General features: G+C 42.4%; 1 protein-coding gene across 40 annotated transcripts; it reads left to right on the forward strand.

Annotated features, from left to right (window-relative positions):
- Positions 1-55,005: 55,005 nt before the first annotated feature.
- Arpp21 (cAMP regulated phosphoprotein 21) lies at positions 55,006-216,507 on the forward strand. 40 transcript variants are annotated; one of them, XM_075964338.1, is made up of 22 exons: positions 55,006-55,287; positions 55,967-56,520; positions 100,906-101,086; positions 102,757-102,920; positions 103,759-103,800; positions 104,497-104,586; positions 108,890-109,034; positions 110,379-110,457; positions 111,059-111,118; positions 111,807-111,947; positions 130,763-130,871; positions 133,057-133,158; positions 138,805-138,842; positions 140,561-140,620; positions 144,308-144,537; positions 151,136-151,369; positions 158,413-158,594; positions 159,390-159,494; positions 160,785-161,045; positions 164,764-164,890; positions 214,466-214,614; positions 215,737-216,507. In XM_075964338.1, the coding sequence occupies exons 4-22, from the start codon at positions 102,795-102,797 to the stop codon at positions 215,992-215,994; spliced, it is 2,538 nt and encodes an 845-aa protein (XP_075820453.1). In that variant the 5' UTR covers positions 55,006-55,287; positions 55,967-56,520; positions 100,906-101,086; positions 102,757-102,794; the 3' UTR covers positions 215,995-216,507. The 40 variants fall into 40 exon arrangements, 36 of the variants coding, with proteins under 36 accessions (XP_075820453.1, XP_075820457.1, XP_075820471.1 ...); XM_075964339.1 differs by lacking the exon at positions 55,006-55,287 and adding an exon at positions 55,415-55,798; XM_075964342.1 differs by lacking the exon at positions 55,967-56,520.
- Positions 216,508-288,358: the final 71,851 nt, after the last annotated feature.

A 288,358-nucleotide genomic window follows, 5' to 3' on the forward strand; every position in this document is an offset into this window, starting at 1 on the left:
CTATTAAAAGTATGCTTGGCCGTATTTCTTATAAAAGTTATATTTACTGTTATGCTGTAAACTTTTCCACAATGACTGCATGTCCTTTGGCTCATAGTAACTGAGAAGTCTTTATTTTTAACACTGATATGCATTCCTAACTGGTACAGTTAATATTTTGATGGGACAGGCTCCCTCGAATTTCCTTTCTGAAGCCTTAGGTAGATTCCTTTGTTGGCTCACAAGCTATAAATAGATTGCCCTGAATCACAAAATCCTTTCATCGCCCAGGTTACTCTCTCTATCTCTGATTAAATTTAACTGCAAACCCCAGATAAAACTTTTTGAAGCTTAGTATATCTTAAACTTTGTTGTTTCAGTAACTCGATTTGAGGATAAATAGCACATCAGAGCCCAGCACACGTTAGGAGATGTTAACTTTATAAAGCCCAGCTGGAAGAGCAATTCGGGGAGGATCAGAAAGAGGAGGTGGTGGGGAGCCGCTTGCTTCAGCCCTCTTCATTTGATCATACAAGAAATCTGCTAAAGGCAAGCCTGTGACGTAGTCATTCTTATCGTTAACATCCTCTGCGTCCTCACACAGAGCTGCCACTGGTTGTCCAAGGCCAGGACTCCCCAGTCTAGTCACCCTTTGCCATATCTCCAAAGATCAGTCTTCCTTCCACCAGCCCTCTCCGAATCATGAGTTCAGCAAACTCTAGGGAACTTTGCCTTCTGTATTCTCTCCTGCCAGGGAGCTGCCCAGACCAATCAACTGGCACTTCATGTTGCAGAGAAGTTTTACTGGGCATGGTGACTCACACTTGAAATATCAGCACTCAGGAGGCTGAGGCAGGCAGATCGCTGCACAGGAGATCAGCACTGCCTAGTGAGTTATAAGCCAGCCTGGGCTACAGAGCAAATTTCTGTCTGAGAAATCAAATCTTTAAAAATGAAGTAGCCATTTCCATATTTTCATTCTCTTCCTCTGAAGACTGAAACTATCCTCTTTTTTTGTCTACTTTAATATAAGCAATGATGCTTCCCAATCGACTTGATGCTAATGTTGAAAATCCGAGATAACACAGGAAAGATATAATCACAGACTTAAGAAAAATTTCAATTTTATATTTGGACAAAGATGGACCCATAATGAATCTCAGCTTTTACCTACATGAGAAAAGGACATTATCTGTCTGTCTTTCTAGACCGTTTATACACCTTGAGGTCAAATAGCTTGCGGCAAAGTCAGAGGACCTTATGCTATGGCAGCATAGCCTCTTTGTGAAGTGAATTCCTCTAACTTGTATAACCCAGTCTCTCACTTTTCGGTTGTAGCAGACAATTCTATTAGGCTCCTCAGACAGTTACCACCTATGTTGCCCAGCTACTGACTGGATGTAATAGTCTGTGTGCTGTTTTTATGTGTGTGTGGCGGGGGACCTCCACCCGTGTGCAAATGTGAGCCCAGACCAGGAAGTCTGGTGTCTTTCTCTGTCGCTCTCCTTTCTATTGCTTTGAGACAGTGTTTCTCACTGGGCTTATAGTCACCATTTGGCTAGACTGGATGGCCACCCAACAGACTCTCAAAAGATCCACAACCATCTCTGCCCACCAATGCTGAGGTTACATTGCAGATGCTGACCTTGTGGATGCTGACCTTATGGATGCTGACATTGTAGATGCTGGCATTGTGATACTGACCTTGTGGATGCTGGCCTTGAGGACGCTGACCTTGTGGATCCTGACCTTGTGGATGCTGACATGCGGATGCTGACCTTGCGGATGCTGACCTTGTGGATGCTGGCCTTGCTGATACTGACCTTATGAATGCTGACTTGTGGATGCTGACATTGCGGATCCTGACCTTGCGGATGCTGACCTTGCAGATGCTGGAGACTCAAACTCAAGTCCTCATGCTTGCAGAGCAGGCACACTGACTCACTGTGCTGGCTAGACTTCTGTCAGACACAAGCTAGAGTCATCAAAGTGAAGAGAGACTCAGTTGAGGAAATGCGGCCATAATATTCAGCTTTAGGGCATTTGTTTAGGTAGTGACTGATGGGAGGGCACAGCCACAGGTTTGCAGTGCTGCCCGCAAAATGATCCAAAAGAAAGCAGACTGAAAAGCCATGGGCAGCAAGCCAGTAAGCAGCACCCCTCCATGTCTTCTGCATGAGCTCCTGCCTCCAGGTTCCCACACTGCTTGAGCTCCTGTCCTCATTGCTTTTGATGATGACCTGTTAAGAGGGACTGCCATGAAATAAGCCCTTTCCTCTCCAGTTGCCTTTGGTCCTGATGCTCCATCACAGCAACAGTGACCCTGAGACACCTGCTGAGTCAGTGTGCAGCCCTGCTGTGTATGTTTTCCTACACAATAAAATGCTGCCATTCCATCCCAGAGGCAACACGAGGTGAGCAGATCAGAAAAACACAGATTCCCCAGTAGCTCTGGGGACATTGTTGGTGGCAGGCAGTGGCTAATGCTTATTTCACTACCTTTTTTTCCTCATTCTATTTCAACTGCAAAAATAAGCTTTAGTGCACATGCACAGTAATAGTGAACACGTGAGAAAGGATGAGGTTTTGGGGGGCTGGAGAGACAGCTCAAAGGCCAACCAAGTTCTCTGGCATAGGACCAGAGTTCAGTTTCTAGCACCTTTTTGGGCACCCTTCTGACCTTCTCAACTACCATGTACAGGTGGTGCACATACAGACAAGCAGGCAAGTGTGGGCGCGCACACAATAAATAAATAAATAAATAAATAAATAAATAAATAAATGAGCAAAATGGAGAGAGGGGGTACCAAAACTGTCAGAGGATCCTCTTCATAACTCTCAGAATTGGTTAAGACATTTATCCCACCGCTCTCCGTCAGTCAAGTGATAGACAAACAGACTGACAGACAGGGAGTTGATGCTATATTTGCCTGAACAAAAAAAACCACTCTCTCTGGGAATCTTCAGCATTCCCAATCTCATTCTGTCCCTGAGGCTGTGGTTCTGACCTTAGATGGTTTCTGTCATCTCTATCACAGTTCAGGTGGCCCTGCTGTTTTGAAGATAGGTAACTGAGATACACAGATAATCCAAAAATAAGTCTTGATATCTCCGGAAGAGAGGTTTTGTGTCACAGCTTCAGGAAAGCATGTTTACACCTGTCCAGAGCACCAGTAAACTCCTAAGGGTTCATTCCTCGAGGCTTAAGTGATTCTTACATATTTCAAAAGTATTTCTTCCAAGACATGTACTCTCAGAAGGCTCATCCATTTTTAATCACAGCAAACCAAAGCCAAAACAAAGCCCCCATATAGGAAGAGTGGGAAGTCTCTGATGTCCTTTACTTCCTACCTTCTTCTCACCTTAGCATGCCTTGTACTTTTGGTCATGGAGTTATCCCCTCCTGTGGAGTATCAGTCTGAATTCAGTGGCACCATGCTTTCTGCTAACAGTAAGCTTCAGCCACATAAACTCCAGCACCCAGCTTTCTTTTCCCGCTAAGTCCTTGGACATGGTCCATTTATCTGTGTTTTGTATTCCTCTCCATGAGTTCCTAACTCCATGCATTCCAACTGTTGATTCTACAACCACGTTCTCTGTCTACCGATGGGGTCACATCCGCAGTCACAAGCCTCCCGCATGCTGGTGGTTACACATTCCCATGCTTTCCGGATTTAGCCAAGAAACACCTTTTGTGACTTCCCAGACTAACCGTGAAGAGGAGTGGATTTCTGTTGTGTTCCTTCAGAGTGTTTTCTGTAGAAGAAGCAGATGCCATGGGGATAGGACAGTCAGGAGCACATGTGGAAAGTAACGCACACCCCCTGTTTTCATCCATGTCCACTTATAAGCCATGTGAAACTGTTCTACAGCCAGACTCTCCAGTTACTACAAGCCCAGGCAATATCTCAATGTGCCTCATGTCAAGTCTTTAAGCAGTGCTGTTCAGCCACATCTTTGATTCTTGGTTCACAGACTTTGCATGGTAATACACATTTATTTTTCTTTTAAGCCTCATCTTTTGGAGATATTTGTTCTTCAGCATAAGAAAATTAGTACAGCATCCTTCACATGGCTGTAAAGCCTGTCCTGGAAAGGGCAGAGGGCCCCTCATTGAGCTTCAAAGCCTTGGTTTCTTCCTACCCTTGCTTTGGCCTTACCAGCCCCTAGTTCTAGTTTACTGAATTCCCTTTTCTGGGACACCAGTTTCCAGGTGTTTGAATAAGAAGTCAATGATCCTATGTGTGGAAGTTGTATGTAATTGTAGCATTTAATTAGCATGAGGAATATGCATTCAACACCAGCAAGACTGACAGAATGTCCTCGATCTTGCTATGTAATATTAAGGAAGAAAGATGAAGAGGTATCGTTGTCTTCTCTAAAGCATAACCATCCATGAGGACATAATGTCTTATAGGAGTTTATAGCTATGTGTTTCTTGGGCCACCTCTCTGCAGTTTGCAGTCATGAGGACATTGCAGGTGAGAACTGCACATCAAACATGCTTTTTCATCTTTCCCCACAGAAGTCATTACAAGACAAAAAGAAACAGAGAGCAGGCAGGGGTTAAGACACCATTAACTTTGGAACAGTGAATCAGGACTCATCTTACTAAAATAAAGATAACCATAAACCTACAGGGTAGTACTGCAGTTTGTGTAAAGGTGGTTTGATACTCAGTTCCTCTCACATCCCTGGGACTAATACAATTTCTGTAAAAATACTGCAGAAAAAAAGAGTGTTGGGATAATCAATATAGCCCTGACCTGAAACGAAAGAGGAAGGGTCAGTCCTATACGATAATGTACATACAATGGTTCATTCTCATCTCACCACTAGGGTAAGACAATCTCATTTTCCTGTGCTGTACACACAGAACGTCTAGGTGGGTGCATATTGTCTCAATCTCCAATGAAAATAGACAACCATTAATCAAAGATATTACTACAAGCTTAATAGTAGCAGTATTGAGAAAACAGTGAAAAAATGTTACAAAATAAATAAAAAGCTATGAAAGGAAATAGAAATATATTCAGGAAACTGGATAAATTGTCCAAATTGAACCTTCCTCATTTACATTTAAAACAATAGCCAAGGTATTACAGCTATGAAAAAAAAGAATATAAAAACAGTGATCACAGCTCAAAAAAAAATACATAGAAGCCACAAATAGCAAAGTGAGAGTAGAGAGTAGACAGGTCAGGTTCAAGTCATCTCTTCCCAGTGAACAAAATCTAGGAGAGAGGATTACAGTGTAAAATTATAGGATTAATATATGAAGTAAATTTCCACATTAATGTGGAGAAACTTGATGAAAACAAACCAAATAAAAAGTTAGTAAAAACTCTCCAAAATAAGGTAGATAGAATATCTATTATTACTACAGATGTCATGTACAACAATGGGAAAGAGAAAAAAATCAGACTCTCAAGAAAAAAAAATCTGACTCTTAAGAGGTCAACAAGATGTCTCGGCAGGTAAAGGTCCTTGCCATGAAGCCCAGTGATGACCTGGGTTCAATTCTGGGAACTCATATGATAGCAGAGACCATCTCTGGCAAGTTATCTTCTGATCTCCACACAGAAAACAAATGAATAAGTAAGTAAGTGTAAAAAACTTTTTAAAAAGAATTAACATGAATATTTTATGAAACCGAATATAAGGCAGAAACCCTAAAAGGGGGAAATGGAAAATTAAATATTGAAAAGTACATTAACATCAGCTTCAACATTAAAAACTAAATATCCTCAAGAAACAGCCTTAGAAAGCACACAAGGTTGATTCTAACCTGGATCCCTACTGTCTGGCAAAACGGTAGTCAAATATAGCACAGCCTCCCAGTCTACAGACACCAGAAATACATGTTTTTGCGTTGTCTATCTTTTTTTTTTCTAGACAGTGTTTCTCCGTAGCTTTTGGTTCCTGTCCTGGAACTAGCTCTTCTAGACCTGGCTGGCCTCGAACTCATAGAGATCCGCCTGCCTCTGCCTCCCGAGTGCTGGGATAAAAGGCGTGCGCCACCACCGCCCGGCTGCGTTGTCTATCTTAAATGCCAGGAGAGTTCATCAAATGATGATGGCATCAGGTACAAGAATTCTTAGGTAGAACAGAGCAGAGCCTAGAAACTCCAGAAAAACAGAGAATGACCAACCTCCGTAGAAAGTGGAGCCACAGCCTGGTGCACGGGCGTCCTTCCTAGCAAACGGGGCCGAGGTCTGCAGCAAGCTTGCACCATGCAGCCTGAGAAGCTCGAAGGTGGAATTCTGACACATGTCAGCAACAGTTATGTGCATGTGTCTTTACTAATGGACGCTTGAAAACCGTAGCTTTCATAGCATTAGGAGATCTCAAATTTTACACATGTGGGCTTCTATCATTATTGTCACAAATTAGAATCCATTTCTATCCATTTCTAGAACTGAATACACATTTAAAACTTTGGAATTTTGAGATTCTTCTTCTATAGTAGTTTATGGTATTCGACCCATTCTGCTGTGCCAGGGCTCTAGTGGTTTTCATTTCATTTTGGCTTGTTTTCTTACCTAAACTTAATCCTTGGCTGCGAAGAGAAATTTCATTTCCTAAAGATGCATATCAATCCTTCCTGATCCTAGAGGTTGTTTCAGAAGATCCTTGGTTGGTTCGTCTGGTGTGTGTGTGTATCTGTGTGTTTGTATTTGTTTATATGTGACTGTTTAAGTTAAAACCATAGCATCAGTTCCAAGGAAAATGACTAACTCCCTTTTAAGAGGATAATAATAATTTCTGGTTATTGTACATATGTATGTATATTGGATTAATTAATTAACAGGTGACACACAAAAGGCCCTAAGTCATCAGAAGGATACTTAAGGCCGACAGTGTTTATGTTAATGCAGCTAATCCAGAAACATGTTTTATGGAACTTCTTGGCTCCTCCGGCTGTGGAGAAGGCAAGCTTTGGGAGAAATTGATGAGAAGGAGGAAGTTCGGCCGCCACACACTCTGTGAAGTCCCTACAGCTTCTCACTTTTCAACCGGTACATCTGTTGTCCTCATACAAAGTCACTCTGCTTGTGGCCAGGGGAGGCGTCAGCTGGATGCCCTTCCAATAGTCACTACATGTTCTCTTGTATCGTTTTCCGTGAGCCACATTCATGGACAGAACCACATATGGACAGAGGAGGACCAGGGTGTACTTGGGAGGAGCCACAGCTCCTCAGACGGTCCCCCCTTTGCTTTACCTGCTGTCTTGTTAGTATTCTGTTACTGTGAGGAGAGAGCATGACCAAAACAACTTATAGGGGGAAAAAGCTTTTCATTGTTGCTGGCTCACAGTTTCAGAGGGTTAGTCCATTATCATCATTCATGGCAGCATATAGGAAGACATCGTGCTGGAGAAGTAGCTGAGAGTTCTGCATCCCGAGTCAAAGAAAACAACATTTGGCCAGGCATCGGCTTTTTGAAACCTCAGAGCCCACCCCCAGTTACATACCTCCTCCAACAAGGCCTTGCCTCCTAACCCTTTCTAAACAATTGCACTAAATGGGGACCAAGCATCCAAATATATAAGCCTATGGGAGCTACTCTTATTCAAAGCACCATCATACCCATTCTGTCCCCAGGTCTGCAGAATAGTAACGATATCTACTACTAACAATTCAACAAAATTCCTTAACATTAAACCATCAGTATTTTCTGTTCTACTTACCATAGACCCAACCTCATGGAACAAAAGGCAGTTTCATGAAGTAGAACCTGTGTAACATGCTGCAAAGAGAGATGGTCCAAGCATGAGGACCTGAGTTCAATCCTCAGCACCCACACAAAAACTCCAGGCACAATAGTGTGCTCTATAACTCTCACACTGGGGAGGGAGAGACAGAGAAATTTCTGGGTTTGTTGGCTAGACAAACTCCTGTTTGTGAAGAACTCCTGTCCAGTGAGAGACCTCATCTCAAAAAATGTGGTGGGCAATTCTTGATGACGATCACCTGAGAAAGAACTCTGGCTTCTAAATATGTGCATCACACAAATGCATGTGTAGCTCATGCACGTACGAGTGCGCACACACATTGCATGCACACACAATCTCTGTAATGAACTACCAGGTACACAGAGGACACACCCATACTGCCATGTGGATGCCCGTAGTCCTGCTTCTCTGAAAGAGTCCTGGTTGCTACACTACTTAAGATAGTTATTCACAGCCAAGGCTCACTTTTCCATAGAAACTTAGCAAATTAAGATGACTTTAATTTAGAGAAAAACTAAAAGGTAAAATTGATTCAAATCTATCTTAAATAGGTTCATAGTAAGAAATTTAGCAAAGGCCAACATCTATTAACACGTAACAGCTGCAGAAATCTTATATTCTTAGCAAATTCATCACAAACATTGCTGTGAACTGCATTGGCACATCAAATAGGCAAGAGTCTGAAACCCTATAAAACAAGGTCAGTCTCTGATGTTCACAAGAGAAGCCAACTGCCCAGCTCTGGGGACCATTGGGCTTTGGCTGTCCCAGCTAACCATCCAAGTCTGCCTTCATCATTCACTCAGAGCAATAAACAGAAGGCCTCAGCTAGAGAATCTCAAAGGCCACTTGTAATTTTCTAGGTGCGTAGAGCTTGTTTGAAACCAAACCCTACAAAATTGACCCCCAATTTTACAGGATAGTCTTGCCTCACGCTGGATGAAATACCACCGTGGGTCTGTGACGGGGATACCTGTGTCTCTCCACCTCAGGAATTAGCAAGACTGACCATGATAGAGTCAGATAGACCCAGCCATTCTCATAGGGAATGGATTTCTGCTTCATGAGAGATGTCACTGTTCCAGGTGGGATATTGTCAAGGGAATAGAGTCCGAGCCCCTTGACCCTGGTATATTCAGTTTGTTTCTCTGCGAAACTCTGACTGCCTCCAGGACTCTGTTTAGCAGTATGTTTGTGTAGCAGAGCACGCAAGTACAACTAATGAGTGCTCACTCTCACGGAATATCTCTCCATGTACAAATACTTCAGAAAGTGTGTGTGCTGTGATCCCGATGCCCCAAGTTTTAGCCCCACAGAGATAATGGGCTAGTCTAACTGCACGACTTGGTTTGCTTCTAATTCAGCACAGACCTGCATAGGTACTCTCTGAACAACTCCAAAGAAATTTCGATATTTACAGGGAGTGTGTATAAGTGCTTAAGATGGTCTTTCTAGTGGAATGGGTGTTTATAATGGAACAGTCTGAGCCATGGAATTTGGAGAGATGGGTCATCATGTTATATCATTTGTGGCTTCAAGTATTGGCCTGTTACCAGTTTGTCTTTTTTGGATGAACTATTGGGGGAGTCAACCAGAAGCTGGCCAATACATACTCCATAACTGCTGAGGAAAATGGATTGCCCAATAAGCTGCCCTCTGTTCTGACAAGCTAGCACAGAGTGCTAATCTAGTGTAACATCAGGCCTCATTATTCATTCTTCTTCCCCAGTCATTTCTGCAGCGTATTTTTGTTTTTTTGCTCTCTGCATCTTCAGAACTATGGAGACGTGTGTTTTATGTAAAAGATAAAGCCCTTCATTAATTTGTCAATGATTTGCCAGCTAGAAGAGAAAACAAAAGAGGCCTGACAGTGTTCTTCCAGATTGCTCAGTGCAGCTGGTAAGTTCTTCTAGTTCCAGGGGAATTAAGTATATGTAGGTAATGGCCTGAACAGGCTCACACTGGTCCACGTCCATATCAAATAACTGTGGCTAATAGGGAGAAGCTCAATGACTTCTGAATATAGACTTCCTCGCAGGGCACCAGCCAGGCTCTACCAAGTTAGCAACTTTGCTTGTGAGCAACACTGGCAGGAGAGCATAGATGCCTTTTCGTCACCTGCAGTTCTTCCCACTGAGCTGACCATGACCCACCCAGCTAATCTACCTTTGGGGGGCTCGTCACACTCAAACCAAACATGTAACTTTTTCATAAATTTGTTGACTATCAGAGTCGCTTCTTGTGAGAAGTTTCTATCCATAGACTTTGCTTAATTTTGACTGGATCACTTTTGCTGTTGAATTTTGTAATGGCTTTCTGTATTCTGAAAACTAATCCCAAATCAGATAGACGCACACTGTACGATTTTTCTCATAATGTGGATTTGATCTTCGTTATGTTGACTGGATCCTTTGCAGAAGCATTTTAGCTTTCAGCAACCTTATTTCCTTTCATGGTTGCTGGTTTTACTTGTTTTGATTTTAGTGTCTTATCTACAAAACAATTGCTGTCACTCTCTTCCTCTATGCTTTCTTCTATCGATTTTTATACTCTGATTAGGACTTTGATGCATTCTGAGTGTTTTGTTTGGTTTGGGTTAGGTTTTTTTTTCCTCTTCAGGGGTAACTTTGAAAATGTTTTTGATTCATTTATCTTCATTCTTTACGTGGGTGAGTGTTTGCCCATTACTATGTGATTATACCACATGTGTGTCTGGTATCCAAACAAATCAGCAGAAAGTGTTGAATCCCTGGAACTAGAGCTAGAGAGAGTCAGGATGTGGGATAATGCTTTTTGTATGCTAAAGATTCGTCACTCCTATGGGTTTACTAAAACACTGATTGGCCAGTAGCCAGGCAGGAAGTATAGGTGGGGCAACCAGACTGAGAGATTTCTGGGAAGAGAAAAGGCAAAGAGATGTAGTCACTAGTCAGATGCAGAGGAAGCAAGTGAAAACGCCTTATCAAGAAAAGGTACAAAGCCATGTGGCTAAAATAAGAGATACGATAAGAATTATTGATTAATTTAACTTGTAAAAGATAGTTAATAATAAGCCTGAACTAATAGGCCTAACAGTTTACAATTAACATAAGCCTCTGTGTGTTTCTTTGTGACTGAATAGCTGTGAGAATGGGCAGGACAGAAATTTTTGTCTACAGAGTCATAAGCTCCCATGTGGATGCTGGGAACCAAACCCCGGGTCTTTTTTCAAGCACAGCAAGTGTTCTTAACCCCTGAGACATCTCTCTAACATTGGAATAAATACTTAATCTTTTTAAACCTTGACCATCGGAGGAATTTTTCAATCTCTTCATGTCCTCTTTGATTTTTTTCTTAAGGTTTTATGATATATTATGACAGAGATTGCTTTTTAATTTCTTTATATTTATTCCTGAATATTTTATTTGATTGGAGGTGTTGGTGATAGGAGCTCTTTCATACTTTCTTTCTAGAAATCTTGATATTGTTGTATGAAAATGTTTCTGAATTTGTGTGCAAGCTCAGTATACTTCAGCATTACTCTATTAATGTATTAGTTCTCGTAGTAATGGCTTATTTTAATAGCAATGATTGCCTTTCTTCTTTAAGAGTTCTTTCTGTATTTTCCAAAAGCTGCCCTTTGTCCCATGTGTCCTTGAAAATATTTTTTCTGAGTCTATGTTTTATTTACTTTTAAAATACTCATTGTAAATTGACTATTTATAATCATCTAGATTTTACAAGATAAGAGTGATCTGCTTTTTAGAAAACTATAGAAGGAAGGGAATTCTGCATTTATTTTATTTTATTTTAATTGAACTTGTTGACAGATTAATCACTTCAAGGTCTTAAAAATATCTTTGTGATGAGAAATTTGTTCTGCAGCCATTGTGCAATGTACAATATGCTTGTTAATTATTATTAACATAGCCGTAGACCTTAGGAAAAATAAACAATTATTGCCATGTTTAAGTCATGTGTTGAGTCAAAGCTGTGAACTTTTTGGCTGTCATTTCAGTATTAACACCATCTACTCTCTATGTCTATAAGATTGATTTAATTTCATGTACAGAACAGTTTCTGTTCAGTACCTAATTTACTTTACCCAGCAGAATGCTTGAAAATTTCATCAAATGATAGAATTGCCTTCCTACAGGTCAGAGAATTTGAAATTATTTTTACTCTTTCCAAGTTGTTGACAACAGGTGTGGTTACAAACAAGAAGCCCAGCACACTTAGGGTGTGGTTAATTGGTGTTTTGCACATTAAGATGGCCCATACAGGTGTATCCACTCCACCCTGATCAAAGGTCAGAGAATTCAAGCCATTCCTTCTCCTTCATTTTAAAATAGGATGTTTGATATAGGGAGTTGACTGCCTACAGGATGCCCGGTCTAGAGTGTATTGTTGCATATCCTGCACAAAATATCAAATGCTTTACTCAGGAAATAATGGCTTCACGTCTTAAGTATTGAAGCAAGTAACTGTTCTAGTTGTCCTTTGTATCAAGTGAAATTGTCTTTTGTCTTCTCCCTTCTCCTTTTGCATTGGGCTATTAAAGCATATGGAAAATAAACACGGGTAAATCAGTATTTAATATTCACTGAGTTGCCCTCCTGGTACTATCCTGTTTCTCTGTGTTTCTTTCATATCTCTGTTCTGCTTGCCTAACATTTCTAATCTATATGCCTCTACCCTGGAATGTACAAACCCATTGTTGCTGGACCATGACAGAAGTCACTGCAATGTGTGGTTTACAAAAGTCTTCATATTGACATGGCAAACACTTCATTGAAAAAGTTATCATTTTGGTCCCCAAAGCTTGAGAATTGTTAATGAATTTTTGCTTTTCAATTACTTTTTGCATAGATCATGCTTTCAGCATCACATCTAAAAATCATTGCTGTATCCAAGGTCATTTATGTCCTCTACTATCTCATATGGTATTTACGTTAGTAGTCTGTTTTCACCCAACTTTAGTGAAGGACATGAGCACTGACTAGATTCTTTCATGTGGATTTTCAGTTGTTCTTGCTCCACTGGTTGAAGAAGCTCTGTTTCTGTCATTCTGTAGCCTGATTTCATCATTAAAGATCAATTGACTAAGCTGGGTTGGTACTGCACACGTGTAGTGACAGCTTCAGGAGTTGAGGCAGAATGATGCTTGAACTCATGAATCCAAGACCAGCTTCGGCAATGTGATGAGATTTCATCTAAAACCAAACAGTTGAATGTTTATATATATGTCTATTTCTGGTTTCTGTTATATGTTCCAAGAATCAATTTATCTTTTCTCCCACCACACTGCCCTAATTACCATAGTTACAGTGAATCTTAACATATGATAGTGTCTATCATCTATCCTGTGACTCTAGTTTTCTCCTTTAGTACCATTGTCTATTCTGTATCTTATCACGCATCAATTTCAGAGTCAATTTGTTAGCTCCACAAAATAATTCGGTGAAAGTTAAATTGGGACTGAACTGAATCTAGAGAGAGGTTTAGGAAGAACTTGACAATGAACATGCACTTTGCATAAACATAGGGTAATCTCTCTCTATTTTATTATTCGCTTTCAGCACATTTCCAGCTTTTCCCCATTTTGATAGTAATATAAATTGTATTGCATTCTAATTTCAAATCCCACTTGATTCTTTGCTGAGAAGTAGGGAAACAATTTACAATATATAAGATCAATTTACCCTGCGTTAGGCAACCTTTCTATAATCACAATAGTTTAGGGAGACTTTATTACTATTATTTCAAATTTTGTGCATAAGCAATAATATCATCTCCAAACAGACAATTTTATTCCTTCCTTCATAAAACTCTAATTATAATTATTAGTTTACAAGGCAGGGAAGTGAAACATAAAGAAATTAAGTCACTATCTCATCTGGCTATTTACTACCAGAACCAGGATGTAAACTCAAGATTCATGATCTATCTAGAGCCTGAGGTCTAAGTCATTACACTATCAAATGTTTACAAATGTTCCTAGAATTCTCAGGCCATAAATTCACAATGAGATCAGTCTGTGCAAGGGAACACTCTCCTGTGACGAGCATGCATTGTGGGTGAAGACAGGTGTAGCTGATGGGAGATGGTAATTGAAGAACAGACCCCAGAAAAAGTCTGAAGTGATATATTGGTCCTAGAAAAACAAGGACATCATCGCTATAATCTGAAATACCGCTTGTATCATTTTTTTTCTTTATGAGGGAAAGAGAAAAAATTTATCATTAGCCCCAATTCAAGGAATCATTGTGTTTAACATTCTGAATCACTGCGAATCATGTTGAGGACTTGACACTGTAGTGACCCCAAAACATTAAAAACCAGACTGCCATCCTGAGTCTAATCAAGTCATTCTTATCTCAAAACAATCCAGTAGAATGGAGGAAAGTGCAGCAGCAAGCGAATTCACTGGGGTCTACTCTTTCCTTTATTAAATGAAAGGTTATTTGGGGACATAATGTCTGATTTTATGCACAGTATGAGAAGTCAGAAATTACTTTGAAAATCACCACCTTGAAATCAACATGGGATACTCTACAGTTGCTGGCTTGATTGGAAGGCTTATTACATGCCATTAATGAGGCATTAAGTTTTAAGACATTTGTAAAAAACCTGGAAAACCCTCATGACTTCCAGCCTCATTTTGTTCCACAAAAAGCACACTTCAATTTGAAACAAACTTTCAAATGTGTGTGTGTTTGTATGTATGTGTGTATTTTTTTTTGCTCTTCTCTTTAAGAATTCTGTATCTGCACACAATACATTTAGGTCATTTTCATCCTTCTTCCTTCCAACTTTCCCCAAACCCTTCATGTCTCCATCTCAACTTCGTGTTCTTATTTATTTATCCGTTTATTTATTCATTTATTCCATTGAATCCAATTAGCGTTGGCAAATATATGCTTACATGAGAAGCCATTCATCCACTGGAGCATGGTTAAACCTATATTGACTCTTTTTTCCCCACCATCAGTCAAATATCATCAGCACTTCAATTGGGGGTGAGAGGTAATGTCCCCTCCCTCCTCCATGGCTGGTGGAATGTTGACTGGCTTGATCTTGTCCTAGCATATGGTGCAGGCAACCACAGGTGCTATGAGTTCGCAGGTGCAGCAGCCCGATCTTGCCCACAGTTTGCCCTAGGCTCCACCACCCTCTGTGATCCTCTGGTTCTTACAGTCTTGCTGTAACCCCTTCCAAAATGTCTTCTGAGCCCTAAGTATAGGAGTTGTTTTGTAGATCAATGCATTGGAACTGGACTCCACAGATCTGCATTTTGATTTGTTGTAATTTATGTAAAGTTTTTGGTTGATTGCACAGAGAAATTTTCTTGATAATGGGTGAGGGCTACACTTATCTCTGGGTATAAGGATGAGTATTCAAAGTGTGAATTAGGGATTAGGATGGTTTTTGTAAAATGATGGTTATAAATTCTCCTACAAGATCCATAATTTCACTAGTACTGAAGAGTTGGCTCTGTTTCTAGTACCAGACATCATTTATCTCTTGCTGAGCAAGTCTTGAGTCCAATTTAAAAGCTGTTGGTTACCACCAAGGTAGGAGAGTATCTACTGTAGCCTTAAGATTATTGTGCCACATTGGTCATTTTTATGGTTCATGGACATCATAGACAAACCCCACCATTTTTGAAACCACCAAGTCCTCTACTGCTTTTTGATTAATGAAATGCCAAGAAATTACACAACTTTTAGCAAAAAAAAAACATAAGAAATAGCTTTCATCGGCATATTCTTTTTATATATTTACTTATTTATTAAAGATTTCTGTCTCTTTCCCGCCACCGCCTCCCATTTCCCTCCCCCTCCCCCAATCAAGTCCCCCTCCTTCGTCAGCCCAAAGAGCAATCAGGGTTCCCTGCCCTGTGGGAAGTCCAAGGACCACCCACCTCCATCCAGGTCTAGTAAGGTGAGCATCCAAACTGCCTAAGCTCCCACAAAGCCAGTACGTGCAGTGGGATCAAAAACCCATTGCCATTGATCTTGAGTTCTCAGTAGTCCTCATTGTCCGCTATGTTCAGCGAGTCCAGTTTTATCCCAGGCTTTTTCAGACCCAGGCCAGCTGGCCTTGGTGAGTTCCCGATAGAACATCCCCATTGTCTCAGTGTGTGGGTGCACCCCTCGCGGTCCCGAGTTCCTTGCTCATTCTTATCCAAAGTTCAAATCAAGTAATATTCCAGTAAACTACAATCATGAAATGGTATTTTTAACTAAAAACTTTAGATCATTAGAGGGGACTTGATAACATTAGCCATTGTATTAAGTAAGATAACAATAATAATAATAAATAGTATCAGAAAATAGCCTGATAAAATGAGAGTTGGTAATCTTTGATAACTTCTAGGGAGGAGTATATGAGAGAAACAAATTTTGGACAATGAAACCATTTGTAGAAAGACCTGAAGTGTGAGAAGGATGGAGATTAGATTACATTTTGGTCATATCAGCATGCAATGGAAAACAAAGGGTGAACATCTTCTAGTCTGCTGGCTACATAAAAGGGAAGAAGTGTTAGTGCTTTGGCTGCAGAGTTTATGCCTGTAAATTGCAGCAGGAACCAGTGCAGCACAAGGTGACTCTTATGCACTGGGAACTATGGCAAGAACTATATGCACAACAACTCAAAGGAGTTGTGCTATTCAGTTCTGTAGACAGGCAAATGGATTGAGTACCACATGTTTACCTGAAGTCCTGAATGGAGTGGAATGTGTTGTATTCCAGGAAGTCTGATTCCAAAGCTGGGGAATTTAATACTTCTCTATACTCATCAGTGGGAGACTCCAAAGCTCAGGTTGCCAAGTGATATGAATGCGTGCTACAAACTGATGTACAAGAATTAGGCAAGGTGGGGCTTCTGTGAAGAGGGCAGCGTTATGATTGTTCTTTACGAAGGGCAGTTGCTTTCTCATTTAAAATCATCTCAGGGTTAACAATAGACTCTGCCTTCTAGCTAACAGTCTCCCAAATGGGAACTTTGTAACATCAAATCCCTACAACCAGTGTTTTTATATTTTTCTTCCGAGAAGAAAATGGGTCATTTTCAGTAATACCTGTGTCAACTATGGAAAAACAAAATAAGTGCTGTTGCTCACAGAGTTGACTATTTTTCTTTGTCCTGTGCTCAAATCTTCCATTTATAGATGCATCCTATAAAAAGAAAAGAGAAAAGTACCAAGCTTATACATCTTTGTTGTTGGGATGCCGTTCTTTAAATCTAAGAAATAGGACACTGAGATGTAAAAACATAGATGTGGCCCTCTCGAATAAGCTATATTATTTGACTACACAGCTGATAGTGAAACATTAAGGACAACATATAAATTGCCTAAGCTAAGTCCCAGAATGACCATACTGTGTTCTGTAATCCCGAAACCATGGCAGAGGCCCCGTTATGCTTCTCTGTAGTCAATAGTAGCTGAAAGCAAGTTGATATTGCTAAATCAATGTCTGATAAATCAGACTTTAATTCACATTTGATGCCACCACATGCCAGTAGCAGTGTGGCTTTTCTCCATCATTTTTCACTGTTTGTAAAGGAGCAGGCTGGGAAGAAAGAGTAGCTCCATTCTCATCAAAAGATCACACATAATTGGTGGAAACAACTTGCGGTCATGAGCGCCTACTACTTAAAATCTCTGTACAAACCGGTACCCTTGTCCTCAAGTCTTCCTCCTCATCTCAGAACAACCAGTTCAGAGGGACTCTGCTAAATCAGCTTTCCCAATGACGAAGCCATGGCTCCATGCCTGCATTGCTCTTCCTTTTATTGTTTTCTTATTAATTATCAGAAGAATGATGGTCTGACGGTGGTAATTCCACACATATGCTACTATGCTTTTGTCAAATTCATTTCCCTACACACTGCTCTTCCTCATACTCACTTTCCCTCCGTTTTCTAAAATGTTTTCAAAGTATGTTCTATTGATTCCCTGTAATTCAATAAAATAGATGGTACCCCCCTTTCCATCTTCAATTTTATTAATTGGGTTCTTGTCTTCTCTTTCTTTTGGTAAACATAGTTAAAGACTTTATCAATCTTAAGTTTCAGAGATTCACCTCTAATTCACTGTCTTGTGCATCATATTTTTAACCTTTATGCTTTTTTACCCTGATCATTATAATGTTTTGCTCTCCACTGCTTTTGAATTTGATTTGTTCTTGTCCTTATAGGACGTTGAAATGTACCATTAAGTTATTTATTTAACATTTTCCTTAATTGTTAATGTGGGCTCTCAAAACTACAAACACTCCTCTCTAAACTGCATTGCAGCATCTCAAATTGTCTGGTAGGCCATGATTTCATTTGTATAGGAACCTAGGAATTTCAAAGCTCCTCCCCAGTTCCTGTGGTAACTCGTATGGTCTATGTGTATTTATGCAATTTCTATAGTTTTCCTCATTATTCATCTCTATTGTCATTCATCCATGACCCAATAAAACACAACCAGTTATTACGATTGTTTGTACTTGATAAGGGATTTTGTGACATGTATATTATATACATATCAAATATATTACATTTTAAAGAATGCACTATGAACTATAATAATATGAATTCTGTACCTTTAGATAGAGAAGTGTGTGTGTGTGTGTGTGTGTGTGTGTGTGTGTGTGTGTGTGTGTGTGTGGTGTGTCCCCTGATTAGTTTTTGCCAATTTCACACAAGCGAGAGAGAGTCATTTGAAGAGAGAATTTTAATTGCAAACAAATATCCCCACCGGATTGGCCTGTGGGATGTCTTCAAGATATTTTTTGATTAATAATTGATGTGGGAGAATCCCTACAATTTTAGATGATGCTACCACCAGGCAGGTAGTCCTGAGTTATATAAGACAGTAGACTGAGCAAGCCACGTAAGCACCATTCCTCCATGGCATCTGCTTCAGTTTATTCCTCCAAGTTCTTGGCTCTGAGTTCCTTCAATGATAACCTGTGATGTGGAAGTGAAATAATGCTCCCCTCAGATAGTTTTGGTCATGGTGTTTTACCACAGCAAAAGAAAACCCAAGGAAGTGTTCATTCCATTTAAATTATATTATGGATTAATTATTGGGCTTCTTTGTTGGTTTTAAATTTTGTTGTAAAGGTTATTTCTGGGCTCCTCTAACGCTATGCTATTAGTATTTGTCTTACTAAATTGAGTGGTGCAGTGTTTGATTATTATACCCTACAGATGAATTTTTGTTGTTGGTTTGTTTTTTTTAAGATATGAAAGCAGGAGGAAGATTTTGACTGTTGGTAAGAAGGGGGAAGTGGGAGGGAGAAAAGAAAGGATGATGGGATTGAAAATAACCAAAATAAAGTGTGTGTGTGTGTGTGTGTGTGTGTGTGTGTGTACAGTTTTCAGAGAATAATTTTAAAGATATTTTAAGTGTCTATTTGTGAGGGATTTGGTATATGTATACATAACACATGCATGAGCAAACCTGTGGAGGTCAGAAAAAGACATCGGATTTCTTGGCACAGGAGTTACAGGCCAATTGTGGGTCAACTAACTGATTTGGGTGCTGGGAATGGAACCTGGGTCTTCTACAAGAACAGCAAATGCTATGAACCACTGAGCCATGGCTCCATCTCTCTAAGAATATGGTATTTTTTTTAAAGAAAAAAATCCAAAATCATCTGAGGAAGAAAGGAATCTCAGGTTACAATACCAGACAAGCAAGGATAACATTTCATTAATTTCATCAACAATCAGCTATTTGTACTATAAATCAATGCAACAAAGTCCATGAGTTTCTTTGCCAAAAAAGGAAAAAAAATCAATATGTGAAAAGAAACTAAAAGCTAAAAGAAAACTTCAGTATGGACTCAGAAATTAAATTTTCATTAGCATTCTTAGAAAAAAAAATAACCTAAGTAAACTCCAATGCGAGAAAACAAAACAAAGCCAAAGAAGAAGAGGAGAGTGGAAGAGAGCAAACCATTCAGTATGGGTACCTCACCGCCAAAGTCAGAAGAGCAGTGGAGATGCCTGCCTGGTGTTGCCGTGTAAGTCTCCTGTGTGGTGCATTTCCTTAGACAGAAAACCCAAATGGGAAAGAGACCGGTTCACATCCAAACCATCTGCACATACCTATGCAATGTGTGCTGCACCGTGTTCCTACAGCGATCTTCAAAGGAGAGTTTTATGGACCACTTTTTGTCAGCACCTAAGTAATACTTGGTTTTGAAGTCATGAAGCCATATTCCTGTGTTCTTCACAATTCCATTTCTGAGATTACCATTGATAAAAATTGCACGTCCATTTCCCGGGTAATGCCATTAAGCTGATTTAATTTTCAAGTCTTCTGGCCTCTCCTTTTTCCTTTGTATTCCTGATGTTCCCACTCTGCTTTTCTTTAACGACATAGAGTTGCTGGCCCGAAGATGCCACCCATACCTTCCATGTTCTATCTCTCTGCTTATGCACCAATTAAGGAGATCTGACTTTGTCAAATAAATAACCTTATCAAAACAGAGAGGCGGGGGGGGGGGGTGTCAACAAACTGCTCCTTGACAGACGTAGCAGAAATTCACGTTCAAGGGGGAAATGAGAAGAGAAACAAAGCTGGTGTAGGCAAGCAGAGAGATGGCTTAGCTGTAGTGGCATTTCAAATGTATTTTAATAGATAAAGACTGCCTAAAGATCCGAGAGTACAACAGTCCTACTGGTCAGCCTTCAGACCAGGTTATGGTAACACACACCTTTCATCCCAGTAGCCACACCAGTTGCCATCGAAATTGGGTGATGCACGCTTTTAATCCCAGTGGTGCACACCTTTGATCCCAGCCCTAGAGAGGAATATAGTATGGGGAGATGTCTCAGACACAGTCTCTTTCTGAGATTCCAAGAGACAGGATTTTTGGACTGAGGTCAAGGTAAGAGCCAGTGGCTGACTGTTTTGCTTTTCAGATCTTCAGGTTGAATTCCAATTTCTAACCCTGAGCTTCTCTCAGTGGTTAAGATTAGTTAGCTGTTCTTCCAGAGGACCAGAATTTGGTTCCCAGCATGAACACAGCAGCTCAGAACCATCTATAAATCCCATTTAAGGGAATTCAATACCTTCTTTGACCTTTTTGGGCACCAGCCAGACATAGGCATACATGCAAGCAAAATACCCATAAACATAAAATAAAAAATCCAAAAATAATTTTTTAAAAAAGAGCATAGCTCAGCAACCTGCCATTGTACTTGGCTTGGGATACACATTCATACACAAATACATCCTTGTTGTAGACACCAAAGAGTATTTGTCCAAAGTCATACTGCTACCAATTTAGACTAGGGATTGAAACACTGTTTTTTGAGTTAAACAATTTTTAAATTGTAAACCCAATACCCCTCTGTGATGACAGCCACTACGCTAGTAAAATGTCTCTCAGTACTTCTGTTGTCTCCATGTCCCCATCCATGCTTTGAATCTCCCAGGACCAACATCTTCTAGTGGCGGTGACTGAGGCACACTCTGTAAGTGGCTCTCCAGCAAAACACATCTTGTAGTGCTCACAGATTTTTAGGAGCCTTGAGCACCGAAATAGCTGGGAAGAAATAGACTTTTCCAATCTCTTGGTCACACAAAAAGCCCTGGTTAAACTAAATGGGTCACAAAATGGAACCAAGAGTCAGGAACATGGCAAAGGATTGAAGGGTGGGGGGTGATGGCAAAGATATAGGGGAGATGTGTGGAAAGAGGAGTCATAATCCATTGTATATGTTTGTGTCAAACAACAAAATCACTTTTAAGAGAGATACATGAGACATAGAGTGTTGAGCCATGGTCTCTGAAGGAGAGGGATCCTGATGAATACAGAGTAAGAAAGTTTAACTCCTGAAAGCCCCATCCGCCCTGACACCAGCTGTTGATTCTGGGCATTCACGTGCCTCTCTGTGGGATCCCCAGCATCCAGTTTGTGAGTCACTGCCTTGGCATATGTCAGGGTCCTTGGTTTTGGTGAAATTGCAGTCTGAGGACTAAATCAACACTCACATTCTCGATTTGTGGACAACAATCTCTAGGAACTGAAAGATGCGAAAAACAGGGAAGCTTCATCCATCCTTCCATCCAGTAAGGTTCAGCTTAGCTGTGTGCTCAGTGTGTTGGCAGAGAAGGATGGATTCAAGGGGAAGTGATCGTGTGCGCAGTTATTATTTGAGTAGGATGTAAGTGATTCCTCAGGATAAGGAAGGAAACCTGACCTGGAGAGGAAATTGCATTCATTAATCATCATTTTTATTTATGATTATCATCAGATACAGTGAAAGTTCAGGCTTGTGGGTGACACATTCTTCCTGAGTGAGACAGATGGGATCGAAATGGTTTCAAGGAGCAAAATCAAGGATCAGTAGGAGGGTGTTCCATGGTTCAAAGCAGTCTATCTCTGAGTAGATGAGATATGAGCTATGAGCTAGGAGGTATAAGACGTCATTGTCTGGCAGCCATGGGTAGTGCCCTGCCTGATCTAGCAGCAGATCTATAGAATGGTAAGTAATGGGTAACAATTAATAGAGTTCTAATCACGATCATAGGCTTGTTTCCTCAGCTCTAGTCATTCATTCTGATAGCCACATGAATCAATGGGAAAACATTGCTGAAAGTCATTCTGATAGAGCTGCTATTGACTGCGCCACGGTAGAAGGTCTAACTGTGTTACCAACCATCTCTCTCAAATGAGCCGTTTCCAGGGTAATTCTCTCTTTAATGGATATTTGTACAGGACCACTGAACAGGAGAAGAGCCAGGCTGGGAGATATCATGTCCAGACTGTTGCCACTAGAGACTTTCTTCAGGCACAATCCTATTGGACACTGTAAACAAGTCAGAAGTGAGTGCTAGGTTGAGAATCCCTAGCACGACAGGTTCTGATCAACTATAGCTCAGACTTGTACCTGCACTGACCCAGAAGCTCCTCAGATAGACTGTCATGTGACAAAGAGAGCAGAAACTCTCCTCTTCTCTAAAACATCTTACTGGCAAGGAAACTGATCCCCAGAGAAGTTAAACCGTGATCTAAGGCCATGTGGTAAGAGTTATTACAGATAGTCGAGCCTCATTGCATCTCCCACTGTAGTGTGACTGCTAGTCCATGTTCCTTTAGCAAGAAAGCTCAGAGACTTGACACAGCATTGGCTATGCAGTTTTCTCTTAGTCATACTCGTGTGTGTGTGTGTGTGCGCGCACACACACACATGTGAACTCATGTACCTGTGCATGTGTGGAGACCTGAAACGGTGTCAGAATCCTCTTCTATCACATTCTTCCTAGTCCTCTGAGGTGAGATTTTTCCCTGAAGCCATGGCTCCTTTCCTTCCTTTCCAGCAGGGTTGAAGCCAGCAATCCTCCAGTCTCTGCTCTTCTTTGGAGCTGTGGCTATAGGTGTGCATACACTACCTAGCTTGATAAATGGTGCTGGAATCAGAATTCCATCCTCATGATTGTACAGAAAGTGTTCATGACTGCTGAGCATCTGACCAGCCCACATTTCAGCTCTTTTCTTTGTTTCCTCATGCCAAGCAACCTGCAGAGCAATGAATCTCAAAACCTCAGGAGTTTTCTAAAAGCACGATGTTAACAATCTGGATCCCACTGCATAATTAATAAAATAAAATTTCCCAGGACAGAAGGTTAGATCAAAACCTTTGTAAGACCTCCAAGCTGATTCTATGACAGTCTGCCAAACAGTGACCTAGGGATTTGCCACTGTGAGTCTATCTCTAGTGATGTTGTATCTTATAAAATCTTGGCTCTTAGAACTTCACATGTTGTGCAGAAGAATATGGTTCTGCTACTTAACTTATTACTACATGGAAGAGATGACCATATGTGTGAGAAATTATTTATGAAGTCCTTCAGCATAGTTTGAATTCTCTATGTATATTCCTACTAGCCTCACTTTACAGATTTTTGCTCCAAGTCCATTTCTATACATTATCATGTGACTATGACCTCCAATAGAAAAGTTGATGGAAGCGTTATTTATATCTTCATTCAATTTTCTTTCCATATGTAAACATCTGCCGAGAAGAATCTGTCAGGAGACTTGGCCTAAATATTATAACTGCTTTCTAAAATTTTCTTCTAAAAGATCAATAAGCATATTTTAACATCATATTTAAATTAAAAAAGAAGTGCATTTAAAGGAGACAAAGAAGGTATACCTTTGATTATAAAAATAATTCATGCTAGGGACTTCAGAGGATCTTAGAATGGGCTAATCCATAGTTATTTCATATTTTATTTCAAGATTTCATACACAACCATGATGCAGTTACATATTTTCTATAATCCCTATTCCCAATCCAACTCCTCCCATGTCCCACCAACATTTTGTCTTTCATCCATGACCTACCTCTTCTGCTATATTTGTTTTTGTCATATGTATGAATATACATACTATATATTATATGTATAAATACAACCTTCTTAGTTCAATTAATGTTGTTCTTATTTGCATGTGCTAGGGACTGGCCCCTCAGGCTCAGGGTTTTGTCCCTGGTTCTCCCTCATCAACAATTGACTGTTCATATTTCTTCAAATAGGGATAGAGCCTTGTAGTGTTTTTCTCCATCGATGTTGAAATATCTGTTGAAGTCTTTGCAGATCTTCATACATAATACTTTTGGGAGTTTATGGGGCAACATCCCTTTCCTGTTCAAATAAAAACTATTATGCAACAGTTGTCCTGGTCTCTGGCTTTTATGATCTTTCCACTCTCCTGTAATGCTTGCTGAACATTAGCTCTAGGTATGGTGCTATAGATATCCCTTTGGGGGCTGGACAACCCAACCTCACTTTTTCTCTGCAATTTTAACGGGTTGTGGATCACTGTAATAGCCTCTGTCTCCTGCAGAAACTTCTTTGATGATAACTGAGATTTGTGCAGATCTTTGAGTATAAATATAAATACTTAAAAGACAACTAGAAACGATTATTTTAGTAGTATGATAGTAGTAAGTTCTTCTTTAGGACCTATGACCACTCGATGAGTTCTTAGCTAAGTTTACAGTAGCAGGAATGAGGCCCCTCCAATTGAGTGAGCTTTAGATCCAACTGGACAGCTGTTGGTTGCCCCGAAGATAAAAGTGCCTCTATTTCACTATTGAGGCTCTCTTGCCTGTCCTGGTGTTGTGGTCCTCAGCCCTTTACAGCTGGATTAGACTGTTGGTAACTATTCTGCATTAGTAGCTTTTATAACCCATTCTAGCATTATGAAAGCTGATCTCTAGGGAGGAGATTTCAAGGTCAATGTGATATCTATAGTAATAGGGTCTTACCTTCATATTCTGACAAGCAACCAAAAGCAATAGTATTAACCTATATTGTTTGGAGATCTCTGAACCCCTCTGACCAACAACTTGAATGGAGCTGTCTCCTACTTGGTACTGTTTTTTTTTATTGTTATATGTTCTATGGCTCATTGGGAAGCATTATTCCTTTGTGTGAGGTAACTAAATTAAAGTTATATTTGTGTGTGGTGTGTAAATTATTAAATACTCATAAAATCCTGTTTCCTTAATACCTTTCCAATCACTCTTAGTATTGTCTATCTTTCCTTCCTTCCTCTGTATTACACTCAATCTCCTCTTTCCAGCTAAGTTCCCCCTCATTTTTCTTTCTCCCCTTCTTCATGTCTGAATTTTTTATTAAGAGGGATCAAGAAGTAGGAATATACACATATATATCAGCAGAATTAAAATAAATCAAAGACCATAATAATAACTTCACTCATTGGTTTATACTTCTTTAATATTTCATTTTTATTCTTCAATTATGTATTTATGTGTGTGTGTGTGTCTATATGAAAGTCTGTGAACTTGTGAGTAGTGGTGCCTGAGGGGGCCAGAAGGGAGCATAGGATCCCATAGACTTGGAGTTACAAGTGGTTGTGATCCACCCAAGGGTGCTGGGAACTGAACTCTAGTCTTGTACAAGAGCAGTACTGTGGTGGTTAGAATAAGAATATGCCCCAAAGGCATATATGTTTGAATGCTTGGTCCTCAGTTAGTAGAACTGTTTGGGAAGGATTGTGAAGTATGACCTTGTTGGAGGAGGTGTGGCCTTGTTACAGGAGATCTGTCACTGGGGCTGGGCTTTTACTCAAGTCCCACTTGTGCCTGCAACTCGTGGATCAGATATAAGCTCTGAGCTACTGTTTCTCTACCTTCACGCCTGCCTGCTGCCTTGCCCCCACACTGTAGTGATAATGGAGTAAGCCTCTGAAACTATAAGTCAGCCCCCAATTCAATGTGTCCCTTTATGAATTGCCTTAATCACGGTGTTTCATCACATCAATAACTAAGTAACTAAGACAACCATGAAGCTCTTTCTTCAATTCCTGACTCATACTTAATAACAAAAGAATTTTATACATTGAAGGTAGCTTTGCAGATCTTTCTGGCCCTGTGCACATATGGGTTGGCTATGGTTTGAGCTGCTTCCTCCAGCTCTTCCCAATCTAGGAGCTCTTGAAAGGGCTGTGACAGGGCCAACTCTGCTACCTAATAGGGATGTCCTGCTTATTTTTCCTGATTCTCTGATATTTCCCTAGCATAATACCTTAATGGAGAAAGAATTTATTTTAGCTCAGAGTTCAGGGTTACAGTTCACCATGGCAGGAAACTCCTGGCAGTGGGATCTTGAGGCTGTGGGTCAAGTTGTATCCATAGTGAAGGGAAGCAAGTTTGCGCTCCACTCCCTTTATTCCTCCTGTTCACTCCAGAGGATCTCACTCCAGGCAATAGCGCATGCTCTAATCTCCATTCACCTAATGAAGATAACCTCCCATGAGATGCTCAGATACTAACCTGATCAGGTAACCCCTCCCAGGTGTGCACAGAAGGCATGTTTCCCAGGTGACTCCAGAGTCTATGGATGGTAAGGTAGTCTCAAGATTGGCCAGTACAGCAACAGTGACACTTAAGCATGCATTGTCTCTGGAACCCAAATTCATAGATGTGAAACCTTGCCTTGGCCTCTGAGACATTCCAAAGTTTGGTTTGTGGCACCTAGAAGTCTGGGTTTTCTCCTTTCTACAAAAGTAAAGATGATGATACTTGCTCCCGTGCAGGGTGCTGAGTTCACTCTTGTCCTGGTTTCCTCTCTGTGGCTGTGACAAACACCATGGCCAAAAGGAGGAGGAAAGGGTTTGCTTCCTCTTACACTCCTAGGTACAGTCCACCTTTGAGAGGATTCTGTGTGGAATGGTAAAGGAACACTGCTCACTTTCCTCTCTCTCTTTCTCTCCCTCTTATTTGTTATGACTCATCTAGCCTTCTCTTTTCCTAATTTTTCCTTTCACTCATATTTTGTCCATCTGAGTGTTCTGCCTGAATGTATATTTGTGCACCACTTGCATGCCTGGTGCCTTTAGAGATTAAAAGAGGGTGTTGCATCCCATGGTACTGGAGTTACAGAGTAGTGAGTTGCCACATGGATTCTTAGACTCAAATCCAGATCCTCCAGAAGAGCACCCAGGGCTCTTAACCAATTAGCCATCTCTCTAGTCCTACGACTAGATAACTAGCCCAGTCCCACCTACCTAGCAATATACCATGCACAGTGGCTTCCGCCCTCCCACATCGATTAGCAATCAAAATGATGTCACAGGCCAAATGATTGTCTTCCAATTGATAGTCCCCCATTAACCCTGAGCTGTGTCAAGTTGACAGCTAAAGCAAGAACTAGGATAACTGCTTTACACCTGGACCTAAGTGAATTTCTTTCATGATTGGTTTTCTTAACTTTCACAACAGTCCCCATGCCAAAATGTGTTTCCCCTGATGAGTACATCCATCACCTTGTATTGTTAATGAACCGCCTCCAAACGTTGACAGTCACTGCCATCTCCTGAGTGCCTGCATCTGCACATTGGCAATTTGGACTGGATGCAGCTGGCTGGTTGCTATGGTTTGGCTAATCTTGGCTGGCCTTACTCCTACCTCTCCAATCAGCTGGGAAGTCAATAGGGCTGCATGGAACATCTGGGCCCCTATCCACACGGAGAGCCTGGGTTTGTTCCCATGGAAATGATGGGGGTATCAAGAAAACAGAATAGAGGCCGTTAGATCCCTTGAAGTTCGGATTTGGGACAAATATGCTATAGAATTTGGTCCTTGAGCAAAATAGCTGTAATCTTCATCATTAACTATACCTTCTTGCAAGAGATCTTCTCTATTAGGTCTATTGACTGCTACCATTCTCTCAGAGAAGGAGTGACTGAGTAGGGTCATTGGAGCCTCATGTGAGATTCCCACCACTCCTTCCTCTACCTTTCATACATTTGTGTGCAATATGCCCTAATTGCACATGATTTCCTAAAGTTAGGAGAAACTTAGCTGTGTAAGCAGAAAGCAGCTGAAGTGGGCAACTGTCTAGACAGCTATGAGAAAAACCAGTATCTATGTTCTGGTGAGACTTCCCGGTGGTACAGCTGTTACAGGGCCACCACACACCTCATGATGTCTCCTCACCCCTACACTACATTAACCCAGTGGTCTCATTTGTTCTCCAGGATAAATGTGGATAGAATGTATTTTGGTTTATGGTTGAGGCTATAGGGGAACGGTAGGCAGGGCTTATGTCCCACTGGGGTAGAATTTGTACAATAAAATCTAACACCATCTCTGCCTTATCCTGTTGTTTCAATCACATCATAATCTCTCCCTAGGCTGAAAAGGTCAAATGAAAATCTTTCTCGTAACACAAGATTCTTATAATTGGTACAATTTTGCCATGTACAGGTCAGTTCTCTCTGAAGACCATGCTAAATGACAAAGTTGTGTGCTCTATGGCTTCTATGGTTTCTACACACCTCCCTGGGTCATGCTACCATCATCTACAAAACAAGACAGCTGGAGCCAGTGACCTGTTTTATCTTAACTTAAAATTGCTTCTTCTGGTGATTAATCCCAAGTCTAAAACTGGCGATAACTGTCAGGAATTTATTTATTTGGAGGCTAGGGGCTCCTCTTTGTCTCTCCTTTCTGACAGGTGTCCCCAGAAATCCCCTATAGCAGCAATCTGGTCCTTCCTGTTTCACCAATCTGATCACCCTGGGGTGGGATGGTTTAACAGGAGTAATTAATCATTGTGTTTATGACAATGGGAATCGAAGGAACATTAGCTTCATACCAGAGAGCATGTGTGCAAGTGAGGGGGTGATGAAGGCGTCTGTGTAATGAGAGAGGTGAGGGTCTTATAATTAAGGAGGAGCATAAATAATAATGAAAGTCATTAGTGCCTCTCGGATGAAAGAATGTCATAAATGTAATTGGGACATTAAAGTGAAATCCATTATGACAACATTAACACATACAAAGGAGGGGAAAATGTGGTTATCTTGGGTCTGACAGATAGTGTCAGCTTCCAGTGGGGCCCAGATGGCATTCAGGAAAATGTTATGAGCAGTTTATTTTAATATTTTTGGTTATGTGATATTTGGGAATCGAATGTCATCAACACATAAGGAATTTCCGCATGCTTGGCCTCCAGGCGGCTGGCAGAGGGGGAAGGTGACCCAGGCAAGGACAGGTTGGAGGGCTTCCATGGTGGACGCCCAGCAAGCTTGCTGAGGTACCATGGTAACCCAAGGTACATGGTGCTATCTGGCATGGAGCCTGTGAAGTTCCCTGCTGAGGCAGACGTGAGGCTTGGGTGCCTTCTTTAAAAAATAGCAAAGTTTGGGGAGAGAGACAGCGATGAGAATGAGGACATTTAAACAATTATGCAGGAAATTATAGGATGCTAAAATTGAACGAGGACAGACTGCTCAATGGCAGGATTCCCACTCGTGCTGAGCGCTGCAGAGGGAACGGGTGTTGGCTTTCTCTATAGGACTGTAATTTTTTTGAGCATGAAATAATTCTGAATGCAAAACAAAGAAAGGAATTAAATATGGCTAGAAATGGAAGAAAAGAAAAATGAAAGCAGTTAAAACATAATTAAGCTGAGGAAAATTGTTTGCACTTGCACACCTATGTGTGTGCATGAGCATGTGTGTGTGTACACTGTGTATGTGCATGCATGCACACACACACACACATACAAAAGAAGGAAAGGGGATGATAAATAAGTGGTTGCATGAGAAGGGAAACACTTTCTTCTGGGTTTTCTTTTGGAGACAGCATAGAATCAAGAGTTTCATGTTTCTGCCACACAGGGGTATTCTGGGGACACAATGAATCTATCTATACACATCAAGGGCTTAGTACACTGACTGGAAAATGGTAAGCCCTCAATAAAGGAGAGCTATAATAACTATCATTATAAACATTATTGTTATCATATATCAAGGCTGATGGAGCACGCTGTGTATTTGGAGATCTAGAATTATTCACACATGATGAGGGAGAGGACGGGAGGAGTTCCTATGGGAATGAAGCCCACTGCATGCAAAGAGAATTAGCAAATATGTTAGCTCATTGAACACATGCTGCAAAACTGCTCAGTAGGTATTATTGCCTACAATCAGGGATACAAAGTCTCAGGTAGTTAAATACATGCAGAACAGTTAAGGTGGTCATTGGTACATGGTAGGTACTGAGTAAATGTTAGTTCCTGTGGCTGTCATACCCAAAGTCATAGTACAGATTGATTCTTACGAGAAATCAGATTGAATTACTTCTCTTTGGTTCTCATTTCATCAAGTTGCCCATTCTACGAGTTATATGGGACAAGGACCTACCTCGAAGGGACAGCTGTGGTATGTTGAAAGAGTGTTGAAGCCCATAGTCAAACCCTTACATTGAAGTCTCTGCTTTACATTGAAGTGTCATGCTTTAGAGGTATGGGCTTTGCAGTGCAGGTGTGGGCATTGTGCCCAGAACTGAATTCAAGAAATGGACTTGTTCCTGCTACTAGGAAGGCTGTCACTAGAAGGTCTTCCTTTGCCAGCCTTCTGGCTTGATTTGGTGGCCAAGAATCATCTCGTACAAGGTCACGGCCACACCTGAGATTAACCATACTTGATGACAGATGGCTGTAGGATTATAGAGGCCTAGACATCTCAACTCAACAGGAAGAACTCCAAAGGGTGGTCACAGCTCTGGGCATCATGACAGGTAGGGATGGCACAGGCCAAAGCTGTCCTGGATCAATATTTCAGCTCACCTCCTCCTGACACTAGGCAATCCTTTCCCTTGTGGGAGTGAGTGCCAGGTGCTCTTTCAATAAACATTCTTGCTGTATGACTTTTCCTGGGGAGATACAAGCAAACACCTTCTCGTCTCCAGATTGGTGAAACAAAGACAGATACAGGAAATAGTTCCATTCAAGTCTATCTTGATGAGCTGATGAGTTACTAGAACCACTCACAAGAGCATGCATGGCTCAAAGACCACTGCATGATTCAAAAGCCCCCCACCATGCCCACACACACATACATTTCAGGGGAACCTATGAGAACAAGCAATTCCTTTCTCTTATGGAACTAAAGGGTCCACCTCTTTCCAGAACTGTCATCATGCTATTCATGATGGTTCTCTTTCCTAATCAAGCTTTTCTTCAGAACTGAATGATTTCTCCTATCATTCAGAGCTGGATTGCATCCTGCTCTAACTCTCCAAATAAAGTCATTTAAAAGAGCAATTTATCTCTTCTCCTCTCTACCAAACTTGTCACGTCTGCGTAAGTTATAACACTATCTATAGTAGGCCTATAGGTACCTTCAGGTAGATATAGTGATCTTCAGGCCAATAAACAATCTCTAAACTTCAAGACACTTCCAGCATGACCAGAATGGCTCTGCTCAGATCCTCATTGCACAGATATGCTTGCTTTCTTAAATGTGTGCACATGAGTGTGTGCATGTGTGTCTGAGTGTGCACGCTCATGTATATCACATGTGCATGCTTAGTCATGGATACCAGGAGAACGTCATCCACCTTCTGATAAGGCCTCTCATTGACCTGGAGCTTACCAGTTAGGCTAGACTGGCTGAACAGCAAGCCTCTGGGATTCAACTCCCCACCACTGGGATTTCAGGTGAAGATAGAACAGATCGCTTTTTTATGTGGGTTGAACTCAGATACACTTGCAAAGCTTAGCTGAGCCTGGCTTTAACTCATTCCCACAGACTTGGAGTGAGCTGATATTTTTCTGTGATTACATTTTTAGCCAGTTAATCATTAAAAATATGCAACTTAATATCCACATATTTTGGAGGGCATTAGCCATGAATACATTATTGATTTCTAATTTGATTTCATCAAGGTTAGCAGACAGCCTGAATCTCTTCTAAACTAGATATAATTCTTTATTTCCTAACATATTATCTGTATTTGTAATGTTTCAGGTGCTTGAGAAGAATGCAGGCCTTTTTCCCTTTGAGATCATAAAACATTCTCAGAAGCTATTAGATCATGTTTGTTAATTTTGACATTTAACCTCAATATCTTTACTATGTTTCCTTCTTCTGTATCAGTTTCTCTCAAGAATTCATCCATTTCAGCTAAGTGTGCTTATATGCATATGACATTTTTGCAGCTCTCTCTTGCAGTTATGTTTCATCCTTAGGCATGGATTCCTTTGCATGCAAACGTACCTTCATTGTCTGTTGAAATGCCAGCTGCCCTGGGAAAGGTGATGTTTCCAGCTAATCTGGAAAAGGTGTGTTCATCATCTCCCTTCCCTCCTGGGCCTTTGCCAGAGATCACTAATTGATGACAGTCTTTCTCCCCACAGAGCCCAGATGCTCCTCGGAACACGCTGATCCAACACATTGCTACTGACTGATCATAGCATGCCCTTCAAGTAAAGTCTTTTTGCCTCTCTTCTTAAAACATTGTCGAGTCAAGAAAAGAAAGTAAAACCAATTGTCTCACATGTTGGAATAGAAGCATCAAATCAGTGTTTTCCTAATTAATATGTTGGTCAAAACAAGTTGTTGTTTTGCCCAACGCTGTTAAATATAGATATATCAATACATCTCTGTGACCTTTTAGAAATAACTGCTTGACAGAATCGGAACAGCCAAGAAATAAATCAAAATGAACAATCCTATATTAGATAAACCATGGCAAATGGAGTTCATCCAAATCTAATTAGCCAATTATAGTTACAGGCCATAATGAATACAAGTTCTACTTTGCTAATAGATATTACACGCATTACTAGGAAGAAGAAAGCCATCAGACCCATGATCTATATATCTCTAATTATTGGGAAGATGTTATCATGCAAGGGAAAAGACTGGTGTCCCCATGTGTTGCATGTAAATGAATTGCTAAATTATCAAGTTGGACAATATACTGAGATGTTTGATAAGAAGGAAGATCTCCATCTACTGAGTAGTCTAAACATGATATCCCTGGGTTGGAATGGTTTGTGATGGGATGAGTAGGACTGCTTTTAGTGAATCAGTAAAGAAAGATTTTCAAAGCTACAATAGTTTGTAACACCTAGGGGTTCAGGCACTAAGAGCATCAGTCCCAAAGAGCATAAGGGTCTGAGAATTCCCGTAGCCTGTAACTGTTAGATACCACCTGTTATCCATCTTGCAGGTGCAAGCGTGTATTGTGGTATTTGCTCTTTGCCCAACAACTGCCTCCAAAGGCAGGTTCTCAGGGGACAGAACCCTCTTCTAACACACAGATTCTAGGAACTGCATCTAGATCTCTTCCTCGTCTTGATGAAGTGACTGTTACATGTTCCCGAGGACATAGACTTTGAAGTAAGTGCCTGATAATGAAGACAGTCCCCTGGAACGGTAGTCATTTTCAAGAAGAAATGAAATGATAAATGCTGACTAGTGGTAAACAAACTGTAGTTACTTGACCAAGAGTCAAAAAACATCCCCATCTTAACCTAATGATTACTGCTCACATTTGTAGGCGATGATGAGGACTAAAGTGACTAAGTGGGTCACAATATAGAAACAATATTTTATAAGTCAATATGTTCTTTTTGACCTTCCTTTAGATAAAGTCCATAATTTCTTTTGATTGTAAACTTTCAGTTTGCTTTAATGTAGCAACAGTAACATAACTAAAATATACAATACAAACACATGGAAGTACAATGAATTAAAAAATGAAATAAGTGCACAAAATTAAAAAATATAAAATATGTGTCCTCAGGATTGTCATTTTATCTCCCAAAGTTTTCATAATTTGGTATTAAAATCTATTAGTGAAAAAATAAAAAATGAAACATTTAGGTAAAATTATTTCTATTATACTATTCATATAAATCATATCAGTTTTTAGATGTAAAGCTGGGTATAATTTAACCCTTAAATGTGTTGAGATGTACATACATATCTATATCTCTAGATTTTACATAAATATATGAAATCAGAAGTGGAACTACTTAGTCTGGGATGAAGAAATGAGAGAATATATAAAAAGGAAGAGAAAAGAGGAAATAAGAAAAGCTAATGGAGGTAGAAAATAAATATTACATGTTCTCTCTCCCAGTGGCATCTAGAATTTTTAATACTATAATTGTGTCAATTAACACAATGATACATGCAGGTCAATGCCTAAGGAGTTACTGCTTGGAAAAAATAAACAGGAACATCAGATACTGATCAACCCTGATAAATGAACCAGCGTGTGCCCAAAACCCATCCCCAGGGGATGTCTATCTGACCTGTGAAAACTCCCCTCTTCTCTTACATCAGTGCCTCCCTGGCTCAGATCCTGCCTGAACTCGGAAGCACCACCCACTGTCGTGTTCAGCAAAGCAGACATTCTCAGAGTTCATGAACTTAGTTGTTCCTTTCTCTAGGTCATAGGGCAAAAGTCCTGGAAAAGGCTCTTCCGCACCGGATCTGGAATGGTGTTAGTCGTGCTCATTCATGTGGAGTATGACTCATACCAGTCTGCAATAAGTCCTTGACCCTGCGTGACAGTGGCCTCTTAGAGGCTTTACTAAGTGCTTGGGGATTCACAGACATGAGTTAGCAAAATTCTGCTTACTGTAATGTCTGGGGCCCAGAGAAGACATATGTTACATCTTCATGTAAAAACTGTGTATATGTCTAAAAGCTTCCCATTGCCCCTGATTGGTTTGCATGCTACAAGCTGTGGTCAGTGTGGACTGTGAGCAGGAGCTCTGAGTGTCTTGTCTGGGCCAAGACATGTCTGAGCTCATGCAACAGCCATTATAGCTGAGACCCTGTTGAAAACAGTGCAGTACAGATAGCAGAGCCCCCTTAACTAAGCAGGGAAGAAATATTATACAGCTTAAAAGTTCCCATCAAAGCAAATCCAATACAAAGTGACATCACTGATAAATTCTACCAGACATTTTAAAGAAGAGCACGTAACAATTCTAGTTAAAGTACTGGAAGTCCTTGCAGAAGAGATGTTTCCAATATGATTCTAAAATCAGAGGTACCCTGGGAACAAACCAGAAAGGACACTAGAAGAAAAGGGTGAGAGGAAGAAGGAAGAAAGAAAGAGAAACATGGAAAGGGAGGAAAGAGCAGAAAAGAAAGAGAAAAAGGTGGAAGGCGAAGGAAGGAAAAGAAAGAACAAAGAAATGGAGAAATAAACGAAAGGGAAGGGGGTGAAAAGAAAGGAAGAGGGAGGGGAGGAAGTAGAAGGCATGAAAGAGGGAAGAAGAGAACAAAGGGCATGAAGAAAGGGGTGAAATATGGATACAAAGAATGAAGGAACAAAGTACTGAAGAAGAGAGAAAGAGAAAGGGGAAAGGAGAGAGGAGGAAGTCTAAAGGAAGGAAAAACATCAGAAGAAGATCATTGGAGAACATGTATGCAAATACCCTCGACTAAATGCTAGCAAACTAAATCCACATTACAAAATTCTTCAAATGAAGTGGGTAGGAATAATCCCAGAATGTGCAGATAGTCCAGCACACAGAGACAATAAGCACAACTGAGCATGCTCAGCACACATAGACAGTAAGCACAACTGAGCATGTGCCTTGTGATCTGAAGCACCGCCCATCATCCCAAGGACTAGGACATAAAGATATAGCTATATCATTTCAATAAAATCAGAAAAACAGTTAACAAAATTCACCATTTCTTTTGGGGATAAAATCCTCAACAAATTAGGAAAGGAGGGACCCATCATAAGACAGGATCTTATTTACCAATTCACAGGTAATGTCATACTAAGCAAGAAAAATTTCCTTTATTGTCCAGGAGAGAATGAAGTTGCCAACTTCTATCACTTCTGTTCAGCATAGTTTTCAAAGTTCTAGCCAGAATGAGAGGTAAGAGAAAGAAATAAAGCACATAACTTGTAAATAAAACAGTTAAATTATCTGCTTGTGGATAAAATGATTATCTAAATAAAATACCATGAAGATGTCAGCAAAAACCTGTTAGCACTAATGAACAAATTCAATAAAGTTGCAGGATACAAAATCAATAGGAAAAATCAGTAGTGTGTACATTTGCTAATGGAAAATCATCTGAAATACAAATCAAGAAAATGATCCCATTTAGAGTGAGTATAAAAGTATTCTAGAAGTAAATTTAACCAATAAGTCAAGTGATGACAGTGATCATGAATCACTAATAAACAAAGCTGAAAAAGACACAAATAAATGGGGTAATACACAACTTTGTGGGTTTAAAAAGCTTATATTATTAAAAATACCGATTTCAAATATAGTTTTTGTGGTAGTTTGAGTGAGAATGGTCCCCATAGGCTCATGTATTTGAGTGCTTGGACCCAGTTAGTAGAACTGTTTTGGAAAGATTAGGAAGTATGGCCATATGGAAGGAGGTGTGTCATGGGGAGTAAACCTATTCCTCTCTCTCTCTCTCTCTCTCTCTCTCTCTCTCTCTCTCTCTCTCTCTCTCCCTCCCTCTCTCTCTCTCTCTCTCTCTCTCCCTCTCTCTCTCTCTCTCTCTCTCTCTCTCCCCCCCCCCCTCTCTCTTTCTCTCTTTCTTCCTGATATCTATAAGACAGGATGTAGGACCCTAGCTACTGCTCCAGTACAGTGCCTGCCGCAAGGATCCTCACAATGATGGTCGTGGACTAAACTCCTGAACCTGTAAACAAGCCCCCATTTAAATATTCTTTTATAAATTGTCTGGGTCATGGCATCTCTTCATAGTAATATAATAGTCACTAAGACAGTTATTACAAATCAAATTCCATCACTATAAAAATATCAGTGAGGGTGAGAACTATATGCTTCTCTCCAACACACACCCAAAAACGTTTTTCAAAGAAGTAAAAATAAATAAACAATCTTAAAATCCATGGGAAACCATGAGAGTAAATACCACAAAAAGCCAAATAACAAAAACAAACTTGGAAGCATCATACTGCCTGATTCCAAATTATACCATAAAGCTATTCTAGTATAATGCATGGCTCTGGCTTAACAGAACATTAGGGAGAAGGTATTTATTCTCTAGTGACCTTTTTTCATGAATGGCAAGGGAGATATTACAAAGACCAGACAGACAGGCTCTCTAATAATGATTTTGGGGGAAGCCAATACTCATACACGGGTTGAAATTGGACCCATGTATCACATCACTTGTATGGACTTCTATTTCAGAAGCTAACCCAAAACTTCTAGAAGAAAACATAGGAAGAATCTTCCTATGTAAAATATACAAGAATCCATGATGCTCAATATCAAGAGTAAATCGTTATTTTTTTTGAAAAATGTGTAAAGAACTGAATAGACATTTCTCAAAAAAAAGACAGACAAATGGTCAAAAGATGGATGTAGAGCTACTCACCACTGCTAATCGGAGAAAAGGAAGTTAAATCCATAGTGCGGAACCATCCATGCCTACTAGGATGGATATAGACAAAGATGCAGGAATTGTAACCTTTATAAAATGTTGATGATGTTAGTGAACACTGCAAAACCATATGAAACTGACTAGACAAACTGCCATAAGTTTATTTTCCTCATTTTATACTAATCTTTTTCATTCGTGTGGTGTGTGTGTGTGTGAGAGAGAGAGAGAGAGAGAGAGAGAGAGAGAGAGAGAGAGAGAGAGAAAGAGAGAGAAAGAGAGAGAGAAAGAGAGAGAGAAAGAGAGAGTATGTACACATGCGTGTGTGCATGTCTGTGTGTTTTCACTTGCTGTGGGCATGTGTGGTAATCAGAAGAAATCTAGAAGAAGTCAGTTTTCTCCTACTATCTGTGTTCCTGAGACTGAACTCAAATCATATTGTTACATGTGGAAGCAAACATCTCTAACCACTTAACTCTACCCAAACTACTGTAATTTTTTAAAAACCTTTGATGGAGGAAGGTCATTGGTTAAAAAAATAAAGAAACTGCTTGGCTGGCCCTCATAGGTTAGAACACAGGTGGGTGGGGAAAACAGAACAGAATGCTGGGAGGAAGAGGAAGTGAGCTCAGACTCCACAGCTCTCCTCTTAGGGGCAGACGCCTCAGAGATGTCATGCTCCCCTCTCCCGGGCAGACACGCGATGAAGCTCCGACCCAGGATGGACGTAGGCTAGAATCTTCCCGGTAAGCGCACCTTGGGGTGCAACACAGATGATTAGAAATGGGCTAAATTAATATGTGAGAGTTAGCCTAGAAGAGGCTAGATAGAAATGGGCCAAGCAGTGTTTAAAAGAATACAGTTTGTGTGTTGTTATTTCGGGGCATGAGCTAGCCAAGCGGCTGGGGTGCTGGGGACGCAGCCCCGCTACTCCTATTACTACAAACCTAGAATGAGTATTCGTTCTATGTGAAACAGATTTAGCACACAAATACAGCAATAAAAAGGAATAAAAAACTTGGCCCATCATGGGAAAGACAGTGTGAAACATTTGTGTTTCCTCAAATGACACTTTATTATAAGCATATTTAGTAAGATATTTATTATATATTAATATAAAATATATATCATGCATATTTATTAAATAATCACATATAAATATATTATATTGTTATTATATTATTATAAATATATTTAGTAAAAAATGGTAAAACTGAATGTAATAATTATAATACAACCAAATCTCAAGAATCTCCTCCTGATAGTTGAGAGAATAAATGGTAGCGAAGTAAGTGAAGAAGTAGAAAACTTGTCCTTGTTTAATACAGGTTGTTTATGAGTATATATGGAAACTAAGCAAGACACACTATGTTCTGGCTGATAAAACAGTGCTCAGTAGATATTAAAGCATTCATTACCCTTACTCCAGGCCAGCCTGAACCTCACCATACTAAGTCAAAGCCTTTAGAATTTCATGCAGAGAATAAAAATAATGGATTTTAGGGTGAGGAGCAAAAATAAGAAGAAAAAAGTCTGAAAGTGGGTGGTATGATAAGGAAGCTGGTTGTGAACGGTGTAGCTAGGGAATTACCAGCTATGTGTCTGTGGATTGCATTCCTGTTTAAATAATTTCAAGTGAAGAACTGAGATTTGTGAAGATTATTTCCCCATGCTAACCCAAGCCCACATAGGTTGACTCTCTTGCTGGGGCTATTCATGTACCATTTCTATGGAGACTGATATGATAAAGACCAGCATATAACTTTTTATTGATTTTATTGAGCTCTACATTTTTCTCTGCTTCCCACCCTTCCTTTCCCCTCTCCTCCTACCCTCTCCCATGGTCCCCATGCTCCCAGTTTACTCAGGAGATCTTGTCTTTTTCTACTTCCCATGTAGATTGGATCTATGTATGTCTCTCTTAGGATCTTCATTGTTGCCTGTTTTCTCTGGGATTGTGAATTGTAGGCTGGTTTTCTTTGCTTTATGTCTAAAAGCCACTCATTAGTGAGTACATATGATATTTGCTTTTCTGCGTCTTGGTTAACTCACTCAATATGATGTTTTCTAGCTCCATCCGTTTGCCTGCAAAATTCAAGATGTGGTTGTTTTTCTGTGTAGTACTCCATTGTGTAAATGTACCACATTTTTCTTATCCATCCTTCTGTTGTGAGGTATTTAAGTTGTTTCCAGGTTCTGGTTATGACAAATAATGCTGCTATGAACATAGTTGAGCTCATGTTCTTGTGGTACAATTGAGCATTCTTTGGGTATATATCTAAAAGTGATATTGATGGGTCTTGAGATAGATTGTTTACTAATTTTCTGAGATATCGTCATACTGATATCCAAAGAGGCTGTACCAGTTTGCACTCCCACTAGCAATGCAGGAGTGTTCCCTTTACCCAACATCCTCTCTAGCATAAGCTATCATCAGTGTTTTTGATCTTGGTCATTCTGACAGGTGTTAATATGGACCCCATATCAGAAAGAGGACTGATCTTCAAAATATGCAAAAGAACAAATAATCCAATAAAAAACTGGGGTACAGACCTAAACAGAGAACTCTAAAATGGCTGAAAGACACTAAAGGAAATGCTCAACACGTTTTAACCATCAGAGAAATGCAAATCAGTTGCAGCATATAACTACACTGTCTTTCAACATAAGCCAGTCCTTCAGGACTTCACATATGAGTGCTGGCATTTTGTCTCTTTGCTAAGTCTTCTCTAAGTTTCTTTCAGCATTAAAGCCTCTTCAGAACTTTCCCAGTCAGCTTCTTTGTCTGCCTTGTAGTTACAGCCAGGTCACATGACCTCCCCACCACTTGACGGTAAGATAAATTTAGAAAATTTGTGTTAGAAGGTCATGTCATGGCATATACGTAGGTAAACTTGATGGATGTTAGGTAGCCTAACCATCGTAAATGAAATCTAAGTTTTATTTAGAACCCTTGGATTGGAGACAGTACAATGATATCACTCTTGCTTAGCTCGTACAGGACTAACTAACACCTCAGGATCATCCTCGGTACCACACTGAAGAAAAACAAAGAATATGTGGATAAAAATAAACTAAATCACAGCTTATAAAAATAAAAATTACAGCAGCAGCAGCATCTATAATGATGTATATACTGTTCTGGTTTGCTTTCTGCCACTGTGATAGTCATTATGACCAAACTCAAACTGGGAAAGGAAAAGTTCATTATGTCTCCAGTTTACAGTTCATCATCATGGGGAGTCGGGAGCCTGGAGCTGAAACAGAGACCACAGAGAAATGCTGAAACTGACTTAATCTTTTTTACTTGCTCATCTGGCTTTCTTACACGGGTCAGGTCCACCTGCTCAGAGCTGACGTTGCCCACTGTGGGCTGGAACCTCCCACATCATCCACCAATGAAGACATGTCCCCACACCCATGGCCACAGGTATGAACTAACCATGACTGAAGTCCACAATCCGTTCCCTGAAGAACTTGCTGAGGAGTTCATCTCTGAGGTGCAGAATGGTGCAGGCAGAACTCACTACCAAAAATAGCCACAAACCAGAAACAAATCAATGTCTTCCACAGAAAAACAAATATAAATAACTACACACAATGGAGTATTACACAACAGGTAAGAGGTAGAGCCCCTTCCTTCTGTGTATGAAAACAGATATACCACAGAAATGGGATTCTGACAACACAAGAATGTATCTGAAAGATGACATATAGTTTATGAGCACTGACTGACTTTTCAGACAAATCTGAAAGAGAAATAAGAGGCAAAGCAACAACATAATTCTGAGAAAGATGCATCCAAAGACTTACACTCTGAATAGGGGACAGAAAGAAAGGAAAGCGAAAACAGGGTAGACATGTGGGGAAGTGGTGGGTTGAGATTTGGAGAATTCCAGACGCAGATGTCAATGTCGTGGAATGTTCCTTTACGCTGTGTGAAGGTGTGTCAGGGGATGACCTTCCATTGCAACTACTGAAGATGGGGGACCTAAGCCACTGCTCGAGCAGTCTTCAATGATATTAAAAATGAAAGAAAAAATAATATCTGATAGTGTGATGACAGCTCACAACCAACTCCAGGCCTTACCACAGCAGGGGCTGTATTCAATGTCACCAGGTGCCATGAGCTGGGCCCCCATCTCTTTAAATAGCTTATGAACAGCTGTGCTGGCTGCTGTGTCTCAGCTCTGCTCACATTCTCTCCCAGTCTTAACTCATGATCTTCTAGAATTGGACTCTGTAGGACAGCTGTCTGGTGTCCACTAATCTTTACCAGCTTGTATTTATCTATGTAATAATTTAAAGTTGTTTTGTTTCTTTGGATTGTTCCATACTTCATGTGCCTGTGTGTGTGTGTCCATGTGAGTGTCTATGTTCATGTGTGTATGTAGAGTGTGTCTGTGTATATATAGGGTAATATAAATGTCTACGCATGTGGAGATCAGAAGACAGCCTTAAATGTGGCTCCTCAGGTATCATTTACCCTGTTTCTGAGAAAGGGTCTGTCATAAGCCTAGAACTCCTTAAGTAGGCTAGACAGGCTGACTAATGAGTTCTAGGAACCTGCTTGGCCCTCCATCCCCAATATGTCGTTATGCCAGGTTTAGGGGATGGAACTCTTGTTGAAGAAAGAACTTTATCCACAGAGCCATCTCCCTAACTCAGTCCAAACATCTTTAGAAGGTAGCATTCCCTTTTGGAGACTCAGACCATATGGAGTGTGTCCATCATATTTCTGAATTTTCCTATGTACAGTTCTTTGAAATTTTTTTTTAATTTTCTCTTTTATTTATTTATTTAAAAAAAGAAAACAGGCTGGGCGATGGTGGTGCACACCTTTAATCCCAGAACTCAGGAGGCAGAGGCAGGTGGATCTCTGTGAATTCAAGGCCAGCCTGGTCTACAAGAGACAAGCTCCAAAGCTACAGAGAAACCCTGCCTCAAAAAAGAAAGAAAGAAAGAAAGAAAGAGAGAGAGAGAGAGAGAGAGAGAGAGAGAGAGAGAGAGAGAGAGAGAAAGAAAGGAAGGAAGGAAGAAAGAAAGAGAAAAGAAACTGTTGTTTTTTTTTCATTTTACATACCGATCCCAATTCCCACTCCCTCCCCTCCTGCCATTTCCTCTACCTACCTTCCCCACCTCCCATCCACTCCTCAGAGAGAGTAAGCCATCTTTGCTTTGGGGAAAGTTCAAGGTCCCCCTACTATATTTATCCATACAAAGAGAACAGGTTTCCAAAAAGCCAGTACAAGCCCTAGGAATAAATCCTGGTGCCACTACCAGTGGCTCCTCAGTCTTCCCCAGCCATACAACTGTCACCCGCATTCAGAGGGACTAGTCTGGACCTATGCTGGTTTCATTCTTGTCTGGCTGGAGTTGGTGAGCTCCTATTAGCTCAGGTAGACTGTCTCAGTGGGTGTACTCATCATGGTCTTGACCTCTTTGCTCATATTCTCACTCCTCCCACTCTACAACTGGACTTTGGGAGCTCAGCCCAGTGCTCTGCTGCGGGTCTCTGCCTCTGTTTCCATCAGTTTCTGGATGAAGGTTCTATGGTGATATTTAAGGTAGTCATCTGTCTGACTACAGGGCAAGTCCAGTTCAGGCACACTCTCCTCTATTGCTTAGGGTCTTAGCTAGGGTCATCCTTGTGGATTTCTGGGGATTTCTCTAGTGCCAGGTTTCTTGTTAGTCCTATAATGGCTCCCGCAATCAAAATATCTCTTCTTGCTCTCATCTCTGTCCTTCCTCCAACTTGACTATCCCGTTTGCTCAAGTTCTTCTACCCCTCCCCTTCTATCCTCCTATTCTCCTTTTAACCTCCCTACTCCCCGTACTGCCACGTTCTCAACTTTGTCAGGCAATCTTGTCTATTTCAACTTTCCAGGTGAATCTATGTATGTTTTTCTTAGGGTTCTGAGAATTTTCAATACACCATATTCCAAGTTGGCTTTATTGTCCTTTGTCAACTCATTTCTCCTACAACTTAGAGCTAGAGAAAGGTGGAGTTTCCCAACTCTTAAAAAGTGAAGTTGGTATCAGGGTATATTGAGATTCTTCCAGGCAAAGGACACTTTGGTAGCCACAAATGTGACTAGGATTCCTGTGGCTGTGGCATCTTTCCTTTGTGCTGGATTTAAGATCAACATTGGGATTCTAACATACACATAGCTGAACACTCAGCCCTTGAATGATCTATCTGTGCTGTTTCTGTCATGGTTTCTACCTAATACTCACTGACATGGTTCAAAATTTCCTTATCAGGTATATCTATCTTTTTGCCTAAGAGCATCTCTTCCTCTACTTAGAGGTCTGTTGGTTCTGTTCAAGTTACCCCATCCTCACTGATTTTTCTAATCATGACTTTTCTTTGACCACAGATCACAGGAGGAATAGCATATCTGTTTATGGAATGCTCTGTTTGTTATTAGTCTTCTTTCACTTGTGTCCTTAATAATATTCATGCCAAGTACCTGCTGTCTACTGATGGCTTTGTGTTTATCACTTTGGATTATTGAACAAATGTAAGTGGAGGTGTCTCATCTCACCTTGTCCTGTAGCTGCTTTTAAAATAACCACTCAGAGGCTTGATATCAATTACATCAATTACATCCTATTGGCATCCCACATCAAACAACCCTTCTGCTTAAGTGAGGGACTTGTGTTCTGTAGTAAATGAGACAAGCTCCTATGGAACAGCCTTGATGATATCCCAGCTATGCACAGGATGAGACATACACTAATATTTAGTTGATGTGTATGAGTATTTTGTTTTCCCATTAGTATGTGCCACCATGTGTGTGCAATGTCCATGAAGTCCAGAAGAGGGCATCATATCCACTGGAACTGGCCAGACTTAATGTCAGCTGTGAGCCACCAATGGGTACTGGGAAACAGACCTGGGTCTTCTGCTAAATCAGCCAGTGTTCTTAACTGCTGAGTCAAGTCTCCAAATTTCCATCTATTCTTTTTGTTCCGTTAAATCTATATTGATATGTAAGAAATTTGAATGGCAATGACCAGAGAAAATACATCAAATTTGACTTATTTCAGAGGCAATTCCAAAATGATGGTACCTAAATAGCATATCTAACAAATTAAGCAGAAAGGCCAGATTAGTTTTTAATGTTCCTTGAATTAGGAACTAGGTCCAACAGGAAGATGTTAATTCTTTCCTAAAAGCCCCAAAAAGAGCTTTTTTGTTAGAGATATTTAATGTGAGATTTTCAAGTACTTCTACTATAAAATATATTAGTTAGTTATCTGGGAGCATCTCTTCTCTCCTCATCAAACTTTATGGGGTGAGTCACTATATGCTTATGCATCAGAGAAAGATTCTTTGGTCCAATTTAGGAAGAAACATGATGCAGGAGACAAATGTAGAAACCAAAGAGGAGGTGATGAATAAGATAGCAATTGTCTTTCTCTGTCCCTCTTGTTTATTGGAGAACATTGAAAGGAAACCATGTCTCTGTTCAGGCTCCCTTACACACAGGTATGGTGATGGGACAGCAGGGTATTAGGTCACCCTGGAGGTGTCATCTCTCCTCATCTCCAGAATTAACGTCTTAGGTATACATATTTTTGCTGTATTATCTAGTTTGCCTTTCTACATTTCTAGAATCCAGGGTACCTTTGAATCCTCTTTCTAGTGTGGTTAAGCAAGCCCCCAACAAACTAAAACCTTTCTGCAATGCTAATGTTCAACCTTGGGGAATAAAAGTCAACAGATGTTGGAAGGGAACTGATCCTTGAATGAAAAGAACATAAGATACAAAGTTCAAAGATTTAATGACTTACAGTTGGCCAACAATCTAAAGTCAGCTCTAGGTGATAACTAAAGCTCAACTCAAAATTACATAGGCTTAATCATGTGATTCAAGGAGAGTACTGTAAGATTTCCAAAAGGAGCTGTTCACACAGAGAAGCCCACATTCTGTCCACTCATCTGAAATCTCATGATTCAGATCCTTAGATTCTGTGTACATTGCACAGAATGCAGACCTTCCTATAGGAGAGTGATGTGAGACTTCTCTCTATAGGCTATGAAGAGGTTTTATTATCATCTTTAATAAAGAAGCTGCTTTGGCCTATGGCAGGTCAGAATATAGCTAGGTGAGGAAAACTAAACTGAATGCAGAGAGAAAGAAGGCAGAGTCATGGAGACATCATATTGCTGCCAAAGGAAAAAGAAGCTGAAACCTTACTGGTAAGCCACAACCTTATGGTGATACATAGATTAATAGAAACAGGTTAATTTAAGATGTAAGAGCTAGCTAGAAATACGTCTAAGCCATTGGCTGAACAGTGTTGTAATTAATATAGTTTTGTGTGATTACTAGGGTCTAGGTGGCTGGGAGACTAAAGTGCAGTCTCCGCTTAAAGGAGAGAATGATAAATTAATTCATTTCTCATTGCTGAGACTTAGATATTGAGTAGGCAACTTGAGCCTAGACATGTTAGGTGTCTTCTAAAGCAAAACTATGCACACCAGCCACTGGGCTGCAACAGAATAAAGACTAGATATGACATTCACTCAGTTTATAATTTCATGCAAAAATGTTACTTGTTTCCAACTAAAAATTGTAAAATGGCACCTAGGCTGGCCTTCAGACAGCTCTGACTTGGAATTAGTGACCAGTAATATACATGTGTGAAAACATTGGTTTGTATGAAATTTTTGTCTTGTTTCTATAAACCAGTCATGCATTATTGTTTTCTAAGGACAATCTATACAAACCGTTATGTGGTCTAGTTTGTCAACCAAGAGGAGCTATGAGCAGTTTACAGCTTCTGAGGTAGGGGGAGTCAGTTTCTCTAAGGGTATGACTTCAGTAGATCACCTATGTACCAGTGGATGATGGTCCCACTCCCAAAAGTGTATGAATAACATGAATTGGAGTTGATGGGTTATTGAATTTAAAAAATAAGATGTATTAATATAACAAAATTTCTTTTAGAATAAATATTTTAGTTCATTTTTTATGGCATGCTCAGTTCATTCTGACACATCTTTTCTAGTTGAGTTCATAAAATTGGTAAATTCACAAAGAAATTAGAAAGCACATCCTTGGAGGCTTAGTAATTATGAGAAAGGAAGTATATATTGAAAAGAAGATTAGGCTGAGGAAATTATCCAGGTCCTTCTAAAATAGAAGGAAAGAGTCCCACACAGGTTCAAAATGGAGGGTGCAGCCCTCAATAGTTAGTGTTTGAGTAGCCATGGGAAGGTGAACTTCTGTGGGAGGAGGGTCCTTGCCTCTGTCTAATGCTAACACCCCTACTCATTTCCAGATGTTGTCGGTGTTATGGTTGGAATGTGAATGTCTTCCATAGGTGCCCATTTTTGACCCCTTGGTTTCTAGCTAGGGCATCTGTTTGGACAAATTTCTGAACCTCTAGAGGGCAGAGTTAAGAGAAAATGTGTCACTGGGGTCAGGACTGAAGACTCTACAGCCTGTACCCACTTCATGCTTACTCTCTGATTCCTGAATTCTGACCCTCCCCCCCCCTTTTCCTTCAGTTGCTTTTGCTGGGGCTTTTTGTCACATCAATGGAAAAGAAACCAAGGCAGGCAATCTTAGGAGAGTTGTTTAAAAGTATGCAGAGTGACAGTTTAGTTGCTTGCTATGTTTGCAAGAAAAAAACTGAACAGCTATATTCTAATAGCATAAATACACAAATGAAAATCAATTATCCTGAGATACATAAAGTTAAAAACAGTACACAAATAACTAGGAAACAGGAATATATAAAAATATTGAAATAAAACTGATCCCTTATTTTTAAAAATCTATCAAGCACGGGTTTCGTTAAAGCCTTATTTTTATTATCTTTTTTAATTTGTGTGTAGGTAAGAATGTTTTGCATGTAGATTTGTGTGCATGAGTGTGGGTGGGTACCCACAGAGGCCAGAAGTGTTGGGTTCCCTTGAGGAAGTTACAGGTGGTTGTGAGCTGCTTGACCTATGTTGACAACCAGAGTTGAGTGCTCAGAAAGAGCAGCAAGTGTTCTGACCTCCTGAGCCACACTTCCAGCCTCTTAAGATCAGATTTTTAAGATAAGAACTATTCACTATATTTGCATACATTTACATTATATTTACATGGAAGATAGAGAAGGATGGGAAGTTGGCAGATTAGATGACCTGGTCCTCTAGTGGTAGTGTAGTCCATAGAAGAACACTGATAAGACATTCTAGAGCATGTACTAGACCACTGGGAAATGAACATTCTAAAGTGGGACTTCTAAAATATATATAAATGAAATGATAGTAAAAACTAATAAATGATTAAGATCACAGATTGAGAAGTAAAAGAAAAATATTAGAGTAAGAAGCCATAAAAAAAGCACACAGAAAAATGAGACAATTTTGGGTAGTCAAAACATACAGTTCATATCTAATATATGCCGAAGGGGGGAAAAATGAAGAAACATAGTCAAGGGGAAATTTTTCAGATCTAAATAAGATAGAGATTTTCATATTGAAAGTAATAGGGTGTATGACAGGTGTAGTAGTATAAATGAGGACAGACCTATCAAATTAATCCCCAGGTTGTATTTTTTAAAGACCAACAGTTGTGTACCTTTAGATAAAACATGATCATAATACAGATTATACAGGTAGTAATAATACAGAAGTTGTGAAACGAATGTTGCATATGTCAGCACATCCAGGTCAAAAGAAAGCGTTTCTGACTGCATTACTGACAGGCAAAATAGAATAAGAAAAGTGAGTAAAAAAGATGCATAGTTAATGATTATAAAAAACCTAGCAAGAAAACACATAATTTACTGTTTTGTCTCATAAAGAATATTCAGAATGAAAAAAACAAAACCCTACAATACTTGTACAGGGGAAAATTAGCAAGCTCTAGTATAAGAGAGCATGTTAGCATTGCTTACTCCATGACATGAGAGCAATGGAACATAACTGAGGGAACGCTGGAGGCTTTTTCTAAATAGTGCAAATGGTTTATTGTTACAAAACAGAACTAGTGGCTTTCCACAGATGCTCCATGCCTCAGGACACATGCTGTGTCCAAAACATATGAATTATTAAAAGAAATTGCATCACAGAAGCTAGAGGACAGTTCATCTCACTGATTTGAGTCTTTGATTGGGATCAAGCAAATCTCTGTAGTAAAGGGTGAGGCCTCCTTTAAAAATTAAGATCATTATATATTAAATGTAAATGGTTAAAATATTTTTTAAATTGCCATGGGATGAAAACAATTTACAATGTAAAATATGGTTTATCACAAACTAATAATAAAACTTCAATGGTAACAACCTTGGTTTGCAGCAAGTGCATGCAAAAATGAGTCTATATAGTTTATATAGACTATCTAAAGTCAGTTTATAGTTTAAGTATATCCAACAGGGTAAAAAATTCAAATTTAATGAATTTAAGTTTACTCCATAAAAAGTTACAAAAATAAGCAACCTCTTACATGTTAAAATAAAAAGTAGAAATGTGGAAGTTAGTAATGAAAAGAAGTGTTTTATTTAACGACTGGGCTAGTTGGAAAACTGTTCTCAAAAATTCTGGTAATATTAATAAAAGCAGATCAGAGTTTAAACAGCTAACTCTAGAAATGAAAACGGTTATGAGCAGAAGTAACAGGATGAGTAGAGAGGGACACTAAGAATCCGCCTCATCATAGGTGAAAACAGGAGAAGTGATTCAGATTTTATATTTAGAAAGTCAACAGCAAATGGCAACAGCTCAGTTCTAATGAAAATACCTTTAAGGTAGCTTATGAGAATTTCTAGGCTAGTTCTAGAATTCAAACAAAGAAAAGAATAGTTTTATATTATATTTCTTGGTAATGTTAATGTACATTAAGAATGAGCTCCTTCCAGATGGGTACCAAGCCAAACTGTAAAGTGTCAATAGAACAGCCTAGGATTGGTTTGATAAAAACAATCTCTTCCTTGCATTTTATAAATATAATATATTTCTAAATGGAGGTTATTAGACAGAATGGAAGTTCACAGACAAAATGACTTGTTTGAGTCTCACAGTGATTTGGTGACAGATTCTGTACCAATAATCTAGCCTTGAGAATCCTACTCCTGGCTCAGTTTACTGCAGTGTATATGTCTGTCTAATATTATATTATCAATAGTTTATAAATCATGACAATCTAGGCACACTTAATTTAAAACAATTTGGCCCAGCAAGATGGCTATGGGTGCTTGCTGCCAAGCCTGAGAACCTGAGTTCAATCTCAGAGACCCACATTGGTGGCAGAACATAAAAAACTCTCCCATGCTGTCTTCTTCACACACACACAAGGTAAAAGTAATTAAAATCGTCTTTAAAATTCCATTTGTTCATAAAATGTATTTAAATATGTTTGTGGTATGCTTTCATTTAATTCTATATAATTAGTTCCAACAACAAAAGACCAACCAGCTACTCAAGAATAAATACTGATGATAAAAGCAGATGATACTCAGAAACTAGTATAATAACGTTAATCTAGTTATTTAACCTAATTATTGTATGGAGCATAAACTATAGATACCTTTTTGGATGAAGTGATCAAGTTGTAAGAATTTGCCTTGGCGCTGGGGATGTAGCTCCAGCAGTAGAGTGCTCGCCTAGCATGGTGTATGCTCTTGATCTAATCAGCAGCACTGTATATCCTGGGCTCGGAGGCCCCAACTTATAGTCTAAGTACACAGGGTCTAGAAGCAGGAGGATCAGTTCAAGGTTATCCTCAGCTGCATGATGAGTTTGAGGTAAGCCAGGGCAACAGGAGACCTGGAGGGGGGTGCATAAATACATTTGCTTTAAAGAGAAAATCTCCCAAGATGAAGTTCATGCATTCTTTTAATTATAACAGGTATATCCAAAGATTTAAAGAACTGTGGTGTTATCATTAACCTATCAATATAGTCAAAGCCATAGAAAGAGCTCTAATAGCTCGTTCTAAAGTAGAGAAGAGAGTAGCAAACAGGGGAGTGGATTATAAAATAGCACATATACTATAATCCATATGTGCCAAACAGATCCATGGTTTTATGAATACATATGCATAGAGACTGGATAAGCAAAAAAGTCATGGCAGTTTGGGTGGTTGTATTCTGGGAAGTGTATTTATTCTGTTATTTTTAATTTTGACATCCTCTTCTTTTCCCCCCAAATGCCTCTATACATTGCATAAATGTAGATTTTAATTGGAAAAGATAAGGGAAACGTTCTTTAAAGAGTGACTTTGGAGAACAAATTGTGCATTTATGCAGAGAATGCTCTGTAATGTTGTCCTTCTGGAGATGTAGGATATGAGACAACAGTTAGGTTTTCAGTAAGACCTAAGTGTTGTTTGTGAAGTATCAACTGTATAGACAGACATAAACACACACACACACACACACAAAACTCATTTTCAGGTTTGGAGAATCGTTTTCAAATTCAGTACTGCATCTCATTAGAGGTGGATTGAAGCTATTTTTCTAACACCTAATTAATAGCGCTAACTCATGGTCAAGAAGCCAAATATATGATCCCTAGTTGTAAATAACTTACTGTCACTCCTCAGCATCTGTGTGAGGAAGGAACCAATGTCCATCCTGGGGATCTGGGACCTCAGAAAGTACTATAAAAGAGGCAGATCACAGACCTGGCTTTGCATAGGTTAGGTTCTGTTCTGTGTCCTTCCTGGGGCCTCCTGAGTACATATTGGCCTTTCCCTTCCCACATGTTCTCCTAAGGTTTCTGCTTTTTCTCTACTTTCATTTTCAGGCTAAAAATTATGATTCTGTTTTAATTTTTGTTTTTAAATCATTACCACCTTTGATTGGGAAAATGGCTCAGGAGATGAAAAGAGCTTGCTATACAAGTTTTAGGATTGTTGTGTGGAGCTGTGGGCCTGCTTTCTGCCACCCAGCTCCCGTCACCAGCTAGCTTTACCCGAAATAACAACACACAAACTGTATTCTTTTAAACACTGCTTTGCCCACTAGCTCTAGCCTCTTACGGGCTAATTCTCATATTTTGTCCAACCCATTTTTAGTAATCTGTGTAGCACCAGTCTTACTGGGAAAGATTCAGCATGTCTGACCTGGCGGCTTGCTTCATCGCCTGGCCGGGAGTGGGGAGCATGGCCTCTGAGCTCACTTCCTCTTCCTCCCAGCATTCTGTTCTGTTTACTCCACCCACCTAATGTTTTAACCTATGAGGGCCAAGCAGTTTCTATACTTTTTAACCAATGACCTTCCTCCATCATAGGATCACAGTTCAGATCCCCAGAGCCCATAGGCTTGGAAGCCCAGATGACCTGGGAAAACTGGCCAGTTAGACTAGCTGTATTGGTGAGCTCTGGTTTCAGTGGGACATCCCACTTTAATAAATAAAAGTAGAGCCGGATGGAGGAAGACACCAATATCTATCTCTGGCCTCCACACACAAGCACACACAAATTCATGTGAACTTCAGGTACATGTGCACCTACACACATGTGAAAATGCATACTTATACAAACCACACACACAAGTAAAGTAGAAAACAGTAACACCTTTAGTGGGTTTCATGTACGACTGTATTTCTAGAAGAAATGGTCCTAGACTTGCAGGTAGCAAGGGCTTCCTAATCTTGCTCTGCAGAGAGAATATCTTTTTGCCTCTGTCTCCCTGCCAGAACCCCATAAGAGCTTGGGGCTTCTCAGGGTGCCGGTGAGCAAACACAGTGCTCTGCTTGCCAAGATGGAAAAAAAATAAAAAAGCGAGTGAGCTTTGAGTGGCAATGGATCTGGCCAAGGGATGCTGAAAAGGAACACGTAACTTATTCAGCAGCCTTCCTCGTCTATTGTTGCTCAGATCTTTCTGTGACAGGCTTTCCAAGCCTCCCTTCAGCAAATTCCTCCTGTGCCTTTCTATCGCCCCTCCTCTGATGCAGAGGCAGCTCCATGCCAGCCCCCAACGCATTTATTTTTAAGAAACGTCTTGAGCTGCTTTGGCAACAGAGCATCACTTCATGGGGGTGCAGGCCAGGGGTCATTTGTGGTCTGCCTGCTCACAGGGATAATTTCCTTACATTGCACACAACCTACTGCAGAGGAGACAGAGCTGGCACCAAGGGATCTGTGCCATCCGAACATTTGGTTTCTAGTCTCCCAAGTCCTCTTTGTTTTTGATCGTGACATTTCTTCACGCTCAGATGCATACATGATGTAACATTCTTTGTTGATGTTCTGAAATGTGTTTTTGGAGTTATTTGGCTTAGTACAAAATAAGAATGGGGCTCTCAACTTTTCTGGTTGAAATGTTAATCTTGCCATCCCCCCACCTTTGCCCCTCCGCACCTTTCTCCTTGCTTTTCTTCCTCATATATATTTCTAAGGCTTGAAATCTAAACCCAAGACTGATATTTAATAGACGCTAGCCAGTGTTGCTGGATAGAGGACAGATGAGAAGCCTCTCTAGGGAATATGTGGGCCTTTATGGTGGAGAGGGTGTACACCCTTAAGTGGAGCTTCTCACAGCCTAATTGTTGGGAGATGTTGCCAGTTCAACGGCACGGAAATCCTACTTCTCGCTTCAGCTGAAAAGGTGCTCATAAAGGTAGCTGGGTTATTCTAGCAATTCGCCTTATTTTGAAAATCCAATTTGAGAGCTTCATTAAAGGGCACTAATTTAGTGTCTTCAGGGAATACGTGTTTAAAGGAGCTTGTCAACAGTCTTAGATGTTTGCCAGTGTGTAGGTGAGCTCAACTCCCCAAGCTGGGGTTACCTGGTTACAGGCAGGCTCCCTCATTTCAAACACAAAGACAATGAACACTGGAGAGCCCTCAGGCCAGGAGTGACAGTACATTCTGCCTCCCTCACAGGACAACTCAAACATGAGGACATCAGTGCCACCGGGACCCAGAGGTCCAAACCAGAAGACCTTGTTTTAGAGAGTTCAAGGTTTGTTAAACTGTCAGGCCAGGGGCCTGAACTGTTAGAAAGCATGCAAATCGTTGAAGAAAATGTGAAGGCTTTCTGAATGCCTGCAATAATAACATTGCTCACTCCCTGCCTAATAGTCCTGTGAGGATATTCTGGTCCCACATGGGGACACAAATTTTTAAAATTGGATATCTGAATACCAATTAGCAACATGGCCTCAAACAAACTGGAGCTTTCTCAGGCCACTGACTTGTTGGCAAAAATATCAGAAGAAATGATAGAAAATTAAATTGAGTTTTAATGTTTTAATTCCAAATGTGCTTCTCATTCTCAAACAGAGCTTTAAAAGTCCACAAGAGACATTGCATTAAGTCTCATCATCCAGTTTGTCCATATATCATTAAGATTTAGAATCTTTTTCATTGGTCTAAATGCTGGATTTTTTAATATTTTATTTTAAAGAAGAATCCTCACAAAATTCCCCTCCCCTTTACAAAGACTGTGCTTTCCACTTTGGTTTACAGAATTGAATTCTGGGTGCAGGTGGGTGGGTGTGAGTGTGTGTGTCAGGAGTGGGGTTGTTCCTGTGTAGGAGAGATTACACGTTCTGACCACCCTTCTTTAACTACGGTTTCAATTGTATGGATGTATAACAACACAGTTTAATACAGTTTCCCAGGGAGAGACATGGTGCTTTGTCCTTAGGATGGCATTTAATTTAAAGAACTGGAATGTGATAAGAAACTTTTTATTTTTTTTCTATTACATCCCAAATGGCTGGGAGACACTTATGAACATATTTTGAGAAGTATGGCTAGGAAAGATGAGATTCCAGCCAAGTGACTATCCTGAGAGCTTTATACTTCTTTTGCCTGAAACTGTCTTCTGTGAATTTGCCCTACCCAGGGGGAGAGTCTAACAGCTGGAGAATAATTATTTGTTCTTCAAGGGCCAGCCCAACCTTCTACACTGTAGCAGTTTCTAGAAATACACACACACACACACACACACACACACACACACACACACACACATCACTCTGCTAGAACATCATGGAAGCCACATGTTTTTATAAGCCTGGTTTTTGTTGTTTGTTTTTTAAAGTCTACCATTAGAGGTAGGTATCACTAAATAGAAGTAAAAAAGATGAAATCTTCATGGCATAGTTTGTGGTGGTTAGATATCTGTTGTCTGTTTATGAGGTTTCTAATCGCCGCTACGAAGAGTTGCTTTCCCCCCTTTTTCAATGTATTGTGTATTGCAGCAGATCCACGGTTAACTCAGAGTCTGCATTTCAGAAGCTCGGGTGTTGGGTATTGTCAAAATGAGCTTTGGTAATTCCACACAGAAGTGCACAACTATAATTTTGCTAGCCGTTAATAACAACCTAGCCAAGAAGCCTGGGATCCAATGCCTTGCTCTCAACTGGGGGTAGAAAGCTGGAATGGTCTGTCTTGGCTGATGACCTATACTGTCGGGAAAGTAGGATGTATAGTTGCTGAGGGGTGGGCGGTATTCCGGAAATGTATTCACTCTCTTCTCTGTACTTTTCCCTCTTTTTGGTAGTGTGCCCTTAGACAATGAAAAAAAAATGAATTGCAGATAATAAAAATAGTACGTGTCTCCAAACAAATGGGTAAACCAGCGCTTTCATTTCTTCAGGTGTCAACTCTGCTCCCTGCCCCAGCCCTACCCCTCAGGGCTCTGCAGTGCTGGGTTTCTCTCAGTCAGCGCATCAGCGCTCGCTCAGCAGGCGGGCGGCAGTGATCTGGGCGGTCTTGCATCCAGAAGACCAGCCTAGCTGAGCAGCTGGACTTGTGGTCTCTCTCAGCTCCAAAGCCAGGGCATCTCTGAGAGCTCAGGGCTGGGATTCATTTTGTAGGTGGGGTGAGGAGTTGCTGCCCAGGGCTGTTCTCTGCACTTGGCCCAGGAGAGTGAGCACCGGGTACCAGAACTCCAGAAGCTCTGGCCAAGCATCCCTAGGACTGGAGGTGGTACCCTGGCGAGGTAGGCAAGGGCTGGGCGCAGGGGCGCGCCCGATGGCTGGGAAGGAGAGGCGGGGTGGCGGGGCCGGGGCAGAGCGCCAGTTTCCTCTCTGATTAATGATGCTCGCGCTGCCGCGCGCGTGGCTCATGCGCTTTGTCTCCAGCCCAGGGGTGGCGAGAGCAGTGGGGATGGCAGCGCCCAGCGCATCGAGCAGGTGCCTTAGCCTCGCGTGGTGGCACAGTGGCCGGGCATCGCCAGGCGTGCCCGCAGGGTCACCTCCCTTCTCGGAGGAGTCAGGGAAACGGGTCTAGGGTTGGGGTCGTTGAGGGGCCACGTGCAGTGCTCTCGGTGCCCGGCAGGACACGTCCTCGGCTGGTGGGGAGGAGATGGGCGCTGCCTAGGACCAGTGCCAGCCGCGTGGGAGGGCGCAGCCGGGCGGGGCGGTCAGGGGGACCCCACCAGGCTGCTGACTCCGGTGGGACTGCGAGAGCGACAAGCACACAGCCCGACCCGAGAGAGATCAGCAAGCCAGGTAGAGAGGAAGAGAGAGAGAGAGAGAGAGAGAGAGAGAGAGAGAGAGAGAGAGAGAGAGAGAGAGAGAGAGAGAGAGAGAGAGAGAGAGAGAGAGAGAGAACTCAGTGGGCAGAGAGAGGGAGAGGGAGGGACAGGACAGCCAGCCCCGCACACTCGCTCCCTGCAGTCACCTCCGCCCACCCAACCCCAAGAAGTGGCCAGAGCGCAAAGTAGCAGAGACTCTGCGAGCTCCGACGATAGGAACCTGATCCCCGCATTGCTAGTGGGACTGCAGGACGCGGAGGGACAGACAGATCAGCGCAAGAACTGGCAACCGGAGACAGTGGCTACTCCTGAGAGAGGAGCGGAGCAAAGCCGGAACACACACACACACTCTCTCTCTCTCTTCCTGGTGCGGACAGACTGACAGGCATACAGAAAGACAAGAGTTCAGCAGTCCGGATTGGCGGGCAGGCTCTTTAGCGACGACCTCCAAGCGTCCGGAGCGGTGAAAGTCCCCACCAGGGCTGTGTCTGGGCTGCTAGAGGACCCCTGCCTCCAAGCCGAGGGCTCCTTTCGCTAGCAGTTAAATAAATCGACCAAACATCAGAGGCAAGTTACAAACCAAACTGGCCCAACCAAAGCATTCACTGAGAAACAATAATTATTCACAAAAGCCCCAAACGAAATCCAGTCAGTCAAGGCACCAGGACGCTGAGTAACTCCTCTCTGTTCCTTCAGGTAAAACGCCAACTCTTCCGACGTGAACATCGCACGCCTTTTGTGTCTCACTGTTGGGGCTGTCTGTTTCTGCCCCCCTCCCCTTCTTTCTACCATCTATGTGTGCTTTCGCTTTGAACTGTTTGTGTCTCTGTCTTGTTTATCTTCTGTCTCTATGTCTCGCCGAAGGAATGGGTGGACTTCCCTTCCCCCAAATCAAGCAGAAATTGAAAACTGGGAGGGGAATTAAAAGAGATGATGCTTTCCATAAGAGAAGTTTCCAGTAATTTTATATGGGTTTTGTAGTGCCAAGTTTGGAAATTCTCTTAATTCAGTTGGGAAAAAAAAGCTATAGAGAAAATGAAAACTTGTCTCTGTCTTGTCATCAAGATGTCCTGGATCCCAAGGGGTTGGGGGGGGGGATAATAATATTTTTATTTTAATTTTAAAAGCTTGAAATAATTTTCATAGCAGCCTCCAATTTAAGGTTAGAGGTCTCAGGTCATAAATTTGGCGGTAGGATTGGATTTGAATTAGGCAAGCGTTTAAAAAAGTTTCTTGGGAAGAGAAATTGTGACTTGGTAATTTATGTCTCAGGTGTGTTACGTTCAAAACTTGATCACCTTCTCCAGATACAGAGTAAGGCCAGAGTGTAAGTTGAAAGGCAAAGCAAAGAGGAAAGTTACAGGGTGGTGGGGTGGGAGGCTCAAGGCAAGGCTGCTAGAAATGATCTCCCTAAGAATGAGCCACAGATGGAGACGATCATTTTCCTGTCTGACTTCTCAACGTACTCTGCTTCTGCAAGCAAGAATGACAGCTCCCAAGATTGAAATCAATCTGTATTTTTTTTTAATTTTTGCTCCAATGCAGAATAAATCTAAATTGTGCCCACCCCTTCCTCATCTGCCTTGGAGATCAAATCTGCTGTTACTGCTTTAAGTGAGAGAGAAGAAGACATGACAGAAAAGGCATTCATTCTTTTTTAATTCTGTAAAAGTCAGAAAGCCTTTCATACACACTTCAGCACACATACAGCTCTCTTTTCTTCTTCAGTATTGCGTTACCATAGGGGTGGGGTGTCTGGATAGCATTTTAGCTAATGTTGTTTTCATGAAAAAAAAAACAGTCATTTGGAAGGCACACGCTCTGGTTATGTGTTGTTCAAACAGCGGAGTGATCCCAAAGTGGCTACCTGTGAGAGACCCTGTGTGCTCAGGGCTATGTAGCTCTTCAAGGTATGTAATGCTTATGTTTGATTCTCATTTCCTTTGTCCTCTTCTTCTTTTACTTTTTAATTGCTTTGACTGACTGGTTATTTTTGTATTTCTGGAGAGTGAGTCTAAATGCATTTTAAGGTGATAGATGCACTTTGGTATCGTGACAAAAGATTGGGAAAGATGATCTCTTGCTCTCTGTGCTTATCTGTATTATTTTTATTTAATTTCAACCCAATTTTAAAGACATTGTTTTAGACTGTCATTTTAGACATGTCTTAGTTCCTCTCTGGGTATGATTTATGTCATCAGAATGATAAAGTAATTGCTACTCATGGTGAATGCTTATTTAACTGGACTTGGTTTGGGTGAGGCATATTTAAAGAAACTTACACAGCTTGGGGAATGCCTTTAGGTTTCTCGGTGACTTAGTTTCTCACATTTCCTTTTGGGGATATTCAGTTCAGACCCAGACAAGTGTGTGTGTGTGTATGTGTGTGTGTGTATGATTAGATTTGAAAATTGCCAATCTCCCAGTGACTGCATGTTGTAGATCCCAGTTGAGTGTGGTTTCTTGCGAACTACAGCAATCGCCCCGTTAGAGCATGCTGCACTGGGGAGTTCTTGGCAGTCTGTTTTTAATGCTGTTTAATGAAGGAGCAGGCAGCTCACTCTGCAATGAAAGAAGCACGAGAAAAGACAGAGTCCTGTGAGGCTGTGAAGACCGCAGAGCAGGGGAAAACGGCAAGGTAAAGACAGGCTGCAGAGGTGGTGGTTTGAATCCGGTCCTCCTATGTTATGAATGGAAGTCCACTGGTCTGGGTGAGAGACTTCTCTCTGAATGGTTAGATAGGTGCTGCTTTGACATCCTCACGGCTTCTTAGAAAGAAGACTCAATAATTTGAGTTCCTTAAAATCTGAAGGAGATGCTAACCGGGGACTTCCTGTGTGTCAACTATTTTTAATACAGACTGTGAGAATGTTGGGTAATGAATGCAGAAATAATTTTGAATTCCTGAATCATTGTTCTGCTGTGGCAGATGGGTTGGATCTTATGAAACATTCTGGACTAAAGAGCTACCATCATCTTCGGATGCAATGGTAATCTGAATTTCTGCCATGGGAATTGTTTAATATTTTGTCATGGACTTGAAAGTTTACTCCAGAATTATGGCAACTATGGGAAGCAGGGAGTTTTAGGTGGATTTGATAGAATATTTTGGGTTGTTTCCTCCCTTTAAGTTTGAGGTGAACATCCCACCCTCAATTTTTCTAAAGACTACATATTTTAAAATGTGAGTCTCAGAGGTAGCATCGATCACCTTTAGAATGTAATCCTTAGGGGCAAAGGGTCTTCATATGTTAACATGTAAGATCCAAGAGACTGTCTGCCTGCATTGCTGTCACCTGTCTTAAGGTACACAGTGGGGATGCTCAATCAGAAAGGTGTCTTGCTCGTCTTAGTATTAAGAACGTGCAATCGTCGGATCACTCATTTTTCCCTCAAAGTGAAACTTATTAGACAGAAGGCTTAAGTAGTCTCAAAATTCAGAAACATACGAGAATGTGAGCAGTTTATATGAAATGGGGAGCGAAGTCATATCATTTTATATTAATGGCTCTATGAGAACTTAAAAAGTCAATATGACTGTGACTAAGTTTGAAATAAAATAAACCACTAAGAATAATAATTTGCATGAAGATACTGAAAATTTTGTTTGTTTTTGTTCATTTGTCTTCCAACTGGTATTTCTAGAGGGGGAAACCACCCACACTAGCTGTTAAGATTTCCCTCAGGGCTCTGCTTTTGCACCAGAGTACTGGTGCCTTTCCCAAGCTTCTCAACTCCGAGGACATTCGCATCTGAATTCAAAGTGCATTTTGTCTTTGGACAAGATAATGATAAGGCATACGAGCAGAGCTTAGGATGAGTCAGCTCCTGAAGACACAATGTAGACAGTAACTAGGCATGGCTATGATGTAGAATTCTTTCAGGATGAGGAGAAGACAGTTTGTTTGAAGTCCGCAGAGCTGGACACTGCAAATTAACTCTTTCTTCATCGGTCAGTTTAATTTGAATCTAGTCTGTGAGAGATTAGACAAGAGTGGGAGACCTGGAAGTGTAGTTGACATGGGAAGTCGTTTCTCCAGGGGTAAGTACTGACATCATTTGAACTGGGTTGTGCATTCAGAAATCCTGTTCACGGAAGGATGTGGCTTCCATAGCAATGCACCAGGTCTCCTGGGAAGCCTCCAACATAACTTAAGTCAGTGATGTGTTGTTTGTAAAGCATCCGCCTCTTTCCTTAAGACAATAGATCTTTGTACTTTAAGAATTGCTTAATCCAGAGCTTCTATGTTTCTGTGGGTTTTACTTTCTGTATTGTTCACTCCTACACTTCACATTAAATTTGAAAAGCACATTTTGAACACTATTATAGGCATATACTAAAGGATTGTGGAATATACACACACAGGGGCAACACAGACAAGACTATGTGAGTTAACTTATTTGTATCTGCTTCTAAGTTCTGAATTTCTTTTAAGGTGTTTTCATGGTAAGTTCTTTAAAATAGATTTTTTTCTTCAGTACTCAGTCTGAGATTGATTGAGATTGTGGTAGATTATTGTTGACTATGGATACTGAAGTGTTGATTGTGTTTATTTACATCACAGACATCTCGTACCTATAAAGATCCAATATGAACTGAGATAGGATGTAAGTCACAAGGTGTTTACTAAGCTTGATAAAGAATCAGTTCCTTAAGTGTCAGTCTCATTCCGCAGTTTTTAATGTTGACAAGGTTGTTATACTACGGTCTCCAGTCCTCTTCTGTCTAGTACACAAAACACATGCGTAGCATCTTGAATGTGTCATTGCTGGGGCATATTTGTGTGATAGGAAAAAAAGCAATGGAAACAAGACAAAATGTGAATTGAAATAATTACACAGAATAATTGAAGAGGCAATGAAAAAAGGGCGTTGTCTTGACTCTATGGTATTGGCTTTTTTGAGGATCAGACAGGATCCTCAGCACTTGCAATGCTGCTGCGTCGTCTTTGCCGCCTTCTTCTTCTTCTTCTTCTTCTTCTTCTTCTTCTTCTTCTTCTTCTTCTTCTTCTTCTTCTTCTTTCTTCTTCTTCTTCTTCTCCTTCTCCTCCTTCTCCTTCTCCTCCCCCTCCTTCTCCTTCTCCTCTTCATCCTCTTCCTCCTCCTTCTCCTTCACCTTCTTCTTTTCTAGCGGCCAGCATAGCTCCTAGCACTGCCCGATGGGAAGAGGAGACAGTTAACCAACGTCTATGGTCACAATAGATTGATCATTTAAATTTCATCTACGTATTTTTCACATGAAAATCTCTCCCAGAAGTGTTTATAGACACAACTTAATGCATATGACAATATGACAAACTTACAAGGTATTTATGCTCTGTAAAATCAAAATGAGGATCAAATGCCCATTGCAACTTAATGGAATGCTGATGATCACTTAATCACTTAATCTAGGAGTGTCTCATTCAAGGTATAGATTTATAATTGTTCCCCAGCCATAAAGTCACAACATTTAAAAACATTACCCTCACCCCTTTTACTGAACAACAGATAATCATTAGCTTTTGTCCAGGAAAGGTGAGACATAAATTGTTTCTTTTATAAACAGGTCTTCTAGCATATTCTCAATTTTCATAAGACTTTAAGATAGTATATGCAGTTCTTCAATTAAAAATGATTGGTAACAATATATAAATTATTGCAGTTGTGCTAATATTAAAGTAAACAACCCCTTAAGCAACATTAGTTTAAAGGCAACGTCATGCCAAATTTAGTTCTACTTTATAAAGAGAGGACTCAGACTTTTAAGACGACAACAGTGACATCATTTTAAACTTCAAACACATTAGCAAATTTTGTAGAGGTTTGATTGACATGTTGTGGGCTATATTTTGATGCAGAAATGCATAATCTATTGAAATATCAATTATCTCTTTATATCTGTTTCCTAGAGACAAATTCACAAAGTTTACCTGCATAAATGAGTCTAGATTGATTTCTTAATTGTTGCCCTCATCATCCACTTTAGTGTTGGAGTTCTTAATAATCTGCATTCCTTTATTTCCAGGTCACTGGTTGCTTGTTTACTATACACTAAATGTAGGCGGTAGAAGCAGAAATCATAACCTGAAAACAAGCCAGGTGCTTAGCAGATTCCCTTCATAATGTCCAGATAACAAGCCTTATGTCAGAACATTCCAGCATCCAGGTCTTTCTATGAAGAGGAAAATAATTTCACTCATCCTGGCATTTTGAATTAAATTGAGAATCACCGCACGGGAGGGGCTGAAGAGATGGCTCCGTGGTTAAGAGCACTTGCTGTTCTCACAGAGGATCTGAGATCTGCTGCCAGTAGCCACATGGTGGCTCCCAACTCTCCATAGGCAAGCATGTGGTGTACATACGTACACACAGGCAAAACACTCATACACACAAGATAAACAAACTTAACAGTAATTTAAAGCTATGTCAAAGGAATCAACATATGTGAGATAAAATATTTTAATATCTTTAAAGTACAACAGGGAATATCAATTTTTAGATGCTATTGTTTTTCCCAGTTTAAGTAAATTATCTCCTGACAAGTACAGAGACCACCCACATGTTCAGCATTTTAAGTCACTCCCAGATCTCCTTAATGTTACAACAGTTTAGAAAAATTTAGACATGGCTCACAGGATTTAAAGGAGAGGCAGGTGAACTAGTTGACATTCAGAGGTTAGTCTTATTTAATTTTGAATTTGCCTGTAATAAGCTCAATAGGAAAATTAAAAAGTGTCAATGAGGTTCATGTTTCTAACACAGACACAATTCTCACAGGACGTGCTAGCATTTATTTGTAGGGAAGCGGAATGAATGATGTTTTCGCCTTATGCTTTGCTTGTTGCTCTATGTAACTTCCGTGAGAGTTCCGGTGCAGCGTCTGCTGCAGTGATGACTTAATGGCATGGTCAGCTCAGGAGAAAACAAGCCGACTCCACGTTCACCGCAGAATGAACGTTTCTGCAGCACACGCCTTAGCTATACGCTGCTTCTCCGAAACAAATTTCTACATGAATGCTAAGCCACTTTGTGGCTGGAAATGGTACACTTTACACTTTGATTTATTTATTTTTAGGAAATGAGTCTACACAGTTTATTGTCAGATCATGACTCCTTAAGCCAGTACGGCACAAAGTCAAAACCGGTGTTGAATTCTCCCAAATGAGTTCTGCGGGGGAATGGCTGAACTAACACCACACGGTTTCGAAACATCACAGGTTTATGTTTTATTTATTATTAATTAACTTAGCTGTACTGGTGTTGGAAGAATTTTAGGATGTCTGAAGCTCTATTGCAAAGAGTAGATCTAATGTTTTTGGTTTTGTTTTTTTAGTATTCTTTTCTGGACCTCTTCAATTTTTCCCTTAACACATTTCTCTTGTAAAGACTGAATCTTGAGGTTTTCACATATTGTTTAAGAATGTTCTGGAAACATTCAGGAAGGCAATGTTTATCAAGCTGCAGGGCCTTGCTGTAGGAAACTTCTTGTCCTGGAACGTCATGGGTATTGTAAGGTACACATGCTCACAATTAGTCTCACAATTGTTGCTTTCTCCAAGAACTATAAATAGCGGCTGTTTAGGAATTCTTTTCAAAATCAGGCAGTCGGAGAGTAGACATAAAACACCAGGTCACATGTCACAAGTGAGATGATTCAGCTAGTACAGATCCCTGCCCCCAAGACTGACGACCAGAGTTCCATCTCCGGGACCTACATGTGGAAGGAGAGAACTGATTCCTGCAAGTTGGCTTCTGAAGGCCACTCACACATGGTGGCGTGTGAAAATACATATACAAATACTAAAAAGAAAAAGAAAGAATGGAAACATTTCTCAAAGCTACACATCTTCTTGGGCCTTGATAAAATTGTCCTTCAACACATTATTTTAATGTCTGCGTGGAAGTTAGAAGCAAATATATTTTGACTCAAGTGGAGTTTGGGATTGAAACTCAGGTAAGAACTAGTGGAGGACATGTGCTCACAAGTAGGATAGGATCTCATGGAATAAAAGAAGAAATAACTGCCTGAGATGAAGGACTGTCCTCCCCAGCAAGTGTCTGTGGCCTCTCTCAGATTCCATAAACAGAATTTACATTACAATCAAAGATTCAGTGAGATAAAATGTACCTTCTGCAATCCAAATCTCAGTTCTCTACCTCACTTCCTGACACAGAGCTGATCACTTTCCCGGCACAGAGCTGATCACTTTCCCGGCACAGCACTGATCCCCTCCTGACTCAGAGCTGATCACTTTCCTGACACAGAGCTGATCACTTTCCTGACACAGCACTGATCCCCTCCTGACTCAGAGCTGATCACTTTCCTGACACAGCACTGATCACCTCCTGACACAGAGCTGATCACTTTCCTGACTCAGCACTGATCCCCTCCTCACACAGCACTGATCCCCTCCTGACACAGAGCTGATCCCCTCCTGACACAGCACTGATCCCCTCCTGACTCAGAGCTGATCCCCTCCTGACTCAGCACTGATCCCCTCCTGACACAGCACTGATCCCCTCCTGACTCAGCACTGATCCCCTCCTCACACAGCACTGATCCCCTCCTCACACAGCACTGATCCCCTCCTCACACAGCACTGATCCCCTCCTCACACAGCACTGATCCCCTCCTGACACAGAGCTGATCCCCTCCTCACACAGCACTGATCACCGCCTGACTCAGAGCTGATCCCCTCCTGACTCAGCACTGATCCCCTCCTCACACAGCACTGATCCCCTCCTCACACAGCACTGATCCCCTCCTGACACAGCACTGATCCCCTCCTGACACAGCACTGATCCCCTCCTGACTCAGAGCTGATCCCCTCCTGACTCAGAGCTGATCCCCTCCTGACTCAGCACTGATCCCCTCCTCACACAGCACTGATCCCCTCCTCACACAGAGCTGATCACTTTCCTGACAAAGCACTGATCCCCTCCTGACTCAGAGCTGATCCCCTCCTGACTCAGCACTGATCCCCTCCTGACACAGCACTGATCCCCTCCTGACTCAGAGCTGATCACCGCCTGACACTGAGCTTATGGAAACCTCTGGAAACTGCTGACCACCTGAGTTGGCATTTGGTCTAGATGTCTGGCTTCTTCCTCAGAATAAGGAATGAACTGTGGGACCCTAGCTTAGTCGTCAACCCATGCACTAGCTGTCTAAACTTCACAATCCTCTAGTTAAGTAACTAACAATTTAGGCGACTACTAACTGTTTCTGTTCTCCCTTTAGAAAGTGGAATGAGCGTGGGCTTTCCTTCCAGGATTTGCAATCCCTGACCTCGAGCACAATCCACTCAAAAGAAACCTTTATCCCTTCACACACACACACACACACACACACACAAAAACCATTTGATAGATATTCGTTCATTACATACATGAAACACAACTCTCATATTATTTTTTTTATGTGTATGCATTGCCTGTAAGTATCATTCTGGTGCCCACGGAGGCCAGAAGAGGGTTTCAAATCCCCTGGAACTGTGAGCTGCCACATGGGTGCTAGGAGTCGTACCTGGGTCCTGATCCAACACAATACCCTTTAAAAAAGGCTTTGAAAGAAAAGTTGGGGTTATAACCTTTTCATTAATAGCCTTTCCCCTCTTTTTCTTTCTTTCTTTCTTTCTTTCTTTCTTTCTTTCTTTCTTTCTTTTTTACATTTTTGGTTTTTCAGACAGGTTTTTTGTATGTATCACAAGCTAGCCTAGAACACATGACTCACAGATGCTGACATTGCAAACATGCTGCCTTGCCCAACTGTCAAATATGAATAACACTTTTGGTGGTTAAAATTAATGAGCCACTTAATACCTTCTGTCTATGACTTATCAAAGGCCGAGTTAGAAGCTAATTCTCAGGAGTACTGATTTGGAAAGAGCACATTTTTGTTTTTTGGGTTTTTCTTTTTTCTTAAGATCCTACCTTCTATCAGTTCCTAAGGGAAGGGATATCTGCCTCAGAGTTTCCCAAACCTGTTCAGGACGTTTTGCTTGTGCATTTTCTAACAACTAAACTGAATGGCCCGGTTTGCAAATCTTTGAGCAGTGGTGATTAAGATAGCCGCATGAAGGCAAGCATAACTTTGCAGTCAAGCTCAGGGAGGGGGAGCCAGTCAACGGAGTTCAGGTGGCATGGGAGATCAAAGCAGGTCTCTAACCTAGGACAAAGAATATAGGGTTTGGGGGCTTCCAGACAACGCCTGTCTTTCTCCCCCAACTCCAGCTTCCTGTCTCCCACACTCTGTTTGGACAGAGCAGCTGAGATGGCCTCTGATCCCAAAGCGGCTGAGGGTAATTTTGCTTGGTGAGTCAGCACTGTGCCTGTAAATATGGCCAGAGTAGGAAGGACTCTGCTGTCATGGTGGGGGTTCCCACTTAGTTCCCCTAACAGGAAGCAGAGAACCACAAGCAATACTCAGTATAGAAGAACGTGGGCCGCACAGAGCAGTAAATGCTTCTAAATAACTGCATTGTATTTTCTATTGGAATTTGACTATCTTACATTTTTCTGGCGAAGAACGTGATCAGTTATCCAATAAAAATTCTCAGAAGTTCAAGGGGGTGCTTACAAACCTTTCCTATTGCAAGATTTTCTAGGAAACAAAAAAAAATATATGGATGCATAGCTGCATACAAATACAGAGAGCATGTGTTAAGATCAACAAAAACACCCCCCAAAGCTAACTCCCTTGCCTATTTTTTCATAGTCCTAAGCAGTTTCAGGCTAGTATAGTGATTATATAGAGTAGTTATTTAATCAGAGTTTACTGAATTAAACTGAATCTGATATTTTTTATTATTGAGTGCATGTCATATTTTGGGGTTTCTAATCAGTCCCATTTGAAGTTTTAGTTATATTTCCCTCATGGAATTTCAGCTCTAGCATTTAAAAAACGAAGAGATACCCTTAAATATACCATGTCGCCACACTAGAGATTCTTCTTTTGCCGTTTCAAACCCTTTTTTTTTTCCTATTTCAGTAAGCAAGCAGGAATTCTGTGGCAATCATAAGGGCCCTCCAGGGTCAGCTTGCTTAATTAAAAAACCCAGTGAGTACCTGCCCAGGAGAAAGTTATAGTTAATACTCCATTAGCAAAGCATTGGGAGATGGTGAGGCTTAAAAGAAAGCACACAGTTTTGAATTCTTGGCTCACGGTACTGGAGACATCTGGCCTTTCCCGGATGTGTGCTTATGAAGAGATTAAGTCTGACTTGTGGGAGAAGGGTCAATCCCAAGGACCAGGCAAGTGGGCAACCGTGTATCAGAAGGTAAGCTCAGAATTAGAGAGCAGTGAGCTCTAGCCCACAAGGGCTTCCGTGGCAAGACCACTTTTCCTAAAACACAGGAGAGCTGATCTCTTCCTGTTTCTTGGGAAGATGATAGAGTTAACCTGACTTACATGCCAAAGGATGTATCTAATCCTTAGGAACACTGAAAACTGCTTCACTCTGGGCTATAAGGGTGATTTTGAGATACATAAATACATAGATGAAAGATAGATACACATGTGATAGATAGATGGTTGCATAGTTATTAGATATATAGATGATAGATATAAATGATCACATATTTATATATAATGCATGATTATATATAATACATAAAAATGTATGTATATGTGTGTTTATATGTATGCATATATATGTATATATACACAAGATATTTTAAATGAAAGTGTAGATGGTTCTAAAGAGAATTTATTCTTTAAATTTGTTGCGAGTTTTTATGTTCATGTGTTTAAGAAAAGACTTCGGAAAAAATGGATCTATAAAAAAAATCGTCTAACTACTCTCAATAGATTGCTGTCTGTGGTTCAAAGGAGGTAGAATTAGACATAGTTCTGTAGGGAATCCCAGAGGAAGGAATGGTCTAAGCTGCAGGTTCCCTGCCAAGCACAGCAGTTGCAGCAGATAATCACAACTGTATTTTGTACTAGAATGTGTATATTCGACATTCTTTTTTTTAGTTTGTGTACATGTGTTCTTGTGTGTGCACATGTGTATGCTGTATGTGGTGGAGCAGATAGTGGTATTAGAATGTCCTATGTTCTGAGACAGGGTCTCTCTCTCACCGACACAGCTACCCTAGACCCCCTCTTCATCTCCCAGTTGCTTTCCTCCTGCCCCTCCTCCCTCCTCCTTTTCTTCTTCTTTTTAATCAGTTCTTTCCATAGGTAGAGAGGAAACATCCAAGCAATAATTCAATTTGTGAAATCATTCTCTGGGTAGATTTGAGGCTCATAGGATCAAGTAAAGGTGGTGACCAAAACAAGACATGAAAATGTGAGTCTTGGGGTGTCCTCACAGGAAATGGCATCCAGATTGACTGCCACATCTTGGTTCATGTCCACGTATCTTATCCCAGAATGTTACACTGAGGAGAAACACACACACACACACACACACACACACACACACCTATTTTGAAGGGTACCTATAAAGCAACCCATAAATTCTAAAATCCCTTTCAGTTTATAATTTCTGTGACTCAATGACATTTCTTGTACTAACTGAGGGTCTGTTTTTATATTGTATTGTTCATGAATTTTTATTATAGTTTTCCCCTTTAGGCTTGAAAGCAAGCACAGTGCTGGGAAATAGGAGCAACAGTTTAGGTGGCGCTCTTACCAAGATAAAGTCAGCAAAGACATCAGGAGGTGAGGGTCCAGAAACTGGGCTCAGGTCCAACTCTGCATGTTACTAGTTCATTTCTTAAGCATCCTGCATTATTTCCTCCCTTTCTAAAGTGGGATTGCTGTGAGAATTAACTGCACAGTGTTTATCCCAGTGATGGGCTTCATTATTTCCTTCCTAGTCCTCATGTTTTCCTGCTTCGCTTGGGTGCTTTGGTCATGCCTAGCTGAAGTCCATTTTTAGCACTGGCACACTCACATGTTAGGGGCTCGGGCGTCTGTCATCTGTGGCCACCTGAGTGAGGTCCAAGCCATCGTTCTAGCAGCCGCCACTTGAGTGAATGGCATGGCCTGACCTTTTCTAAGCCAACTCGGCAGAGACGCCTTGAAAAAGAGATCCGGGTGAGGATGATTCATAATTCCCGACCCACACAGAATTCCACGCAGTATTTCATTACCTGCTCAGCTGACTCATCTGGGATGAGACCCTGTCTTTTTGCTAATTTACAAAGGAAGTTAACCAGGCTTCCTCCCAGACACAACTAGTGGTAACACTGAGTTCAATTCTAGCACCTTTGCAGGATTGATTTGTATTGCTACCTAAGAACTGGAGGTGATCTCAGATAGAGCACAGTCCATAGATTGGTGACTCGTGCCACAGCAGAGAAAACCCATGAATCTATCTAGCTCATGTTGTTTGTAAAATCAGGTTCATCCATTGGATTTAGCCAGACAATAGAGCTCTAAATTTATATTTTCCTAAAATCACCAGAAAACATGACCTCATTTTGCTGACCTCACTGTGCAAATAGAGGTTCTGATGTTTTAAAATGAGAAACGATTGCTTGTTTCGCTGCTGATTGATTGGATCTTTGGGTCTATGCAAGGATCAGCCGGTTTGCTCGCTTTCCCGGTGTTTGTGCAGCTTGGAGACACAAACTTCGACCTGCAGACCTGGGTCTCAGGATGGATTTTACTCTGTGGCTCCAGGAACTTACATTTAGAACATAGAATCAACAGAAAGCCCAGGAAATTCATGGATGAATACTTGGGGATATTTAAAAAAGAGAAGAGCGAGGAGGAAAAAGAAAGAATGTGGTGTTTTTTTCTGGGCTGGTTAGGGGAGCTACCTGTGGCCATTTGTAGCGGCCAGCACGCTTTCACTCTCTCATCACTGGCATCTGTTGTGCTCCGTGGGCATGGCTTCCCTCTGTGCTCTGAATTACCTGTTCCTCTAGGCCGAAAAAGAAAAATCTTGTCAGTGTGGAGAACCAAAAGAACATCTGTAGGCTGTTTGGATTGCTTGCTAAGGCCACATGGACGAAGATAAGTCACATTCCCTGTGTTTCTATTGATTCTGAATTTGCCGTTCAGTCATTTGTGATCCTATCTTTTTAACAGTCATTACCTGGCATAAATCATTGCCTCTGGTGTTTTGTGTTCAAGACTCTGGTGTGTGTGTGTGTGTGTGTGTGTGTGTGTGTGTGTGTGTGTGTGCGTGCGCGCGTGTGTGTGTGTGTGTGTTTGATGTTGTCACTGTTTTGCCTTCTACACACACACAAACACTCAAGTGGTATCATCTAGAAGGGAGGACTTGAAAATCCCAGGGTCAAGGAAGGTTATGTAATGGAATTCTGGTGCAGAAAGAAAGCAGAGCAAACAGGTACAAGTGGGTTGCCTTTGCCTGGAGTGGGTGCCGTCCTGGGCATGTATACTACACTGTGTCTCTGGCCCCTAGTTTTACCTCTCCTATTGCCATTGTTTCTCCTGAGGTTATGAACAGGTAATCTACCCATTTGGATTTTAGTCTCAGCCCCTCCTCTATTTCATCTGCCCAAGATGGCTACATTGAGCTTAGGGTCCTTTCAGGAGTCTTGAGTATAAATGCTTCCCAACTAATAAGGAATACAAGCTCCTTGCTGTTTTTACTGCTCATGGACTGAATGTCAGAAAAACAAAAAACAAAACAGGCCAGTGTGTAGCTCCACTCACTGAGATCGTTCAAGGCCACCAAAGACTCCATCCCCAGCACCACACAAAAGAGGAGGAAAAAGCTAGAATATGTGAGAACTCCGAGAATGGTATGATAGTTTATTGTTTTAAGTGCTAGAAAGTGATACTCCGAGAGTGCAGTTAACGGCGCATAAATAACTGAAAGAGGAGAGTGAAATGAACTTAGGGAGCGGCCGGAGCCTTGTTTCTGCAAAGTGTTAGCAATGTATAATTGCAGTAATAATAATTTTTTGTTTTTTGGGTTTTTTTTTTTGTTTTTTGTTTTTCGAGACAGGGTTTCTCTGTGGTTTTGGAGCCTGTCCTGGAACTAGCTCTTGTAGACCAGGTTGGTCTCGAAATCACAGATCCGCCTGCCTCTGCCTCCTGAGTGCTAGGATTAAAGGCATGCTCCACCACCGCCCGGCTCAGTAATAATAATAATAACAACATAGAACAGGAAAAAAAAAGACTCCTACACGCCAAATCAATATTTGAAGTTACCCTAAAGACTAACTTGACTCAGGCTGCTGGTTTAGGGACCCAACAGTTTGGATTTAGGAACAAATAAAAACTCACGGAATAAGGAATTGTAGAAAAGCATAAACTTTTCATAAAGAAAATGAGAAAAATCTGAAAATAAATTGTTCTGTAGATGCATATTAAGTGAAGAGCAAACTTTAAAGAAAAGCAACCTTTTCAATTTTTCCCCTAAAGGGCTCTCGCACCTAAGACTTCCAGTTTCATGCCACGAGGCACTAGATTTTGTTTCTTTGCAGTGAAGGCATTCCTGCTTCAGCCTGCAGATGTACATTCTAAGCAGTCCCTCCCTCCAGAGGGAGAAAAGCACTGCACTGCTGATCTCTGACCTGCCTTCTGGCCCCTGCAGAGGAGCTATGATTGGCAAGTAGAGGAACTTATTTTTATCCAGCTGCCAGCGTGTGTGGATGCATTTGATGATCCTGGGGGTGAAGTCACCCATTTTAGATGACCTCCTTCTCCCAACATTATCCTCCAGGACACTCCATTGAGAACTAGGCAGCATGACCCCCTGTCAGATACTGGTCCTCGGTGTTTTCTACCAAGCAAACCCCCAACACCTGGGATGCACCTGTGCCCGTGCCAAGCGTCAGCTTTCTGCCTGGATCTGGCACAGGGTGACGGTTACCCTGCAGATGTTCAGGGCCAACGTGGTGTTTTTGTTCTCCCTTTTAACCCTCGGGAGTCAGTTTCTCAAACAAAGGAAGTGGTGAGGCCAACAAAAGTCACAGCTTGGCCCTGAAAGAAAAGTTGAGTGTCATAGGTATGCACAGTGAGCCTGTTTATCAAGTGTTTGTGAAAGACAGTGTTATTAAAATATCCTAACAGGGAAATTCAGAAAGAGTGCTTAATTTTTGCTAATGAGATGTTAAATCTTATTTCATGACCTGAAGCAAAGGAACAACTCAAATAATCTTATTTATTTTTCCCACTTAGCTAAGCTGAAGAAATGCAGAACTGTAGAAATATTCATTAAGGGTAAATAGATTTATTTTCTCCAATATACTTCAGAAGATATACAGATAACACATTACTTCAAATTTTTGTTTTGCCTATTTCATCATGGGCATTAGCTAACACAGCTCACATAAGCATCAACCGCTTAATTTTAAAGTAAAGAAACTCTTTTTGAAGGGAGAAGAGAAAAACAATACATGTATACATAAAACAATACATATATTTCTGTTGATACATACACATGCCTGGGTAAATATATAAATTGCATGTAAACTACAAAGTAGAATTTATTTATATACATGTATAAATTGGAAGCCTCATTATGTTATGAACACATTCATCTCTGCTATTACAGAGACTGTGATATAGAGCTCACTGATTTTCTGTTCCTTTTGCATTTCCTTATTTGACTACTGATGAATAATAGTAATATAATAATAATAATAAGAAGAAGAAGAAGAAGAAGAAGAAGAAGAAGAAGAAGGTTACAGAGCATAGTCAAGGAGGGGAGAGAATGCTCATGTTCCAAACCCTCAGTTCAGTAAAGTGGAAAATAAAGAGAAGGGAAGAAGTTTCGAGCAGCAGTTTAGGAACATGCCTACACGCGATGCTTGATTTTATAGCCCAACCCCAGTGACCAATGTGAGCACTATTCTCTGTCTGGGGTCAGATCTTTGCATCTGCGAGCTCTGTTTGCCCTTCAGTGGGTGTTAGTGCAATGAACCCACATGTGTTTGCTTGTGTCCTCGCCAGGGGAAACCTCAGACGGTGGCACTCTGTCTCCTGTCACACTCAGGAGAGTTCTCACCAGAAGCAGTGTTTCTCAAACCTGCACCTCATGTAGACATGAGGGGTTTTACGAAATACAGAGCATTCTATCTCAGTAGATTGGGTAGGACTCAGCTCTGAGCTTCTAGCAGGATCCCGAAGGATGCCAATGTTACTGGCACATGTTTTACAAGTTGAGAACAAGTTAATTTAAAAGCTAAAGTTTCTTCACAGAATGCAGAGTTTGCATAACCAATGGAAGCCCGTAACTTGGAGGGACAAAAACTTAAAGAAGTGATATACAAACCTCAGAAACAGACCAGCTTCTAGCCTGGCATCCTAGCTCACCCCTGCACACCCAACAGCATTCAAAAGACATCTTCCAAAGGAAGCTAGTGCCCTTGTGAAATGACTGCAGTATTTGAAGCCACTGGGACCTCTAGAAATGCCTGGAAGGTGGGGCCTCTGGAAGGATTTGAAGCCCATTGTAATCAAAGCTGGAACTGTGGGTTGGGGACATGCAACTGCTGAATGGACGCATGCAATTTTCTCTGTGAAAGACAGCCAGTGGCTAAGCCACACACAAAGCTAACCAGGTGAGATGGGAACTCATGGTTCCCATTTTCAGATGAGGAAACTGAGGCACAGAGGGCAACAAGTGAGTCAGAGACTGAGTTAGGCTTCCAGTCCTAAATGTTTCACTTGAGGTTTGAAACTGAAGGAAAACACATTTTCTCTGGTTTGAAGTTTGCTTTCTCTGCATTTTTTTCTCCTATGGCATAAGCTTGTCTCCTTGGTAATGCTCCCTTCCAGTTCCTGCACAGCCCATCAGATCTGATGGCTGGCGTCTAGCAGCCCTTGTCCAGAAATGATCTTGCTGAAGCCCGGGGCAGCGTTTTCCTGTTGGAAACTGTCATACAGGAAGCTGTTGGACAAAGTGGGTCTGCCTATGCAACCACCTGTGTGGCCAAGCTACAGCTGTTGCAGAAGGAAACACACAGCACCAAGGGGGCTCCACGGTGGAGGAACAAATGCTCCAGGATGTCCTAGGATGCTCTGGTCTTGTGTAACGAGCAGGCTACTCTCTGCCAGCCACAGCAGATTCCCCACAGCAGAGTAAGAGGTGCATCCTAGAGGAAGCTTGGCAAGGGACCTGGTGAGGCTGCTCCTTCCGCTTCACATCCAGTGATCAGGCAGGACCTGAAGGCACAGGACAAGAGGGTCCACCCCTCACTCTTTTTCTGACATGTCTGGTAGAACAGCTAGGAGGAAATGAGGCGGCTCTCCAGATGTTAGTGTCAGAGTTTTCTTTAGGCTCGAAGCAAACCAGCAGTTTCTCTTGCAGCCCCACAGAAGCCTGTTCTTCAGACAGCTCCGGTCAACCCAGTCTTTGGGGATGGCTACGGACTGAGGTCAGCTCCGCCTTAGGGTCTAACTCTTCAAGAAATCGCCAAGCTCAGTGGTCAAGGTAAGACATGGCCAAACTTAGAAAATCTTTCCCTTAACATGGTTGTGTTTTAGCCTAGAGGAGGTACGTGCATTTGATAGTTGCTGGTGTTTGTGACTGGAGGCTTCTTATTGTTAGCCCTGCTACAGGAGACACAGACGTGGGTTTCAGGAGTGTGTAGTAGAGAGCCTCGCTCGTGGAAAGCAATCGCATGTTTCTTTGGGCTGCAGAAATGGCACCGGTTAAGATGCATTGGGATAAGGTTTTCTCTTTCTGCAATACATAATGATGACTCTGTGTGCTGTTGCATTCATTTTGAGTAAACACAACCCAAGTGTGTATATGGAAGGATGTGGTGGAGAGCAAGGGGCAGAGTGTGGGTTTCCAGACCATGCTGGATGATTCCAGTTTCATTTGACCTTGGACAAGGACTCGTCCTTTTTAATCTCAATCCTTCCTTCCTTTTCTCTCCCTTCCCTACCTCCATCCATGTTTAATGCCCCCTGTCTCCCTTCTCTCTCCTTTCCAACTTCTCCATCCATTCCTCTCTATATGTTTCTTTCCTTCCCACCCTTTTCTTTGTCTTAAATTGCATTCATTTATTCATTCATTCATTCACTCATTAATAAATTAATTGACTTGTGCCTGGCATAACCTATGCATGCCAGGACTCATGAGGAGGTCAGGGGACAATTCTCAGGGCTCAGTTCTGTCCTTCCCTAAGGTTCCTAGCGATGGACCTTGGGTTGTGAGGCTTGCAGCCAGCACCTTTGCCCACTGAGTCATCCGCTCACCCCTCCTGTTGTTGTTATTATTACTTTCTTTTTATTCTTCCTCTTCTTCCATTTCCCCTTCTTTATTATGCATAAGTAAGTTGCACTAAGCACTAAAATCATCATATATAAAACGATCCTTTGTGCACTTGGCACATGAAATATAAATGAAGCCACAATAGCTGTTATTTTTATGGGATGTGTAAGTGCTTCTGTGTTGAAGGTGAATCCAGTATGACCAGCTATGGTAGCTATGATCCCACCATGAAAACATTGATTTTGTGGTTCATTTTGTCACAAACATACGGCATCCTTTTCTCTCGTGTAAGAAGAATGGACCCAAGTTCCTTTTCCTGAGAGCACATCAGTGAGTCTGGTGATGGACAGAAGTGGTTTAGTTGAGCTGAATGCTAAGACTTCCATCGAGGTAAGCGCATATCTATCTAGAAAGGCAGAGATCCTTCCAGACGTGGTCTGTTTTGAACCAGCCCCTGACCGTGGCTCTAATGTGCGCAGCCGATGTGTGCTGTGCTGACTTCCAGGGCTCTGTAAATGCTGGTCGCAGCGTACATGCTGAGAGAATTCGCAGCCAGTCTTCTGCAGCTGTGAAGAGCAATTAGCAGCTTCGTGAATTAGGGTCTTGTTTATGCTGCTGTCCAAGATAATCATCTGTTTGTTTTAACTAAGATGCTCTGCCTTCATCAGCAGCATCAAGCCTCATAGTTTAATGATAAGGCCTTTGAATCTCACAATAGTGTTTGGATTTCACGGCGGGAACCCCAACGTTGCTTGCATTTTCTCTTGATGACTCTGGAAATCAACACACAATGTGCATATATATCTTCCATCATTTTGTCTTCATCACACACAGAAAGGAAGCACACTGAGATCGATAGCAGAAACACTTTCTGGACACAGCCTTTTAAAAAAACGCATCTTTCATTTGGAATCTCGGTGCATGCACGCACACACACATGTGCGAACACACACACACACTTATGTGAATCCAAATTTTATGACTCACAGCCTTAGCCCACGGAATATACTCTAACTCTCATTCTGTGGTCAGACCCACCCTGCATTCATCTGTGGGTTCTATGTATTTCATTGTAAATACCCAGCTGGGGATGGCGCTCAGTTGATTGCATGAAGGAAGCCCACTCTATCCCCAGCACCCTGTACACAGGACATGGAAACCCCTGAACTTGTGAGGTGGAGGTAGGAGGAGCTGACGTTCAAGGTCAACCTCACCTTCAGGTTTAAGGCTGTTGTAGGATATGTGAAACCCTCTTTTTTTTTAAAAAAAAAGGTGAGAGATAGAGAAAGAAATGGGGGATGAACATTAAGAAACAACTAGGTCACAGCCAATCTGCATAACTTGTTCACAGGCCACACCTAACTGAAGCTCAGTGACCCACGCACGGGTTTGCTCAGGGTCCCCTCTGGTCTTCCACAGTTTGCAGAGCAGAACTCGTCTTGCTCAGAAGACAGTCTTAGGGCTGATCAGAACTGTAACTTTCTCACTAAGCTAATACCAGTCTCTGAAGACAAAAATCACACCTAGTAACTCAATTACTATTTATTAACGAGACTTAGGACTTATTTGGGGGAACTTGGGTTTAAGCCAGTAACTGAATGAGGTTCTCTTGTGCCAGTAAAGAATTTCTTGGGTGAGTTGGTCTGCGCATGCCTGAAAGATATTTCATGATTTTGATTCTGTTCTTTAGTCACAGTAATAAACTTCGATTAGTTTATATCTTCAAAATCCATCTTAGAGTATGATAGTAAAAAATACAAAGGACTGATATATAAACAAACGCAAAACCTTAATTTTAGAAACATCAACTTCCTACTAGCGTCCAAATTCTTTTCTGGGTCTTCGGCACCCAGACATAAGAAAGCCTGATTTCTGTGCCTTGAGAAGCCTCTGACCTGCCTAAGAACTTTGGGATCCTGTCTCTGAGGTAAAGTGGAGACGTGAAGCCTGGTAGGAGCATTGGGGTGAACCCAGGAGCATTGGGGTGAACCCAGGGACAGCCAGGGCTTTTGGTAGGGAGGTGACTCCTGAGTCACTCTGTGGGTTGGCACAGGTTCAGAGCAGCAACCTGTCACAAACAGTGGGGTGGGTTTATTAGAGAAGGTTGGAGATGGAGGGGGTATACAGTTCTACCTGGCACAGAGGATCAGTGCTTTCCCCCAGAGCCTGTACCCTCCAGGGGCAGCTTAGTCAGGATGTCCTGGGGACACAAGGACACCTGTGTACGTAGGGACTCGCGTAAGGTCTTGTAATAAAACAAGATTGCTTCATGACAGGTGTGCATTGCTCCATCTGCTGGCACAGGGAGGCATGGGACTCATTGCCAGGGGCAGAGCAGGGTTCCTGCTGAGACAGGCCTCCGTGGCTTCATTCCCTCAGACTTGGGCTCTGGACCTACTGGCCTAAACAGCATTTTCAGAGGTGACCATGATGCGTTGCTCCTAAATGAACAAAGACTCTGTGACACGCTTGCTCTGACATGACTGTTTTCATCTATCCAGGGGACGCAGGACACTAGTCAATTCACACCTCTGAAAAAGGAGCGTGATGACATCTGTAACAGGTGGCGGGGCACTAGGGGACCTCCTGCTCTTGGCTACGCTTTGCTGCTGGCGTAGTCTCTCTGGAAGCCAGCGGCCTGAGCTCTGACTGATTCTCTCGCACAGCTCCTCGGTTTGAATGTCAACTTTGACCTTCTTTTTTCTCTTTGAATCCATCTCAGACATTGCATGCAGACTGTGCCCTCCCCACAGGGTAGCCACGCCATCTCTAAAGAAAGGGTTAGGGGAGGAGATTGATGCTTGAACTCAGGTCTGTGGCAGGGGAGGCAGAGGGCAGAAGATGGTTGCCACTCACTCTTTGGTGTGTGATAACAAGTCACACCATTTCAAATTCTACCTCCTAGGGAGATTCCAAAAGAGAATTACTAAGCCCCGACTAAGGATGCTGTGTAACAGTTCGTGCTGTTAGATGTAAGAGAGATTCTGCTTATTTATTTGTTTAATCACTTATTTTTTGAACTGTGAATTAGTCTGTTTTCTTTGAACGCTAGAAACTATATAAGGATTTATTTAAAATTCTTTTCTACAATACTTATTGAAAGACAAAATTAGCACTGAGAAAAATTGTGTGACTGTTTTAAGCTGATTGCTAATTTCTTTTTTTTCTTTTAGAAAGACTAATTTTTGTTTTATGTATATAAGTATTTTGCCTGCATGTATGTATGTGTTCGTGTGTGTGCCTAGTGCCGGGGGTGGCCAGAAGAGGACATTAGAAGTCTTTGGAACTGGAGTTACAGAGAGTTGTGAGCTGCCATTTGGGTTCAGAGACTCAAACCCTGTGCTCTTAACCTCTTAACCCCTGAGTCATCTCTTCAACTCCCGAGGGCAAATTTCCTTTCTTTCTTCCTTCCTTCCTTCCTTCCTTCCTTCCTTCCTTCCTTCCTTCCTTTCTTTCTCTCTCTCTCTCTTTCTTTCTTTCTTTCTTCCTGTCTTTCTTTCTTTCTTTTTTTCTTTCTGTTTTTTGAGACAGGGTTTCTCTGTGCAACAGTCCTGGCTGTCCTAGAACTCTTTGTAGACCAAGCTGGCCTTGGCCTCAGACTCACTGAGATAGATCTGCCTGCCTCTGCCTCCAAGCGCTGGGATTAAAGGTGTGTGCCACCACCACTAGGCACAAATTTCTTAAAGAAAATGTGTCCCTTCCAACTTGTGGATCACCCAATAGGAGCTGACTTCACAACCTCTTTTCAATGCTCCCCGTATTCCTGGGGACTGTCTCCATACTTACTGGTGGACACACGGACTACCCAGACAGTTAGCCAGGTCCTCCTCACCTCCATGCAAATCTTCTTGGCCCTGCAAAGCATCAAATGCTGACTCCAGCGCATTTTCCTGTGAGTTCTTTGCCATGTTCAGGACATCAGTCACTGATGAGTTGATGAGCAAAATGACTGAAGTCGGTGCTAAAGCTTCAGCACCCCTAGGGGGAGCCACAAAGAGAAGAGTGGAGGTGAGTGGGAAACACATGGGTGGAGAGAGACTCCAGTCCTTAGCAACAGGGTCATGAAGTCCTTTCTGCTCAGCACCCAGGAATATGACATAGATGCTATCAGAGTTACTTAGGCCATTTCTCCTGAAGTTCTGGAGTGGTTCTGTGCACATTTTTCATGGAAAACTGGAACTTGGAAATACATACAGATAGAGGAAGGTGAGAAGAGTACATTAATTTCTAATGATCCATTATAAATTTAAAGAAAATCAACAGTATCCAACTCTATATTTTTATACCCTGTTTCTTCCTGCTGATAACAGATGCCTCTCAGGAGAAGGTATCCTTTTGAACTTGTCTAACCTCTGCTTGGGCAGACTCATACAGAATGGAAAGTTAAAGTTCTAGAGAGAATAAAATAAAATAAATGAGATAATTCTGTAAGCCAATGATCATTTAGAGCAGTGGTTCTCAACCTGTGGGTCATGACCCCTTCTGCAAACCGTTAGCTCCAGAAAAATTTACAGTATGACTCATAGCATGAGGGAAATTACAGTTACAAAGTAGCAAAGAAAATAGTTTTATGAGGAACTGTATTAAAGGGTCACAGCATTAGGAAGGCTGAGAACAACTGTGTTGGAGTCGTCATGGTTCTGCTTAAATGTTAACTTGGTTTGGAATCGCCTGGGAGATTGAGACATCCTTTTGGTCGTGTCTTTAAGAACATTTATTAGAAAGGGCTAGCTGAGGGATAAAAGTTGTCCTGAATGGAGTTGGTATCATTCCATACACTGGGGCGATCAGGGTGAATAGAAAAGTAAAAAATGAGCAAGCTAGCTGACTGCTGACCTGCTCTTCTCTCTGCTTCCTGGGCAGGCATGTAGTGAATCGAGCAGGGTTGGCACAGTCTCTCTGCTGGGAAGATCTGGACTCTCCAAAACTTGGAGCTGAAATATGTCTTTCTTCTTTAAGGGCTGTTTGTGTGGGATCCTCTGACCTCAGTGATAAAGCTAACTGACACGCTCCCCAACAGCCACTAACTCATAGGCCACTGTTCTTCCTCTCAACTTTAGGTTCCTGTTAGGTATTGGACAGAGTATTTTCCGCTGGTGGTTTGTTATTGGGGGTGTAATTCTTGAGACACCTAAAAGAGCAGGGTTTAAACTTGTAGTTAGGGGGTGAAATACCCTCTGAACGTTTAGATGAAACAAACAAATAAACAAAAAAGAAGAATAACTTTGCACGTGTGGATGAGAATTCACACCATGAAAGGAAACCACATTTTGTACGTGTTTGCTTGTTTGTTTGGAATTAAACATGTGGTACTTGAGAGCCAATAACCAAAAGTTAACAATATGTAAACAGGAACATTTGGCATTCCTTTTGGTCCCTTGTAGATAGTGTACAACTCCTGGGTTTTATAGGTCTAAAGAGTCTTTGGAAGGGTGTGTCTATTTGTTTACCAAGTAACATTCTGGAGATAAGCACAGGCAAGGGGCTGAGAGGAGAGCGAGCTGGAAAGAGCCAGGGGAAAGCTGCAGAGTTAAGACAAAGAAAATGTCCTCTTCCAGACTCACAGGAGGACATGGAGCTAAAATGGTTTCTGGATTGTGGATTCCCAGTCTCTGGTACTTACGACCGGATTAGTGATTTTTCTCATTGCTGCGACAATAGTAACTTAAGGCAGAAGGGATTCAGTTTGGCTCACTGTCGCGGGTATAGCCCATCTGGCAGGGAAGGCACGGTGGCAGGAGCAGGAGGCAGCTGACTTCAGTACGTCTATAGTCAGGAAGCAGAGAGAGACGGGTGCCATGCTCAACATCATTTGCTGACTTTGATTTAGGGTAAGACTCCAGTCCATGGGACAGAACCTCTAACATTCAGGATGGGTCTTCTCTACTCAGGCAAACCTTTGTGGAATGCCCCTCACAGAGATGTGTCTCCTTGGTGAGTCTAAATCCTGCCAAGCTGACAGCAAAGGAAGAGGAGGCTTGAACTGAGTTGACTTGGCATTGGAGAGGATCAGGAAGGTGGTGTGGCCATGCAAGCATGAGCAAAGAAGAGGGGTGGTTGGTGGTACACATTTGGAATGCCAGCATTGGGCAGGTGGAGGCAGATGTGTCATTGAGATTCACTGGCCAACCCACCTAGCCTGATTGGCAAGCTCCAATTAGTGACCTCATCTCAAAAAATAAAGTGAACAACACCTGAAGAATGAAACTCAACGTTGACCTCTGATCTTCATATATGCTCACACATGTACAAACATGCACCGATACATAGTCACACATATATTCACTCACATGCACAAACACACAGGCACACACATGAGAACACACACAGTCACATATCTCAGAGCACTTGACCTAGAAGGGAGACCTTTGTGTGTATTACCTGAACTCCACCAAAAAGGCGAAAACCAACTCCAGGTGTTCTGTGACATCTGAGCCCAAGCATATTTCAAGCTAGTGTTAAAAAGCTCTTGCTTTACATGGTTACCAGGGAGGAAAGCCTTGATTGGAGTCCAGCAGGCTTCCAAAGCACCAGTCTATGAGAGGTCTGAATGCCCCTCACACTCCTCCTCAACATACCAACTCCCTCAGATCAGAGTCTCCCACCTGGCTCTCAAATGAGCATAGTGTATGCATATACCTAGAATTTAATCCCAAAGATTAAATTTTAGACATCAAACCTTTTATTGTGAAAACGTCAATACATACACAAAATAGAATCATCTATTCTGAGCATCCGTATGCACACAAAAGTATCGGTATTTGGCCTCTCTCTGTTCTAGATGTATTTTTAACAGCACCAAGCATAGCCACTGGTGTGGCTGGGTGAATGACTCTCAGGGTGTGCTTTCAAAGAAAGCAGAGGATGATCACTGTCTGAAATCAGGCATGTCTGTTTGTTGTACAGACCTGAGTAGGGAAGGGTAAAGGCATCAGAGCCACGATTCCAAGAACTGGGAAGCCCACTGCACAGCCCTTGGGCAGGGTAAGCTGTCTACTTTTGTTTTCAAGGTTCAGGTTCTATGGAAGCCCTGGGAAGTGGGTGTGACTGACACTTGGGGCTGCCTCGGTGTCCTGTGGCACCCAGGACATCATGCTCTGAGTCTCAGACTGCACAAAGGCACCAGATGTCCTGTGTGCTTGTTTTATTTTGTCTGTGTGTGCATGTGTTCTTGTCTGTGCATATGCAGATGTATGTGGTGTGTGTGTCAAGGCCAGAGACAAACCTTGGGTGTCCTGCCTAGGAAACTGTCAGCCTGTTTTGGTTAAACAGTATTTCTCACTGACCAAGAACTCATTGACTAGTCTAGACTGACTGAGCAGCTAGCATGAAACATCTGCATGTCTTTACCTACCCAGCAGTAGGATTACAAGAATGCGTTGCCATGCCTACCTTTTTACATGGCTGCCAGAGATGAATTCAGGTCCATTGCAAGGCAAACATTTTACCAATTGAGCTATTTCCCCAGTCGTGTGTGTGTGTGTGTGTGTGTGTGTGTGTGTGTGTGTGTGTGTAAGAGAGAGAGAGAGAAAGTGTGATTGTGCTGTATACTAGAGTACTAGAGGGGCCTTCTTTTGGAAATCAATCAGTGAACCTAAAAGTGACTTGAAGAGCCCCCTATGTTTCTGGCAGATTTTCATGCCAGCAAACAACCAAAAACGAAAATATCTGCTCGGGAAAGGAGTATAGTATGTTGTAGAGAGCCTGCAGGGAATACTGAAGGCAGGGTTTGGAATCTGTCAGGAGCCCTGCCACTTGAACACATTGTTCTGACTCCCCACAATTCAAATCCACAGATGTTTGGCCAAAGCATTCAAGATGACCTCCCATGCCCAGCTCTGTCCTTGCTGTGAAGGGCCCAGGCATGTCTCTGAGTGAACCAGCAGCTGCCTGACCCATGAAAGGGGAGCAGGCTGCTGCTGGTTGGTCAGCACTGGAGCAGGTGGCCTGGGGTGGGGGACAAGGCTGTTGCATTTCCTCTTGAAGGTGGGAGCTCAGCTGCTTCCTCAGTCACGTGCCCCAGTGAGTGCCTGGAGGAGGCAGGAGGCCAGGAGTAGAACTGAGACTCCCCAGCCAACCCCCAGCAGCTGCTGCTCTGTTCTCTGAGCGGAAGCAGCTCCAGGCCTTCATGTGGCCTGATCTGGCATTTGGGGAGGGGCAGCAGAGGAGTGTCACTTGAATGCTATGATTTAAGTGACTTAACCCAGCTGCTGTGTGTGTATGTGTAGCCTAATTTAAGTGACACTTCTCGGTATCCAAATTCTTGAGACGTTTCTGACAGTGAGACACAGAAAGGACAGCCAAGCTAGTGGAGGCCAATGAGTCTGCATATCCTTCTAGGATACTTTGTAAGGGGAAGCTGAGCCGGCCAACCTAACCCAGAACACTAGAGTTTAGCTTAGCTTCTCTCTGTCTGTCTCCATACACACAAAAGCACTTGGGGAAAAAAGCTGAGTCATGGGAAAAAGTTGGGTCATGGGTAGGGAAGAAGGGGGCTTAGTTTTTACATCACCTCTGCACACTCTGTGACTCTGCACAACACCATTGCTCTTTTGTTTTTTAAGGGAAAATATGATGTATGTTGTGGGCAGTGGTGTGCCAAGGCAGATGTGTAGAGACCAGAGAGAGCTTTCTGGAGACAGTTGTTTCCTTACACCTTTGTGTGAGTTCTGGACATCAAATACAGGTTGCCAGGTTTCTATGACTCCCACCTTTAACCACTGACCTCCTCTCAGTGGCCAACACCATTGGTTTTGAGACAGAGTTTGCTCTGTATCTTGGTTGATATTGGACTCAGCCGGTATTTCAAACATGTCTTGATCTCCCTGCCTGCTTCTGCTTCTAGAATATATGTGCCACTAAACCTTCCTTTAAAAAAAAAAACATGTAGCCATTGATATAGAAGTGAAAGGAACTTCTAACCCAGTAATAGAAAGAAATCTGATATAGAAGAAGCTCTCAGGCAAAAGCTTAAATGGGAGCTTTTTTCCTAGAGCAGGGGTTCTCAAATGCCTTTTGTTGCTGCTGTAATTTCACTACTGTTATGAATCTTAATGTAAATATATGTGTTTTCTGATGGTCTCAGGAAACCCTTGTGAAAGAGTCCTTTGACCCCAAAGGGATCTTGATCCACATGTTGGAAACTACTGCTCTAGAGGAAGAGAAATGGAAAAAGCAGAGAGGTCCATAGGCCAACACTGCAGAGAGTGTGGCCTACATGTATCAGATAAAATTTTATATATTTAGCTATTTTAAATCGTTTCACCACCATACGCAGTATTAAGTTTCATTATGGTGTTTTCAAACAAAATATGTTTTCATTAATTCTCATCCCTCCCCTGTCTAGCAGATGCCCCTCCTTTGTACACCTCCACCTTCCCCTAGTCACCTGTCTACTTCATGTCACATGTGTCCCATTGCACAAGCCCCCACTTCCGTCCTCCACAGCTTTTCTTTTTACCTCTCATTCGCATACATACACAGTAGCATTCTAGGCTGGTTTCAGCAGGTTGAAGGAGTGGTTCTGGGATTCTCCCATAAGTCATAAAGTTGGCATTTTCCTCGTGTAAGATACAGATCAGTTGGCAAGTTAGTCTTACAGATACCTTGCCTTTGGCCTTGCACCTGGTGGTTTTTATCTTTGGGACAGGGACAGAGACAGGGAGCTGCATTCCTATGGGTGCATTCCACACATTGCTAGTGAGACAGGATTTTCCCATAGTGGCTAACAGACTATGAATGAGGGACAGGAGAACCTAAGGTCTTTTGTCTCTGATAGCATCTGTATCCACTTCAACAAAGAGATAGTCATCCTTTCAGGTCGATTATGAGGACTTACAGTAAAATGTGTGTGCTCATGCACTGTGTGCCATGATGCATGTGGTGGTCTGAGGACTTGTAGACTTCATCCTCTCCTTCTAGATCTTCAGACTTAGCCACAAACTCCTTGACCCAACGGCTCCAAAATTTTGATTTTAAAATTAAAAAAAAAATACTATAGCAAATGACAAGTTCCAGGCAAGAATCTTACTCATGGTTGTCTGTAAACCTCTGCAGACTCAACGTACACACTTAGACACACTTCCACATGCTGTTCCCATGAAGTAACAGCTAGTACATTTTTGGTTATCATAAGCTAATGTATGTGATATCTACATTATTTGGAGAGAACGCATCACGTTAAATTTCTGAGATCCCATTCCGTTTCATGGGAGATGTGAGGTGACTCCACAAGCCACAGGCTCATGCCCCAGTCAGAAGTACTTCTGCCAAGGATGAGGTGTTTAATCAAGACAACCCATCTTCATAGAACTAGAACAACTTGAGGAGACCCCTAGAGCTGTGTTCTTGCTGTGTCTGTGTTGTCTACTCTCGCCAAAGTTCTTAGCTCTCAGTGGTTGCAGGTGCCACATGTCTCTCCTTCTAAATCAGCCACTATGGGCTCCCCTGGAAACCTGTTTGTCTCTGCAATTCTTACACCTGTGTCCTATAGAAGGAAGTCACCTGAAGAACAGTCAGGCCATTGGTCTGTCACGCTCACACCTCTCTCTGACTCTGTCTTCAGTGTACTTGTGCTGTTCCGGTTTGGATATTTATTCCAAGCACAAAAACGTATTTAATCTTAATTTACATGATTATTTAATAAGTGTGAATACTCTTATGGCATTTGATTAAAATACCCAGTTGTGTATAAGGCATTTTCCTTTAGTTTTTTCTTTAACAATTATTTAAAACATTACTTTCTATTAACAAAATGCCTTTACTTGAACATTTGATTACTGGCACTTATATTTCACTTTGCTCTATTAACACTCTTTTGCATCATTTCAGTTTCTTTATTTTTTTTGTTTTGGGGGGAGGGGTGTGTTTATTTGTGTGCCCATCACACCTAGATTATTTACACTGGACCTTGGGCTTGCAAGCCCAGCACCTTACCCACTGAGCCATTCCTTCAGCCCAGTCCTATTTTGTTAATATTTAACTTTATTCCTATGTCAAGTATCAAACTGCACAAAACAAAGCTAGTTGTATTTACCGATGTGATTTTGGTAGAGATAATGATAATGGGTGACAATTGGTTTGGAAATAAAATGGCAATGGTTCACTCTATGGTTAAACTTCATAATCTCATAGATAATTTTATCTGTTAATTCATTCAATAGCTTAACAAGTCATTACTGAAGGTCAGTACTCTATTACCTGTTTCAGAACCACAAAATCACGAGTAGTCTTTGCTGTGAAAATTTCTTCTGGCGGGCTGTGATGGCTTATTCTGTCATTCATAGCTGTGAGTTTGAGGTTAGCCTGGGCTGCGTAGTGAGTTCCAGGCCAGCCAGCCCTACCTAGTGTCTCAAAGCTCAATCCATCAGCCAAATAACCAATTAGTATGGGATACTTATTTGACAATAGCCTAAGTCATTTTGAAATTCCTCCTGAACCAACAGCAGATAAGTTTGCTGGGAGTGTTGGGAGTTGAGCTCCCTTTCTGGTTGGCTCTGTGTTCGGCTTCCTGTGGAGAGGCAGTGGGTGAAAATGTAGAGGGAATCACGTGCAATGCCTTGGTGCCAATTCAAGAGGAGCATGGTGTTTCTTCAATAGATGACAGTTTAGTTTCTAATGACATTTCAGAAGAGCATTAACACATAACTCCCAGACAATGCACTTCTAGAGTTCACTGTGGCACACAACTCTTGACAACCTGAACACACTCTGGCTTAAAAAAACCAACAAAAGTCACACTAGACAGGCCTTCACAGGGTGGGCTTCTGGCTTTAAGGTAACAGCACTGGGTCTGGACCAGCTCTGGTAAATTGAATATCACCTATAGCAACTCCTTTCCTAAAGTCCGGCAAAGGAAAATAGAAATTCTACTCTCAAGGGGCTGATGATGCCCCTCCCTAAGATGTCCTTACTCATTTTTCATTGTTGAATGTCTCTTTGTTTCCAACCTTGTTGAGTGAGATGGTGTCCTCAATACCAAGGTACATGTTTTTAGAAAAGGAAGCTATAAGTCTAAAAACCTGTGTTCGAGGAAAACTGAAGGTGTCCCTTGCTTATAAATACAGTGTTTGTCACATCCTTTATTTAGATCCAAGGTGTGAGTGTATATGGATGTCTATCAGAAAAAGAAGCGCTATATTAAAATGTCCAAAGGCTGTCTAGGCAAGGGTGATGAACATGGTTTCAACAACTTACTTAAATTCTACTCTGGTGTTATTTCAAGAAAAGGCCAGCCATGTAATTACCTTTCAATATCTACCAGAGACATGCCAAAATATATTCAAGTGTTTATGGTGGGAATGACAAGAACAAACAGAATAAAGTTACTTCTGATTTCTATGTGCTGATTTAAAAAAAATGAGAGGCTTGGGAGGTGACTCACTGGGTAAAAGAAATTGCAGTACAAGCTTGGAGATAGGACTACAGACCTTCAGCAGCTACTGATAAACAACCCAGCAGGGCTGCAGCTATGGTGTGCCTATATCCCCAGAGCTGTTTGCTGCAGGGGGAAGGCAAAGGCAGGAAGATCAATGCAGCTTGCTAACCACCAGACTAGCATCAGGTTTCATGAGTGAGCCTTTCTCAAAGGGATCAGGTAAATAGTGCCAGAGCAAGACCCAGACATCAGACATTTTTTTCTACGCTCTTTGAATAAGGGTGTGTGTGTGTACACACAGATACACACACACACACACACACACACACACACACACACACACACGTTGCATTATTATGCCTTATTAGAGGAAGCTTCCTATTTTCTAGCTAGTTTCCCTTCAGAACACAAAATTGAGAAGCAAAACACACCTGTTTACCTGGTCATAAAAAGAAAGCAGTTTATAAAGTAAGTTTTGTTTGAATGAGGGTATTTTTTTAAAAAAAATCTTTTGTAGACACGTCATCATGAATGGACTTGTGGATGGAGGTCACAGCGGCACTGCATGCATTGTTCTTAGTTCTGCAAAGTAATCTTAAGTTTGGTGCCTTGGGAGCTCAGTGGCCCTCGAGGAGGAACTGAAGTAGGTGGGCTCCTCTGATGACAGGCCCTCTTTCTTCTTGCCCTGATGAGGCTCTGAAATTCAGAGAAATCTTGGTATGAGCTGACCCTCATATCAGCAGGCATGCCCAAGTCCCTCAATGAGAGGAGTCAGAACTCAGGGACCCATGCCAACTGTGGGTGACCCATTCACACAAAAGAAGCCAGGACACGCCAGGCTCTGAGAACCATTTTAGATGACTCAGGATTTCAGATACTTAAGGTCGGCCGCATCCATGTTTGTGAACTGCCAGGATTCAGATTTCTCCCACATTTTATGCAGATCCAAATATTTTAATTTAGGATTCCAATAAAGGCTTATGAGTAGTCATCTCTGTAAAGGAGCTTAAAATTCTTCAGTACTTTTAGATTCAAATTGCTTCCCTTGTCGTCATGGAGAATCCCATTATGCTCTTTGTTTCCTTCCCACGTCAATCTCTTCATTAGTAATAAGTGAATTATCTAAAGTGCTGGACATATGCTCCTGGATCCTATGTTTTAATAGCTCTGTGGCAATGGCATTCTTACCTCGCTTCTTATCTATAATTATGAACAGTGTCCTTTCTGCTGAGTGGTAGTGATTAGGCCCAATGGCTTTCTTTGTTATCCTCATTTTACAACTTTATAAAAATTACATATGGGGCGATGTTCAGTCCGTTAAGTGCTACATGAGATGAGGACCTAACTTCAGATGCCAGCATCCCTATAGAATGTCACGTGTGGTAGTATGTGACCTCAGTGCTGGAAAGTGGAGACAGGCAGATGCCTAGGCCTCCCAGGCTGACAATCAACCCAATTGGCAAGCTGCAGGTTCAATGAGAGAGCCTGTCTCAATCAATAACGTATTGGGCGACTGAGGAGAGTCACCTCTGGTTCACATGCACCCAACACTTACACAAACATACAAACACACACACACACACACACTACTAAGAAAAGACTAACAAATTTTAACACTATTTTTGGGACATGGTTTCACTAAGCAGCACTAGGTGGACTGGAACTCACAGAGATCTATCTGCCCCTGCCCCTGTCCCTGCCCAGTGCTGGGATTAAAGAGGTGCCTGACTGCGTTAATTTTAATTGAAATTTGTTGCAGGTTCCATTACAAATGCATCACCTAAATATTCTTTATTCTACTTCTCTGTGTGAGTTCTACAAGGGCAGTCGGCCAGCTGCCCTTCTGATTCCCCTTCTCTCTTCCTCCCTTGTATCCTTTGCCCTCTTCATCTCATTAGTAATTTTCTCCCTCATCACATAGGTTTTCCTGTGTTTAGACTTTGCCCATTTCAGGTAGGATATAGTAAGTCACAACAACGACTCCATCTTGGAAAACCATAGATTGAAGACTTTTCTTAATCTATGCTTAAAATCTCAAAGGTTTTACAAATAGGCCCATTGTCCAAAAACTGAGCTTTGTATATCCTTCGAGATTGGCAGATAGCTCATTTCTGTGATGTGTCTGTCAGGGTAATCTAGCCCTGAAAGTTTCCATTCCTGTAGCCTGGATATGAGGACTTTCAGACCTGAGCTGTCTGATCCACTCCCTGCTGGAGAGGCTGAGATGCCAAGCCTTGTGGCAGGAATTCTGCTTCACATTTGACAAGGAAGAACATGGTTGCACATTAGAGATATCATGCGGGGCGGAGGCAGATACATGCATTTCTTCCTGAAATATTGGTTTTCTTGTGGCTCCCTAGTAGCTTGCTTTAGTTGAAGATTTTGAAAGAAAAAAATCACAGCTATTTAATTAATTTATGCCGCATGTGTGCAAGGGCAATGGTCCCTTCCAATCCTTTAGCTTGGGCATGGTAAACTCTGTGATTAAAAGTCCTGAAATATTCTACCTAATTATCAGGAAAACCCCCAGAACCTCTGAACACATCTTAATAGTTCCATCAATAGTCCTGGGACCATTCAGCCATAACCTTGGTACCAAGACCTCCAATAAAAAGCCTGAATCTGAGGCCCCAGACTGAGTTCTGTTGAGCTGGTTGCTCTCACTCACCCGCAACAGGAATAAAAATAAGTCTGAGAAAAAGAAAAACACAACTGATTGACAATGTGGTCAAACTTGGAGAGCAGCCAGCCTGACCTCCCCAAACTCAGAGAACCTTACAAGGGGTTCATTTATACGAAACAAAACCCAAAAACTCTGCATAGATATCAGTACAGTCAGGCTGTGTGCAGGAGTCTCAAGAAAAGAAACATTGAAATTCTACTTTTGTGATTTCATTAACCGTTAATTTAATTAACCATTGTTTACCATTCTGTGTGTTGTTGGATCCTCTTACCAGTTCAGGTGGGTGTGGAGCCTAAAAGTTGGCATTGGCTGTCCTCCTCAATCACTTCTCCATCCTTTTAGATTTGAGACAGGGTCTCTCACTAGACCTAGAACTCATGAATTTGGCTACACCGGCTGACCAGCAAAGCCTCAGAATCTGCATGTATGTGTCCTGCACTCCTGACTCAGTGGTGGGGTTGTAAGCATGTTCCAACATGCATGGCTTGTATGTGGGTGCCAAGAATCTGAACTTAGGTCCTCACTCTTGTGCGGCTGGCATTCTACCCACTGAGCTGTCTCCCCACTCTTGACTGTGATTTCTGTGTTCGGCAGCAAGGATTAGAGAGATTTGGGGGAGCAGTTTGTATTCTCGTAGGGATATTTCTTCTAGGGAGCTGAAAATTACATTTTTTAAAAAGTCTTAATTTCAAGGAAACCACACACTACACACACTATAGAGTCACACACCAGCTTTCATTGTCCAAGGCCAGGCTGACCTGTGCTTTCTCGCATTGTCCTGACTTTTGGCAGTTCCTTCATCTAGAACAAAATGAGAGCCAGCTATCCCCATGTCCTCAGCAACAGGCAATGCTAGCAGGTTTTAAAAGCTTACAGAGCTCGTGCGAGCTGTCATTTTCTAAGGTCATTAACATGTGTTATTGAGTTCAAGGACAGCGAAAAGCAAGCGTCCACTTTTCCAGGCTGTGCCTTGTCAGGATAGAGGAGCCAGTTGAAAGTGGTACACGTATTTTCACATGCAAACCCATCAGGTGTGAATGCCAACTCTTAAGGCCAAGAACATCTGCTTCAGGAGAATTACATAACTTCAGGCTTGGAAAATGGAGGGGATGATGCCATCACACTCAGTCTTGAACCATGTGATTACAATTCTGGTACATGACAGGAAACAAACCGACTTTTACTAGGAAATGACAAACCAAATAGTCCTCTTTTGTGACTTTCTAAACAGAGCATCTAGGGACCTACATCATCTCCAAGGATGGCTACAGGGTCCAGGTACTAACTAATCCAGACAAATACTCACCATGCAGCACCTGAAGTAAAAAATACCTTTTGATCAGGCCTTGGGCACATGGTACTAATCCTGATTTTTCTCCACTAATATGCTGCATAGTTCTTGAAAATATCTTCTTACAGATCTGTATCTAATTTTCCTCTCAGACAACTGATATCAGCTATAGTCCTACTCAGTGTGAAGCAACAGTTGGACGATATGCTGGTCAGAGGACCTCCTGTCCAGGGAACTTAGAGTCCAGTGCCCACATATGTCATTGAGGCATTTATTATAACATTTATATTTAAAGAACAAGACAAATACAAGCTAAGTGCTTAATGATGTAGAAATAAGGACTTAGAGAGATTCCTCTGCACATCTGCTTCCACAAAATGTGCCTGTGTCCCATGAGAACATCTACATGACAACTTCTTTCTGAAGACACAGAACTCTCCTGCCTAGCTGTCTCCTAGGGCAGGCAAAAAGCCAAATATAGCATCCCATAACCTTTTTTGCCAGAACTCCAGGTCTTGAACTGAACCTTTTTCTTTAGTGAATCAATGGTCATTCTGCACTAGCTCTGATATGCCTCTCTTGCAGCTATCATCTGAGAAGATTTATAGAGACTTACCTGTGATGGGAAAAATTCTAACACAATTTTAATACCCAGTAGAGCAAAGTTAAATAGGTAAAGCTAGTCAATTCCAATTGCATCCATGTATCTTAAATTTCAAGTTACTCCTTCTTGTAGGATGTCTAAGAGAAGGAATAATTGTTGAATGTATTTTATTATGATTTACCAATATTTGAGTTATTTCTAAAAGTTATGTTGTTCCTAGTACAGTGGCTTATGCATTTTGATGACCATATATATAGTGTCATCAATGTGGAATTTTGCACATTATTGCATTGTGTGGAGTATGAAAAAGAAAAAATTACACGGAAAGAAGAAAGAGGTTTCTTATCTTCCATGCTCTTATTTGCCTCAGCTCTCCAGATTGCTTTCTGATTTGTTCAGGGACCCCTTCCAGTGTACATCATTCCTTCCTTTCTCTAACATCCTCTTCCAGGGCCATATGACACTCTATGCAGTGGGTCCTTATGAAATGCCCTTCTAATCAGTGTCCAACACTACAGAGTTTGCCTGATCATACAACTATGGATTCAGAAGCATGCCATGGCTTTGTCCCTGAGTACCTTCCAGTCACTTTCGGTTAAACTCATCAAGTAGCTTCTCAGGTGTCTGAGAGTGACCAGTGATCCTCACTTACAGGTATGGGCAGGACAATATGGTCCAAATATGTCTGCCATCGCTGACTATGAAAGCTTGGAGCCTTGCTTTAGTCACTAAGTGGGAAAATGCTAATACGTGCCAGGCATGGTCCCCATGGTTAATGTGGAGGTAGAGAAGGCATGCACCAATCCCTGTGACTCTTAGCTTACATAACAGTGGGATGAGAGTGATGTTAAGCCTTAGTCAAATTCCGAAATTAGTTGAAGACCATGTGTGTTGGGGCCCTGGGGAGTAAGGGATCATCAAGTCACCTAAATTAGCACTAAAGTGTCAGGGCATTTCTTCATGGAGACTGCCAAAAATAGATGGGTTAATACAGAATAAACTAAGTAACTGTGAACTCAGTCTAAATTGATAATGTTGTAAACACTGGATCAAAGGTAGTTCTTTGTTTCTGCTGGTATATATGCTGAATTGTTTGCAAAGAATTTTCTATCTGTCTGGGAAGATTATTCTGTGGTTAAAATGTTTGTCATACACCAGAGTTCCTGTTCCTAGAACCCCATCTATTGCTAGGACCCTCTCTAATTCCACTACTCAGGAGGCAGAGACAGCAGCTGCCTAACCTAGCTAGCCTGAATAGCCACATCGGTGAGCTCTCACGTTAGATGAGAGATGCTGCCAGGATGAATAAGGCAGCAAGGAGTCATAGAAGATTGTCCACATGGGTTTTCCACATAGGCATACACACATGCATGCTTACCTGCACACAAACATACACATGCGTATACATGGGTACATATACCACATGCGCATAATAACTAAAATTTGACTGACTTTCAAAATGCTAACACAAAGCTTAGTCCAGAGCACCCTGTGTGGTCATCCAGAAGTCCCAGATGCTGTTTGTGGGGTGGCATCATGCACCCCTCTGTTACACTCAGGGCTCTCACTCTCTGCCCTCCCCTCCCTACTCTGAGAGCAGATCCCAGCTTTACCATGAGAGTTTCTATAACCATAGAGACCCTTTAGACCTGCACTGTGTCTGTTCACTTCAAGACGATGCCCTTTCATTGCCTAGCTTCTAGGGAAACTTCATTACTTTTGCTGTAAGGCTGGAGCTCAGGTCTTGGGTGCATGTCTAAAGTCCCATGTTGATTCTTTTCAATGATATTCAGCAAAGACACGTTTGCTGATACTAATTCTGAAAATGCAGCATTGAGGCACGAACTACTCCTTTGTGATACTGAATGCTAAGCATTATCATAGCACAAACAAGACAGACTACCAATGCAGTTCTCCTATTTCTCCAAATTGAAAAGCGTGGAAGAAAACCAGGGCTATGGTAATTTCAAAACTCCAACAAATAATAATTCATGGTAGCTTTCTCGATTTTGCTCGTGCTGTAGAAGCCTCTTTTCCTTCTTTCCTTTTAGTACTGCAAACGCCCCGCTCCCACTCGGGAGCCTCATCACATGAGCCAGGCTTCATTGTTCTGAAATGACAAGTGCTTTGCACTTTATGTAGGAATGCAGGAGAAAAGAGTTCATGTCAAACATGCTAATGATTGTTAAAATTAATATTTCTTCTTTTAAACCACCTTTCCTCTTTGTGATGATGAATTTCATATTTTGAGCCCTTTAAACCAGGATGGAAGAGACAGATTTTATAATAAATCTTTGCTCCAAGACAAAGTATCACCAATAAGAGTAATAGAAAAACATTTTTGTCTTAGGCTCTATAGAAAGGAGATCATTGTGAATGTTGTATGGATCTGAACTTAGATCTGTGGACCAAGCAGTAGCATCACTTTTGGTCCTCATCACCCCTCCCTATCCCTAAGGTGATTGACAGTGACACTGAGGTAGAAAACAGGCCCGGCCCAAAGACATAACTGTTTTAAGAAAATGTATGTTTCCACAAGGTCATGTGATAACATTAGACATGTTTTTAGGAAATGTGTTTTCTGTTTACTCAGAAGAATAGGGTACTGCAGAAGCCTGAGGTCCTAGCATTTTGCTTAAGGATTAGATGGACATTCATTGCCAGATGGTGCTCATGGTTTGCCAATAAACAGTTTGATTACTGTTGACTTTCAAGAAAATGGTCATATCTTCCTGAAAACCCCAAGCCTACTTTAGCTGAATACCAGATAGACATATGATTTCCTACATGGCCTCTAGAGATGGCTTGGTGTGTAAGGGTGTTTGCTATGCTATCATAAAGACCTGAATTCCAAGTCCCAGCACCCACTTAAAAAGCTGTGTGTGCTTTAGGTTCATGCCTGTAATCCCAATGGGGCTGAGGTCAGAGAAAGGAATATTGCCACCTTCTGGCTGCTAGCCTAGCTCCAGGTTCGGTGAGAGAGCCTGTCTCAGGAGAATAAGGGTAGAGAGGGATAAAATGGAATACCAAATGTTCTGTTCTTCCACACATGTAAACATGTGATCCTCTCACATATGTGTGCATATCTTGTATACATGTACCACAGGTATACGCCACATACAGACTCACAGAAAGAAAGAGGAAGGAAGAAAGGAAGAAAGGAAGGGAGGGAGGGAGGGAGGAAGGAAGGAAGGAAGGAAGGAAGGAAGGAAGGAAGGAAGGAAGAAAAAAAAGAAAGCTGTGTAGGCTCTGGACACGGGAGGGGAAATTGGGCAGGTTTACAACACAGACATTAGGTCATTTCGATGCCTGGGGCATATGACTTCCAGGACTCTCAGAGAGAGACTGAGCAGAATGTTTGGCCCATCCATGCCTATGAACTTAGGAACAAAATAACAAGAAACTGTTATCATCAGGAGCTGAGGTGCAGTGTCCATGTGATGTTGAGTTGATCACTTATGAGGCAGAAGACAATGGCCCAGTGAAAGCATATGTGAGGCCCTCTGTTGCCATATCCCGTGAGTGAATTGTTTTGATTGGGTAAATATGGCTTATACTGCCATGGAAGCCAGCAGTATAGGAGCAAGAGTGATGAAAAGGATTGATGCTAACAGTGGGTGCTGTCTAAGCTCTTGGATTAGATGTCTGTTAGACGTGCTCTGCAGTGGCTCCGTTACTCTCTGTATAATGCGATGTTTTAATTAAAGTTTACACTTGCTTGGAAGTCAGTGGACCAGTGCATCTACGACTATGGCATTTCTTTCACTCTGCATAGAATGCTGTTAGATACACAGCATGGCCAGGCCAGGGGCATGGCTCAGCTCAGAAAGGTGCTTGCTGCCAAGTCTTACCGACCTCAGTTTGAATCGCAGAATAGATATGGCGGAAGGGAGCGCTCATTCCCTAAGGCTGTTCTCTGACCTCCACACAGGTGCCAAGGCATGTACTTTAACACATACATATGAACAAAGAAATGAACAAACAGAAAATGGAAGTAATGAGGATGGAAGTTGAGGCCACTTGAAAAATCTTTGAACTAGACAATAATCTGTCAGTCACACTGAACTCAGCCTTAGTACTGTCAGAATCTCAGTAGCAGGGCCATTGATTCCAGTTTTGTTTCAAAAGTTTCCATCTGATAGCCCCCTTCACCTGCAATTAAAACAAACACTATTAAATAAAATAAAATGTTGGGTCACAATATAACAAAACTGCCAATCAATTGCTTCACCCCACCCAGCTCTGTTTGCCATTCCTGACAGTTTGCACTCTTCAGATTTGGAGGAGAAGGAAATTGTAGGACTTTTTTTTTTTTTAACAGAAGTAGTGCTTGGTTCCCTGGCTGGGTAAGAGTGCACTCCAGTTTCTTACTATTGCTAAGATAAAACACTAGCCAATATCAAACTGGGAAGGAAAGTGTCTGTTTCAGCTTACAGGTAAGAGTCCATCATCAAGAGGAGGCGGGACAGATACTCAAGGCAGGAAGTGAATCAGAGCTTGGAGGACCACTGCTCACTGGCTTTTCTCAGTGGCTTGCTTAGTTGGCTTTCTGATGCAATTGAGGATCACTGTTGGAAGTGATCAGTCATTAATCAAGAAAATGTCCCCCACAGATTTGCCTATAGGTCAACCTGATGAAGACAATTCCACAACTGACATCCCCACCTCCCAGACGAGTCTAGTTTGCATCAAGTTGTCAGAAAAAAAAATAGCTTGCATAGCGCATGGACAAGATGGCTATGATAATGAGAATGATATAATTTCCACGTCCGAGTCAGAGAAGATTACATCCCAGAACAGTTTCGTACATGTTTGTCACTCAGGTGCCTGAGGAAACATTGAAAGGCAGGATGCCAGCTCTCCCTCTCGTGCTTGCATTTTCTGCCTTGGCTCTTCAGCATGTATAGCGATTTGTTTACTGTTTATCCATAGTGTATCCAAAAAGGAACACAATAAAGTTTCCAAAGGAAGCTGCTTTATTTGACCTGAATAACATCTCATTGAGGGTTATCTCTGGACATGATAGAAGCTTGATAAAGGCTTGTTTTATGGGAAGAAGTAGAGTCCCCATACTTGTCTCCCCCTACCCCCAGGTGATTTCGTTGACAAAACATCTCCCTCATTTTTTTTAAAAGTCATCCGTGTGCTCATGGGGCTTCATTTTAGTCTCCAAAGCTTTGGCATCGACTCCTTTGTCTGTTAGGTGAACATAGCCACATGTGGACATAGATCTACACTTATGATGTCATATGAAAAACTTAATAAAGCATAGAGTCATGTAGCAGGTGGTGGTGGTAGCTCATGCCTTTAATCCTAACACTTGGGGGACAGAGGCAGGCGGATCTCTGTGAGTTCAAGGCCAGTCTGGTCTATAGAGTGAGTTCCAGGACAGACTCCAAAGCTACACAGGGAAACTCTGTCTCAAAAATACAGCAACAACAAAAAACAATAACATGTAATAAAATAAATCCTTGCAAAAAGGATATTTGTAGAACATTTCCTAATGTAGAGATATTCTCCTAAATTTATTTTCCAAAATGTTTTGTCAATTTTCTCATTTGTATGCAAGCTTAATTTTCTTAAAATATTTGCTGTGTTTGGGCTCAGCAACAACAACAAAACAACCCTAAAACACAACAAAACAAACAAACAAACAAAAACCATTTGACTAAAGGGTAAATTTCCTAGTCTAGTGCCTCTCACATATCTATTAGAACTTAGATTTATCTGTGGGAAGTGAAATTTATGTGACAATTATTAAACTTATGGGACAGTTCCACCTTTTTTTCAACTTTGAGAAGATTCTAAAGATACATACATACATCATATATACATATATATATATATACTTTACAGTATCATTACTCTCATTTTTGAAGGCCTCTCATTCCAAATTTAACCTTCTTTAAACTTATTCTGAAATGCCAAAAATTCTTCAGAAGCTTTAACCAAGCGAGCATCTGGAGACTGCTTCGTATTTAGTTGGCCCGTGTTTGCACCCTCCAGAGGAAACCATCAAGTCACCGCTGTCACTTCAACACGCAAGCAGTTTTCATTTGCAGATCTGGGGCCTACTGAAAAACAGCCTGTGGGAGGCACCGCTTGTGTCACTTGACGGTGCTGTCTTGTCATAAAACACTTACACTAATTTAGCATCGGGTTAGTCATCTGTGTGTTAATTTTTTGCATATTGAAAGGGGTGACTAATGAAGGGAGCATCTCAACTTGTAGATAGAATTCGACTTCCCGTTTAGAAAGACCCTGAGAAGGCCTATCCACTTCTCCATGGCTCTGCCGGGATTAACAGGACGTGTACGATTTGTTGGTAGGGGTAAAATACATAATATACATATGCCTTGAGTTATATTATTCTCTTCACCTCTTTTCCCCCTTTTAATTCCATATGCTATCATTTTTTTTTATTCTAAAGGCAGTATAGGACCTAAGAAAGCAGCATTAAGACAATGTGAAATGATCCTCGTTTTATCTGATGTTTTCTGTATAGAATAGTTGAGAGCATTGTGTCAGTTTCCCATAGATTCATTATACTGATGAGTTCTGCTAAGAAATATTTCCAAACTCCTGATTAAAATAGTATTTCTGGGGCTCTGAGATGACTCAGCGGATAAAGGAGCTTGTGGCAATTCTAATGCCCTGAGCTCAGTGCCCAGCTCACACACAGTGGAAGGAGGGACTCAACGCCAACAAGCTGTCCTCTGACTGTCCCTCGAGTGCTATGGCACATGCTTGCTCATCTATGCACATTCACACGAAAGTTATTCAATGTAAAGTAACAATAATAATGGCAATAAAAGAACTCCAGTAACTTGCCTTTTGTGTATTATCTCTATATAATATATATACATATATATACACACACTGCATATATTATATAATATAGCCATTTCTGTCCTTTTATTATGTAAATTAAAATTTGATAGTAAAATTTATTAACAAAGTTTTTCCAAGAAAAATATATTTGTTAAATATAGTTTTGGCTCTCGATAAAAATGAGAGACCTTGGACCCGATCGGCATGAAATGGCAGCGCAGGGGTGGGGTTGGTTTGGCGAACAGAAAGCTGGCGTAGGGCTGGATTCCTGGCATTGCTTCCTCAGCAAAGAGAACAATTTTAATCAGCTACAAAAATATTTGCGATCCATATGCTCCTCTCTGCTCACTCCCATCTGCCCATATTCCCTTTTATCTTGGGAGATGATGGCTTCATGATTCAGCCGTGTAAGAATAATACCTCGCTGACTTTCGAGTTCAGTTCTATTTCAAAACACGTCCTGGAAATTACGCACACACAGAGACCCAGGCTGCTAGCTCTCGGGTAGTTACGTGAGTATGACTTTGTTCCGTCTTCTTGGGAAAGATTATATCTTACACCCTCCTACTGGAGCCAGGACGGCTATCTGAGGCTTGGCTTTGAAGTGCCATTGTCATTTGCCTGCTGCATTCAATGCCCCTGTACAACTGCGAGGGGCTGGGAAAGGAGCAAAGGCTGGGGATAATTCACAGTAACTTCATTCGCTTTGGGAAGAAGAAAGCAATACACACATAAAAAGCACTTGGTCACTTTATCTAACAGGAGTGTTTGCTCTAGATAATGGGCTTGCAAGCGAATTGACCATTTCTTAGTTTTTTATTAAATTACAATTGGGCATCTGTCGTAGTAGCTATGGTACAAGAGGTCAGAATAGAAAAATTTAAAAAAAATGAATCTCAATTAGTGATTTATTTTGTGGGAGATGTGTGTTTGCCTATGCCAATAGCTATATGGTTTCTAACAAAAGGTGTACATTTTTAAACCCAATTATCCATTGGTAGAAAAGATGAATAAATCAGAAATTATTGATGGGATGCTTGGTGGTATTTTCAACAGTTGTTTCCCGCTGCACAACAAATGGCTTTGTAACCCAATATGCTATTAACAGCACCATTGCCAAACCTGAAAGGAACCAGCCAGGCTCATCTAAGCTAGTGGGGAGGAGATGGCAAGGAGAAAGGGTTTCTAGCCTTTGGTGCAGTAGCTGGCTGCAGCTTGTGTTTTTACAGGCGATAGGACCCAAGGGGCGTGGCTGCTGCTGGAGTCAGCGGGTGTGCCCCCCCAACAGGAGGCTGAGAGTTTGGGTTGTGGTTTGCTTTTTGGCAAAGGCCATCAGGAGCCCCGATTCTCTGTTTGTATTCAAGCTGTCTGCACGGCTGCTCCTGTAGGAGTTGCGCGAAAAGAAAGTGTACGTTAGAGCGTGGATTTGTTCACCAGGGGCTTGGAGTGTGCCAATCCGCGGCTTGCTGCGACAGCGATTCTTTGCTGTCACAGGCAATGCTCAGCTGGCAGAGCGGTCCCGGTGGGGAGGGAAGGGAGGAAGTGGAGAGGTTGTTCACCACGAAGCCTGGATGTTAGGGATGCTTTGCAACTGTCAGCGCGATGGAAGGGGCTCTCTCAGCTGTGCCAGCGCAAAAGTTCTCGCTCTGAAACTTTAGAGCCAAGGCCTCGTTAAAACAAAGCCTGAACACACTGCGTGAAGTTACCTCTCGCAGAGGGACGCGCGGAATTAAAGCACGCCCCATCCACCTATAACTTAGAGGAAGGTTTCCATTTAGAAACAAAAAGGACAAACCTTTAGCATGTAGGTGACTTTGATTCTCATTCAGGCAAACACACAAACTTGTTTTTTTTTTAAATGCAAAGTGCGAGATTTCACTAAAAAAGGTTAAAATTGAAGTGAGTAATCTTCGGTGCATAATTCGGTTGTTAATTTTAGCTCCTTGCGTGGGTGCCGCTCTGACTTGAACAGCCGGCTGTAGCCTTCATTGGAGAAGAAGCCGGCAGCTTGGGCCAGGTGGAGCTGGAGCAAGCTGGGAGAGGGATTTGCTGGAAGCCGGTCATTAGTGTTAGAAACCCAGTCTTACTTATTGCGTGCCTCTCCCGCCCGCCTCCTACCCCGGCTGTTGCCACGATGACTGACTCTTGCTCCTTTTTCAGGTTGTCGGCCATGTGTCAGACTGTGTAAGGGAACTGCCCGGAGATGCACATTCTGGACTGCTGATGGGGACATGGGACGGCAGTTACCTCTGATCACTTGTGTGGATTCTCCCGGGGCAGAACGACAGAAGCCGGCCGGCCGTCATTCGTCCAGATCTCCCGCTGGAATTCCGTGTGAAAGGTAAAGCAGCGGTGGGCCTGCAGCTCCTGTTGCATAGAGCCGAGCCGTTCACCACATGCCACCTCAGAGTGGGGACCCGTTTTTCCGGGGAGCCCCTGGGCTTGGAGCTTTGAAAATCAGAGCGCTGTTTGCTCACTCTTTAATTTTTTTTTTTTGACTGAAGCACTCCGAAAATTGATTTGGGGCAACAGAAGTTCTTTGTCTTTTGTTCAGAGAAAGCGAGCTGTTCACCAGTGGGAAAATGAAACTTTTATTTTGTTAAGCACACATGCTGGGTGCGGCTGAGATGGAAGAAATTTGCCCAAAGGTGGCAGATCCTAAAACTTCTCCAAACTTAAAATCAGCAAGCTAACCAGCTCAAAACTCTGCCTCCTTTATAGAAACTTTTCCTTCTGCAATCCCACAATCCTCTGCCAAATAGGTCCATGTGCTTGAAATGTTTTGTTACATGCCATCTGCTCTGTCAGGGTGGGTTTTAGCAAATTAGCAATCGAATTTGCCATGGTCTTCATTTGTCTCCTGCTTCCAGCGGAAAATAAAGTTACTAAATGCTAATACAAGCACACTCACAGAGCTATGGGAGCATAAGCTGTTCTATGCCAGTTACGTCTGGACCCCACAGTTACCTCTGGACTGGTCTGGGGAAGTCTGTGAAACACAGGACTTTCTAAGCGGCAGCTGCCCAAATCCCACCCCTCTCCTCCCTTCTTCCCTTCCTTTTCTCCCTCTCACTTTTTCCTTTCTTTCCTTGTCCCTTTTTACTCCCCTTCATTTTTTCATACTTTAAGAAGTGAACAGGAAGTGAATAAGCAAATTTGTGAGCAGGTCAGAGGGAGAGACGTGCCAGAGATTTTTAGGGTAGGTGGGGGGAATACAATAATGGAATTTAAGTCTAAAAAGCCAATTCCTGTGTATAGAGCAGTGCTCTGTGAGGACGGAGTGGCAGGGGGATGACAGCCATAGTCCTTAGTCCCCCTGCCTTTGCAGGGGGCTCCTCCGGAGCTTGTAGCGAAAAAAACCTGGCAGGGTCCTAAGGAGAGGTGGTTGCTGCTGTTTTTGTTGGTTGTTAATTTGAAGTCTGAGTGAGCTGACCCTGGAAGGTTCATGGTCAAAAGCAGATCCCAGGTGTACAGGAAATCATAACCTTTCCATCTGAGTTTTGTCCCCTTATTTGTCCAGAAGACAGTGTTCCTGGTCGCTAGGGGGGTGTCTCCATGGTTGAAAACTTATAAATGACTTTCTGAATCATATCTGAGGTACCACCTTCCCCAGTAGGACCTCTTGACTCAGAAGTTAGCGGTCACTTGTTGAAGCACTGGGGGACTATCCCCATTTCCTTCTTTCCCTCTGGAGCAGAATGTGGGGACTAAGAGTTGGTGGGAGCCACGTGTCTCAGCTAAGATTAGTTGCTTCACTTTGACAGAAGGTGCCTGCATATGCACCGGTGTGTGCATGGAGGGGCTGAGGCTGAGCTGACGTAACTGCCTCCTGTGTGTGCATTTGCTGCTTGATGTTGCCTTGCTCCATCCTCCTGAGCTTGGCAAGTTGGCAGGGATGCTGGCCTGCACCTCTGCCTGTGAATTCGCAGGGGGACGCAAGAGAGCTCAAGAATAATTAGCAAGGCTCCTTTGCAAACTGATACTGTTTTCTGATACCATCTAACCTTTTAGGACCTAAAACTTCGTTGTTTTAATTTGCATCTGGGAGAATGTCTGAGCAAGGAGAACTGAACCCAACCATAGTGGAGGAAGGGCGGGCTGAGCCAGAGTCTGCCCCGGAAAATGGCATCCTCAAATCGGAAAGTCTGGATGAGGAAGAGAAGCTGGAACTTCAGGTGAGCCAGGGGGGCTTGTCCTCAGCTTTTCACCTCTAGGAAGCATCTAAAACTGCTTTAGGAATTTAGTAGACCAGGATTCAGGAGATCAATGGGCAAATCCTCATCCAATTGTGTTTGCTTGTTTGTTTTGTTGTTTTTAAATGAAGCCACAAGATGCCTTTAGAAATGAAAACTAAAATTCAAAGGAGCATATTTAATTACTGAATCTGCATACAGGAGCCCACTACTACCCCTCACTAGACCACCTCAAGCTCTGTGTGTAATGCTTTTTAGCATCTTGACCCAGATTCCCTGCCTCATGGAAAGACAGAGACATAGCTCATAGCTGAGAAATGTCAAAGTCATGTATTCTATTCACCACAGACATGTTTAGTTTTGAATCTTATCAGACCAGTCTAACCTCGAGAGTCCCCAGCTGAAGAGTCAGGACATTAAAGGGATTGGGGGGAGGAGTGGGTGCTTTCAGCAGCTGGAAGAAGCAGGGGAGAAGCAGGATTAAACAGGAAGTGAATTACAAAAAGAAAACGCTGGTTCGGGGAAGGTCAACTGAGTTTGTAAATGGTACAGGTTTTCTTTTAACTGATTTACCAATGTGTTAGCATTTTCCATGAGCCAATCTTCTCAAAGGTCAATGATCACATAAAGATCCATCAGCCAGACTGTCTTCTCTTCTCTCCAGTGTTGGCTCTGAGGAAAAAGAACTATAAATGACAATGTCAAAATTTGGGACTTTGGCCAGGAGGGTGTCCTTCCTGGTGATGGCCAGAATACCTTTGCTTTTATTGAAGAGAGCTCCATTATTGACTATTTGCTTTCTTCTGTTTCTACCACGCAGCGGCGACTGGCGGCTCAGAACCAAGAGAGAAGAAAATCCAAGGTAGGGATCTTCAGCTTCCCAAGAGAGTCACTACCAGTTCCAGTAAATCACACATTTCCCATCAAAGCTGCAGGTGTGCCCCACGGCCAGGCTGTGGTGGGTCCTGGCTGTTGTTTACAACGTGGTTGTGACCCTCGACCTTTTTTCTGATAGAGGTGCTTCTTGTTTACGACCTGAACACCCATAGCATTCTAATTTCTAATTTCTCTGTTTTTCGTTTGTTTTTGTTTTGTATTTTTAACACCGAAGGCTGCAGTGCTGCTTTACACAGGAGTTTTTGTTTGTTTGTTTGAAGGTAAATTTAGAGTGGACATTTCAATCTTCTAAGTGATTTCTACCTAGAAGTAACTGGAGAGTGTCTCAGTGCTTGGAGCGAGCGCCTCCTTAGTGGAACCTTCTAATTTAGTTTCAATGGAAATTCATTGTGGAGTGTTTCTTCTGATATTTTCACAAAATGATAGCCATTCACCCATCACACACATGGGTCAAGAGAGTGAAAAATTGTTGCATAAGTTTGTCTTCCACCTTTGGCAAGGGCTTTCGGATTCTCTCTTCGCCCTTTGCACACAGAATCATGCAGCACTTTAGATCCTGCTCTGAGGAACCTGATTTGGAAATATTTGTTCCATTGTGGTGCCTGTCCTTTGACAGTCTGAGAATATTTTCTGTTTTTTACCTGCCTTCCTCAATCCCCAGTCAGGAGCAGGCAAAGGGAAGCTCACCAGAAGCCTGGCTGTCTGCGAAGAGTCTTCTGCTAGACCTGGAGGGGACAGTCATCAAGATCAGGTATAAAGTCTGCTTTGAGAAGGACTTGCATGACTAGATCTCTGTTTGAATGGCCAATTGCTAATTTGACACTAAACCATGTTTTAGGGAAGAGAATAGGAATTGGAGAGGCGTTTCCTTGCTTCATCCCATTTTTGAGACAGGCTGCATAGTTAGAAGTTTGGAGCTGGGTCCATAACCTAGCAAGTAAACTGCTTGTCCCACAAGGCTGTGAGCCTAAGTTCAACACCCAAAACGCACTTAAAAAGCTGGCCGTGGTTTGTTCTCTCAGCACAGTGGAAGTTGAGTCAGGCAGATTGGCTCCTGGGGTTCAAGGGCCAGCCAGCCTAGGGTCTAGTCAGTGAACCCCAGGTCTCAAACAAAGAAAAAGAAAGTGGTAGATGGCACCAGAGGAAACGAGGTCGTCCTCCAAATCCACGTGTACACGTACCCATACACCCTGTGTGCCTCCCACGAATATGCAAATATTCCCCCACCCACATTCACACCCATCCGCCCCCATACACAACTAGTTTAAATGTGTAACAGAGGATATTGCATTTGTTTTTTTTCCAGACTCTCTGAAAACTGCAAATGGAAAGAAACTCAAAAGAATTTAGATTAAAACTTAACTTTAAAACAAAAAGATATAAGTGGGCACAATAGTACTGGAAGTCCACCAAGGCTCTCTCTTGATAAGGCTGAACCAAATACACCCCAAGTACCCTGTCTTTAGGGAGACAACTTACCTCTCAGCTGCCCAAATGCACCTGCCTATAAAAACAAACAAACAAAAAATCCCACACAACTGTTGGCTCCTATGAGACTTAAGAAACAGTGGCTAAGGTGCCCTGAGTTTTGGAGAAATACCCTTATGGCCTCTTGAGAGAGATTTTTAAATTTTATTTTTGGGTGAATACTGCAAAATGTTCCAGAAAAGCGTCTGAGCTGGTGGCGAATTTGATACTAATTAGCTGCTGTGTCATCCTTGCCTTTGCTCCTTTCTGCAAGATGAATTGGCGCCCAAAACGTAAAAGTCCAGGAAAACTCTTCGTGAGCAAATGGAGCCCTTCATAGCTTTTTTTTTTTTTTTTGCCTTTTAGCCATTATATTTACTTCTGAAAAACACGGTCTTGATGCAGATTATTTTTCTTATTTTATCAGAGGCAAAGGCAGTTAAGACAAAAGTCAGATGATCTGCCTAAGAGCCCAAGGGAGGAAAAATTGATTACAAAATCATTCGCTTTTGTTTGGCTTCTCTTTCATCCCCTCCTCCCTTCTCACTTTAATTGAAATCCTCTGCATTCTCTTTACTGACACAGAGAACATGGAGAGCACCTTCTTTTAAAGAACCAAAAAACAAATTCCTTATAGATTTTGTCCTAAGAGTGTTTTCTTTTCTAGTCTCATTTTCTTAACATGCCACTCATGTGGAGAGGCACAAGCAAGCTGTCATTCAGTAGCCATTATTGTGTTTCGTATACAGCCTTTTTTTTCTTTTAAACTTGGGCTCTGAGAAACATGTGGCTTTTCTTCAGCATTTTCTGTGTGCTTCTATTATTAATGGCGATGGAAAAGGTGGAATGATATGAATATCATGCCTTGTACTATCAATGTGGATTGATGGTTTCTAATGTACGGCAGATGGTTTGCGTGAAACCCTGTAGACTCTGGGAGAAGTAACGGCCCAGTTGTCCCTCACTCCTAATGCCAGGCAAAGGAGGCCAGCCTCTGTAGACGTCATCTATTCTTTGTCTCCTTTAACAAGGAACAGGAGGAGTTTTGGTAGGGGTCACCTGTATCATAGCACCCATTCCAGAGGCAGATCTAGGTACTTCCACACAGTGGGTGCAAACGGTGCTTTGTTCCTGCTGGTTCTGAACCCAGAAAACAGGACTAGTATAGGAGGAGAGAGCTAGGGTCCTCGAGCTTTCTGTTGGCTAGCCAAAGAATGGCGGAGATATGGGGTTGGTAGAAAACCAACAGACACATATATAAGCAAGTGGTCCCTTCTTGGAGTTTATATATATTGCCTTCAGTAGATACCACTGGACACTTAGAAAATGTGCGGACTGACTCCCACAGAAGTATACAGTACATGGAATGTATCGCTTCCCCCATGTTTGTATATTCACAGTATTTGGAAAACTGCCTTCATTTTCTCGTGTGGGGAAAACTCTCGTTCCCTGTATTACTTGATCTCAGCCCCACACCTGATGGATGGTTCAGTCTGTCTTTGAGTTAAAGGAAGCGTGCTTTTCCAATGTTATATTATTTACTGACCAGTGTGTTTCTGCAACTTGAATCATTCTTTTACTGTTGTTGGGTATAAACTTATCCTGTACCAATGTATTTATTAACACTTGTATTTTAATATTGAGCATATCAATAAAAATATTAAAAAATAACAGATTGTTTTTTACCAACTCTACAGCACTTTTTGTGTGTTCTTTCTACACCATACTGTATATTTATGTGTAGAAAATATATTTTTTTAATCCTGAGTGTAGCAATTGTCAACACAAAGCACCAATTTGTGCCCTTTTTCTACAGTGGATGTCTTTGGCCTCTGTTTTTATGTGTGGAATATATTGCCAACATGGTGAGTTTTAGCTTCCAACTTAGAGATGAATGGATGATTCCAAGAGTTCTGAAGAAGGAGTTTCTCCTGACTCACGTGTTCACAGCTTGTCCCCGAGTCTACTGATGGGATGACTCTTCCCGTCCCCTCCTAAGACACATCTCAGCAGGCAATGTTTCAGGGATTTCCTGAAAGTAAAAGTAAAATCAAGACCCTAGGTCCTACTTGAACCCTCCTGGATTGCCACAGTTCTGTCCCTCATCATGCAGAGAATGACTAAGGTAGAACCTCACTCTGATTTGCATATCCTGCATATATCCACCCACAGAATAAACTCCTGGGACTCAGAAGTCCCAGTTTAGTTAAAAATGCATGGCGGTGGCGTGTTTTATCTCACCTTCTGTATTGTGGGGGTTAGAGATCTTTTTGTTTCTATTTTTTCCTCTTGCCACCATGGTGACTTCCCTCAAGCTATCATTTCCAGTGGGGTTCCTCACAAAGCATACAGCTCGCTGTGAGGAGTGCTACCTTGTGTTTATTCAATTAGCCAGAATTGACCAGTGCCACTCGTGCCACTCTGAATCCCAAGCTGGGCACAGTTAAAGGCCAGTGTCACAGGTGTTGAAGGCCAGTGTTGCAGGAAGCGTTCTGTGAGAAACATTCTTCCTCACTGGGAACATTGCTCACCCCTGCCCACATAATGAAGCAGTGCCCCTGGGCAGATTTTTCACATATACATAGCCTGGCCTCATCCTCCCCAGTTCATCATAACTCCTGTTGCATATGCTTTCCAGGAACTCAAAGCCCAACAAAACATCATTTGGAGCATTCTGCTTCAAAGAAGCAAATGTGCTTTCAAAGTAATGGCTACTTCGTGTCAATCAATACAAACGGAACTGTTCCCAGAAAATAAATAAATAAATAAATAATAAAGTAAGTGACTACAATAGTAGATGCAGCTCAACACTGCATCCGTACCTAGCAGCTGATTATGAGGATTTGTCTGAGAAAGAATTAACAGTAACTAAGCTGACCCAAACGTAGATTTATAGAGAACTTATGAAAACAAAGCAGGACTCACTCCATTTTCTAAAAGGCAATGCTTTCCGTGACTCTGAATTATAACAAAGTATGAATGACATTAGTAAGCAATCCCCATGACGTCAGACCTAGGATGCTCACAGCATCAGAGTTGGGTTTTCCATAGCACGTGCATCCTTCTTGACCTGGCTCCACGACAGGCTTTCTCCTGTAAGCTGGCTGTTGAGTGCATTCTTTCCCTTGGTTCTAACTGTGATTATGACTACTGGAACCTGTCTGTCTCTGTGCACATTTCTCCTTATAAGGAACTCTAGAAGGGAATTGGAGAAGCCTTTTTTAGACATGACAGTGGATTCAATATGAGCAGATAAAGGAATATTTCCCCCTACACGTTTAAAATTAAACTTGTAGAGAAAATAAGAGTTGTGTTCTACAGGAGTTTAGTTTGATTAAAGTTAATATTCATGAGGCAAAGTTTAGCACTAGATGTGTCTTCTGACCTCCCACTGACTCCTGGATTTTAGTTCACCTTAAAGAGCAAGTGTTCTTTGACTCTGACAGGCTCAATTGTTGTTAACCATTTAAGAAACAGGAATCCATACCTGGCTCTCATTTTTCAATGCCTACTAACCTCTGTGCAAAATGGAATCCAAGCAGAGGCAGTTACGTCTGGCCCTAAATTATTATATTTTTCCCCCACAGGAATTCATTCATTTACAGCTTTCCAGTTTCCCCAGCCTGCAAGAGGAGGATAAATCTAGGAAGGATGATTCTGAGAAAGAAAAAGAAAAGGATAAAAACAGAGATAAACCCTCTGAGAAATCCAAGATCAGAATGTTATCAAAAGGTGAACTTGAACATCATTTCCTTACCTTGCTTAATTGGGGCACAAATACAGCTGGAAGACATTGCAAACTGAACACATCTTTACAGCCCCGGGCATTCTGCACCTATTTTCCCAAATGGTCCTGTATGTGTAAAAGAAAAGAAAAGAAAAGAAAAGAAAAGGGGAAAAAAGAACCTCATTGTTTTTTGGGTTTTTTGTTCCTGCTTCCTTATTTGTGTAGCTAGAGAGGTTATTTTTAGCATCACTTCTTTCTTTGAATTCACTTTTGAATCTCCTGTTCTCCGTGACAAGCGGAGGGAAAAGGGGAAAGCAAATCTGCTCCTGCATTCAGGTTCATTGACAACTGACTTGGATTAGCTAACAATGGTGAGGCACAGTTTTACATCTCGACTCTCAGTCTTATCTCAGAAGACAGACAGCAAGGACCTCGACACCTTCCCACAGTAAGCCACACAGGGGTGTGTAGTCAGCACACTCCCTGGCACAGAGGACTTTGCTCTCTGTGTCTGTACACTGTTTCTGTTGTTTCATTTGCAAACAAAACTCACATCTCTATTTGGAAAAAAGCACCATTCCTTCGAAAGTCTCAGGCCTGCAATAGAGGACTTCAGAGTGCTGGCGTCCTTCTAATTGCACAAAGTAGACATAAGTCAAACTGTAATGAAGAGAGTCGGGCTGGAGACAGTGCAGGGAATCCCACCAGCCTAGGAATGGCAGCTACTCCTAATGTCATGCGCTGCAAACATATCCCTGCTTGAAATCGTTAGCTTGGTGTCTGGATGCAAACCTCAAGCTTACTGGGTATAAGAAGAAAGGGATTAAACTTTCTAAAATGGTTGTACAAACCTGAATTTATCCATCACCTGGAGACCAGAAAGACTTGAAAATATTTATCTCCTGCCTCATTTTGTACTGATTAATATTTAGATAGTTTATAATAGAAGCTTTATTTTTTTTAACTGCTCCATTTTAACAGAAAAGGTTGCCAGGGGATCACAAGCTCTTGAGGTCTCTGTGGGTTGGATGTACCTGTCATGTGGGGGCAGTGCCCCGCTGATTTTCAGCATAGTGAGAACACGTGGTATTTGACACTCCACCACCACCAGTGTGCACACTTCCCCTCCTCTGACACCAGGGTCTTCCCACAGTCAAGAGCATCCCAACCCTCAAATCTCACTTTCATTCTGAACTTACCCTGCCAGGCAGCAAGCATTTTCACACCGGGAGCTTCCTTTAGACTGTACCTGAGTAGGAGGGAAATCAGAAAGGTGGCAGACCCTTTCCCACCCCTGTGTCCCCGCCATCAACCCCGACAGCTCAAAGTCATCCTGCTCTTTGTTTCAGACTGCAGCCAAGAGTATACGGACTCTACAGGCATTGACTTGCACGAGTTTCTCATCAACACTCTGAAGAACAATTCCAGGTAAATGGTGGCACAGGCCCCTTATCTGGGGGCAGGGGGTTCAGACAGAATATTGCAAGGTGATTGATCAAAACACCTCTAAGAAATCAAGCATAATGCACAAATGGCCTCCTCTGGTAGCTCCCCTGAGCTTTCTCTCCCAGTGGATGGCTGACTGTAATATTTACATAACTACCCATTGCATAAGCTAGAGTGTGCAGCTCTACTTCCCCAGCCCCAAGGAAAGGAAAAAGAAGAGAAAGAAAATGATCAATATTGCATCAATCAATTATACCTCAGTGCAGGTACATATTCCTGAACAATCAATACTCCAGCTTTGCTTCATCCCAGTTTCTTTTGACTTGAAGTTTTTAGCAGTTGTATGTTTATTATTCAAAAATTTACATCATAATTAGCATTAAAATGATACCAATACGTAGAAAGAGAGATGAGAGAAAAATCCTAAATTCAAAATCATGGCGTGCAAGCCAAGGAGTTCACAGCATCTGAAGCTGAATCAGACACAGGTCTTCTCTTCTTCCCCTTGCATTTGATAAACTGTATTTGCCCTTTGGAGACTGAAAAGTACATGAGACCTTTCCTTTGAACATTTATTTTTCAGGGACAGGATGATACTCTTGAAAATGGAGCAGGAAATGATTGATTTCATTGGTGACAGCAAGTATGTTCAATGACGATGCTAGCTAATTTGATGACATGTCTTAGTTCAGTATCTGAGTTAATGAATCATGCCGGAGAGAGTTGTGGGTAGATAAAACATCAGTTCACGAGAGTCTTGGTGTGCAAAATGGAGAGGGCACTGCATTTTGGAGTGGTCATTGCTCGGATCATGCGTGTCCCTGCCTGTTAACTTTGTGACAAAATGGCTATAAACAGAGGGACACTGATTAGCATGGAGGAGTTGTAATGAGAAGCGACCCTTTTCATTTTTATTATAGTTTTTTAATGGGCTCCAGCTGTCTGCAGTCAGTTATGCCTGGAAATAATTGTGCTGTGTTTGGTGTAAACTGGGTAATGAGACATCTCCAGATAGACATCTGCAATCTCCGTTATGTCATGTAGCTTGTCCTCTGCCTGCCTCTGTTGATAAGGTATCATGAACTAAACCAGACCACTTTGCAACAGACAAGACGAATGTGTGGCTGCAAAACAGCGAAGCCTAGCGCAGCCTGATCAATAAATCTGTGATAGTAGAAATTTGTCTGTGAGAGAGGGCGTCCGGTGATGCCGGAATGAAAGGCAGCAAGAGTTTCTGGATAAGGGAGACAGCGATGTGGAAGTGCCTGTAAAACATGCTACAGACACGAAACGGAGATGCCGGTTTCATTCCTCCTGTAATCCCGTTCCAGTAACCACTATAAAAAGTTCCCCCAGATGTCGTCGTATCAGAGGATGCTGGTCCATCGGGTGGCAGCCTACTTTGGACTGGATCACAACGTGGATCAAACTGGAAAATCTGTCATCATCAACAAGACGAGCAGCACCAGAATGTAAGTCCCATATTGGAAGTTTGTTTGGTATTTTCTTTTTCCATCAGGGATTGGCTTATAAGAGCACAGTATGCATTTCAAAGTATATGACATTTAATATGTGCAGCGCTGGTTATCTTTCTGCCCTTGCCGCGGCGGGGTGGCATAGATCAGTAGAAGACTGCATGAGAACCAGGGAAGTGTGTAAGTCAAGGTAGTGAAGTGAACTCATTTCTGGTTTTGATTTTCTTCTTTCTGTTAGCATCCCATGACGGTACACACAAAATGGTAGGGAATTTTACTTCAAAAATATCATTCAGACAAAAACAACAGGCATTGGGCTGGGAATATACCTCAGTGGTAGAGAATTTGAATTGTCACACAAAAAGTTTATTAGATTCCCAGTACTGCAAATGTATAAAACCTAAGTAAGTAAGTAGATAAATAAATGCTTGCAACAAAGCCAGGCTTGGTGGCATCAGCCTGTGATCCCAGCACCCTGAAGAGGGAGTCAGGAAGGTCATGAGTTTGAGGAGAGCCCTATCTAGGTGTCATTCGCTCAAACAGAAATGGAGGGTGAGGGAAGGGAGAGAGAAGAGAGAGGAGAGGGAGGGCTGGGTAAAGCATAGGGTTTATAAAACTATGGCACACAGAGACAGAGGGACACTTGCCCTTTTCTTTCCTCTTTTTCTGATGTGGAGACACACTCTGTTTGGCGAAAGCTCTGAATAGGAGATGAAACCTTGCTTCTAAACCCTGTCCTGCTCACGGGGGAACCCAGTCTCCTGCATTTGCTCCTTGTCACCTCCGTTTCTCCCCCTACTCAAGGTTTGAGTTTGATAGATACCTAAGTGTTAGCCCCAAGTCCTTGGTTTTCCTCCAGACAATCACTGCCTTTCATCTCTGCATCGTTCTCCTGTCCCACTGAGTCATTGAGAACACAGCAATAGGAGATACCATTTGCCTTGACCCTTGCAACTGACTCCTTTGCACCCATGTAGGTTTTGAATAGAGCTTAAGCTACTTCTTTAACGAAAGGTGTGTCATCCTCAGAAAACAAAATGGTAAACCATCTTTTTTAAAAATAACTTTCTTCCTTAGAGATATTTGGTGACCTGTGAGTCACATGGCCTTTGTGTCTGGATGTGAGGGCAGGACACTTTTGTGTTGAACCGTGCTCTCTCTCACGGTTGGTTAAACCATTCTTTATTTTCTGTTCACCATGGGGTAGGGCAAGCAGGGTGGCCTCAAGCCTCCTTATCTCTTCCAAGCTCTGCCTGATCTCAGCAGAGGCAGAGAGACAGTTGGGAGGAGAAGCCCAGAGTAAGGAGCTGAGACCAAGTGTGGTGATTATCTCGGGGACACTGAGTGCTTAGCTGTTTTACCCTGAGTTTCAAATTGCTTATACATCCGTAGAACAGTTTGAAGTGGATAATGTTTAAGGGCCCTTGAAGCTTCAGAAATATTGGGTGCTGCACTTGCTTTCTACTGCGCTGGCAAAACACATCTCAAACTTTAGCAGCTTGGCCCTGCATCTGATTGTTGACGCTGGGGCCTCCTGTTTTGACTGTCATGGGAAGCAAAGGCCACTTTTCTTTAAGCCACCACATCTCTGCTCTCCATCACAGCTGATTTGGGTGTATTGATTATGTTTCTTCACTCTCCATTCTAGCTTTTCTTGTGGCTTGTGGGTATCATAACACAGGAACAGACTCACTGAGAACAAGACAGAAATGCTTAACTTCCTCTTTTAATCAGTCCGTTGGATTTGACTCTGAGGCCATGGGAAATGTGGATTGGTACATAGATGGAGCAGATTAAGCCTGATAGATTTGCAACTTGTAGATGATGGTTGCAGTGGTTTTACAGTTTCGTGGTCTTGGATATCAGTTCATGTTTATATACCGGTTGCTGGGGATATTGAGCTTATGTGACTATTCCTGATAGATATTTAGCAAAGTTGCCTTTTTTCTTTTTATCGTGGTAGCTCCACATGACTGTCTACTTTTAAATTTACATACAATTGAAAATTTAAAATTCAGCTTCTTTATCAGGTTAGTCACATTTCAACTCCTTGCAGGTGCAGAGCACGTCTAAAATGTCTCTAGGACTCCAGAAACTTTTGAATTCTTTTGCATCCTTTTATTTCCATAATCCTCTAAGGTCTTCCTTCTCCGACTACTGGAAATCTGACCACTAAACCCTTTCTCTTCTAGAGAACCACTAGTCTTGGTCACCTTTAGGAAGTCTTACTCTGTGGTGTGTGTGTGTGTATGTGTGTGTGCTTGCATGAGCATCTGTCTATGTGTACCACATGAGTGCAGTTGCCATGGAGTCCAGAAACGGCACCAGATCTCTGTAGATCTAGAGTTACAGACAGTTGTGAGCTGCCCAATATGGGTTCTGGGAACTGAACCTGGCTCCACTGCAAAAGTAACAAGCCCTGTTAACCACTAAGCCCCCAGCTTTGTTTTTTCCTGGGACATTGTTAAATAAACTGCACATGTTCCTAACCTTCAGGAGAGTGCACAGTGAGCATGGATAGAGAGCACCTCCTAAAGGTTTAGTGACTACTTTTGATCGCACCAAAATATCCTGTCTGATCACCCATCTTCCTTCCCACTGTCACTCATTCTTCCATGAGTCAAGTCACACCTAATTCCACTATAAACTGTGGAGTTTCTAGGCATGAGCTGGAGCATTAAACTCTCTGGCTCCATTCCAACCGCCATGTTTCTAATCCTCAGTCATTTAAGTGGCTCTTAAGGGGAAGGGTGCTAGAGGCTGAGCTTGAGGGGAAACTGCTACCTCTTCGGAGAAGGAACAAAAAGGGAAGAGGATGAAACAAAGGCTCTTCCAAATAGTAGCACACTGCAATTTTCAAGACATGCATCATGTTAGCGGTGCTAGCAAAGACTGCTCTTTTATGAGACTGTGTGTGTGCTTTAGCTGCCTACTGGATTTGAAGGTAGAAATGGATCATCCTCTTCATAGCACTGAGCGGAAGATCTAGGTACCTTGACGGTTTCGATCACTATTTATTTGGGGTTTGGGGGAACATTGGAAGAGTTGCCTCACCAGAGCAACTGATAGCCAATCAGAGTCAGGCTAATTTGACAGATATATTGTTGTTGGATTGAAATATGTTAATTTGTAAAAGGGAGAGGAGAGAGCTGGGATGGCTCCCTGTAAGAGCTGTGTTCAAGGAGTACTTTCCCAGTGTGTGCAGGTTTCTGTTGCTCCCATGCAAATCCCTGATAATATGCATTTTAATTGTTATTGTGGCTTAGGAGAACAGGTCCAGAATGCCAACTGTTTAGCTGGAGGATGGAAATGAACTAAAAGTTAAGGGAGAGAAACACTTTTCTTTCTTCTTTTCTTCATTCCTTCCTTTCTTTCTTTTTCTCCTTTCTTCCTTTCTTTCTTCTTCTTTTTTTTAAGACAGGGTTTCTTTGTGTAGCCCTGGCTGTCCTAGAACTAGCTCTGTATGCCAGGCTGACCTTGAACTCACAAAGATCTGCTAACCCCACCCCCAAGTGCTGAGATTAAAGGCACACACCACCACCCACCCAGAGAAAAGCATTCTTGTTGGTTTGTTGCTTAGTTTTCTTCACTGACTCCTTATGGTTCTGTAAGGTGCTCCTGTAACAGAGATTGCCACCATGGTCTCAGCTGCAGCAGAGTGTCAGCAGCTTCCTTCTGCCTTGGCTCTCTGGACAAGGAGTGGTTTAAGATGTTCCAAACAGTGACTTGAGACAGCTTGAATTCTTCACAGAAAGAAAACAGTTCTAGGTGAGATTGAGAGTACTTAGGTCATAAGGTACAATCCCTAAGTACCACATGTGAAGATGAATGGCATCTGTCCGCCACCCTCTGTCATATCCTCAGTGATGGCCCATTAACTCCCCCATGATGCAAAGACTTGGTCTCAGGATAGACTCCCAAGTGAACTTAGAACTCCTACTTAGAACCTTGGCACTTACTGTACATTCACTGTACCCTACACTTTAATTTATGGCTTATGTTTATTATCACATCTACTCCTCCAAGGAGCGTTCAGTTTGGGGTCTATGGAGAAAGAACAATTAGCAGGACTCAGATCTAAACAGTGTGTACAATGTGATGATTATTTCAAGCCAAACCATCTCAACTATTGAGCCAAGCACTCAAGATATGTTCCCGGATTAGATGGGGGATTTCCAACCTTTTCATTCCCTTGTTATCTGATAAGAAATAGGAACGAGAACTGCTTTTTTAAATATATTTTTGAAGACTTCCTTGCTCTTATAAGTGAAGATCAGAATTTTTCTATAATTTGATGTTCCCTGCTATATTGTTCTGGTTTGCCACTACTAACAATGTGTGGCTCATTGAAGGAGAACAACCATGGGTCATGTTTATCAATAATGTTAGTAAAGAAGATGAATTTATTTACTGTTTTCTTACAATCCCCCCCCCCCATAGTCCTAGATTCTCATCAGATGCATAGGAGCTTCGGCTCCATGGGAAACAAGAAAACAAGATGGAGAGAATTGGAGTCAAGTTGCTAGAAGTTTTGTATTAATACTTTCAATACATTTGAGATGCCCAGGGAACATATGGCTTTGCAGTAAAGAAACTGTGTTCTCAATGCCCTGGAGCAGTGGACAAAACTAAGGGGAATCAGCAGTCGAGTAAATGCAGGGAAGAGAGACTCCATCTATTGGATCTAAACAAGTTTATGCTAATCCTCTTCATTTATTGTGCAGTGACAAAGAGCTGAGCTTTCTGCAGAGATGGTAACATCTAGTCCTTATAGCCATCTATGAAAAGACTATGTTAAAGGTCACACTAGTGCCTGGAGGGGAGAGGAAGTCCGCTATGAGGGAGAGAGGGAGTCACCCAAGGTTTCGCTTTAACCACTGCCAACAGGAGTCCAACTCTGACCTCCAGGCTGAGGACTTTGTAATGATTCTTTCCTTCACAGAACATCCCTGGGAGACCCGCCAGAATGGTACATAAAGGGGGACCTAGAAGATGGGGAGTCCTTCAGGCTTGAGAAAAGGAGTGTGGGTAGGGAAGTTGAGGCTTTAGGAAAGTCAGTCTGGTGTTAACAAGTAGGATGAGTTCAAGAGAGGGACAGTGACAGGGATAGAAAGGCTTGGCCAAATGTTCCCATCACCGGGTTGGAGGGCTAGAGGTAGGATACCTAGGGAAAGTGTGGCGTTACCATGGAGTTCTGGTAGGAGATAGTCCAAGATGGCAGTGCCATTAGAGTTAATCTAGGCACATTGAAGAATATATAAAATAATCTTGGCCTGTAGTGTTGCAGGTTTTCTAGGTCTCAGAACTAACCAAAGAAAGGACAGGTGAGCATATGTGACCAATTGCCTCTAGGCATTTTTTCCATCAGCTGGGTCTTAATGGCTAGGGAGGCCTACCATTGTAATCGTCTGGCTTTTGCTAAAAAGAATGCAATTTCTGTGTCTGAGATAAGGCCCTATGGTTTTGTAGTTGTTGTTATTCTTTTTTTTTTTTTCACATTCCATTGGTTCTATTCCCTGTCCTATTCCATTGTTGCTGAATTTTGACAGCAACACAGATTATTTCCAGCACTTTGTATCTTCCACTATTGGACTTGTGGGTGACTGTCAGATTTGGCGGTGCCCCGCACTGAAGATCCATGATGCAGATATTAGAGTCTGTGCTGCTCAGCTGCCACCAAAGACTTTATAACGTGCTTGTTCTCTAGAATGTTGCTTTTATTCTTCTCTGATGTTTGAGATGGAGCCTGGAGTCTCCTGTTTGCTAGGTAAGAGCTCTGCTCATGAGTGACGACCCTCATTTCCAGTCTCTTTCCTTCTTCGTAGTGTTATTTTTGTCTTCAGACTAGATCTCACTATGGGGACCAAGCTGGGCTTGAGTGTGTGAGCTCCTGCCTCAGCTTCTAATGTAGCTGTGTTTAGCAGCGTGAGACTCTATTCCATACTAATGTTGCCTTTTGGACATTTAGGAAGAAATTAAAACTCTGAAAGTGATTTTTGTTAAGTTTTTCTATCTTACAAATAATGTGCCTGTTATATTAGAAGCTTTGTGCTTTTCTTTGTCTCTCGGATCTTCATTTTCTCTCAATTATTTTTCTACATTTAGCACAAATATATTCATTGTTCTTTTTATGGAGGTTCCCCCTCCCCACTTGCTTTATCTCCTACTCCCTTTCTTTATCCCAGAGAAAGAATATAGATCTGGAATTGACCATTTGGAGACTGGAAACCATCTACTTACATTATCCCTTTCCACAAATAGTATGATTATTACCTGTGCATACCTGGATATCTCTGCATACTGCAGATCAACTTTTAACTTGTCTCTGATAATTTTCCAGTTAAAAGGTTGTCATCTCTTCAGCAATTTCTATTTCATTTTACATCCACCCACTCCCCTTGCCTCAAATTCCCTACCCTTAGGAGTGCAGATCAGAGCATGGCAAGAGCAAATGCATAGGACGATCATACTTTCTTTCTCCACAAACCCGGAGACAGAGGCAGTGGTCCAAAGGATACTCCGAGTCATGGGGAGGATTTCCATGAGCTTGCGGCAGCCTGGGGGTACGTAGTGAGCTTCAGACCAGTCTGGTTACAAGATAAGTTTGAGTCTAAGCCCCTGTCTCAAGCACAAAGCAAAGCAATACAAACAAAAAGAGAATTAAGTACTTAGGATTCAACCCCATGATTCTTGGGGTATGTGGTGTGGAGTGACAGCTTCAGAAAACACAGTCAACTAAGACATCCATTCAGGAAATTATGAACAAAGCCTGTTCGACTAGAGAAAGCTTCTCTAGAAGGTGACTTACACGAGATGAAGGGTCTTTGCTAAGAATCCCTGAAGAGAAGGGTCATTAGCGTACTAGCCATGGGATGCTTGGCCTTGCACCTTCTCAGGGCACTGACCCAGGACAGAGAGCTTGGACATAGGTGAAGGACCACACGCTCTGTTGAGTGCCCTGAAGCTCTGAGTCTTAACTTGGGGGTTTTGGGGTGTCCACGATGGGGAGTTTCATGCCCTCCAGGTGACTGTGTTTTCACTGAAGCAAAACAAAACAAGGAGCAAACATGGGCTTCCTCCCACATTCATGAGTTCCTATCCTTGGTTTAGAGCTGTAAGGGGCACTGTGAGCACACTGGCAGCATGTGGAGCCCACGCTTATTTGAGGCCTCTGCAGAGGACCAGGCATCCATCTATTTAAATACATCTCGGAGTGCTTGGTTAGTACCCTGCCATTTCTAAACGTGGTGAATCTGCTGTTAGCTTTTCATAGAGATGGTACTAGCAATCATCTGACTAGAACCCAGAGATCAGATGCCTGAAACTGCATTGCTCTCAGTAGAACCAGGAGACTTGTGAATGGAATGCATTCTACTTCTCGTTCCCTATCTGATCGACAAAGATGCTATTCTGTTTGGCTACCTGTACCTATTGTTTAATGACAGAATTGGAATCATTAACATAGTCATCTCCCTCAATGTAGCATGATTAATAAAAACCCAGAGTCTGATATTGGGGTTCAACCTAAAGGTCAGAAAAGCAAAACAGCCATCCACTGGCCCTTACCTCTACCTCAGTCCGAAAGGGCGATCTTTCCTCCAGAAATCCTCAGAATGAGACTGTGTCTGAGAGCTGTTTCCTTTCATCTTATATTTCTCTCTGAGGCTGAAATAAAAAGTATGCATCACTACCACCTGGTTTCTATGGCAAACTAGTGTTACTGAAATTAAAGGTGTGTGTCATCACTGCCTGGTCTGTAAGGCTGACCAGTGGGACTGTTTTATTCTCTGATCTTCAGGCAAGCTTTATTTATTAAAATACAAATGAAATGCCACTACACCAAAACGTTTGCCCATTCTTCAGGAAGACACCTAGGTCCTTCATAATCTCTTAAGATCAAACTCAGAGCTCTTTGTTGACATTGGTCAAGCTCTGTGCCGCTCTCCCGAAACATTATTTGTCTCCGTAGCACTGTCTTGCTTTTTCCTCTGGGAGTATAAGACTCCATGCGTGAGAGTCAGAAACAGAGTAAGGAGGAAAAAAAGTTTATTGTGTTCCCTTTTCCAGTTATATGGTAGAGTTTACTACTGAATTTTGGAAACAAAGCAAGCATTCACCTTGTATACAGATAAAATCTGTACAATGATTATTCTTACATGACGGAATGATGTGTCTGAGGATATATTTATTAATTTGTTTGAGCTGACTATTTATTCACTTAGCTCTCAGCATTGTAGGATGTCGAGACAGTCCATCTTACAGGATAGGAACCAAAGCCCTAGCCATCTTACATGGTCAGTTCACAGAAGGCCACAGTCAAAGGCCTGGAGCTCCTGCCTCTCATCTCTTAACCTTTCAGAGGTTATAGAAAGAGGAATTACCATTTATAGAATCACTAATGTCGAGTTATGCTGAAAGCAAGAGGGTGACTAAGCAGTGTTCCTTCACTGCTATGAATTGATTCACTTTCAAAAATACTCATTTGCATTTAATTATTCTTAAAACTGTGCAGAGAGACTTGAAGATAGCCCGGTGCTTGCTCTGCAAGCATGAGTACCTGAGTTTGATCCCCAGAATGCATATAAAAAGCAGGGCTTGATGATGAGTGCTTGCAATCCCCAAAGTGGGAAAATAGGAAGCTTGCTGAGGCTCACTGGCCAGCCAGCATGGCCAAACTGGAAAATTTCAGACCTATGAGAAACCCTGTACTAAATAAAACTAAACAAAAAAAGCCCAAGATGGATCATGTGTAGAGGAATTACCATTACCTGAGGTTGGCCTCTGAGCTTCATACACACATGCTCATGCACCACACATACATATGTTCACATACACATACTTGAGCACACAAAAAATGTTAAAGGAGCCAAAATAAAGAATGTTTAACAATAAAGAAAATAGTAAAACTATGAGTTGTCTTAGCTCACTTACTAATAAGCTAAGTAAACATGACTTCATGGCTTTAAAGTATGTTAGGCAAAGAAATACTTCTCAAGTATTCATCGCTGTGGGTACCATGTTTTGAAAAGCGAAGTGCTTAGCCATCTTCTGTTCACTGTGTGGAAAGTCAGATTCATTATGATAGAATGTGTAAATACACAAGCACACCCACAGGGCAGAAATCCAAGATTGTGTGTGTGTGGTTTAATGCATAATACATAATGCAGTCTGGACAACCACAGAAAGGATATTGCCCAATACACACTATCTTTAATATTGGCCTATCTCTATAATAGTTTTTGAGGAAGCAAAGTTGCTCTGACTCTAGTCTCAAAGTCCAGAGATGTTCACTGAAGACAGAGGGAATGGGCTGAATCCTGAGGGCTTGCCTTGCCGCATCCAGATTCACCTACAGTATGGACATTTGTATCATGGGTGATTTTAGGGAGTGCCTGAAGATGAGGGTATCAGTGATGTGGAAGTTACAGTAGGCTGTAGAGCTCAGGAGATTCTTCCAATTGGAATCTACCAAAAGAATGAGCACATACAAAATACCTGAGTGGTGCCCAACGTGGGGCTTTTTTGCCCCCGCCCCTGCACGGCCCGGGGGCGGTGGGCTGCATCCTGCCATCCAGCTAGCTTATGCCCCGAAATAACAACACGCAAATTGTATTCATTTAAACACTGCTTGGCCCATTAGTTCCAGCCTCTTATTGGCTAGTTCTCACATCTTGCTTTAACCCATTTCTAATAATGTGGGTAGCCCCACGAGGTGTGGCTTACCAGGAAAGATCTTAACATGCGTCTGTGTCGGGTGGGAGAATCATGGCGACTGCCTGACTCGGCTTCTTTCTCCCAGCATTCTGTTCTGTCTACTGCACCTACCTAATTTTCTGTCCTATTAAAGGGCTAAGGCAGTTTCTTTATTTAACCAATGAAATCAACACAAAACAGAAGACCCCCCCCACATCACCTTTAATCCCAAGATCTGACTTCTTCCCACCTCAGCCCTTTCCAGATCCCACAGGGAATGCAGAGGAGCACAATTCTAACTTCTCAAGCTCTCGTTTCCCCGCCCTCTCCTTCAAACCAGGAGCAAAAGCTTAGCTTTTCTTTATATGTGCAAGAGCAAGCAAACAAAATGGTGGTTCTTTATCAACCGAATCACAATGGCCATTCTTCATGAGTGGAAACATAATATTTACCTGTAAGTTTTAATGGGCTAATTCACACAAACATTATCAAGTACAAACAATAAGCCCTTCATTCCAAGAAACACCAATCATTTTTTGCAGTTTTCAAAGAGGGAATTATTTCCATAAACATCTGACTGGCCCATTTCAACCCTCATGAATCAAACATTATTAAAATCTTATGACGCAAATTGGATCTCTCATAATATCATCTCCAGCTCTGATGAGAATGTTGGTTAAATATTTTGTGGTGTGCTCTGAACTGAGGGGTGGCTCAGCGGGTAATGACCCTTGCTGCCAGGCCTGACAACCTGAGTTCAATCACTAGGACCCACACAGTGGAGTGAGAAAAGCAACTCCTACAAGTTGCCCTATGACCCTCACCCACATGCACACACACATGTGTGATAAATGAAATATAATAAAACTTACAGTATGATTTATTGACATATCTACCAATTTTGCATAGTCATAAAATATAAACAGTATAATAAGATTTTCTAACTGCTATTTTGAGCCTCACTAGTACCAGGCAAAGCACTTCAGGGTTCACCAGGATTGATTGCATCTATTCAGTCCTCCTATGTATGTTGAAGTACATATTATATTTTTCCAATTCATGCAACAAAGCAAATGAGCAGGACTCCTCCTTCATGGAGACTGTATAAATTTTCAAAGTAAAAAACCCAACAGTCAATAGTGTACAGGACTACAAAGACTCAGCATGTGTTAGGCTTGTCCCGCAGTGTTGTTTATATGGTAAAAACATCTTAATATTAATGATATTCTACAGTAAATATTTATGATCATTTCTTCTACAGTCATCAGTGTATATTCCAAAATGCACTTAGTTTTGTTTTAGGGAATGGAAATTAGAGTCATATATATTAATAGAGTCAGATATATTAACATAGCAGTATTTTTTAAATACATTTGTTAATTATCTGAGAATTTGTTGCTGGCTAGTTTTATATCAACTTGATACTAGCTAAAGTCATCTGAGACAGGGAACTTCAACTGAGCAAATACTTCCCTAAGATCAGCCTGCAGGAATGGCCTCTAGAGCATTTTCTTAATTAGTGATTGATCAGGGAGGTCCCAGTCTGTTTTGGGTGATGTCACTCCTGGTATGGTGGTCCTGGGTTCTATAAGAATGCAGGTTGAGCAAGCCATGAGGAGTAATCCAGTCAGTAAGCAGCACCCCTCCATGGCCTCTGCTTCAGCTCCCGACTCCAAGTTCCTCCTCCCCTGTTTGAGTTTCTGTCCTGACTTCCTTCAAGGATGAGTAGTGATGTGGAAGTGTAAGCCGAATAAACCCTTTCATCCCTGAATTGCTTTTGGTCGTGATGGTTCAGTGCAGCAATAGAAGCCCTAACCAGGACAAATTTCACACAATTTAATTTGATCATATTTACCTCAAGTTCCTCCCCTTTGTTCCTCTCAGATTCTTTTTGTAAGGCAGATGGGCAAGGTGCACCCAGGGTCTAAGTATCTTGTAAGTTTATTACCACTGAGAAAAAGCTTAGAATTAGACAGCTTTCAATAAATTAATATGACATAACTGCCTCATTAATGAATTGTTGGAAGGAAAAGCTTGTAAAAGCTGCATGCAGAAGGGTGTGTTTTTTGTCAGGGCAGAAACGTGTGACAGAGGAAGGACTAGTAGATTAGAGTTATATCACATGTGTGGGTGGACATTACATGATTGGGTCATGGGTTTGCTTTAAAAAAACACCATTGAGGTTTCTAAAATATAAAAAACCTGAAGTTATCTTCCGCAAATCCTGAATCTGAACCAACAGCCTAACCCTAAAATTGACTACTATTTCAAATAGAATCTTTTTAGATTCTGTGGTACTTATGAGATCAAAGTACTGTAATGGTTGTATAGTTTCAAGAACCTAGGTGTGTATTACACATGGCCTTTGTATCTGAAGACATTAGTCAACAATATTTCATAGGAATTCTTGTAGTAATCATCCATGGATTGTTTTGAAGTACTTTTTCTTTCTGTATTGTAGATATTATTTTCCATTTGTGCAAGCCCTTGGTTTATAGATAAACTTGAAGAATGATATCAGTGTTCTTAAGCTCAGCGATCTGATTGTATTCCTATTTAGTGGTGCTGAAACTCCATGCTCAATAAAGTTCATGAGTAACTAGTCACACAAACTAAGAATACCATATCAGGTCTTAACTGTATTTTATAAATACAGTTAAAACCACATTTTTAAATTTTTTATCATGTTCTTCTTATCACCTTAAATCTTTTTCTATATTATTGTTTTGTCTTCTTTATAACACACACATACACACACACACACACACACACTTGGTGATTGTTATTATTTGCTCTTATCATTTTTCACTGGTAGAATTTCTACTCATACAAATCAAAAATAACATACCAATAAATGTGGGCATCTTATAGTATGAGATGGGTTTTTATGTTCTAGAGGGTCTTAGTGTAAGAAATCTGACTGGGGCGAAGAGCAAAATTTAATCTTACAAGTCTAAAACCTTAAAGTATAGTAGAAAGATTAAGCAATAATTTGAAAAAATAAACCATTTAAATCCCAAGTTCAGCAGATTATAAAAAAAATACATTCAATGTAGGAGTAAATTACTCAACGTATAAGAATAATTTTTTATAATCCAATAATTTGGTATGAGTCACTATTAAGTTGCTGAATGGTTTTGCTCTCTGTCTGAGATAATAGCTTTCATTATTGCCATAAAATAATACATGATTATTATATTCACAAATCCATAAAAGGTTAGAAGTAAAACTGCCTGTCAGCTCACCATCCACAGATAAACATTCAGCTAACATTCCCGTTTCCATGTGTTGCTTTCCCATAGCCAATTTGTGCTTGTGTTTTATACAGTGTCTTTCCTTGCTGGACAATAGTATTGGACATTGTCTTAGAGGACTTCACATTACTATGGCATACGGCAAGTTCTTATGTAGTACAGGAGAGGTCTTCACTCTTCCGTTGTTATAAAATGGAATTTGGTGTTCATTTCCACCCATTTCCTTTGAATTCTTCCTTAGAAATAGAATCACATTATCAAGGCAAATTGGGATGTTTACGCTTCTTCATCTAAAAAGCCCAGTATTTTTGCCAAAGCAAAAGCACCAACTTAAGAGTCTTAGAGACCCAGGTTGCCATTGAGTATTTTGCTAAGTGTCATTTGTGGCGGTCCACGATAAAGAAGAACCATGGTACCTTGTTAACCTGCACGTCTGTTACACTTAACAACGCTTAACGAACTTGGTAGAAAATGGCTAGCAAAATGGTTTGATCTACAAAATCCTTTTCACACAAGCAGGAGAAACTGACTTTTAATCTCCATGAGTCAAATAAAAAGACAAGTATGGTTTCACATCAATAGTCTCAGTGTTGGGGAGTAGGAGACTGGAGGACTCCTGGAGGTGGCTGGCTAATAACCTGAATCCGTGAGCTCCAGATGCACAGACAGATGGTGTCTCAGAGTATAAGGTGGAGAGAAATTGAGGGAGACACCTCCAAAACATGTACATAGGTGTATGTGTAACCTCCCAAACATGGATACACACAGACATGTATATACCTAAACTATACATACACACACATATACATACATAAGAAAAAAAACGATTTTGCAAGAACGTGCAAAATTCTAAACACAAATTTGAAAGATTCTAATAATAAAAGATGTAAAAATCTAGCAAAATGATTCAGTCTGCAAATGACCCGAGTGTGATCCCTGGATCTCACATAGGGAAAGGAGAGAAACGACTCCTGCAAGTTGTCCTCTGAGCTCCACACAGACACCGTGGTACCCACGGGTACACACCAAGTAAATAGTACATAATTGCAAACTAAAGCTGATTAAAATGACTTCCGCTTCCTATGTTAGAGTATAGCATAGAATATCATCTACAAGGAAATGAAGTGGAATAAGATGACAGACTGAAAAGGGAAATGGTGAATCACACTTAGTCAATAAGGGTGCTGGGCTTGTTTATTTTCTTTCAATCAAGGATCCCCTGCTGTGAACACTTGAATGGGAATGTTCAGAGTTTTCTTAGGTTTGTTGTATTTGACAAGCAAAATCCTTTACTATTTATTTCATTGTCCGGCCGATCTCTCCCTCTGTGCAATGGTATCTATTGAGATATGTTTCCAATCAGCTCCACTTTTTTTGATGACATGCCAAGGCCTCTGTTACCCTACCCCCACTACCGACTATTACTCCCCACCCCCAAAACTGACTATCACCCCTCCACTGTCACCCTATACCCACCCCACCCCCATCCAGGAGAGTTCTATTTTCTGTGCTGGAAGGGAGGGCAAGGTTCAGCAGAACTAGTTGGAAGCAGAATGACAAGTTTGGTCAGAGGACCGTAACACTGAAGCTAAACCGTTTAGAATAGTCCAAGATAAGTAAAAGTTCAAAACAATCATAAGAACCAATGCTTACTTTTTTAAGTTTCTAGGGAAAAATGTTTAACTAAGATTGGAATTGATTGAGTGGAAGAGAGATTTGGTTATCTTCACCAGCTACCCTCTTTTCCACGAGTTCTATCTAAAGGAGGAGCAATGTAGAATCATCTTAAATTTTCATTTCTTCCCCCAGAGAGGCTAAGTCGCTGGCAGGAGATGCAAGCTTGTTCACTATACAGAAGCCCTGTGTGCTATGGTTTGGAGCAAAGTCTGCTATAGACTATGGGAAAATGTATTTTTACCTTAAGATAAGGAAGCTATTGCTCACCTAAAATAAACACTAATTTTATTTCCTATGCATTTTGGCAATAATATATAAAAAGGTAGACATGATACCTAATGAAGCACATTCTCAAAAAAAAGTAGACAAATTGGACTGGTATGATACTTGTCCACGAGATACATAGCAAAGTCAGCTTACCATTATTTAATAAATATATGGCTTTTCTTTTCTGTAACTTTGAGAATTGTTTTTTGAGTTTCATTCCTGTATTCATAGGTTAAAAATCATTCATTACCATTGAAATACTATTCCTACATGTATTACTTTAGTGCCAATCATCTTCTGACTCAGAAATAATGCTTATTCAATTAATTATAAAAGTGGTTTTAAGGCCAGGAGGTGGTGGCACACGCCTTTAATCCCAGCACTCGGGAGGCAGAGGCAGGTGGATCTCTGTGAGTTCGAGACCAGCCTGGTCTACAAGAGCTAGTTCCAGGACAGGCTCCAAAACCACAGAGAAACCCTGTCTCGAATAAAAAAGGTGATTTAAAAAAAAACCATAGAGCTACAGTGGTCCATTGTCAGTAGTTTTAATTCAATTACTGTAGTATTTCAATTTATACTTTGGTTAGCTCAAAAGTCATGAATAGCTCTCCATAAAACCAACCTGGAAAAAAAATCTTGCTACATTTGCTTAATTATTCTTAAACAAATATCAAAATTGCTTTATGGGCATTTAAAATAATTTTCAAGAAACCTAAAGGAACTAATGTTTTTTCTAACTTTTGAAAATGTGATTAAAGAAGATAAGTTGCAAATTAGTCTCTGAGAATATATTTTGTATAATGTATATCAACGTGTGAAATATTCTTAACATTTGTGTTATGAATAACAATATGCATGATTAAGTTTTGGCATTCTATCTAACTATTTTTCACACATACATACATGTATGTGATATAAGTAGGTATAAATAACAGCACCATGATGAAATGGGATTTCAGAAGGAACACTGAAATAGAACTCTATCACACTTTACACTAAGATGTTCTTGGAATAAGGATCCAAAAATGAGGATGATTGAAATATCTTCCCCACCCAAGAGACTCAGACTTTTGTAAAATGATTTTAATGATTAATATACATAAATTCAATGTTTAATGATCATTCTGTTTTCAACTTGAATTTATGCTCCAATGAACAAACTCTCTGATATCCTGTAATTACTACAGAAATTATGACCTCATATCTGACTGAGTGACTCTTTATCAGTCCTTGAGCTATCATGACTTGTACACAGCTAGGCTAAATGGTCATGCATGCATGCATGCATCCATCCATCCATTCATTCATTCATTTAGCAGAGTGTTTCCCTGGCACTAGGTTTGGAGATAGCCACTAAGGATTAAGGCTTATAAGGAAACAGTGTCATGTAGATGGAAGTTTCTGTCCTGCCTGGTCCAAGAGCCCTTTAGTCCCAAAGAAACACATAGAGGCTTATATTAATTATAAACTCTTTGGTCTGTTAGCTCAGACTTATTATTAAGTAGCTTTTACAACTTAAATTAACCTTTAATTTTTGTCTGTGTTTAGCCATGTGGTTTAGTACCTTTTCCCACTTAGGCATTCTCATCTTGCTTCCCATGTATCTGGCTGGGGACTGACTCTGCCTTTCCTCTTCCCAGAATTCTCTTAATCTGGTTGCCCTGCCTGTACTTCCTGCCTGGCCAATCAGTGTTTTATTAAACCAGTACAAGTGGCTAATCTTTACAATGTACAAGAGCATTATCCCACAGCCGTGTCCAACCCACATAAACTACCTGCCAGCTAGTATTCTGAATTCGCACTCAAATACTCAAATTTTATCTTCAAAGAAGAAATTAGACTAAACAAATTCACCTTTGTGCTCATGCATCAAAATGTTCTGCTCTGAGGTCCTCTCATTTGTGTGTGAATATTTGCAGACTGTTAGAATACAAAAAGGATAGCTGTAAATTTAAGCAAATAATTTCATTTATTAGGACTTAACAGACTAGTGCCTGAGGATATCAAAAGAGACTAATTAACATTGATATGATGTAATTAACATTGATGTAATCAACATCGTTATTTCAGTTGACATCCTCATTTCATGTGCTGTTGGGGGAAAATGATATAATAACCAAAGAAGTGTTGGTTGGAAATACCAGGGCCCTAAATCATTTGGCAGGGTTGTCATTTACCCTGAACTATAACTGATCATGTTGTCATCATGACTCCATTGTATAGTAAGGAACCCACACATCCACTGACTACCCTGTATCAAATTTGTTTATCTCTAACATATGATTTCCACTTCCAGATCATTTGTTATATTTTAAGTTTGGTAAAAAAAAAAAAAAAACATCTGCATTGATCATTAAGATGATGTGATGAGGCCTCTTGGTTCTTTAAGTTGAGGGGTGAAACCCACCCCCAGACTTCACCTCCAGTCCATTGTGCACTGTACAATCAGAGGGACTGCACATGCTGTTTGAGGACTGTGGTGTCATGGGCAAATCTATAGTTATGGAAATCAAAATAATCACTGAGGGATGCTTTCCTCATCCTAAAAGAAAATCCCCTGCTGTACTCCACTTTTACCAACAGGATAGCATCATTTTATAAATCTTGTGCAGTGTAGCAGGCACCAGCCGAGCTTTTCTCCTCGCGCCTGCTCATCTGCTACGGTCTAATGTATGGACAGGGGTTGAAGAGAGGATGCTTCTCATTCTGACTTGAATGAGACACTTAAGCCTTTCCTTTGTCACCAAAGTGCTGTTTGTGAGAAAACATTTCTTAATTGCTGGTCACCCATTTTAGAACACAGCCAGTATAAGATGGCTTCCTCTGTCTGTGATATCAGAAACCAAGCAGAGGCAGGAACTCTAGAAGTCATGAGGCAGCCATTCTTAACCTAGAGATAAACACTTCAGCATGTTCTCTGTGATGATCCCAAGCCCCAACTCATTCGTGGAGTTTAGGGTGATTGCAGTGCCAATCATAGGGAGCGCACCCCTAATAATTAAGAGGTTTTGCAAAATCAATTGGCCAGTCAGTAGTATGCAACTACTTAGATCCTTTCCTTCACACCAATCAGCTAATCGGTTGTTTAAATATCATCAGCTTTTCTTAATTACTGACCTGATTTAGAAGATGTAGACCAGAAGGTCAGAAGCTAAAGAAGCAGGCTTCCAGAAAATTCGTTATTGGGGAGAAGAGAAATAGCATTATTTAAACAAAGCTCTCAGAGTAGACTCCAAGGATTCTCAGAATGTGCTAAGAGGCAGTCACTATGTGTAGATGAAAGGATGGATTCTGTGTTTTAAGCATGAATATTTAGCTGGACCTGGTGGTACAACCTGTAATTCCACGCACTTAGGGGACTGAGGCAGTAGGCCATTGGCTCAAGATCAGCTTGAGCTACAAAGTGAGTTCAAGGCCAGTCTCTGCAACTCAGTGAGACCAGGTCTCTAAAAGGATAAAGAGGGCTGGGGATGCAGCTCAGAGTTAGAGCCTTTTCTAGAGCCTCTAGAATGAATCCCCAAATGCCAGAATATATAAAAATTAAAAGTAAGGATACACATGAGGAAATTATATGTGTTCAGGAGTCACCAAAAGTCAAAACACCAAAGAAAAATATTGAAGCCCTGTATGTGTTGGGAGCTTTCACTGGTTTCTATATGTTCATCCCTGGAGATGGGCATGCAGCAAGCAATATTCTGAACTGGAAATAATAAAAGGTATTGTAACCCACATGTAAAAGTGACAAGTTATGCTGTCCATTGCCAGCAATTCGAATTTCACAGCCAAGAATAAACCCATCTCCTCTCTCTCCTTTCTCTCTTTTAAGTTAAATGCCACTTTGGGGGAAAAACACACAAAGAACTAAGTTTAATCAGATGGGAAAAATAGTTTTTTTATTGCTATGTTTTACTTTGCTGGCAGACCAGAGCAAAGGTTTTGTGAACATTTAAAAGATGAAAAAAGTGAAGAATCCCAGAAGCGGTTTATCTTGAAGCGAGATAACTCTAGTATTGATAAAGAAGACAATCAGGTTGGTTCTCAAGTTTGAGAGTGGCTGACGTTGTTGTTTTTGAAGGTGGGCTGACTGATGTTCTTGTTGTACCTTTGTTGTCCCCTCCTGCTTCCCAGCTACCCCCTCCTGCCTCTGACAACCGCTGCTGCCCTCTCTCCAATCCCTTGGCCTCCATTGCCTTCCCCTCTGGCATTCAGTGGGTAGCCACATGGTGTTGCCTCAGTTGCTTAGCAGTGGCTCTGTGTTGGGCTGCATGGGTGGTGCTTGGCGCAGTCTTTGCTGCATGTTGTGGTGGGGGTCGGGATGCTGCAGGCTCCGAGCTGTGGGGATAAGCTTGTCAGCTGCATTTCCAGATGTCTGTGTAACTCTGCCAGTCGCTCCACTCCCTACAGCTCTGTCCTTCCTTCCGTTGTGCACAATTTGAGCTGGATTATCAATGAGGACCGATGAGCCACCGGTGTAGCTGTAAAGAACATACCTTGTTATGGTGAGGACAGGAGGATTTTACAACTATCCTAAAAATAAGTCTTCACAGAAAAGCATCGAGTTTACATTCTAGCCCCCCACCCTTCTTCTTGTGTTTTATGGTCTATGTAATGTGTTTGCTCGTTTGCATGAAGTGTAGCAGAAACTGAACCTTGTGTATTTTGCCTGTGACAAAACAATGTCATTCTAGAACAGCCCTAATCATGGTCCTTGAGCAAAGGTAAAGAGACCTCACTGAATCTCTTCTCTGCGTGGGCAGGAGGGAGGGAGGTTACAAGCAAGAAGACTAAGTAAATGACAAAACCAAAAAAAAAAAAAAGAAAAGAAAAAATAATAATGACAGAACATCAGAAAGTCAGGAGACTGCCCTGACAACTGTACTTGTTGTCTGATAATCCAAATAGATATTTTTGAAACATGCCTTTTCTTTAAAGTTTATAAAGGTAAGACAATATGTATCTCACTCAAGGTCTCGTATTAATTACTCAGGTGAGTCACCCTGAGCCTGCCTGTGCATCTCTGAACATATGTTTTTCTTTGTAAAAAAGAAAGAAAGAAAAAGAAAAAGTCTATTTCTCATTGTACCTCCTTGTCTCCCACCACTGCTGCCCCAGCCCTGAGCTGCACCGGGACTCTTGTTGACTCCAAAACATGCCTGTGTTGTGTACTCCATGGGTGTCTGGTGAGCGTATGAATGAATGCGCTTAGTTCAGAATGGCGAATAGGTGGGAGGGCAGCTGAGATGCAGGGAGTGGGTCAGAGAGGACAAGGACTCGCAGTTCTCATGCTGGGTCCTTTGGACTGCTATTTTAGCTCTCTTTGCACCGGCATTGGCCGTTATCAACACACAGGGTTTCTAAGCAGAGTTTATGCCCCCATGCAATTTACAGAGCCAGCCACTGGGGCAACAAAGAAGCCTTAGGAGCCAGAGACTATCTACAAGTGCCTTTCAGACTCCCACTTTCTCTGCTTTTTTGTTCTTTCTTGAGATCCCGAATGTGCACAACCACTTCCTACCTCAGACACCCTGAACTCACTCTTCACTCTTTCCCATCAACAGTTTGCCTCCTGTTGGGGTCAGGCACACTCAAAAAAGGGGGAAAAGACTATCCCTGGCCATCCAATTTCTGGACCAATTCCCAAGGCATGAGCAAGGCTGCTTATTTTCTAAATATTTATTCTACTTTGCTCTATAGAAGACGAACTGGGAGTAGCAATCTTTCTTATGTCAGCATGTCATACACAGATATACACACCCACACACATACACACACATGAACATAGATGCATACACACATGCAACCACACACACAAACACATAGATAAACACACATATACACATCACACTCACACATACATACATTCACACACACATGCACATCAATACAAAGAGATCACAAACATACATACTCATGTACATATAACACACACATACACACATAGCACACACAGAGATATACACACATACCTGCACATATATACACCACACACACATGAATGCACACACAAGCATAAACATACACATGCATACACACATATCACACACAGAGATAAACATGCATACTTAAGCTCATATCCCCCAGCCTAGCCTCCTCAGGGAGCAGGGGGGTGGGGCTTGTCAGGCTCCAGTTATCTAAATGAGCATTTATTATTCTCAGTTGACAGTTGCTTGACAGCTCAACATGGATAACCCTCCTGATTTCTTTTCTCTGTTCAGCAAAACAGAATGCATCCATTTAGAGATGACAGACGAAGTAAATCAATTGAAGAGAGAGAAGAGGAATATCAGAGAGTGAGGGAGAGAATATTTGCACACGATGTGAGTAGTTGTTTTAATTGCCTCTTGAGTATGGGTCCTTCCGTCAGCAGAAAGGCCCCTCCTTTCTCAGAGAGAGCTGGCAGGGAAGACAGAGGCCGGGACCAAGAGCGAGTCACAAAGCAGAAAACAGCAATGTTTCCGGGAAAGAACCTGGCTCAGGGTTGTGGTGCAAACAGACCGAGAGTCTGCGTGTGCTCTCAGGGATAGAGATATAATCTGGGTCACTAAAAGAGACAGTCAGTATAGAAAGGGTTGTTAGGTTCCGAAATCCCTTTACATCCATAGTAGGTAACAGATCACTTATTGGTGAATTAAAAAACAACAACAACAACAACATTAGGGACACAGACATGACCCAGTGAGTAAAATGCTTCCTGTGCAAACAGAAGAACCTGAGTTTGGATCCCAGCACCCTGTAGAAGGCAGGCATGGAGGCAGGCTTTCATAACATAAGCGCTAGGGAGGCAGAAACAGGCAGATCCCGAGAGCTCATTGGCCAGGCAGTCTAGTCCACTTGTAAGCTCCTGACTCACTGACAGACCCCAACTACAAACAACAAGGTAGAGAGCAGTACAAGAACCTACAAGTATCCAGACATACACATGTGCAAATACTGCACACACATGCTTGCACAGAGGCATGTGCACATGTGCACACGAGCACACACCAAGTACCTTCCGAATTCTTAGCAGATATGAACACTTCCTCATACCAAAGCTAGATGATAATATTTGATTCCATTCTTGATTTCAGATCAAATCAAATCTGTGAACAATTTGTTAAAGCAATAATCACAACAATCACAGAAAACCTCCTTTTAATTCAAAGCCAAACAAAGAAAATGTGGTTGTGATTTAAAAATAAGTTTTTACCCATTATGCTCAAGACCAAATGGAATTAAGTTAGATAAAAATGAAAATATGAAAATTAAAACTGGATTTACAAACAAGTGAAAACACTGAGAAATTTCCACAGCTTTCTATTCTATGGAGTCCTTGGGAACTTCCTTAGTTGTTAGGGAGCCTGATCTCTGCAACCTGTGGAGGAGGCTTCAGTGTGGTCCTCAGTGGACAACATTTCCAGCATGTTCAGTCAGACCAAATCTCTGTTATTGTGGCTTGTTGCTGGAGGGCACACCAAGCCAACAGGATACTTGGGCTTTGCTCCTCAGTTTTGAGGACACCGCTTGAAGCCAAAGCAAGTGTCAGCACCCCCCCACCCACACACACACACACACACACTCATGATGATTCTATAGCTTGATACTGCAGAAGGGGCAACATCTGCTGTGTGGGTTCCACCCTTCTATCCTCCCTACCTCATGCTTCTTGAACACACTGACATAGAAGTTTAGTGATTGAGTACTCTGGCCCAGAGCTCTTAAATTAAGAGAGCATGGGAGAGGAGAATAGAGGTTAGCATAGCTGGGGGTATGGGTGCAAGTCTAGAAAATATGAGTGGACTACATTGACTTTTGTTATGGTCAGAATGCACCAGGATACATACTCTCACCGGATAAGAGAATAAAGGACACACATTTTTGACCTTGTCATGAGAGAGCAGAACGTGGTGAGCTGAGGGGCAACCCATTTGCTTCTGAAGCCCTTCACAGAGACAGCTTCTCCAGAATGTTGATTTGTCTTCTAGTCTTTACCCCCCTTCTCTTTTGTATGTGTACTTACCTACATACAGGCGATTTCCCCTGACGCTCTGCTTCTAACAAGTCAAATGTTTTAGGAATGTGTCAATAGATTGAGACACAAATGCCCATCACACAGACAGGGTATTTTGTTATTATCTTTATAAGGTTATGCCCATTGTTGGAGCTGGGTGCCAGGAAACACTGCCTCAGATGCCTGTCTGGAATAGGAATGGAATCCACGATTCTTACCCCCAGGAAGATGGCCACAGGGAGAAGGGGCATACAAGGCTTCCCTTCTCTGGAGACAGAGGTCCCAGGAAAAGCACTTGAGGCACTTTTGACCATGATAAGCTTCACTGGCCACAGGGAGGAAGGACATCTTTTCAACTGAAAAGCAGATCTAAGTGTGACAGGGCTTAGGTGCCAAGCTATTGCCGGTCCCTCGCTAACCCCTGACCCGTTAGGTTTGGCTGAGGAACTGCCAACTGTTCATAAATTCACTCATGTGGCGACTGACAGGCCACCCTTGTGAATTGGGACCAGTCTGTAGTTGGCAATTTTCTTCAAGGCGAGCTTTCCTGGATGGAGACCGTGACATGTCTCCAGAAATGGCAGTTCATTTTCCCCACAGAATGTGATTCATGAGAGAAATGGAAGCAATGTTCTTTGAGGATGTGGCCTTGGAGGTGCCCGTTTCCCCTCACACTATACAGAATAACCCCAGAACAATGTGGGAAGGCTGTGTTAATGAGGAAGAAGGCAAGAGGTGACTCAGGAGTAAGGAGATGTTACCACAGCATCTATCAGCTCAAAATTTCAAGGATGGAACATGGCCACCTGAATTTTCTTGAACACACATGCACCTTAAGACATCTTCCTCACTGCTTGCACGGTGACAGCCCACATTATAGGGGCTATGCACGTGCAGTTCCCTAGCTGGTTGACCCTATCACCGCTCAGAATGTTGATTAATATTCACCATGAAAAGACCATTTTCCACAAAATAATAGTTACTTTACAGTAAGTCAACTATTAAGCCAATACAAAGGATCCAGCATAAGGACCCTGTATTTTAGAAATGAAATCTTTATTCTAACTATTCTTTGATTTTATTTTCTCATAATTATAAAACCCAGAATGAACAAATCCAGTTTTGCTCAACAATTATTATTTAAATGGTGGCTATTCAAATATTGAGTATGAGTATATCTTTCCCTACCTGAGCTAACACTAGAGAATTGGGACATCTCATTTACACTTTAGCAAAACTCAAGTTTATTTTAAAATTAGAACTACTCTTGGGTGTTTTGGGGAAGCGTCTTGGTGCCTCAGATGTGAGTGTATGTGTTTGAGAAGCAGTGCGCATGTGTGCCTGTCTGTGTCTTTATATATGCAGCCACATGAACAAAATAGGCATGTTGCCTTGGAGATATGCTAGAAACAATTTCAAATATGGTTTTCAAAGTTTGGTATCTTGAGATAAGACTGCTATCTGAGAGCCAAAAAGTTGTAAGTATACAGACAAATTTAGCTCTCAAATAATAAAGCAGTAAATCTCTACTGTCAGTCATATTTGAAAAAAATAATTATTTCTTTGGTGACAATTTAATCCCATTTTCTGGTCCTTTTCACCTGATGTTACTAACCTTGGGAAGACTTGTTAACAAGGCAGAATATTTGAGGAAGGCTGTCTTGCCTGGAAGGTATTTTTTGAGGACATTTGTGTGTTGATGGAGCTCCCAGAAGGCTCCTGGTGACCCTCCAGAAAGTGTGGGGTCTGTCCTCTGAGAGCTGCAGAGAGGGCACAGGCTGTGAGCACAGTGGGGGTGAGATGTGGGGGAGAATTCTAATCCATTAAACAAAACCGTTTTCTTCTTTGGAAAAAAAAAAGAGCCTTTTAAATATTCGGGTGTGCACGTAAGTGACAGCTTTAAATGTTGCACTTAATGACTGTGACACTTTCATCTTTCTCTGCCATTAAATGTGCAAGTTATTAATACTCCCTTTTCCAAAGTTTATTTCCACCAGCTACTGAGTCACAGCCCATAGCTGTCTCACTTAGGAGAATGTGGGGATCCTGGGGAGGATCTTTCCAAACACTCAGATGCCTACTTTTGAAGGATGTTTATTGCGGACAAGTATCTTTGATTTGTTGGTGTCTTGATTTTTCATTCAAAGAATTGAAGCTGTTTAATGTCTCCTCCCCAAACGTTTTGTGGTTAAGATGTCAGAATGTCTTTGATCAACTTCCTCAAATAGGTTGAATCTCCACCTTCCAGGGCCTGGTGGTAACATTATGAAGCACACTGACTTCTTCCCAACCATTGAGGAGACACCATGTCTAAACAGAACCTTTGGCTTAGTGGAAAGAAATGATTTCACTGTCAGAATGAACATGGAGAACAGTACCTGACTTGCCTCTCTGAGAGCTGGTTTCGTGAACTGCAAGTTTAATGTGAAGAATTGCTAACGGGGCTGGGTTGATGCCTCAGTTGGCAAAGAACATAGGCATGAGTTTGACGCCCCCTCCCCAAATTCAACCAAGAAACTCGAAGGCATGATGTCACATGTTTGTAATTCCCATAGGGAGGCAGAAACAGGTAGATTCCAAGGTCCCTGGCCAACAAGCCTAGATTTCTTGGTGAGTTCTAAGTCAGTGAAAGACCCTGTTCATAAAAGCCAGGTGGAGATCGGTGAGATGGCTCACCAGGTACAGGCACTTGTAACCAAGCCTGACAACCTGAGCACAATCCCCAAATACACACCTGAAGAAAGGAAAGAACTGACTCCTGTTAGTTGTCTTCTGAGCTCCACACATGCGCCTTGACATGCACACATACACACACGTTCATACCAAATACACACGTGCGCGCGCACACACACACACAATACAAAATAGTTTTTAAGCAACCAGCCAAGCAAATAAAACATTGACAGCCCCTGAGGAACAACACCTGAACTTGTCCTCTGCCTTCACACATATGCATACATATGTGCACAGACAGACATGGATATGTGCACACTTGCACAAAGAACTGCCAAAGAGTCATTGCTATTTCTGTAGAGTAATGGACCCACTAGGTTCCTATTTATCCCTTTTGTAGGTCACTTACTTTTTGAAATCTGTACACGGAAAATGGTGCTTAAGTAGGTAGATAGATAAACACCTAACATTGAAAATAGTTCCTATTATTTCCCAGGCACAGTGTGCTGTTACGTGCGCACATCTCTGCTTTACATGGATTTCTCTTTTCCTTTGTTTAAATTTAACCAGATTCATCTTTTCTCGGATACCATCTAGATAATGATGGTAGAATTTTATCTTCCCTAGAGTTAGTTCAGTAAAGGAAGCAAAACAAGAAAGCTGTTGGCTTTCTCTGTGAAAAGGCAGAGAAAAAACACTTGATAGCATTTTTTACATTAGCTTCAATTGGCCAAGGCTTGTCTTCTGTCCTGCCCCTCCCTTTCATTCAGATTAATAATTGATGACATTTCTTCAGTTTGGAGAGACTTGCGATAAGTCTCTCTCTTCCATGAGGACGTGTCTCCCTGAGGCAGGGACGCCTCTCTGAGGCAGGGATGTCAGGATGTGGGTTCACAGCTCTGCCATCCCTAGGAGGATCACGGCAAATCTGCTTCTTCTCTCTTGGTTTGAACCCATGCCCTTGACCGGTGTACATGGCTGCTCGGGACTCAACAGTCCCTGGTCTCTCCAGCTGTTTCACCCCCGTTTCTCTTTGACCTTGATCCTGACCTGGAACTTAATCTGTTCATACTTGAAGAGTTCCTGATGGGAAAATACCCCGTGCTGCTGAGAACTGGTTATTCTGCCAGCGACACTAACCTATTTCTCTCCTTTTAAAGTTCTCATCTTTTGTGCATAATTTTCTTAATCTTTTCCCCCTAGGAAGGGAAAGTAGCTTTAAAATCAGGCAAGGATTTGCGAGAGCTCCGCCAATCCAGCACATCTGACATGGTGCCCTGTTTTTATTTTTATTTTTCAGTCAGTTTGCTCCCAGGAAAGTCTATTTTTGGACAACAGGTAAAATGAAATTTATGTTTCTTGTGTCTTTCGAGGAACGGTTTGTCGTGTGTCCTTTACATTCTCATGTTCATACGTATTGCACATATAAGTGTGTACTTGAATATATGTATGAAAGCACACATATATCAACGGATACACACCTATATAGTCACGTATATGTTACTTGATCTGTTTAAAAAGACTTTGATTTGGGGAAGAAGTTTTCTCAGTTACTTCCATACAGAGGCTTGGGCATTTTCCACTGAAGTCTCTGTTTTAGGCTCTCCCATGTAATCCCTGCCACCTTGACGTGGGATAAGAGTGGAGACCGTGTGGGCATGCAGCTTCTCCGGCTTACTGGCCAGGCTGCTGAAAGTGTTTTCAGCCATTTCTTACATCTTATCACCTTAACTAGCTATGCCAAAAGAAATTAAATTACTATGATTTTAAATTTCAAATTGTAACAGTCTCCCTGTCTTCCTGAAAGGGCTGAGGTGAAAACTTTATCCACAATGCCTTCATATTAATCAGTTTGCCTGGCTTAAGCCTTGGGCGTGGGGGGGGGGGGTACTGGAGAAACAGTGTGGAGAACGTCTTCGGGTTAAGGGCAACCCTGTTAAACTTAACCTTTCAGAACTTACCCTTCTGATACAGCTTCAAACCGTCACAGCTATTGAAACGTTCCCATGATTCAATTATGTGGATTCCAGATAAGTGAAGCAAGCGCGTGAGCTGTGCTAGCCACATTTAAGACTAATCAAAATCCGAACTTAATTTAGAAACACAGGATTCGTAACTAAAGCGGCTCTTAATTTGATTGCAAGTGTCAGTATAATGGGTGTCCCTCTAAGTCTGACCAAAATTGAAGTTGATTAAACACTCTTACTCAGACTTTAAACCGGATATTATGGATAACTAGTAACTACAAGAAAGAAGTCACAGTGTTAGTTGGAAATGTTGAGAGAATCACCTCTTTCAGGTGGAATAAAAATAGATAAAATATGATCGTTCCAGTTTGAGGCACCTGTTTCCCCTTTACAGTAAAACTGAGAGTTCATAACTGACTACCTTGGTGGTGACCTGAGGCATTTCAAAATTTTACACCTGTACCAGACAGAGTATTGACAGTTTACTTTCATGGGAACATATTTCTAAGCCATCTAACCAATCATGCCCCTACAATATTCTCTAATACTATTCATTGATTCTTAATTGCCCAAGGTATTCAAGTTGGATCATAGTCAACAGTCTAAGAACTGGTCATATGTGTTCATTGCCTATAAGTACATGACCTGATAGTCCAAGAAAGAAACATCAAACATCAAATTGAATGTCCCTCCAGGAAAAATAAAATGTATATGGACACTTACTTCTGGAATTCTCATATTTCCAGTTGAGTCCAAGGGATTAATAAACAATTTTATAGTTCTCTTGAAGAAAATCCCAACAATTGTGTTTAATGAAATTTCTATCCTGTGTCTACCAGCCTCTTGCATTTCCCTTTCCCTGTGTCCACATTTTTTCCTTTAACGCTCTATCTAACATAGACTAGGGACTACATCCTTACATGCTGCCGTGAATTTGCTCAAATGAACGTTAACATCACACAGGGAAATCCTAACACGTGGGATTGGCTTACACACAAGGCATGCTGTGATATAGTGCACACCCTTCCCGTATAGGGCATTGCAAACCCTTGGGCTTTGTGTCATAAACGTCATCTTTTTCATTCCCAGTAGGCTCCAGGAAGACATTCACATATGCAATGAGACCTATAAGAAAAGACAGCTCTTTCGGTTGGTATGGTTTACTTTTATAAACTGTGTTTTCGGATGATGTGGCAGAATCCGCGTGAAATATAAGTGTTAGCATGCAATATTTCTGTTCATGGGATAGAATCCATTCAATTCTCTTCTTGTAGCGTTTGTTACACAATGAGACAGTGAGAATTAGCACTGGGAAGCCATCGCTCTGTGTATTCTCCTCCTGGGGTCTTCCCGGAAGTGTCTTTACGTGGAGGATTCTCCATTAAAATTCGTTGAACACTTTCAAACCCACTTTGACAAATTAAGCAGAGTTCAGATTTCTCTGGAAGGCTACAGTTATATGTACATTCCCAATTCTGGGAACTATCCAGGTGATAGCTCTACTAGGGAGGCTGGTTTTTAAACCACTGCTGTCCCTCACAGTATTTCAAACATTATTTTAAGCATCTATTTCATTTATAAAAGGAAATTGTGAGGTTTCTTTCCATGATAATGGACTATTTAAACCAAGATCTGCAGAGTAAGGGGAAGGAAGGAATTCTTTTTTGAGTTCTGTTTTAGGCTAACACCTCTTTGAGAGCAGAGGGGCCATCCACATTTTTCACCACGCTCTTACATGTCTGCCTGACATGCTTTATAAGGCCAGTTTTAAACAGCGTTATTAAAAAATACTCAGTATCAGGTCCTACCTTATGGCCCAAGTTCAATTCCCAGGATCCACGTAGTAGAAAGAGAGAACTAACTCCTGTATGTTGTCTTCTGAGCTACACACACAGGACTTGGTACATGCATCACACCACACACACACACACACAACTATAATAAAGCATTTTAAATATTCAGTATCTACTATGTATATATGGATATATTTCTAAATATCAGGTTCATCTCTGGTAGAAGAAAGCTAAAACCCCAAACAAACTCTTACTAGTTCCAGCAAAGAAGAAAAGTGTGCTGGTACAACGCCTTTGGCTAGCGGCTTGAATTGAGGTCTTCCTCATTCAGGGAGGTTTATTCTTTCATCAGGCATCAGCAAAAAAGAAAAGTAAAATGAATTCCTCATTTCCTCAGTTCTAACTTTCCTAGGCTGAACACTGACAACTCTAGCAAGTTCCCTGCGCATCATTAGATATTCCCCTTGCATTTTTGAATGTTTAAGAGAAATGACCTTGAATTTCTCCATTGGAAACCCAGACCCTGAAATCACATACTCTGTGATACAGATTAGATGCAAGCCTTCAAACAGATAGTTCCTTTGACACAGTTCCCAAGTCAGCTCATAGTCGAGCTATAGTATAATTAGGGAAGCAATCACAGTATCACTTACCCCAGTCACTAAGTCCCAGAGCTCAGGAAACAAAGGTTGCTTTCAAGTACATATTACCCTAAATTGGGGAAAATAAAAGTATAATTTTCAGAAATATAGGAAAATGTAAGCAATAATCAGAGAAACAGAACACTATGTATATATATATATGTATATATGTATATATTATATATAATAATAACTATTATGGGACGAGTTACTTGCTATCTATAAAAGGATCAGCTCCAATGACCATTATTTTCTTAGATGTTGGTTGGAAAGAACCAAGCTGAACTTTAAAAAGGCAGAGGCATTTGAATAGGTGATTTTCTGTAATATTTATGATTCCATACCAAGTAGATTTGGAATTCATTTTAGGACCCACCTTGCTAATATTGGGATAATTAGCCAATAGATAGAAAAATAAGAATTATATTTAAATTTGTGCATATCTAGAAACCACAAATAAATTGTCTATTTAATTTGAATTCTGCTTATGGGATCTCCTAAAAGCAGAAACTTTAAATTTCACACTTTAAAAAATGAATAGCTCCTGGTTTAGGATGTTGAGATGAGCTGATATCACAGAAGAATATCTTAGGTCACTTTGTGAATGAGGGGATATAGTTAAAGTCTAATGAGCCTGTAGAGTTGTTAGACACAGCTCTACATGCCAAAGGGTACCAACTACACCCAAGCAAAACGGAGGTCACTATCTTTTGCAAAGACACTCTAGGCCACACTGGCATTCTTGCAGGTCTAAATGCTGCCATGGAGGTGCAGAAGTCACAAATAGAAGGGATAAAAGGGGCAAAATTGATGATTGAACAGATAATCACCCCCATCTAGAGGGTTTCTTTCTGCCTCGTTCAATGTGTTGAGGCTCAGGACCACCCCAGATTTTCAAGTCAATGTTTTTCTGTAAAGAATATTCCAGGTCCTCTGTAGAAGAAGTTATTGTCCAATTCCTGCTTCATTCAGAGACGTTAAGAAATGATTCAGCTGCACTTTGTCAAAGATGGGTCAGCATAGTCAGAATTATACAAGAAAAGAATGACGTTGAACTTGGATGTTAGAAGAAGAAACTGGGCTGGAGAACCGAGCCCTTGGGAAGACAGTTCCTCTACAACAGCCTCAATAGTTTTCGTACTTTTCTGAGTGTGGAAATTAAAGGCACCTGGCCACTGGCGATCAACTTTCTTTATATACCAAGTCTCCTTGCCTTTACTAGGTCTCAAATCCAGTTTCCTTCTTAATCTTCCCAGTCACAAATAAAAGTTTCATAAATTGAAGCAGGAGCTAAACCTTCGCCGCCACTTCTGCTCATGAGGCTGGAGTATTTCTGCCAGATATCTATACACTCTTCTAGCGTCTCAACGCGACTTTATTGATTTTAAAGGATTGTTTGAAAACAAAGCTTCTGATCAGGGATTGAGATTTGATTCAAGCATTGATTACATCACATCACACACTGGTGTGAAGTCACAATTACACTTATTATCTGTGAGTAAGGCGCTTTAATGGTGCGTTGTATCCGCAGGAAAAAATGAAATGAAAGCTTTGTAAGCATGCACAATGCTGTTCTTTAAGGAGAATGGAAACCAATGAAACTACAAATTTTCTCAGAAAACACATGCACATTTGCATGTTCCTTGAAGGATCTCTGGAGTCCTGGAAATTCAGCTTTAGCTTCCCTTATATTGGACGTAGTTTGAATGAATCGTTCTTTCACTTTGAAATTTGCAATTTCCATTGATATGCCCTTGGCAAATCTCATGCCAAAGTATAGTGCCAGCCCTGCTGTGTTGATAAACTTCCCTACCCTGGAAGGGTAATGAGCTGTCTCCTTAGACTTCCAAGGTTAAACTCGCAGGAAGGGCAGAGTCTTAGTGTGAGTTCATACGGTAATTCCAGGACCGCTCTTTTGTCAAAATCTTGCTGAACAAAGATATCATACAGAACATAAAGTTGGAAAATGAATTAATAAATAGATTTTCTCCAAGGCCAATTATTTAATGCTAAAAAAGAAAAAAAAACTTCTTTCCTGGGAATTTATTTTTAGAATTATGTAAGATGATGATTACTTCTGAGCATGAATTCATTATTGATTCAAGTCAGGGTGGAGTACCCACTTTCAGAGAGAGAAGCTAACGATTACATTTTATATCACTTGTCTCCCACCGTGTCTCCTTCACTGGCAGAGGGATATTGGTGTCTCTAGGTTTGGTTTTCCCGTGTATAATTTGTGCCATGTGTCATACGTTATGTGTCTTTGTGTCTGTTGGGGGGGGGTCTGTTTAAAGAGTCAATGAGAAGAGTGTAGAAGACTCTTCTACTAAGGGCCCCTATGCCCACTTACCCCATCATGACACACAACTCTGTCCCCATGAATCTCTCTGATGGCTGTGCAGGGGTAACCGAGACAGCTCAGGAAGGACTTCCGGGAGTCGGCAGAGCAGCTCAGAGACAGAGCTCAGGTGGTCCGACCAGCAGCGGGCCTGGAGCAGCACAGACTCTGACAGCTCCAACCGCAATCTGAAGCCCACCATGACCAAGACAGCAAGCTTTGGGGGCATCACGGTGCTGACCAGGGGTGACAGCACGTCCAGTACCAGGAGTGCTGGGAAACTGTCCAAAACAGGTAGGTATCACTGAATGGCTCCCTGCCCTGGTGCCTCTGGAGTCTGTGCGGGCCATCTGCTCTCCATTAACTAATGGCAGGAATATTAACTCCACTCCATTCTCGGAATCAGGAAATGCTATGTAAGTGACTTATTGTAACTAGCCACAAACTTGGACACCACTAAGCTTCTTCCTTAGTTTCCTTGCTGGTAAAATGTAAGTTATCATAGTACGTTCTTTGAACCCAGTTTACTTACTTAGAGTTTAAACGACATCATTTTTTAACGGTTATATCACCTTGGCAAATACAGATAAAAACTATAACAAAAATCAGCTACTGCTTTTAAATGCAATGCTACGACACACTCAATGCAGCTGCCGTGTGAGACCATTATAACAGTAATAGACTCAGCAATAGTTCCTCTGTTCCTGGACTGTTATTATTTAAACTATATACCCATTTCCTCCTTGGAGGTATATAAATGATAGCATCCCTACATTTAATGGTTATTAGGAAGACAAAAAGCTTCAATACATGCAAAGCAATTTGTATAACTGGCATGTTGCAAGTGCCATGGGCCCAATCAATGCTCATTTACACTTATTATGGCCATGGAATATTGTAGCCCTAATTTGCAGATGAGGAAGGCCAATCTCTGGGATGTTTAGCGTTTCCAAACTTTACTGAGAAGTGAAGGTATTTTTCTTTCATTATGATTTCTGCCCTATTCTTTCTCTGGGGGAATAGTGATATTTTAAGATAGACAACTTATAAGGATGTACAAAGTGCTTAGGAAGTGGTGGTGAGCAACTTAGAAAATTCCCTCAAATCACAGCTTTGGAATGATTACAATCACCATGTACTGTTTCACTCCTGAAGAGTGGACTCTCAGCTGGGAGGTTTGGCTTGATCTGTGAATTGCTTGCTTTGCAAGCACAAGAACTGGAATTCGATCCTCAGACCCAGTAAAAAGTGGGCTGGTGGAATGTGCTGGCAATCTCAGCCATGGGAAGAAAGAAACAAGTGGGTCCCTGGGGCTCAGTAGCCAGGCAGCCTAGCCTACTTAGTGAGCTCCAGGACCCCAAGGTGCCCTGTGTCCAAAGAATGGTGGGTGGTGCCCCAGGAAGAACAGACTCTTATGCTCAGAAAAAGAGACCGTGTGTGTGTGTGTGTGTGTGTGTGTGTGTGTGTGTGTGTGTATAGGCTTGGGGTTGGAATAGGCACAGCACTTAAACTGTCCCCGGAACTTAAACTGTGATTCCCAAAGGCCCCGGGTGTCAGGCCTGGGGTACAGGAGTGGATGGAGAAGCCCAGTTGAAGCTTAGACGCTGCTGCCCTGTACTGACTGCTTTTCCATGATCAGGCTGAGCAGAAGAAAAAGAGTGTGCACAAAGTCTGGGTCCCCTGTGCTGACAGTTTAGCGCAATTACGTTGTTGACAAATTCCTCCTAAGAAATTATCTCATGTTTTCCTACACAGAAGGCAAATTAATAGCGTTTATTCAGAGATGTTGCTGTATACATACCGCCGTGTTCCTTGGAGAGCGCAGGTGGGTGGGTGCCCTCTTCCTGAGAGCCCTGCTCACTGGCTGCGGAGCTCTTGATTTCAACTCTAATTAATTGCTCTCCTATCCCACTACCACGGCATCTGAAATCCACACAAGCCATCACAGTGCACTTGAACTTGTGTAAACTCAGAAAGGTTAAACAGTTTTTGTTCTGAAGATGTAGAAAGCAAGTGCCTTAAATGGTGCACTTCAACATTCCAGCACCCCAAAAGAGCTCTTACCGTTTTAAAATTAATCACCATTTTCCACAAACCAAACCCTGTCACTTCCAAAGCACAGCTCTTCGGAAGCATTTAAGACACTTCAAGAATGTTAAAACACCATGCTCTTTGGAGAACCATTAGTGATTATAAGCGCTTCAGACATTTTTTTTCTTTTAGTTTAAGTGTCTGCCTTCAAAAGCATGTCAAGGTGCAGGCATGGAAAGGGAAAAGGTTTTTTTTCTTTTTCTATAAGGAGATCAAGAGAGGATGTCAAAACAATCTTAAAACTTCCCAGGATGATTTTATGAAGTAAACCTGCCAGTTTTGCTGTCACCAGCTTCAGAACAGGGTTCTGATTTATTTCCTCATTGTTGTAGTTGAGCTGAAAGCTTTCGAGGTCTTTCAGAAACCAAATGTGCTTTCCGAAGATGGGACGTTGAAGTTACTCTTCTTGCGTAGGTTCCTGCTCTATCTAGGTGTCAATGAGACTTTCTCCATGCTGGAGACATTGTCTCTCATCAGCACCAAGCACGTTACTGAGTGCAAACATGGGGTCACTGGAGGCTGGAGCCCTTTGCCAGAAGCCCAGCACAAGTCTAAAGAGGTTGAGGATGCTGTCACACTGACCCTAGGGACATTCGTGTGATGGCTTTGTGCTGTAGTCTTCTTCTCTGGGGTCGACAGTGTGGTTGAGCTTAAACACAAACTTCCTTTTGGCTGTGCCCCTCTCCCCCACTGTTGAGCTCCAGAGCGATGTTCTCAACTTCAGCACAGTCAGAGACAGAACGACTGGTTATGTCATAGATCGTGCCTCCTCCAAGGTTCATAAGTCAGTAGGTGTCTAGTGGAGTCTGACAATATGCCTTCGCAGCAAGGTTCCAGGGAACAGTTGATGCACCCGTCTATGCTATGAAATGACCTCTCCATAGACATCAGACTTCCTTCCACTTGTACCATTTAAATGGCTGCATGACTTTATTTTCTGGATGTAATTCACTTGTGTTGCTGTCTGACTCCATGCCAACATACAAAAACTGCTTTTGATGTTCTGATATTAATTTTAATGCCCTACTTTTAATTTTCTAATTCAAATGCAAAAGACCTTATCGTTCCACCACTTCCTCTTCTTTATTTTGGTTACCGCAAGGAACAACCTGGGTATTTTCTTCTTCCTAATAATTTTGGAAGTCTCAGATCACTCTGCTGAGCTCTGACTCCCTGAATCTAGAAATATTTTCTAGAGTTATTAAGTAAGAAATAAGACTCGTATAGCTTGGCATGAGAGAAGAAAAGCCGTGTGATAGAGAGGAGCTGCTCACTGTGATAAGGCCATCCCTGAGACGTGATTATTAATTTGTACTAATAGAGAATGTTCTACCGCCATTTATCCCTTAATTTGAAGTTTTGGGTACAGAACACTATTAGTTAGAACACTATCCTTTATTTATTCATTCCTTTGCAATTTCATACATATATACAACATATTTTGAGAAGCAGCACTAATCTATGAGTATAAACACAAATATTTAGAGGGCATAGCACCATGTCCATTTAGTAAGACAGGACAATTAGCCTCCCCACTAGAGCCTAAGACCTCCCCAAGTCATCAGCTTTGACCATGTCTGTAGTACCAAGAAGCAATTCCCTCCTATTGAGTGAACCTCAAATCCAATCAGAAAGTGGTTGGTTACTTTATAGTAATCAGCCCACCATTGCACCAGTTGGTAAACCTTGCCAGGTATGTTGGTAGTGTCGCACACAGGATAAAGAACAGTAACTTTGTGGGCATCCTGTATAGCGCCTTCCAACAGTATGAAAAGCTGGCCAGCAGGAAGGGACCCCCCAGTTCAGTTCCCGTTTGACTTCTCTATGTACTGCAACTAAAGAGTGAGGACATCATCTTTCTTGATGTCTAACACTTTGTATTCGTTATTTACATCTAATCATTTCACAGTGTATCAGAACCAGTCTCACGGTGTATGACGTCCATACATATATCTACTCTAGAGTTTTGGCTTTTGCTCTGACCTTAATATGAAGAATGAAGAAAAGGAAGGATGTTTTGATGCATAATACAGTATGTATGAGCCTTGAGCCTTGTTCTAACTACATCAAGGAAGATGTCTACATTTATTTTGCAATTGTATTTGTGAAAAATATCCAAACAGACAGCCTATAAAGGGAAGGATTTTAGATCAGGCATTATGTATGGAGAGTTAAGATAAAGGTTTGGGATTGACTAGTGACTACTAAAACCTATTGATTTCCTTTGGGGCAATGAGAATTTCTAAAATGGGCTAGTAACAGTGTTTGTACTACTTCAGCAATAGAATAAAATACATTTGATTCCACACTATAAAAGATGAATTTTATGATACATAAAATATATGTCAATAAAGCTGTTATAGTGGACAAATAACCTGGTGGAATTAAAAGAAAATTTTACATTTTATATTATAATGCTACTGCTTGACTAGTTGGTAATGGTGGAAAAAGTTAAGTGTGTGTGTGTCTGTCTGTCTGTCTGTCTTCATTGAGCAACTAGAGCTCTTCATTCTCTGTCTCCTCCTATTTTTCCTCTTCCTCTTCTTTCTTAACCTTCTTTTTTCTTCTTCCTTTTTTCCTCCTTCTCTTCCCCTCCGAGTCTTCTTTCTTCATTCTCCCCCTCCATCTCTTCTTTTTCCTCCTTCTGTCTTCTCTCTGTGTTTTTCCATCTTCTTTTCCTCCATTTTCTTCTATTTCAGGTTTTTAAGCATACTAACTTCAGTCAGTCTAATATCTCAAAGCACACAAATGATTCCTGTTTTGTGTAGTGTAAAATTCCAACTGTCAGTTGCTGCCGATCTAACCCTCACTTTCCTCTTATAAGATTGCTTTGTGAAAATGGCTCCCACATCTAAGAAAGGCAGCCTGGGGTGTAAAGTAGGAAGAAACTGGGATTTCTATCTTAAAGGCACAGAAACACTCTAAAAACATGGAGATAAAAAGAAGTCAAAACTTAGTCAAGTATGGAAAACTCTGCCCTCTTTCCCCTCTTGCTCCTCCCCAGTCTGGAGGGTTTACAGGAGAGAACTCTGAGGTTGAAGTCCAGGCACTTCCTAGAGAGCTAAGGCATGTTAGTGCAGACTGGAGCTAAGGCCCCTTCCTCCTGTGCTTTCCCCTTCTGTCTCATACTTCCTAGTCCTGAATTTTGCTTTGCTTTGTAATTTCCCCTTTTCTTTTTCCAGAATCTCTCTGGAGGGTAGACTGAGCCTCTCTTCTAGCTATCCTGGTGTCTTTTGCCTCTTCTGCTTCCTGGAAGCCACTATGCACCCCTCTGGGAGTAACTTTGTATTTATCATCTTCTAGAACTTGGCTAAGCTTGGTCAGGGCCCGTCGCTACCTGGATGCCACTTGAGTGACAAGGGTGAATTTGATCTCTGGCCTGCAGGTTTAGAACTTGGATTGTGTGGGAAGTCAAGTAGCCTGAGCTGGACTTAGATGCTCCCACATGGTTTACAGGCTCTGGAAAACATATCTGACAAATCTAGGACCCATTCTGATCTCCAACACCAGGTTTCTGTAGACATTAGACCACTCACAGCGCAAGCATGGCGCTTGTCACACAAAGACAGTGTTTAAATATTTGCCCTGCCTTCCATTAAGCCCCTGGAAAAAGGAAGCCGGAAAGAGTTTAAAACTCTTGGAACTTGAAACTCTCAAGTCTTCCAAGTAGCAATTTCAATATGATTTAAACCTTTGAACATGGCTCACCCTGTGCTGGTAGCGTTCTTGTGAATGCCCCTCTTTAGACAAGAACTTCAGTGGCTCAGCTGTACAGACTTACAAATGGCCCATGCATACACTAAAGCTAACCATCTAACAATCACTGGATTCCTGTCTAATTCTTTACCAGTTTATTTTCTCAAGCCTATGAACAGATGCTTGACAAGGAGCAAGTTAACAAAGCAATGGTTTATTTGAACTCACAATCTGAAGATAAAGTCCATCATGGAAACTAATGTTTCCATAATGTTCAAGGTTGCTCCCAGTCAGAAGGTGGAGAAAATGCTAGAATCCAGACGTAGCTCTTTGTCTTCAATTCTCAGTCCTATACCTGCTCTGCCAAGTCATCCCTTTCCCTATAGCAAATGCATTTTATTTTTAAATGTAAATTTTTATTTTACTTTTACTACTATTTTTTTATTTATTTTTACCCGTGTGGCTGCAGGTTTAGTTCAGAGCTACAGTTCTTCCGGATTTGCTCTAAAGCATTATAAAATAACTCCCACTCATGTGTTGCTGTGTTCACAAAAGAAACGATCCGGCTCTCCACTTATATAGGGGATAAATAAGTTCCTATCTGTCCCCTTCAAATTTAGCTGTACAAGGGGCTTGAGGAATACAGCTTCAGAAACATGCATGGGGTAGCATGTCCTAGGACCCCCCAAGTTGACATCTCTTTATCCTCCACCCTGTCCCTCTTTCTTATCAGTCTATCAATCTCACTAAGAGAAGTATTTCACACAGCATTAAATACTTAAGAGATGGGAATTTGCGGGCGTAGCTTGACTCCCATTTACCAGGTTATCTCCTAGAGCGGACTTGCAAAAGTTGAAGAAATATTTGTTTTTAACACCCCACCCCCTAGAAAAAAATGTCATACCTGGAAGTGGGAAGCAAAGACTTCCATAAATACAAGCTCAAAATTCCAAATGTGGAATGAATACTGGCTAACCCCATCCTTCCACACACATCTCAAACTCCCCATGCTCCCTTATGAAGGAATCAGCCTTTTAATGTCTGGCTACTGTCTCTTCACTTCTCTGGGTACCAAATGCTCTGTTGCTTCCTATCTTTCTGCCAGGTTCTGAGTCTTCCAGCAGCGCAGGGTCCTCAGGATCGTTGTCCCGCAACCACCCGCCTCTGCAGAGCACGGCCCTGACCTCTAGCGTGGCAGCTGGTTCTCCTGGTTGTATGCCCTATTCAGAGAATGGGATGGGGGCCCAGGTCCCTCCCAGCAGTACCAGCTACATCCTGCTTCCACTTGAAACTGCAACTGGTATCCCACCTGGAAGCATCCTTCTTAATCCACACACAGGTCAGTCCTCCCCTCTTCTGCTGGGGACACATATTATCAAAGCTTTGTTCTTCTGTTGGATAATTGAAATTTGCTATCAAGTTTCCTGAAAAATTATTGGGTGGGGCAGAGTGTGGGGACTACTTTGTGGTGACTTTGGGGGAGATCTGGGTGATAGCTGTGTGTGTAAATGCATCAACATTCATAGAGATCAGAGGCTTTCCAAGCTGAGTGATCCTTCTCAAAAGGTCGGGCTGGAGCTGCATGGCAGATCACTTGCCTAAGGCCTTGGGTTTATTTCCCAGCCCTGAAATTAGAGAGGAGGAGGAAGAGGAACAGGAAGAGGAGAGAAGAGGAGAGGAGAGGAGAGGAGAGGAGAGGAGAGGAGAGGAGAGGAGAGGAGAGGAGGAAGGAGATGAAAAGGATACCGGGAAGCAGCTGAGGCAGCATTCACTTTTCTTGAGCCCTTCTTCTCTGACTATGGAGAGTTCTATCCCATTATGAGGACCTAAAATCAGAGTCAACAGTGTCTGAGCCGGGCTATACCAACCCAAACTTGGGTTTCTCACACCTAATGCTCAGTATTATGTCTGATATAATTTTCACTCAAAGGCATCCAGGCTTGCAAGACATCCCATGGATCCACCTCGGCTCCACAATTATAGAAGATTATAGAACTTTCCCCAGCTCCTGCAGATTTAGAGGAACCCACATGAGCAAAGAGAATAATAACAAGCTATTAAGTAGCTCCTCGTGGGGATAATAGGGCCAGGCTACTTACTGTAGGGCTGGGAAACTGTCCTTCCATAATCATGGCTCATTCCATGATGAATAGCCAGTTTCCCTAGGGGGCCAGATAACTTCCATGTAAGGTAAATTGAAGAGAATTTTTAAGGACAGGTGCCTAGGCCTTCTCCAAGACCTCTTTGTCAATACCCTTTAGGATCTCAAGAGGGAGGAGGACTCTGCTGGCTGAAGCGAACCAGCTTCCCTAAGAAGCAGACGAAAGTCCGGCCACCACATAGAGCTGGGAGTCTAGCATCTTATTAGAGCCAGAGAGAGAGAGAGAGAGAGAGAGAGAGAGAGAGAGAGAGAGAGAGAGAGAGAGAGAGAGAGAGAGAGAGCTGACACACCTAGCATTAAGAGCTTTTTATTTGTGACGGGAAAGAATGGAATTCTCTGGAAAGGAGTTTGAAGTTTAGCTCTGGTATGTAGATTACTTCAGTAATCTAAGCTTGAGAATGCAACAGGCGAACATCTCACAAGAGTGATCTATCTCGCAGGGCCGGCTCACGCGGAGAGCGGTACGGTACTGGTAATTAGGATCCCCGGTGCAACATGAGAGCTATGGTAAAATAGCTCCCGGGGTAACTGCGTGTCCTTGTGAAGCAGATGGCTCATCCTCAGAGCACGGAATTTGATGGAGACATTCTGAAAGTGCCATATGTATGAGAGAACAGAAAACATAATCCCTTTATTGAAAAGCACTTGAAAGGCTCCGATCGGGTACTTCTGAAGAGCCTTTCTGGATGGCTCTGGTTTTATTGGGATTATTGTAGGCTTCACAAAGGAAATTAAAGGACACCAGTATCATATCCAGTACTCTGGGTCCTGACTAAAGGATGGTCTGATTGTTGGTGTGATAGCTTTCTTGTTGATTGGGTAGAGGGCTTGCAGAAAGGAGCAGCAACAGAACATTCTTTTTTGTGTGTGATGTGTTTAAAGCAGAATTCCAGAGTGTCTTTTAAAAAGCACAATGGTATGTTTTGTAGAGTATTATTAGCAATGATAGCGTGGCTTTGCATGTGTGTGTATTTACGATTATATGCAATCGCATTTATTTAGCAAAGAAATAGAATTCTGCTGGCGCCAAGTCCTGATTCTCATTCATTGGCTGGAGTCACTTAAGGCTGTTATCAAAATGTCTCTTTTTGAAAAGGGCTTTCAAAACTAGAGGGAAGGCGCTGCAGAATGGCTTCTCTACAGGCGTTACTCTGCTCTGACAGACACTAGGCATTGAACTACCCCTCAGGAAAAGACCACGGTTATTGTATTTTATAGTATAACTGAGTGATGGAAGGGGAGAAATCTTATTTCCTGGCTAGGTAGATGGCTCAGTGGTTAAAGCACTAGGTGTGCGGGACTGGGGATCCCCAGAGTGCCTGTGAATGCCTGGTGGGTGTGGAAGCTTGCCTGTAGTTTGAGAGTTGGGAAGGTGGAAACAGGAGATGCCTGAAACACACCAGCTAGCAAGACTAGCCACATTTTAGAGCTTTGGGTTCAACTGAGAGGTCTGGTCTCAATGAATAAGGGACGAATGATTGAGGGATACTCCTAACATCAACCTTGACCTCCATAAACACATGTGCTTGTGCTTACACATATGTGAGTGTGCACACACACATACACACCTGTGCCCACATGCATGCAAACATAATATGCACAAACAACAGACACATGAAAAACAGTGTATCTCTTCTTTCTAGAATGCCTTTAGTTCCATTGATTTTAAAAAAATCTATATGCAGGGATGGAGAGATGGCTCAGCGGTTAGGAGCACAGAGTGCTCTTGAAGACAATCCAAGTTTAAATCCCAGTCCCCCCAGGTCAGGTTCCTCACAAGCATCTGTAAATCCTCCTTCATGGGATCTGACATCTCTAACTTCTGTGGACACACACACATGCATGCACACTCGTGCATGCACACACAAAAACTAATAAAAATTTGATCTTAAAAAGGAAACACAGATATATGTTTAAAGTATGTAATATATACTGCACACCTACCAGTGGATGTGTATGTGTGCCTGTAAGTTCAGGAGTTACACATACCATGTGATTCTTAAATGACCTCTACTGTAATTTATATCTTCTTGGCTGCAAGCCCATCCTTTACCGCTGTCACCATGGGTGAGGAATCACTCTTCATATCAGACACACAACACAAATGCTTACTTGTTAAGCACCAATGGTACCTTATTACCTTGTTTCCCAGGGCCTTGGGCAAGTTCCCTTGTTAGCTCATTTTAAATCTCTTTATGGGAAAAGATTGAACTATTAATTAATTAATTTTTTTATCTATTTTTTTGGTTTTTCGAGACAGGGTTTCTCTGTGGCTTTGGAGCCTGTTCTGGAACTAGCTCTGTAGACCAGGCTGGTCTCGAACTCACAGAGATCCGCCTGCCTCTGCCTCCCGAGTGCTGGGATTATTAATTAATTAATTTTTGATTCCCTAGAGTGACAGACTTCTAGGTATAAGTACTGGATGGTTACTGGTGAAATAATACCACCAGGTATCGCATGTATTTATCTAAATAGCACAGACATTTCCTACCCAAAGTCACATATTTGAGGATGTGCTCCATCTATGAAATTAGAATTGGCTGAGCTCGCAAGATTGGGTCAGTGGGTAAAGGTGCCTGCTGCCAAGCCTGACCATCTGAGTGGGGAAAGAACTGACTCCTACAAGTTATGGCCTGGCTTGCTGATACATGTGTGGTACATGAACATGTATGTCCCAGTCATGCTTGCTTGGTACACATGCTTACCTACTGAACCCTCTCCAACAGATTTGAATTTTGACTTGACCGCACTCTTTGCCATGATCTTCCTTCAGCTGTCCTGGATTCCCTCCTCCTTTGGGTAGCTTCAGCAGAAGTTTCGCTGCCATCTAGCAAGACCAACAGGCAGCCATTACTCATGATCTAGCTGAGGCCCTGTCTGCTGTATTGTCATGCTGCTGTCTTCATCTTGTGCAAATCCATGGCTGTGTAAAGGTGCAATATTTTAGGGGGCGCTCGCTCTGGAGAATCTCTAGGTATGCATCTTTCAGATGCTCCCCCTGGCTTCTACAGTCCTAGAATTTCATCAGGATTCCCAGACTCTGTTTATCCAAAGTGTTTCCACATTGTTCTCAAATGGGCCCTGAAATGTTGGTCAAGATGTCCTTCAAGGGCTGAGCTCATCTTTGCCTACATGATCTGACGTCATTTGCACACATGGCCTTCTACAGAGCAGGAAAGCAAAAGCCAGCCCACTGCCGTTCTATCAGGTAGAGAGCAGACATGCTTTGGTTTCGAGAGCTTGGGACGGTGTTATTTCTTATGTGACTTTCCTTGTGTTTGTTTCCTTGTTACTAAGATATTTAGAAACTCTTTATAGGGAGGGGGAATTTGTAGTTATGTTTTATTTTATAACACTCACTGGGGGATGCAAACATGCCCCACTGTGCCTATGGAGGGCAGAAGACAGAGAGAGAGCTGTGGAGTCAGCTCTCTCCCTCTACTGTAGGGATTGCTGGGAAGGAACTCAGATCATCAGGCTTGGTGGCAAGAACCCTTACCTGCTGAGCCCCCTCACTGCACTACAGTCGGTTATTTTAAGTCTTTTTTTTTATTTTTTTGCTTTCCTGCAATAATAACAAAGTGTTCTGCCTTCTGTAATTACCCAATATCACCTATTATTGAAATAAGAGCAGATAAATTGATGCGGACTGTGGAAAACTCATTCAGCTAATATTACGCGTTTGAAAGGAATGAGTATTTTGTATCCAGTCCCTGTGTCTTCCCTTGCTTTGAACTAAGGGCACTCGGGCTTCACTCTGACATCAAGCATCCCACCCCCCCAACCCGCCCTTGCCCGATGTTCATGCTGTGGCCCACTGAGCCTGCTCCTGAAGCTTCTGCCACAGTCGCTTCGATCAGATGGAAGAAGCTCAGGTCCAGCCGGGTTTTTCTTTCCCTTCAATCTCCTCAGCTGTCACTCAAACTAATTGCTTGTATCAGTGTGATTTTGTGTCTGGATTGGCTGGATTCATTGGACACAGAGGAGTTCTGGTGGCCTGACTTAAAAACCAACAGCTGCCGGGCCCAGGTGTCTTGGGAAGTTGCTTTTGTTCTCTTCTCTGGCAACCATGGTGACTTTCCTGGGCGCTATACCTTTCCCTGGTGAGCATCCAACTGGCGTTTTCCTTTCCCTGCCCTTTCCAGACCCACCCATCTCTGTCTAGGGGATCTTTAGAACTCCTGTAGGAGTCTCTTTCTTTGCACACAGTGCGCTAATCACATTTCAAGCCGAGATTGTAGTTTATCACAAAGTACATCTGAGCATTCGGGGTTCTATTCTAACCAGAATTATAGGTAGACTTTCATTATGCCTCAGACATGGTGGCTAAAAGCTAGGCCATAATTAAAATCAGGGACTCATTCACGTGTGTGCAAGAGAGCTAGTGAGTGTTCACGTATGTGTATTTGTGGGTGAGTGTTTATACAGGTACACATGTTTGTGAAGGTGTAGGCCCATGTGTGTGAATGAATGTGTGTGTGTGTGTGTGTGTGTGTGTGTGTGTGTGTGTGTGTTTCCTATGAGGCCATAGGTAAACTGCAGGTGTGTTTTCATAGTGGCTATTCAGTTTGATTTTGAAACAGTCATTCATTGCCTGAGATTCACCTGGTTGGTCTACTGCCCAGGGAGCTCCAGGAATCCTCTTGTCTCCACCTTCTCAGCATTGGGATTACGGAAGACTAGAACATTCAAACTGAAAAGGGCCCATGAGATGTGGGAAATGAGACCTGAAGAGAGGGAGGTGGGTAGGGTAATAGAATACATGTACTTTGTAGCTAGAAGGAAGACAAGGGGGAATAGAAGTGTACAGTAGGGATGGAGATAAGAGAGATGTGGAAATCAGTCAAAACTTGATGTGGGATTCCCCTCTGCATGCTGTGAATATTATTGGTTAATAAAGGAACTGCTTTGGGCCTATAGCATAGCTATAGGGAAACAGAGCTAGGTGGGGAAAACTAAACTGAATGCTGGGGAAAAGAAGGAGTTAGAGAGAAACCATGGAGCCTCCACCAGAGACAGACATGCTGAAACTTTGCTGGTAGGCTACGACTTCATGGTGATACATAGATTAATAGGAATGGGTTAAATTAATATGTAATAGCTAGCCATAAGAAGCTAAAGCTAGCAGGGCGATGGTGGCGCACGCCTTTAATCCCAGCACTCGGGAGGCAGAGGCAGGCGGATCTCTGGGAGTTCGAGACCAGCCTGGTCTACAGAGCTAGTTCCAGGATAGGCTCCAAAGCCACAGAGAAACCCTGTCTCGAAAAACGAAGCTAAAGCTAATAGGCCAAGCAATGATTTAATTAATACAGTTTCTGTGTGATTATTTTGGGGCTAAGTGGTTGGAAACCAACAAGTGACCCCTTCTTACTACAAAAACTAAGCGTGTAAAAGAAAATGCTATGAGATGAGGAAACTTGTTCACTTACTAAGTAAGTCAATGGCAATGGATAAAGAACCTCAAGTCGTATGCTTGCAGAAGTGCGAGGTGGATTCATTCCATTCCCTTGTTTAGAGTATGCATTTGTGGGACCGTAATATTTTTTATTTGAAGCCAAGCAGTGGTGGTGTACACCTTTAATCCCAGCACTCAGGATACAGAGGCAGGTAGATTTCTGTGAGTTCGAGGCCAGCCTGGTATATAGAGCGAGTTGCAGGAAAAGCTCCAATGCTACAAAGAAACCTTGTCTCAGAAAGCTAATAATAATAATAATGACAATAATAATAATAAATTCTTATTTGCTGGCTAGACTGAGTAGAATGAGTAGAAGCAGAATTGCTTTGGCAGATGGTTTGTGACTGGAGGTAGTCGGAGAGGTGTAAATGGAAAGTAGCTGCTATGATTCAGAATACATTATCTTGCTGATGACTGTGAGATGCAGGGGGCAAAACATAGGGCTGCATGAAGATCGCTCCTGCACAGCCCTCTCTACTGGGCTCCACTATCCACAGTTGCCCCTACCTTGGCAAGTCTCCCCGAATGAGGTGGATTTATTTGATGCTTCTTAAATTACCACATGTTCACCTGGGCATCCAGTTTAAACTAGTTTGGGTCACAAGAAGTAACACATTGTCCTTGGAGCAGGGTCCGGGTATTGAATTCCCATTGCTTGCACTTTTACTTTAGGGTATTTTCAGAGATCTATGAGGGAGCTTTTTTCCTGTAAGGCAAACGGTGAGAGACACTCATCTGAGCCAGGCTCTGTATGGCTTCATTTCAGGTCAGCCCTTTGTGAACCCGGATGGAACTCCTGCAATATACAATCCTCCTGGAAGTCAGCAGACGCTGCGTGGCACTGTTGGAGGGCAGCCCCAGCAGCCCCCTCAGCAGCAGCCATCCCCTCAGCCCCAGCAGCCGGTCCAACCATCACAGCCCCAGATGGCAGGGCCATTGGTCACTCAGGTGAGGAGCTGGCCGGAAGGAGGGAGCAGAAGGGCTGGAAGGTGAGGGCTACACAGGCTTCAGTCAGCAAATCATCTAGGAGACACGATGTCTTGTGTAGTCTCCCTACCCATCGAGTTTTTAGGGAAAATCTTTCTGAGTATAATCATTGCTTGACACAGTATTATGAGCTCATACCCAGTGCAAGTAAGTGTCTGCTGAGTGAGAGTAGGTACAAGGAAAAATGAATGCAGTTTTTTAGGTCTAAGTGCTGTTTAATGTGAAGCAACAGGTACAATTTATAATCCCTTCTGGGGCTTTGAGTTAATTCATCCACACCCATCAGATTAAATGCTCATGTCTGTAGAAGCAGCCTCGAGCTTTTCCTCAGTGGGAAGAGCAAAAATCAGCAAGTCCCAAGTGACCTGAATGCTCATCCCTGGGCTCCTGAGAAGTGTGCCCAGACACTACCTTCCCTAGGAAGGCACAATGGAACTCGGTGTCCCAAGCATGCTCCCTGGAAGAGCCTCCTTTTTATCTTTCTACTTCTTGAGCAGTATCTGTAGGTCCAGAACCTCTAACCAACATCTAGAGCCCATCGCTGACTTTGTAAAAGCAAGTTTTCTTGAGCTTCCTCTAGACCAAGGCCAACTGGCTCTGGCACACACAGCCTTAGGCTTGCCTGTGTGATTGGTTTTCCTTTCTGCACTGAGTGATCTTAGGGAACCTGTTAAGGACAGCAATATACTTCCCAAGGAATGGAATTGCAGCCCCCAACACTCTCCTGTTACCTGACCAGTGTTTTCTTTCTTCCAGTCTGTCCAGGGCCTGCAGCCATCTTCCCAGTCCGTGCAATATCCAGCGGTCTCTTTTCCCACCCAGCATCTCCTGCCTGTGTCGCCAACGCAACACTTCCCCCTGGTAAAGTATCCTATGTATAGCACATTTATGTACACACACTCACACACGAACTGCACACAGCACACACACATGCTCATACACAGCATTTTCATGCTCTACAGTTTTCCTGTTCAGCTATAGATGATGCTCAATGCATAGCCTGTGGAGACTATGAAGTTGTTGTATATGTGGAGATGTCTGTGTCTGACTGATAGATACATCCATCCCTCCAAGAAACTTTCTTTTTTTTTTCCACCTGTTTTCCCTAAGTCAGATGCTTCTGCATTCGAATACCCCTTTTAAGGTTGACTGACTAGATGGTGGGGAAATGACTCAGTCAGCAAAATGTTTGCTCAGCTTTAGGAACTGAGTTCAGATACTCAGGACCCATGCTACGAGGTGAGCATGTACTGTAGACTCAGTGCAGTGGAGACAGAAGTAGGAGGACACTCTGGGCTTCCTAGCCAGCCAGGCTCGCCAAACTGGTGAGCTCCAGGTTCAATGACAGACCCTGTCTCAAATCAAAAGCTGGAGAAATGTCAGACAAAGACACCCAATATTGACCTCTGACTTCCCATGCATATGTACCCGTGTGTACCCATGCCCACATACGCACACATGAACATGGACACACACACAAAGTTGACTGGCTAGGCACACCCATTGTCGTTAGAGTCTGATGTCATGAACAAACAAGTGATATGATCTTGCTGTAAAGTTGTCAGAACTATCTAAATCTCTGAGTCAGGGCACTGAGTACTGTAATCTCCTGCTGCTGTTCCCCTGGGAATCCAGTTCCCTATTTCCTTATACATTTCCCTGACTAGGAGTGGGTCCTTGTGGAAGCAGCACGCAGTCCGTAAGCACCAGGTTAGATCCAGGGAACCAACCTTCTGTGAGATGGGTATGTGGATGCCATCCCCATTCCGGCAGAAGGGCTTGTCTTCTTGCAAGCAGGCAGATCCAGACTTGCCACTGGAGACCAGCTGACAGCCAACCTCCGCCCCTTGCTGCAGAGCCTCCTCTCTGGAGCACGACCCCTAAACGATAAAGAAATAATTCCCTTCTATTGAGGGAACAAGATTTGGGTCAAATTGCTTCCCACCTCCTGACTCTCCAGCTGAGCAAAGCTTGTTTTCTCGCGTTCTTGTTATGTCTGACAGAAGAATTTTTTTTATCTCATTTTTTTTTCAGTATATGCTTCCTCCTTCTTGCTCTGCTCTCAAGTGTGAGTGTGTCTGCCTCAGTTTGCCTTACTCATGACCAGGTTCACCTTCCCTCACAAGCTCTTCACTTCTCTCCCTGTCACAGAGAGAAGAGGTGGCCGCACAGTTCAGCCAGCTGAGCATGAGCCGGCAGTCCTCTGGAGACACCCCAGAACCTCCCTCGGGCCCAGTCTACCAGGCCTCCCTCATGCCACAACCAGCGCAGCCACCAAGCTACGTCATCACTTCTGCAGGCCAGCAGCTCTCCACAGGGGGCTTCTCGGACTCTGGCCCGCCCATCTCCCAGCAGGTCCTGCAGGCCCCGCCCTCTCCCCAGGGATTTGTACAGCAGCCTGCACCTGCACAGGTAGGGGTGGGCTTCCCTTCCCTTTTTCGCCACTGATGATTTGTGGCTCTTTGATGTCTGCCACTTGTCCTGCCATCTTGTTCATAATAGTCACCGGCACCAATATGTTTTGTCCGCTTCACCAGACATGCAGTCCTGGGACACAGAAAGTGAGTCAAATGAACCTCACCAAGGTTCTAACTGGGAGATGACCCATTTTCCATGTGCTGCTGGCGTAAGGCCATGGGAAGGATTGACTCGGGTTAGGGAGATGGCTCACTCGGAAGAGTGCTTTATGTACACAGATGAAGACCTGAGTTCAATCCCCAAAACCCACATTCAAAAGATGGGTGTGGTGAGGCACACTGCAACCCCAGGCCTGCATAGACAGAAACAGGTGTATCCCTGGGACCTGATGGCTAGCCAGTCTAGCCAAATCAGCCAGTCCGAGACCAGTTAGCAGCCCTATCTCAAAACCTGGGAAATGACATGTAAAGTTGGCTTCTGGCCTCTGCATGTACACATGCACACACACACACACACACACACACATACAACGTAGGCTTATATGTGATGTTGTTTCCATTGGGGAAGCTGGGAAGGGGATGTCCCGAACCAGGAAACCTGAAATTCTCTCCCTTGCTGCTCAAGACATTTGTTTTCCCTTCTTATCACTTCAAACCACCCTCCTTCTGGGTCTAAGCTACAGATAGGCCTGTCTGTGTGAATACAAAGAACAGGGGAAAACCAATGCCCGAGGTCCTGTCCTCTGCCCCAGGGGAGGAGGAGCCCACCCCGATTGCACAGGTAGCCATTAATCATATTTAATTGACTGGAGCATGGAAGGCACCACCGATCACCGGTTTTTACTGTCTTCTCTAAGACTGATTATGTGTTCCTTGTTCAGCCCCAAACATCTCTGGGGCTCTCCTGGGTATCCCTTGCAGAATATTGGAAGTGATTACTGTCAAGATGGAAAATGCACAGCAGCATTTTCTGGTCCATTTTCGAGGCATGCATTTTCCCAACCAGTTCCCATCCTAATTATGAAGTATAGCCTGGGAGGTGCAGCTTAAAGTGCATGTCACCATGGTGCCGCTGTTCCGCTGCCTTCGCGTCGTGAATAAATTATTGTCTCATCAAACCACACAAAACCCTACACCAGAAAATGATTCCTCTTCAGTTGTTCATTTTGAGTGATTAATTAATAGTGCACCTCCAGTCACCATCTCAATAATATTTTGTCCCTGGTGGGATTTAAAGTGATCTTTAAAATAATTTAAGTAATAGGAGAAATTATCCCATTAATGTATTAATTATTTTACTAATAAATTAATTATTTCAAGTTTTATTATTGGGAACAAACAGACCCATAGAAACCCATAGATGTAGGTCACAACCCATAGTGACGTCTGATGTACATTTTAAGTCTAGCTAGCCAACTATGCAGCATTGAAAAGAGTCAATCTGTAGATGTATGTCTATGGAAATATGTTCAGTTTCTTCAGAGGACTACCTTGAATGCTTGTCTCCTCCGGCTTGTGTATGCTTTCTCAGTGCCACTAAAAGGAATCATCAAGACTCATGACTGAGGCTAAAAGCCACCTGACATGGAGACCGAACATAGAAGAAGAATCTGTTGCTTCCGGTTATTTCTTCCCATGACTTATTTCTTTCCTATCTTAATCCAATTGTACTCTTTACCCTTAATATGGTCAGTTCAAAATGTGCGTTTCACCCCTTTAGATCATCTTTATTCTTTTCTCCCGTCAAAGTTTTCATGCTGGTCTTTTAAAGTATTTCTCTGGGCTCAGCTCACTTTCCTTCTACTTGGATGATTGCCATAGGAACATGAAAACCTGGGCTGGGATTACCAGCACCTATAAAAGATGGGTGTGGCTAAGCACATCTAAATACCAGAACTGGGGGAGGGCCAATGGCAGAAACAAGCGTATCCCTAGACTTCATTGACCTCCCAGTTTAAATAAGTTGTTGACCTCCAGGTTTAGTGAGAGACCTTATGTCAGGAACAAAGTGGAGGGACTTTTCTTTTATAAAGTAAGATGGTTCATTGGTTAACAGCACCTGTGGGTTCTGCAGCGGACCCAGGAGCAGTTACCAGCACCTACACGATGCTCCATACCGATTCATAATCCCAGTTCCTCTTCCAATTTCCACAGATACTTCACACGAACATAGTGAACATACATACATGCAGGCAAAACATTCATACACAAAGAGTAGCATAAATAATTTTAAAAAGGAAGAGTTGTTGAAGAAGACACCCAACGTCATGCTCTGGTCTCCACATACACATAGCTACTCCCATGCACACACACACACACACACACACACACACACACACCTTCTACTACCACACCCCCACACAGAGTGGAGGGAGGGAGGAAGGAAGGAAGAGAGGGAGAGAGATAGTAAGGTTAAATCACCACGAACAATGCATACAATGAGTAACTTGCCAATTGTGGGTCCATCACTGCGGCAGAATAGCTTTAGGTTCTTCCAGCCCCTGGTCTTGGTCGTCTATAATACTAGAAAGTGAGAACAAAATTCATGTTGATTCCATGACATTGCAGAACCACAGCCGTACCGGGTTTTCTTTTCTTCTACCTTGGGATAAAGGTAGGGACCATATGATACACTCTAGTAGAAGGATGGAAAACTGCTGTAGGATTGACATAAATCAGAAAGTAAAATAGCCATAAATGTCAGAACTATAAAAAAATTGGCTCATAATCTTATTCTCCATACACAGCTTGTAAACTCTTAGGTTTGAAATGGTCAGCCACTGTTCTCACTTCAAGAAAGATGATAAGAGAAAAGCCAGAGGCCTGGGAATAGAAGGACATAGCTGAAATCAGTAAGACAGCAGTATTACATTGGCATTAATAGGTAGGCAAAGACGTCTTCTGTATCAGGACACACTTGATCTCAATGAGAAGATTTAGGATGTTTTCACTGACTGTCAGTCATTAAATGGTATACAGAAGATAGGCAGGCCTAGGGTCGCGGACCTATAACCCAGCATCTAGGAAAATGAGGCATTAAAAGTTGGGAATTCAAGGCCTCCATACCCATGCTCACACATGTGAACATGTGTGTATATATATACACTCACAAGATGCTTGGTATATAGCTAGGGTATGCATAAAACCCCAAGTTCAACCCTCACTACCAAAAATAAGTTTGTAGAAAATACATACAATATCTTGCCGCAGGTTCCATTTGTTTTGCATACCTGCATATTTTGATAGAGGCTCTGTGTCAATGACTCTTTGAAGCCTTTACTAGACATCAGGTGGCCTTTGGCTGCTCATGACACAGCCATCAAGTGGCCAGGACTCCTTCTAAGAAACTAATTTCTTTTCCATAAAGACTGAGGGTTGCCAGTCACGGGGAGTCTCTGGCTTCTTTCTGCTGCACGGTAGATAGGTGTTTCCCTGGTGACTATATCCTTCCTCTGGCAGCAGGATAGCAAGGCTCCTTCAAGTGCTGGCTTAGGAAGCCAGACTTCACTTCTGCCTCTTTGCAATGATCAAAGCAGGTCATGGAAGTTCCTCAGCACCCAGAGCATGAACAAGAGATAGCTCCCATCACAGGAGAAAGAGCCTGCGCATTGAAACAGGGGCGAAAGAGGAGGACGGTGGTCCACCTTTACCATCTGCCACAGTTAGATGACACACAGTTCTCATCTCTGCTTCTCTCTTGCCACGTCCCACAGATGCCTGTATATTACTATCCATCTGGTCAGTACCCTACCTCAACCACACAGCAGTACCGGCCCCTGGCCTCAGTCCAATACAGCGCTCAGCGGAGTCAGCAAATACCCCAGACAGCACAGCAAGCAGGTATGTGAAGCCTGTTTCCTTTCTGTGCTCTGGCTTGGTTCGTTCTGATGGTGAATTTCATACATGTACCCAGCGGATGAGTACCCAAAAGAGACAATTTAAGTCGCACGTTTTCCCTATCCAGGGAATCTAACAAGACATGTGATAAACTGTGTGGGAAATTCACAGGTAAGGGAAGGAGACGAGGTGTGTACCGGGCCTATGCATGTGCAGTTGTTCCCCACAAGCTATTTTTACGGCCTCTGGGTTCATTTGAAAGCAGGGAGACCAGCACGTCCTATCTTTCCAGCCTGTACGGTCTTGCTTTTTCCAAGAGAGTATTTCCACGAGTTCTCAAGGAGTCAAATGAGGGTGTTTTGACACCGGCCTAAGCCTCCGACCGGTCTTTAGAAGAAGGCTCCTGACCATGCAGCGTGCACTGACGAAGGCCACATGCCTGTCACCCAGAGCGCGGCAGACACTGTGCAGCTGGAAGGGGGGCCGATGCACTGTAAGAGAGTGAGTAGTAGGTCTCACAGTGAACCGGTCTCTTTCCCTGCTGTGTCCCACACCAAAGAGAGCCAGCAGCAGGCACCTGCCCAGCAGGGCTGAGGGGATTGCCGCTAGGCAGAATTCTGGGTCTTCCTGCTGACCTTGCTGCAGGGGAAACTGCTAATTGTCATGCTGAAGATGCCTGGCGGGAGACACTGCCTCTGTAAGTAGGTCACGCTGAAGAGCAGGGCTCCTACTGTGGCTCTTCCTGAATCCCTGCTCTGAGATCTGATATCTGTGCCAGATAAATGGGTAGACAAATAGATAGTACATACAGATAACATGTGGGTGACATGGATAAGATTTGTGCCGTTTCTATAGGCTAGAAAAAAGAAGATCCCCAAGGCCGATGTTGCTACAGCTTTGCCAGATCCAGATCGGAGACAGAATTCAGTGCTTTTACACCTTGGATGGTTACATGTTCTTAAAGTTCAAATTATGACCTAGTTAAAGTCTTTGAGGAGAAATTAGAGCAACCTACAACCGCCAGTTTTTGTTTAAATGCTATATTCCTTTGGGACCCCTGAGCAGCCTTTGTACTTCTAAAGAAGTAAAAAGCAAAGGGTTTGAAGTTGTTTTTAAAGGATACCCTTGGACCATGCATTTTGCAATTGCCAGGAAATCTCCTGCATCCTCTAGGGACTAGGGACTGTGTTGTCTGTCCTGTTTAAGCCTTCAGGATAGCACATTTGCATACCAAACTCTCCCATCTTTATCTGCGAATGTTTATAACTATAATTATGATTTTAGGGCTGTGAGAAAGTGCAGATGTTAAAATGCTTGCCACGTGAGCATAAAGACCCGAATTTGAGTCCCAGAACCCAGGTCAGAAGTTTCAAAAGGAGTGTGATGGCTTGAGTTTGTAATCCCAGCCCAGGAGAGGCAGAGACAAGGGGACCCTGGAGGCTAAGGGGCCAGCCAGGCTAGTCTGCTTAACAAACACAGAGCCAGCTAGAGGCCCTGTCTCAAGCGCCAAGGTGGATGGTCCTGAGGAATGGGATGTTCTCTTGCCTCCACACGGGCGTGGATACCTACACATTCCCCACCCTTGCATTCGCCTGAAAACACATATTCACACACAGTTATCATGTAATCTTCCAGACCTCAGTTCCGACGGTACCAGAGAGAAGCTTGCCTTTGTTTGGGTCAGAGTTGTATTTGGAGGAGGCACAACGCAGGTCATTAATTCTACTGATCTCATGTTTCTCTAACAGAGGGTCGGTGTGTGACTTTCAGAATTCTAAAGAATTATATTAGTCCCATGATAGGGTGTCATGGAAGGATGGAATGTGGCTACAACTGTGTTGCAGTCTCCTAAATACAGGGCTTGGGTCTGTGTCCAGGTCTCAGGGAGTCAGGTGCTGTGTTAACTGAGCCCCAGAATTAGGTTTATCACAGTCACTGGTCACCCCTTGGCTGTGCCTCCTCTCCATTGTCTGTTCTGATGACTGACAGCATATGAGGAAGTAGCTGTACTGTAGCATTTTCATTTCTTTATAAGGCATCGTGGCAATATTGAAAGATGTGGAAATTCCCTCCTGTTTCCCTGGAGGATACATGTAGATGGTCTCAATCACGTGACTTGGTAACCTGGTGTCTGACTCATCCCAAGTTTTATATAGCACCATAGATTCGCCATCTCTAAAGAGAGATGGTGACCGGTGACCCAGTATAATAAAGAGCAAATCCTAAGGATGGTTCATGTTCAGAGTGGTGACAGGCAGATTCCAGGGCCTGGATGACAGGAATTGAGAGGAAAGGAAAGGGAAAGGATTCACGAATGACACGGTCCCCAGATGTGCCACCACCAGCACACAGATGCAGACCAAGACCTTTGTGCCCCTAGGTTTGATGGCTGCTCCTGACACCTGGTCTATCACCCCAGCAGAGCTTCCTACAAGGTTGATTTTACTGTGGATTGGTGGCAGTTGTTATCTCAGACTCACAGAGACTCCTGTGCTGATAAAATCCAAGTGGCCAGCCTCCCACAGCTGTTCTGTGATAAAGCATGTGTGTTCTATATTCCATAGGTCAGAAGACCTTTGCTGAGTCTAGTGAAGCCAGCGGAGTTTGCACATGCTGTGATTGGCTTATTTGTGGGAACAATTCTCTTATTTAAACATAGTACCTTTAGACTCACAGTTCTAAACATGTGGGTCTCAGCCACTTTGGGGGTTGAATGACCCTTTCTCTGGGATCACATATCAGATACCTTGCTTAGCAGATATTTATATTATGATTCCTAACAGTAGCAAAATTACAGCTACAAAGTAGCAATGGAACAATTTATAGTTTTATGGTTGGGGGCCACCACAAAATGAGGAACTGTTTTAAAGGGTCCCAGCAACAGGAAGGTTGAGAACCACTGCTTTAGATGGTTTGTGACAGCTGTGTTTTCCAGAGGAGCTGTGCAATACCACCCCACCCTCATCCCTACTCCATTCCACCCTCATCCCCCACTCTACCCCCACCATCTTTAAGGACAACTCAACTCTGACCCAGTGTCTACAGACATGCTCTGTCTCACTCTTCCTCCTGTCTTCTGGGCTGTCACATAATGGAACATTTTAGTCCATTAAGGCCAGGGAGATTTCTCCCTATTCTGCTTCCGGATACTCCCTGTCATTCATATTTAATTGTAATAAAAGGCCTCTCTCTCTCTCTCTCTCTCTCTCTCTCTCTCTCTCTCTTTCTTCTACATTCTTGGCAGAGTTGATCCCCTGACAGTTGCTATGTCTTTTCTAGCCCTTAAAAACTCCACGTGCTAATTTATTTTATCATTTTTCCCCATTATGCATGTTATATGTACATATTATATATGCATGTGTTTGTGCACTATGCATTTATATAGACAAACTAGTGTCTAGGTGGGCGTGGCAAGCAGTGACTCGAGGCTGGTGCTGGGAATGCTTCGTCGCTCTTCCGCCTTGTTCTCAGATTGGCTACTCTTCCCAGTCAGCATCCTTTGGACTCCACGTTCGAATGCTGAAATCGCAGGCAGGCCACCATACCCATCTGGTGTTTACTGGGGAGCTGGGGATCAGAACTCTGGTCCCCAGGCTGCCCAGCAGGTGCTTTCCTCCCTAAGTTATCTTCCCAGCACAGATAGTGAATTCTTATTAAAAAAAAAAAAAACTGGAGTCCTTACAACTGGCTGAGCAGTACCCTGAGTGTGCCGATATTAGTCACACTGGGGACAAGATTCTTCCTCTGGGGGAGAGAAACAACATATCCACAACCACATCCCCAAAGGAGAGAGAACTTGCCTCTTTCAGCTGTGAACTGCTCATAGCCCCTCACTGTGTGTGGGCCCCATTCGTGCTACCTGACAGCCATTGCTGCTGTGAGCTGACGTGTTCATCGGCCATGTCATGACAACAGATCAGAATTTCCCACCTCTCTACCTTAATCATTAGCACTCACATCTCCCCCCTCCCCCTTCCACAGTGTTCCCGGAGCCTTGGGTGGGAAGTATTGATAGATGTGATTGGTCTGCAGCTGAGTCCTCGGTGGCTTCCTCTCAAAAAGAAACTTCTGCGACAGAAGTTGAGAGGAACACAGATCCATAGGCATAAACATAAATATTGAGATGGTAGTCAGACAGAATGAACATTTAGCAAAACAGCAAGTCTCTTGTTGGCTTCTACACACTGTTGTTTAACAGCGATAATATCCTCCAGGGTTAGATAAAATAACAAATATGACAACAACAGGCAGTCCACCATTCTGCCCTCCTGTCAAACCAAGAAAGCCTGCGTTCTTGCGTGCCACGAAACTGAGGATTTTCTGGTTGCAGAGCAGAAAGAGAAAATACCCTGAGCAATTCCTAGATTGTGTTATAACTGCTGCAGGTGATTCCCCCTGGATCTTGACAGCTATGGAAGCGATTCATTTTTTCAGGTTTATTTTTATTATTTTTATTTATCTGTGTGGAGTATGTCACATGTGAGTGCAGCCATCCGTGGAGGCCAGAAAGGGGTGTTATTGTGAGCTTCCTGGTGTGAGTTCTGGGCACTGAGCCTGTGTTATCTATAAAAGCAGTATGTGTTTTTAACCACTGAGCTTTCTCTCTGTGGGAGATATTTCCTGTCTGGTTTTTGTTTTATTTTTATACAGGGTCTCACAAATCTCCACTCTCCACCTCATTCATTGGCTCTTAGATCTTCTCGCACCCCACCTTCCAGGGTTGTCCCTGATCCCTGGATGGGAAGTATTGATAGACTTTATTCACAGCCTAGTCTGATCCCAAACTCACTCTAAAGCCCAAAGATGATCATAAATTCCAGATTCTCGTGTCCCCACCTCCCAGATGCTGGGATTCTAGGCGCGAGTCATCACACCTGCTCTTACCTCTGTTCTAGAAGGTCCTTTGCCCTGTGCACTTTCCTTATAGCCAACTGTTTGCTGAATGACTTACATGGGGCGAAAACTGTGCTGCAGATAGAGATCTATCTGTGAAAATGCCTTATATTCTAGATTATAGCTCAGATGGACCACATGAAGGGAAGTCCAGTAAATACCTCCCCGCTCAGGATCTCACTCATAAACACCCATGACCAGTTTCAGTACGTGAAAAAAATCAAGATGGGCTGGAGAGGTGGCTCACTTAGTGCTCTTGAAGAGGACCTAGGTTCCATTCCCAGCACCCACATAGTGCCATGTAACCATTGGCAACTCCAGTACCAGGGATCTGATGCCTTCTTCTGGTCTGTGTGGGAACTTCATGCACACGGTGCACATGCAAGCATGCAGGCAAACATTAATACACGTAAAAACGAAATAAAAGATGACAACATGGGAGGTTGCTGGGAGAAAAGTTTCAGGGACGATGGGTGAGAGGAATAAGAGTCTAAAAGCTCAGAAAATGTATGAAATTGTCAAATAATTTAAAAAGAGAAAAGGGACAGTATATTGTACTGAATAATCCAAACAGATTTGTGAATTTTTTTTATGTTTATTGAATGCATTTCTGGTCTGTTTTTAAGTCTCTGTGTTGAGTAAATGATGCCCCAATGGCCTTGAGATACTCAGGTTAGACTGGAATCCTCTGCAAAGACAGTGGTAAAGGCTTATTTTGCTTCCCTCCCCCCCTTGACTGAGTCTTACTCCATAGTCCAGCCTGACCTTAAACTCTCAATCCTTCCACCTCAGCCTCCTCCAATCTCAGATAAATCTCCCTTGGACTGTGCATACTAGTCCTAACAGCCATCAGGACTCAGGACTAGTATGCACAGAAGTGGAACATGAACATTTGACGGCGCTCATTGAAGAAACTGAGCCTAGATCATCCTTCTGCCCAATGCTGTCTCTGGTCAGAGAAGGCTGGATGCTCCTGAGACTTGAGTACTTTCAGACTGAATACCAAATGCCGCTTTCAAAAACCACACCTGCTTACTGTGTCAGACAAAGTTCTTGAACATGTGAGCTGAGAACCACCAAAGGCAGAGAAGCCATGAGAGGTGCAAACAGATCCGAGTGTGGGTAAAATCTCCAGGTGCCCTGGAGATCTGGCTGCACTTGACTTTCAGGCTTCTGTCAATAATAGACACATGAGGAAATTTGAGCGAAGGGACAGCCAGGCCAGGGAACGTAGATTCTGTTTGTCTTTTTAGCTAATACTATGATAATAGGATAACACAGAAATCTCCAGGTAACGCTCTGAAGTTTGAAAAATTTCAAACATCACACCTCCATCCCGCATCTGAGGAGCCACGGGTATGCAATGATTTCTTCAGGGAAGGATTGCAGAGTAGGAGGGAGTCAGCCTGTTGGAAATACCAGCTTAAAGATTAGGCATAGCTGCGTTTATGTCTATCTGTGTTCATTTTAGTGTGTACAGGGAGTGTGTGTGTCTTACAGAGGGATTGGAAGGGGGTAGGGTGGCTGGAGAAAGTGTGAATATTTAAAAGCTAATGGAAACATCTCAGTTGTTCAATTCAAATATAATGGGATCATAGCTGTAATTAAAGGCTGTTGAATGGGAAAGAAGGACGGTTGAGTAGATCAATTCCTTTCAAATGTATACATTGTTAAAATTCTGACCTTTTTCAGGGGGGCAGTACCTGGAGACGTAGGAAACTGTAAACTATGAAGTGCTAATTTTGAGTGTTGAGATGCTAGGAAGTGACCCAGGCTTGAGAGCTCACCCTGTCACTGCTTGGTCCCTCATTCTCCTACAATCCCTCTGTGCTCTATGGGAAAGAGAACAATGAGACAGTTTTCATGGTAGTTCTGGCAAGAACATCCAATTATCTGTTGCATGAGTATGTTTGAAAATAGATCAAAGCCACAGTCCCCTTTCCAACATGCCTGCACGCAAGCTCTATAAATAAGGATGTGTTTAGCTTTATTGGTCTCTTCCTTCAGGTACGTTATTCTATTGTAATGGCGTACTGTTAGTATTAACAACCCTGAATAAGACTATTACTGCTTCCCTAATGTTCTGAAGCAAGTTGGCGATGGGGCCAATTACACCTTCGTGGAATCTATGTGCTTATTTAACCAGGGCTGACAGCAAGTCCTATATGTTCAGTCTAACTTATTTAGCAGCTGGTGTCGGTGTCATTTGGGAAAAGTTTTGCCTTAAATAAGTCTCTTTCCTCATTCTGTTTACTTATTGTAGTTCATAATGGGACTTTCCGCTTCTGGGGTTGGGTGGAAACGGAGGGAGAGAGAAGAAAGCTGCTCAGTGGCGGAAAGGGAGTATAATTTGGTATGATAAATAAGATACCGTCATGTATGGAGTTAGGGAGGTGGCTTGGTCATACAGTTCTTACCACACAAACATGCTGAGCTACATTCAATCCCCAGAATCCACATAGGAAGCCTGGCACAGGGAACTCTCTGTGACTCGGTGTTCATTCGGTCTAGACACAGTGGTGAGGGCCAGTCTCATTCGGTCTAGACACAGTGGTGAGGGCCAGTCTCAGTGAAGAGACCCTGCCTCAAAAAATGAGGTGGTAACAATAAAAGAAGACACATCAAGTCAACCTTCAGTCTCCGCATGCAAATGTGCATGCGTGTGCACACAGAGAAAAGACAAAGAAAATGATGCTTTAATGTACAGCCATTGGGATTTTATTTTCTTACTTTAATTTTCCTTCCCTGGGATTTGATGATTTTAGAATGGATTTGTTTAATTATTTTACCTATAATCTCCATACATTTTAATATTTAAAACTCCTCAACATATACATACATAATATATATATATATATATATATATATATATATATATACATGTTATATATTTAATTTGAGAAAATAGTATGTTCACAATCACTCAGAGAAGCAATAGGAGGGCTGTCACACCTGAAAGCTCTGGGGACATGCTGTGCAATTTTTGTGCCTGCCTTTTGCCATCAAAAGCAGAAGGATAAATGACAAGAGAGTACCATGAGGGTTTAATGGTCTGTTTGATTTCTACTAACAGCTGTGGGAGTCACACGGATAAATCCTTGTGGAACTTACTGTTCGAAAAATAATAGTTTGGAAAAGGTTTCTATGGAAATGTCCCCATGTTTCTTTCATTAATTGCCCTAATTATTACATTTGCAGGAGTGGGGTTGAGAAGTATCATGTTGGGATTAGGGGACAGGTTAACAGGTCTCGGAGCTGATGACAGGAACTGCTATTTTTAGGCATGAAAATGCCGACAAGTTTCCCCATGTGAATGTCTGGGTTTCCTATACCCCATAGGAGTTCGTAGGGAGAGGACTTGGTTGAGTTAGGGGCAATGGCCTCTGCCTTTGTCTTATCTTTCAGATGCTCTGGTTTCATTTGTTGGGCATTTCGCATCATGGGTGTGGTGATGTTTTTCTTCATTTGTGTGTGTGCATGCATGTGTGTGAGTTTTTGTGGAGTGTGTGCAGTGTTATGAGTGTGATGTGTGATATTTGTATATGAGTGTGTGTGGAGTGTATGTGAGTGTGGTGTGTGTATGTGTGTAGCGGGGTGTGGTGTGTATGTGGTGTGTGCGTGTTGTTTGTATGTGTGTGTGTGTGTGTGTGAGAGAGAGAGAGAGAGAGAGAGAGAGAGAGAGAGAGAGAGAGAGAGAGAGAGAGAAGGATGACAAACCATGCTCTTTCTGTGTTTTAATTACACAATAGAAAATGGAAGGCAGCAACTTCTTGAAACAAAGGAAAGAGAGAGAGAGCTGGGGCAACAAGAAAGGAAACACAGCAAGGAAAAATAAAAGCATTTTTATGAGTCAGTTCTGACAGCTTGATAAACATAAATTTGTTTGAAAAATCTGGTTTCTTAACGACTTTAATGGAATAAGAGAGAAAAAGCTATTCTGAGCACATATAGTCCTGACCGTCTTTCTTTTTCCCCCTCTATTGGCTTTTTGGTAGGTTCTTGCCCATGTATTTGGCTCCGTTACTGCCTGCATTTATGAACTTTAAGTCCCAAGGGTCTTTCAAAAAGCTTTTTAAAAACCTCTTCATTGTTGTTACTTCCTCCTCCCACCCAAACCTGTTCTGGTTCACCAGCATTTCGCTTTCTCTTTTTATATTAGACAAGGTTTTCACGGGAAACTCTAGACACTCTTTGTGTTACATCATAACCATCCCCCCCTTCTCTCTCTCTGGACTAAGTGACTTTGGAGCCCACAGACCCCTCCTCACTTTGAGAGCTCCACTCTATCACAACATCCCTGCATGCCTGAACATCCCTAAAGCCAGTTGAAAGGTGGCCCTTGTGTTTGTGGCTTCGTTTAGGAAGTCACAGTTGTGAAATGTGAGGGCAAGTTTACCTTTCTTCCTTCATTCAGAGATGTCAGGGACCCGTGACAGGATTGTTAGATTTTGGGAGGAGAGTTGCATTTGTCATTTTCACTGAATTCACTTTTGCTTAAAATTATTGGTGGTCTTCCCACTTTGAATATAAAGTAGCATGCAAATCACTAAACGCAAAGGGCTATTTCTTAGAATTAAGCTGTTCTCAAAGATGTATTGCTTTATAATCCTTTTCATTCCATGCTCATCAGATGTTGCAGGTGAGGGTACCCTGCACGGATACAAATGCCATTTCAGCAAAACCAAAGAGAAAGAACCCAAGGACCCACTTCATACATCACATCCCAGACTGCCCCTTCTCCACCATCAGACAGTCACCCAAGCATTAACTAACCAGCCCTTCCAGGTCTCCACCACCAGACTGGTACCCAAACATTAGCCACATTAGCTAACCAACCCTTCCAGGTCTCCACCATCAGACAGGCACTCAATCATTAACCAGCCCTTCCTGGGCTGAAGTAGAAGAGTGGTCTTCCCACACCAGCAGAGACAGTCACCAGTCCCTGCCACCCAGGGAGACCACAGAATTGCATGTGTATCACTGATTACGGTGGTTCTGAGAGAAACACCTTGTCTCACACACCCTCTTCAGCTGGTGAGCCCCAGGCCACATGGTCACAAGAAGAGAAGTCTAATTCAATCATTCCACAACGCAGACCCCTTCCCTGCCTGCTCACTGGGGGTGGGGGGTGGGGTGTTAATAGTGTGTATAGCCCCCACATGGAGGCTTCTACTTGATCCCTGAAGCCTCAACAGGCTTCCTCAATGGCTTTCTCCGGGGGTCTCAGAGATAATGAAGATATCCAAAGATTCCCAACAGTCAATAATGTCCTGATGACACATTGTGCTTGGCTCCCAGAATACTTTCCTTAAGGATTCCTAGAGACCCATTAAAAATGAATTTTTAAAGTTCTTCAAAATATTCCCACTCTTTTGCTTTTTTTATTTTTTTGGAAGTTTTTTTGTTCTAGCACCATGGCATATTTTACGAGCCATTGGTTTCTGCCTATTAGAAAAATCTCCTGAGCCTAGGGAAATGCAGATGAACCAAAGAGAACAAACCAAGGCTCATAAAAGATGTGAGTTATAAGCCATAACATCATAACTGTTCTGGTAACAAAAAAAGAATACAGAAAGAAGGGGACAGAATAGAGCCCTAAACACCTTGCAAAATACACAATGCTTCAGAGAAGGCCGTGGCTTGAAGCACGGTGAGAATGCCCGACAGGTCAGCCAGGCTCCACGTGGTTGTGCATGCCTTTCCTTACCTAAGGAGATCCCATTTATAAAGGCATGCCAACAACCAAGTCTTCAAAGGCCTGTGCAGCGCTGTGAGAGGACATGGCTCAGAGGGCAGAGGGTTTGAGTCTTCTCCAGGGAATCGAGATGGAGACCCTATCTGAGATCAGCTAGTTCTGCCTGCTGAACAAAGGCTTAGCCCTGGCCATTAAGAACTTGGAGGTGTGGAGTTGAGTCAGAAGGAGCAAGGCAAAGACAAAAAGCAAACCGTAAGAACCCTGGTATTCTGTAAAACCATGCAAGAATTAGGAGTGAGAAAAGCTAACCCAGATGGAACTGTCTGTGGAGATTTGGGTGATGGACAGAACTTCTTACACATTGTGAAGCGGGAAGAGCACTCTTAGTAAAGGACAAAAACCTCCACCTTAACACAGCAGCGGATTTTGTTGCTCTTCTCTCTTCTTCCTCTGCCTTTGAGCCTGCGTGCATGCTATAGATTGTGTCACTAAGCATGGCACTTCTATGTGACACAGCATTTCTTTGTTCAACGTTTTACACCTTATGGACACTGACGCTTCCAACATCTCTAACTCAACTATTTAACAAATAAAACTGTATTTAATGATTCCACCAAGGTTTGTGTCAAAAAAACAAAACAAAACAAAGCAATCGACAAATAGTAGGAATAAGTTTACGGTGCCGCAGAGCACAAGGACCATGTGTGAATGCCAGCAGAATCTGTTTTGCACTCGTCACAAAAAGGAAGGTTTTGAAGAAAAGCACACTTTTATTGGCAATATTAATGACAGTCCTTCTGGCTTGGGGTCCAGGAAGGTCTTGTCAGATGAGGACCACTCGAAGGAGTTTCCCCAGGCTTCCACACAGCAGTCATGAGTGAGAGCAGTTCCGCCCTGAGATGCTTCTCCAGGCAGCCTTTGGTGCACCACTACATGCACTATAGAGGCAGTGGAGCTTGGGAATCTTGTTTATGACTTCAGCTTCCAGTGTGAGCGAATATTTCATAAAAAGCTGACATTATTGGCTTGGTAGTCTCCCCTCAGACAGGGAGGACCCCATGGAAGTTCCAGGGTAATTTTCTACCTCTGCCGAAAGCTAGTATTTGTTTCATAGCTTTTCATTGTTAAGATGGCGCCATTTGGCATGCTCACACTATCTCAAGTGCCTCTATGCATCTACTACACAAAAGTGGTTTTGTGGGCACAGAAATGCACGCGGCCAAACACAGGCAAACTTGTGTGCCCACCTCTGCACGGTGCCTCCTGTTCACCAGGCTCACGGGTCCCCTTGCATACGGTTACTCGGTCCTCAGTTCAGCCACTCACTGACTCTCCCACAAATCCCCAATTTGATTCCACTTTCTTCCTGAATTAATTTCAGTGGTGAAATTGGCATTCTCTTATCAATGCCTTTGGCTTTCGTCGTGTTTAAGTAGAGAAATAGAAAACTGGGATAAAGGAAGCTTGTGTGTGTGCAACTCTAAATGCGATGGTCCAGATGGATTGCTTTTAAATGATGGCTGGGATTTGTTTTTGCATTTATTATCAGGCCCTGAAATTTGCAGAAAAGATGTTTTTGACTCTGACAGGATACAGTGGCATGTTTGGTGACTGCTATGAAAATAGTGTATTAATTTGCCAATATTCACAACATACTTATTAAGCATGCTTCTAAATGAGCCCTACATATTTGTCTCCCTCCATTAAAAATGACAAGATGTGGTGCTAGGGATGTAGCTCGATTGGAAGAATGCTTGCTTTGCTTGCACAAGGTCCAGCAATAAAAATCTAACTAAGACAGAAGTTGGTGCCAGGAGTGGGGTATTGTTGTGACAGGGCTGACTGTACTTTTATTTGGAGTGATATGGACGTTGAGTTAGGAAAGCAGTGGAATACTTTAAGCACTGCTTAATGGGTCATACTAGGAGGAGCGTGGAAGGCAGTGGTGCTGAGTGTGATTTGATGAACTGTGGGGGCCACGTCAAAAAGTTTTAAAGAAGAAGAATTTTAGTATGTTGCCTTTAGATCATTCTTGCCATATTTTGGTAAAGGAAGTGACTGGCTTTTGCCCTTTTTGGAAAGGTTTTTCCAAAATTAAAGTGAAGAATTTTGGATTAATTCCATTGGTAAAAGGAATCTCAAAATAGTCTAGTATAGACGCTGTCAAGTGGGTTTGGGTAGTAACTCTAATAAAGATTTATAACGAAATGAACTACAGAAAAGCTTCAAGTTGGGTATGAAGGTGCATGTCTTTAATCCCAGCACTCAGGAGGCAGAGGCAGGCAGATCCCACCCAGCTCAGCTTCTAACTTGTAAAAAGGAATTAAACAAAGCTTAGAGTATGATATGGTGGCTCATGCCTTTAGTCCCATCATGGGAAAGCCAAGGTTGATGGGGCTCTGAGTTTGTCCAGTTGGCTTTCTGTCTTGCTTTGGACCCGTATTTCCTCACCATGCTCCCTTCCCTATGTTTTGGAAGGTAATGTATATACTGTGCCATTATATGTTGGAATTATTTGATCTGCTTTTTGATTTGATTTTACATGGGATTATAGTTAAGAGATTGCATGAATCTCAAAAAAGACTTCAAACTTTGGACTTTTAAACATTGTTGAGACTGTCATAGACTAGGAGGACTTTTGGAGTTGGACTAAATTTATTTTGTATTATGATTGTTAAAGGTTTATGCAGGCAAAGGAGTGGAATGTGGTAGTTTGAATGTATTTGACCCCCATAAATTTATAGAGAGTGGTACTATTAGGAGGTTTGCTTCCTTGGAGTAGGTATGACCTTGTTGGAGGAAGTGTGTCACTGTCAGGGTGAGCTTTGAGGTTTCCTATGATCAGGATAACACCCAGTGAGTCATCCACTTCCTGTTGCCTCTAAGTCAAGATGTAGGCAGGAACTCTCAGCTCCAGCACCACATCTGCCTTGCATGCCTCCGTGTTCCCCACCATAAGGATAATGGACTGAACCTCTGAAACTGTAAATGAGCCCCCTCAAATAAATGTTATCATTTTTGAGAGTTGCTGTGGTCATGGTGTCTCTTCACAGAAATAAAAACCTAAGACAGGTGGTAAACCCACTCTTTCTCCCTTCTGTGGAATTACCACCTGCTTGACTCGCCACTTGCCTCTTTTGCAGGATAAACTCCTCAGTACAAAAAGAGATGGAAAAAAGAACTACTTACTGCCTTTTCTTATCTTTAGTTCTCTCTCATTCTCCACATTTCTTTTCATGTGGATTAAACAATTGAAATTTATTTTCTCAGCCGCTATGGCTCCGTGGCCTTGGCTCAAAATCCACAGTCAGATCTGATGTCTTTCAAATGGGCTGATGTGGACTCATTTTTTGTAAACCGAAGAAAGATGTTCAGTGTAGTAAATCAATGTATTTTGGTCAAGTATCTTTCCAATGTAGCCAACAAACACTTGTACTTTGGATTAAAATGTCAACAATTTTAATTAACCAGATAGGAAGAGTGATCCCGTGTCCCCTCTTGTTCAGCAACACTGTATACTGTAAGAATTACCTTCCACCTCAGTAATTAGATGGCATTTACCAAAAATCCCTTTGCATGTTTGTGTGTAGTACAGATATTAGAAGCCTATAGAAAAAGATGCTAAGCTAGGGTTTGTCAAGGAGACCATGAGAAGCAGGCTAACGAGATGCCAAGCCCCCTCCCTTTGCTCGTTGTTATTGGCTTGCGTGACAGTAACTGGGTATAAATTATGTAGTTCAGTAATGCCAGCTCCCAGCATCACCAAGAGCTGTCCTCCTGCCTCAGCTCCCAGCCCCGAGGGCTTGTGGCATTGTTCTAAAGACTTATCTACTTGAATTCTTTCAATTTGCCTCTCAGTGACAGGCAGCACTTGCAAGGGGACAGCTGCAATGTGGCTGTTTCTGTTATATTTGGAGCAGAAGCCTGGGTTGGGTTTGGAGAGTCTGTGGGGAGGCTGAGCCTCTGAGGAATCACAACAGATGGCTTTATTGAGGAGCTAGCAGGCGTGGGAGTAGAAGCAGGAAGTAGAAAGACACACCAGCTGGGAGTTGTATGCCTGCTAGTCCTAAAGGAACATGATATGAGGCTCATGATTGACTGGAACTATATTATGTATGTGGAAGAATTTGGAGACGTTGTGGAATCAAATTAAAACTGGGAAGACTTTAAAATGAAAGAGGGTGTCACCACCCTGTGGACAGGAAACTTATCCTCTGGCCCAGCCCTTTAATATGATACCAATTAGCCAAGGCATAGCTGGGCTTGAAGTTCAGAGATAAAATTTTTAGCGAGCACGTGCAATGCTCTGGCTTCAATCCCCAGCACCAACAAACCAACAAGAAAATTAGAGTGGGAAGAGGGCTCAGTGGGTAAAGGGCATGCCAAACAACTATGAGGACATGGGTTCAGATCCCGGGAAGGCACTTAAAAAGATAGCCATGGTAGAGTGTATCTGTAGCCCCAGTTCTCCTCTGGGGAGAAGGGAGATGGAAGAAAAAAATACCCAGAAGTCCGAGGGTCGGGTAGCCTGACTTGCACAGTAACAAACAAGAGTCCTCGAAAACTAACCCCAGAGGTTGCCCTCTGACCTTCGCACCAAGGCAAATGCAAGCCTGCTGCTGACTTACACACAGCCCCACTCCCTCACCCTATCCTCCCATTCCTCCATGCCTGTTGATGACTAAAGAAGTTAGCTAGGAGAGAAATGTTCTTTGACGGTTCCAAAAATAACTGTTCCTCAAAACATATTGCACCTGCCTTCAGACTGGTGTGTGGAAGGGTTATGAAGAATATTTGTAAATGGGGACTTGGGGAATCCCAGACTGCTCCGGTTATCAATGTCTAACCAAAGGTGATTCAGCTTGGGTGGGGGAGATGCATTCCTTCACTCTTTTCAAAGCTTCCTTTCTCCTTAAATGTAATGGATTCTAAAACTCACCCCGGTCAGTTTCTTTAAAATGCATTCTTCAGCAATTAATATGGCATGAATATTTAAGAACTTCTGGCTTGCCGGAAATCAACTTTGAAAGCCTTCTGATTCTTGTTTCCTTTCCAGTGTTCAAAGGGAACTCACACTAGATGGAATGCCATAGGGATCAAACTGAGCATGAATTTTCATCCACACTTTCAAACGCGTCTTTAGGTTGCCAGGACTGCCATCTGATACAGCAAATGTTTATTTGCCTTCTTGGTCCTTAGGAGTATGTTCAGAGATGTTGATGGGTGGGAAGGTGGACCTGTCGCATGGAAGCAAAGGACAAAGTGTGTCAAAAGTGAGATCTAGTAGGAGACTTGGGCTCTTAAGATGCAAGCTATTCATAAGCTGTTGAGTCTTCCTTTTACAGCATCACCACAAGAGGAAGTCAAAGAACCTCCTGTAACATCTACTTCCTGTGTCAGGTCCCTAGGTGGAGGACACTCAAGGAGACTGGCAGCAAGGCTGAGTTCCACTATGTTGCTTTTTTTTTTTACCCCATCTTTAAGAGGTAATACTTTTATAACTCCAAGTGAAAAATAATCTCAGTAGATTTAAGAACCAAGCAGGTTCTTTATTCTTAAATGATAGAAAAAGGAACCAAGGGAAAAATGGATTTCTAAGGTTCATAGTCAAGACTAGGGCTTTGGCTACTGGCCCCTGAAGGTATGCACTTACTAAGTAAAAAGTTTACATCAGGCCCGTTTCTGAGGGTGCCATTTATAAATGAAAACATAACACCAATTTTGAACTGAGTATTTACTGAGCCCCAAAACAGTGCCAGGAAGGATCCAATGATGGTTGCAGAGAGAGCCATGGGGGTCATTCCACACTGAAGCAAGCTATCCCCACCACTCCTCCTAGAATCCTTCAGGTGAGCTAAGATTCCACAGCACATTCAAAGAATGGAAAACTTCTTCCAAATGGAGAAGAGTCAGCTTGGAAGTTAAACTGGCAATAATTATCCATAGGCGCATGTGCTCATTCACAGGCATGCACATGTGTGCTCATTCACAGACACATGTGCTCATTCACAGACACATGTGCTCATGCACAGACACATATGCTCATGCACAGACACATGTGCTCATGCACAGACACATGTGCTCATGCACAGACACATGTGCTCATTCACAGGCATGCACATGTGTGCTTATGCATAGGCACGTGTGCTCCTACACAGGCATACACATATGTGCTCATTCACAGACACATGTACTCATGCACAGACACATGTGCTCATGCACAGACACATATGCTCATGCACAGACACATGTGCTCATTCACATGCATTCACATGTGTGCTCATTCACAGGCATACACATGTGTGCTCATTCACAGGCATACACATGTGTGCTCATTCACAGGCATGCACATGTGTGCTCATTCACAGGCATGCACATGTGTGCTCATGCACAGACACATGTGCTCATTCATAGGCATGCACATGTGTGCTCATTCATAGGCATGCACATGTGTGCTCATTCACATGCATTCACATGTGTGCTCATTCACAGGCATGCACATGTGTGCTCATTCACGTGCATTCACATGTGTGCTCATTCACAGGCATGCACATGTGTGCTCATTCACAGGCATGCACATGTGTGCTCATTCACAGGCATGCACATGTGTGCTCATTCACAGGCATGCACATGTGTGCTCCTGCACAGGCATGTGTGCTCCTACACAGGCACTCCCACATACTCACCTACACAGCCCTGTGGAATCTCTCTCTTCTGCCACTTTGCCTGATTTTTGCTCAGAAGTCAGTCGCCAATCCTCGCTGATGCTCTACTCTTTTCTTCTTGGTTTACATCTGCCAAGGTGTCAAATGCTAAAGCAGGCTTGTCTTCCTATTGTCTCTTTCCTTCTACTGTGATTTGGGTTGAAAGAGCCATGGCAAAGCCTGTTAGAAATGTGTCTGAGGCGGGTTCTGAGAGACAGCTAGGATGTTTAGCTACAGGCAGAAGGCATGGGGCAGTATGAGATGTTGTAACATGTAGTTAACTTAGATCCTCTTTTGTGCCTTGGGTCTTTCCGTTTATCTCAAAAGCAGGCATCCATGTACTGAAGTCAGAGCGGAAACCTTTTTGGTTGAGTATAGCTGGGATACAACTCCACTCATGCTTCCTTGCCAAGGAACAAAATACAGCCATTGCAAGACACAAAGAAATGGCATGGAAATGCACAAATTCAGCAAAGTGCTTCCAATGCTTATTCAATTAAATTGCAAGTAACTAGTTCCCTCCTACTGGGATAAAAAATGAGAAAGACAAAAATATGCCCTTTTAGATAGGTTGGCTGCAATAATTACTACATATAAATTATTTACCCTCTGTAATAGAATAGTTAAGCTAAGAACAAAGGCATTAGATTACCTGAGATCAAACCTCTGCCATGTGCAACAATGCGACCTTGAACAAATTAATCTCTGTGTCTCAGGGCTTTTACACATAAAGAGATGGTCCTAAGACTATCTCATCAGCACTTAAATGCAATAATGCCAGGGAATTGCTTAGTTAAATGGTTGGCACATAGCACTTGACATAGAGAGAGCAATGGCTAGGGAATAATGAAGTCAGATGCCCCAGTGCATCTGTTGAAGAGAAGAGTGACTCTGAAGACCTCTCACTCCAAGCCCCCCTCCTTCTTATGGGAATAAATATCCGGTGGTTAAACAGCATGAGGTCCTAAGTTCTATCCCCAAACCCACATTAAAAAAGAAAGCCAGAGTTGAGCAGTGGTGGAACAGGCCTTTAATCCCAGCACTCTGGAAGCAGAGGCAGGCAGATCTCTATGAGTTCAAGGCCAGCCTAGTGTACAAGAGCCAGTTCCAGAACAGCCAGGACTGTTATAGCACACATTTGTAATTCCAACACTCAGGCAGCAGACTCCTTGGCCAAGAGTCCTAGCTTACTTGTTTATTCCAGGCTAGTGAGAGACCAGGTTTAAAAAAGTCCAAAGAGGCAAGGTAGAAGTGGGTGGTACCTTAGAAACACAGAATGAGCTAACTTCTGGCCTCCACACATACACATATATATGTACATATGCATGCATACCTCCACACATGTGTATCTGGAAGCCTATGTGTGTTCACAAATGAACATACACACATGCATGCATACACAAGATAAAAAATCAACTGGATGTTTGGGGTTTTATCCACTGGACAAAATCGAGTCATTGCTCTACCAAGTTCCTACCTAGAACTAACATGTTTGTGTCCACTAGTTGGGGTTGTAGTAGCCTACAGGTAACATTGGATGCCGTCAGAGGCTCCAGTCTCTTTAAGGCTGGAAACAAGAGCAGTTTTGTCACCGCAGAGGAAGCACCACTGTCATGAAACCCAACAGTCACAATCGGGCACTAATTTGTTTCCTGGCCTGCCCTAGATGTCACGGCCTGTGCCGGATCACCATGCAACATACATTCTTGTTGGAATTCGGAGCCTCCAGGCCGCCTATGTGCCAGCTGCTTTCACTTGGGGTTCTACTCTGTAATTTATCATAGGAGTGTCCTACCCTGCTCAAATGTGCCCTTTGTGGGAAGAGGCAAAGCTAATAGACTTTCCAAGTGTGTTTGAATGGCTTCAATAAATCACTGCTGCCAGTGTAAGCAGCTTTATCATTTGGCAGGACAATAAGTTATCTTCAGGCTTTGGAGATACAGGCTCTCCAAGACTTTTATTTGTGTAAATTACAATGCATCATAACCCATTTCCTAAAATGAAATTAAGAAGACCACGATGTGTGTGTTTTTAAGATGGAAGAACGCACGCCGAAGATAACGTGTGACTCAGTGAGGGAAGAGAACACTTTATTCTGCTTGTTTTATAGCAGTATTTTATTTCTTTATTATTACCACGGTGATGTGAGCATTAAAAGCTTGTAACTGGGGTTAAATTTTGTCTCGCTCTTGATCGCCCCAGTGTTTCTGTGGAAACAGTCGACAAGGAAGGGAGACTAAGGACAGGTCATCGGCTTTGTAAAGTGGGAAAGTACTTCTGTTCTCCGTAGCCCTGCCTTCTGTGAGCATCTGAGATCATATCCCAGCTCCAGCATAAGAAGTGAGGTGCGGCAGTGAACGCCTGTAACCCTGGCACTGGGGAGGGGCAGACAAGGGATCCTTGGTATTTGCTGTTCAACTGGCCTACTTGAGTTGCTGAGCTCTGGGTGCAGTAAGAGACCCTGTCTCAAAAAACAAAACAGAGAGTAATTGAGGAAGATACCCAACATCAACATCTAGTAGCCCCATGCAAGAGTTTGTGTGTGAGCCACACACATACACACACACACACACACACACACACACACACAATTCACTTAAATATGCCATGTGAGAGATTGAAAACTTATGGCTTGACATATATTTATCCCTTGTCAGTTCTGTTTGACAACTTTCTCAATCAATCAAGTTATGGAATCAAATTATTTCCCCTAGTATTATTATCTGGAACCATCTCTGAATGTCTCAGTCCTTTATCATTCGCCAAGCTCAGATTCACAAGGCGTCTGATTTGAATCTCTGAGATCCCTGATTGGGAAGATAAATGTATTACATAACAACACAGTGTCTGAGCTTCCCAATAAGGAAAATGCAATCTACTTTTGATATTGTTTGGGGACTCTATTCAGGATGATGGACAATAAAGTCTGTTCTTTTTATTGGATTGACTGGGAAGCTGTTTGGTATCTGTAAACTAATCTGCCATCACTTTGTACGTGATAAGAAAGTACTTTTGCCTGTAATTGCACCAATAGCTCACTGTGAGAAAATGATGTCGACAAAGAAGCCAGCTTTTAGAATGAGCAACTGCTGTATCTGTTCGGAAACCATTTGTTCCGTGGCTTTGGTCTTTGTTATTATTTTGCTTTTGTTTATTTTGTGCTACTGCAGATGCCACTCAGTGTTGAGACTTAAGTGACATACATTATCTCCTGAGTTCAATCCCCACCACTGCAGAGAGAGAGAGGGACAGACAGAGAGAGAGACACACAGAGACAGAGTCAGAGACAGACAAGGAGAGACAGAGATAGAGACAGAGAAATAGAAACAGAGACAACAAGAGAGACGCAGAAATGGAGATAGAGACAGCAAGAGACACAGAGACATAGAAATAGTGGAAGAGTCAGAGACAGAGACAGACAGAGACAGAGAGACAAAGGGACAGAAACGGGCAGAGAGAGAGACAAAGAAGCAGATACAGAGAAATAAAGAGAGACAGAAACAAACATGGAGAAATAAGAGTATTTCCAGTTCTATTATGTTTGATTGAGTTTGAATTCTTTCTACACTTATTAACAACATGAACTCATGTGGCCTGACACAGTTCCAGGGCTTGACACATCTTAATACATGGTGGCTGTTTATTTTAATATGTGGTGACTGTTTATTCTTACTTCAAAACACACAGTGACCATTATGAAGAACGTCAGAGCCTCACAAGCATCCCCCTGCCTCATCCCAGGGTTTCTCAAAACAGACAGGGTGCCGCCTTAACTTTTACAGTTAGACCATAAATGCCAGTGCCACCGCTCCATGGATAATCAGGATCATCCTGTGACTTCTGCCTTCCCACTTCTTCAGCTTCCTTGGAAAGCTTCTGGCTCTCTCAGCTGTCTCCTATCTCTGGGGCCTAGGTCAAACAGAGCTCATGCTTCTGCAGACTGCAGGGTGCCATGTGTGTGCACACGTGCATGCATGTGTGCGTGCTGTGGTTAGAAGGATGGAAACGGACCGTGGAGTTGGGGGTGCAGAGTCTATAGGTTCTGACCATGTAGAGCTCCCTCTCTCTGTTGCTTCTCCTCTTTTCCCAAAACCTTTACCTTCCTTGTTTCTCTAACGGTGTCCATGAGAAACGGGTCTAGTTCCCTGTTTTCAAGATGTTACTAACATATAAAATCTATGGCAAACATTAAGAATTATTGTTTTCAAATGTATTTATTTTACAAATAACAACACATGGCATTGCCCAATACTAAGATACTAAGATGCAGTTAGTCCATATCTTTCTTGAAAATCAATTTATTTTAGATTACCACTAATTCATTTTTATTGAGAGAAGGGGGACTGATACTTAGTTCATGGTAATGTCATTAATTTTAATAGGAATTTATCTTTTCAAGAAAGAGAAGAAAGAGCAATATCCCACCCCCACCTTTGAAGGATTCACTCTATAATGTCTAGTAGACAGAAAAAAACTGTTCTGCACCCCATAGAATTGGTATCTCTGCCTTAGATTCATGCCTTTGATAGAGTTGATGTGTAAATTAGCCACAACATATCACCTCAGCCAGAAATGTATTACCAACTTCATCAGCAGATGAAGCCTCTACTACCGTTTTTATACTGTGGAGAGTTCAAAACCTCTTTCTGAATCTGCGCAGCTCTGCTCTTTTGCACTAACGGGATGGCTGCCACTCACTGCGGGGATCTCCGTATGGAGCCCTTTGTAGGCTGAATGCTTTCTCACATAGGTGCTTGCCACAGGAACGTGTCTTCTGTTCGTGTCTCCCACCACAGATAACATGCCTTCCCCCCTATTAAGCACTGGCCATGCACCCAGGGGTACCTTTTGCAGGTTGAGGTGTGCAATATAACCCGCAAGGACTTCCTATTCCTTCTTGAGAGCAGCATGGATACAAGAGGCCTTTCCCATGCATCCCAGCAATGTCAGCATAATGACTGCTTGTCTTTTCCTATTGGGCCCCAATTTTTGCTCATTTCATTTGGAAGAAACACTTTGTGGCTTATGTTTGGCATGTCTAAATTTCAGGCCCCTCTGCTCTAGCATTTTGGAACATGCCTTAGTCAAATGCAGGTCACTTGCTATCATGGTAATCTTGGTTGTCAATTTGACAAACTGGAGAGAGGGAAACTCAATTGAGGAATTGCTTCCATCAGAATGACTTATGGCCATTTCTTGATTACTAAATTCATTTTGAAGGGCCCAGCCCATTGTAGGTGGTACCATTCCCTAAGCAGGGAGCCCCAGGCTATTCAGGAAGGGTAGGTGAACATGAATCTTGCAGGAAGACAATAAGCAGCATTCCTCCATGGTTTCTGCTTCAAGATCCTGCTTGAGTGCCTGTCCTGTCTTCCAAGATGATGAGCGGGATGTACCCTGTAAGTAGAAATAGACTCTTTGATGCCCGAGTTGTTTTTGGTCAGGGTTTTATCACAGCAACAGAAACAAACTAGCGCCCTTGATCCCAGATCATGAACCCTACCAGCGCTAGAGCTGATCAACAGGAACGCAGCGAAGAGACTAACAGACATACTAAACAGGATGCAGAAGCATGAGTCTGCATCTCTCCACCCAGGAGACAACTTAAAATGTATGGATTATGGGTTCCTGGGTTTTTTCCGTTTAGCAGTTTTGAACTTTAATTAACCGTGGGTGACTGAAATTATGGAAACCACAAGAAAGGGAGCCTATGGATAAAGGGCAACATCTATACACTGGAAATTATGCGGTTACTCCATAGGGAATTGTGCTCTTCAATCAGGAATCCCATCCAAAGCTTTGCTTTAGGGGCTGAAGGTGCAAGTTAGTGGTAGAGGCCTGGCTGTGCATGCACATGGCCCAAGGTTCAATCCCCAACACTTCTGGGGCTGACTTCTTACCAATCATTTTATTTTGGCCTTCTGAATTCCACATTTTGTAAGTGTTTAACTGGACATGACTTGTCTATTTGTCTTTTCACCTTCACTTCTTCCAAATGATGACCGTATGACAGTATTATGGCAAAAAGGCCTTTATCATTAAGCACTGTTTATTGGCAAATTGCCATTAATTGTTGACATGGCGTTTTCCAATCCTAAATCATTTTTAAAAGAAAGTTTATTGAAGCGTTAGTAATATCACATTTATAAGTAAGTTCCAAATGGCTAAAATAACAGAATTTGTCTCTTGCATGTCAACATCTTCAAAATGGAAGATAAAGGGAAATGGTAATTGGGGCCAGAAGAAGGCTGAGTGGTTAATAAAAGAGTTCACCCTTTAGATCAAAGATCAAATAGACTTACATAGCATACTCTGAGTAACAGTCATAGCATGAGTAGCAGAACCACCCATAGCATAAAAAGGATGAGCTGCTGGACTCTCCATTTGGGACGAGTCCTGGATTGATTTAGGTGAGCTACAGATGTACCTGATTCCCCACATGTAATTCCTGGCATGCAAATGAAAACAGCTTTGGGTGTCATATTGTAGCTTGTGCCTTGGCCTTACCATTCTGAAGTTCTGCTTTTTAGGGAGAGTGAGGTGAGGTGTTTGTTTGGGGGCACTTTATGGACCAGCTTTGTAGTGGGGACTCGTTCCCTTTCTGGTCTTTAAGTCACAGCCTTTTCTCCACAATGATCAGTAATCTTGAAGAAACTCTTCCCTGACATACACACACACACACACACACACACACACACACACACACACACACACACACACCATTTATCTTTCTTTCTTATCTTCTCATATAATCACCATATATTCATGTGCATGTGTGTATAAGAGAGATTGTAGAGCTGAATCTCGAGGAAGGAAAAGCCCAGCCATTCTTCAGGTGGGAATGGGCAACAAGGACAAAGCCTGTAGCACAGTGACTGGGGAATAACAGTCTCACGAGAACAGGTTCAGCTCTAGGATACCATGGAAGTGACCACCATCCCTCCCACACCTTCACTAAGAGTCTGCCCTCTTATCACCGACCTTGAAAGTGGCCTGCATGGAGGAGAGGGAAGTAGTGTGGCATATAAAGGTGCCCAACCTAAACCTGATGGCCTGAGCTTAACTCCTGGAACCTAGGTGGTAGAAGTAGAGAATCAATTCTTGAAAGTTGTTCTTCGACCTTCACATGTGTATACACACACACACACACACACACACACACACACACACACACATATAATTAAATAAGCATATAAATAAATCACACAAAAATCAGTAACTAAATAAATGAATGAATGTAAAATATTTAAATGGAAAACAGCAACCAACTTCTGCTTGGAACACTGAAATTACTGTGATGAGCAGCAGCTGCCTAATCTGACACAGAGACTTATTAAGTATGAAAACTTGGCCTTAGCTTAGCCTTGTTTCCAACTAACTCTTCAAACTTAAATCAGCCTGTTTATATTAATCTACAATCTGCCACATCGCTTGTTATCTGCCCCAGTACCACATGTCCAACTTCCTCAGCTCTCCCTGATGAATCTCCCGCCTCAGATTCCTCCAAGAGTTCCTATCTCTGCCCTGGAGTCCTGCCTGTCCTCTCCTACCTAACTATTGACTGTTCAGCTCTTTATTAAACCAATAAGAAGGTGCCTTAGGAGGGTAAAACAGAGACATCTTCACACAGTGATCAAATATCCTGCAGCAGTGACATGCCTCTGCGTCCTCTCACAGCGTATAGTCCATATATCTCTTGACTTCTGATGTTCCAAAAGAAGAAACCCGAGTATTTTTCATCACCACAGTGGAATTTTGACTTCTTGGCACAATATTGTTTTGTTTTCAGCTCATCCAAGAGCCAACTCATTTAAATTCTCAATTTTGTACCATCATTGGTTGGTGAGATACTCCGTCTGGCCTTATGCCTTCACTCATTAAAATAAGCGACAGCTGTCAGGTTGTAGTTTTGTTCTTGGTAGTCATGGTGATGCTGAGACTATCTCTATGTATATTTGCAGGTTCCTGTTTGTAATCTTAGGCAACTTCCTTTGCTACAGGAAAGAAGAAGAGCACATTCCTATAGCCAAAGCCTTGTTAAGAAACAGAAGGGCAGTTTGATAGGGAAGCACAATGTAAGAGTTGAGTGATTGTTTAGAAGGGTATACAGTAGTTTTACTTAAAAAATGTGAAACATTGACTTCTAACAACAAAAGTAAAAGCATCCAGGTCTTTTGAGAGTGCTCAGAAATGTGGCTTCCAAGGAAGAGCTTTTACATTCTGAGCCTTGATGACTTATTACTCAAGTGCCCATGCTGCCTCAGTTAGCAGAACTCAGCAGAATCAGACAGATCTGAAAGAGGCTACCAAACTTTTTGACTATGTAGTGGGATACAAACCACTTATCTAAAAAGTCACTGCTTAGATTCCTCTGGGATTCAAGTTAAATTTATTTCATGCTTTGCTTTCTAGCATAGATCAAGCCTTAGCTTTCTCTTAATGTCACAGTAGAGGCTGGAATCCACCTCTAGGTAGAGATACATTATTGTCTCTCCAAAGAGTTAATTCAGTTGGGCCAGTCAATCATGCAATCAGGAGGGGGGGGGGGATCATCCTTCAGGAAGGTGGGCTCACATTCAGCCATGCTAGAGAGATGGGAGGAATAATTATACCTTTAATGAGGTAAGATGCTTTTCCTTCCCAGAAACTCTACCCTCAGTGCAGTTGCTCCACAGCCACACAAGTTTCTGTTGGGTTTGTTCTGAGTCCTAATAAGAAAGATATAATTTTTCACTTTCTTCTCTTCTATATTTTTATTCAGGATGCTGACTTGTGTCTAAGATATTTTAAGCTTTTCCACTTTCTCTAAAGATCCCCTCCCTACCATGCGGCTGTTTGATACCCATGTAGCTGGCCTCTGTGTCAACTTAACTCAAAAAGCCTAGTTCTTTGCCTCTTCCCCAGCTTTCTCCTCTGGAGATTGTTGAGATTGAAAACTTGCCTGCCTTCGGAGGGAGTGTCTTTCAAATTAATAAAATTGTCCGTGAGCTTCCTTTTGAGCTCATTCCTAAATTATCTTACTAATAAGACTCCAGGAGGATCCTTGATTTCCTCTGTGACATGTGGTGACTCTAGTGGTACTCTGAAAAATGTCTGGTAACATCACAGGACTGTAAATTATCCTAGAAGTTTGGAAAAAGAGGCAGAAGGATGACAGTCCTTCTTAGCCTGGCCTTTGGGTCAGTTTTCCTGGTCCAGAAGCAGGCTGGTGTCCTTTGCCTCTTCCACTTACTGCAAACTGGTTCTACTCTTTGGGAAGAAGTTACCTAAGGCCAGGAAGGAACTCTGTCTCATTTGTGAACACCGTTGCTATGCAAGGCAAACATTTATACATCTATACACATCTACTCTGTGCAGGGGTTGTTCTACTTGGCAGGTATGGGGTAAGCAAAAAGGGAAGATGAATTAGAGTCAAGAAACAGAGGGAAAGTAGCTTCTAAAAATGATTGAACAGCCAAACACTAGCAAAACATTTATAATGTCCTCCAGGCTATGCATTCAGATCAAGGTCTTTTTTTTCTTTTGTTTCTTTATCTGCTGAATGATACAGCTATAAATGGACTTCAGTAGATTCCATGAAAATCCAGTTTACATCAGGAAAAATATTATTTTTAAAATGACTTAATATCAAATTTTGTTCAGGCTTGCTATCATCACTGTAGGTAACAAATGTGTTTGTTATTTAAAGCCATTATTAAAGTTCTTATTTTGACGGTGTCTGTCATCCCTCCCATTCCTAAATGGGATCTTTGATGACTTTGACAACTGTAAGTTGAAGCATTGAGAAAAGAGTGGGCATCTGTTTAAGGACCAAATGTCAGCATGGGTTATTCTTAGATGTAAGTCAGAAAGAACAGATACTTAAGTGGAGAATGACTCCCGAGAGTCTCATAAATTTATTTCAATTTATTAGTATGTAACGCTCCCAATAAAGCTATTATGCTTGAACTTTATGAACTTCTAATCAGAAGTGATTGCAAACAGATTCAAGGCCCAGGTACTTGGTTTATATCCCATTGATGGTGAGAAAACCAACCTAAAGACCTGTGCAGAGACACACCCTAAGTCAGGTTGACAGGTATTTGTTGAGTGGCCAGCTCCATGATGCCATTTTAGCAGCAGGGTGTGTTTCTTCATTCACTGGGGCTTCATCACCCTCCTGAGTGGCCATTAAATTTCAGTCTGTCATGTCTTTTATAAAATCATCCTAACCTATAACCACAGTTGTTGAGGCAGGAGGACTGCCAGAAGTTTGATATCAGGCTTGGCTATAAAGCCACTGTCCCCAAAAACATAATCCCAAACCAGCATGTTTGTATTCTGTCCAGTGCACCTGCTCTCCAGGGAACAGTCTGCTCTTGTTATCCAGTTCGCTGTGGGCAGTCTTCTGCCTAGCAGTCAAGGACTGCCCACATGCATGCTAACTAAAGATCTTTGGGTACCTGGAAACAAGAGCCTGGGCTTTTCCTGGACTCCTGGATTGACAGCAGCCTCAGGGTGCAGGGAACATGCCAGGACTTTGCTAGGCTGGTCTTCTAGTACTTGAGTGCTGTGATCCAGACGGGCATCGGTTAGTTTGTGGTTGCTTTGCCCTCAGCAGTCTGTCCTCCATAAACACTTGAGTTTTATTGAAGCTAGCTAAGAAAGGATTCTGGCTTTATTGGCAGGTCCTCACCAAAAGCATAACACTGGTTACTATTGAAGGTACTGAAATAGTGTCTTGAAAGTCAGTCAAAATATATGTCCCCTCAACTGACTGTGATGGTAGCTGGAGGCAGAGACAGATGCCTTCCTTTGGTATCTGTAGGTAGTAATACATGTCCTGTGCATGCATATATACATTTAGACAAGCCCTCAAGCTCATTAAACAAAATTAAAACATCCCAAGCAGCTTAAGCATTTTCTTTCTAGCACTCAGGTACTAGAAGATCTGGTAGACCCTATCAGACTGGTGCATGGAGTACAGATAACGGAAACAGAGATTTGGCCTGGTGTGCTAAGTAATTGCCCCGGGATATGCAAGTCATCTGTTTGGAAGGCCTTTAACATGTTATCTCTCATAGGAACAATTTATGCCTTCAAAAGGCAAACAGGCAAGCAAGCAAACAAACAAAACCAAAGACAGTAATTACGTTTGCTTCTCCCTACCCAATCCCACTCCCAACAAGTTTCGGCCAGTCGGTGAGATGCTCTTGAGTATCAAGTAGCTGCGCTCACACAGAGGGGAAGCTGTTGCTGTCATCATCTCTTTCTAAGCTGCCCCACTGTATCCTCCATCATGATCTTGTTAATAACGCCAGGCCACTGAGGAGTTGCCGGTGATGAAATTTCATCTTAGGAACTTTCCGAGGGGCCTCACCTGCAGAAACACCAGCTCTCCTTAATTAAAATTTGATTCTCAAAAGAAGCCACTATATGTGTTTTAGTAAGATAATAACATAGGTAGTAATTACACTTCGTCTGTGGCTACATCTCCTTAGATGTGGACGCGGGTAGCTTTGTGTTGTCTCAAATCATTGCCGAGGCAGTCTCCAGGAAGCAGAGGTTCTTGTCTGTTTGCGTGTGTGTTTGTCTCTCTGTGTGTGCGTGTGCTCTGTGGTGAGTGCTATGTGGTATATGTATGTGTGATGCCCACAGGTAAATGCTTGTGCTCACACTGGCAGGCTAGAGCAGGGATGGTATTTTCTGTCCCTCCCCAGGCTGTTCCCTGGAGGCAACTTTGAACTAGAAGTGCAACTTTGGGGGGAGGCCAACTGGCCAATGAACTCCCAGAATACACTCTAGTCTTCTATGATGAGGTTACAGGCATGTGCAGCCATGGCTGACTTTAAATGGGTGTTGAGGATCTGAACTCAGGTCCTCATGCTTGTAAAGCAAGCTCTCTTACCCACCCAACCATTTCCGCAGTGCCCTAAGCTGAAGTCTAGGGCAAGAGTCCGATGTCACCAGACATCAAAAATATGTGTGGCCCAGGTGGCTTCAAACTCTCTATGCAATTGAGGAGAGCCTCAAAATCCCGACCTTCCTGCCTCCATCTCCTGAACTAGGATTAAAGATTTAATGCAAGGTCTACATCCTGTCTTCACTGTAGGTCAGATTGATGGCAACATATAAAAGCCGGATTGCTCAATTATGTACTCTTTGTAAATGTAGTTTCAGTAAGACAGAAAGCATTCCTGAAAACATGCTTACAGGCTTAATAACTGTGACTTCTAGGAGACTTGATAGCTCTAAAGGTAAAAAAGCAAAATAAAAACGCAACTACAAATGTTACTAAATGTAGAAAAATATCAAGTGATGTATTTTGTATTTTGAGTCTTTTTTTTTCCCTAAGGAAAAACGTACCTTATACATTTAATTCACAAAGGACTCCAGAGAAATACCTCACTTTGTTTACTGTCTCCCCTGAATCTCATAGGTGCCCAAACTAGTCTGGGTATCAGTGAGTTGCTCTTTATGGTTGCAAATGTATTCTGCTCTCTCCTGGAGCCTGGGCTCTCCCTCCTTGCCTCCCTCCCTTACTCCCTTTCCTCACTTCCCCCTCACACTCTCTCTTGCTTTCTCCCTCCATTCTAAGGCTAAGGATCTTGCAGGGGCCTGTGTTTAGAGGTGGGCATCTCCGTCTCGATCTTGTTATATCTGCCATGTGTTGCATCCACGAACCCACAGCAGCAGTAGCAACAGGCATGAGACCTGCCTGAGATTGGGGTCCCCAAGCCAAGTGGCTAATTCCTCATGGGTTGGAGAGGGAATCCTAAGTCCCCACCCCTCCCTGCTATAGGCAGTTAAAGTTTATAAATGATAACCTTCATTATAAATTTATTAAAGGTTATAAATGATAACCTTAGACAAATAAACACCAGTGTTGCTTATGCAGGCAACACCAGTTAAGAGCAAACAGCACAACAAAAACAATCAGACGTGAAATTAGGAGGACTTGGGAAGAAGGGATTTGGTGGGAGGGGGTGACAGTAAGACAGGATAAAGACTCTGAAGAGCAGCATGTGCATAGGAATGAGATTTGTAGAGATGCTTCAGTGATTAAGAACATGTACTGCGCTTGCAGAGGACCCAAGCTTAGTTCTCAGTACCCAAGTCAGGTAGCTTCCTCGCTCTCTGTATGTATAATCAACTACAAAGCAAAAATGTTTGGAAAATGGCATTTTATTCAAAAAAAGAATTATGCTGCATTTGAAAGATGCAAAATGTAAACTGCTCATCGTTCCTTATAAACTAGGTGCTTTGAATTCCAACTTTCACACCTGAAGTTGTAGGGTTCTTAAACCAGGGAAATGTCATGCATGGGAGCCAGAGAGTCACTGATAGAGGAGGTGACACTCCCCAGAGCTCACTGATATTCAGATGTGCCTCCCAGGTATTCAGTCAAGCCTCTGCCCTTTCTCACTGTTTCCTGTTTAACTGCCCTGTTCTCTTACAAAAATTAGTGAGGAAACTGGCCAGTGATTACTAACCCTGTGCTTAAGGGCTGTTGAGAATTTCTGATCAATTTAAAGGAGATCAATACATTAAATTAGTATAACTTTATACAGCAAAGAACATTGTTTTTGAAGATGTGCTCCTAGTGGACAGCCCTGTAAATGGAAGTCGGATGAGCCAGCACTCTGACTCAGCCACTTAACCTTGTTGGCACTGTTGGCCACCTAATCAGCCAACAAACATGTGTGTGTGTGCATGTTTGTGTGTATGTATGAATGAATATGTGCATGTAAGTGTTTGTGGATGAAAGTGCATGTGTGTGCATGTATATGCGAGTGTGTGTGCACGTATGTGTGCATTGCTCATGCTGTATGCTCACCCATATTCCTGAGTGTGAGTATAGATGCACACTGGCCAGGTCACACACTAGTGGTCAGAGGACACCACCCAGTGTTGTTCCTCATCTTCTGCTCTGTTTGAACCAGGTTGTTTGCTGCCCAGTGCACAGACTAACTGCCCCACGGGTGTCTGTAGTGCCTCCTAGCAGCATCTCCCATCTCCTCCCAGGAGTGCTGAGATCACTGCCAAGCACTACCCACTGTGCCTAGCTTTTACGTAGGCTTTAGAGTTTCAAATGCGGGTCCGCACACTGGCACAGCAAACATTTTAGCCACCGAGCCACCTCCCCTAGCCCCATCAAACTGTTTTTGAACTACATATTGTTCAACGTAGTAACTACAGAGCAAAGACATAAAGAAAGGTAGTGTCACATGCTATTCTTGGTGCTAGTGAAGCTGAGGCAGGAGGATCATGAGTTTGAGGTCTGTCTAGGCCAGTGGTTCTCAACCTTTGTAACACAGTGACCCTTTAAGACAGTTCCTCATGCTGTGATGACTCCAACTATAAGATTATTTCAGTGCTGCTTCGTCACTGTAATTTGTTACTGTTATGAATCACAATGTAGATATCTGATATGTGACCCCTATGGTTGAGAACCCACAGGTTGAGAATCACTGGTCTAAGCTGTGTCATGAGAGCCTATCTCAGAAACTTAAATCAATAAGAGGATAAAGAGAAGCAAATACTGCACTGGAGCTTATGGAAATTAGAAAACAAATAACATTTCAATGAACATTTTATTGTTCACATAAACATACATATGTGTACAGGTAAATATACTTGCATATGCATGTGTGCGCCTGTGTGTATGATATTTCTACTATATAGTAACTGTGGTCTATTCTTTGAACCATATACACTTGAGAGGGATTTAAAAGACCTGTTTTTATTTTATATGTATGCATGTTTGTCTTCATGTCTGTCTGTGCACCACATATGTGCCTGGTGCTCATGGAGGCCAGAGAGAGCATTGGATCCCTAGAACCAACTAGTGTTACAGGTGACTGTGGATTATCAACCTGGTTGCTGGGAACTGAATCTGGGTCCTCTGCAAGAGCAGCAACTGCTGAGTCATCTTCCCAGCCCCAAGGGGGTTCCTGATAATTACATTAAAGCAGGAGCATTAATGGGGACATATGGTCTACTATATAAAAAGTTGTCTCTCGTTTAAATAAAGCACCAGAACCAAGGTATGTAGATTCTAATCTCCATTTTACGCAATGTATCTTATCATGTGTATTAAGTCAGAGAATAATGATTAAGATTAAAGAATCATTGAAAACGTTCAAGGAAGGAAAACAGCGGCATAATAATCTGACTTCTCTTTGGAAGGAGTGAAGGCTGTCTCCAAGCCATAATGGGCTTTGGGGCCTAAGTGGTTGCAGTGAGCAACATGGATCCTTTTATCTTGGCTTATGATTAGGAACAAAACACCAAGTCCATCAAAATCAACCAGTTTGCTTTCTAATGTACAAAGCACAGCATTTCCAAGTGCTTTGTTTTAGGCTTGGTATTGTTCCTTGCAGCTATTACCCTAGCACTCAGGAAACTGAAGTACGTGGACCAGTGCGAATTCAAGGCCAGCCTAGGCTACATTGTGAGTTTCAGAGTAGCCAGGAAAACAGTCTCAATAACACTGATAAAAAAATCATATTTTTATTCTTCAAAGTTTTTATGTTCATTTATTATTCATTTGTTCCCAAGGCCAACATTTCAAAAATATATCTGCTCAGGCTTCATGATATTTTTTTAAATAAAAAGTAAATTAAAGCATCACAGATCATTTAGTAGATGTGAAAAAAGTAAATCTGGTTCGTGCAGATAGTGAGCATTATTTAATGCTGCATTTGCAAGTAGAATAAAAGAACGTACAACATGTTAATTGAAAATATTATGTTTTCTTTAAAGATTAATTATTTCTCTTACACAACTCTACAAAGGGACTAGATTAGGAATGACTTGTGAAGTGAAAGTCTGACCTTGACCCGGTTCTCAGGCAGGCTAGGAGGAGCATTGGGGAGGCTGAAGATGGCGCCAGCACAGCCGCAGGAAAGCAGAGGAGAGGGGGTTAGGAGGAAAGAGAGGAGTTCTACTGAATTAGTCACCAGGAAAACATTTAAGGTGTCTGGTCTGCTTGCATCTGGAGTCTGCCCATCATCTCTGAGATCTGAAAAGGCTGTGTGTGTGTGTGTGTGTGTGTGTGTATTAACGTGTGTGAATGTGGTCATACCATGGTGCACGTGTGAAGATCAGGGGATGACCTCATGTGTCAATCTTTGCCTTCCAGCTTAGGATCTCTTTTTATTTCTGTTTGTTCGCTTGTTTGTTTTCTGCTGACTATGCCAAACTAGGCTACCCATGAACTTCTGAGAAGTCTCCACTGCGAGCTTTTACCCAGTGAGTCATCCACCTAACCTCCCTAAGAAGGCTCCAAGTGAAGGTGACTTCACCTCTCCCTGGACATTTTGGCAGGGAAAAGCAAAGCTACAGGATGGGCAAGCTTTGGTTAGGAAACAAAAGACAGAGAACTGGATTGATCTCGCCTTTGCTGGCCAGAAATCTCCAGGTCTCCGGGTTTTTGCTGACACGGATGGCCTGACCCTGCTTCGAACCCAGAAGTTGGTTGTTATGACTCTGTAGCCCAGAAATCGGATCCACATCTGTGTGGGCTGCACAAGCATGTTTCAGTGATTCTCACCTGCTGGCTGCTCCCAGCTAGAACGAGCCTGCCTTCTCTGCTGACCTAAGTGCTTAGCCTGCCTTTGCCTCCCAAACTGCTTCAGCTCCTAGAGATGAACAATTTCTTCATAATCATAGGCAAAGCAGCGCATTTGTTGAATTAGTTCCAGCCCCTCTCCCTTCAGGGCTCTTCCTCAGTGGCCCATGGAGGTTTTGTAGACTGAAACCTGGATGCTGGAAGCTAGAAGGAACATTTCCAGGAGTTTTGTTTGTTGGTTTGGTTGTTGGAAGGTGAGGTTCCCCACTGGATGCTCCTGATAACCAGTTTTGTTCTCACTGAAAGGGTAATTCTGGGAGTAAAGGTGCCTCCTCTGACTCCTTTGATAAGGCTATGAGGAAATCACCTTAACCTGCATCTTAACCTGAGCTCCACAAAAGTCCTGGGAGGAGGGGGTGGGGTGGGGAAATATTTGCTACTGGATTATAGGGAGAAAAGAAAAGAAAAGAAAAGAAAGGAAAAGAAAAGAAAAGAAAAGAAAAGAAAAGAAAAGAAAAGAAAAGAAAAGAAAGAAAAGCAAAGCCTGGGAACTAGGAAGCAGTGGGCAGAAGTGCTGGCATGTAGTGTTCACCCAATTATGGAGTCTGTGACTTTTCCCAATAGTAAACACATGCTAACTTTGACTGCAGAGTCAACAACACTGCTTGCAAGGGTTCTTTCATACAGTCCCACCTTGCTGATGGTTGCAATAAATATCCAATCAGGGCTGGAAGTGAAATTTCATGGTCAAATGTGGGTTTATCACGTGACTCTGGGATCTAGCCAGAGCACCAATAAATAAGTAAATAAGGAACGAATTTGGCTGAATGTAATAAGCTTAAGACTAAGTTACAGAACATCTCCTTAGCCAGAGATGCTTACAGAAATGGAAGACGGGTGGGGGCTGGCAGAAACAGAGCTGTCATACAGTCTTCTTTGCTTCGCCCACTGCTAACATACGCTGGCAGCTTTCTGCTTCTGCAGCGAGTGAAAGAAAATGTCAAATTTCGCAAAACAAGCGCTGCAGCTTGAGTTGAATCATAATCTAATTGTTTCTCTTTCCCCTAGGATATTTCCACACTGGTATTACTTAGTATCACCCTGCATGTTATTATCAGTTCCCTACCAATGCTGCCATTTCCAAAGGGAGAGTCAACTATTAGGGCAAGGAGTCAAATATTCTGCCCTAATGCCTAATGACACATAAATTTGAGAGTTAACATTTATTTAATTGCCGAAGCGGTCATGCTAAGTGCATAGTCTGACATATTATTGAATGTTAAAATGATGAATTTTGAGAAAAGAAAAGGTCTATTAAAAACAAGAAATAGTGTATAAAGAGATAACTCAGAGGTGAAAAGCACTTATTATAGTGCAGAACCCGGATTCAATCCCCAGCACCCATATGGTGGCTCAAAACTGTCCATACATCCAGTTCCAGGTGATCTAACTTCTAATTGCTGTGGGCACTAGGCATGCATGTGATACACAAATAGGCAAGCGAAACACCCACACATATAACATAAATTAATCTTTAAACGTTTTTAAAAGAAAGAAGCAGTGTGCTCTTAGAGTGACCCAACTCACTTTTTGAATCTTTGTTTGTGCAGATTGGCCCGGTAGCGTGGGAAGCACTTGCTGGTGTGGCTTTCCGTGTTTTCTGAAGGGGAAGGGTGTGCTGGTTACTCCATTTCCAATACCTCTTTCTCCCTCAACCCCATGAAGTCCCTCCCTCTCTTGGCTTACTTTGCCCTGTGGCTTTAGGTAAATCATGCTAGTGTAAGGCATATCCTGACAGAGGTCAAAGGGCAGAACAGTGAAGGGAAGCAGAGCCCCTTGCAGTATGATGGCACTGGTTCTCACAGGCAGCTTCCTCCCCCAGCTTTCACTGTCTCCCAGCCTTTCAGTTGCCTGGCAGTGTCCTGAGGGGACATAAATAAGTCACTGTTAGCAGAGTCATCAGCTCACCTCTCCATGACCTTAGCCTTCTACTCAGTCGCTTTCTCTGCATCATTTTTATTTCCTGTAAAATGAGAATAATGACCATGCCTACTTCATAAACTGTGTAAGTCAGTGAGGGTAAGGCACATGAATTCACAGCAACCTGGATACAGAAAGGAGAATGCTTAATTTCCCCATCGAGTACATCCAAGTGTGACTTCTGTTCACTGACCACAAGCTCACCTCAGAGTGTCTGATGGCAAATAATTTACACAGTCCAGGATTCTAGCCAGGGAATGGTGCTTCCTATAGTGGGCAGTTTTCCCACTTTAATTAATACGATAAAACCAATCCCCAATAGGCATGCCGGGAAGCCCATCTCCCAGGGGATTCTCAATCCGTCAGGTTGATAATTAACAGTGAACCATCACATTCAATGAGGAATCAAGGTCAGGCAGGGAGAGAAGGAGTTCTTTGTTAAATAAATTCTTTATTAAAAAGGCCAGAATGTCCCTGGGAAGAAGGTTCCAACTAAGTGAAAAAGTGGTTCAAGACCATGCAAAGTGGGGACACAGAATGGAAAGCAAAGACACTGACCATTGGCCACCATTTATGGTTGGCCCAGGTCTCATAAGAGGGCTATCAGGCTACACCAACCTCCTCAACACAAAGACTGAGCCTATTTCACAAACAAGTAAAACAAAATTAGAGAGAAAGAACGCACTCCTTACTGAACTGTTCTGCTTCAGAAAAGTGATAGTAACCGGGTAGGAATTCAAAGCAGGAGTGTGTATTGGAACTTAACAGCTTGCTCAATCCAGGTAGCTACATACTTCATGACCAGATCCCTTTTCTTCTTGTTCTTCTTGTTCTTGTTCTTGTTCTTGTTCTTGTTCTTGTTCTTCTTCTTGTTCTTGTTCTTCTTCTTGTTCTTCTTGTTCTTCTTGTTCTTGTTCTTCTTCTTGTTCTTCTTCTTGTTCTTCTTCTTCTTCTTCTTCTTCCTCTCTCTCTCTCCCTCCCTCTCTCTCTCTCTCTCTCGCACATGAGTGTTCATGTGTGTGGGTGTATGAAGAGGCCAAAGGACAACCTGGGTGTCATTTACATCAAACCCCTTTGAGACAGGATCTGTCATTGATGTGGAACTCAACAATCACTTGGACCAGTTGGCCAGTGAGCCCCAGACATCCTTCTACATACACCTCCCCAGTTTGGGGCTTACAAATGCAGCCACCATACCCAACGTTTTCAATGTAACTTTAGAGCATCGAACTCAGGTCCTTACATTTGTGGGGCAAGCACTTAACTAGTTGAACTACCTTCCCCAACCCTCAAGGTGAGATCTCAAGATCAACTCATGCAAACCCACCTTTCAGGCTGTAGCCTAGCCTGACTGCAGTAGAAGAGCTGGAGACTAGCAGTTTGTAGTTCAACCTTCAATAGGCATTTGAGGTTCTGCAGAGAAAGGCCAACACACAGCCCACTGACCCAGGGGGACCACTGTTCTAGTCGGGAGAAGCAGAAGCAAAATGGGGAACCTAGATTGAGTAGTAAGAGAAGAACTGCTTTAAGAAGTCAGCCCTCAAGCCTCTGGGCAGATGGGCCCAGCACAACACCTTACCTGGATACCTTTGGGTGTGGCCTCATGCTTCATCAGGGAGGTGCCAGCTTCTGCAGCCCCCATGTTTGCATTGCTGCTCTAGGCTGAGATAGCAGGAATCTGGACCCAAAGGCTTCCTCTATTATCTTAAGAATTGATAGATCTGGCTGTGCCTTGTGGGGAAAGTACTCTGCCATCTGAAAGGAAACTTCAGGCAATGAGCTTGCAGCCATCTTCAGAAGCTCCAGCTGGGAACTTGTAAATCACTTTTAACCAGGATGGAAGACTGGTGTTTCCCTCCAGTGCCTTGGGGTGACAGCAAGAGTTAACAAGTGACTGATCAGAACCATTTCTCTCCTACCCTGGAGCAGGCTGTAGAAAGTGAGGCTGCTCAGTAGGCAGCAGAGACAGCCTGCAGGGGTGTGCATGTTACCGGGTGCTTGCATGCTGCGATGCATGTAGGTCAGAGGTCAACCTTCATAGGTGGTTCTCTCCCTCCACCATGGGCTCCAGGGACTGAACTCAAGTCATCAAGCTTTCATGGCAAGTGCCTTTGCCCACTGCGCCATCTCACCAGCCCAACATAAACTAATTTGTACTTGTGTAGGCAAGTCTCTGGATGTCTGATAGTTGCCTTGGTCCATATAAAAACGACATTAGTAAACAACAGTTCCTTATACAAAGGATAAAAGATCTCCACTACTGCCATTCTAGCAATGATGATTATGAGTTAGGTGATTATGTGGAGGAACAAAAATTGTCTCTTGACTATCATTTGAGCGTGTGACATCGTCTGTCCAGAGGCTTTTGCTTTGGGGTCCTGACTATTGGGATATTGATGTAATTAGAAAATCACGAGGAATCAGAAGTCATGTTCCCAGCTCTAACTGTAATGACAACTTTAAAAATGTTTAGCCTTAGTTTGGGGAGAGATCTTAGGCAATAAAATGCTTGTCATGCAATAAGTACCTAAGTTCCACCTTTCAGAACCTATGTTTAAAAAAAAAATCTCCTGAAAACAGGAAGAAACCAGATCCTGGTTAGCATGATTCTTCTCATGGGAACAACTGCCATCTATTGCCTTTGTTTTTATCCGGGTCACTATTATTTGCTGAACTTTGGCTTGACCTTTCTCTTTCATGATGGCTTTGCAGCTCTCCTCATTGTCCCTGTTCTCTGTCCTCATGCACCATCTCCTCTCTACTTTCTCTAATCTGTCCTGGGTCTCTAGCTTTTCTACCTGTCTTCATGCTTTTATTGATTTTTCATTTAGACCACCTAGTGCATGAGTATCACCATGACTTATAGATCAATTTCTATTTCTCTCTCAGGTGTCACTAACTCATGTCAAGAGCAGCCATGTCCTATTGACTTCTGAATCTATGCAGCATGACAAATGGCTTGCCTAAGCATTGGAGCCTTTCGCTCATTTGATTACTGATAACTAATAACAATACACTGGTCCATCCTGTGCCTCCAACTAAGGGGCTGCCAATCACTATGTACCCTAGGGCTGGGGTTCCTTCTCTACCTTCTTTATGTCCCTGGGTCACAGGCTACAGCACCTCCCATTCTGAGCATCCCTCGGATGTGCTCCTTATCGCTACCACTCCTACCCTGGCTCAGCTTGTGTTCATTGTTTCTCTCGGGTTATTGTTGTCCCCACAGACTTCCGACCTTCAGCTCGGCCTCTTGGATGGATTCGGGGCTATCTTTGTAAATTTGCCCTTCATTTCACTACTCAATTTGTATCTACATACCCATTCTGCATACTGATCAGGTCTTTCAATGTTAGATCTCATTTTATCGTACAGTGTCTAAGGTCCCGCAGTGTGAGCCTGATTCCACTTCTGTCCCCGTCACCGTCCCTACTTACATCTAACCACCTTTGAACTCATTTCTCACATCGCTGGCCTTTGCACATGGGGATCTCGATTCTTCCCACCTCATACCATTAACATTTTCTGCTCATCTTCCGGGTAGAAACTTCTTCAGCTGTGGATCATGGCATCACTTAACTGACCTGGAGTGGGTTGTGTAACTCATGGGTGGCAATAGAATTATGAGTTCACGAGGACAAAAATGAACTCAGCCTCAAGTGTGGAGTGAATACAAGAGTTTTCTGACAATGCTCACCCATGTTGCCTCACACAAATTCACTTCACTGTAGCCTTGGCTGTAAACAGACAACATGCATGCCTCACACGGTGAAAACCATCACCCCATCGAACACCATTCACAACGCTATACTTTGGCTCAGATTCTAGGGCGGTGGTGGCGCACGCCTTTAATCCCAGCACTCACGAGGCAGAGGCAGGCAGATCTCTGTGAGTTCAAGGCCAGCCTGGTGTACAAGAGCTAGTTCCAGGACAGGAACCAAAAGCTACAAAGAAACTCGGTCTCAAAAATCCAAAAAAAAAAAAAAAATACAGATTCTAAACCATGGCAGTGTTTTGACTGTACATACGAAGTTTTTTGCTCTTATAGAAATATGATGCTTTAATTACAGAAAACAAAGACTTTAAATATTTTCCTGTTGTCATTCCTCTGGATATAGGTGTCACATTAGAATATCTTTGAATGGTTTTCATTAACAAGCAGGCCATATCATCAGTATAGGAGTTTTCTTTCATCTGTAATGGACATTAAAGTTGTTGATATAATGAAAAACTTTAAAAATTTGTATTTATTGTTTATTATCAACAAATGTTTGGTGTGCTGACTTTAAATACCTGTGGGTTCCAAATCAAGTCTGAAAAAAAACCTCAGATGGAAAGGACTTTGTAGGGGAAGAGTTTGAAGCCTCTGCATAAAAGGGCTAGTTAAAGAACCACCTGGAAGCCTTCCATTAGCTGCCCTTCCTCCCAAAACCCTGCGAGAGTAGTCCTTTCTTCAGTGTTCCATGGAGTCTAAGATGTGGTCCCATTTTTCTCTCCTTTCCCACCTCCCCGTCCATATCTGATCAGTGCCCTCTCCAGCCCACATATAAACCCTGGGAATGGCTATTATGGTCACTCAGATGTTAAATGGCAAAGAACAATCAATACACTGGAGGAAGAAAGATAGAAATAACAGAAATTCAAGTGAAGGGCAGATGAGGTCGACTATTGACTATTATTAGGTTGAAGGTGAGTCAGAGGTATCTCCTGTCAACTTAAAGAGCCACTGTTAAAACATCAGGGACTGTCTAACTGAAGAGACACCTGAGCCCCAGTTCTCACTCCATAAGCATAGAGACCCAAGTTCGAACTTCCAGAACCCAGATCAGAAAGCAGATGTCTTAGTGTATGTTTGTTATCCCAGTCCCTAGGAAAGGGAAATGGGCAGATTCCCAGGGATCAGTGACCAGCCAGACTACCCTTATTGATGAACTTCAGGCCATTTAAAAATTCTACCTCAAAAATGAGGTGCATGGTTCCTGAGGAGCTGCTCTTGAGGTTGTCCTCTCTCCACATGCTCACACACATAAGGTGCACAGCACACATGTGCACACCCCACACAAGAATGCATACATGGATACATACACATGTATATATGCTCAAGAAATCATAATTTTTAAATATTCAGGAATTGTGCCAACTTGTTCTAAACCCTTTGTAGTTTAAATCCAGCAACTGTGAGAATATTTGCTCCAGGAAAATTGGCATGTGTGGTCAATAGGGATTCCCCACTCTTGGATACACAGAGGCTTTCTGGGAGAGAGGATTTAGTTCGGTGGCAAAACACTTGACTTTCCTAGCAAGCTCAAGTCCAGACATTCATTCAGTCACCAACACACGTAAGAGAGAGGGGGCAAGACTAGCAGGGGAAGCTTCCTTGAGATCACTGGTAACTGGGGTTAACATAAAGCCAGTTAGCCCTTTTTCATGTCCCTCAAGTGTACAACATTGGTGGAGCTCACAGATGACTGTCCCTCATGGGACACTTCCGAAGTGTGTGTCTGTGTCTCACCCGCTACTACCACCTCTGCCTAGGCTCCTATCATCATTGTCTCTACCCCTTTTCCTTAATAGGGCTGCCCAGTAACAGAAACCAATGTTATTGTTAAACCTTCCATGGTTCAGCATTTGGGGTCTAGTCCTATTAGTCTGGAAATGAACAAGATGCTCTATTTGATTGCTGGCAAGTAGTAACATACAAAGATGCCTTATATCAAAAGAGTATTTTTTGCATATGTGTTCCCACACATATGATATGCCTGTGTGTGTATGTATATGTGTTCTTGTGTGTCTGTGTGTGCCTGCACGTGCACATGAGTACATGACTATAGAGAGTGGACTCTGACAGCAAGTTTGGCTCTTGGTTGTTTTCCCCTTTATTTACTGAGGCAGTTTCTCTCTCAGAGACCATAGCTTCCTGATTTGGCTAGCTCAGCTAGCCAGGTTGCCTAGAGACTCTCCTGCCCCCAAATCCTAAACGCTGGCATTGCTGGTGGCCTGCTCATGCCCTCCCAGATTATATATGGGCTCTGAAGATCTGAACTCTGGGCCTCATACTGGCATAGAAAAAGCTTTATCAACTGAGCTGTCTGCTTAGACCCAAGGGGCTCTTTTGAGACATTACTTGTTACCTACTTAAGAGCTTCTCAGTTGTGGCCATACATAGTGGTGAATCTGTTACTGTAGAACTTACCTTGAGGTGGCTGGCCAGAGCTGGTTACACTTTTACACTCTGTAGCCATACAGATGGTCAGTAATGCTGACCTCATGGCTTGTAGCCTACTGACCAATGGGATAAAATCTATGGAAACAGGCACCAGGGGGCCACTTGCCATAGCCCCCTCCATCTTCCTCTTGACCCCGCCCCCAGCTTGTCTGTGGGAACTGCTCCTTCTGTGTGGTTCAGTGTCCTGCTCCCCACCCCACGAGTGTGCAGCATCATAATTGCGGGGCGATGTGAGACACAGGAAAGCCACGTTGTCCTCTGAGCCCCTACCCTCATTAAGAAAGTAAAATGTTGGCGAGTCTTGCAGGCAGCCTTCCTCCCTCTGGATTGCGGGAGCTCCTCGGCTGTCAGCGCAGCACTCTGGGCCAGGAAAGTTCAGAGAATGACTTCAATAATATGACAGCCTCTTCCATTTAAAACGGAATTCAGCTCTGCTTCCCTCGGAGCCTTCATTGAAATTCTGCGCATGATCCGTTCCTCTAGTCATTTAACAATGTCTCTCATGTTTGCCCTGATTTAAGGAAGAGAAAGAGAGAAAGAAAAGAAAAGAGAGAAAGGAGCCCAGCTTTGTATTTGTGATAACGCGGATCAGGGTAGTGTAATTGCAGGGAGGAGGCCCCCGGGCTGGCAGTAATAGGACGGCTCCTCTGATGTGTGCCGCCAACAGACAATGACCTGTGCGTGGTTGTTCTCGGGGGACAGGAAAGAGGCTTTTAAGAATTACTCACTGTGAAGGATGAAAGCTAATGAGGAAAGGAGCAAGTGAGGAGAGAAGCGACTCTTCAGGAAGTCTGGCTCCACTTAGACCTGTCGTGGCTCCCTTCAAAGTCATTAGGACGGGGTGGGTCTGTGCAGGAGGGTGCTGAGCCTCGCGCACATTCCCATGCAAGCTCCTCCTAGGTCAAGGCGCCTCCTTCCTGAGGAATTAAGGCCACTAAATAATAAATATCAAGGGAAAGGAAGGGAATGGATGCAGAGACTAACAATAAGTAAGGTGAAAGAGGGCATTTATATCAAAGAAGGAGCCGCTCCTAATGGGCTTCAACAGCACAAAAGGAAAAGGCAGTCTCATATACTCTGCTTCCTTCTCTCGAAGGCCAGACACGGGTCTTGAATCACATGTACCAGCAGACTGGCATGGAGCAAAGTGTCTCAGAGAAACTCAAAGCTTGCTTTTCTTTTCCCCTGGACTGGATTGCTAGACTGGGGGTGGGAGTGGCGGGGAATGGCCACCTGGAGCGTGTGCTAGAATTGGATAGTGTCATCAAAAACAGTGAAGTCAGATACGTCTGGGGAACCTCGGGGCAGCTGACCTCCTCATGCAGGATGTAGGTGAAGATGTCTTCCGGTGAAGTGCCCAAAGGCTGCTCTCCTCTCTGAGGCATAAGAAGCTGGTCCACCTCAGGAGCGCACAGCAATACTGTCATATAAAGCTACATCCTGTACTCCTTGTCCACAGCCCCCTGGAGCAAAGGCTGTGGCTGCTGAGCTGAGACCGGCTTTGTGTCTTAGGGATGCAGCCTCTGTGGTGAAATGACACAAAGAAGCGCACGGTATCCACACAGTGAGAATCAGCAACAGCATATGCCCCAAACACAAAGCTCTTCAAGTGGTCTGAGATGGGGAGGCATTTGTTTTTCCCAGTCCTTCATCTGATGACCTAGGTTGCTTTGCAAATCCCCACTTCTCCTCTTTCTCCCACCTATATTTGCCCTCAAAACCCTATGAATACTGCCTGCATCTCCACCAGCCAAGTGTTCTTCCTAGAGTTAACTTGTCGTCCAGGAGAGTTTAGACTGAGTGGGTATCACACAGAATTAAGCTACCTGTGATTGTTTTAACTGTTACCTTGACACAGCCTAAGAAGAGGGCCTCAGTTGAGGAATGCCTAGATTAGTTTGGCCTGTGGGGGAATCTGTGAAAGGTCGTCCCGATTCTTAATTGAGGTAGGAAGATCCATCGTAAATATGGGCAGTATCTTCTCATGGGCTGTTAAGAATGCAAAACCATAAGCAGCAAGCAAGCAGGCAGCATGGATGCATTCACTTCTGTTTGCTTTGACTATGGACATTACATGAGTAGCTGCCTAGTTTCTGCCTCAGTTTCCCCTCTGCGGTGGACAGAACTTGGGTCTATAAACTCCTTTCCTTGAGTTGCTTTTGGTCAGGTTAAGGGTACAGCAGAATGAAACTGAGGTTTGCCTTGCCTGCTCTTCCAAGATCTTCCGAGTGTGATCCATTTATTTGAAAGCCGCCAACCTCATTCTCCATCCAAGGGTCCACCCACTGCCCCACCGTCTGCGTAGCTATCCTGCAGCACAGTTATTTAGAGCTAAGAGTTGGTTTTCACAAGGAAATCATGTTTCAGCTTTGATTTCCTTTCATACAAAGGGGATCTTGTTCAAAAGCTGTGGGTCATAATTCTTCTCTTCATCTAACCGTTTTAACTATTGAGAAAACAATTAATGTACCAAATGGTCATTGAATACCTGCCACATGAGAGAGATTATGTTAGCTACAAGAGAGGGGGATGCCTGCATAATAAATAGTATTTCCATTGAGAGAGAAAGCACGAGGCTACGGGGTCAGAAGTCACAGCATAAATTCTAGCTGTCTCTCAGAGTAGCTCCGAGTCCTTAATGACTTATTATATCTTTGCAAGTCATCATTTTCCATAAAAGGTGTTTTGTGATAGTTACTGCTTCTCGGGATTCTGCAGCATCATGCCAAAGTACTTAATTCACTCTTGGCCTGAGCCTGGGTGATCAACACATGCGGCTGACTAATCATGGATGATTTCAGAGCAGGGGAAGACTTGGAAGAGTCCATCAGAGCCAAGAACCAGCAGATGTTGGAAACTTACAAAAGGAGGGGCCAGTTCGAGATAAGCAGTTTGTCTGCACGTTCATAACCAGCTCTGCTATTATCAGGACTGCGGTGACCCTTCCATACACTTTAGACAAAAGCACAGAGTTTGAACTCAGAAGCAAGCTATTGCAGAGGCAGTTCCTTGGGAATGTAGGGATATACGTACCTTGGCTCCCCTGGGATAACTGTATGGTGTATATGCATGAGTATGTGTTTGTGTGGGCATAGGTGTACGTTTGTGTACGTGCATGTCAAGGCCAAAGGTCAACACTGGAAGTCTTTTTCAATTCATGTCCACTCTGTTCACTGAGGCGGGGCCTCTCTATGGAAACCCAGAGCTCACGGATACCACTAGTCTTGCTAGCCAGCCTGCTCCAGGATACCCTGTCTCTACTTTGACAGGATACGGCCTACCCAGCATTTATGTAGTTTCCCGAGATCAGAACCTTGGTCCTCACACTTGTGTGGCAAACACTCTACTCACTGAGCCATCACCCCAGGTAGGAAAAATCTTTCTATTGCACAGACTGTTAACTAATGCTGGAAAAAGACATCTACCACTTTAAGAATATTTCACTGTATGCCATACTGCTTGAGTAGATTAAGATAGCCAGAACTTTCTGAGAAGTTCATTCTCTTGTCACTCTCCTGTCTTCTAGTTTCCACAGTCAACAGCAGCAGGCTTAACCTAAGTCCCCAGATGATGGCTACAGTGGTTCTTTCATTCATTTCCAGAGTGTTCTCTGCAGCCCAGCCTTTAAGTAAGAGTTAAAATATCAGTTGCAACAATGTATCGTGTAGATCATTTTACACACCAAGCTTTAACTGTATTGCATCAGGTCAAACTTTTATCTGACAACCCTCCTGTACTTTAAGCCCTTTCCCGTTCTCAGATTTGCAAGGAGCAGACTTGTACACTCTGTAAAGTCTCCCCTCAGGAGAGTTGGTTCTCTGGTGGCCAGGAGGCATCCATCCACCCTTAACCTTTTCACTTTCACAAAAATAAACGGCACACGTGACTTGAAAATTGAATCAATCTTGACAGAGTATAAAATAATAAAAACAGCTAATGTCTTCATCATTTCCTGAGCGAGCCCATCAGGCAGAAGGGTGTTGCCTTTCTTCCTCTGTTTTGTAAGATGTATGACGGCTGACTGATCCTCAATAAATATGGAAGAGCGACCGTTTCACAGCTACCAACTGACAAACTGGAGCACATTTTTCATTTGAGCCGCCAAGATAAGCAGGCTGCCAGGGCTCTGCCATCTCTGCCTCAGACAAAGGCTGTCCCAGGCAGAAGCTGCTGGTTCATTCTTGGGTCAGCACTATGTTATTTTTAGTTCTCTGCATCTGCACAGGAGCTCAACTTACACTCCCAGCAGCCTCCTGTCTCAGGGACCCCTCCGTAGCCCACCTTCCCTGGCATAATTTAAAGAAATGGGTACCTCCAATTAAACCATTCCAGATGGAAAGTTCTTGCCTAGAGAGCGAATTGAGAAACGAATGGGATTCATGAATATAAATTGAGCCTCCCTTACACTTCAGTTTCCATCTCAAATTGAAGACCCCCCCCCCATAAATCCTTATTTGCCTTAAGTGTGTTTGCTGTGGGACCCGGGCGCGGAGCTGCTAGCATATTGCTATGCATAACCAAATGCCAGCTCTCACAAATCATCCCAGGATGTGGCCCGGGGAGGGAGAGGTTGCATGCCGCTGCACCTGTGCACCCATGAAGGCTGTGCAGCTTTGCAGGCGGCTGTGCCCTTTGTGGACATGGGGCAGCCCCACACGCTTTGCCTGTCCTGGAAGATTACCTTCATTTTTCTACAAAGGAATTCCTTCTCCCTCCCTCGCTCCCTCCCTCCTTCCTTCCCTCCTTCCCTCTCTTCCTTCCTCCTTCCCTCACTTCCTTCCTCCCTCTCTTCCTCCCTCCCTCCCTCCCTCCTTCTACCACACACACTCTCAACATCTTTACACCCCTGTTTCTTTCTCTGTTCTTTCCCCTTCCCCTTAGTTTTCCTTTAGCGATGGTGCTGGTGGATAGATCTCTTCTCAGCCACACCAGTTTATTTATTTAACACAGTGACTCTGTGGAAGGATGAGGGAGGTCGATCAGCAATCATGTAAATAAGCTTTGGACATTAGACCACTGTCTCCCCCATTCCTCCCGCCTCATCTTCTTCACCGCTCCTTCACTCTTCATGTGTTTGATTTACCTAGAGCAGTGGTTCTCAACCTTCCTAACACTGTGATGCTTTAACACAGTTCCTCGTGTTGTGGTGACACCCAACCGTAATATTATTTTCATTGCTACTTCATAACTGCAATCTTCCTACTTTATGAATCATAGTGTAAATATCTGTGTTTTCCGATAGTGACCCTTGTGAAAGGGTCATTCAACAACCAAAAGGTATCATGACCCACAGGTTGAGAATCACATATAATCATTAAAAGATCCATTTATATCCTGAATATTAAAAGATTGCCCTCAGTTTTCAGGCAGAGATAGGCCTCTGTTACAATACTCCCAGTGGCCTGACCTTGACAGTGAGTTCACATTGCCTGCTCTCTGTTACAAAACTAAATGGTAAGGGAGAATATAGCTCATAAATGATTGTAACTCTCCCACAACCATATCAAGTTATTTTCTTATGTGTGCAACAATGTTCGCTACAAAGAGCTCGGATGAAATGGTAAAATAGTCTCAGATTGTCTTTTCAGGAAATGTGTCTTTTGTGTATGTAGGTCCCACCCCCCTCCCCCGTGTGTCTGTGTGATTCTTCAGGTGTTACCGCTTTCCTTTTTAATTTAGGGCCCTTCAATGGTCTGGATCACCCTCAGGCTAGGCCGGAAAGACAGTGACCCGGGATCTGCCTTTCTCTGCCTCCCTAGCTCTGAGTTTACAAACGCCTGTCCTCATGTCCAGATTTGCTTCTTTTAAACAATAATTCTCCAGGTTGATCTCAGGTCCTCCTGCTTGCAAGGCATCTACCCCCTGCCAAACCTTCCGATGTAAACTTCACGGCCGCTGAATATGTGAGTTAGAATGGATGGTGCAGATACTGAAGACCACAGAAACCATTCTAAAAGAAAATGGACTTAAACACCTCTGCCCCCGAGACCTTTTGAGAAGCAGTGTTTAAAACCTTTGCAGTAATAAACAGGGTGTGCAGTGGGAATAAAAAGTAAGAGGACGCACCAGGATAAAAGGTGACTTTAGAAACAGGCACTGAGCAGACCTCCATACTGGACCTATCCCAGCTTGTTATCTCCTGCCTTCCTTACCAACACTTTGCTCCAAATAGATCTGGAGAAGAGGGCTGGGCTTTTAACTCAGTGACTTTCTGCAACCACGTTTCCGTGATTATTTCTGATAGAATTGAAGAAGTATATTTATACGGCCAAGTATTTACTTCCACAAAGGGCTATAAGTTCATCTTTCCTCACTATGAAGTCGCAGCATTCACAAGTATGGAATACATGGCATTTATTAAGAATGAGTGTACATTCTGTGTTCTTGTTTCATTTTTAGAATCAGGTTGTACAACTTCTCTCAGTGTCTGTGGTAAGAGTCTCCTCTCTCATCCTCAATTTCTCGGTGTCAACATTGTATAAGCTCTGGACACAGCTTATTTTACAGCAGGGGCTGAAGCTGTATGTTTATTTACTACTGTATCAACCTATATAAAATCGTAACTTTTTTCGATGTTTATAGGAACTGTTCTTTATCATTATTTACAATGCATTTTGAACTACTTGTTTTGAGGACAAGAATGAATAAATCAAATCTGCTCTATCACTTAGAAAAAGAAAGAAAAGAAGGCCAACTAACAAATGAACAAAAACATATAATTTTAAAAAATACTGTATTCTATACTATCCCATACGTGTTCATGGCTGTTTATTGGGTATTTTACTAGAATGTTCTCTTAGGAGTGAATTGTTGAACAGAATAAAGCTACAGGATACTCTTCTCTGCTGAGGCATTTTCTCCAGTGGATGTTTCATTGTTCAGGACGGGGAGTTGTTTTGTTCGAGTAGAACATGACCAAGCAGACTATGTAAAAAGACTGTTTGGTGGGATCTACATACATGACACTAGCTTGGGAGACTGGGAAGCTAAGGGAAGCAGTCATTTAAACTGAAACATGTGTAATCATCTGAAATTAGTGAGACCGTTGAAGAAGCCAAACAGGAATGCTGTAATTTATGATGTCAAGAGAGGCTTCTGTGTAATGAAGAATTAATCATAGCCACATATGTTCCTTGGACGAGTCTGTGTAACAATAAAAATACCAGGTCTTCATTAGACTATTCTATGTAACAATAGAAATGCCAGTTTTTTGTTTTTTGTTTTTTTTTTTTGAGTATCCTATGCAGCATTGGAAATGTCAGGGGGTTTTCACTGGACCATTCTTTATAACAATAGAAATATTAGACGCTTTTTCTTGGACTGTTTTATGTAGCAATGGAAATGTCAGTAGACCTTTTGAAACCATGCTATTGTCCATGCAGACACCTGGACAGCATAATCACCGCATGGAAACTGTGAAGTCCGAGACTCACGGCTGCTCGCACCCTGAGCAATGCCACAAGCTCTCTCTGTTCCAGCCTCTTACAATCCATTCAGAAGGCTCTTTTTTCTGTCTCTCTTACCTTTGCAGGTTACCAGCCAGTCTTGACTGGTCAGCAGGGCTTCCAAGGCCTGATGGGAGTACAGCAGTCTTCTCATGGCCAGGGTGTGATGAGCAGTCAGCAAGGAACCCCAGTGCAGGGCGTGATGGTCTCCTACCCAACCATGTCTTCTTATCAGGTGCGTGCCTGCAGCTGGAAAAGCCCCGGCCACAAGCTCCCACCTTCCAGAGCAAACACTACAGGACGTTCCCTGCGGTGGGCAGTTAGTAGGGTTATGGATGCCTGACCCGTCCACACATCAGTTGACTTGGATTGTGATATAGGAGAAAAAGTGTGCAGGTGCCATTCCAAATGTCTGGGCTTTCCAATGCTAAACTGAATTTGTTCCCATATAAACTTCCTATTCGTAGAAGGAAATTCTTCATTAGCATTCTATACAGGGAGACCCTTTGGGCGCTCTATTAAAATGATACTTGATAGGAGACCAAATATGTTTTTTTTGTATTTACTCAAGTAAATTTCCTTCTACTACAGTTTCGAGTTATCACAGATGTTTAAATGGCATCTCGGATGCATCTAAAGCACAATAATGCCAGAACGAGCCCATTCCCAGAACAGGGCAACCTGAGTCTTTAACATATGATGTATGCTTTCAGAGTGTCACCTGAAGCCTTCTAGGAGAAGAAATGAGGAGCGAGTAGGGTTTGGTCATTCAGTTTAGCTGTGCTGGGTGCCCTAGGTTTAAAGAAGCTGACTCACCCCTTCTACCAGGACAAAAGCCCCTCCATCCTAAAGAAGGCTCCAAGCTACCTCTCATGAAACCAGAAAGGGGAATGGTTTTTCACACTGAGATAAAGAGAGGTATCCAGGTGTTGTCCTGGGGCCAAGAAAGAAGAACAGGAAGAAGGGAAGCAGATTCTAAGAGTTCACACATCACAACATCTGCTGCCTCCTGGGATATGTCCCTGCCATACTTGCAGTGTTTATTTTTTTATTTTCAACAGAGATATACTTACCCAAACTGTATCCATCCTCCACACGCAACGTATGGCCTACAGGCTACCTGCATCCCAGGATACCTGTGAATGAGTACAATGGATTATAAGACATACCGCCATTCATACAGTCAGCCAGATTGAGTGCCTTTCTCCAAGGGAAAATAACTGATCAAAGACAGGCACAGGATTATGAACCTGTTAAGTCCAACTCAAACACTCGAGTGATATTCATGACACCATACCCTTCCCTGGACACATCAAAGCAATCTTTTCACACAGACTTTTGCTTGTGTCTTACACAGGTGCCAATGACCCAAGGTTCTCAAGCAGTGCCCCAGCAGACATACCAACCGTCAATTATGCTGCCCAACCAGGCAGGTCAAGGGTCACTCCCAGCCACCGGAATGCCTGTGTACTGTAACGTCACGCCGCCAACCCCTCAGAACAACCTAAGGTTGATGGGTCCACACTGCCCTTCCAGCACGGTTCCTGTCATGTCTGCTAGCTGCAGGACAAACTGTGCAAGCCTGAGTAACGCGAGCTGGCAGGTCAAGTTCTGAAGTTCTGAGAGCTGGGGCTGCCTGCGGGCCACGTCGTCAGAGGGTAACTCACGGCCTTCACGGGAGGAGGAGACGCGCAAGTGGCTGAGGACTTCCGTATTCACTCAACACTGGAACGACTGCTGCTGGTGTTCTGTACAAACTAATCAAAGACTAACACATACATTAGCTGGTTAATGGTGCATATCTCCGTCATGTCTGCTAGGTCTGCCTTTGTAGCTCAGCTAGTGACATGAACTCATCAAGGTAAGATTTTCTCCTACCACTGAATACCACTGTGTAGATTACAATATCCCTGATTCGGATTAGTTTTGTACTTTGTGTTGAGTTTGTGATGCTAAAAGTATTTAAAAATATATAAACTAAATCACACTGTACCAAAGCTGTAATGGGAAAGAAGAGAGCTAAGGAATGGAAGGAATAATTTATATACACTATAGAGTTTTCTTTTTTTAAATGGATATATATGGTATTGTAGTGTTTAATCCAAATAAAAGCTTATTTGACCTTGTGGAGGAAGGTCATGTTTTTACCACCAGTTTGTTTCGGTCTCTCTTTCAACACGTTATTTACTTGTTTATTCAATGTTTTTATTAGCGATACCAATTATACAGGATGGGCTTCATCATAATGTTTTCAGACATGTGTGAAATGTGTTTTCATCAAATTGAACCTCAGTATTTCCTCACACTCTCATGGCCTCCATCTTGTTACCCCTCCCTCTTCTAAATCTGCTCCCCTGAGTCCAAGGCACTTTTTGCTTGCTGGTTTGGTTTTGATGAATCAATGAGTTTCATGGGAGCTCCTACAAAAACAAGGGTAGGGGGTTATTTACAGGAGCGTGCCCAGTGACCCACTCAGGGAAAAGTCTCTCATCTCCCACCAACCATTAACTGCCTATAAATTCTTGGGGGGGATGTTTCATATGCCTCCCCTCCCATGATAGGATGTTGACAGGCCCCATTTTGTGCAGGTAATCATAGCGTCTGTGACCTCAGTCGTGCCACACTGTGTCATGCCTGGACACTCCACCTTTGCCTGCAGCTCTTGGGTTCTTCCATCCCATCCTCTGCGGTGCCCCTGTGCTCTCACGGGGATGGCAGAGAAGTTTGCCCCCTGTGCTCTCACGGGGATGGCAGAGAAGTTTCACTGAGGACTGAACATTCCATACCAGCTTGCGTTTGATTGGTGTCAGTCTTATCCTTCTGGGCATCATCTCGTGAATGCTGCATGGAAAAGTGGTCCCAGGTGTTTGGGGTTGAATGGCGTCTCTCCAAGAAATGCTATAAGCAAACACTTTACCATCAGTAGCCCCTTAGCTCGATAACTATTATTATAAGGATCCTGAACATAAGATGATATCCATGTCTTTGCTTTAATTATAGGAATATTGGAGGTGTATAGCTATACTGTACCTACTAGGAAGTTTTAAATGTTGTTAGTAAGCATGCACACCCTGCACCTAGTCTTCTTCTGTCTTTATTGGAATTCAGCTGTGTACCTGGATGATAAGTTTGTCTATAGTAATACAGAAGAGCTACAATCGGATTCCTCCTGTGATTCTAGACTGTGAACTCCAAACTACCACTGGTTTTGACAGCAAGTCAACAACTCAAAGGTGCTGAAATTTGTCCTGGTGACTGACAAGGAATGTGTATGGCAATGATCAAATCACAAAGGCTAGAACATCGTACACAGATATAAGATGGCTCTCCAATCCCTCCATGTATAATTCCCTATGGGGCTCATAGTTAGGACAACATTTAAAAAATAATAACTGAACTCCAGACCCTGAGGACTGGCTCTTGAGAAAATGTTTATTTGAGGCAATAAAACCTCCTAGCTTTCATCTTAATACCACTGCATACTAATTGCTTCATAGCTTATATTTCCTGCTGGAAATTTGTTATGGGAATGGTATCAGGGAAATTCTCATTGGTTTTCATTTGATCACATTTTCTACATGGGGATTTTCCATTTTCATGTTGTTTAGCTGTCGGTAGAGTTAAGCACTTAAACACCCTGCTTAGTGGATTATCATCTCTCTCTGTCTATCGTTTTTCTTTTCCCTTTCAAATGGAGCTTTTGTGCTATTCTAATTAAGTTCACTCCTTGTGAAGTCTGTTCCATTTTCCCATATCTGGGTCTACTTATTTTTTCATCAAATTAATCCCTGACCATGAAAATTATATATATATATATGAATCTCTTTTTTCAGTTGAGCCATTGAACCAATAACTACACTGAGGACAGAATATGTTTCCAGCTAATCTCTTTCCCTTATGGAAGAAGGGTCTTGATCAATATGGATTCACTTTTTAATTACATTTATTTATCTTATTTACTCGTGTGTGTGTGTGTGTGTGTGTGTGTGTGTGTGCACGCACACACATTCTCTGGTGCACATGTGAATGTCATAGTACAGCTTCTTGCAGGAGTCACTTTTCTCCTTCTACCACTGGGGTTCCAGGGATGGAGCTGAACTCTCCCATTGATGGCAGGCACCTTCACCCTCTGAACCATCTCACCACCCAGATCTGCTTTTCAAATACATTCTCTATTCAGCCTTCATGTTGATTCTAAGTCAAATACTAATTCTGAATTGGAATGCTTGCCTTTATTCCATAGAACTTTGGGTCTTCGTTTTATGATTCCTAAAATTGCTGAGCCTCTTGCTTCTGTGGATTCAAACCTTATACATGCTAATGGTAAAGACAGGTTTTATATTTATATATGATTTTTCCAATGTTATTTAATGCCAAACATTCTTTCCACCTTCCTTTGCTAATTTTTCTTTTTTTGAGACAAGTCTTACCATGTAGCTATGGCTGTTCTTGAACTTACTATGTAGACCAACTTGACTCAAACTCAAAGAGATCTACCTGCCTCTGCCCCTGCCTTTCGTGCTGGGATTAAATGGCAATGTACCTCCATGCCTTGCCTCTAGTATTTTCTTGCAGTAGAATATTTAAATTGGCTATGTAAAATGATGGTTTCTTAAGTGAAGCATATTCAGAATTTAATTTATTGTCAAGAGAACATTCAAAGTGCTTTTCAGCTCATTTAATAATTTTATCTTCATCATATTTTAATTATAGATGATTTGGCTTATAAGCTTAGGTGAAGATATTAATATACAGATACTTAGAAAAATAAACACATGGGTAAATAATTAAAGTCATCTCTAATGATCTCTTACACCTCTGTGTAAATATAAAGGAGAACACTGATGACTTACACAAACTTTTATTACATGGTTGACTACATCTTAGTTATTCAGGACCATTGAAAACAGGAGTACAAATGCACTGAGGTGCTTTGCCTTACTCTTGTGGATTTTGTCTTGACAGTGCTCTGATAGTAAATGTTCCGACTCACAGATCATGGTGCTGCTGTTTTAACACACTTCTGTGGGATATGAGGAGAGGCAGGGATGTGCCAGCATTAGAGAAATAAGATTATGTAACTGTGACTATAGTTTGAAGACTGAAATAGAGCTGTAAATCACCATTAGCAATGTGAGCCCTTTGTGGAAAACACATTTTTAAAAGAACGACTTAGAAAATCAAATACAGTGAGGGGGAAGCAACAGAGATGGAGTTCTGAGCCTTCATAGAGGGCGTATTGAGATTCTGATTCTGCTTTTGACAGCAGTAAAGTTGTGACCGAAACGTGGACGCTCCACACTATTCCTAACGTGAACGCTCCACACTATTCCTCCTTCTGTAGCACACACGGGTCCACGAGGTGCCAATGGCTGCAGCTCCACCATTTACCTGCTCCCTGGGATTTAGATCACAGGTGCCTTGATCACTTACAAACCAAAGTTAATACTGAAGATGCCTCACCTTCAAAGTAAAGCTGAAATAGATCTTTGGGGATTCTAAAAATATAGTAGTCATGATATTTTAAATAAATGGAAAATAAGGGTCTTATTACCAAAAACATTTTCCTTGGAACAGTTTTTGTTGTTGTTGTTGTTTAAATCTGTGTGCATGTGATGTTTGAGGTATACATGCTCCCAGTTTTTTAAAATACTTATTTATTTATTACGTATACAATATTCTTTCTGTGTGTATGCCTGAAGGCCAGAAGAGGGAACCAGGCCTCATTACAGATGGTTGTGAGCCACCATGTGGTTACTGGGAAATGAACTCAGGGCCTTTGGGAGAGCAGGCAATGCTCTCAACCTCTGAGCCATCTCTCCAGCCCCATGCTCCCAGTTTTAACATGCTAGGCATGCTGGCTCTCGCCAAGCACTGGAGGAGGCACAGGCAAGCAGATCCCTGAGTTAAAGCCCATAAAATAATAAAGCATGCACACGCACACCATGGCATATGTGTGGGCATCAGACGGCAACTCCAGGAGTCAAGCCTCACCCTACATATCGAGCCTGGGTCTCCAGCTCCTTGCTGAGAGTGACAGGCTAGCTTATCTGGGAGCTCCTGGGGACTCTCCAGGGCCTACCACCACCCTTGCCATCTAAATGCAGAAGTGCTGCTAATTACAAAAGTACAGTATCACATAGAGCTTTATGTAGGCCTTGGGGATAAAACTCGGTCCTCACACTTGTGCAGCAAGCAATGCAACCACTGAGCATGTCCTTGAACCCAGAACGTTTTCTGCCCCATGCTACTTACAACTTCCATGTGAAATAGGTGGTTTCTAGGGCAATTATAGAGAGGAAAGGGTGATAAAGATGAACATTGTTTTCATATTGTTAAAAGCTATATCATTTCTGGAAACCTTTAACATATTAACTTATAAATTTCCAAAAAGCAGCCGTATTTTTCATAGTTTTGCCAAAAAGTCACCTTCAGTCACAGACTATATCAAAAGATTAATTTTAGCTGGTCAGTAGTGGCGCACACCTTTAATCCCAGCATATGGGAGGCAGAGGCAGGCAGATCTCTGAGTTTGAAGCCAGCCTTGTCTACATGAGCTAGTTCCAGGATAAGCTCCAAAGCTACAGAAAAACGCTGTCTCAAAAAACTCAAAAAAGAAAAATGAAAAGAAAAAAAATATGAGGAGCTAGTTACGGAAGGAGCTGGTGAGATGTCTCAGCACATAAGCACACCTGCTGCTGCTCTTCCAACGGCGCTGACTTTGGTTTCAGCATCACCTGGCAGCATACAACCATCAGTAACTCTGCTCCTAGGGAATCTGATGCCTCCTTTGAACTCCCTGAGTACAAAGCATGCTTATAATATGCAGACATTCATGTGGATTAAAAACAACACACATTCTTAAACAGTTGTGTGTGCGTGTGTGTACATGTGTATGTGTTATAAGCCAGCATGGTGTATCACATCCAACACCAAAGGAGACAGAGGCAAGCACCTCTCTGACTTCAAGCCCAACCAAATCTACAAAGTGAGACCTTGTCGTGTGTGTGTATGTGTATAGATAGATACAGATAAAGATATAGATAGGCAATTCATATTTGCATATATTTGTATCATACATTTATGAAAATCCTAAAAGAGTAGCCCATTTAGATCTCAGTGGTAACCATGTTCCATCTCTAAATGCAATGCCACAGCCCCACTCCTGAGAGCTTTTGGCATTGCCACGTTTGCACCGCAGCATGGTGCATGAATCTGGAAGGAATTGTTGTAACATCATACTTCTGGTTTGTCACCTGTGAATTCTTGACGATGAAGGACTCTCCATTTCTGTCTATGGTCTGTAGTCACATAGGTAAAAAGTGTGAGAGTATAGTTGTCCCTAGTGGTTCCTCACACACATGTGATCAAATGCAATGACAGTGATTTAGGGTATAATTTCTTCACCATGTTCTCACTGCAGCCTCACTGCCCTGGTTAGTTTTTGTCAATTATCTGGAAAGAGAAACCTTAAATTGAGGAAATATGTCTATCAGCTTGACCCGTGGGCCAATTATTGATGGAGAATATTCTTGATTAGTGATTGATGTGAGAGGACTCAGCTCACTCTGGCTAGTGAAAGCACTGGGCAGATAATCCCGGCTGCTATAAGAAAACAGGTCAAGCAAGCATGAGGAGCAATCCAGTGAGCAGTGTTTCTCCATGGTTTCCCTTTCGGTTCTTGCCTTCAGGTTCCAGCTGGAGTTCTTTGCCCTCACTTCCCTCAAAGATGGACTGTGATATCCAAGTGTAAGCAAAGTAACAACAGCAACAGCAACAAAGACAAACCCCACCAAAAACCAAAAACAAAAAAAAATAAAGCAAGCAAGCAAACAAAACAAAAAGAGAAAAAAGGAAAACACCACCAGCAACAACAAAACACCTTTCCAGGTTGCAGGTTGCTGTCGGTCGTGGTGTTTGTCACAGCAACAGAAAACAAACTAGAACAATAATCTGTAAGTTCAAGACCTTGAGCCACTGCTCTTGGAGCCCTCACCTTCATGAAGCATGTAAATGTTTGAAACAAATTGTGCCGATGTTTCAGTCAATAAAAATGTATTCACTGAGGGGCTCATCTGAAGAATAACATAAAAATAACAATTTGAAGAAGGGGGCAAGTCATTTAGCTGTGGTTCTATGAGCGTGCACCATGTTGGATACATGGAGTTTGGGGTTACAGAGATGGGTGTGGATGTGTCATAACCTCAACTAAGTGAAAGGCCTATAGAGAAAAGAAAAAAAGGGAAACCACAAAATATAAATTACAGTGTTTGGAATGGGAAGTGATTGGGCGGAATCTATAGAAGGATGCATTTTAGGAAATGCACAGTGGTTCTGGCTGGCCTGACCTGAAGCGGTCTGCAGAATAAACAGGTCACAGACACCCCAGGAAGAGTTCCCTCCCAGTGTTAAGCAATATGATAGCAGCCATGGCTCATAAAACAATATATGCCTCCAAAAGTAAGATGGGGAACATTTGAAAGAGGTCTTCACTCAGAGACCGTAGATGAACACAAACAGCTAAGGTCTTCTATTCATGCCACAGCTACCAGTGGTAGCATGGAACAAACCAGAATTCATTTCATCTCCAGGCTTGGAAAACTCAACAGTTTTATTGTGGGTACAGCAAGGCTTTAGAGTCTTCTGAATCATCAGCACACAAAAACGCCCTACTATGGCTTGACTTTCCCTAGAGAGACATAAAGCCATGTCTACTCACTGACAGAGCACAGAGCCCTGACAGACCAAAGAAAGGGTTCCCTCCAAGTCCAGCTTAATGACCCGGTGAGGTCATTGCTGTGAGCCCCGCCCCCATCCATGGGAATGTTGATAGGGCTGAACTCCCGAGGTTGCCATGCTGTCATTCCAGAGGGGAAAGATCACATCTGACCCAGAGGGAATAGCAACAGAAGATCTGCCTTAGGCTGCGTGTCAGAGCAGAGAGCATAATCGGTCAGCAACCGAAAGCAGCCTGAGCTAGACCTGGAGACATAGTGGGAGGGCTGCCGAGCCTCCAGCGCAATTCCATTATTACTGACGCACGATGAAATCCAATAGCCACTTCCCGTCACCCTGCATTGGAAAGTGATGAGAACACTTACCCATCATGCCTCAGGATTTTGCCTCTTTACTCCTATGGCTACAGCTTCTTCCACAGAAGATCAGGGCTCTTTGCTTCATTCTGCCTGCCCCTCCCCCGCCCTATAACATCTCTCTCAACTGGGAGGGGCTTCTTTGCTAGAGATTTGACATTCTTTTCCAATAGTTCTCATTATTAATGTTTGTTTCAAACTTAGATCTCCACCAACTTCCAGCAGGGTCTCAAACCTTAACTAATTTCTGTAGAAAGATTTGCCACTATTGTTGTATCATCAATGACAAAAATCTTAGCCCTAGGAGCGGATGCCCCGTTGCGTGGGACAGCAGAGGGTCACCTTCTGTAGAGGAAGATCCCTCCTGGTAGCCATCTTCATCAGTCTCCTGGGCTGTGTAAGGCCCCCTCTGAGACAATGTGTCAATAGCCCCAAGGACAGCAGCATGGAGAATGCCCTGATGTTTACATGTGCTACTTGATCTGTTTGCTTAGACTTTATTGAATTTTACTCTTCACAATGAAAAGGGTCAGACTTGAAACAGAAGGGACCTGTCAATCAGAATGGGGATTTTATATGCAGCTGCTGTGGAACCCAGGAACAAACCCAGATTCGTAGGGTGCTCACAGAATGCAGATGGACTGTGCACAGGCCTAGGCTGCTTGGGCCGAGAACAGAACCACATTTGTTGGAGCAGGCTGCTTGTTTGTTGGAGGGAGATGCTTGTTCGTCCCTGCCGCCCAGAATTGAAATAACCACACAGATACTGTATTAATTAAATCACTGCTTGACCCATTAGCTCTAGCTTCTTATTGGCTAACACTTATATCTTAATTTAACCCATTTCTAATAATCTATGTATCACCACGAGGTCATGGCCTACCAGCAAAGTTTCAGCACACCTGTCTCCGGCAGTGGCTTCATGGCTTCTGCCTGACCCCGCCTTCCTTCTCCCATGCTATAGGCCAAGCCACTTTATTCATTAACCAATAAAAGCAACACATAGACAGAAGGACCTCCCACACCACACGTTTTATTGCTTTGCTTATTAACTGATTAGCTAATTTGTTCATTCATTCATAATTAATTGTTTTATTTATTTATGTACTGGCAGTACTAGGAACCACAAACCCAGGGCCTTGTACACAATAGGCAAGCCCTGTACTCCTGGGCTGCACCTCCAACCAAGAAATGCAATTTTTGTATTTCATCTCAAGGTCATGGAATGGCATTAGACACTGAGAACATGGAGAACACGGGGAGGAGGAAAATGAGAGCCAGATTCACAAAGGTTCTAAAATTAGGAATAAGGTAGCAAGGGACTAAGGCAATGGCCCAGGGAACCGGGCATTTGCTGCAGAAGTATGAAGACCAGAGGTCGCATCCCCAACTACCATGTCAAAGTCAGGCATGGCAGCATGTGTGTGTCTGTAACCACAATGAGATGAGGCAGAGACAAGCAAACGGTGGGGTTTGCTAACCGGCTGGCCTATCCTAAGTGGTAAGCTACGGGTTCAGTGAGGATCCCTGTCCAAAAACAAAGACAAAGAAGCAATTGAGGAAAATATCAGTGTTAATCTCTGGTGTTCACATGACCTTTACAGGCAAATGCACTTTTCCATGTGCTAAACAAGTTCATATACACTGTACACACACACAGACACACATACACACACACTCACACCAGACACACATATTCACACACACACAAACACACAAACACACACATTTACATACACACAGACACAAATACACACAGAGACACACATTCTCGCTCACACACAGAGATACACATACTCACACTCACATACACAGAAGCACACACAGTAACGAACATAAACACACTCACTCACATACACAGACACACATACACATGCTCTCACACCATGACACACTCACACACAGAGAGACACACTCACACACACCACTCACACACACCACTCACACACACCACACACATCCACACTCACACAGACGCACATACTCACATGCACAAACAAATAAATGAAGAAGGCAGTTTGCTATTAAGCTCAGAACCATGTTCCTACTTCTAGCATGCCATAAAAAAGGTCAAAAAGAGTGGCAGGTCTATGTGCATGTGAGTGAAAGGCCAACATAGAGACACACAGCCTAACCTCTGCCCCAGAAGAATCTGAACGTGGTAAAAACTCCAAAGTCCTCAAGCTCTGACTGACATGGTATTCCTCAAAGATTCGCCCTCCACTTCAACTTCTTGGCTTCCCTTTGCAGCTGGTCCTCCTACACCTTGGGAAAGCAAAGTAGCAGGAGGTCTGTGTCTGGAGTTACATCTCCCCCTTCACACACCGAAGGCCATGAATGGCGGCTAACGCAGGCTCAGGGTTCCTTGACGGCACTGAGTGTCCTTGTCTTTCTGTCCCAGCATGCTCAAAACCAGGCTGTGTTCATGGGGTACTCTCGGCTCCCTGCAACAGTCCATAGCTTGCTTTCAAAAGCAGGTGAACGCTCAGAAGCAAGGAAATCACCCGCCTCTCTCACAGGCAGCACGATCCCCTGTCGTTCGCACATGTTGTCCATTTTTATCTAGAAATATGAGGCCACACTTTCAAATGAGAAGTGGGAGCCAATTTCACCCTCTCAGAAAGGGATAGGAATTACTAGAGGTGCTTAATAGTACTGTAATAGAGAGCAATGGCCTGAGACTGAAAAAAGAGGCCGTTCAAATTGGACATTAAGAAAATTCCACTTGAAGCAAGGGCAATTATACAATGAAATAATTTCCTAAGGGAGACACAGTGAGATGCTTTTAAAGCAGTTGTTTAAGTGGGAATAGATGAAAACCCCCGCAGCTGAGCCTGCCAGAAGATCGTTTTATGATTGATTGCCTTAGTGGCCTGGATGTTGTCTGCCCTGGAGATTTACCTCACTCGGACACCATCATTCTGTCCCTGATGTAATAATCACAGGGATTGGTCACATCAGGGAGCATTCTGCCGGTCTCTGGAACTCAGAAGTCTATGATCCTGTCTTTTTGATGCAAAATCTAAAGCTTTAAGATGATACCGAGGAAAGGCAAAAGCCAGGAGGGAGCCTACATTTGCAAGAAAGCTGTGTTGAGACAGTGTTGTAGAATGTTTTCTCATGACTATGTACATATAAACACAAATGTGTACCATGAGCATCCATGCTGTCTTGTATAGTTTCACTTTGCCTGACTACGATGTCTATGTGCGACCTCATTTAAAAGCTCTCACAGACAGTAACTGATGGTTGTTTTAGTCACTATCGATCATTCCATGTTACTTGGAAGAGAATAATAATACTTATTACTATTCCTTCATACTCCATATGTTGCATCCTTTCCCCAATAGCAGAAATCCTAAATGTCCTAGATCCTTACGTGTGCTGTGCTAGTTAGTTTTCATTCTTTGGCTTGTTTTTGGTTTGTTGTCTTATTTTGGCAACTGGATACATTCTATAGTCATTTAGTGAAAGGGAACACCAATTGAGAAAACTCCCCCATCAGCTGGATCTGTTGGCAAGACTATTGGACATTTTCTTGATTGATGTGGGAGGGCCCAGTGCACTGTGGGTGGTGCCACCTGAGCAAGTGGTCCTGGGTTGTCTCAGATAAGGCTTAGCAACATACAAGGAGCAAGCAGATAAGCAGCTCCCCTGCACAGTTTCTGTTTCAGTTCCCACCTCATAAGCATATTATAAAAATAAATCTTCAGAGAAACGAACATTAAAGGTAATCATAGAATGAAAACTAAACTAAATTAAAAATTTCCTGTTGAGGAATGCTACAGTAATTTAGAGCAAATACTAACACCAGGCTTCCCAGCAGCCAAAGCAAAAAGGGAAAAGCGATGAGCCACATGGAGCTTATGCACAGGAGACAGAAAGGTGCTGCTTCCTTGGGAAGAAAAGTGAAATCTTCCTGGTAGTTTATTGTGAGAATAAGATTCACAATTAAGATTCACAAGAAGAAAGGAATCACAGAGCTGTTTCATCTCAGAGTCAGAAAATGAAGGACAGCCACAGGCAAGCGTTAAACCACAACTGATTTTCCTGCTCATACAATGTGCTGAAGTGAACAGAAAACACAGAAACTAGATCCTGGAATAGAGAAAGCACCCCTGGAAACCAAGACAAAATTAAGTTGTGAGATGTGGAAGTGGACATCGAGGTACCCTGATTCAAATCAGCAATCAACAGAAGACCAGGGATAAACAGGAGTTAAAAGACATCTTAACCATGAAAGGCAACTCTTTCTCCATGGACGCAGTCCAGAGATATATGTCCTGGGCAGGAGGTTCTGCTCCCTGCAGGCAGCATGGACAGAGACAGGCTCTTTCCTTCTTTCCTGTGGCCTGAATCAAAACGTGCAAATCAATATGTAACATACGCTTGACAGTCTTGTACGCAGAAGTGCACTGTAGAACAGGTATTGTGACCAGCTTGTTGGGTGGTCTCGTTTTAATAAACACTACACAGATGTACTAGAGTTGTGCAAATCTCTGGGTTCACTCAATGGTTTTGGGTCTAAGAACCGGCTTCATGTCTGGGAACTGAGCACAAGCGTTTAGCCCCATGCTGAAGTGAGTGCCTTCAGCTCCACTCTTGCTGTTTCTAATGGCAAACTAGTTGGTCTATCCATTGACCTCCAAGAGACATCATATCCTAGTGAGCATTTTCAAGTCGCACATCAGACAATGTCCTGAGCCTCCCCCACATACCTGTCATAGCATCATCTACCACCTTAAATTTCCAGTAGCTAAGCACCATCACATAGCCCCAACATCTTGGAGTCCCTTCATTCTTAAGGCCGTTCATGGACACACCTAGTTCTCTACAACTCCTGCCATCTCCCAGCCAACGCTGGTCTATTGATAGTGACATCTTCTCAGCATCCCAACCCCAGTGATCTTCAATAGCCACTGAGATATCTCACCCCAGGATCCAACCATGAACAATCACTCTTGCAGGTCGTTGGCTCCCAGTAAAGTGAGTGTCCTCCTTCCTCATGCCAATCCTCAGGTTATCTGAGTCCTTCTCATCCTGCTAAGGACCAGTCACATGAATACACTTCATGGCTTGAAAGTCTGGGAGATGCGTGCCTGGGTAGAGAGCTACTTAGACACAACATCTCTATAATATATAAAGGGAAACATCAGATTTCAGTGGAGAGTCGATCGTTTCTGCCTCTTAAGATAAACTGGGACTAAATGAACAGATTAATACCGTGTCTTAATTATGATGGAATTGGTAGGAAAAGAAAAGGTAACAATACTAGAACATAAATGAAAAGTCAAGTATCGTCATAGACACAGAATATTCAAATTTTAACTATCAGATACTGGTAAGGAATGTTTCATTGCAGCAGCTGAGCCACTCTCCATAGCTGAAGTTGTAACTTGGACATACTGTCAAGAGACTCCAAAGGTGTATCCCCACATTCATAAGGGATTGTCATCAGCAAAGAAAATGAATTTTTAGAAACAGGATGAGGAAATTATTCTATTAAAAATAAGAGACACTTTCTAAGATGGCATGGTAGGGATAGCATGTAGCTTATTGGTAGAACATTAGCCTAGTATGTGTAAAGCCCTGGTTTGATCTTTAGATGTGCATGCACACACGTGCACCCAAACACACACGTACATACATGCACATGCAAACACAAGCTTCACAGTATCCACATATTAACAAAGTAATATACCCAGACAAATAAACTGTAGTATATAGATACATATGAAAATGTTTCAGTACAAACTGTAGAGATAAAACCATTTACTAAAAGGAGTGAACCACTATTGAAAAATTACCTATGAAAAATAAAGTTAGACCTCTATCTCACAAAGTAGCTGGAAACAACCTTGAGGTGAAGTAAATCCTAAATGAAAAAAGCAAAGCCATAAAGTGTCAGGAGAGCAATCAAATGGTATCCTCACGGCCCCAGGGTGTATATTGAATTTTCTAGAGAAAACACAGGAGAAGAGAAAAACAAAAATTTAATAAATTTTGATCACATGAATTAAGGTTTTTTTTTTATATAAAAACCACCCTGGCAAGGTATAAAGAGAAGAAGGGTATATGGCATGTGCACACACACACACACACACACACACACACATATGTGCATATATGTAGTGTATCTACTAACTTATGTAAAGGATATTGGCAAATCAACAAAAGCCTTCTTGCTGTCATGAGCTTCTGGAACATTCAATCCATGTTCTGAGAGTATGCAGGGGAGAGGGAAGAGGGGGTAGCTCTTTGCTAAAAGTCACTCCTGAGATGAGCAGATCACCCTTGTGACGGCCTGAGCCCCTAGGGCTGTATCCTTATGAACTGTCACCTTTGAGGACCTCCAGCACCCTGCATGGTTGCATAGATAAAATAAAAGACTCTCAAACCATAGCGATGATGGGTGTCACCAATGTTGAGGAAAAGAACAAATTTTCAATGACAGATCTCTACATTAGCCACAAACAATTTGGGCAGCATGAGTCTTGGGTGGGGACAGAATTAATGAGGGTGTAAGGTAGAGCTACCATGGGAAAAGAAGGCAATAATATATGAAGTTGAAAGCAAGCACACCCCAGGAGGTGCCAACCCCACCTACAAGAAAGCTTCCTGATTGGATTTGCAAGATAGAGCAACAGTGTTCTTGCGAGAATGTTTAATGGGTTAATGAGCCAACGCAAATGCCAGCTCCTAGGAAAATGGGTAAATCACTATGGTCACACAATGAAATATAATACGACAGTAATAATTTTAAAAGCTGCGATTGCAACTAGCACAGAAAACTATCAAAAAGCCTGAGTCTGTGCTGAAAATACACAACTAGAAGATGAATATTTAAAATGTGATACTTGTATAAATTTGAAAACATTCAGAGTAACTCTACAAATGGCTCATAAATATTGAAACATAGCACATATTTTTAAAATATGCACTAAAATATTCATGGAGAGAATAAGTATTAAATACCAGGCCAGTGATTAATCCTGAGGAGATAATAATGAAGAATAGAGAGAGGTTTTTAACAAACAGAAGAGATAAGCAAATATGAAAGTTAAAAAAACATGAAATAAATGTGAAAGCAATAATTTTACAAAGTCCAGATGGCTGACTTCTTTTCTAAACAGTTCTTCCCAATCCTAGGTCCTCCCTCCCTCTCTCCCTCCTTTTGTCCCTCCCTCCCTACTTTCTGACCTTCCTCCTTCTCTCCTTCTTCCCTCCCCCTCTCCTCTTCCTTCCTTTTCCTTTTTTTTTTTTTTGATACAAGGTTTCTCTGTAGTTTTGGTACCTGTCCTGGAACTAGCTCTTGTAGACCAGGCTGGCCTCAAACTCACAGAGATCCTCCTGCCTCTGCCTCCCGAGTGCTCGGATTAAAGGCATGCACCGCCACCACCACTGGGTTACCTCTCTTCTCTTAAATACAGGGTCTTCCTCTGGAGCCCAGGCTACCCTTGATCTCATGGACTTCAGACTTTTTTTTTTTTTTTTGGTTTTTCGAGACAGGGTTTCTCTGTGGTTTTGGAGCCTGTCCTGGAACTAGCTCTGTAGACCAGGCTGGTCTCGAACTCACAGAGATCCGCCTGCCTCTGCCTCCCGAGTGCTGGGATTAAAGGCGTGCGCCACCACCGCCCGGCTTGATCTCATGGACTTCAAACTCTGGAGTGCTTCCCCAATAACTTCCCAACTTCATGGGCTGCTCAACCTTGGTCCATAGCATTTCAGGAGATGCATGCCACGCTAACAGCATGAAGACAGCTTCTGAGAAAGCCCCTACCTATTCCAGGAAGGAGAACACACCTAATTACTCCAGAGAGGGCAGGGGTGAGAGAAATACAAGAGGAAGAGTCCAGACTCTAGAAGCAACCATTTGCTTCTGTGTTCTAAGTCCACTCTCTGCTCTACAGGGTCCTCTGTAATTGGCTTCTCCTCTACTAGAAATAAAGTTTGATTACTCACTGGAACTGGTCTGAATTCTCCTTCTGAACTATGAGAACAAAGACACCTGCTGGTTGGGATCTGAGGGAATTCTGCAAGAGGCAACTCCTCTTCGTTACCCCATGTGCAATATTTTAACATGCACACAGGAGACAGGTTCTTTTTCCTTGACCCACCCCCCAAGCCTGGTGGACTGCTCTGAGAAATTCCCTATGTCTCTTCTTGTCAGTAGGATAGTTGATTAAATAGAAGAAAGTGAGGGGCTCTGATGATTTATCCACGAGTACTGCTAACTTTTACTTTATTTTGTATTATTTTATCTTGGCCTATTTTAGAAGAAATGTTGCTTCTGATAGCAGCTACTTCTTTTGGTATTTGAATGTTTTAGCAAAACAGGTTGTTTTTAAAAAGAAGACTATGTGTGTGCCTCTGTGTGTTCCTATGTGTGTGAGGGCATTTGCATGTGTTTGTGTGTGTGTGCGCGCACATGCGCACGCGTGCGCACACTGTGATGTTTCTTTTCACTCTAGGATGCAGTTTATCTGTTAAGATGGATGCTGGACTTCTCAGAACCTTCTCTTTGTTCATGTACCATTAGAATTTTCAACCGGCTTAGTACAATTCAGTGAGCATATTGACTTTAGTGTATTGTTGCTGTAAATAGTATTTTAAACATTTACCAGTAAAAGTCTCACAACCTAGATGAAACAGATCATGGGAAACAACAAAAACTCAAATCCAATGAGCCATAGGGAGGACTTTTTGAAATTTTAATATATCGCTTGAAGCATTTGTTTATTTGCTTGACTTTTTAAAAATAGAAAAAAATATATATCCTCTTGCTATGTAAATGGCCAGTCTGCCCTGTAACTCCAAAATGTCCTTTCTCTGCTTCTCTGGTGTCTGGATTACTTTCCTTGCTGACTCCAAAGGTCCTCTGCTGAAGCTGACTGGACATTTCTGCACCATTTCCACAATTCCAAAGAAGTTAATCAAGTTTGGAGCCCAGTTCTCCTTATCTCAGAAAGATGTTGGTCTTGAGCACCATGCAACTCTCCTTCCTACATCGTGTACTTTCCCAAGTCCTCAGAAATAGTTAAACTGTGAATTCTCATTCCTCAGAAGATAGCGGAGAATGGCTCATTTTTAGCTGCAATGCTCAAGGGCAGGTTTGGAAGGCTCCTAGTGCCAGTCGGACTGGAATGCCAATGTCCTGGGCTCTGTCGATATTCATTCATTTCAAAGTGAATTTGTCCCACCAGCCTCTTAGAGAGAAAAAAATGAAATTAATAGTCTCACATTTTTAATTGAAAATGACAGGTTAAAATTTAAAAATTGTAAAAGATGCAAGAAAAAAACAAAAAAAAGCCAGTCCAATGTCTTACTATCCAGGTGTCAATAGGTAAGTTAATAATGGCCACAATAAACAACGTAGGCCACTCTACCCTCCCCTGCCCCTGCACATCCCTCAAAGGCTGTCCTCTGAGTTACTACCTCATGCAGATTGTTTAAGGGGTTGGAAAGGTGAAAACTATTTCCTGAGGTCTGTACCCTGTAACTAAAATCAAACGGATGTCAAGAATTGAAAAGAAATACAACAATTGCACTTGAGAGCTATTGGATGGGAAAGAGATATTTGGGGGAAGATGGGAGAGGGAGAAGATGGGGGAAAGAGAATTGAAGAGGTAGACAAGAAGCAGACGGACAGAGCGGAATAGCCCAGGAGACAGGCACACAGATGGTCTGAATGTGGTGTACCTGGTGCTAGAATCAAATGAAAAGAGTCAGTAATTAATGGAGTAACAGCAGAAGGTATAACCAAACAAGCTAAAATTATCAACACAGTTAAGAAACTCAATAAAAGTTAATGAAGATTAATTTAAAGATTTTGTGGTGATTTGGGTTCCGTGCTGATCTGTTTTGTCAACTTGACACAGCCTAGAATCAGCCAGGAAGAGAAGCTCAGTGGGAGAGAGTCTAGGTCAGGTGGGCCTTTAGGAAGGACCAAGAGGGATTCTCTTTATTGCCTCTGTTGATGTGGGAAGACCAACTTGTAAGAAAGTGGCAGCACCGTTCCCAACTTTGAGGTCTTGCATTGACTAAGAGAAAGCTGGCTAAACAGTCAGTGCCAAGGCGTTGTTTCTCTGCTTTTAGGTGTGACTGTGACTAGTTGTTTGAAATTCTCCTCATCTTAACTCCCTTCACCAATAGACTAGAACCTGGAACCACTAGCTACCATCGGCTCTTTCTCCCCGAGCTGCTTTTCGTCGGGATATTTTATCAAAGCTGCCGAAAGGGAATGATCCCAAGTTTTTGGGTAGAACTCAGTTGTACTCCTGTTGCTATCAACCATGGCCACTTCTGGATCTGCAGGACCAGTTACTGGGTACCCTGAGTGACCAATGGCCCAAGGAATGTAAACTGGGGTGCACTGTGGCTGTCCCTGTGAGTTTTCATCTTCGTGGAAGCCCTCTTGCTTATTATCCCAGTAACAACACAGGGATTGGTACGAGGAAGACTCAAGACGGACAGTTCTCAGAGTCATTCCTAGCACATTCTATCAGTCATAGAAAAAGGCAGGGCTCAAGCCAGACTTAGAAAGTAGAAAAACAGCCCTCACTTCTAGGTGGAATGAACTACAGAATTACATGTGGGGACTGAGGATACAGGAAGATTAATTGCAGCCCTTGTGAATATTGTCTTTATGTTTAACCAGGGAACCAACCAGGGAACCCAGAACCCTCTGAATATACTAACTAACTTAACATATCCACTAAAGGAACAGAACTGATAGAATGTATGTCTATATGTGTTTATGTATGTATATATATATGTATATATATACACACATATATATTAATATGTTACTATATTGGCTATATTGACTTATGGGCTGTGGTCCAGGTATTCCAACAATGACTAGACATCTCCTAGTGAAAAGGCCAATTTCATGAGACTGTATGTCTCAGCAATACCAGTCTGGTTCTGGAGACCCAGGAAATTCCTGAAGAACTGTTGGTTTTCATTACATATTGGAATCCCAAAGAGATAAATTCTAGTACCCATGAAGAAAAGCCTCACTGTCATATAGATGAACGTGCCAGCAAGAGTGAGAGCAAGCAGGCAGAAAGCAAAAGCACCCTTCTTCTATGTCCTTTTATATGGGCTGCCACCAGATATGACCCAGATTTAGCCTCAAAAGATCTATGGTGGTTTGAATGAGAATTATGTCACACACACACACACACACACACACACACACACACACACACCCTGTAGTCTCATATATTTGAATGCTTAGTCCCCAGTGGATGAACTGTTTGGATTGATTATGGGGTATGGCCGTGTTGGAAGAGGTGTGTTGCTGGTGGTGAGCTTCAGGGTTTCAAACCCTATTTAAGGTTCAGTCTCTCTGCCTGCTGCCTGACGATCAGGGTGTAAAGCTCCAGGGCCATGCTTGTCTGCTTCCTGCCATGATGATCACTGGCTAGCCCTCTAAAACTATAAGCAAGTCCACAGTTACCTTTTTTAAGAGTTGCCTTGGTCGTGGTGTCTCTTAAGTCACTAAGACATAATTCAATCAACAATATCTCACACAAGAGTGCCTTAACGCTTGGGTTCCGGTTGATTCTATACCTAGTCCAGTTGACAACCAAAATTAGCCAGGACTCTGACCATTTCATCTTCTTGGTGGCTGGAGTAGATGCTGTTAATAACCAGAGGATCTTTTTCTATTCTGTAGAGCCCTGCTTCACCGAATCTCCCAGATGCCCGAGCATTTGCTTCTCAGCCAAGAGAGCCCCTTCTTAAGAAAGAGGTTCCATATGTTTGCAAAAGAATTTACTATTTACTATTACACTTATTTACAAAGCCATTATCTCTAGACCCTTATCCCGGGCATTGTTTCTCAGCCAATAGGACCCATTCTGATGGTAGAGGTCACAGGTGCTTTGCACAGAGATGTATAAGCTTTGTGAAAACTGCCACAAGGACATTTTCCCCCAAGATTATGTTGCACTTAACTATGTAAAAAATAAACTTCTCAGGACCAGACTCCAGAAGTTTAAACCAGCCCAGTTAATCAAGTTGTAGTGAACCTGGTTTTCTTCTTACCTCTCATGGTTAATTTTTCTACCAGCAGAGCTTGAGGGACTCCCACATACAACAGTGGTTTGAGTTGGGTTTTTATGGATGACGGCACCAAAGGCAAGGGATACCATAAAATCAGAGTTCAGGAGATGAGGTTAAGATTCAACTCTTGGGCTGGGTTGATAGAGAGCACTTCCCTAGCATTTAAGAGCCCTGGGTTCAATCCCCAGTATTACATAAACCACATGTGGTGGTGCATGTGTATAACTGTATAAACTCAACACTTTGGAGGTAGAGGCAGGAGGAACAGAAATTCAAAGTCAACTTTGGTTGTGTAGTAAGTTCAAGGTTATCCTGAACTATGTGAAATCCCTGTCTCAAAAAAATAAATAGCTGCTTGGGCGCTGGGTCCTAACCCCTAGCGTAGGGTAAAGGGGAGCTCGGGGCTTCTTTGTCCCCATAGCCCGCCTGCAGCAAGCAGGGTGGGCCCTTTGTCTGCGAGCGAACCAAGCAGCACGGAGTTTCGATCAGGGCACCTAGTGAGACATCATTGTGGTGAGTGAGTGCTGCGGCACCCGGGAACAGCCCGCCTAAACTACCTGATCAACCTACAGGGCTACACTGCCCAGTACCTCCTCTCTCTTCCTATCCCATCCAGCTTACATCCAGATCCCCCCACCCTCTGTTTCTCTCCCCCCTCCCTTCCCTGGTGGGAGAGAGCCTCCCTGCTCTGCCTGCTTGGGTGCTGGGTCCTAACCCCTAGCGTAGGGTAAAGGGGAGCTGGGAGGCTTCTTTGTCCCCATAGCCCGCCTGCAGCAAGCAGGGTGGGCCCTTTGTCTGCGAGCGAACCAAGCAGCACGGAGTTTCGATCAGGGCACCTAGTGAGACATCATTGTGGTGAGTGAGTGCTGCGGCACCTGGGAACAGCCCGCCTACACTTCCTGATCAACCTACAGGGCTACACTGCCCGGTACCTCCTCTCTCTTCCTATCCCATCCAGCTTACATCCAGATCCCCCCACCCTCTGTTTCTCTTCCCCCTCCCTTCCCTGGTGGCAGAGAGCCTCCCTGCTCTGCCTGCTTGGGCGCTGGGTCCCAACCCCAAGCGTAGGGTAAAGGGGAGCTCGGGGGCTTCTTTGTCCCCATAGCCCGCCTGCAGCAAGCAGGGTGGGCCCTTTGTCTGCGAGCGAACCAAGCAGCACGGAGTTTCGATCAGGGCACCTAGTGAGACATCATTGTGGTGAGTGAGTGCTGCGGCACCCGGGAACAGCCTGCCTACACTTCCTGATCAACCTACAGGGCTACACTGCCCTGTACCTCCTCTCTCTTCCTATCCCATCCAGCTTACATCCAGATCCCCCCACCCTCTGTTTCTCTTCCCCCTCCCTTCCCTGGTGGCAGAGAGCCTCCCTGCTCTGCCTGCTTGGGTGCTGGGTCCCAACCCCAAGCGTAGGGTAAAGGGGAGCTCGGGGCTTCTTTGTCCCCATAGCCCGCCTGCAGCAAGCAGGGTGGGCCCTTTGTCTGCGAGCGAACCAAGCAGCACGGAGTTTCGATCAGGGCACCTAGTGAGACATCATTGTGGTGAGTGAGTGCTGCGGCACCCGGGAACAGCCCGCCTACACTTCCTGATCAACCTACAGGGCTACACTGCCCGGTACCTCCTCTCTCTTCCTATCCCATCCAGCTTACATCCAGATCCCCCTACCCCCTGTCTCCCTCCATCCCTCCCTTCTTGGAGCAGAGTGCCGCCCTGTTCAGCCTGCCTGGGCGCTGGGACTGAACCCGAAGGTGAGTGCAAAGGGGAAGGTGGTAGCTCCTTTGTCTCCATAACCTGCCTGCAGCAAGCAGGGTGGGCCTTTGTTTGGAAGCTAACCAAGCAGCAAGGAGATCGGAACTGGACTCCAGGAGAAACATCACGGGGGAGTGACATCACTTGGAAGGTACATCAGTTGGCAAGAAGACCTGATCCTGTAAAAGAAGATCCATAGGAGAATATTGGAAGGAAGAGATGGGGAGACGCCAATGCAAGAATTCACCCAACAATCTGAAGAACAACACGAAACCACCAGAAGCCAGCGACCTCACAACAGGAGGACATGAACACCTTAATCATGAAGAAGGAGAAAAAACTGACTTCATGACAGTGATTGACACCCTTAAACAGCATATAAAAAACGCCCTTATAGAAATGGATGAGAAGTATAACAGAAAGTTTGAGGAATTGAGTAAATCAGTGAATGATACCCTAGGAAAGCAAGGAAAAACAATCAAGCAGATAATGGAAACAGTTCATGATTTGAAAAATGAAATGGAGGCAAAGAAGAAAACACAAACAGAGGGCCGGCTGGACATGGAAAATCTAGGTAAACGAATAGAGACTACAGAAACAAGCATAACCAGCAGAATACAAGAGATAGAAGAAAGAATCTCAGAGTCTGAGGATAACATAGAGAAAATAAACGCACTGATCAAAGAAAACAGCAAGTCCAACAAACTCTCATCACAAAACATTCAGGAAATATGGGACACAATAAAAAGACCAAACCTAAGAATAATTGGAGTAGAAGAAGGAGAAGAAGTGCAGCTCAACGGTCCAGAAAATATACTTAACAAAATTATAGAAGAAAACTTTCCCAACCTGAAGAAGGATGTACCTATGAAGGTTCAAGAGGCATACAGAACCCCAAATAGGCTGGATCAAAAAAAAACATCCCCTCGCCATATAATAATCAAAACACAAAATATACAGAATAAAGAAAGAATATTAAGAGCCGCAAAGGAAAAAGGCCAACTTACTTATAAAGGTAAACCTATCAGACTTACACCTGACTTCTCTATGGAAACCATGAAAGCCAGAAGGTCCTGGATAGATGTACTGCAAAAACTAAGAGACCATGGATGCAAGCCCAGACTACTATATCCAGCCAAGCTTTCGTTCACCATAAATGGAGAAAACAAAATTTTCCAGGATAAAAACAAATTTAAGCAATACGTAGCCACAAATCCAGCCTTACAGAAAATAATGGAAGGAAAATCACTAACCAAGGAGTCCAACAAAGACCTCAATAACTCAGACATCTAGAGACCCTTCACCAGCGCAACTCAAAGAAGGGAAACACACAAACCCTACTACTTAAAAAGTGACCGGAGTTAACAACCACTGGTCATTAATATCACTTAATGTCAATGGACTCAACTCACCTATAAAAAGGCACAGGCTAAGAGACTGGATACGAAAACAGGATCCAACATTCTGCTGTCTACAAGAAACACACCTCAACCACAAAGACAGGCACCTACTCAGAGTAAAGGGCTGGGAAAAGGCTTATCAAGCAAATGGACCTAAGAAACAAGCAGGTGTGGCCATACTAATTTCTAACAAAGTTGACTTCAAACTTAAATCAATCAAAAGAGATGGAGAGGGACATTTTATACTCATAACAGGAAAAATTCATCAGGAAGAAATCTCAATCCTGAATATCTATGCCCCTAATATAAAAGCACCCACGTATGTAAAAGAAACATTGCTAAAATTCAAGGCAGCCATCAAACCGCACACACTAATAGTAGGAGACTTCAACACTCCTCTCTCACCAATGGACAGGTCAATCAGACAGAAACCTAACAGAGAAATTAGAGAATTAATGGAGGTAATGAAGCAAATGGACTTAACAGACATCTATAGAATATTCCACCCAAATAGGAAAGAATATACCTTTTTCTCTGCAGCTCATGGAACCTTCTCGAAAATTGACCACATACTTGGTAACAAAGCTAACTTACACAGCTACAAAAAAATATTACTAACCACCTGTGTCTTATCAGACCACCATGGATTAAAGTTAGAATTCAACAACAATGCTACCCCCAGAAAGCCTACAAACTCATGGAAACTGAACAGTCAACTACTGAACCATACCTGGATTAAGGAGGAAATAAAGAAAGAAATTAAAGTCTTCCTTGAATTCAATGAAAATAAAGAAACAACATACTCGAACTTATGGGACACTATGAAAGCAGTCCTGAGAGGAAAGTTCATAGCACTAAGTGCCCACTTAAAGAAAACAGAGAAAGCACATATTGGAGACTTAACAGCCCACCTGAAAGCTCTAGAAAAAAAAGAAGCAGACTCACCTAGGAGGAGTAGAAGACTGGAAATAATCAAACTGAGGGCTGAAATCAACAAAATAGAAACACAAAAAACAATCCAAAGAATCAATGAATCAAGAAGCTGGTTCCTGGAAAAAATCAACAAGATTGACAAACCCCTATCCAAACTAATCAAACGGCAGAGAGAAAATTTGCAAATTAATAAGATCAGAAATGAAAAGGGGGACATAACCACAAACACAGAGGAAATTCAGAGAGTCATTAGATCTTACTACAAAAGCTTGTATGCCACTAAACTGGAAAATGTAAAAGAAATGGACACTTTCTTAGATAAATACGATTTACCAAAATTAAATCAGGACCAGGTGAACAAGCTAAACAGACCTGTCAGTCGCGAAGAACTAGAAGCTGTTATCAAAAACCTCCCTACCAAAAAAAGCCCAGGGCCAGATGGTTTCAATGCGGAATTCTACCAGAACTTCCAAGAAGACCTAATACCTATACTCCTCAATGTATTCCACAATATAGAAACAGAAGGGTCATTACCAAATTCCTTTTATGAAGCTACAGTTACTCTGATACCAAAACCACACAAAGACTCAACCAGGAAAGAGAATTACAGGCCGATCTCACTCATGAATATCGACGCAAAAATTCTCAACAAAATACTGGCAAACCGAATCCAAGAACACATCCGAAAAATTATCCATTATGATCAAGTAGGCTTCATTCCTGAGATGCAGGGCTGGTTCAACATACGAAAATCTATCAATGTAATCCATCATATAAATAAACTGAAAGAAAAAAACCATATGATCATTTCATTAGATGCTGAAAAAGCATTTGACAAAATTCAACATCCATTTATGTTAAAAGTCTTGGAGAGATTAGGGATACAAGGGTCATACCTAAATATAATAAAAGCTATATACAGCAAGCCGACAGCTAACATCAAATTAAATGGAGAGAAACTCAAAGCCATCCCGCTTAACTCAGGAACACGACAAGGCTGCCCACTTTCGCCATACCTCTTCAATATAGTGCTGGAAGTTCTAGCAATAGCAATAAGACAGCATAATGGGATCAAGGGGATTCGAATTGGAAATGAAGAAGTTAAACTTTCGTTATTCGCAGATGATATGATACTGTACATAAGCGACCCCCAAAATTCCACCAAAGAACTTTTACAGCTGATAAACAGCTTTAGTAATGTGGCAGGATACAAGATCAACTCCAAAAAATCAGTCGCCCTCCTATACTCAAAGGATATGGAAGCAGAGAGGGAAATCAGAGAAGCTTCTCCATTCACGATAGCCACAAACAGCATAAAATATCTTGGGGTAAATCTAACCAAGGAAGTGAAAGATCTATTTGACAAGAACTTTAAGGCATTGAAGAAAGAAATTGAAGAGGATACCAAAAAATGGATGGACATCCCTTGCTCTTGGATTGGGAGGATCAACATAGTAAAAATGGCAATTCTACCAAAGGCAATTTATAGATTCAATGCAATCCCCATCAAGATCCCATCAAAATTCTTCACAGATCTGGAGAGGACAATAATCAACTTTATATGGAAAAACAAAAAACCCAGGATAGCCAAAACAATCCTATACAATAAAGGATCTTCTGGAGGCATTACCATCCCTGACTTCAAACTCTATTACAGAGCTACAGTAATGAAAACAGGGTGGTACTGGCATAAAAACAGAGAAGTCGACCAATGGAATCGTATAGAAGACCCGGACTTTATCCCACAAACCTATGAACACCTCATTTTCGATAAAGGAGCTAAAAGTTTACATTGGAAGAAAGAAAGCATCTTCAACAAATGGTGCTGGCACAACTGGATGTCAACCTGTAGAAGAATGAAAATAGACCCATATCTATCACCGTGCACAAAACTCAAGTCCAAATGGATTAAAGACCTCAATATCAGCCCGAAAACACTGAATCTGATAGAAGAGAAAGTGGGCAATACCCTACAACAGATGGGCACAGGCGATCGCTTCTTAGGTATAACCCCAGAAGCACAGACATTAAGGGCAACATTGAATAAATGGGACCTACTAAAACTGAGAAGCTTCTGTAAAGCAAAGGACACTGTCACTAAGACACAAAGGCAACCTACTGACTGGGAGAAGATCTTCACCAACCCCGCAACAGACAAAGGTCTGATCTCCAAAATATATAGAGAACTCAAGAAACTAGACTTTAAAATGCTAATTAACCCAATTCAAAAATGGGGCGCTGAACTGAACAGAGAATTCTCAACAGAAGAAGTTCAAATGGCCAAAAGACACTTAAGGTCATGCTCAACCTCCTTAGCGATCAGGGAAATGCAAATCAAAACAACTTTGAGATATCATCTTACACCTGTAAGATTGGCTAAAGTCAAAAACACCAAGGATAGCCTTTGCTGGAGAGGCTGTGGAGGAAGGGGTACCCTCATCCATTGCTGGTGGGAATGCAATCTTGTGCAACCACTGTGGAAGTCAGTGTTTCGGTTTCTCCGGAAATTCGGGATCAACCTACCCCTGGACCCAGCAATACCACTCTTGGGAATTTACCCAAGAGATGCTCTATCACATGTCAAAAGCATTTGTTCAACTATGTTCATAGCAGTATTATTTGTAATAGCCAGAACCTGGAAACAACCTAGATGCCCTTCAATGGAAGAATGGATGAAGAAAGTATGGAATATATACACACTAGAGTACTACGCTGCGGTAAAAAACAATGACTTCTCGAATTTTGCATGCAAATGGATGGAAATAGAAAACACTATCCTGAGTGAGGTATCCCAGGCCCAAAAAGACGAACATGGGATGTACTCACTCATAATTGGTTTCTAGCCATAAATAGGGTTCACGGAGTCTACAATAGGCGAATCTAAAGAAGCTAAGTAAGAAGGTGAACCCAAGGAAAAACATATAGTTATCCTCTTGGATAAGGGAAGTAGACAAAATTGCCGGGGGGGAAAAGTGGGATCTTGGGGGTGGGGTGGGATGGGGGTTAGGGGAGATGGGGAGAGAAAAGGTAGAAGGGAAGGAGGGTGGACTTGGGGAAACAGGAGGATCGGGATAAAGGAAGGTTGGATAGGGGAGCACGGAACCACAATTCTTAGTTAAGGGACCCACTTTAGGGTGGGCAGGAGACTTGACCCTAGAGGAGCTCCCAGGTGCCCAAGCTGAGGTCCCCAGTTAGTTCCCTGGGCAGCTGAGGATAGGGAACCTGAAATGACCCTACCCTAGAGCAATACTGATGAATATATTGCATATCATCCTAGAACTTGCATCTGGCGATGGATGGAGATAGAGACAGAGACCCACACTGGAGCACTGGACTGAGCTCCCAAGGTCCCAATGAGGAGCAGAAGGAGGGAGAACATGAGCAAAGATGTCGGGACCACGAGGAGTGCACCCACCCACTGAGACAGTGGAGATGATCTACTGGGAGCTCACCAAGGCCAGCTGGACTGTTACCAGAAAAAGCATGGGATAAAACTGGACTCTCGGAACATGGCGAACAATGAGGGCTGATGAGACGCCAAGGACAATGGCACGCGGTTTTGATCCTACGCAATGTGCTGGCTTGGTGGGAGCCTAGCCAGTCTGGATGTTCACCTTCCTAGATATGGATGGAGGGGGGAGGACCTAGGACGTACCACAGGGCAGGGAACCCTGACTGCTCTTTGGACTGGAGAGGGAGGGTGAGAGGAGTAGGGGGAAGGGGAGAGGGGTGGGAGGAGGGGGAGAAGAGTGGGAGGAGGGGGAGAAGAGTGGGAGGAGGGGGAGGGAAATGGGAGGCTGGTGGGAGGAGGTGGAAATTTGTTTTTTTTTTTCTTTTCTTTATCCTCCTTTTATCAATAAAAAAATTAAAAAAAAAATAAATAAATAAATAAACTTCAACTCAACTCTTTCTAATGTTCTGATTTTTGAATTCTTACCTCAAACATTTATTATAAAGTTTCTCATGAGTGACTACTCCCTTGTTTTATTTGATTAAGTCTTTCTAAAGTTTTCAAAGTTGTTGGAGCTTTCAAAGCAATGTTCCAACCTTGTCTTTTCAGAATTAGGCCAAGGTGATCACCCGTGATGAAGCAATCTGCCTCCATCTTAGGCTTAAAAGCTACTTTTTAGTAAAGACAAACTAGACTCATTCCTGTTTATGAGTAAACTTGTCTCTCAAAGATTGGGCTATATCCAACCTGTAACCTTAACTACAAATGGTTCTATTCTGCCTGTTTCAGGAAATGACAACCATGTCTTTGTTTCAAATTTTTATAAGCATTTTGCAACCTGACCTCTGTTTCAAAAGGTTATATAACCGCCTGTAACTACCTTGTTATGACTGCTTTGTTATGCCCACCTTAGAACAATGCCCACCTCTTTGATTCAGGAGGCCAATATGATCAACTTGTAATCTTATATTCTGCTCCTGTAACCTCCCCTAATTTGCCTTCCAAATCCCCGACCTATCACACCCTGCCTTGGTGGGAGACCCATGTACATGAATTTAAAAAGTTTGCTTTAATTAATTTGACCATGATGATTTGGGTCAGTGGTCTTGCTCCTCCTGTCTTTGGGATTAATACCTGCTGCTGCATGGCAACACTGGACGAGGAGGTTTCTGCAGGACAACCATGGAGCCATCGTCTCGCCTCCTCGGCAACAGCCTCCCTTCACTGAGGTGATCATCTTGGCCTTTTAAACTTTCAGTTTGCAGCTCTGCTCTGCGAAGGAAGTTCCATTGTTCTGCTCACTAATTACCGATTAATTTCCATTCTCTCAAGTCTTAGCATCACAATGAATTCTAGTTACCTACCTCACTATGTACTAAGAAGGAGTCAGAGAAAATTGAGTTAGTGACAAGGTGGATTCTGATTCAATAGAGCTGTCTGAGGCACAAAGACCTTCATTTCCAGGAGAGGCTTCATTCTGAAGAGCAAAATCCTGAAGTCCAGAACAAGGTTTGGAGTATTCGTCTTGTCCTCTGACAAGACGAAGTGCAAGATGGTCCTGGAGGCAGAGGGTGGGTGTAGAAACTATTGGAAACTAGAAGGGAGGAACTGGCCACAACGGAGGCCAGGTCTCTGGCCTGGAAAGGAATCACTTAGCCTAGAAAGATGAGAGAAGCCATCTTTCCTTGGGCATTATACTGATGTTGAGCATTGTTTAAAAGTCTGTTAAAAGACCAGTTAGTGTTTATGACAATTTTTTTTCTAGTTATAGCCTGAGCAGGCCTTCTAGTGTGCATTTTCTTCTAAACAGGCAAAGACTCAGAGGTAGAGCCACTTGACCCCTTAATTAGCAGCCACTGCTGCCTGGGATGCCTTGAGTCAAAGACTACGAGTCTAAGAGCCTGTTGGACTACTCTACTCTTCTAGAACATTCCATGAGAGAGCCATGCAAAGATCCTGAAGGTCCACTCATAACCAAGGCTGTTTGAAATAGTTTTAACCATCAGAGAGAGACAGAAGAGAGAGAAAGAGAGAGAGAGAGAGAGAGAGAGAGAGAGAGAGAGAGAGAGAGAGAGACTCCACCACAGTAGAGTGACTTTGTGACTAGTGCTAATTGGCAAGGCTGTGGTTGGCCCCCAAACCCCACCTCAGGCTTGATAAAAGCCCTTCCCTGGTCATTTCCCTTGGGTTACACTTGGCCCAATACAGGCTTCTTCCCAGTTGTTTTGGGCTTACTTATTTCAGTACTGTGGGCTAAGCACGAAACACTGTTAGCTGCAGCTGTTGTGGCTGAGGAAGAGAAACAGCGGAGGACCTCTTCAGCACCACCTGACCCCATGAAGCAAGCCTGCAGCATGGAGTTCTACACACCCATGCCTGTGGGCTCGAAAGCACCCCCCAACCATGGGCAGGGTGCTCCATACTACAACAGGGTGACTTCCTGAACTCTGGGTTCCCTCACAGCCCTACTTGTTACACATCCTGGCACAGAGCTTGGGGGACAGCCCCTTACTGTTTAAGGAGTATTCAAGGCCATAGGCCTTCCTACCATTCACACCCACGAGCCTGATCCCACCAACTGATTCCTTCCATTTGCCTACCAGTCATACCTACCTACAGATGATTCAGATGACTTGTGAAGAAGCACCAGAGCCTCATTTCTGGAGGTCTGCCTTGAACCCTGCTCCTGAGCAGCAGTAAAGTCTGAGCTCAGACCACAGTCTCCCTAATGCAGCAACCCACACACATGCACACAAAAGACATGGTATTGGTCAACAGAGTCCATTGAAAAGAACAGCCAGGGCAAGAAGATAAGGCAAAAGGAAGCAGAGGCTGGGAAAGACAGTGCAATGTTGATGTTAATAAAACATAATAAAAACCCAGAGAAGAAAAGCCAAAGGGCCTGGTCACCACAAGAGCTCCAGAAAGCTGCCAACTCATCAAAGCCAAGGGTCCTAAACCTCAAGCTGAGAGCTGTGACGCTGGCCACAGCCACGGGCCAAGAGTCCCCTCACCTACTGTACAGTAACTGCAACATCAGACCTGCCTCTTGCTATTGTTCCCACCTGCCCATGGGTGCTGCACCCCATTGTTGTCAAACATGGAGGGAAGCAAAAGACGGCAGGCACCTGCAGTATGCAGGCTTGGTGCCTATCCATGTTATCAGTCTAGATACAGAAAACCCCCAGCCAACTGATTGTTGCCAAGCTCATTAATCTTACAGTTTTCAGAGACAAGTTTCCATGGAGAACAGACTCTCAGGGTTCACAGGTACACACATGTCTCTCAGGGTTCATAGGAACACTGTCAGTAAGCACAGAAGTCACAGGGCAGACTTCCTGGTCACACAGCCTGCCCACAACTCCAAGTACAAGCGGAGCTGCATTTCGTGTAAAGGGTTGCCAAGCTCATCATGAAACACCTTTCTATTTATGTATTTCTATTTTTACATACTTCTTTTCCAATTGTATGTGTCAGTTACATGCAAGCATGTGTATGTCTGCTCACATGTGTAGAAAAACACCTATGTGAGGGTGCAGGCATGTGTGTAGAGGCCAGACTTATATGTTGGTTATCTTCTTCAGTCACTCACTTGATGTGCGATTCCCCTCTGCAGGCTGTGAATATGTTTTAATACCATATTCTTTATTGGTTAATAAAGAAGCAGATTCAACCTATGGAAGAAATAACAAAGCCAGACAGAAAGTCTGAACAAAGAGAGAGAAAGTAGGTGGGGTCAGACAGATGCTGTGTAGCTGCAGGAGAAAGACACCCAGAACCATTACCAATTGGCCACAGCCTCATGGCAATACACAGAATTAAATTAACAGAAATGGGTTAATTCAAGATGCAAGAGCTAGCTAGAAATACAACTGAGTCAGTGGCCAAACAGTGTTGTAATTAATTTAGTTTCTGCATGATTATTCAGGTGTGGGTGGCGGGGAAATGAAAGAGCAGCCTCCATTTACACTCTTTAGGAAGTTACAGCCTACCAGGTTGAGAGGAGCCAAACTTGAGTCTGCCTGGCTCTGTCAGAGGTCCTGATCCTGCCTAGCCAAGGAGGGGCAACCATGCAATGTCAACAGAATAGAATGCCTGGGTGTTGGGGGTGCATATAAGGCTCTCCCTGTTGCTAAATAAACAAGTCTGCTCTTTCACCCGACTTCCAGCCTCTACCTCGCTGATGCTGCACCTTCTCATCCCCTCCCCAAGGGAGTCATCAGACCCAGAAGCATCTCTTCACCTTGTATATTGAGGCAAGGTCTCTCCCTTGAACCCACGGCTCCCTGACTCATCAAGTCTAGCAAGCCATGCACCCCATATCTACTTTCCAGGTACTGGGATGGAGAGACTGCTACCCCTATGTTTGTCAAGCATTTAAGTGGATTCTGAGGGCCCTAGCTCAGGCCCTCATGATTACACATCAAACTCTTTATTCCCTAACTAAGTCATCACCCTTGCTTCCCCATTATGAAATTGTTTTCCAAAAACAAAACCCTTTTATTTATTTACATGTGTCTCTTTGTCTGTATGTCGGTTCATGTGTGTGGAGAGGTGCGTGTGCCCATCTGCCTATGGGGAAACATTTAAGAGCCTGGTGCAATGACTTTGGATCTAAGACCAAACTCTCCCAGTGCCACTCTCCCAAACTACCAATCCGTGCCAGTGCACACAACTTCCAACAATATTCCCAGAAAATGAAAACCACAAAAAGAATTGAATTTGTATTTCTTATTAGCCAGGAAAATTCAGGATCAGAATGAAATGGAGTTTGATTTTCGTATGCAGTGGGATTTTTCAAAAGATTTGTGTGGTGAAATCAGAAACATAAGCCCTGCATGTGTTTAGAAAACAGATCAATATGATAAGGAATTTCACAGACAGTCAAGAACACTCACACCTCTCTGCACACCTCGCCCAGAGGACTTGGTGTCAGCTCCATTGACTGACTGCTAAATGGAGGGTGGCCTGTGATTACATCTGCTCAACAGGCTCTGTTGTATCCACACCATCCAGGCAATGTTCATTTGGGCCCTGAGCCAAGAAAGGGAGAGAGCCGAGATCTGGGCCCAGGAGCTCACGAGGCGTTCATTAAAACTGTATGCTGTCAGACATTGTGCGTGACGGACGGGGACAGAAAGCAATTGGCATTTGTTCACACCTTTTGAGGGGGATCGGATGTGTGAACAAGCAGAGTTTGAAGATCTTCATTAGTGAGGAAGTGAAGCATCAAAGCTTTCCAGGGAGGCTTTGATGCCCACAGGCCCAAGAAAAATACATGTGTCAAAATCAGAAGCCAAGTCCATGTTGATTTTTTTCTCCTCCTTTGACATCAATTGCCTTGCTCATGTAAAATTAATCTCACAGGGTCTAGCTATCATATGTGCTTAGAAATTAAGACACGAGCGAGATTGTCTGAATCATTTAACGAAACTGAACTGTGTTTTTTTTTCCATCATACAAGGAGCAAGGACCTATCAAATAACTCGCCTTTTTAAGGATTTGTGAGTAGGACCATGAATCTTTGCAAAGATTTATGGAAGACCAAGATGAGCCAGCCTTTGGTGTAGAAATAGGGCTGGAGAGACTGCTCAGAGGTCAAGAGCGTTTTTACACTCTTGCAAAAGATGCAAGTTGAAGTCCTGCCACTCAAACTATCACAATTGTCTGTAACTGCAGTTCCAGGAAATCTGATGCTTCCTCCTGACCTATGCAGGCAGCGGGTGTGTATGTGGTACATGTATATACATTCAGGCAAACCACCCAAGCACATGAAGTAAAAGCAAGTAAAGTTTATAAACAAAAAGCATGGGGATGTAGGGGTCACGGTGGGATGGATGGATCAGGAAGTAATGGTGCTTGTTGCCAAGCCTGATGGCCCAAGATTGAACACTAGAACATAGACTGTAGAGAGAGAGAGAAAAGCATCTCCATCAGGTAGTCCTCTGACCTCCACACACAATATATGCTTATGTGCATGTGCACACATGTGCGCTCATACACACACAAATACATAAAAAGCTATTTGAAGAAAGAATAGCAACGTAGCTCGATGGAAGAGCACTTGACAAGCATGGATGAAGCATGGGTCTTGTCTCCAGTAATGTAAAAAAATAGTTCATGTATACATGAGACATACACAAAAAGGAGCTAAGTGTTGTACAATGAATGTAAAGAGAGATCCTCGCAAATGCTCTGAGTTCAGGATTATGTGTTCCCTTGGGAAGTCTGGATGGAAAAATGATGAACAAGTTGATAGGAGAAAAGCATTCTGATTTAGTGTTGAGAGACTGGGGAAATCTTGATTCTTTCCCTGCTTTCTATGGAATAATCCATAGATGTGAAGATGTGTTGCTCTCATTAGTTTAATAAAGAGCCAATTGACCAATAGCTAGGCAGGAGGACGTCAAGCAGGAGGGGGGTTAGCTAGACTGAAACAATTCTGGGAAGAAGGAGGACAGAGTCACCAGGAAATGCCAAGGGAGCAGGAGATGAACATGCCATGCTGAAAAAAAAAAGGGTACAGAGCCATGTGGTAGTACATAGATTAAAAAAAATGAGTTAATTTATGATGTAAGAGCTAGTTAGTGACAAGCCTAAGCTATCAGCTGAGCAGTTATAATTAATAAGAAGTCTCTGTGTGGTTATTAGATGGCAGTCACCATAAAAACTCTTCCTACAATTGCTGCTAAGGAAGAGTATTGTTGGTAAAAAAAAAAAACAGTGTTGATAAAGGTGTGAAGTGAGGTCAGAGCGAGTGGGTGTGAAAGCTGAAACATACATACAAGTAACATTACAGAGACTGAGCATGTCCTATTTATATATTTATGAATACACACACAGGGTATAGAACCCAGCCATGACAAATTTAATAGAGACACAAGTCTCAGTAGTTTACCCTAATGCAATACCTGGTTCCAAGAACTAGCCACCCAGGCATCACGCAGAAACAGACCATCCAAAGGAAATGCCTAATGTTCTAACAATTACAGATAGGATCACCTGACAACACATTCCCATCCTTTTTCACCAGGATACCACTAGACAAATGTCAGCCAAACAGGGGTCCTAAACCTTATAAATCCCTCGCCCAACTTCTGTTATTATAAAAAACCCCACCCCAACTGAGCTCAGTGCTCTTTGATCATGCCAATGTGCTAGACACACAGAAATTTTGAGTTCAAACTTGAAAAAGAGCAAAGAAAAGCTCTTTGCTTTTACATAAAGGACTCAGTCTCCTAGCTGGTATTTGGGGGATGCCATGATCTGGGCACAACAGGGGAAGGGGGGTGGGCAGTAATAGCAGTTAAAGGCAAAGAGGCCATGAACTTGGAAAAGAACAAGTGTTTTTGGAGGCTGCTAGTTAGTCCCTGGCCACTTAGCCCTGAAATAATCAGAGAAACTGTATTAATTAAATCACTACTTAGCTCATTAGCTTCTTATTGGCTAACTCTTACATATTAATTTAACCCATTTCTATTAATCTGTGTATTGCAACATGGCTGTGGCTTACCAGCTGTCTAAGTTCCAATGTCTGTCTCCAATGGGGCTACATGGCTTCTCTCTGACTTCTCCTTCCTTCTCCAAGCATTCAGCTTAGTTTTCCCCGCCTACCTCTGTTCTACCCTATCAGGCCAAGCCAGTTTCTTTATTAACCAATGGTATTCACAGCAGACAGAGGAGAATCCCACATGAAGCAAGGGGGTAGGTAAGCAATGACTGGGAGAGTTTGTAAGGAGAGAAGGGAAGGCCAAGGAAGAACAGAAAAATTTAAATTGTGTTGATCATTTCTCTGTTGTTGGGATTAAATGTCCTGACATAAAGCAATTTAGACAAAAAGGATTTGTTTAGTCTGAGAATTCCAGTAGAATGGAGTCCATCATGGTGGTGAAGGCATGGCAACAAGCAAGGAGAGCATATCAGCAGGAGTAGGAGTCTGGCTGATCAATTTTTAACCCACACACAGGAAGTGGGGAAACTCTCAAAGCCCTCTCCCAGTGACATACTTTCTGCAGCAAGTTCCCATATACTCAAGTCCATGATTTCCCAACAGCGCTACTGACTGGGGACCAAGTGTTCAAACATAGTAGCCTACATGGGACATTTCTCACTCAAACCCCAACAAAGACCACTAAAAAATTCAGCAGACTGTGATTGACACTTTAGAATATCATAATACAGAGACCTGAGAAAACCTGTCTCACTCTGGTGATGTTCATACTTCATCTTTGAATGGACTTTTAAAACCTTTCAGTGTTTGTATGGTCGTGAATTCTCTTCCAAATACAATCCCAGAGAGAGAGAGAGAGAGAGAGAGAGAGAGAGAGAGAGAGAGAGAGAGAGAGAGAGAGAGAGAGAGAGAGCAGGTGTACAGGTGTGTGCAGGTGTGCTGGCTCATATTGGCCTGTGTGGATGCCCCTGTCATCAGGTGTCTTCCTCACTCACGCTCCATCTTATTCTTTGAGACAAGTTCTGTCACTAAATCAGGAGTTAACTGATTAGCCTAAACTCACTGGCCAGCAAGCTCCACTGGGGTTCACTTGTCTCTTGCTGGCAACACTAGGGTTGCAGGCACATACCACCCCAAATTTTACAGGGCTTCTGAAGATCTGAACTGAACCCCTCCATCCTGTTTTCCTAAGAAGCACTAGTCTAGTCTTTTTTATTTAGCGCCATAATCTTTTCAATACACACAAAGTAGCTTTGTAGAATTTTTACTGAAATTATTTGGACTCTGTAAAATAACTTTAGAAGTAACACCATTTTCCCCAGCCCCGAAACACAGATTAGTTCTCAGATCATTTAGCTCTTCCTTGATTGCTCTTAGCAGTGCTTTGTAGCTTGATACATGTAGACCCTATATCTGCACTGATGGGTAATGTCTAAGCATGTCATTTTGTGATGTTGCTATAAGTGGCATTTATATTGTACATTTCAGATCTTGGTGGTCACTACTATATAGAGAAGCAGAAGAATTTTTTATATTTGCCTTAGAGCCTGCAACCTTTCTATGTTTGATGACTAGTTTCAGGAGTGACTTTTCGTTTGAGTTTCTGGCATAGATAATCATACTATCTATAAATAAATATGATTGCATGTCTTCATTTCTGGCAGTTGCATATTTCATTTCCTTTCTTATTTTATTGCACAAGAGTTTACATTTGGAATTGGTGTAATGGAAAACTATGGTTAAATTTTTTCTTAATCATAGACAGCTCATGGATTTCCCTCCCACAAATAATAATGTTATCTGTCAGAATTATTGTACAAGTTCAATTTAAAATTTAGGATATTCTCACAAATTAATTAATGTTAGATTTTGTAAAATATTTTTCTTCATCATTCAGTGTGATCATATAATTTCTCTTCTTTAGATTGATGATAGGGTGTTTACATCAATTAATTTCAAATATTGGACCAATATTACATACCTGGAGTAAGTTTTTTTAGGAGCAGTATAGAACTTTTGTGTACCCTATTGCATTGATTTGCTAATGTTATGTTATGAGTATGTGTATGCATTTCAGCTATGACTACTTGTCTGTAGTTTTTGTGTTACATCTTTACCTGGTATGGCTGGCTTTGTAGAATAAGTTGGGAAGTTTTCTCTCTGATCCTATTTTCTGGATGAACTGTAAAGAATTGGTATCATGTTGTTTTCCTTAAATGTGTGGTATCATTTAGAATTAAAATCACTGGGTCTGCATTCTTTTGAATCAACATATCCTATAATTGGTCCTGTAGGCTGAGGCTACTTGTTTGTTCCTGGCGGCTCAGATCAGAAATAATTTCACAGAAACTATAGTATTTAAGATACTGCTTGGTGAATAGCTTAATCATATTGCTAGCTAGCTCTTATATTATAAATTAACCCATTTCCATTATTTTATACATTACTACAAGGCTCATGGTTTACCAGGAAAGTTCCCCGGCATCTGTCTCCTTTGGCAGCAGCTACATGGCGTCTCTCTGACTCCACCTACTTTTTCCAGCATTCAGTTTAATTCCCACCTCCCAACCTCTACTCTGCCCTGCCTCAGGCCAATGCAGCTCCTTTATTAATCAGTTTTATTCATGGCATACTGAGAGGGATCCCACATCATGTTCTAATCCTTTAAACAGAGCCCTGCAGGGAATATGTAGTTTTTTGTAAAAGTCATGTCTACCCTGAATTTAGGGATGTGGCCCTATTTTAAAATATGACTTTTGCATAAGTGATTGATGTAAAGAATAAGATGGGAGTGTTTTTTATAGTGAACCTTAAATCCAGTGTAAGTATTCTTATTGGAAAAATGGTGTGCAAACATATGCTGGTAATACGATAATGTGAAGACAGGTAGCATAAGTGAGGGATATTTCCACAAACAATTTCTGGACCCACCACACCCTAGAAGAGACAGGAAGAACCTTCCTTTAGAAACTGAAAGGAAGGACACCAGTACATACCGTGATTGGAGACATCCAGATTTGTGGTAGTTTGAATGGCCCCACAGACTAATCTATTGACTCCTTTGTCGCCAGGGAGTGAAACTGTTTGAGAAGCATTGAAAGATTATGAGATGTGGACTAGTTGGAGGAGGGGTGACCTTGTGAGAAGTGTTGCTGGGGGTAGGCTTTTAGGTTTCAAAAGTCTTTGCCAGATGCAGTTTCTCTCTCTCCCTCTCCCTTTCCCTTACTCTGTTGCCTATATATCAAGATATAAAGCTCTCAGTCAATGATCCAGTGCCAAGCCTGTCTGATTTTCAACCTGATGGTCATGGACTAACCTTTTACAACTATAAGCAAGCCCCCAACTAAATACTTTCTTTTAGAAGAGTTGCTTTGGTCATCATGCCTTGTTGTGGGGATAACACAGGGTTTTAGCAGGTAGAGAGAAGGACCATTGTTGCTGCCACAAAGTTTGTGATCATTTGAAATAGCAACCCTTAGAAATTAACCAAATTTCTATTAAATTATTTGTGCCACCTAAATATTATAACATAATGAATTTGTGGAATTTGGCCATTCACCAAAAATATCATCCATATGAGCCTAGATCTCTTAAGCATATTTCCTTACTACCACTTCAATAACAGTGGAGGATTTTTATGGGGTAAAAAAGTCCTGAAAAGGTCAAGAAAGGAAACCTCCAGTGAGAGGTACGAGAGAATCAAGGACTCTGGTAGCACCAAGTGTGCCCAGGGAGGTAGTTGCCATTCCTCTTGTTATGAAAAAAAATCCTGACAACAGCATATGAAAGAAGAATGGGCTTGTTTCATCTCACAGTGCAGAAATGTAGTCCATCCTGGCAGAGAAGCCATGGCAGCTGGAGTGTGAGGCAGCTGGCCACATGGCATCCAGTCAGGACACAGAGAGCCATGGATGCTGGTGCTCAGCTCACTTTCTCATTTTTATTCAGTTCAGGACTCCAGCTCGTGGAATGATGACACCCACATTGAGGGTGAGTCTTCTCATTTCAGCTAACCTAACCTAGAAACTCCCTCAAAGATGTGACCAGAAGTGTATCTTTTAGGTGTCTCCAGTCCTATCAAGTTAACTGTACTGACTGTACTGTCACACCTAGAAAGGTCGCCATGGTTGTTGCTGATCAAGCCAAGGACAGAGAAGATGTTGGTAAAGTTGGATATTGATAAAGATACATAGCATTAACTTGACTGGTGAGACTCTATGCCTCAGCTGTAAAGAGATACTTGCTGTTCTCCAAAAGCATTCTGCCCTGTCTATTCACACTGTATCCCTTTCCTTGAGTTATCACTGTCATGGCCCCATCACATAGAAACCCAACCAGTTCTTTAGGAATCAGTTCAAACACTACTTTTGCAATTCACTCCCAGTGAGTCAAAATGGGAGACTACTTCTAACCTATGCCATATGAAATCTGAACTGTGCTTGGAAACATGGCTCCTACATGGGTATGCAGAACAAGTGCAAGACAAGAGGCAAAAGGGAGCAGCTAAATTGGTGAAATTCAGAAAATTTTGCTCTCAAATGCCTGTGTGCTATATTTCACCACTTCCTCCATCTTTTATACCTTACACTTCAGGGTCACAGGGGGGCAGTATCATTATTTCTTGATGAGAAAAAATGAGTTATGGATGTTTGGTGAGGGAGATTGAGCTCTGGTAATGATGCTAAAGCCAGTAGCTCTGTCTATGGAGTTGGAAGCTTGCTATGTAAGCACATCTGTGAGTCACACATATTCAATTTAGGCAATTGCATGTGGACATGTGATGAGTCCACCTGAAAAAAGGTCAGTCATGGGGAAAATGGGATTTGTGAACCTTAACAAAACTCACTAAAAATTGAAATTTTCATTTTATCTCTTTGTTCTTAAATGAAGCCATGCATGTCTTCAAAGTCCTGGAGAATTCTTTTTTTCTTCTGTGTCAGGTAAGATGTACTTAATAAATTAGTATGTTTAGCAGATACCTGTCAGATTCTTACTGTATTGCAAATTTATAGCAATGCAGCCTTTGCTGCATTTGAGCTTCAGCAGCCTTGGGGAATCCCTTGCTCTCTCCTCCCCACTTTCTTAGTGTAAGTCAATGATAATAAACACTTCCTTGCCAAAATGATTGCATTTCATGAACCAAACAAGAAGGCAGTGGGGCTTTTGGGGGACTTGAATTAACTAACCTTGTGTCTTTAGACTTGAATTAACTAACCTTGTGATTTCGTCCCTTGTCTCTCTATCAGTGCTAATCTGAATGTACCTTGTCATTCTTGCTTCTAAAAGTACAGTGGGCTGGGGAGTCAGCTCATAAAATAGCTGACACACAGCATCTGGAACTGAGTTCAGATCCCCAGCACCCATGTAAAAATGTTGGGCACAATGACTGTATGTATGAGCCTCCTGCTGAGGACAAGGGGCAGACAGGGGCCTAAAGACCCCTAATTCTCACTGGTCAATTAGTCTTGAAGTCATGTTTAATAAACAGCCTTGTCTCAAAAAATAAATTGAAGAGTGATAAAGAAGACATCCAATTTTGACATTTGACCTAAACTTACACACACACACACATACATGCATGCAGGCATGCATGCACTGGCATGCACGCATGTGAATACAAAGGCATTCACAAATGCACTACACAAACAGAAAAAAAACAACTAATTGGTTAGTTAACCTAAAACCCAACATACAACTCTGGTTTCTGGCATGATCACCTTCTGATATACTTTGAGTTACTAAGGCAGCTGTTGCAGACTGAGACTTGATCTTGGAACAAGTTTTAGTCACTTGTTGCTACAAGGTATAAAACAGCAGTGATCCTCTGCCCTCACTGGTGAATTCTATGTTGCCAGTCATGGAGCTAAGCACTAGTTATACCCAAATGTCAGAATTTAAGTCCATTCCCAGATATATTGAAACTATCATTGGAATCCCAAGGCCGTTTATCACACACAGCTTTCAGAAGGATGAACTCTCCTTCAAAACAAATGCATAATTGTTTTTGCTGGGATGGGTGTGTCTTGTTTTGCTCGTGATATGATTGAACTGGTTTCTCTTCAGAAGTTAGTCTCAGTGATGATATGTTGCAACTGAATGAAAATGTAGGAAGGTTCAATGTTATCACTGCTTAGAATAAAGAACTAATATTGCTAAGAGCAACACTATGGATATAACATTTCAATCAAGTTCAAGGTATCAATAGGTATCAAATGGAAGTGATGATTCAGATACAGTCTTTGACTGCAAATATTATTAGGATAAGGACGTATAGAATAAACAGATTAACCAGATTTTGAATAAGATTTTTTAAAAAATACCATATCAAAGATACAAAAGAATATATGGGTTATCAGAGAACCATAGTTGCTTCCTACAGTTAGAAAACTGGATTTTGAACAGTTAAGTTATATAACATTGGAGACCAACAGTTATATGAAACTATGTCAAGAGGTGCATTGGCATCAGGAAGATGGGTAAGTATAGTAAGGGGCCGCTTGTTTGTTTCTGGCTGCTCAGGCTAAGTCTTGCATCTTAATTTTACCCAATTCTATTAATCTGTGTATCATGATGTGGCTGTGGCTTGCCAGCAAGTTTTCATGCTGAGTCTGTCTCTGGCAGTGCTACATAGCTTCTCACTGACTTCACCTTCTTCCTCCCAGCACTCAGTTTAGTTTTCACTGGCTAGCTTCATTCTGTCAAGCCATTGGTCCAAAGCAGCTTCTTTATTAACCAATGGTATTCACAGCATACAAAGGGAAATCCCACACCATTTCCTCCTTTCTGTTTAATAAAAAGAAAGGCTTTAACTTTAACATAGTAAAATTACATATAACAAAACAGGTATCAAGCAAGAATTATAGTTACAATATTTATATCTGCTTTATCTTTTATCATAAATATAACTATATATTCTTCAACTCCATCAAAGGCTACAGAAGTAAACAGAACATGCATTTTAAGCAACTTCCAAAACTCTAGAATTGACAGAGACATCTCGCTTCCTGGAAAGTCACCCAAAGTTTTTCTGCATTATTGGAGCATCCATCTTCAGCTTATAGGCCCATAAAATCCAGCAGACTTTTCCACATAGAAGGAAATTTCAAGGACAGTTTTGCCTATATTAGCAGTTTGTCAGTCACTTTCTTTTGTGCCCTGTAGTATGTCTGGCAGTCTCTTTCATGAAGCAGAAACCCTGAAGGAGCATCTCACCTTTAGGCAAGTTTAGCAGTCATTTTTATGTGGGTTCTGCATGTCTAGTTCATACAGCATACCATCAAATAGTCCAGGCAAGACCAGTCTCTTGCCCAAATGCCTAACCAAAACTTAAGGAACCTCTTTGATGCCCATCATCCTCTTGAAGTAGATTGGTGCTGCCAGGAGCAGATGTGTCTCATTGTCATGAAAAGTCCTAAGTCCTTAAAACATTTTAAATGCCATATTCTGTAAGTCTTTGAAAAGTTTGAAGATATTTATCTAACTGAAATAAATATCTACGTTTCTAGAAAACCTAACATGATTACAAGCTTGACTATTATAGATGATTATCTAGTAACCTATATATCTTAATTACACATTACATTTTTAAATGAACTGCTCAGTCAAAATACCTTAATCAAGAACTGAAAAATACATATAACAAAATTGACCCTAAGTTTGTGTCAATAAACCAAGATCCATACCAATGCAAATCTCTATAGCAGGTAAGTAGTACACAAATGTCTCTAAGTGTTCTTAGAAACGTGCTTAAGAAGAAATAATTATCTTTTTGACTCAAGGAAAGAATGGCTGTGGCTTTGGTGACCCAGAAATAAGTATTGAGGAGTTGAGAAGACTGCTCAGTGGATAAAGATCTCCCCATGAAACCTTGAGGACCTGAGTTCAGGTCCTCTTTGTGACCATGTAAATCCAGACAAGGAGCCTGTAATCCCAGAGCTCCTCTGTCACAATGGGGGGTGGAGTTAAGAGAGTCTACCAGAAGCTCTCAGGCTAGCTAGCCTGGCATATTCAACAAGGAACAACAGGGAGCTCTATCTCCAAACAAGTTAGAAGATGAAAGCAGACTAAGATTGTCCTCCAGCTTCTGTGTGTGACATGGAACGCATACACCCACTTTCACACTCACAACCCCCCCCCATGTACATACACACTGATCACAAAGTGTGCAATTGGGAGATTCTGAGAGACATGAAGAGGGTAACTCAGCATGATTCTACCCACAGACATAGAATGAAGAATGCTTTACTCCCCGCCCTCAACTGGTGATTGTTTTACGAACCTGTTTTCCTAACCATACTGTAAACAGAGATCAGGTCTAAACCATCACCCTTCTTTCTGAGCCTATAAATACCTTGAATTGGGCAGCAATCAGCATACATTGGTAGCATTACTCTTAACAAAGTCAGTATCTTTTTTCCTGTCACATAGTGGCCTTGACCATTTTTCAGTGACTAAACACCATTCCTGAAGCAGAAAGATAAAGACTCTTGCAGCCAAGACTGAGACCTGAGTTCAATGCCCAGGACCCATGTGGTGGAAGAGGAAAACAGATCCAGAAAGTTAGCTTCTGTCTGCAATACAAGTAAATCAATAAACGTAATAAAAATTAATAAAACATCAGTGCTGTGGATAAAGGTGGGTGTGTGGATAGTTTTTGTTAATCTGACACAACGTCCAGTCACCTAGAAAGAGGGAACTTCAACTGAGGAATCGTCTCCATAGACTGGCATGTAGGCATGTCTTGGTTGATGATTGACATGGGAGGGCCCAGGCCATTGTGTTCAATGACACCCTTGGACAGGTGGTGCTGAGTTATGAAGAAAGGAAACTGAGTAAAGCGTGGAAGACCCAGTAAGCAGAATTCATCGCTTCTGCCTCCGCTCTTGTCCTGGCTTCCCTCACAGATGAACTAAAGTAAACCGTAATATGTAACGGAACCTTTACTGCCAATATTTTTGGTCAGCATTATTAACACAGTGAGAGAAACCGAACTAGGACAGCAGGCAGAGTGACCTAGATTCCTCTCACCTGCAATAGTTCCACACATGTCTGGGAATTATTGTTTGCTCTGCCTGTGCTCACAGAGAGTTTGGGTGCTGACAATAAACAGAGATATGCTGTAGGAATTCCTACCACCTGTGGCCTTTAAGTTACCCGCCAGCTTGGGCGTGGCCTCTTACACTATTTATGCCGATGTAAAGTGTACCTGGTCTCTTTTCTGGCTGCGGGATTCAGTTGCTGTTTTCCATTCCAGCAGAGGATTGTGATCTGTGAGTCTACCCCTAAGTAAATAACTCTCTATTATACTCAGTTCTGAGTTAGTGTGGGATTTCTTTTAAGCTTCCTTCAGAGATGCAGAAGTAAATTCAGAAGGGATAGGAAAATCAAGGGACAGTGGCAGACCCTGAAAGAGATGCAAAGTAAAGGTGATACTTAGATCTGCTGTCTCACATATGACAATCAATCACTCTGGTTTCCTTGATGATTTTGAGATCTCAGGGATCGATGGCGATTCATATCAGCGATAATGCAAAGTATTTAGAGTCAGGAGGGAGAGCTACCGAAAGGGACAAGAGACCTGGATGAGTTCTCAGGATGGAAGTAACAGATAGATTTCCCATATGCTGGCTTAAAAACCTATCCTAAAATAATACTTCCAGTGGTCTAAGACTGATGAAGGAAGCTAAACTATCAAGGTTTTCTGGGAACCAGTGGCTCGTGTGTGATTACTTGGGACCTTGGAAGTACTGTCTCTACCCTGTAGGGACTAGGAACACTCTGAGGAGAACTAGATTCTCAATCAATAGTCGCTGCTGCTCAAAAGAATCAGCCCCACATTGGAAACCTTGCCTCTGAAAAGTACACCTTGGATATCCTAAAGAAGCTAAATAAGAAGGTGAACCCAAAGAAAAACATATAGCTATCCTCCTGGGTAGGGGAAGTAGACAAGATTGCCAGGCAAAAAATCGGGATCTTAAGGGTGGGGGGGAGGGGAGTAAGGGGAGATGGGGAGAGAAAAGTGAGAAGGGTAGGATGGGGAGAACTTTGGGTAACGGGATGATTGGGATAAAGGAAGGTTGGATAGGGGAGCAGGGAATCACATATCTTAATTAAGGGAGCCATCTTAGGGTTGGGAAGAGCCTTGGACCTAGAGGGGCTTCCAGGTGCCCAAGGCGAGATCCCCAGTTAGTTCCTGGGGCAGCTGAAGATAGGGAACCTGAAATGATCCTATCCTATAGCCATACTGATGAATATTTTGCATATCACCATAGAACCTTCATCTGGCGATGGATGGAGATAGAGACAGAGATTGACACTGGAGTACTGGACTGAGCTCCCAAAGTCCCAATGAGGAACAGAAGGAGGGAGAAGATGAGCAAGGAAGTCAGGACCAACAGGGGTGCACCCACCCATGGAGACAGTGGGGCTGATCTATTGGGAGCTCACCAAGGCCAGCTGGACTGAGACTGAGGAAGCAGGGGATGGAGCTGGACTCTCTGAATGTGGCGGACAATGAGGGCTGATGAGAAGCCAAGGACAATGGCACTGGGTTTTGATCCTACTTCATGTTCTGGCTGTGTGAGAGCCTGGCCAGTTTGGATGTTCACCTTCCTAGACCAGGATGGAGGGGGGAGGACTTTGAACTTTCCGCAGGGCAGGGAACCCTGACTGCTCTTCAGACTTGAGAGGGAGGGGGAGAGGAGAGGGGGGAGAGGAGAGGGGGGAGAGGAAGAGGAGTGGGGGGACGGGGAGAGGAGTGGGGGGAGTGGGAGGCTGGGAGGAGGCGGAAATTGTTTTTTTTCCTCAATAAAACAAAAAGAAAGTAAAAAAAAAAAGAAAAGTACATCTTGCCTTGTCTGCTACAACAGCTTTGCAAAACAGGTCAACATATCCTCAAGGTCAGGAAAATCAGCTGTGCACCAGTTTCTCAGGCTATCTGACTGAAGGCCTCATTCTTTCCACCGATTTCCTTTTGCCAGACCTTGTGGAGACCCTGTGCCATGTACTGAGGGGAAATTTTGCAGAGATTGCCTCAACTAACCTTAGAAAACTCCTTCCAGGAGTGAGCTAAGAACGTTAACCTTGTTCTACCTTATTTCTTCAATCCTTGATTTTTCCCAGGACACTCTTTTTCTAGTTGCAGTTAAGTCTGGACCTAAAAGCCTGAGATGGTGAACCTGACACCTTTGTCTTTCTACTCTTTGTAAACTCAACCTTCTAGTCTGCATTCAAAGCCACTAGGAAGTAATTAAGATGAGGTCTCGTTGTTCAGATGGAAATAAAAGGTCAAGCTTACTGATGGCATTGGAATTAAAGAGTGCTCGGTCATCATTGATTTGATTGAGGTTCATTGGTGTGCAAATGCCTGCTCTGAGGATAGCTGTTTCTCCAAGGTCATTGAGTTAATTTTAATACGTTGTAGCACGGGGAAATAAGCCTGCAGAGACCAGAAAACAGCTATATCACTTTAAATAACATGTGTTTTCACATATGTACTTGTCAAGATAAACAGCTGGAATTTCTAAACATCAGGCCATTTGAACGTCAAATTGGCTTAGGCTAAATTCAAATCTTTCAAGAACTAATGGCCTTTGGTCACCCCCTCTACTAGAAAATGCACTGAATTATTGACTCTCAGGAGATTCTGTTTAATAATTCAAGGACTGTGCTTTCGTCTTTGTATATTTTCAAACTAGCAGAATCTTACAAAAGTGAATCTTAAAACAGTATTGAATCAATAATAAAATAAGTAGATTTTGTACTTTGAGAAAAAGCCTGATGGTACCAATTGAGAAGTATGATATGATGGGTGCTGGAAAGACAGCTCAGCCTCCAAAGTACTTGTCTTGTAAGAATGGGGACACGATCCAATCCTCAAAAGTCAAATTGAAAAGCTAGATGCGGTGACACACACTTGCAAACCCGGAAATGGAGAGACAGAAAAAGATGGATCCCGTGGGCTTCATGGCCTGCCAACCTCACCTGCTTGGGGAGTTGTAGATTTAGATATAGATCTCAGATAGTGTCATAGTTCGTGTCTAGTGCTGGGATGAAACACCATGACCGCAGGCCACTTGAGGAGGAGATGTTTTATTGCACTCACCCTCCCATATCTCACAGTCCCTCATCAAAAGCAGGAAGGGCAGGAATCTGTAGACAGGAGTGGACTCAGAGGCCATGGATGAGTGTCCTTTACTGCCTTGATCCTCATCCCCATGGCTTTCTCATCCTGCCCCGAGATGTTACCAACCACAGTGAGCTGAGTCCACCCACATTAATCATCACTCAAGAAAATGTACTACAGACTTGCCTCAATTTTATAAAAGCCTATAAAAAAAGCATTTTCTCAATTGAGAGTCACTCTTCCCAAGCTTTTGTCAACTTAACAACAACAACAACAAAAATCAGAAAGGACACAAACACACACACACACACACACACACACACACACACGTGTGCACGCGCGCTCACACACACACTCATATGCAGATATAGTTACCACTTACAGAACAATACCCATGGTTATCCTCTGACCTCCAGACATACATATGTGCATGTATACCCCCACACTCATGCACACACACATACAAATATGCCAACACATACATATACATGCAAGAAATAAGACACTATAATTTCACTCCTGAAGCTGTTTAGTGGCTCAGGTACATAATCTCAGCACTTGAGAAGTAGAAGCAGGAGGATGCCAGCAAGTTCAAGACAAACTTTGTTGTACACAGGGAATATGAGAGCATCCTGAGCTACAGAAAGCGCCTCTGAAGAGAGATCCGAAAGTAAACAATTCATATGGGCTGGAGTTGTAGCTCAGCTCACTGGCACTGTTTGTTTAGCGTTCAGTCCCCAGAGCCATATAAAGGTAAGAGGGAGGAGGGAAGGAAGCAAGAAAGGAATGGAGGAAGTTAGGGATAGAATGGGTTCATGCGCTTTGTTTTCATGTTATACATCCCATTGTCTTCTTGAAAAAGTGGAGAGAGAGAAAGGAAGGGAGGAAGAGAGGAAGGAAGGGAGGAAGAGAGGAAGGAAGGGAGGGAGAGAGGGAGGGAGAGAGGGAGGGAGGGAGGGAAGAAGGATAAGTCAAAGCATAAAAGAGTGTGATGCCATGGAACTGATTTAGTTACTATGCAACTCAGTTTTCTCACATGTAAACTTGAGATTAGAGAGATCATTAAAATTGTAATGGAATCTTTTGTGGATGCTTAGTCTATAGCACTTCATTGGCAGCATCCATGTTTTCTTTCTCCCCATGAATATTATACAATATTAGACAATAAACCAAGGTACACCAATGACCTGGCAGATTCAAGGATATTTGTGATGTGTTTGGTGAAAAATAAGACTGATAGTAAAATTATGTGAGCAGTGAACACATGTATTATCATCCAACAAATGACATCATTAGAAAACAGAAAAAAATGAATCAGGCTTGAGTTCCCGTGTGTATGTGTGTGTGTTTCATGCACGTGACTGTACAGAGGGCATAGGATTTCTTTGTCTGTTGATCTCCACCTTATTTGAGTCAGGGTCTCCCACTGAACCAGAAGTTTGTTAGTCTGGATGGACAGGGATCTCTGAGATCCACCTCTCTCTACACTCAGTGCTGGTGATATAGACACATGCAGCTTTAAGGCAGATGCTGGGGATTTGAATTCAGCAGCTACTGTTTGCACAACAAACATTCTCAACCATCAAGCTTTCTTCCCTGCCTTTTGGATTCTTTTCAGAATGAACTTGCATTTCAATTCAGAAGTTAATCCTGAGAAAAAGAGGAATTACCTGGTTTAGGCTCCTATTCTTAGCAACACAGAAACTCCTATAATACTTTAGTCCAGAGAGAGAGAGAGAGAGAGAGAGAGAGAGAGAGAGAGAGAGAGAGAGAGAGAGAGAATCATTTCTGTGTTCCAGTGAAATTTCACTCATAAAAACAAGCATGGGCCAAATTTACCTAATTGACCTTAAGGCTAGAGTTGCTACCTCTTGATCCAATTTGCTACAGTTGCATAGAAAACAGAATGGAAACATATATCCATTTTGACCCACCTGTCTCTTAAAGGCCCTACCATCCTGATGGAAATAGATTTCAGCCTTACTTGCAGAGATAAAATTTAAACCACAGCACTATGTACAAATCCAAGTATTAGAGAAAGCATATTCCAAAAGTTAAATAAAACAGGTGAGATTTAGGTAATGAAATTGTCATTTTTTTCTTTACCCTCGTTTTATGTCCTATAGAATTTCTCCAGTAAATACATGCAAGTTATAAAACAAAGCATGGAAAGGTTGTGATTAAGATGTGTGTGTGTGTATTCTGTGAACCCTGGGAAGAGTAACTATGTGCTAGAGGAGATAAAAGATAAATAATGAACTTGATTTGATCATTTCACAATGTAGGTATGAGTCCAAGCATCACGATTTACACAGTTTGCACACACAAGTGAAACAGAGCCAGATACTATCAGTACAAAGTGCTGAGGAGACACACTGTCTAGACAATGTAGGACGATCTACGGGGCATCTCAGAATGTAAAGCTTCTGATTGGCCTTTCCTGCACCATTTCAACTGTGCAGAATTTTGCATGTGTGCATTTGTGTATCTCTGCAGTGAGGGTTGGACAGACCCATTCTTGGTATATATGAATTCATAAGTCACTTGATCAGAAACACCTACCTTCCTTAGATATTTCTAGTTTGTTTAGTACCAAGATAAATTATGTGAAATACGATGAAATTCGAAAATCCTGATTTTGAGGAGCAACTTTATAAGGAAGAATAAAAGCAAATTTTGATTATGGTGGGTACATCCCAATGTCACTTCTGTTGATCACATTCATGACAGGTTGAACTATGGTCTCACCCCAAATGATCATTATAACTCCCGGAAGCTCAGAGTGAGACCTTACTTGGAAACAGTGTCTTTGTAGGTGTAATCAAATGAGATGGAGTTGTTAGAATAGACTGTAGTCCAACAAGGTTGTGCCTCTAACCCATGGAGGCTATATGGATACCGAGATGGGGAGAGATAGCTATGTGAACATGGAGAAGAATTTGGAGAGATGTGTCAGCCAAGGAACTTTAAGGCAATTATGAAACTCCCTTGGGGCCTTGGAGGTAATCTTCTAACAGCTTGAGTCTAGATTACCTGCCTTCAGACTCTTAGAGAATAAAGTGATGTTTGTATAAACAGCCAAGCTTGCAGTGTGTTGCTATGGAAGCTCTAGGAAATTAATATACTATGAAGAGATTAACTTGGGACAAAACCTGAGGATAAAGACTTATACTTTGTTTGGCAGTGTGCCCACTGTGATTCATGCAAGCCGTGCTTTTAGAGCATATATTTAAATAGAAAATCTCCAGACAGTTTAGAACAACCCTTTTTTATCCCGATGTCAATGCCACTTTTTAAAGAAGGGCTACAGCATTCTGTCTTTCTTTGATAATTAGAAAGAAGTTTGGAACTGAGGCAGATGCTAAGAATTCAGGCAGTCTCCGTTCCCTTTTCTTTGGAGATTGGCCCTGTGTCTGAGGACAGGCAAGCCAGAAGAAGAAGTAGAACATGTACAAAGACTTTGAATGACAGGGCCCATCTGGTTCAGTCTGAGCTTTTGGCTAAAAGTAGACACCTGAACTCAGTCAGCTTTGTGGCTAGGAGAACTACTGCATTGAGCCCTGCAACAACTAGTGTTCCATGGGATGTTGGTAGAAAATGCGCTAGTTTTCTTTTACATTTCCAAGGCTGCAAATATTTAATATATGATTGGCAGAGTGTGTCAGGTCTTGGGGGATAGAGGTTGACATGGGGGAGCAGGGCTAGGTAACATGCTAAGACACCCATGAGTGGCAGGGAATGAAGTGTCAAATTATTCCCTACATGTTTTCATAAGATTCTGGTGTAGGTAGGGAGACAGTTCAGTGGGTAGAGCGCTTGATGTGGAAGCAGGAGGCACCCAGTGCAGACTTCTGGCTCCTATTTAACCCTGGGTGTAGCAGCACACGCTGGTAATCCTGGTGCCTGGGGGTGAAGGAGGTCACACAAGTTTACTAACTAGACAGTCAGTCTGTTAGGATTAAAAAGTTCCAAGTTGAGTGAGAGTCCCTGCCTCAAAAAAAAATGAGGTAAATAGAAAAAGACACACACACACACACACACACACACACAAAGATTATTGTCCAGTTCAAAAATTCAAATTATAATTGGTATATTGGCCCACCTATACAATCTTGTTTGGGGACTAAAGAATGTACAGATAAATTTAAAAAGAACCCATTTCATGTTCTTGTATTATGGGATCAAGCCAGTGGATGGAGAGAAACAATAAAGACTGAAGTATCAGTTAATGAATCACGGCTATGGTAACAATGAGTCATAAGAAAGGTTCAAGGAAGCAGACTTTGAAAAGGATCAAGAAAGTAGAGCAAGTTCCTTGAAATGATAAACAAGATAGACAATCTTTTATCCAGGCTAAGAAAAGGGAAAAGAAAAGAGACCCAAATTCAGAATTATATTATTAGAGATAAAATGTTAACAGAAGCATTCAGAGAAGGATACCCACTTACCCAGAACCAAGCAAGCCCACAAGAAAACAAAAAGGTGGGGATGAAGGGCTTGCTAACAGGCCTAAGCATCGCAGCTAGGTCTTTTCCAACCCCCTTCCTTCTCCCTTGCTGAAACCTTCGTGTTGGGATCATCTTTGTGTACACTGTGTGAAGAGGGGTCCCTGTTCTTCCTCACCTGCCTAAGGCTCCTACCTTCTGATTGGTTTAATAAAGACCTGAACAGCCAATAGCGAGGCAAGAGAGGATAGGTGAGACTTCCGGGCAGAAATAGGAACTCTGGGGAAGCATCTGAAGTGAGGGATTCTCCAGCAAGACTTGGAAGAAATCGGGTGTGCATTACTGAAGAAGCATAATGAGCCACGCGGCAGAGCAAGGATGAATATCAATGGGTTAGTTTAAGTTTTAAGAGCTAGTTAGGAACAAGCCTAAGCTATGGCCAAGCTTTCATAATTAAGAAAAAGTTTCCACGTCACTATTCATAATCTAATGACATAAAGAAAGACCTGTTACACATTAGATTACATTCCTAAAGCAAGCCCCCAAGGTCTATGCCTTTATTTGGCCACTGACTCATTCCTGAGACTAAACACCAAGGTACAGGAATCAAAATTACTGTCAAATCAGGACTTACTGACTCACCCTAGCACAGACTTCCCCAAATACTGGCCAGTTACCAGATGGCTTTGCCTGATCCAGGGGCAGCACCCCTACCCCTCCACCCCACCTCCACCTCCACAGACATGCTTGCCCTCCAGGGTAATAAATTTCCTTTGTGCTGAGAACTCCAAGTCTTGGTTTGTTCTGAGCCTACTCCAGGGGGCCCTCTAACCAACCCCCTGCACCCACTCTGTAGACTTTTCTCTAAATAAAGGCCTGAACTACCCCCTTCCCTTGTCTGGTTTTCTTCCTCACTGACCTTTTTTTTTTTTGCCTCCTCCCAGCTTGAGGAAGTCAGGACCACGAGGAGTGCACCCACCCACTGAGACAGTGGGGCTGATCTATTGGGAGCTCACCAAGGCCAGCTGGACTATGACTGAAAAAGCATGGGATAAAACCGGACTCTCTGAACATGGCGAGCAAGGAGGGCTGATGAGAAGCCAAGGACAATGGCACGGGGTTTTGATCCTACCTCACTGACCTTTTAATAGACATTTGGGAGATCTCCCTCATAATCGCCTTTGTGTTTGGTAGCACACACAGGTGGACGATGACACCAAAGAGTCCAAGGTAGGCATCTCCGGATAACTGAAATCAGGCTGTGAACCTGTACCATCCCAGCTCTGCAGTCTCGATGCGCCTATCAGTCAGCCCATGTAGAAGAGTCACTGTACTGCAGTTTCTCTTAGGAGCTTTAGTTCACATTACCTTGTACAGGGTAAATATAGAAAGCCAGGGAGGTTGCAAGGGATCCCAGACCTACAAGCAAATCACTTAGCTGAGAACAAAAGCCTTAGTGGTTTGCTGTATAAGAGTACAACTTCTGAGCAACCTGTGGCTAAAATACCAGTCCAGCCAAGTCACCGGTACAGTCACCACAGTGTCAGCTGCATGTGGAAAAACAGGAAGTCCCAAGAGGGACAGACACAGGCAGAGCCACAAGGTAGAAAAGACATAAATCACCAGGGCATAACTGGGGTCTCTCAGGAGCGACTGGCCAATCAGATTCCCCTGAGATCCAGGAGACTATCCACCTGCAGGCAGTCATAGCAAGCCCTGCCTTTTTTTTCAGTTTTTCTTTCGTAAGTATCAACAAAATGGTCCTGGAAGGTTCTTAATTGAGTCCATTTCCAAATTTCCCATGAATAAGACTAAGTAAGGTATGACAAAAAGAAGCTGGTCCCTGCCTACATATTTAGATATAAAGATACTGAATTCCATAATTGGGTATATTAATGAGTAAGGCAAGATTATGGTTAGCCCATTTTAGCATTAACAAGCTGTGTGGATTTCCAACAGATGAAGGTCTGGAAATATAGAGGCAATTCCTAAAATAACTGTTTCCTAGCAGTTTAGAGATGTTTTTGACCACTGAATAAAAGTTCATTTTAAAGTTTCAATCACCATTTCAGTGTAAGACATTATTTTCTCTTCTTTTGGTAAGACTTAATGAAGAAGGTCTCTGTATTGCACACAGAGTAAACCAACATAAATCCTCAAAGTCACAGGTGTGGTGATTTGAGTGAACATGGCCCTCATGGGCTCACAAGCTTCAACACTTGGTCCCATTAGTGGAGCTGCTTGGGAGGTCATGAGGGAACACTTGCTGGAGGAAACACATCGCTGGACTTACCTCTGAGACTTTAAAGCCTTTCCCAGCTTCCAGTTTGATCTCTGCTTCCTGATACAATCTCCCAGATTCCAGTTTCAGCCATGATTCCCTGCCATGATCAACTCTTATCTCTTTGAAACTTAGGCCTAATAAATTCTTTCTTCTATACATTGTCTTGATCATGGCATTTTTTGTTTATTTGTTTGTTTTTAGAGACAGAGTTTCTCTGTGTAGCTTAGGTGCCTGTCCTGGAACTAGCTCTTGTAGAAAAGGCTGGACTCGAACTCACAGAGATCTGCCTGCTTCTGCCTCTCAAGTGCTGGGATTAAAGGCCTGGGCCATCAATGCCCAGCTTGATCATGATATATTATTATAGCAATAATAAATAACTCAACTTTTATTTTAAAAAGAAAATTTAACAAAAAACCTCTAACAAGCACACACACACATATAATGCTATATATAGAAAGATATGCATATCCATCATTTTATCGGTCACAGCTTTAATAAAAATTAAAATCCATCATTTCTAAATAATGTTTCTGGTAAACAAAATCAAAGTAATAATCAAAAAATAATGTATACTAAGTAGTTTACTTTTAATCAATGTAAAAAGCATTTTGGCTATTAAAATCTTGCCTTAAAATATGAGATAATTTTGTAAATCCTATAATAAGATTTTTATCTCTGTCTCACTTTCCAGAAACAGTAGAGAAACATTGCACCAGCAAGGAAGCTCACAACTGATGTTTCTGTTAGTTAATGCTTATATCGCCTGTGACTGGCCAGCCTAAAACTTGGCTTTCCTTTCAGTCCATTTCTCCAAACCCTTTCCATTTTTCCTAACTTTATTTTCAAAGGAAGGGAAAAACAGAGATGCAAAACGACATGGCTCTTAAATAGTCCAAAATCCACCCCAAGCCCTCATGCTCATTCACGCACTTACACACATTTCAGCAAGCCACACCAATACTCTCTCTCTCTCTCTCTCTCTCTCTCTCTCTCTCTCTCTCTCTCTCTCTCTCTCTCTCTCTCTCAGACAGGGTTTCTTTGTGTAGCTTTAGAGCCTGTCCTGGCACTAACTCTGTAGACCAGGCTAGCCACAAACTTGCAGAGCTCCCCCTGCCTCTGCCTTCTGAGTGCTGGGATTAAAGATTATCACCATCTGGCAATAATCTCTATTTTCAGAGCACATGATTCCAAGGAAAGAAATATAGAAAAAAAATAGCCAGAGAAGTCTTGCTCAGTTATCTCTAGGAGCTGCATGGCAGAGCTAGGTTTTGCCCCATCCCTGTCTTAGAAAGCATCTTAAGGTTGTAAAAGACTCATCTGCTGCCAGTCTCCCTAGGGACAGAAGGACAGTTCTTTCTATAGTTACGTGAAGCACAGCAGAGACCTCAACATCCTTCTTTCTGTATCTCCAATCATCCAAGAGAACCTAATGGTTCAGTCTGGCCCCAGACTTCCCAGTCACACAGCAGACACTCCTGTAGTTCCACACAGCTACAAATTTGCTTAAAAGACCTGACAAATTGATAAAGTCTGTTCTATAAGTGGTGGTCTCACTCTTTTGAATTTGTTTTACTTGGCAAAATCTCACTATGAGCCCTGGCTGACCCAGAACTTTCTATGCTGTCACGGCTGGCCTCAAGCTTGCAACCATTCGTTCTCCTGCCTCTCTGCTTCCTGAGTATGGGATTGCAGGCTCATGGTATGGTGTCTGGCTCCCTTTTGATTTCTGCATGAGTTTTTGGGGGAAAACCTGGAATAACAGTATTTCTTCTCTTAGTTTCTTCCTTCCCTGTGTCTTGCTTTCTGGTGATACCTTTTAACATTGTTATCAATTTGATATCTCCGAGTAGGCTTCATTTCCAGAGACTGTAATTGTTTTCAGAAAGAGCATTAATTTGCCTAGTCTGCCACCTCCAGAGACAAAGTCACTAATTTCCAAACTACATCTCTTTCTTTAATAAATGGTGGAAGTTCACCTGATTTATGGGACAAGAGCATAGCATTCTTTGTGAGCCTTAACCCTGCATCTTAACTTGTCATGAGGAGAAACAGGTAGGTACAGAGAAAAAAACCTTCTCTCTGAAATGAGACTGAAGTTTAGCTATAATTATAATGTTATTAGGAAGTGAAACCTTTAAGAGCTGAACAGGCCATGAGCCATTTGGTTTTCAGAACACCTTGTTAAAGCAGATCATCATCACCCCACTGACCACAGGAGTGGGGTTTTGCAAGATCACAGCATGCAAGGTATACCCATCCAAAACAGCCCAGGCCTGAGCTTCACATGTACTAGACACTTCAGTCATCTGGGTGACGAGTTCCTCCAGAAACCACGAGATGGACTGGCTGTCTGATTAACTGGGGAATCATTAAGCTGAAACTCATTATCAGGAGCTCTCTTATCTGCAGGCACCGTTTTAGAGCCAACAGCAAGAGCAAGGTCAGGGACCTCTGGCTTTCCAGGCTCTTTGAGAGGAGAATTAAAGACAGGCACAGAAGCAAGTTTAACCAGCTTCAAAGAGTCACTCGGAGAAAAGCTCATTGAATGGGTGGTGAATGGAGGTTCCTGGTCATAAAGGTCAACAGTGCAAAATTCAGTAATTTACAACTCTGGAAGAAGGAGGAGGGAGGCAACGAAGGTGCCCAGCTGGGCGCACAGATCGTCGAATAAGTATGCACATATGTATGGTCATAGTCATTTATTTATTTTCTGTGCAAGGCCAGATGTTAGGCCAGATGTTTTCACTCTTCTGTTGCAGCCTTTCATCTCAGGATGTGTTGCCATGGGAACACGCATTCAGACAGACTTGTGAGATGAAAGCATTTTCCATCCAGGGCACAAAATAAAGCCTTCAGAAGTTCTCCCTCCGTGAAGCGCCAAGCCACGATTCATTTACAGCCTCAAAGTATCACAGAGAGCAGACGTAGCAGGTTATGTTGAGGTTGTTGCCATCAGAGATAATCATGAGCCGTGTGATGGCACCTACAGGTTTGGAGTTCACTCTGTCTGTTACCCATCTTACCCCATCTTAACAACCTCAAACCAGCCCAGAGGCACACAGGTAGAAAACATTCAGACTTCCAGCTATAACCTCAATCTTGTTCAACTTGGAAATACGTTTAATCAACATTTATTATGCTACCTAAGTAACGTTGAGTAAGCTGTAGAAGGTTTTATGCCTCTTCAGGCAAGAATGGAGTCCAAACTTAAACATCTCCTCAGTCAGGGCCTCTCATTTTTAGACCATGAGAACTAAAGCTCCCAGGTGGAACAAACAGACAGGAAGGAAGGGAGGGAAGGAGGGAGGAAAGAAGGAGAGGAAGAGAGGGAAGGAGTGAAAGAGGGAAGGACAGAGGGACGGAGGGACGGAGGGTGGAAGATAGGCAAATTGAACCTGTATTAAAGATTCTCAAGATCAAATGATTAAATTTGACATTATCTTGAATTAAAATATTACAGAACACAGATAAATTATCATGAGCTAATTTTAAAATCTTTGAAAGTTATTCATTGTCCACCTTTATGTCCGACTTAGCATTTTTGTGGCTATCAAAACTAAAATTTGATTTTAGTGACCACCAGCTGCTACCAGTACAAAAGCATCTGGCATTTGTGACCGTTTTCTCCACTCTGCTCTAACCCACCTGCCTGTGAGCCTCACTGATGGGTTTGGTAAATACCTCGGCCAACTAGCTTCTTTGTTCTATAACTAATAAAATCTCATCACTTTCACAATGGAATATGGAATTGGGGAAACCTAAAATGGTGTTCCTAGGCCATGGTCACTCAAATTTAATCCCAAAATAAACTATCTTACCTCCCTGTTGGTGTGTATGTAACTTTTTGAGAATTTAAAGCACCCTCTCTTCTTCCTTTGGAGGGAGATCATTGCAGTGAGGCGTAGATTGGGGAAGGAGACAGTGAAAATGGAATAGGGGAACTGTGGGAACTGTCAGATCATTGCAGTGAGGCGTAGATTGGGGAAGGAGACAGTGAAAATGGAATAGGGAACTGTGGGAACTGTCAGATCATTGCAGTGAGGCTAGATTGGGGAAGGAGACAGTGAAAATGGAATAGGGAACTGTGGGAACTGTCAGATATTGTCTGCTCCGTACGCTCTTGGCCAGGTGCCCTTGAATAATGAACTGTGCATGAGAGACGCCTTTGGATACAATCACGCATGCGTTACAACAGTACTGGATGCTCCCTGTCTAGCAGGTGATTCTTAAAGGTACAAAGCCTCACACTGATGGTCACTTCTGGACCAGAAGATTGCATTTCCATCATTTTCAATTTAAGTGTGGAATTTTAAGCAACTATCAACGTAGAAGTCTTTGGGTGTCTATTTTGGTCACAATTGCTTCTATTATTACCAGTTAAATACCCCATATCTGAAATGTTTAGAGTCTTAACTGTTTCCAATTTCAGCTTTGTGTGTTTCTGAAATACTCATATCGACTTTTGTAGATGAACATCCTAATTCTCAAACTCAAAATCTTTAATGGTCTGCAGTTTGAGTGTATTGCTGATCTCAGTTTTCAGGTTAGATTTGTTCAACCTGTGCTACAGTTAGAATAGTAGTCCTCTGGGCCAGAGTGGGAAGCACATTAATGAATACAAACCTCAGGCAAAATATCACAATGGAGTAGGAACCTGGTTTTCCTGGCTGGGAGACAGGCTGAGTAAAAGAGTTTGCTCAGAGGTCAGAGGTCATGTGTTTTTAGTAACTCTCCCTGTGTGAAGGGTGAGGAGATGAATGGGCAGCAGTTATAACAAGTCAAGTATCGGTTACAAGTCACCAAAATAACCCTTTGGAGTTGACAAATAAAACACCATTAAATTAGCAACTTTGCATCTGAAGCCCCTCCCTACATGACTTCAGGGAAGGTAGGTAAGCTCACTAATGTTCCATTTGTTTATCTGTAAAATTTAGGCTCAATCCACCCCCTTCCAGGTTGTTGTGAGGAGTAAAGGAAACTTGCAAAGGACTTACCCATTGGCTACCACCCAATAACCCTTTGACAGAGGGTGGGTGTGATGTGAAATGTTCCCCACAGGCTCTAGGGTCTTAATGCTCTGTTCCACTGTGGCGCTGTTTTGGAGCATTGTAGCCCCTGTAAGAGGTAGAGGAGGAAGCAAGTTGCTGGGGGTGGAACCTTGAGGTTTTGTATCCAGGGCACCCTTCCTATCTGCTTACTCTGCTTCCTGACCGCAGACACAATATGACCAGCTGCCTCATGCTCCGACTTCCAAGCCTTCCCTGCCGTGATGGACTGGGAGTCAAAGTAAACCTTTCCCTCTGCGGCTGATTGTTGCTGGGAGTTTAGTCACCATGAGAAAATGTCACATCATCCAGGGGCTGCTATTTGAAGACATTCATTGATCACAACCCCTTCTCTATTGGTGCTATTCACCTGCAGTGGCAGGTTGGAAATTTGTGGTGAACTCTCACACATCCTTTCTTATCAACCTGCCCCAGTCAGAGCAAAAGCAGCCCTGGAAATTGATGTGTCTTCTTTTCTATCACCTCCGTCTCAGCCATGGTCAGACTCTGCAACCTTCAGTTTGACCACTATCAGAGATACTCCCCTGCTCTGCCATCTGGTCCCATACTAACTCGAAGGAAATTCTTTCTAAGGGGAATTAGCCATCTTTATTAAACTGTCCTAAACTTCTACTGTCTTGCCCGCGTCCTTCAAGCCTCTCCCCCCATTGAAGCAATCACCAGCTTCTAAAACTGGCAGTCAAACTGATTTACAGCCTGGTCTTGCTTATTCCTTCAGAACCAGCGTTTCTCCTATTCCTGCCCAAGCCTAAAGCCTGGAGAACTTTTGTCTTGCTTTAGATTGGTAGACTTCATGATAAAAAAGGAATGAAAAGCAGAATGAGCTTCTCCAGGGTCATCTCTCTAGCATCTCTTGCAATACCCAATTTTGATTGAGACTCACTTGTGCTAAGAAGTGATTTTCCATATGTCTGCCCATGTGCCCCTGTGTAACATTAGCCCTTAAAGTTCTCGCTCACTCTATCTCTCCTGATGTCTGGAGCACATTATCTTTTTTAGGGGCTTCTCTTAGCAACAACATATACTTATTTCCCCAATGGTTATAGTGCTTTGAGTGTGAATGACAGAAAAGTTGCATGGATGTGTCATCTTTCGCTCTCCAATCACAGAACCAGTGAATTCCATCAAAATGACTGAGAAGAGCCATCAAGTTAGAACCAATGGTTCTTGTTTCTTATGGCTTCCAATTGCTTCTGAGTGCATGGGGCTAAGGAAATAGAATAAAGACCCCTTATCCTTATTGTAGGGTGGCTTTTAATCTGGAAGCCATAGGTGAAGTGTTTGTACTCACGGACCATCCAAATCTTCTAGCTCCCCTCAGCTTCGTCACAGTACTGTGAGGATTGATAATGGGAGCAGGGCCCAGATGCGACATGTCTGGTGGCTCTCAGATCCAGTAGGATGGCTCGGCAGACTGCATTACCTGAGCTATTTCATAGCTGTGTTCAGATCCTTCATATGTAGACAGTAACTTTGAAAAAGTGTATCCAGTCCCAATTTTCCAGTGATGGGAAGGTCAGGCCTTGTAAAAGCTGTGTCTGAGTACCACTGGTCTGTCTCCAGCACCTCAGAGACTTGATCAATATTAAGAAAATATTTGGGCTGAGTTTCTGTCTTTCAAGATAGTGCATACACACCCACCTAACTTTTCATTATCATCTTCAGCTTCCCACAGGTTGGTACTTCTTATTCTCATGATGGCATTTGACTCTCCTTTAGTTGCCTTCCAAAACTGACTTCATATCACTTCCCTTCACTGATCCCCAGTTCACTGCAGGGTTCCTTGGGCTGACTTCTGTTTTATGGGTGGCCCCATAACTCTCATGTGGTAGTTTAATCTCCCACCACACTGCAAACTTCTCAGTAAAATGATCCTATTCAGTGTAACTCCAGGAGATTTTTGTAGGTGAAAAACAAATATTATCATTGCCATGCATTGTACCTCACAATCTCAGTTATAAAAAAATATCATATTCTTTCATTTTGCCAAATTACTTAAAGTAAGTCTGAGGTCCTTCATGGCTCATCTTCCAGTCTCATGTATAAGTTCTGGGCATCCACATTTTAAAAAACAAACAGGCACAATGAAGCACTTACAATCCCATCACTAGGGAGGCAGGGACAAGTAGACCCCTGGGGCTCATTAGCAGCATCCTTAGGAGTGATACCTGAGGTTGACCTATGACCTCAATACGCACAGGAGTACACATGCATATGAACAGCCTCATACACACATGTAATACACCCAGAAGGAAGAATGAAAAGGTGCCTCCATCTTTGTCAGGTGAGTGACAGAATCCTATTGTTAACTATTTTATACAAGAGAAGAACTTTCAAGAAGTAATAGCTCTGCAAATCTTGATCGCGGGGAACTTTGATCTCAGATTCCAAGGCCACGTCACCGCCCATCACTCTGTTCTTTTCTTCTACGCTGAATAGTCCTCCTGTCACCCGGACTGCGCTTTGAAGGAGCCCTGCAGCAGTGTCTCTTGTTCATGGAAAAAAATATTGAATTTGTTCCTTTCCCAATCTTAGGGAATCCTTCAGAGGCACCCCCAGTCACAGATTGGCCGGCCTTTGTACTCTGCATCCACAGTGCTTTTTATTTCTCTACCTCAAACCAAACCCTTCGTGCTTTGCTGCACTGGAGTCGTGTCATTGATGGAGCTGGTCCTGCATTGTGTGTCAGCAGCCCTTCCAGTAAGGGTCATCGGAAGGGCCATTTGTCTGTCTGTTTCCTACCTCACATAATATAAAGGACACAGAAATAAGTTCCTCAACAGCCCACGGTCTGTTTACAAAGTGCAGACTCATTCATGATCCAAAGGAAGAAAATCAGAATTCATAAAAGATTTACCTGTGTTATCCTCTTGTTCCCGAGTTTGTTTGTTGAGGCACACACACAAAAAATGCTGCTCATATCTCTTGCTCAAATGCCCTAAGGCTGATTCATAAGCACACATTTTTATGATGTTAAGCAAAGTTTAATATCGTATGCCCCCTGAATGCTTACACACACACACACACAGACATACACACAGAGACACACTCACAGAGACACATTCACAGACACCCAGAGACACACTCACAGAGACACACAGACACACACACAGAGACACTCACAGACACACACACAGAGACACACTCACAGAAACACACAGAGACACACAGACACACACAAACACACACACAATGACACACACACACACAGACACACTCACAGAGACACACAAACACACACACACAGACAGACCCAGACACACACAGAGATACACTCACAGAGACACACAGACACACACACACAGAGACACAGAGACACACACACAAAGACACACTCACAGAGACACATACACAGAGACACACAGAGACACAATCACAGATACACACAGAGACACACTCACAGACACACACAAACAGAGACACACAGACACACATACAGAGACACACAAAGACACACACAAACAGAGACACAAACACACACACAAACACATAGACACAGACACACACAGAGACACACTCACAGAGACACACAGACACACACACAGACATAGACTCATACACCAAAGTTAACATTATAGACTGTTTTAATGCTCAAAATTATACCTTTTACTAAGTTCTCTCCACTCCCACCAAATAACTGAATACAGAAAGGAATGATAGGTATCTGACAGCACACGGAGAGCAAGAGGTGACATTAATTTCTGAGCACATTTGCACTGCAAAGTTCAGACAGCACGGATTGTGTAATACATTCAGATGAGCTCTTGATGCTGCCTTCTAGGCAATGCTCACTTCTGAACAGAAGACGATAGAAATGTGGTTGCCTTAGGTCTATTGTGTTTCCCACTGTCCTTGCAAAGATACATAGAATAATTCCTTTAAGAATTTTTGCCATGTTGTTAAAATCATGGTTAATTTTGGTTATATATGCCACAGTTAAAATCTGTGAGTTCATGGTTAGCTATGCTCTCATAGATATTCATCTCAGTTCACTACAGTTTGAATTTTGAGACAGGGTCTCATTATATAGCCATTGCTGTCTTGGGGCTTGCTGTGTAGACTAGCACTGAATTTACAGAGCTCTTCCTGCCTATGCCTCCTGAGTGCTGAGATTAAAAGTATGTGCCGTCAAGCCTAGCTATCATTTACATTATTTTGTCTCTCTCTGTTTTTCTCCCTAACATACACATACACACATATGAAATTTTATATGTGTGTATGTGTATTTAAGTATTGTGTATGTATATGTGTGTGTTAAGTAAACTGATGAAAATGAGGTTGACCGAGAATTTTCCATTTCCCTTGTTTTGTTGCACACATACCCATGTAGACAATTGTTACATAACCTTGCCAAAGAGAAAAGAGGGGCTGTGGGATGGTGCTGAAGTCTGGACTGCTAGTGCACCCCCTTGTGCAATGTGGAAGCTAGAATTAAAAGTGTGAGGATTTTTGCCTTTCACACAAAGTCAAGGCACTAAACTAGACTATATCAAAGAAACCGTGAAATCAAAACGTGGTGATTTCCCTTTACCAAGAAGATGGGACCTGCCATCATCTGTTTTCTTTGTAAACGGTAGGGAGGCTATATTGTGCTTTTTGTGGTTGTTACCTATTACTAGCTGCCTGTTCTGTAAAAGGCATGTACCCTTAGAAGCAATAACCTCAACAGAAACACACTGTGATCCCTCTCGACAGAGACGTTTGTGGTTTGCAGGAACAGGGAAGAAAAGAGGCACCTCAGAGCAGCATTTGACTTAGAGAGCAAGGAGGCAACAGCTATGACCATCCTGCCTCTTTGTAGATTTTAGGTCTTAAGAAGACTTAAGTAACTTCTTTGCATAATCAGATTTTATTATAATCATTTTAAGGTATTATAAGAAGAAAATGGAAAGAAGGAACAGGAGGAGGAGCAGAAACAAAGGAGGAGGCAAAAAGAAAATTAAAATAATTAACCTTGGGTTGAAGGGTCAGCTCAGTGAGAAAAGTGCTTGCCACGTAGGCATGATCCCCAGGAGCCGTGAGAAAAGCCAGATGCTTGGTATCACACTGGTGCAGGAGAATGACAGTTGTGGGTCTCAGTCTGTCCTAAAAAAGACTATAGGTATCCAAAGAATGCTGACAGCAGGAAACATAGTCTTCCCCAGGGAAGAACACACCTATTGTTCTGTCCAAGACCAAATGGTCAGCCCTGAAAACATGCTTAGAAGTAGCATTGTAGAGACTGATCAGGTTGCATTTATGTATTTAAAGAAATATATATGTATAAAATATATTTCATTAAATATATATATTTAATAAAAAAAGAGGCCATGAATTGGAAAGAGAACAAGGAGAGGTATCTGGGAAGGTTTGGAGGAAGGAAAGGGAAGGGAGAAATGATGTAATTATAATCTCAAAAGTGAAAGAAATATTGTTTAAAAGCCAGGTGTTTGGTCATGCGCCTGCAATCTCAGTGCTAAGGAAGTGGACACAGGAAAAACCCTAGGCAACTTAGCTGAGGAATGGGTGGGAATGTAAGGGGCAGAGGCCGGGTGGACATGTAAGGCAGTGGGGAGGGGGTGGGATGTAAACAGGGGGTTGGGAGGATAAAAGAATACTGTGAGTTCTGAAAAACCCATAGCAAGCCTACTGTTTCATAAGGTTTCCTCAAAGTATAGATATTTCTATCATTATCTTACCTGTTAATGGTGCTGCTGTCTAGAGTTCATTTTAGAACCATAATATTGTTCTGTTTTTGTTTGCTTTCCGTGTGAGGAAGGAAGCCCAACATTGGAACTGTTCATGGCGACAGATTTTATCACATGTCGAAACAGCAGCCCATGGGCAGTGAGTCCTGTTTACAGCCTATAGAGATCATCCCGAGTGGCTGCCGAGTCCTTGTGATGGCATTTACGGAGTTCTCAATACCTTCTCTTTTCAAAGGAGCCCCTGAAACCCCTCGCTCTAAATAAAAGGCTGTTGCTCTATGTGAGAATTGCTCTAACTTGACCAGCTCAGTTTAAAACACAAGCCAAGGTGACGAAACAGTATTTTGTTGTTGCAATAGCAGATGCAGTTAGCCATACGTTTTCAGGAAAATCTCCTTGTCTGGTGTCTGTTTGGAGGGTTTTGTTAAGGGCAAGTGTAATTTGCTGTGCAGATCATGACAAACAAATCAGCCTGTGCTATCCAGGACTTATTAGTGACTTTTGATAGAATACTTGGATTGGGATGAAGGGCTTGTAATATGCTCTTTTTATTAGTTAGTTACATAAGAATACAGAGATAGAAATATAGTTCATTGGAGTTACCCCATAGGGAATTAGAGTAATCTTCTCCCCCCCCCCCCAAAAAAAAGCCATTGGATGTCATTAAAAAAAAGCTTAGTGTGCTGCATGTTGTACCTCCTTTGTTTGTTGGCCAGGGGGTCCCAAACATTGCAGGTAATTGCCACCGCTCTTGGTGCTATTCCAATCTTGATGAACAATGGCAAGTTAAAATAATAATGTAGTGAAATTTGGAAGCTAAGAAAGAGGTAGGAATTGGTGATTGAGTCAGTAGATCTGACAGAGCTGACCACACAGTTCTGAGAGAGATGGGGACTTTAAGAAACAAGTCATTCATGCCGGAGAACTCTAGAGCGTCTCCAAAACTGCCTACCACATTCCAGGGCTGATGCCTGTCTTAGACAACGGCAGCTCTGGACTCCCACAAGCTCACACTCAGAGCTATAAAAGGTTTGCAACTGTTGTGAAGAAATGAGGGAAACATTGGAATGCAATCTCAGCACCAAATGTGGATGCATGACATGTGCCTTGTAATAAAACATCTGAACAGGTGCCAGTGGGCAGATGCCAACACCACCAGTCAGCAGGACTCTCAGCCAAGACCCCAAGGTCCTGGACTCCAGTATGACAGGCGGACAAGGGTCTACAGCTGTCAGACTGTCTGCTGCTTAAAGCTGCTTCATCACATGAGGGCTCTCTGACCAGCAAGTCTCAGAGATGCCTTGGGGTTCTGCTATCATGGGACATGTTCATACCCCTTCTGTTGTGAGTGTTCACAAGACGAGCTGACTAACCTTCATGAGGGTGGCCTACAGGATACAAAACAAGGAGCAATGACTTCTTGTCATCTCAAGAGTGTGTAATACTCAAGCATGAGAAAGCATGGTGACTCTGATAAGACCACAAATATGCCTGATTTTGATAGGCTCATCAATAGGTTCATCTGTGATTTCATATCAGGAGTAGAGACCCCACCCTCAGGAGTAGTAGGGAAATTTAGGTCGTTGGCTGACAGGAGTACTTATCTGGAGTTTGTTTGGTCTGTGATAGGTGAATTCAAGTTTGCTTCCTGAAATTTATAAGATTTTTTTTAAGTTTATAAAAAGGTCTGTGCTAGATTAACAGTTTATCAGAAGTCTGCCGCTTTATGTAAAAATGATGAACTTTGGAAGTTTCAGGATAACAATGGCATAGAGAGAGGGAACGAAATCTGAAATAACTTTTCATAGATCTGAAATTACTTTCTTGAGCCATAAACCACTTCTCAAGCCCTCACAAGTTAAATGTTCATACCCTCAGATCTTGAAACATTTTCCTAGACCTTTGTGACTTTACACACTTTTACAACCAAGCCTTCATATCCTCAGACCTTGTATTTGGGGTCTACATTTAGGAATGGAATCTAATGATTTAGCAAAGGAGAGGAAAGTGGGGGCAGGGACAAGACCTGTCTGCAATGCCTGGGCCTGCCAGAGAGTCCTCCAGTGGGTCTTTGTAAGAATCAGAAGGACGTTGTTTCTGTTGTTTGCCTGAGACTGGTTCTGACCAGGAAAAACCAGTGGTCCATAAACATCTTCCCTGACTGGCCACTGCTTGAGATCCATCAGGAAGAGCAGTCAAGCAAATAAATTTACTTTAGAAACCAAATTCCTGTCATTTTTGGAATTGTCATGGGTTCCACCAGAGTGGAAGCCATACAAAATGGCCCAGCCTTCATCACACATGGGACTGCATAGACCTCCAGCCTCCACCAACCCAAAATGCTAAGAACGTTGTCAGGTGCCATCTGAAGCTCATAGCAGAGTGTCCCTGCTTTACTGCCATGGGCCTTCCTGATGCTTTCACCACCTTGAAGGGTGGTTTTCTTTGTTCTGTTACTACAAAAACTTCATAAAACTCTTACCCCATTGGAACATGAGATGAGGCAGCCGGAGTCTGAGTTCCAGGCTCTGTTCACTTACATAAGGTTCCAAATTTAACTCTCTTCTTCCCTTTGAGGCAAGAGATGTGCTTTTAACATTGTTAGTAGACATTCAGTTGGGGAAGCCTGAAAAGCTGGGATTGTGACCCAGTCTGCAGCCATCCCTGGAAACATGACAATGTATCCAGTCTCTTCTAGCTTCTCACCCACGGAAACCCCTCATGGGCTTCCCTGTCTGTTTTGGCACTCTTCTAAAGGTAGCATCTGACCACCACGTTCTATCGCCCCCGAACCCTGTCAATCCACATGCAGCACCCCCGCCCCTGCTTTGCAAGGATAATGATGTTATGTTTCATGCTCCAGGCACACCACACTATAAAATGAACTGTGTAGCAGTTGTTTCTTTGGAGCTCCCAAATAATGACACGGAGACTTCTTATTAAGTATGAGAGCTTGGCCTTAGCTTAGCCTTGTTCCCAACTAGCTCTTATAACTTAAACTAGCCTGTTTATACTAATCTACATTCTGCCACGTGACTCCATTGCCATTACCTTTCCTCAGTACAGTATGCCCTGCTTCCTCCCTGTCTTGCTGGTGAGTTTCCATTTATAGTTCCTCTCTCGCCTGGGAAGTCTCACCTATCCTCTCCTATCGAGCTATTGGCCATTCATCTATTTACTAAACCAATCAGAGGGAGCCTTAGGCAGGTGAGCAAGGACAGACACGTCTTCATACAGTGTGATCAAATATCCTGCAGCAACAAAGTTGACTGTATTTGGTAAATTCCCAATTATCACAATGCTGAAGTTAGACTTTTTTTTTGACAGGGTCTCTGGTATCTTAGGCTAACCTTAAGTTTCCTACATAGTCAAGGATGCTCACAAACTCCTGATCACCATGTCCCTGACTCGCAAGTGCTAGTAGTATAGGTCTGCACCACCATGCACAGCTCATATACACTGGAGATTGAACCAGCTTTGTGCTCACTGTTAGGCAAGCACTCTACCAAGCTACATTCCCAGCCCATCTCTTGATGTGGGAGTCCCATCTGTGTGCTCTGATTACTACTAATGAATAAAGAAACTGTTTGGGACCTATAGCAAGGCAGAACTTAGGTAGGCAGGGAGAGCTAGGCTAAGTGCTGGGAGGTAGAAGGACAGAGTCAGGGAGAAGCCATGGATCCTCCGCCTGAGACAGACGCTGGGAACATTATCCGGTAAGCCACTGCCACATGAAGATATACAGTTTAATAGAGATGCATCAGTTTAGGATACAAATTAGCCATAAATACACTTAAGCTATTGGCCAAACAGTATTGCAAATAATACAGTTTCTGTGTGATTATTTGGTGGCAGGGTGGCCGGGACCAATGAGCAGCCCCCTCCCCCAACAATCTCTCCCTTGTGTGAGATATGTCTCAAGAAACTTAGGCTGGCTTCAAACTTCCTGTGAAGCTGAGAATGACTTGAAACTTCTGATCCTCCTGTGCCCACCTACTGATTGCTAAGATTATGGGAATCACCCCATGTGTACATCCCAGGATCACCACCTCTAGGCATCATCTCCCTTGGTTTCTCTGCAGGGTTTTGGTTGTTGGCTTACGGCTTACTTATGTTCCCCTGCACTACATGCAGAAATGCATTCTCTTTAATCTGACCATCTAAACACCTTAATGGGCCCCTTTGAGAGATTGCCATTACTGCAGCAACAGGAGTACCTGCCTTTTCCTTTTTTAATTTTTCTTGAGTTTCTTATAGTTTCTTATCCTTTTAAGTTTGAGGAGATTTCTCTTGTCACAATCCTTCCTCAATGGGTTGAGAAGTTTAAATACACACTTTTGAAATTCCACAGCATATAACTTCAAAAACATTCACGTCACCTTCTATACGCTTCTCAAACAATGTAAGAACACTGTGAATTTGGCCTCTACACTGCCTACGGTCTTTTAACTTGTGTTATTCTTAGCTAATATATGGATTAGAAATTAAAATCTATAATTTCTGTATTCTTTTTAACTCTTGTAAATTAGGCATTAAAATCATCCCACTTGACTTCCAGAGCTTATTAACATTTACCCATGATTCCTTTTGTTCCTTATTCTTTTGGCATCATGGAGTTGCTTAGAGAGGCTTTCTTTCTCAAGGCTTTTTAATGAAGATGTCTGCCAAGAAAATTCATTTTGTTTTCCTGACACATCTTTCTCTCAGGCTCTTTAAACAACTTAAGGTTTCTCTCAGCACGTCTGGGACATTCCTGACAGTTTTGGGGTTTCTATTTTTGCTACTGAAAAATTAGCTGTCTTCCCTCTTTCCCCTTCAGACAATGGTACTTTTTTCACCTGCTACTGATGCTTTCTCTTTCTATTAACTTTGTGCTGATCCGTACTCAAATATCTAGATGTGGGCTTCTTTGTCTTTATCCAGGTCTACAGTTTCTAGGATTCCTTAGTATGAGTTTTTGTGGCTTATATTCCTGTGGTTTATATTCCCTGCATATGTCTAGCATCCCCGTAATTTCCACAGCAAATGGATGTTTTGCTTTTCTATTCTGCCTCAGATGGTGCTTAATGTCTCTCTGATTTTAACCATTGCAGGTGATTCAACTTCCTTAGAAACTTCTTCCTACTTCCTCCTGCTCCTCAGCTAATTACACTGTTTTTGAACCATTTCTCTGAGTTTCTACAACAGATATATTTTTGCATTATGAAAATGCCTTTTTAAGTGTGTGTCTATGTGTGTGGTATATGTATGTGTTTGTATGGTATGTGAACACATGCATTTACACATCTGTGCTCATAAATATAGAGTCCTGAAGTCAATGTCTGGTGTCTTTTTCAATTGTTCTCCAACTTTTCTTGAAACAGCGCCTCTGAATCTGGAGGTCACGGGCTCAATGGGATGATCAAACAACAAGCTTCAGTGAGCTTCTGTCTTTGCCACCCCTCACAGCACCTAGCAGTGAGGTAACAGACATGCTGTCTCCAAGCTCAGCTTTGGGCCTCGATGCTGGAGAGCTGAACTCTGGTGCCCATGCTAGTGTGGCAAGCACTTTGATGACTGAGCTGTCTCCCAGGTCTTAATTTATGGAAGTCCTCCACACACCCATACCCAAGTGTCTGTCACATTCATTATATGTAATTCATTGTTAAAGAGTTTGTTTCTCTCTTCATGTCTTAAAACACTACAAAAGTTGATCTTAAAACAGACATATAGTTTATGTTCTCTAACTGACATGGTAGTAGATAACTTGTCTTTGCTTGTTCCCTGAGTTGTCTGATTTTAATCTATGCTGGCACCTCCTATCTGTTTGTTTTTAATTGGGAACTCATTTTTTCCCATGTTCTTCTTTTGTTCCATCTGGTTTTTGAAACAGGATCTCAGAGTGTAGGCAGGTTGTCCTGAATTTCATGATTCTAGTACCTCTGAACATTGGGTTTGTTACAATTATCCTGTAAGGGTTATCTTGAGGATGTTGAGGGGCCTATTAACTAGAGACAAAATGACACCACTACTTTCTAAGCCAAGCATGTTCAGAGTTTTTTTTTTTAATGACAATAGGATGTTGGATTTTGTGAAGTATTTTTTGTTTTATATGATGAACCATCATGCCATGATGTGGGATTTCCCTCTGTATGCTGTGAATACCATTGGTTAGTAAAGAAGCTGTTTTGGGCCTGTGATAAGGCTAAGTAGAGCTAGGTGGGGAAACTAAACTGAATACTGGGAGAAAGAAGGCAGAGTCAGAAGCCATGTAGCTTCGCCAGAGACAGACACCAGAATTTTACACAGTAAGCCACAGCCTCGTGGCAATACGCAGAATAATGGAAATAGGTTAAACAAAGATATAAAAGCTAGCTAATATGAAGTTAGACCTCATAAGCCAAGCAGTGATTTAATTAATACAGTTTCTGTGTGGTTATTTCGAGTCTGAGCTGCTGGATGTCTGGGAAACACACAAGCAGGCTCCTACTATAATCACATTCCATGAAAAGATAATTTAGTTATAGTATTAAAACTTTTTAGTGACCTGTTGGGTTTTCCTTGTTGCCATATAATTGAGGATTTTGTATTTATATTCATTGGAAATATTTTTTTCCTATGATGTTACTTTTCTTGCACTGTTTCTGCCTATCTGTCTAGCTCTGCTGTCAGGGTAAAATGGCATTCCTGAAATAAATCTAGAACTGTTCCCACTTCTAAAACTCTAATTGGAGAATTTAAATTTATTTTAGTAGTTTTAGTTGAGAACATAGATTGTTTTCCCCTGTACCTTTCAAATTATGGATGTAGCCCAGAGCATTTGTCTGGCAAAAATTTAAACCAGAGCCATTTCATCTTTTTAATATATCTATAATATTGGTGGCTAAATTTTGTAATAATGGAAGATGTTTTGATATATTTGAACAATAACACCATTGGTCCTGGACTCTGTTTTGATGGGAAACTTTGGACTACTGCTAATCTTGTTAATCATCATTAGTCTGTGAAGAATTTCTGTGATTCAGTCCTGGAAGATTGTATATTGCTACTGACTCACCTTGATAGCCTAGATTATCACATTATATATATATATATATATGTGATATAATTGTTCTCTGATAGAAGAAGGTCATTGGTTAAAAAAATAAAGAAACTGCTTGGCTGGCCCTCATAGGTTAGAACACAGGTGGGTGGAGAAAACAGAACAAAATGCTGGGAGGAAGAGGAAGTGAGCTCAGACTGACAGCTCTGCTCCAGAGAGCAGAGACGCCATGCTCCCCGCTCCTGGGCAGACAGACGTGATTCAGCTCTGACCCAGGATGGACGTAGGCTAGAATCTTCCCGGTAAGCGCAACTTGGGGTGCAACACAGATGATTAGAAATGGGCTAAATTAATATGTGAGAATTAGCCTAGAAGAGGCTAGATAGAAATGGGCCAAGCAGTGATTAAAAGAATACAATTTGTGTGTTGTTATTTCGGGGATAAGCTAGCCGGTGGTGGGAGCTGGGTGGCAGAATGCAGCCCCACAGCTATCACTACAGTTCTCCAATTATATATCCTGTGTCCCAATTTCAATATCCCTTTTACTTGTAATTTTATTTGCTTAAATATTCTATAATCATTCTTTTCTAGCAAAAGGCTTGTTGGTCTTTTTTAACCTTTTCCCAAAAAGCTTGAAGTTTTTATTAATTTCTATAGTTTTTCATCTTCTTTGTTTCGCTTTATTCTGCTTTAATCTTCATCATTTACTACCTTGTGAAACATGGCCTGAAGTTTTTTTATTTTTATGGTTCCCTGAGGTAAAAAGGTGTTTACTTGAGATTTTTCTTTGTAGTCATTGCTATAGCTTGTCATCTTTAGCATGGTTCTGTTTTTATTACACCACGTAAGCTTTGATATGTTGTATTTTTATCCGTCTTGAATTATTTTCTAGTTTTGTTTTGATTTCTTCTCTGACCTACCTGCTCAAAAGTACACTGTCTAATATTCACATACGCACCAGTTTTCCTTCTGTAATTAATGATTGCCAGTCTCCTTGACAACGAGGATGTATGATGACCTTAGCATCCTGAAGTTTGCTGAAAAGATTCCTTGTGGTTTTTTCACACATGCTGGAAAGTATTTAATATCACATAGCAATGTACAACCTGATGTTTATAGCAGGATGGATGTATGCACACAATAGACACACACACACACACACACACACACACACACACACACTTCTGTTCTATAGCATGCATTTACTA

The sequence above is a fragment of the Microtus pennsylvanicus genome, chromosome 3 (assembly GCF_037038515.1).
Source record: "Microtus pennsylvanicus isolate mMicPen1 chromosome 3, mMicPen1.hap1, whole genome shotgun sequence".
Lineage (NCBI taxonomy): Eukaryota > Metazoa > Chordata > Mammalia > Rodentia > Cricetidae > Microtus > Microtus pennsylvanicus.

Bases quoted from the DNA above. Each gene is read 5' to 3' on its own strand.
- Arpp21 (XM_075964338.1), top strand. From the start codon at position 102,795: ATGTCTGAGCAAGGAGAACTGAACCCAACCATAGTGGAGGAAGGGCGG. The intron at 111,119-111,806 runs GTATGTTCAATG...ATCCCGTTCCAG, and splicing joins GATTTCATTGGTGACAGCAA to TAACCACTATAAAAAGTTCC. The intron at 130,872-133,056 runs GTTGGTTCTCAA...TTCTCTGTTCAG, and splicing joins TTGATAAAGAAGACAATCAG to CAAAACAGAATGCATCCATT.